The sequence below is a fragment of the Ranitomeya imitator genome, chromosome 3 (genome assembly GCF_032444005.1).
Source record: "Ranitomeya imitator isolate aRanImi1 chromosome 3, aRanImi1.pri, whole genome shotgun sequence".
NCBI lineage: Eukaryota > Metazoa > Chordata > Amphibia > Anura > Dendrobatidae > Ranitomeya > Ranitomeya imitator.
The window spans coordinates 490,509,824-490,774,580 of NC_091284.1; the positions used below are offsets into that span (position 1 = coordinate 490,509,824).

Sequence of the window (264,757 nt, forward strand, 5' to 3'; positions counted from 1 at the left end):
TGAACCCCACTAACACATTGGCTGGTGTTTTTCTCTGTGCAGCTAGCATTTCCGGGCAAAAACTAGCGGTGTTTGAGCCCAGGGTCAGCAGGAGGAGGAGAGGAGCAAAGTGTAGGCCAAAGCCTGCACTGGTGGCAGCTTTTGGTCGGTTGTGCCAGCGTGGCTTTTGCTGGACACGATGCCGGCTACACAGCGGGGGAACAGCTGGCGGTGCTGAACCCCACTAACACATTGGCTGGTGTTTTTCTCTGTGCAGCTAGCATTTCCGGGCAAAAACTAGCGGTGTTAGAGCCCAGGGTCAGCAGGAGGAGGAGAGGAGCAGAGTGTAGGCTGAAGCCTAGTTGAACCAATTTCAAAGGTTACCTTTAACCCCCCCCTCAGGTGTTACAAAGTTCAAGAGCCACTCCTTCTGCAGCATTAATGCTGCACAAGTAAAAGGTTGCTCTATTTAATTTGCTCCTTGCACACGATGAATAAAACACGTACACTATTTAGCCCATTAGACTGTCAAACAGTAGTGGAGGCGTGACTTTCCTTTTTACGGAGATGCAGCACAGGTGTCAAAATTAACACATAGCTGCTGTGCGCAGATTCCTGAGCGTTGTTATTTGCTGTACAGGAGTCTGCGCTATTGTGTGATCCCTTGGCCATGCGCTGTGAGCGCTTCCTGTCTTCTGACCTCATTTTATGTTGGCCGTTGCGGTTAGCGATGGACATGAATCCCAGACCCACAGTGTGTTTTCAAAAAATCACACTGCGTGGCTGGGATTCGTGGCCTTGTGCAGTAAATATGTTTGACGCTCACACATGTCCTTACACCTGCTTCAGACTGGGCGGCCTCATCTGATCCCTTATCGCCTGCCGCGGCCATGAGGACACCCAGTCTGAAGAAGGCGGAAGGAGATGAGTGAACACAGGCAAACATATGCACTGCACATGCCCATCAATCACACCCTCGCTGTCCAAAAAAATAAGACACCGAGGGGCGTTGTTTCGAGCAGGGGAGATGCACAGGCGCAGCCAGCTAACCAATGATGTCAAAAGACGGGCAGCGCTAACAAGGGTGGTGCTGCGTGTCATTACAAAGGAAAGTCACACCTCAGGGACATTGTAATGGTCTCTAATGAGACACATTTTGTACGTGTTGAGTTCCACGTGGGCAAGGAGAAAAAGTCAGCCACCTTGTACAAATGCAGCAGTACTGCTGTACAAGGTGGCTGTTATACATAGAAACACCTGGGGGTGGGGGGCAGGCTCCCTTCAATTTCAGTTCATGTGCCTGCGTGGCGTTTGCAGGTCACGTTGCAAGCTACACAGCAGGGGAACAGCTGGCGTTGCTGAACCCCACTGACACATTGACTGGTGTTTTACTCTGTGCAGATTGCATGTCCGGGCAAAAACTAGCGGTGTTAGAGCCCAGGGTCAGCAGGAGGAGGAGGAGAGGAGCAAAGTGTAGGCCGAAGCCTGCACTGGTGGCAGCTTTTGGTCGGTTGTGCCAGCGTGGCTTGTGCTGGACACGATGCAAGCTACACAGCAGGGAAACAGCTGGCGTTGCTGAACCCCACTAACACATTGGCTGGTGTTTTTCTCTGTGCAGCTAGCATTTCCGGGCAAAAACTAGCGGTGTTTGAGCCCAGGGTCAGCAGGAGGAGGAGAGGAGCAAAGTGTAGGCCGAAGCCTGCACTGGTGGCAGCTTTTGGTCGGTTGTGCCAGCGTGGCTTTTGCTGGACACGATGCCGGCTACACAGCGGGGGAACAGCGGGCGTTGCTGAACCCCACTAACACATTGGCTGGTGTTTTTCTCTGTGCAGCTAGCATTTCCGGGCAAAAACTAGCGTTGTTAGAGCCCAGGGTCAGCAGGAGGAGTAGAGGAGCAGAGTGTAGGCCGAAGCCTAGTTGAACCAATTTCAAAGGTTACCTTTAACCCCCCCCTCAGGTGTTGCAAGGTACAAGAGCCACACCTTGTGCAGCATTAATGCTGCACAAGTAAAAGGTTGCTCTATTTAATTTGCTCCTTGCACACGATGAATAAAACACGTACACTATTTAGCCCATTAGACTGTCAAACAGTAGTGGAGGCGTGACTTTCCTTTTTACGGAGATGCAGCACAGGTGTCAAAATTAACACATAGCTGCTGTGCGCAGATTCCTGAGAGTTGTTATTTGCTGTACAGGAGTCTGCGCTATTGTGTGATCCCTTGGCCATGCGCTGTGAGCGCTTCCTGTCTTATGACCTCATTTCATGTTGGCCGTTGCGGTTAGCGGTGGACATGAATCCCAGACCCACAGTGTGTTTTTAAAAAATCACACTGCGGTGCTGGGATTCGTGCCCTGGTGCACTAAATATGTTTGCCGCTCACACATGTCCTTACACCTGCTTCAGACTGGGCGGCCTCATCTGATCCCTTCTCGCATGCCGCGGCCATGAGGCTGCACAGTCTGAAGAAGGCGGAAGGAGATGAGTTAAGACAGGCGAAGATATGCACTGCTCGTGCCCATCAATCACACCCTCGCAGTCAAAATAATTAAGACAACGAGGAGCATTTTATTCAGGCAGGGCGGACGCACAGGCGCAACTAGCCAACCGATGATGTCAGAAGACGGGAAGCGCTACCAAGGGGGGTGCTGCGTATCATTAGAAAGGAAAGTCACACCTCAGGGACAGTGGAATGGTCTCAAAGAGACACATTTTGTACGTGTTGAGTTCCACGTGGGCAAGGATAAAAAGTCAGCCACCTTGTACAAATGCAGCAGTACTGCTGTACAAGGTGGCTGTTATACATAGAAACACCTGGGGGAGAGGGGGCCAGGCTCCCTTCAATTTCAGTTCATGTGCCTGCGTGGCGTTTGCAGGACACGTTGCCAGCTACACAGCAGGGGAACAGCTGGCGTTGCTGAACCCCACTAACACATTGGCTGGTGTTTTTCTCTGTGCAGCTAGCAGTTCCGGGCAAAAACTAGCGGTGTTAGAGCCCAGGGTCAGCAGGAGGAGGAGGAGAGGAGCAAAGTGTAGTTCGAAGCCTGCACTGGTGGAAGCTTTTGGTCGGTTGTGCCAGCGTGGCTTGTGCTGGACACGATGCCGACTACACAGCAGGGGAACAGCTGGCGGTGCTGAACCCCACTGACACATCACCTAGTGTTTTTTCTGTGTAGACAACACTTCCAGGTGTCAACTGACAGTGTTGAAACCCAGGGAATCAAAGAGGAGCAGAGTGTAGGCCGAAGCCTGCAGTGGATCAAGTGTAAAGGGAACCTTTAACCCCCCCCCCCCAGGCATTTGTTGCTGAAAGAGCCATCTTGTACAGCAGTAATACTGCACATGGAAAATGGTGGCTCCGAAAATAATGCTCCTTGCAAACGCTGAAGTACACACTCATATAATGTGTCCCCTCACACCGTCAAACCATCCCGGAAGTGGGACTTTCCTTTGTAATGTGACACAGCACGGCCGTCATTCCAACCCCCTTGGTGCCGTGCGCCACCTCCTCAACGTTGTTTGGTTCTGTCACGGAGCCCGCGCTGTAATGTTATCCCTTGGCCATGCACAGTTAGCGGTGCCCGTCTTCTGACATCATTTAGGTGTCAGGCTGGCAGTGCCTGTGCGTCAAAGCTGCCCGAGATCCAACCTTGCAGTGTCATCAAATGTAATCCCACTGCGGGCCAGGGATCCATGGGCATGCGCAGTGCATATCATCGCCTCTCACTCACCTCCTTCATGCTTCTTCAGACTGTGCGGCGTCACGGCCGTGGCATGCTATTAGGGATCAGCTGACGCCGCCTAGTCTGAAGAAGCATGAAGAAGGGGAATGAGAGGCTAGTATATGCACTGCGCATGGCCATGGATACCAGGCCCACTGTGGGATCACATTAGACGACACTGCGAGGTGGAATTTCGGGCAGCGTGGACGCACAGGCGCAGCCAGGACAACAACAAATGATGTCAGAGGACGGGCAGCGCAAACTGTGCATGGCCAAGGGATAACATAACAGTGCAGGGTCCATGACGGAATCAAACAACGCTAAGGAGGCAGCGCACGGTGCCAAGGGGGTAGCAATGACGGCTGTGCTGCGTCACATTACAAAGGAAAGTCCCACCTCTGGGACGGTTGGACGGTGTGAGGGGACACATTACATGAGTGTGTAGTTCAGCGTTTCCAAGGAGCCTAATTTCAAGAGCGACCTTTCCCTTGTGCAGTATTAGTGCTGCACATGGTGGCTCTTTCAGTAACAAACGCCTAGGGGGGGGGGACAGGTCCCCTTACATTTTAGTTGTGCCAGCGTGGCGGTCGCATGACACGTTGCCGGATACACAGCTGGGGATCAGCTGACGTTACTGAACCCCAATAACAGAGGAGCGACTGTTGACTGTGCACACAGCACTTCCAGGCACCAACTGGCGGTGTTAGAGCCCAGGGACAGCAGGAGGAGCAGATTGGAGGTATTACCGCACACACAGCTGGGGATCAGCTGACGTTACTGAACCCCAATAACAGAGGAGCGACTGTTGACTGTGCACACAGCACTTCCAGGCACCAACTGGCGGTGTTAGAGCCCAGGGACAGCAGGAGGAGCAGATTGGAGGTATTACCGCACACACAGCTGGGGATCAGCTGACGTTACTGAACCCCAATAACAGAGGAGCGACTGTTGACTGTGCACACAGCACTTCCAGGCACCAACTGGCGGTGTTAGAGCCCAGGGACAGCAGGAGGAGCAGAGGAACAGAGTGTAGGCCGAAGCCTGATTGGAGCAAGTTGAAAGGGAACCTTTAACCCCCCCCCAAGACGTTTGTAGCTGAAAGAGCCATCTTGTGCAGCGCTAAGGATGCAAAAGGAAAAGGTTGCTCTTTTAATTATGCTCCTTGCAAACACAGAAGTAAACACTAAAAATGTGTCCCCTTATACCGTTAAACCGTCACGGAGGTGCGAATTTCCTTCGTAATGGGACACAGCACAGCTGTCATTCCTATCCCCTTGGTGCCGTGTGCTGCCTCCTCAGCGTTGTTTTAAGCTGTCACGGAGCCTGCGCTGTTCTGTTAGCCCTTGGCCATGCCCAATTAGCGCTGCCTGTCTTCTGACATAATTTGGTGTCAGGCTGTCAGTGCCTGTGCGTCCACGCTGCTCCAGATCCCACCTCGCAGTCTCGTCTAACGTAATCCCACTGCGGGCCTTGGATCCATGGGCATGCACAGTGCATATCCTCGACTCTCACTCCCCTCCTTCCCTCTTCTTCAGACTGTGCGTTGTCACGGCCGTGGCATGCTATTAGGGATCAGCTGACGGCGCACAGTCTAAAGAAGGCGGAGGGAAATGAGCGAGAGCACGAGGGGAAGATATGCACTGCGCATGCCCATGGATCCCAGGCCCGCAGTGTGACTCAATCAGAAGACACTGCGAGGCGGGATCTATGGCAGCGCGGCCGCACAGGCGCAGCCAGCCTGACACCAAATTATGTCAGAAGACAGGCAGCGCAAATAGGGCATGGCCAAGGGATAACAGAACAGCGCAGGCTCCGTGACAGCTTAAAACAACGCTGAGGAGGCAGCGCATGGCACCAAGGGGGTAGGAATGACGGCTGTGCTGCGTCACATTACGAAGGAAAGTCCCAGCTCTGGGACGGTATAACGGTATCAGTGAACACATTTTATAAGTGTTAAGTTCTGCGTGTGCAAGGAGCCCAAAAAAATTAGCTACCTTTTCCTTGTGCAGCATTACTGCTGCACAAGATGGCTCTTTCAGTAACAAACGACGGGGGGGGGGGGAGGTTCCCTTACATTCAGGTTGTTGTGCCAGCGTAGCGGTCGCTGGACACATTGCCGGCTACACAGCTGGGGATCAGCTGACGTTACTGAAACCCAATAACACTGGGTCGTATGTTTTGACTGTGCAGCCTGCACTTCTGAGCCGCAACTGGCGGTGTTGGAGCCCAGGAATAGCATTTCAGGTGGTAGAAAGATGAACACAGCAGAAGACCTGGATGACACCCAATTAATTAATCAGGCAGAGGAGTGGCAAATTCCTGCGAGATCCAGGCCTGGTTCATTTTCAGGAAAGTAAGCCGGTCAACGTTATCGGAGGATAGTCGCATGCGACGGTCTGTTAGTACACCACCTGCGGCACTAAAGACACGTTCCGATAAGACACTAGCCGCAGGGCAAGCCAGCACCTCCAATGCATACTGACTTAGCTCTGGCCATGTATCCAGCTTAGAGACCCAAAACTTGAACGGGGAAGAGCCGTCGGGGAGTACAGTAAGAGGGCAAGCCATGTAGTCTGTCACCATCTGACGGAACCGTTGCCTCCTGCTGACTGGAGCCGCCGGTGATGGTGTAGACATTTGGGGCGGGCACACAAAAGTGTGCCAGAGTTGTGCCATACTCGGCTTGCCTTGGGCAGAGGCACTGCTTCTGCTCCCTTTTTGGGCAGAGCCTCCCCCACTGCCTCGACGCACTGAGCTGCTTTGTAAAGCACTAGCAGCACTCCTCTCAGTTGGACAGGAGAAGATGATGGAATTCACCAGTGTGTCGTGGTACTCCCGCAATTTACGTTCCCGGGTCAACGCAGGGATGAGGTTTTGGACGTTGTCCCGGTAGCGAGGATCGAGGAGGGTGAACACCCAATAATCAGGCATGTTGAGAATGTGGTCGATGCGGCGGTCATTTCTCAGGCACTGCAGCATAAAATCCACCATGTGCTGCAGAGTGCCAACCGGCCCAGAAACGCTGTCCCCTGCTTGAGACATGATCTCTGCCCGCTCGTCATCACCCCACCCTCGCTGTACACACTGACCACTGGACAATTGTGTCGCTCCCTCCTCTGGACGGAGCTCTTCCTCGTCCATTGACTCCTCCTCATCCTCCTCACAAATTGGCCCCTGCGTACCCCTTTGTGAGGAACCACGTGGCGCTGACTCTCCAGAAGCTGATGGAAAAGGTGACTCCTCATCCTCCACCTCTTCCACCACATCATCCCTTAACCCTTGCAAAGTTTGCTGAAGCAGGCAGATAAGGGGGACAGTCATGCTGACTAGTGCATCATCTGCACTTGCCATCCGCGTGGAATAATCAAAAGGACGCAAAACCTGGCAGACGTCCTTCAGAGTGGCCCACTCTGTGGTTGTGAAGTCTGATCGGCGCTGACTGCGACTTCTTTGCGCCTGATGCAGCTGGTACTCCATAACTGCTTGCTGCTGCTCACACAACCGCTCCAACATATGTAACGTGGAATTCCACCGGGTAGGTAAGTCACATATGATGCGGTGTTCCGGAAGGCGGAATCTGCGCTGCAGAGCAGCAATGCGGGATCTGGCCAAGCTGGAACGCCGCAAGTGAGCACACTCTAGTGCAGCAGGGCATCAAGATCCGGATAGTCCCTCAGAAAACTCTGCACAACCAAATTGAGCACATGTGCCAGACATGGGATGTGAGTGAGGTTGCCAAGGGCCAAAGCTGCCACCAGATTTCGGCCATTGTCACACACTACCATGCCTGGCTGGAGATTCGCTGGCAGTAACAACACATCGCTCTCCTGCTTGATGGCATTCCAGAGCTCCTGCGCTGTGTGGCTTCGATGCCCCAATGAAACTAGTTTCAAGACGGCCTGCTGACGTTTGGCCACGGCTGTGCTCATGTTGGTCATAGGTAAACGTTCACGGGTCCATGTGGGGGTGGACTGTGACGGATCCTGCAGAGAGGAATCAGAGGAACTGGTGTAAGAGGAGGAGTCGATGCGTACAGACTGGATTCCTGCAATCCTTGGAGTGGGCAGGACACGTCCTGCGCCACTCGCACGATCTGTACCTGGCTCAACAACATTAACCCAATGGGCAGTGAGGGAAACATATCGCCCCTGTCCATGCTGACTGGTCCACGCATCGGTGGTGAGGTGGACCTTGCTACTGACGGCGTTCAGTAGCGCATGTTTTATGTTTGCCTCAACATGCCTGTTCAGGGCAGGGACAGCCTGCCTGCTGAAGTAAAAGCGGCTGGGCACCTTGTACTGTGGGACTGCCAATGCCATCAAGTCACAGAAGCTGTCAGTCTCCACCAGCCTGAACGAGAGCATTTCCAGGGACAACAGTTTGGCAATGCCTGCATTCAGAGCCTGTGCTCGGGGGTGGTTGGCCGAGAATGCCCGCCTTTTCTCCCATGCCTGTACTACCGATGGCTGTAGAGTAGACTGGGAGTGTGAGGATGACTGGGAAGGTGGTGCTGTGGGTGGAATTACACAAGGTCTCTGGGAGGAAGCCAAACCAGCTGTGCGTGAGCTGGAGGAAGAGGCAACACGAGCTGAAGAGGTGGTAGCTGCCGCTGTTGGTTGGCCTACATCTTCAGTGTGTTTCTGTAACTCCACCGCGTGCCTGGTCCGCACATGTTTCCACATATTTGTGGTATTGAGGTTGCTGACATTTTTCCCTCTTTTTACTTTATGATGACACAGCTTGCATTTGACAAAACAAATGTCATCTGCAACTGTGTCAAAAAAGGACCAGGCACTGCAAGTCTTGGGAGTGCCCTTTTTGGCTTTGGAAAGAGACAGGCTCCTAACGGGTGCCAAAGTGGAGGCTACAGGCTCCGCAGTCTTCCCCCTCCCTCTCCCTCTTTGGCCCGTAAGAGGAAGCTCTTCCTCTGAGCTGCTCCCACCACCTTCCTGTTCCTCACGCCACGATGGGTCAAGGACCTCATCATCTCCACTACCCTCTGCCACCAACTGCTCCTCCTGGGTAGTCTCAGCAGCACAGTACGCACGACAAAGCGGCACCTGAGTTTCATCATCAGATGCGTACTGCGCTGTGGTCACCGGAGGCACTGGCCCACCTGCCTCTTCAGAGTCAGAGAGAAAAAGGTGTTGGGCATCACTGCACACTGCCTCTTCTTCCATTTCTCCAATGCTGCTTGGCTGGCCCCCTGTTTCCAAGCCAAGAGATTCAGAGAACAGAAGTAGAGACGGCTCCTGTCCTGGGCTCTCTGACTGCCTGGCCAATTTGGCAGGTGGTGAAGAGACAGATGGCTGCTCTCCAGTGCTCTGTGCCTGAGAGGATGTGGCACTAACTGAAGTCGATGCCGAGGCGTTAGCTGCCATCCACCCGACAACGGCTTCAATTTGGTCTTCACGCAGCAGCGGTGCACGGCGCTCTCCGACAAAGCTGCGCATGAAGGACTGTTCCCTGCTGAAACTGAGTGACGACGAGTCACCGGCGCCCGCAGCAGGCACAGAATCACCACGTCCTCTCCCTGCTCCTCTCCCTGCTCTGCGCCCACGCCCACGTGCCTTACTCCCTGCCCTCTTCATCTTGGTTGACAGATAAAGATAAGCAGAAAAGTACTAAGGCCTTAGTGTGCTTATTCCTGTAATGCTCCTCCTAACAGGTGTAAGAAACACTAATGTTGTAAATTGTGGACTAAACTTTATTATTTTTCAAATGTGGCCTACACAAGTGTTAAGTTGTGTTTGGTGAACTTAACTTTTTTTTTGGTGCAGATCGGGCTACAGAGCTAGTTTAAATCACACGGAGACCGTGCAGACAGCCGTAAACGGCGCTGCAAGGCCAAAAAACCCTCCTCTAGGTTATCCTATATAGTGTTTTTCCACTATTTAGCTGGATACAAGTGGAAAGACACTAATAGGAATTTTTTTTTTTAAATTTTAAACTGGCTGCACTATTTGAAAAAAAGGAAATTGTTTTTCAAGGTATGAGGCAGTAACGCACCCTGAGCTGAATCCAACCGGCTATGGCTGCACACAGACTACAGGGCGAGCTGCGCTCACACAGAGACCGTGCAGACAGCCGTAAACGGCGCTGCAAGGCCCAAAAAAAAACCTCTAGGTTATCCTATATAGTGTTTCTCCACTATTTAGCTGGATACGAGTGGAAAGACACTTATAGGATTTTTTTTTTTTCAAATTTTAAACAGGCTGCACTATTTGAAAAAAAAGGAAAATTTTTCTCAAGGTATGAGCCAGTAACGAACCCTGAGCTGAATCCAACCGGCTATGGCTGCACACAGACTACAGGGCGAGCTGGGTTCACACGGAGACCGTGCAGACAGCCGTAAACGGCGCTGCAAGGCCAAAAAACCCTCCTCTAGGTTATCCTATATAGTGTTTTTCCACTATTTAGCTGGATACGAGTGGAAAGACACTAATAGGAATTTTTTTTTTCAAATTTTAAACAGGCTGCACTATTTGAAAAAAAGGAAAAAATTTTCTCAAGGTATGAGCCAGTAACGAACCCTGAGCTGAATCCAACCGGCTATGGCTGCACACAGACTGCAGGGCGAGCTGGGCTCACACGGAGACCGTGCAGACAGCCGTAAACGGCGCTGCAAGGCCCTAAAACCCCCCTCTAGGTTATCCTATGTAGTGTTTTTCCACAATAGAGCTGGAGACTGGTGGAAAAACACTAATAGGAAATTTGAGAAAAAATGTGCAGCAGGCTGCACTAAGAGCAAAAAAGAACAACTGTGTGAGGCAGTGTGAACCCCCCCTGAGCTGAATACAACCGGGTATATGGCTGCACACAGACTACAGAGTGAGCTGCACACACACACACACACACAGACCTTGCAGAACGCTGTTAAAACAGCGCTGCAAGGCAAGAGCAAGGTGAACAGTGAAGAACACACAGCGTTTTGCTAAATTAGCCTTTGGAAAGGAAAATAAAGCAATTAGCAAGCTCAACTGGCCCTCAGTTAGAACACAGCGTCCTGTCCCTAACTGAAATCACAGCAGAGTGAGCGCAAAATGGCGGCAGCGCTTTTTTATAGTGCAGAGTGACATCATTTCAGCAGCCAATCCCAGCCTTGCCAGTACTTACATGCCCACCATGCTAAACAGGATGTGCCCACACTTTCATTCATTCCTCATTGGCTGCTGCGTTCAATTTGAATTCTGGGAACTTCCGATTCCGGTATCCGATACGCGGGAAGTATCGGAATTCGGTATCGGAATTCCGATACCGCAAATATCGGCCGATACCCGATACTTGCGGTATCGGAATGCTCAACACTAGTGGTAAAATATTTAATAACCTAAATAACATACTATTATATGTGGTGTTATTATATATCATAGTATGTTATTATGTTGGAAGCTGCGGGTAGAAGATGGTGGTGCGGGACCAGTATGGTGTCTGTAAAGTACTATATGAAGACCCTGGAGGGTGAGTATAAGAATGGGGGGCACAGGGCTTATATTTAAAGCACGACTCCAGCACTGAAAAATAACACTAGAGTGCTGCTTTAAGATACCATGGGATAACTATAACTCCCAGCATGACCTGCAGATCCTATGGCATGCTGGTAGTTATAGTTCACCACAAAAGTGGCAGAGTGCTTTGTTATGTGCTGTAAGTAATTACTAACCTTTTAATTAATTCTGTCTTGTACAGGCTGTGCTCAGTGCAGGTCCTGCAGCCAGCCATGACCGCACAGTGCGCTCCCTCTGACCTCACCACAGATCATGCAAGAGGAAGCTGCACTGTTTGTAGTGAGGTGCCTGCAGGACCTGTGATGACATCATGAAGAGGCAGGGCTTTGTGCAGTCATGTGATGCTCCAGCCTGCACTCTTCATGACCTCTGCACAGGTCCTCCACAGAGCATTCAGCAATGCATCAGCGCTGTCAGGTATGCTGTGATCCCTCCTGTGGCACCGCTCTCCTGCCCCCTCTTCCACCGGACCAGATCTCCCCAGCTGCTGCAGGAACCCGGCGCTGGGGAAACCATGTGGGTCCACTGTTTAAGTGAAGGAATATTCGTTTGCTGCTCACTACTCAGCGCTGACAGGTGGGCGGGGAAGCGACTAATGAATATTTCTTCACTTTAAAGGGACACTGTCACCTGAATTTGAAGGGAACAATCTTCAGCCATGGAGGCGGGGTTTTGGGGGTTTTTGATTCACCCTTTCCTTACCCGCTGGCTGCATGCTGGCTGCAATATTGGATTGAAGTTCATTTTCTGTCCTCCGTAGTACATGCCTGCACAAGGCAATCTTGCCTCACGCAGGCGTGTACTATGGAGGACAGAGAATTAACTTCAATCCAATATTGCAGCCAGCATGCAGTCAGCGGGTAAGGAAAGGGTGAATCAAACACCCAAAAACCCCGTCACCATGGCTGAAGATCGTTCCCTCCAAATTCAAGTGACAGTGTCCCTTTAAGTATCGGGACCACATGGTTTCCTGCAGTGGCACCATTTTCCTGCCTCCTGCGATCCCACTCCCCAATGCTACATTCTGATCATAAGACACACCCACACTTTCCTCCCAAATTTGGAGGAAAAAAAGTGCGTCTTATGGTCCAAAAAATACGGTAAATATCGCTGACTTTTGAACATGTCACTGTACCCAGGAGACTCTAGGGCTGCTATTTGGTCTTGAATTGCCATGGCAATCATCAGGACCACACAATCATGATCTCAGGGGGCTGATGGGGTTCAAGAGGGAGAAGCCCCTACACTCTTTTAAACATTTATATGATATAGTCTTTATTGACAGCAGCATCTAAGGGGTTAAACAGATATGGACTGTGACAACACAGCTCGTGGCTGATGCAGCAAGTTGTCAGCTATAGTGGACAGCCGACAGCTGCTGAATTGTTACCTGTATGAGAATGCTAGTCTCTTATATCTCAGGTCAGTAAAAAGACATATTGACGGTCATTAAGGGGTTAAGCATTTGTAATATGACAACTCTATAAGCTAGCAATGTGTTCTGTTTTGACCAAAGCAGATTTTAGTTAAAGAAAAAAAGATGGCACCAGAGAATGAATAAAGCAAAAAAATAGAAAAATATTTACTTGGGAAGCTGATTGCCAAACCAACAGTGTTGTAAAACAGGATGCTCAGTTGAGGAAATCCACTGAAGAGCGGTTTACAACCTGTATACAGAAACTAATGTTATATATGAAAAGTGTGAATACTAGGCTGCGTCAAGTAAAATTTAAAAATAGAAATAAATGGCTATAAGATTTAACCCCTTAACGACCACCGGTATGCCTTCTAACTGCGGCAGTTAAACGTACTTATTCCTCAGTGCCACTTTTTAATAGCGCTGCGAAATAAGGGAATAGAACCCCCAGCATCGGAAAATCTCCAGGGTATCGGCTACTGAGGGTAGCCGAGACCCTGGATAGCATGATGTTTTTATGGTCCCCTGTCACGTGATCATAGTTATTCACCAAATAACGGCAATCACAAAAAAAAGTCTGTTTTACAATTAATTTCTCTCTACTCTGATATGATCTAACATATCATAGAAGAGAGAAATGGGGTCCGCCGAGTCCCCCTGGTACCGCCGCCTTCCCCGGACCCTTCTGCTCTATCCCCTGGCCCTTTACATCATCTTCCTGGACGAAAATGGGGGGTGCATGCACAGTGCATCCACCAAAATCTGCCAGCCGGTACCCGGCAACAATAGGAAATTTTTCCTATTGGTTCTTTTGATCACTGTGATAGATCCTATCATAATGATCAAAATAAAAAAATAGTAAATCAAACCCCCTTTGTCACCATCTTAGGCTAGTTTCACATTTGCGTTAAAAAACGCAGCGCTAAAAACGCATCCGCAGGTGGTGAAAAAAACGCATCTAAACACATTCAAACGCTGCGTTTTTTAGACGCATGCGTTTTCGTATGCGGTAAAAAAAACTCCGCGTTTTTACGCATTTACATGCGTTTTTTACCACGTTTGCGTTTTTTAAAAGCATGATGAGAAATTTCCAAAGAGAAAAATCAAGATCCAGACACCGCCCGCAATGGGACTATAGAGGGCGTGTGACATGACTCTGTGGACCAAAATATGGAAACATTGTAGCTATCAAAATGTGGTAATGCAAAAAATATTTTTTGGAATAAAAAGCGTCTTTTGTGTGACAGCTGCCAATCATAAAAATCAACTAGAAAACCCACTATAAATAGATATGGCTAGGGTTAGGGTTAGGGTTTGGATCCCTAGGGTTAGGGTTAGGGTTAGGATCCCTTTATCACCTTGATGGATTAGGGTTAGGGTTAGGGCTAGGGTTTGGATCCCTTTATCACCTTGATGGGTTAGGGTTAGGGTTTGGATCCCTTTATCACCTTGATGGGTTATTGATAGGGTTTGGATCCCTTTATCACCTTGATGGGTTAGGGTTTGGATCCCTTTATCACCTTGATGGGTTAGGGTTAGGGCTAGGGTTAGGTTTAGGTTTAGGGTTTGGATCCCTTTATCACCTTGATGGTGGGGGTGGCTTATCAGTGTGTAGACTTGTTTTTCTCTATGGAAACGCATGTGTTAAAAAACGCATCAAAATGCATGTGCTAAAAAACGCATGCGCTTACATAGACAGCAATACGTTTTTTTGCGGCAAAAAACGCATGCTTTTTTTGTGGAAAAAAAGCCTCTAGAAATTACTACATGTTGCATTTCCGCAACAAAACGCAAGCATAGAAACGACGCATGCGTCGTCAAACGCAGCAAAACACATACACAAAAAAACCCATGCGTTTTTAATGTTAACCCGTTTACCCCATGGGTGGTTTGCACGTTAATGACCGGGCCAATTTTTACAATTCTGACCACTGTCCCTTTATGAGGTTATAACTCTGGAACGCTTCAACGGATCCCAGTGATTCTGACAAGGTTTTCTCGTGACATATGGTACTTCATGATAGTGGTAAAATTTCTTTGATATTACCTGCGTTTATTTGTGGAAAAAAATGGAAATTTGGCAAAATTTTTGAAAATTTTGCAATTTTCCAACTTTGAATTTTTATGCAATTAAATCACAGAGATATGTCACACAAAATACTTAATAAGTAACATTTCCCACATGTCTACTTTGCATCAGCACAATTTTGGGACCAAAATTTTTTTTTGTTAGGGAGTTATAAGGGTTAAAAGTTGACCAACAATTTCTCATTTTTACAACACCATTTTTTTTAAGGGACCACATCTCATTTGAAGTCATTTTGAGGGGTCTATATGATAGAAAATACCCAAGTGTGACACCATTCTAAAAACTGCACCCCTCAAGGTGCTCAAAACCACATTCTAGAAGTTTATTAACCCTTCAGGTGTTTCACAGGAATTTTTGGAATTTTTAAATAAAAATGAACATTTAACTTTTTTTCACAAAAAATTTATTCAGCTCCAATTTGTTTTATTTTACCAAGGGTAACAGGAGAAAATGGACCCCAAAAGTTGTTGTACAATTTGTCCTGAGTACACTGATACCCCATATGTGGGGGTAAACCACTGTTTGGGCGCATGACAGAGCTCGGAAGCGAAGGAGCGCCATTTGACTTTTCAATGCAAAATTGACTGGAATTGAGATGGGGACACCATGTTGCGTTTGGAGAGCCCCTGATGTGCCTAAACATTGAAACCCCCCACAAGTGACACCATTTCGGAAAGTAGAACCCCTAAGGAACTTATCTAGATGTGTGGTGAGCATTTTGACCCACCAAGTGCTTCACAGAAGTTTATAATGCAGAACCGTAAAAATAAAAAATCATATTTTTTCACAAAAATTAACTTTTCGCCCCCAATTTTTTATTTTCCCAAGAGTAAGAGAAGAAATTGGACCCCAAAAGTTGTTGTACAATTTGTCCTGAGTACGCTGATACCCCATATGTGGGGGTAAAGCACTGTTTGGGCGCATGGGAGAGCCCGGAAGGGATGGAGCGCCGTTTGACTTTTCAATGCAAAATTTACAGGAATTGAGATGGGACGCCATGTTGCGTTTGGAGAGCCACTGATGTGCCTAAACATTGAAACCCCCCACAAGTGACACCATTTTGGAAAGTAGACTCCCTAAGGAACTTATCTAGAGGTGTGGTGAGCACTTTGATCCACCAAGTGCTTCACAGAAATTTATAATGCAGAACCGTAAAAATAAAAAATCATATTTTTTCACAAATTATTTTTTCACCCCCAATTTTTTATTTTCCCAAGAGTAAGAGAAGAAATTGGACCCCAAAATTTGTTGTCCAATTTGTCCTGAGTGCGCTGATACCCCATATGTGGGGGGAACCACTGTTTGGGCGCATGGGAGGGCTCGGAAGGGAAGGAGCGCCATTTGGAATGCAGACTTAGATGGAATGGTCTGCAGGTGTCACATTGCGTTTGCAGAGCCCTTAATGTACCTAAACAGTAGAAACCCCCACAAGTGACACCATTTTGGAAAGTAGACCCCCTAAGGAACTTATCTAGATGTGTTGTGAGAACTTTGAGCACCCAAGTGTTTCACTACAGTTTATAACGCAGAGCCGTGAAAATAAAAAATCTTTTTTTTCCCACAAAAATTATTTTTTAGCCCCCAGTTTTGTATTTTCCCAAGGGTAACAGGAGAAAGTTGTTGTCCAATTTGTCCTGAGTACGCTGATACCCCATATGTTGGGGTATACCCCTGTTTGGGCACACGGGAGAGCTCAGAAGGGAAGGAGCACTGTTTTACTTTTTCAACGCAAAATTGGCTGGAATTGAGATCGGACGCCATGTCGCGTTTGCAGAGCCCCTGATGTGCCTAAACAGTGGAAACCCCTCAAATTATAACTGAAACCCTAATCCAAACACACCCCTAACCCTAATCCCAACAGTAATCCTAACCACACCTCTAACCCTGACACACCCCTAACCCTAATCCCAACCCTCTTCCCAACCGTAAATGTAATCTAAACCCTAACCGTAACTTTGGCCCCAACCCTAATTGTAGCCTTAACCCTAGCCCCAACCCTAACCCTAACCCTAGCCCTAACCCTAGCCCTAACCCTAACCCTAACCCTAGCCCTAACCCTAGCCCTAGCCCTAACCCTAGCCCTAACCCTAACCCTAACCCTAGCCCTAGCCCTAACCCGAAAATGGAAATAAATACATTTTTTATTTTTCCTTAACTAATGGGGTGATGAAGGGGGGTTTGATTTACTTTTATAGCGTTTTTTTTAGCGGATTTTTATGATTGGCAGCCGCCACACACTGAAAGAAGCTTTTTATTGCAAAAAATATTTTTTCGTTAAAACATTTTGAGAGTTCTAATTTTTCCATATTTTGGTTCACAGAGTCATGTTTTTATAGGCAGAATGACCAAAAACCAGCTATTCATGAATTTCTTTTGGGGAAGGAGTTTATACCGTTCCGCGTTTGGTAAAATGGATAAAGCAGTTTTATTCTTAGGGTCAGTACAATTACAGCGATACCTCATTTATATCATTTTTTTATGTTTTGGCGCTTTTATACGATAAAAATTATTTTATAGAAAAAATAATAATTTTTGCATCGCTTTATTCTCAGGACTATAACTTTTTTATTTTTTTGCTGATGATGCTGTATGGTGGCTCGTTTTTGGCGGGACAAGATGACGTTTTCAGCGGTACCATGGTTATTTATATCCGTCTTTTTGATCGTGTGTTATTCCACTTTTTGTTCGGCGGTATGATAATAAAGCTTTGTTTTTTGCCTCGCTTTTTTTTTTTCTTACGGTGTTTACTGAAGGGGTTAACTAGTGGGCCAGTTTTATAGGTCGGGTCGTTACGAACACGGCGATACTAAATATGTGTACTTTTATTGTTTTTTTAAATTTAGATAAAGAAATGTATTTATGGGAATAATATTTTTATTTTTTTTTTCATTATTTAGGTTTTTTTTTTTTGTTTTTTTTTTACACATTTGGAAATTTTTTTAAAAACTTTTTTACTTTGTCCCAGGGAGGGACATCACAGATCACTGATCTGACAGTTTGCATAGCACTCTGTCAGATCACCGATCTGACTTACAGCACTGCAGGCTTCACAGTTGCTGCGGGGGGCTCATGGAAGCCCGCAGGGAGCCCCCTCCCTGCGTGATGCTTCCCTGTACCGCCGGCACATTGCGATCATGTTTGTTCGCGGTGTGCCGGTGGTTAATGTGCCGGGAGCGGTCCGTGTCAGGCAGCTGACACCCGGCCACGATCGGCCGCGCTCCCCCCGTGAGTGCGGCTGATCGCATATGACGTACTATCCCGTCGGTGGTGATAGGGGCCCACCCCACCTCGACGGGATAGTACGTCTAATGTCGGAAAGGGGTTAAATATAGGGAAAAAAATGCATGCGGTTTTTTGCGTTAAAACGCAGCGGCAAAAAATGCAAATGTGAAACCAGCCTAAGTTAGATAAAAGTTATAAAATAATTTTTTTTTCCATTGCTTGCAGTTAGGGTTAGTGTTAGGATTGGAGTTAGGGCTGGGGTTAAGGTTGTGTTAGGGTTAGGGTTGTGTTAGGGTTAGGGTTTTATTATGGTTAGGGTTGTGTTAAGGTTAGGGTTGTGTTAGGTTTAGGGACGTGTTAGGGTTGTGCAAGGATTGGGGTTTTGTTAGGGTTAGGGTTGTGTTAGGGTTGGGGTTTTGTTAGGTTGGGATTAGGGTTGTGTTAGGGTTAGGGTTTGGGTTGCGTTAGGATTATGGTTAGGGTTAGGGTTGTGTTATGGTTAAGGTTGGGGTTGTGTTAGGGGATAGGGTTAGGGTTGTGTTGGGGTTAGGGTTGAGGTTAGGGTTGGGGCTGTGGTTGTGGTTAGGGGTGTGTTGGGTTTAGGGCTGTGTTAGGGTTGGAGTTAGAATTGGGGGGTTTTCAAAAGTAAAAAAAATTATGATGACATGATGGGTAGTATTGAGCGCAAGTGCTCGCTACTCTCGAGTTTGCATCGAATTCACAGATATGCACCGAATATGGCAGGTCCACGCATGTATTTTTGGGGGGTGTCTAACAGCCACAAAACATGCGGGGCAGGGACTCGAGCATGGCACTTGAGCACCCATGATATTCGATGCATACCATAACGCCTGATGCAAACTGGAGTAGTGAGCACTTGTGCTCAACACTAATAACGACATAATATGCTGACCAATTGTTATCAAATTCTGTGCTATACCCTTGGGTTCAAAATTCTCACTACACCTCTGGATAAAATCCATGAAGGGTATGGTTTCCAAAATGGAGTAAATTGTGGGGGGTTTCTATTGTTTAGGCCCATCAGAGGTCTCCAAATGTGACATGGTGTGAGCCATCGATTCCAGCCAATTTTGCGTTCAAAAAGTCAAACAGTGCTCCCACCTTTCTGATCCATGCCATGTGCCAAAATAGGGGATTTCCCTAATATATGGGGTATCGGTGGACTCAGGAGAAATTGCACAACAAATTTTGTGGTCCATTTTCTCTTGTTACCCTTGTGAAAATAAAAAAGTTTATCTTTAACCCCTTCAAGACCCAGCCTATTTTGACCTTAAAGACCTTGCCGTTTTTTGCAATTCTGACCAGTGTCCCTTTATGAGGTAATAACTCAGGAACGCTTCAACGGATCCTAGCGGTTCTGAGATTGTTTTTTCGTGACATATTGGGCTTCATGTTAGTGGTAAATTTAGGTCAATAAATTCTGCATTTATTTGTGATAAACACGGAAATTTGGCGAAAATTTTGAAAATTTCGCAATTTTCACATTTTGAATTTTTATTCTGTTAAACCAGAGAGATATGTGACACAAAATAGTTAATAAATAACATTTCCCACATGTTTACTTTACATCAGCACAATTTTGGAAACAAAATTTTTTTTTGTTAGGAAGTTATAAGGGTTAAAATTTGACCAGCGATTTGTCATTTTTACAACGAAATTTACAAAACCATTTTTTTTAGGGACCACCTCACATTTGAAGTCAGTTTGAGGGGTCTATATGGCTGAAAATACCCAAAAGTGACACCATTCTAAAAACTGCACCCCTCAAGGTACTCAAAACCACATTCAAGAAGTTTATTAACCCTTCAGGTGCTTCACAGCAGCAGAAGCAACATGGAAGGAAAAAATGAACATTTAACTTTTTAGTCACAAAAATTATCTTTTAGCAACAATTTTTTTATTTTCCCAATGGTAAAAGGAGAAACTGAACCACGAAAGTTGTTGTCCAATTTGTCCTGAGTACGCTGATACCTCATATGTGGGGGTAAACCACTGTTTGGGCGCACGGCAGGGCTTGGAAGGGAAGGAGCGCCATTTGACTTTTTGAATCAAAAATTGGCTCCACTCTTTAGCGGACACCATGTCACGTTTGGAGAGCCCCCGTGTGCCTAAAAATTGGAGCTCCCCCACAAATGACCCCATTTTGGAAACTAGACGCCCCAAGGAACTTATCTAGATGCATAGTGAGCACTTTGAACCCCCAGGTGCTTCACAAATTGATCCGTAAAAATGAAAAAGTACTTTTTTTTCACAAAAAAATTCTTTTAGCCTCAATTTTTTCATTTTCACATGGGCAACAGGATAAAATGGATCCTAAAATGTGTTGGGCAATTTCTCCTGAGTACACCAATACCTCACATGTGGGGGTAAACCACTGTTTGGGCACATGGTAAGGCTTGGAAGGGAAGGAGCGCCATTTGACTTTTTGAATGAAAAATTATTTCCATCGTTAGCGGACACCATGTCGCGTTTGGATAGCTCCTGTGTGCCTAAACATTGGCGCTCCCCCACAAGTGACCCCATTTTGGAAACTAGACCCCCCAAGGAACTTATTTAGATGCCTAGTGAGCACTTTAAACCCTCAGGTGCTTCACAAATTGATCTGTAAAAATGAAAAAGTACTTTTTTTTCACAAAAAAATTATTTTCGCCTCAATTTATTCATTTTCACATGGGCAGTAGGATAAAATGGATCATAAAATTTGTTGGGCAATTTCTCCCGAGTACGCCGATACCTCATATGTGGGGGTAAACCACTGTTTGGGCACACGGCAGGGCTCGGAAGGGAAGGCGCGCCATTTGACTTTTTGAATGGAAAATTAGCTCCAATTGTTAGCGGACACCATGTCGCGTTTGGAGAGCCCCCTGTGTGCCTAAACATTGGAGCTCCCCCACAAGTGACCCCATTTTGGAAACTAGACCCCCCAAGGAACTTATCTAGATGCATATTGAGCACTTTAAACCCCCAGGTGCTTCACAGAAGTTTATAACGCAGAGCCATGAAAATAAAAAATAATTTTTCTTTCCTCAAAAATGATTTTTTAGCCTGGAATTTCCTATTTTGCCAAGGATAATGGGAGAAATTGGACCCCAAATATTGTTGTCCAGTTTGTCCTGAGTACGCTGATACCCCATATGTGGGGGTAAACCACTGTTTGGGCGCACGGCAGGGCTCGGAAGGGATGGCACGCCATTTGGCTTTTTAAATGGAAAATTAGCTCCAATCATTAGCGGACACCATGTCACGTTTGGAGAGCCCCTGTGTGCTTAAACATTGGAGATCCCCCAGAAATGACACCATTTTGGAAACTAGACCCCCAAAGGAACTAATCTAGATGTGTGGTGAGGACTTTGAACCCCCAAGTGCTTCACAGAAGTTTATAACGCAGCGCCATGAAAATAAAAAAAAAAATTATTTTCTCAAAAATGATCTTTTAGCCTGCAATTTTTTATTTTCCCAAGGGTAACAGGAGAAATTTGACCCCAAAAGTTGTTGTCCAGTTTCTCCTGAGTACGCTGATACCCCATATGTGGGGGTAAATCACTGTTTGGGCACATGCCGGGGCTCGGAAGTGAAGTAGTGACGTTTTGAAATGCAGACTTTGATGGAATGCTCTGTGGGCGTCACGTTGCGTTTGCAGAGCCCCTGATGTGGCTTAACAGTAGAAACCCCCCACAAGTGACCCCATTTTGGAAACTAGACCCCCAAAGGAACTTATCTAGATGTGTGGTGAGCACTTTGAACCCCCAAGTGCTTCATAGAAGTTTATAATGCAGAGCCGTGAAAATAATAAATACGTTTTCTTTCCTCAAAAATAATTATTTAGCCCAGAATTTTTTAATTTTCCCAAGGGTAACAGGAGAAATTTGACCCCAAAAGTTGTTGTCCAGTTTCTCCTGAGTACGGTGATACCCCATATGTGGGGGTAAACTACTGTTTGGGCACATGCCGGGGCTTGGAATTGAAGTAGTGACGTTTTGAAATGCAGACTTTGATGGAATGCTCTGCGGGCGTCACGTTGCGTTTGCAGAGCCCCTGATGTGCCTAAACAGTAGAAACCCCCCACAAGTGACCCCATTTTGGAAACTAGACCCTGAAAGGAACTTATCTAGATGTGTGGTGAGCACTTTGAACCCCCAAGTGCTTCATAGAAGTTTATAATGCAGAGCCGTGAAAATAATAAATACGTTTTCTTTCCTCAAAAATAATTATTTAGCCCAGAATTTTTTATTTTCCCAAGGGTTACAGGAGAAATTGGACCCCAAAAGTTGTTGTCCAGTTTCTCCTGAGTACGCTGATACCCCATATGTGGGGGTAAACCACTGTTTGGGCACACGTCGGGGCTCAGAAGGGAAGTAGTGACTTTTGAAATGCAGACTTTGATGGAATGGTCTGCGGGTGTCACGTTGCGTTTGCAGAGCCCCTGGTGTGCCTAAACAGTAGAGACCCCCCACAAGTGACCCCATTTTAGAAACTAGACCCCCCAAGGAACTTATCTAGATATGTGGTGAGCACTTTGAACCCCCAAGTGCTTCACAGACGTTTACAACGCAGAGCCGTGAAAATAAAAAATCATTTTTCTTTCCTCAAAAATTATGTTTTAGCAAGCATTTTTTTAGATTCACAAGGGTAACAGGAGAAATTGGACCCCAGTAATTGTTGCGCAGTTTGTCCTGAGTATGCTGGTACCCCATATGTGGGGGTAAACCACTGTTTGGGCACACGTCAGGGCTCGGAAGTGAGGGAGCACCATTTGACTTTTTGAATACGAGATTGGCTGGAATCAATGGTGGCGCCATGTTGCGTTTGGAGACCCCTGATGTGCCTAAACAGTGGTAACCCCTCAATTCTAACTCCAACACTAACCCCAACACACCCCTAACTCTAATCCCAACTGTAGCCATAATCCTAATCACAACCCTAACCCCAACACACCCCTAACCACAACACTAACCCCAACACACCCCTAACCCTAACCACAACCCTAATTCCAACCCTAACCCTAAGGCCATGTGCCCACGTTGCGGATTCGTGTGAGATATTTCCGCACCATTTTTGAAAAATCTGCGGGTAAAAGGCACTGTGTTTTACCTGCGGATTTTCCGCGGATTTCCAGTGTTTTTTGTGCGGATTTCACCTGCGGATTCCTATTGAGGAACAGGTGTAAAACGCTGCGGAATCCGCACAAAGAATTGACATGCTACGGAAAATACAACGCAGCGTTCCCGCGCGGTATTTTCCGCACCATGGGCACAGCGGATTTGGTTTTTCATATGTTTACATGGTACTGTAAACCTGATTGAACACTGCTGCGGATCCGCAGCCAAATCCGCACCGTGTGCACATAGCCTAATTCTAAAGGTATGTGCACACGCTGCGGATCCGCAGCAGTTTCCCATGAGTGTACAGTTCAATGTAAACCTATGGGAAACAAAAATCGCTGTACACATGCTGCGGAAAAACTGCACGGAAACGCAGCGGTTTACATTCCGCAGCATGTCACTTCTTTGTGCGGATTCCGCAGCGGTTTTACAACTGCTCCAATAGAAAATCGCAATTGTAAAACCGCAGTGAAATGCACAGAAAAAAACGCGGTAAATCCGCCATAAATCCGCAGCGGTTTAGCACTGCGGATTTATCAAATCCGCAGCGGAAAAATCCGCAGAGGACCAGAATACGTGTGCACATTCCTAACCCTAACCCTAGCCCTAACCCTACCCCTAACCCTAACCCTACCCCTAACCCTACCCCTAACCCTAACCCTACCCCTAACCCTACCCCTAACCCTAACCCTAACCCTACCCCTAGCCCTAACCCTAACCCTACCCCTAACCCTAACCCTACCCCTAACCCTAACCCTATTCTAACATTAGTGGAAAAAAAAAAATTTCTTTATTTTTTTATTGTCCCTACCTATGGGGGTGACAAAGGGGGGGGGTCATTTATTATTTTTTTTATTTTGATCACTGAGATAGATTATATCTCAGTGATCAAAATGCACTTTGGAACGAATCTGCCGGCCGGCAGATTCGGCGGGCGCACTGCGCATGCGCCCGCCATTTTGGAAGATGGCGGCGCCCGGGAGAAGACGGACGGGACCACGGCTGGATCGGTAAGTATGATGGGGTGGGGGGGGACCACGGGGGGGGGGGATCGGAGCACGGGGGGGGGAATCGGAGCGCGGGAGGGGTGGAACGGAGCGCGGGGGGCGTGGAACGGAGCACGGGGGGGCTGGAATGGAGCACGGGGGGGTGGAACGGAGCACGGGGGGGGGTGGATCGGAGTGCAGGGGGGGTGATTGGAGCATGGGGGGGTGATTGGAGCACGGGGGGAGCGGGCACGAGCACGGGGGGGGAGCGGAGCACTGGACGGAGGGGAGCCAGAGCAGTGTACCGGCCAGATCGGGGGGGTGGGGGGGCGATCGGAGGGGTGGGGTGGGGGCACACTAGTATTTCCAGCCATGGCCGATGATATTTCAGCATCGGCCATGGCTGGATTGTAATATTTCACCCGTTATAATGGGTGAAATATTACAAATCGCTCTGATTGGCAGTTTCACTTTCAACAGCCAATCAGAGCGATCGTAGCCACGAGGGGGTGAAGCCACCCCCCCTGGGCTAAACTACCACTCCCCCTGTCCCTGCAGATCGGGTGAAATGGGAGTTAACCCTTTCACCCGATCTGCAGGGACGCGATCTTTCCATGACGCCGCATAGGCGTCATGGGTCGGAATGGCACCGACTTTCATGACGCCTACGTGGCGTCATGGGTCGGGAAGGGGTTAAAGTACATTTTTTGTGAAAAAAGTTAAATGTTAATTTTTTCCTTCTACATTGCTTTAGTTCTCGTGAAGCACCTAAAAGGTTAATAAACTTCTTGAATGTGGCTTTGAGCACCTTGAGGGGTGCAGTTTTTAGAATGGTGTCCCTTTTGGGTGCTTTCTGTCATATTGACCAATCAAAGCCAATTCAAATGCGATGTGGTCCCTAAAAAATGGTTGTGTACATTTTGTCAGAAAAATGAAAAATCGCTGGTCAACTTTTAACCCTTATAATGTCCTAACAAAATTTCTAAAATTGTGCTGATGTAAAATAGACATGAGAGAAATGTAATGTATTAACTATTTTGTATGACGAAACTTTCTGATATCAGGACAAAAAAATTAAAAGTTTGAAAACTGCAAACTTTTCACAATTTTTGCCAAATTTTCAGTTTCTTTCATAAATAAAAGTTATATCAAAGAAATATTACCACTAACAAGAAATACAATATGTCCCCCACAAAAAAATCTCAGAATCAGTGGGATCTGTTGAGGTATTCCAGAGTTATAACCTCATAAAGTGACAGTGGTCAGAATTGTAAAAATTGTCTTGGTCATTAAGGCCACTAAGGAGTGTAGCGTTTCCCTTACTTCGAGTCTTGGGGAACACTCGCTTTGCACGGGAATAACACATACAGGCACGATATCTCACACAAATCAATCCATACAGTTTATTAATTGTCATAAACCACACCGTAAGTCAGGTTGTACATCACCAGCTTACACATAGTCAGTTGCTTTAACACATGTGGTTTTACAAAGCACTCAGTAGACACGCCTGTAACTCTCCAGCCACCAGGTGACTGCACAGTTCCACTATTGTCGTATGTTTGCGCACAGTTCTTTTCCCCATACCAGGGGTTACCTCTCAGGAGCTCTTGCTCCACAGGTTGACTCCAAATCAGTCCCAAGTCCTCCACACTGACCGTCCAGGTCGACGGTCTCTCAGTGCTTCCAGGACATCTCCACTGCCAGGAGACTGCAACACTGACCATCCAGGTCGACGGTCTCTCAATGCTTCCAGGACATCTCCACTGCCAGGAGACTCCAAAACTGACCGTCCACTCAGTGCCAAAACCCAACCATGTGCTATTCAGGAATCCTATTCCCCAGTACTTCCAACACAGGCTTCCAGGGCCTTGCACTTGGATCATTCAGATTCACACACAGGAACCCACATGACCCACATGAACCACATTACATACCTGTAGCCACTCCCCTAGGTGGGAGTATGGGTGTGTGTGGCTAGTTTGACCCTCCCATCTCTCATAACTAGCCCTGCCAGTCTCCTATTAGAACTATACCATTACTTGTGGGACTACAGGTCCCAGAACATAACATAACTTTAGACTGACAACGCAGAGTGTCTTCCTCTGCGACACACATACTGGCCATTTATAATCCTGCCGGACTTTGTCTCATCGCCACAGTTATACAACCAAGCGCATCCTGCAGCGCAGACACAGCACACACAGCTGTCACATTGGTCACTGCACCACAGGAGTTAGAACAAACAAAAGAGAACATTGTATAACTTTTACAGACTTCCATCTAACGGATGAAAGTAAAATTAAACATGTGACATTCATTTTAATTGTAGCACACATCCCTGTGTAAAAGATCTTTTAAGCACCTGTTAGACAGCAACCAACATTACTGAATAAAATAATATGATTCATTTTAAACACATCAAAAATAAATCCATGCATGCATATTACATTTAGTACATGACTGGCACGGTGCTCCAGAGTTCCTTGCCACTTGTGTGCTATTATTGTCTCATTACTCATATTCTGATTTTATCATCTACTTGGCAAAGCTTTGTCTATCCGTGATCATATTTCAGGTGAAGGAAAAGACGTGCTGACCTTTTACCTTTCCAGAGGCAAAGAGGAAGTATTACTTTTACTTTCCAACTACAGAAGATTTTATGATGTTAGTCATGATTGACTATAGAAAAAAAACTGTTTAAAGAAGCTGTCTGAACACATGGTACTGATGACCTTTGAGTAGAATAGGTCATCTATGGCAGGTCAGTGGGGACTTACACCCCATCCATCAGAAGTTACTTCCTCCAGTGCCAGCTGGATGTAATCTCACAGAATGAAGCTGATGAACACATCTCCATTCATAGTGTATCGGTTGCTGCTGGCCATTGCCGGTTACTGCACTATGCAAAAGAACTGCTGTCCTGCAATGGCAAAGGATGGCAGCAGCCACTACAATGAATTGAGCTGTGTTCAGCAACTCCATTCAAAGTATAAATCCAGCTGGTGCAAAAAACAGCTGATTGGTGGGGATTAGGGTTGATCGAATAGCTTCGGATAAGTGCTTATCCGAATAGCTATACTACTTCCCGAATAGCTGCATCGGTTACCTGGAGCGTTCCCGATGCTGTTCGGAGCCGCAGCTACATGTGTCATGGCTGTGTGACAGTCACAACACATGCATGGAGAGCCCAAGCAAACAGGCTGTCCATACATGTGTTGTGACTGTCGCACAGCCGCGACACATGTAGCTGCGGCGCTGAACAGCTGATTATCAGGAGCGATCCAGGTAACCGGGTTCCCAATGCAGTTATTCGGCAAGCACTATAGCTATTCGGATAAGCATGTATCAGAAGCAATTCGATCAACCCTAGTTGGGACACCGGATATCGGACCCCCACAGATTAGCTGTAGATAGGTCATCGTATGCATGGACTACGCCTTTAAGACTTTGATCACATGGGTGTCATAGTATTAATTTATATCAGAATCCATAACATGCTATCAGTTCTGCTGTACAACTCATACCACGGCACCTGACAGACCTTATTGTCAGGTTTTGTTAAGGTTTCCGTCATTTTGAAGAGAATTGTGTTGCATGTTGAGCTTCTGACTTCTGTTTATGATGCTTCCAAGAGTGTGCCGACAGGTTGCTTTATGCTTCCCCTAATCCTTAGTACTACCTTCCAAGGAATACTAACATGCCGATAAACCTGCTCAATATGACACACAGGAATTGTACTGAACTTGCCATCCAGTAAAACCAGTTGCTCACATTGTTTTTGCAAGCTACAGTAATTTACTATTTATATAACTGCTGAGTTTTGTAATCCCACACAGGTGATAGATACTCTTACAGAGATATAGCTGTATTCACTAACTACTGTTTAAACCTGTTTGTTAGCAATTCCATTTCTCATTTCGATTTTTGGAAAAGAGAAATGGAATTCATATGGAGGGCAGACAGGGGCGTAACAATCGCGATCACAGAGGATGCAACCCTGACCGCCCGAGAGAGGGGCCGAGGACCCCAGCACCTATTTAAGCTAGATTTACATCCAAGAACACACATTCAGCTGAAATGTATTGCGGTGCAGAGACCCGCCAGCTCCCTGCACTGCAATATATACCGCCGACCAATCAGAAGTTGGCACCTTACATCTGCTGCCCATGGCTGGCATAGGTGGCTGACATAGTGAAGTCTGATGCATCAGATGTAAAGAGGACACCACACATTGTGGGAGTGGAGGATGATAAGATGAATTGTTTATTTATTTTAAATGTGCTGAAGAGCAGAGAATGGGGGATTTTACTACTGAAAGGGGCTCAAGATGGAGGACATTACATCAAAATGGGAAACATTATTACTGGAATGGGTTAAAGGGTGACATTTTTACTGTAAGGGGCCTAGAATAGGGGATACATTTACCATGTATATTTTTATACTGTAGGATTTAGAATGCCACAAGGACCCATACATCTGACGCACATGCAGGTGGGGAGGGCCTAAGGTCCAAATTTTGCACATAGGACTCTAGTTATTGAGGACGGATCTGGGACATGACAGACATAAATGGAACCAGTAGAACCCCTCCTAACAAATACCCTATTTCTCAGCTTTCAGAAATTGTGTGACCTTCAAAAATGTAATATATGCATTTGTTTCATGATAAACAGAAATACAAAGAAGTGCATGCTAAAGGTTAAGATGGGTGTACAGATAAAGTGGTTTATCAGTGATCGCATTCAAAGTGCTATTTCTAATACTCACTTTCACATCCCTAGCAGTAAAACCAAGGATTAGCATTAGTGATGAGTGAGTGTACTCGTTGCTCAGGTTTTCTCAAGCACGCTTGGGTGATCTCCGAGTATTTGTAACTGCTTGGAGATTTAGTTTTCGTTGCCTCAGCTGCATGATTTACAGCTGATAGACAGCTTGAATACAAGGGGGGATTCCCTAGCAACCAGGCAACCCTCACATGTACTCAGGCTGGCTAGCAGCTGTAAATCATGCAGCTGCGTCAACAAAAAGTAAATATCCGAGCAGTTACAAATACTCGGAGACCACCCAAGCCTGCTCAGGAAAACCCGAGTAACGAGTGCACTCACTCATCACTAATTAGAATCTAAATATTACTAGTGTCATGTGCACCGTTTGTATTCATTAAAAGAGGTAATTATTGGTGATGAAGCAATATCATTATAACAGTGGGTACAGAAAGTATTCAGACCTCTTTAAATTTTTCACTCTTTGTTTCATTTCAGCCATTTGGTAAATTCAAAAAAGTTCTTATTTTTCCTCATTAATGTTCTCTCTCCACCCCATCTTGACTGAAAAAAAACAGGAATGTAGAATTTTTTGCAAATTTATGAAAAAAGAAAAACTGAAATATCACACGGTCATACAGTACAGACCAAAAGTTTGGACACACCTTCTCATTTAAAGATTTTTCTGTATTTTCATGACTATAAAAATTGTACATTCACACTGAAGGCCTCAAAACTATGAATTAACCCATGTGGAATTATATACTTAACAAAAAAGTGTGAAACAACTGAAATTATGTCTTATATTCTAGGTTCTTCAAAGTAGCTACCTTTTGCTTTGATGACTGCTTTACACACTCTTGGCATTCTCTTGATGAGCTGTTATGACCTGGTGGTCAGGACAATAATGGACCTGGTGGTTAAGAGCACACGGAATGACCTGATAGTTACTGATAATAAAGGACGAGCTCTGGGACGTGGGAACTCTGCTGACCGCAATCCCTAATCCTATCAAACACACTAGAAATAGCCGTGGATTGCGCCTAACGCTCCCTATGCAACTCGGCACAGCCTAAGGAACTAGCTAGCCCTGAAGATAGAAAAATAAAGCCTACCTTGCCTCAGAGAAATTCCCCAAAGGAAAAGGCAGCCCCCCACATATAATGACTGTGAGTAAAGATGAAAATACAAACACAGAGATGAAATAGATTTAGCAAAGTGAGGCCCGACTTACTGAACAGACCGAGGATAGGAAAGGTTACTTTGCGGTCAGCACAAAAACCTACAAAAAGACCACGCAGAGGGCGCAAAAAGACCCTCCGCACCGACTCACGGTGCGGAGGCGCTCCCTCTGCGTCCCAGAGCTTCCAGCAAGCAAGACAACAATAAAAATAGCAAGCTGGACAGAAAAATAGCAAACCAAAGAAATACAAGCTGGAACTTAGCTTCTGCTGGGAAGACAGGTCACAAGAACGATCCAGGAGTGAACTAGACCAATACTGGAACATTGACAGGTGGCATGGAGCAAAGATCTAAGTGGAGTTAAATAGAGCAGCCAGCTAACGAATTAACCTCGTCACCTGTGGAAGGAAACTTAGAAACACCCACCAGAGGAAGTCCATGGACAGACCCAGCCGAAGTAACATTCATGACCACAGGAGGGAGCCTGACAACAGAATTCACAACACTACCCCCCTTGAGGAGGGGTCACCGAACCCTCACCAGAGCCCCCAGGCCGACCAGGATGAGCCAAATGAAAGGCACAAACCAGATCGGCAGCATGAACATCAGAGGCAAAAACCCAGGAATTATCTTCCTGACCATAACCCTTCCACTTGATCAGGTACTGGAGTTTTCGTCTCGAAACACGAGAATCCAAAATCTTCTCCACCACATACTCCAACACCCCCTCAACCAACACCGGGGCAGGAGGATCAACGGATGGAACCACAGGCGCCACGTATCTCCGCAATAACGACCTATGGAACACATTATGGATGGCAAAAGAAGCAGGAAGGGCCAAACGAAATGACACAGGATTGAGAACCTCAGAAATCTTATACGGACCAATGAAACGAGGCTTAAACTTAGGAGAGGAAACCTTCATAGGAACATAACGAGACGACAACCAAACCAAATCCCCAACACGAAGTCGGGGACCCACACAGCGCCGGCGGTTAGCGAAACGTTGAGCCTTCTCCTGGGACAATGTCAAATTGTCCACCACATGAGTCCAAATCTGCTGCAACCTATCCACCACAGTATCTACACCAGGACAGTCCGAAGACTCAACCTGCCCTGAAGAGAAACGAGGATGGAAACCAGAATTGCAGAAAAACGGCGAAACCAAAGTAGCCGAGCTGGCCCGATTATTAAGGGCGAACTCAGCCAATGGCAAAAAGGACACCCAATCATCCTGATCAGCAGAAACAAAGCATCTCAGATATGTTTACAAAGTTTGATTAGTTCGTTCGGTTTGGCCATTTGTCTGAGGATGGAAAGCCGAGGAAAAAGACAAATTAATGCCCATCCTAGCACAAAAGGATCACCAAAACCTCGAAACAAACTGGGAACCTCTGTCCGAAACGATGTTCTCCGGGATGCCATGTAAACGAACCACATGCTGGAAAAATAATGGCACCAAATCAGAGGAGGAAGGCAATTTAGACAAAGGTACCAAATGGACCATCTTAGAAAAGCGATCACAAACCACCCAAATGACCGACATCTTTTGAGAGACGGGGCGATCCGAAATAAAATCCATAGAAATATGCGTCCAGGGCCTCTTCGGGACCGGCAAGGGCAAAAGCAACCCACTGGCACGAGAACAGCAGGGCTTAGCCCGAGCACAAGTCCCACAGGACTGCACAAAAGAACGCACATCCCGTGACAAAGATGGCCACCTGTACTGTTATGACCTGGTGGTCAGGACAATAATGGACCTGGTGGTTAAGAGCACACGGAATGACCTGATAGTTACTGATAATAAAGGACGAGCTCTGGGACGTGGGAACTCTGCTGACCGCAATCCCTAATCCTATCAAACACACTAGAAATAGCCGTGGATTGCGCCTAACGCTCCCCATGCAACTCGGCACAGCCTAAGGAACTAGCTAACCCTGAAGATAGAAAAATAAAGCCTACCTTGCCTCAGAGAAATTCCCCAAAGGAAAAGGCAGCCCCCCACATATAATGACTGTGAGTAAAGATGAAAATACAAACACAGAGATGAAATAGATTTAGCAAAGTGAGGCCCGACTTACTGAACAGACCGAGGATAGGAAAGGTTACTTTGCGGTCAGCACAAAAACCTACAAAAAGACCACGCAGAGGGCGCAAAAAGACCCTCCGCACCGATTCACGGTGCGGAGGCGCTCCCTCTGCGTCCCAGAGCTTCCAGCAAGCAAGACAGCAATAAAAATAGCAAGCTGGACAGAAAAATAGCAAACCAAAGAAATACAAGCTGGAACTTAGCTTCTGCTGGGAAGACAGGTCACAAGAACGATCCAGGAGTGAACTAGACCAATACTGGAACATTGACAGGTGGCATGGAGCAAAGATCTAAGTGGAGTTAAATAGAGCAGCCAGCTAACGAATTAACCTCGTCACCTGTGGAAGGAAACTCAGAAGCACCCACCAGAGGAAGTCCATGGACAGACCCAGCCGAAGTACCATTCATGACCACAGGAGGGAGCCTGACAACAGAATTCACAACAATGAGCTTCAAGAGGTGGTAACCAGAAATGGTTTTCACTTCAAAGGTGTGCCCTGTCAGGTCTAATAAGTGGTATTTCTTGCTTTATAAATGGTGTGGGGACCAGGGGCGGATTATTAGAGGGTCAATATGGGCGGTAGCCCAGGGCCCAGTGGTGTGGGGGGGCCCTGGGCTACCGCACAGATTGACCCTCTGATAATCCGCCCCTGAGTGTGGTAGGGTGAATGCCCACTGCCCGCTGGCATTTATGTGTCCCCGGACCCGGTGGGCAGAGAGAGGGGGCCCGCATCGGGCCCCGTCTCGTCTGCTCACCGGGCCCCTTCTGGCGCTGCAGCAGTTTCCTATTGACATGTGGGTGCGCGCCCGCACATCAGTAGTTAGCAACAACAGCCGCCAGCCAATTGGAGGCTGGCAGCTGATGTCGGCCGCAGCACACACGTCGCCGGCATCTGACGTCATTGTCAGTCGCCGGCGAGTGTGCATTGCTGGAGGGAGCTCGCCGCTGGAGCGCCAGGTCAGGTGAGGAGACTCTTTTTTTTTTTTTTAGTAAGCTAACGGTGGACACACTGGGGGCAATGCTGGAGGACACACTGGGGGCAATGCTGGAGACACTGGGGCAGATTGCTGGACTCACTGGGGGCAATACTGGAGGACACACTAGGGCAGATTGCTGGACACACTGGGGCAGATGATTGCTGGAGACACTGGGGCAATGCTGGAGACACTGGGGCAATGCTGGAGACACTGGGGCAGATTGCTGGACACACTGACGGCAATGCTGGACATACTGGGGCAGATTGCTGGACACACTGGGGGCAGATGATTGCTTGAGACACTGGGGCAATGCTGGAGACACCGGGCAATGCTGGAGACACTGGGGCAATGCTGGAGACACTGGGGCAGATTGCTGGACACACTGACGGCAATGCTGGACATACTGGGGCAGATTGCTGGACACACTGGGGGCAGATGATTGCTTGAGATACTGGGGCAATGCTGGAGACACTGGGGCAATGCTGGAGACACTGGGGCAATGCTGGAGACACTGGGGCAGATTGCTGGACACACTGACGGCAATGCTGGACATACTGGGGCAGATTGCTGGACACACTGGGGGCAGATGATTGCTGGAGACACTGGGGCAATGCTGGAGACACGGGGCAATGCTGGAGACACTGGGGCAATGCTGGAGACACTGGGGAAATGTTGGAGACACTGGGGCAGATTGCTGGACACACTGGGGGCAATACTGGAGGACACACTGGGGCAAATTGCTGGACACACTGGGGCAGATGATTGCTGGACACACTGGGGCAATGCTGGAGACACTGGGGCAGATTGCTGGACACACTGGGGCAGATGATTGCTTGACCACTGGGGCAATGCTGGAGACACTGGGGCAATGCTGGAGACACTGGGGCAATGCTGGAGACACTGGGGCAGATTGCTGGACACACTGATGCAATGCTGGACATACTGGGGCAGATTGCTGGACACACTGGGGGCAGATCATTGCTTGAGACACTGGGGCAATGCTGGAGACACTGGGGCAATGCTGGAGACACTGGGGCAATGCTGGAGACACTGGGGCAGATTGCTGGACACACTGATGGCAATGCTGGACATACTGGGGCAGATTGCTGGAAATACTGGGGGCAGATAATTGCTTGAGACACTGGGGCAATGCTGGAGACACTAGGGCAATGCTGGAGACACTGGGGTAATGCTGGAGACACTGGGGCAGATTGCTGGACACACTGACGGCAATGTTGGACATACTGGGGCAGATTGCTGGACACACTGAGGTAGATTGCTGGACACACTGGGGGTAATATGCTGGACACACTGGGGCAGATTGCTGGACACACTGGGGGTAATATGCTGGACACACTGGGGCAGATTGCTGGACACACTGGGGGTTATATGCTGGACACACTGAGGTAGATTGCTGGACACACTGTCTGGGGTCAATGCTGGACACACTGGGGCAATGCTGGACACACTGGGGCAATGCTAGAGACACTGGGGCAATGCTGGACACACTGGGGCAGATTGCTGGACACACTGTGGGCAATGCTGGACAATTGGACATACTGGGGCAGATTGCTGGTCATACTGGGGCAGATTGCTGGACACACTGGTGGTAATATGCTGGACACACTGGGGCAGATTGCTGGACACACTGGTGGTAATATGCTGGACACACTGAGGCAGATTGCTGGACACACTGGGGCAATATGCTTGACATGCTGGGGAAGATTGCTGGACACACTGTCTGGGGGCAATGCTGGACACACTGGGGCAATATGCTGGAGTCGGACACACTGGGGCAATGCTGGACACACTGGGGCAGATTGCTGGACACACTGGGGCAGATTGCTGGACACACTAGGGCAATATGCTTGACATACTGGGGAAGATAGCTGGACACACTGTCTGGGGGCAATGCTGGACACACTGGGGCAATATGCTCGAGTCGGACACACTGGGGGCAATGCTGGACACACTGGGGCAGATTGCTGGACACACTGGGGCAGATTGCTGGACACACTGGGGGCAGGACTGGAGGCATGGGCAGAATGTAGATGTGGGGCATGATTGGAGACACGGGGCAAAATGAAAGACATGGGGCAGGATTGGATCATGGGGCAAGATGGATACGATGGAGACAGATGGGGCAGGATGGGGAGATCATATGGGGTAGAAATGTAGAATGGATACTCATGAGTGCAGGATGCGAGAACATATGGCTGGAGCCAGGAATGAGATCAACGGGGCCAGGATGGGAAATATTATTACCGTAGGGGCTAATTAAGGGATATTATTACTGCAGTGATGTATTTATTTTATTTTTTGAGGGCACTGTTTTAAATGGGAGGGCGGTCCTGTTACTGTGCAGAGTGACACTATATCGCCTTTTTTTCTTCATGTGGTGTAATGTAGAAGTTGTGAAAAAGTAAGTAATGTGTTCTGCAAGCGGAGCTCCAGATAACTGTGTTATTTCCTGCAGGAACGAGTCCTGGCTGGAAGAAAAGATGGCGGTCTGTGCTGGATGAAAGATGAAGGACTTCACCTAGAGATGTCACTGGTGAGTCAGTGTTACCTATACACTGACACTATACACTGTATACTATATACAGCAGTCCTGTGTACAATGTCACCAGTGATCACTGTATTACCTATACATTATATACAGAGCTCCTGTGTATAATACCACCAGTGATCTCTGTATTACCTCTACACAGACACTGCGTACTAAGTACAGATCTCCTGTGAATACTGGCACTTATGGTGATAGTATTTTTTTTTTATTTATTTTTTTTTATTACTGATCGGTATTGTAGTATTCAGTCACTATGTGGTGGTAATATGTGGTCTGGAAATGGTGTTGTGGTATTTGTCCCTTGTATGTGCTATTTGGTCACCAAGTGGTGGTGATATGTGGTCTTGACATGGTGCTGTGGTATTTGTTCCTTGTATGTGATATTATTCGATCACTGTGGTTGTAATTTGTGGTCTGGTCATGGTGCGGTGGTATTTGTTCCTTGTATGTTATATTATTGGTCAAAATATACCTAAATTGTATTGCTGATTTTAACAAATATTTAATAGGTTACAGTAGATTAGGGCCCGGCCATTTTTCTGGAATAATCTGGTTCGGGTATAACATGACCCCCGTCACATGACCCCGTCACATGAACCCCGTCACATGACCCTCGGGGGGCCCACAGTGTCTGAACAGCCCGGGGCACTGGCTCCCCTTAATCCACCCCTGGTTGGGACCATCAGTTGTGTTGTGCACAGGTGGATACACAGCTGATAGTCCTGCTGAATAGACTGTTAGAATTTGTATAATGGCAAGAAAAAAGCAGCTAACAGTCTATTCAGTAGGACTATCAGCTATGTATCCACCAGACTTCTGCACAACACAAATGATGGTCCCAACACCATTTATAAAGCAAGAAATCCCACTTATTAAACCTGACAGGGCACACCTGTGAAGTGAAAACCATTTCCGGTGACCACCTCTTGAAGCTCATCAAGAGAATGCCAAGAGTGTGCAAAGCAGTCATCAAAGCAAAAGGTGGCTACTTTGAAGAACCTAGAATATAAGACATTATTTCAGTTGTTTAGTGTGTTATGCATTATGCACACTGCGGGGCTGGGATTCACTAGCTGGGTGGCCGCACTGGCCGCACAGGCGCAGTCTGCAAGACTGCATGTGAGGTCAGACGGCCAGAGCTCACAGTGCCTGCCCCAGCCAGTACTAAACAGCGCAGGTGCCGGATTTCATTGGAAAACAGCGCGGAGGAGGCGGCGCCCGACGCAGAAGATTTGACTGACAGCAGTGTGGCGCTTGCAGCAGGGGGGTTAAGACCTGCCTCCCTGTCTAAAGAAAGGTATTTTGGCGAAATTATAAAACACTTTATTTTGGCAATAGCTGCACCAAAAACTAAAAGAGCCACCTTGTTAGAATGCAGCATTACTGCTGCACAAGGTGGCTCTTTTAGTTTATAACGGCTGGAAGGGGTGACAGAGTCCCTTTAAGTATATAATTCCACACGTGTTAATTCATAGTTTTGAGGCCTTCAGTGTGAATGTGAATTTATAATTTTCATAGTCATGAAAATACAGAAAAATCTTTAAATGAGAAGGTGTGTCCAAACTTTTGGTCTCTACTGTAAATATTCAGACCCTTTGTGCAGTATTAAGTAGAAGCACCCTTTTGGCTAGTACAGCCATGAGTCTTCTTGGGAATGATGCAACAAGTTTTTCACTGCAGATCGTCTCCAGTTCCGTCAGGTTGGATGGTGAACGTTGGTGGACCGCCATTTTCAGGTCTCTCCAGAGATGCTCAATTGAGTTTAGGTCAGGGTTCTTTCTGCGCCAGTCAATAATGGTCACAGATTTGCTCTGAAGCCACTCTTTTGAAATTTTAGCTTTGTGCTTAGGGTCATTGTCTTGTTGAAAGGTGAACCTTCGGCCAAGTCTGAGGTCCAGAGCACTCTAGAAGAGGTTTTCATCCAGCATATCTCTGTACTTGACCCGCATTCATGTTTCCTTCAATGACAACCAGTCATCCTGTCCCTGCAGCTGAAAAACAGTCCCATAGCATGATGCTGCCACCACGTTTCACTGTTGGGATTGTATTGGGCACGTGATGAGCAGTGCCTGGTCTTCACCACACATACCGCTTAGAATTATTACCAAAAAGGTCAATCTTCATCTCATCAGATCAGAGAATCTTATTTCTCATAGTCTGGGAGTCCTTCATGTGTTTTTTAGCAAACTGTATGCAGGCTTTCATATGTCTTGCACTGAGGAGAGGCTTCCGTCGGGCCACTCTGCCATAAAGGCCCAACTAGAGGAGGGCTGCAGTGATAATTGACTTTGTGGAACTTTCTCCCATTTCCTTACTGCATCTCTGGAGCTCAGCCACAGTGATCTTGGGGTTCTTCTTTACCTCTCTCACCAAGGCTCTTCTCCCACGATTGCTCAGGTTGGCTGTATGGCCAGGTCTAGCAAGACTTCTGGTGGTCTCAAACGTCTTCCATTTATAGGGACTCTGTCACCTGAATTTGGTGAGCTATCTAAATGCCCTGTGTCCGGTCCGATGGGTGGTGCTTCCTCTTCTTTCATTCACCCCTTCCTTTCCTGCTGGCCACAATATTTTCTTGAATTTCAGTAGGTTTCCGCCATAGTTCACGCGTGCGCAATGCAATCTTGCCTTGCGCACACGCAGTATGCTTTGCCCAACTGTGGGCAAAGCCGAAAAGCATTAGTGCGCATGCGCCGCCACACTATGTCCCGGAACACAGCGAAATACTTCTGGGACATAGTGTGCAGACGCATGGGCACTAATGCTTTTCTCCTTTGCCCGCAGTTGGGCAAAGCATACTGCGCGTGCACAAGGCAAGATTGCATTGCGCACACGTGAACTACGGAGGAAACCTACTCAAATTCAAGAAAATATTGTGGCCAGCGGGAAAGGAAGGGGTGAATGAAAGAAGAGGAAACACTGCCTATTGGACCGGACACAGGGCATTTACATAGCCCACCAAATTCAGGTGACAGAGTCCCTTTAATGATTATGGAGGCCACTGTGCTCTTAGGAACCTTGAGTACTGCAGAAACTCTGTTGTAACCTTGGCCAGATCTGTGCCTTGCCACAATTCTGTCTCTGAGCTCCTTGGTCAGTTTCATTGACCTCATGATTCTCATTTGGTCTGACATGCACTGTGAGCTGTGAGGTCATATATAGATAGGTGTGTGCCTTCCCAAATCAAGTCATATCAGTTTACTTAAACACAGCTGGACTCCAATGAAGGAGTAGAACCATCTCAAGGAGGATCACAAGGAAATGGACAGCATGTGACTTAAATATGAGTGCCTGAGCAAAGAGTCTGAATACTTATGACCATGTGATATCTCAGGTTTTTTTAATACATTTGCAAAAATTTCTACATTTCTGTTTTTCTTCAGTCAAGATGGGGTGCAGAGTGTACATTAATGAGAAAAAAAGAACGTTTTTGACTTTACCAAATGGCTATTGCTATTGCTCCAAGCCTTCTCAATGGAAAATGTGAATATCATCAGCGACTCCCTGAAGCAGTCTGAGAGACTATAAACACCCAGATCTAGGTGTGTCAATTAGAGCCGGAGGGAAGTTGCCACTGGGTTCAAAAGTCAGAAGGATTAAGAAGGCATCTGCATTGATAAATGCTGAGACCTTCTGCATCCAGAGGCAGAACGACTGTCTGTAGCATCTGACACCCATTACAGTACCCCATTCTACAAGTGGCCTCTGGATACTCAGGACCAGGTTTCTCATGATAAGAGATGTGGAAGGAATGAACCAGCCAGGGGCCATCACCTCTGATGCCAAAAATCCACATCCTTTCCTCTGGGCCATAACCCTTCCACTGCACCAAGTATTGTAGGGAACGACAGAGGCGATAATCTACAATCCTCGAAATCTGAAACTCTAGATTACCATCAACCATTATTGGAGGCAGCGGTAGGGGTCAGCACTCAAGAGGTTCCATGTATTTCTTGAGCATAGACCTTTAAAAGACATTGTGGATCTTAAGGGCCTTGGGTAGCTCAAGAGGAAACACTGCTGGGTTAATGATGGCGGTTATTTTATAGGGGCCATTAAATCTAGGACACAATTTCCAGAAAGAAACCCTCAACTTGATATTCCTGGTTGACAACCACACAAAGTCATTCACATTCATATCCGGACCTGGCAAGCGTTTTCTGTCAGTCATACGTTTCCACAAGTCTACCAAATTCTTCAAATTACTCAGAACCCCACGCCACACCAAAGAGAGCGACGAAGCAAAGCTTTCATCCTCCAGAACTCCTGAAGCCCTCCCCTGCTAAAAGTACCAAACTGTAGATGGAAACCATTCACACCAAAGAACCGTGACCTGCCGGTAGACTCTTAACGGTTATTATTAATAGCAAATTCTGCCAGCGGTAAGTAGGAAGCCCAATCCTCCTGATTCTCGAAGACAAAACTGCCGGAGGTAAGTCTCCAAATTCTAATTAATGTGCTCGGTCTGTCTATTAGACTGGGGACAGAAGGCAGAGGAAAAGGACAGCAGCATCCCCAGTTGAGAACAGAACACCTTCCAGAACTTAGAAACAAGTTGGGTTCCCCGATCTAACATCACATCGGAGGGAACCCTGTGAAGCTTCACAATCTCATTTATAAACACCTGAGCAAGAGTCTTGGCATTCAGAAGTGCCTGCTGATACCGGTAGGTCAGTAATAAAATCCATGGACAAGTGTGGCCATGGCTTGCTAGGAATAGGTAGCGGAAGAAGAGTACCAGACAGACGGGTATGCAATACCTTAGAAGGTGCGTAGATATTACAAGCAGATACGTGTTCAACCACATCCCGATGCAACTCCAGACACCAAAAACGACAAAGAATGAGGGCCGCAGTTGCCTTACCACGTGCATGGCCAGCAAGCACAGACTTGTGATGTTCCTTAATTACTTTGCATCACAGATAATATGATACAAATAACCTTCTTGAAGGGTAGGAGGCCGTGGATTCCCCATGGGCCTCCAACACCTCACCTGTTATGACCTGGTGGTTAAGAGCACACGGAATGACCTGATAGTTACTGATAATAAAGGATGAGCTCTGGGACGTGGGAACTCTGCTGACTGCAATCCCTAATCCTATCAAACACACTAAAAATAGTGGTGGATTGCGCCTAATGCTCCCTATGCAACTCGGCACAGCCTAAGGAAGTAGCTAGCCCTGAAGATAGAAAAATAAAGCCTACCTTGCCTCAGAGAAATTCCCCAAAGGAAAAGGCAGCCCCCCACATATAATGACTGTGAGTAAAGATGAAAATACAAACACAGAGATGAAATAGATTTAGCAAAGTGAGGCCCGACTTACTGAACAGACCGAGGATAGGAAAGGTTACTTTGCGGTCAGCACAAAAACCTACAAAAAGACCACGCAGAGGGCGCAAAAAAGACCCTCCGCACCGACTCACGGTGTGGAGGCGCTCCCTCTGCGTCCCAGAGCTTCCAGCAAGCAAGACAACAATAAAATAGCAAGCTGGACAGAAAAATAGCAAACCAAAGAAATACAAGCAGGAACTTAGCTTCTGCTGGGAAGACAGGTCACAAGAACGATCCAGGAGTGAACTAGACCAATACTGGAACATTGACAGGTGGCATGGAGCAAAGATCTAAGTGGAGTTAAATAGAGCAGCCAGCTAACGAATTAACCTCGTCACCTGTGGAAGGAAACTCAGAAACACCCACCAGAGGAAGTCCATGGACAGAACCAGCCGAAGTACCATTCATGACCACAGGAGGGAGCCTGACAACAGAATTCACAACAGTACCCCCCCCCTTGAGGAGGGGTCACCGAACCCTCACCAGAGCCCCCAGGCCGACCAGGATGAGCCAAATGAAAGGCACGAACCAGATCGGCAGCATGAACATCAGAGGCAAAAACCCAGGAATTATCTTCCTGACCATAACCCTTCCACTTGACCAGGTACTGGAGTTTCCGTCTCGAAACACGAGAATCCAAAGTCTTCTCCACCACATACTCCAACTCCCCCTCAACCAACACCGGGGCAGGAGGATCAACGGATGGAACCACATGCGCCACGTATCTCCGCAATAACGACCTATGAAACACATTATGGATGGCAAAAGAAGCAGGAAGGGCCAAACGAAATGACACAGGATTGAGAACCTCAGAAATCTTATACGGACCAATGAAACGAGGCTTAAACTTAGGAGAGGAAACCTTCATAGGAACATAACGAGACGACAACCAAACCAAATCCCCAACACGAAGCCGGCGGTTAGCGAAACGTTGAGCCTTCTCCTGGGACAATGTCAAATTGTCCACCACATGAGTCCAAATCTGCTGCAACCTATCCACCACAGTATCTACACCAGGACAGTCCAAAGACTCAACCTGCCCTGAAGAGAAACGAGGATGGAAACCAGAATTGCAGAAAAACGGCAAAACCAAAGTAGCCGAGCTGGCCCGATTATTAAGGGCGAACTCAGCCAACGGCAAAAAGGACACCCAATCATCCTGATCAGCAGAAATAAAGCATCTCAGATATGTTTCCAAAGTTTGATTAGTTCGTTCGGTTTGGCCATTTGTCTGAGGATGGAAAGCCGAGGAAAAAGACAAATCAATGCCCATCCTAGCACAAAAGGATCGCCAAAACCTCGAAACAAACTGGGAACCTCTGTCAGAAACGATGTTCTCCGGGATACCATGTAAACGAACCACATGCTGGAAAAATAATGGCACCAAATCAGAGGAGGAAGGCAATTTAGACAAAGGTACCAAATGGACCATCTTAGAAAAGCGATCACAAACCACCCAAATGACCGACATCTTTTGAGAGACGGGGAGATCCGAAATAAAATCCATAGAAATATGCGTCCAAGGCCTCTTCGGGACCGGCAAGGGAAAAGCAACCCACTGGCACGAGAACAGCAGGGCTTAGCCCGAGCACAAGTCCCACAGGACTGCACAAAAGAACGCACATCCCATGACAAAGACGGCCACCAGAAGGATCTAGCCACCAAATCTCTGGTACCAAAGATTCCAGGATGCCCAGCCAACACTGAACAATGAATCTCAGAGATAACTCTACTAGTCCATCTATCAGGGACAAACAGTTTCTCCGCTGGGCAACGGTCAGGTCTATCAGCCTGAAATTTTTGCAGCACCCGCCGCAAATCAGGGGAGATGGCAGACAAAATTACCCCCTCTTTTAGAATACCCGCCGGCTCAGGAACGCCCGGAGAGTCAGGCACAAAACTCCTTGACAGGGCATCAGCCTTCACATTCTTAGAGCCCGGAAGGTACGAAACCACAAAATCAAACGGGACAAAAATAACGACCATCGAGCCTGACTCGGATTCAACCGTTTGGCAGACTCAAGATAAGTCAAATTCTTGTGATCTGTCAAGACCACCACGCGATGCTTGGCTCCTTCCAGCCAATGACGCCACTCCTCGAATGCCCACTTCATGGCCAACAACTCACGATTACCAACATCATAGTTATGCTCTGCAGGCGAAAACTTTCTAGAAAAGAAAGCACATGGCTTCATCACCGAGCCATCAGAACTTCTTTGCGACAAAACAGCCCCTGCCCCAATCTCAGAAGCATCAACCTCAACCTGAAACGGGAGCGAAACATCTGGCTGGCGCAACACAGGGGCAGAAGAAAAACGATGCTTCAACTCCTGAAAAGCCTCTACAGCTGCAGAAGACCAATTGACCACATCAGCACCCTTCTTGGTCAAATCAGTCAACGGTTTAGCAACAGTAGAAAAATTAGCGATGAAGCGCCGATAAAAATTAGCAAAGCCCAGGAACTTTTGCAGGCTCTTCACAGATGTCGGCTGAGTCCAATCGTAAATGGCCTGGACTTTAACAGAGTCCATCTCAATAGTAGAAGGGGAAAAAATGAACCCCAAAAATGAAACATTCTGATCTCCAAAGAGACACTTTGACCCCTTCACAAACAAGGATTTCGCACGAAGGACCTGGAACACCATTCTGACCTGCTTCACATGAGACTCCCAATCATCCGAAAAGACCAAAATATCATCCAAATACGCAATCAGGAATTTATCCAGGTACTCTCGGAAGATGTCATGCATAAAGGACTGAAATACTGATGGAGCACTGGAAAGCCCGAATGGCATAACCAGGTACTCAAAATGGCCCTCGGGCGTATTAAATGCTGTTTTCCATTCATCGCCTTGTTTAATACGCACAAGATTATACGCCCCTCGAAGATCTATCTTGGTGAACCAACTAGCCCCTTTAATATGAGCAAACAAATCAGACAGCAACGGCAATGGATACTGAAATTTGACTGTAATTTTATTAAGAAGGCGGTAATCAATACAAGGTCTCAAAGAACCATCCTTCTTGGCCACAAAAAAGAACCCTGCTCCTAACGGTGATGACGACGGGCGAATATGGCCTTTCTCCAAGGACTCCTTTATATATCTCTGCATAGCGGCGTGCTCTGGCACAGATAAATTGAACAATCGGCCCTTAGGAAACTTACTACCAGGAATCAAATTAATTGCACAATCGCAATCCCTATGAGGAGGTAGGGCACTGGTTTTGGGCTCATCAAATACATCCCGATAATCTGACAAAAACTCTGGAACTTCAGAAGGAGTGGAAGACGAAATAGACAAAAATGGAACATCACCATGTACCCCCTGGCAACACCAGCTGGACACAGACATAGATTTCCAGTCCAATACTGGATTATGAACCTGTAGCCATGGCAACCCCAAAACGACCACATCATGCAGATTATGCAACACCAGAAAGCGGATATCCTCCTGATGTGCAGGAGCCATGCACATGGTCAATTGGGTCCAGTACTGAGGCTTATTCTTGGCCAAAGGCGTAGCATCAATTCCTCTCAATGGAATAGGATACTGCAAGGGCTCCAAGAAAAAACCACAGCGCCTAGCATACTCCAAGTCCATCAAATTCAGGGCAGCGCCTGAATCCACAAATGCTGTAACAGAATAGGATGACAAAGAGCAAATCAGAGTAACAGACAATAGAAATTTAGACTGTACCGTACCAATGGTGGCAGACCTAGCGAACTGCTTAGTGTGCTTAGGACAATTGGAGATAGCATGAGTGGAATCACCACAGTAAAAACATAGCCCTTTCCGACGTCTGTGTTCTTGCCGTTCAGCTCTGGTCAAACTCCTATCACATTGCATAGGCTCAGGCCCATGCTCAGATAGTACCGCCAAATGGTGCACAGCTTTACGCTCACGCAAGCGTCGATCGATCTGAATGGCCAAGGACATAGACTCATTCAGACCAGCAGGCATGGGAAACCCCACCATGACATCCTTAAGGGCTTCAGAGAGACCATTTCTGAAGATTGCTGCCAGGGCACATTCATTCCACTGAGTGAGCACAGACCACTTTCTAAACTTCTGACAATATATCTCCGCTTCATCCTGACCCTGACACAGAGCCAGCAAGATTTTCTCTGCCTGATCCACTGAATTAGGTTCGTCATAAAGCAATCCAAGCGCCAGGAAAAACGCATCAACATCACGCAATGCCGGATCTCCTGGCGCAAGGGAAAATGCCCAGTCTTGAGGGTCACCACGTAACAAAGAAATAGTGATCTTTACTTGTTGAACAGGGTCACCTGTGGAGCGAGGATTCAAGGCAAGAAACAATTTACAATTATTTTTGAAATTCAAGAACTTAGATCTATCACCAAAAAACAAATCAGGAATTGGAATCCTAGGCTCTGACATCGGAATCTGAACCACAAAATCTTGAATGTTTTGTACCCTTGTAGTGAGATTATCCATCCAAGAGGACAGACCTTGAATGTCCATGTTTACACCAGTGTCCTGAACCACCCAGAGGTAAAGGGGAAAAGAGAGACAAAACACACTGCAAAGAAAAAAAAATGGTCTCAGAACTTCTCTTATCCCTCTATTGAGATGCATTAGTACTTTGGGCCACCTGTACTGTTATGACCTGGTGGTCAGGACAATAATGGACCTGGTGGTTAAGAGCAAACAGAATGACCTGATAGTTACTGATAATAAAGGACGAGCTGTGGGACGTGGGAACTCTGCTGACCGCAATCCCTAATCCTATCAAACACACTAGAAATAGCCGTGGATTGCGCCTAACGCTCCCTATGCAACTCGGCACAGCCTAAGGAACTAGCCAGCCCTGAAGAGAGAAAAATAAAGCCTACCTTGTCTCAGAGAAATTCCCCAAAGGGAAAGGCAGCCCCCCACATATAATGACTCTGAGTAAAGATGAAAATACAAACACAGAGATGAAATAGATTTAGCAAAGTGAGGCCCGACTTACTGAACAGACCGAGGATAGGAAAGGTTACTTTGCGGTCAGCACAAAAACCTACAAAAAGACCACGCAGAGGGCGTAAAAAAGACCCTCCGCACCGACTCACGGTGCGGAGGCGCTCCCTCTGCGTCCCAGAGCTTCCAGCAAGCAAGACAACAATAAAATAGCAAGCTGGACAGAAAAATAGCAAACCAAAGAAATACAAGCAGGAACTTAGCTTCTGCTGGGAAGACAGGTCACAAGAACGATCCAGGAGTGAACTAGACCAATACTGGAACATTGAAAGGTGGCATGGAGCAAAGATCTAAGTGGAGTTAAATAGAGCAGCCAGCTAACGAATTAACCTCGTCACCTGTGGAAGGAAACTCAGAAACACCCACCAGAGGAAGTCCATGGACAGAACCAGCCGAAGTACCATTCATGACCACAGGAGGGAGCCCAACAACAGAATTCACAACACTCACCCTCCAGTTCAGGGTAAATTACCAAAATCACTACCCCTTCAGCAAAATTGGGGCAGGGTTCATATGGTCACCACCACCAGGAAAGCTCTGGGACAAAGAATCAGCCTTGACATTTTTGACCCTTGAACGAAAAGTGACAAAAAAATTTAACCTAGTAAAAAAACAGGGACCATCTGTTAGGTGTCGAGTTCCCGCCTCGGCACAGGGGGAATCTCGAACCATCTCTGCTGCGGTCTCCCATTCTTCTCCAGCCGCAGTGGAGTGGGCTCAGTGGAGACGTCAGTCCCAGCGTCTTGCTCAGTCTCACTCTGTGCATAGGGTTTTGCTGCTTTTCCTGCTTCTGCCATTGAAGCCAGTGCTGGGCAGCGGCGAGCAGATGCTTTTGGAACTAAGTCCTGCTTTTTCCCTTCTGAGCATGCCCGGGGTGAGATCTCCCATTGGAGATCGAGGGTCAAATGCTCAGATGCTGCAGCGGTTCCTATTGGTCCTCCAGGAAGGTCCTGAAGGTGCTAAACTTCTGTGGCAGCTTCCCATTGGTCCTTTATTGGAAGGTCCTATACATGCTGCAGCTATATAAGCTTCGCATGACCGCACGGCCATGCGCTATTGTACAACTGTAATCGTGTGTGTGTTGATGAGTGCAAGTCGTTCCTTAAAAAACCCATCCCTTGTGTATGACTGTTCGCGTAAGGTGTATGGTTGCAATCTAGCGCCCGGCTGAACTCACAGCGTTAACACACGAAACAGCGCCTACTGCTGTGACCGCCAGTACGGTGCCACGTGCCATTAGAGCGCTTCTTTAACCCAAGTCGGAGTGGTTAGTGGCGTCCACCAGTATGGCACAGTTCGCACTCTCGTGCTATTTAATTATTAGTTTTGTTACGTGCGGTACTGCGTCCCTGTGACGCAACAGGGTTCGCTTCCTTCACACAGGGTGAAGTTAACCCGTGTGTGTATTCACATTGTACCGCCATGTAGTCCGTCATTACTTGGCAGCAGGTTCCATCTCTGCACGGTGGACCCCGGGCTGCAAACGCACCTTATTCCATCTTATTATTTGGTGTGTTCCGCTAGCCCTAACATTACACTAGCGCCAGGGTCTCGCTAGTAATGACGGACAAACAGCAATCCTTGCGGTATATCCAGCAGCTGGAGGGTAGGTTGGCGGCTCTCGAGAGCTCAACCTCAGCTGTGGATGTTACCGCAGTTGCTGTACAGGCTGCTAGAGTGGCTGCAGCAACCTTGTCCACTGCCACCCCTGTTCCGAAATTATCTCGCCTCCCGCTGCCAGAAATAGCAAATCTTGTAGGGGATTCGTGAGTCAGTGCTCTATTCCCCTCGAGCTCCTGGCTGCATGTTTTCCCACAGAGCGGGCTAAGGTGGGATTTATTGTGTCTCTCTTGTCGGACAGGTTGTTGGAATGGGCTACGCCGCTGTGGGAGCGTGGAGATCATGTGGTGCAGAGTGCTCCGCTGTTCCTGAGCACTCTGAAACAGGTCTTTTTGGGACCACAAGTCACCCATGATACTGCGCTCCAACTGCTGGCATTAACTCAGGGTGAGTCCTTGGTCAGCCATTTTGCCATCCACTTCCGCACTTTAGCTTCTGAGCTGGAGTGGTCGGATAAAGCCCTTATCCCCATATTTTGGAGGGGGCTGGCTGATCACGTGAAGGACGCTCTGGCCACTAGAGAGATTCCTGCCACACTGGAGGAGTTAATAACTGTATCTACTTGAATTGACCTCTGTTTTAACGAGCGGAGGTTAGAGCAAGCCCAGTGTAGGCAGAGGTTTTGGCTGGCTCCTACCTTCGTCAAACCTCTGGAATCTCCGGTCTTGGTTCCTGAGTCACATGAGGCCATGGAAGTGTCACGAGAAGATCTAAGTCCCGGACCGCTTGTGCACTCAAGGTCTGTCATGTTTGCCAGCAGTCAGGACATCTTGCTACCAGATGTCCCCAGCGGTCAAGGAAACGTCAGCGTCTAGTGGTAGTAGGTGGAGGTACACTAGACACGGCGACGTTTGCCTCCAAATTGTCCTTTAAGGGGACAATTATTATAGGCTCATCCTCCCACTCAGTAGAGCTCTGCGTGGATTCTGGGGCGGAGGGCAATTTTATGTCTTCTGCCTTCGCCCAACGTCACGCAATACCAATGGTTATGCTAGCTCAACCAGTAACGGTACGAGTGGTGAATGGGTCGACACTGCCCTCACAGATAACACACCAGACCATCCCTTTTACTCTGTCCATGTCGCCATCCCATCAGGAGATTATATCTCTGCTCGTCATTCCTGAGGGAATTAATGAGGTCCTTTTACCTTGGCTACGGTAGCACTCTCCTCATATCGAGTGGTCCTCTGGCAAAATTCTGGGATGGGGTGAATCTTGTGGGGGTAGGTGTCAGAGGGAGTGCGTTCAGATTGCTACTACAGAGGTACCCATAGATCTATCCTCTCTCCCCAAGCAATATTGGTCTTATGCAGACGTGTTCTCCAAAAAGGCGGGGGAGACCATATGACTGTCCTATTGATCTCTTGCCTGGTGCTGAGCCTCCCCGGGGTCGAGTCTATCCATTATCTCTCCCGGAGGCGGAGGCAATGTCACAGTACATCCAGGAAAATCTGGCAAGAGGATTCATTAGGAAGTCAGTGTCACCTGCTGGGGCAGGGTTCTTCTTTGTGCAGAAGAAGAATGGGGAATTGCGTCCATGCATAGACTACAGGGGTCTTAATGCCATCACCGTTAAGAATAAATATCCTTTGCCCTTGATATCTGAGCTCTTCAATAGGCTTCAGGGAGCAAGGGTATTTACTAAATTAGATCTGCGGGGTGCTTACAACCTGATTCGCATCCGTGAGGGGGACGAATGGAAGTCGGCTTTTAACACCAGGGATGGGCACTATGAATATCTGGTGATGCCCTTCAGGCTCTGTAATGCCCCGTACTCTCCAGATATTGACTCCCACCAGAGAGATGTTTGCAAATTCTGCGACCTCCTACGGGCAAACTCCCTCTATGCCAAGTTGGAGAAGTGTATGTTCGAGTAGGAGTCCTTACCTTTCCTGGGCTATATAATCTCCGCCCAGGGATTGGCTATGGATCCTGCCAAACTACAGGTTGTGTTGGACTGGAAGGAACCCCATTCTCTTAAAGCGGTGTAGCGCTTTATGGGGTTCATTAATTATTATCGCCAGTTCATTCCGCACTTCTCAACTTTGGTAGCTCCCTTGGTTGCCCTCACCAAGAAGGGGCAAATCCCCAATTGTGGTCTGAGGAGGTCTCCAAGGCCTTTAACTCCATAAAGTCACACTTCGCTAGCGCTCCCATCCTACATCGCCCCGATGTAGATAAGCCATTTATCATTGAGGTGGATGCCTCATCCGTTGGTGCTGGAGCAGTCCTCTTCCAAAAGGATGCTCAAGGTCGGAAGCATCCTTGCTTCTTCTTTTCTAAGACCTTCTCACCAGCAGAGAGGAATTATTCCATCGGGGACAGGGAGTTGCTAGCCATGAAGTTGGTTTTCTCGGAGTGGAGACATTTCTTGGAGGAAGCTTGTTTTCCCTTCCAAGTCTTCACAGATCATAAAAATTTGGTGTACCTTCAGACAGCCCAGCGGTTGAATTCTCGCCAGGCCAGATGGTCCTTGTTCTTCTCCCGGTTTCTTTTCACCCTCCATTTTCTTTCTGGGGAGAAGAACATTCGGGCCGATGCTCTCTCTCGCTCCGTTGTGTCATCTGTGGAGCAGGAAGAGGAGCCTCGGCTTATTGTCCCCACCGAGAGCTTGAGAACTGTGGCCCTGGTTTCGCTAGAGTCTGTGCCTCCAGGCAAGACTTTTGTACCATCCAGTTTGCGACCGGAGGTTCTCTCTTGGGCACACTCGTCCGGGGTGGGCGGACATTTTGGTTCCAAAAGGACATCTGGGTTACTGGCGAGGACATACTATGGCTCGTGATGTCGCAGAATATGTTCGGGCGTGTGTCTCTTGCGCCAAGAACAAGTCCCCTCGGCAATGGCCAGCTAGTTTGCTTTACCCTCTGCCAGTGGCAGACAGGCCCTGGGAGATGGTCGGGATCGACTTTGTGGTGGGCTTACCCAAGTCTCGTAACTGCACCATTATCTGGATGATCACCGACCATTTTTCCAAAATGGTGCACTTGGTGCCTCTTCCATGGCTACCTTCTACACGGGCTCTGGCTGTGTTGTTCATCAAACATATCTTTCGCTTACACGGTATGTCAGACAAAATTGTTAGTGACCGGGGTCTCCAGTTTGTGTCTCGATTATGGAGAGAGATTTGTTGCCTACTAAGTATTGAGTTGAATCTCTCTTCGGCATATCATCCCGAGACGAATGGGTTGGTAGAGAGGGCCAACCAGACCTTGGTCACATATTTACGACATTTTATTTCTGCCAGGCAGGATGACTGGGCATCCCTGCTACCGTGGGCAGAGTTTGCGCTTAACAATGCCATAGCCGACTCCACCGGTCAGACTCCATTCCTCCTAAATTACAGCCAGCATCCGCGTGTTCCTGTTCCCATGCCTGTGTCTTCCGCCGACTCCAGGGTGGCAGACTGGGCTGTGGAGGCACGGGACATTTGGGACCGCACTCAGGATGCTATTCGGGTCCTCCAAGGAGAGAATGAGGTCCTCCGCCGATGCTCATCGGCGCCCCGCTCCGACCTTTGCTCCTGGCGACTTAGTGTGGCTCTCCGCCCGTAACATCAGGCTGCGTGTTGAGTCCACTAAGTTTGCACATCGCTACTTGGGTCCCTTCAAGGTCCTCGAACAGGCTAACCCTGTGGTCTACCGTCTGGCCCTTCCTCCACGCTTGGGTATCACCGACACCTTTCATGTGTCCCTCTTGAAACCCATATACATGTCCCGGTTTTCCGAGTCATCTGCCGGGACATCGGGTTTGTCTACGGACGATTACGAGGTGAAAGCTATTTTGGGGTGCAAGGTGGTACGTGGCAAAAAATTCTATTTGGTGGATTGGAAGGGTTATCGCCCAGAGGACAGTTCCTGGGAGCCTGCTGAACACATTCGAGCCTCCCATTCTTCTCCAGCCGCAGTGGAGTCTGCTCAGCGGAGACGTCGGTCCCAGCGTCTTGCTCAGTCTCACTCTGTGCATAGGGTTACTGCTGCTTTTCCTGCTTCTGCCATTGAAGCCAGTGCTGGGCAGTGGCGAGCAGACGCTTTTGGGACTAAGTCCTGCTTTTTCCCTTCTGAGCATGCCCAGGGTGAGATCTCCCGTTGGAGATCGAGGGTCACATGCTCAGATGCTGCAGTGGTTCCCATTGGTCCTCCAGGAAGGTCCTGAAGGTGCTAAACTTCTGTAGCAGCTTCCCATTGGTCCTTTATTGGAAGGTCCTATACATGCTGCAGCTATATAAGCTTCGCATGACCGCATGGCCATGCGCTAGTGTACAATTGTAATCGTGTGTGTGTTGATGAGTGCAAGTCGTTCCTTAAAAAACCCATCCCTTGTGTATGACTGTTCACGTAAGGTGTATGGCTGCAATCTAGCACCCGGCTGAACTCACCGCGTTAACACATGAAACAGCGCCTACTGCTGTTACCGCCGATACGGTGCCACGCGCCATTAGAGCGCTTCTTTAACCCAAGTCAGGGTGGTTAGTGGCGTCCGCCAGTACGGCACAGTTCGCACTCTCGTGCTATTTAATTATTAGTTTTGTTACGTGTGGTACTGCGGCCCTGTGATGCAACAGGGTTCGCTTTCCTCACACAGGGTGAAGTTAACCCGTGTGTGTATTCACATTGTACCGCCATATAGTCCGTCATTACTTGGCAGCAGGTTCCATCTCTGCGCGGTGGACCCCGGTCTGCGAACGCACCTTATTCCATCTTATTATTTGGTGCGTTCCGCTAGCCCTAACACCATATAGCTTGCCTAGGGTTGAGATGTTTAGCCGATTGAAGAAATGAGCGGTTCTTATGGTCAGTTATAACAGTAATGCGATGTACAGCCCCCTCCAACCAATGTCGCCATTCTTCAAATGACAATTTAATCGTCAAAAGTTCCCTATTGCCCTCATCATAATTTCTCTCAGCCGAAGACAAATTCTTAGAAAAGAAAGCGCATGGACGCCATTTACCCGGGTACGGACCCTGAGACAACATGACCCTAACTCCCCATCTCTGATGCATCAACCTCCACATCAGAGGGTTGGAAATATTGGGATGGCTGAGTATAGGGGAGTAAAAAGCCTGCAGGGTAGCATCCGATCATTTGGAAACATCAGACCCCTTCCTTGTCAAGTCAGTAAGGGGTTTCACAATTACAGAATCATTTTGGATGAATTTCCGGTAAAAATTAGTAAAGCCCTGAAAATGTTGTAGAGACTTCAGGTTGTCAGGATGGTCCCAATCAGGAACAGTACGAACCTTCTCCCGATCCATCCAAAACCCCTAAAATGACAATAGGTACTCCAAAAACTTTACCTCCTGTACGTCGAAAACACATTTTTCTAGTTTGGCATATAGATTGTTATCCCTTAATATTTGCAGCACCTGTTTAACGTGTCCCCAATGTGTCTCAAAATCTAGAGAGTAAACCAAAATATTGTCCAGATAGCCCACCACAAACCTGCCCTCCAAATGATGGAAAATATCATTAATGAAATGCTGGAAAACCGCAGGTGCATTGGTCAGACTGAAACGAATGACTAGACTCTCAAAATGACCCTCAGGGGTATTGAACGCTATTTTCCATTCATCCCCTTCTCTGATTCTAACCAGGTTGTAGGCCCCCCTTAAATCCAACTTGGGGAAAACCTTAAATACTTCTCATGGCAATAATCTCCCCACTCAACGATCTCCCTGGCTTGCCAATCCACCAATGCATTATGTTTCACCAACCAGGGAAGACCCAATACAATTTGGATGTGAAGACCATCCAGAATATAGCAAGCAATTATATTACAATGAATCGACCCCACCCTCAGTCTTACATGATGTACAATCTGAGTCAGAGCTTTCTGTGCAAGTGGCGCTGAGTTGATGGCGAATATGGGAATGGGCTTAACTAAAGGTACAGCAAGCCAGCTCATGAGTTCCAGCAAACTGCATCAATCATGCTCACTCCAGCTCCACTGTCATCAAACACAGAAATCTCCTCGTTTTTTTCTCTCCAGTACCACCTCTGCTGTCAGGACAAACCAGGAACTGCAGGTTGATGATAAATGCACCCCTTGCTTTTTCAACTACAGACTACCAAGGGTTAAACAAGTCTGCTTTTACTTTGCCGTCAAAAGGCAGGCCCCAATAAAATGTCCCCTTTTTTCCACAAAAAAACATTCCTTTCTTTTTATGAATCTTTGGGAAATGTTTGATGCAGAGGTACCCCCTAACTGCATAGGTTCCTCCTCCTTCCCCAGAACTGGTTCACCGCTAGACCGCTCCCCTGGCAAAGGGGCAATACCCCTAAAAAGTGGCTCTGGAGAAGGTGGTCTTACCCACCTATCTCAAAAGGCTTCTCTCAACACGTATAGCCAACGACACAGCAGCCTCCAAAGACTCAGGGGTTTCATACACTACCAAAGCATCTTTCAAACTTTCAGTAAGGCCCTGAAGAAATTGGCTTCTGAGAGCCGTGTCATTCCATTTTGTATCAGTTGCCCACCTGCCAAAATTCAGAGCTATACGTCTCTACTGACCGATTCCCTTGCTGAAGGCGATGGAACCTGGACTCAGCCAAGGAGACTCAGTCAGGGCCATCATAGATAAGGGCTAGAGCAGGGATGTTACTACCACGGTTGCAGCGACCGGGTCTGGCAGGTCAGGGGCCCAGCAGGTCAGAGGCACCCAACTCCCTGCCGCCGCAATAAACTATACTGGTGTCTATGACCTACATGCCATATACAGGCTTAGGAGGAACCATCCTACTGTCAGGTTCCTGTGACTGCTGTAAGGCACTGCTCCTGAAAGGGTTAACCTTCCTCACTGCCTATGTGTCCGCATTACAGGCAGCAGTCCTATATGGACTCCATGCGTAGTCCTCACCGCCGCTGTCACCACAGCCCTCACTGGTCTAAACCTCGCACAGAACGGAGACTGCGCCGACTGGTTTCCATAGTGATGAGCACAGCGCCGACTGGTGACAGGCATGTCAGGGAGCACAGGGCCGTGACATAGGCGGTGGGGATGCAGTCACCTGCAGCTCATTGAACGTGGAGGAATCCCAAGCAGAGGAGACCGGACAGGACAAGGCCGAGGGTCAGGATGGAGAGGAGGAGGAAGGAGGAGGCTGCGGGGAAGATGAAAGTCACAGGGAGGAGGCGGAGCAAGAGGCAGGGCCAGCACCTCTCACACCCTCGGTTCTGGACATTCAGGTGTGTGTGCTCCTGGTGGCATCCTCTCCTCCCCGGGGATGTTATTTTCTGTGCACGATGCATAAGGGGACATGTAACTACCGTGAACACATCCTGTAACTACCCTATACATGGCCAATAAATACCCTGTACCAACCCTATACACATCCTGTATCTACCCCATACACACCCTGTTCATGGTGAATAAATACCCTGTACCTACCCTATACACAGGGGCGTAGCTACCACGGTCACAGTGGTCACCACAGTGACCAGGCCTGTCTAGCACTGTGGGTGCGCAATGACGTCACTTTAACGCACACCTTCTGTGTGCGGGGCCCAGGCAGTGCAGCATCTGCACAGGTGATGGCGGTTGCCATATTGGCGGAGCCTGTGGTGACTTCTGGGACCAGGAACAGGCAGCTCCAGAGCTGGTGGGGGCGTGTGGACTAAGCCACCCAGGAGGGGGCACCAGCAGCTCAGCCATGTAGAGGTGTATGGGACCGGCGGCAGTGAGGTGTGTATGCTGCCCGTGTGTTGCCGTCCCCGGGCCCTTGTGATGCCAGCCCCTTTCCTCCCTGCTCTCTCATGCCCCATGTCCTCATAGGTCCCAAGGTTCAGGTCATTGTGCTCCTCAGGGCCCCGTATGCGCCTTGTCCCTCTTCTCCTGGTTCCCCAATGCTCCCCATGTCCCATGCCCTGAGTCCTCCTGCACCCCCCCAAGCATTCCCTGCCCCTTGTCCCCATGTGACCCATCTGCCCTGCTCTCAAGTCTCCCCTGTCCCCTTTCTCACCATGTGTTCCCCATCTACCCTGTCCTTGAAATCCCTGTGCCCCCTTCTTCCCTGCTCTCAAGTCTCCCGCTGTCTTCCCCTGCCCCCTTGCAGCCTCGTCTCCCCGTGCGTCTCTATCTACTATGCCCTCGGAGTCCCCTTGTGTCCTCTTGTGCCTGTCTCCCTTGCCCCCTTGTGCCCTTCTCCCCTTCCTCCTAGTCCCCATGAATCCCCTTGTGCCTGTAGCCCTTGTCCCCTTGTACTTGTGTCCCTTGTCCCCTTGTGTCACTTTCCCTTGCCCACTATTCCTCGTGTGTCCCCTTGTCAGTTTCCCTGGCCCACTAGTCCCCTTGTGTCAGTCTCCTTTGTTGCCTTGTCTGAGTCTCCCTTGCCCACTAGTCCCCTTTTGCCCTTCTCCCCTGCCTCCTAGCCCCCGTGTGTCCCCTTGTGCCTGTCTTCCTTGCTCCCTAGCCCCCCCCCCCCGTGTCACCCTTGTGCCTGTCTCCCCTAACCCCCTTGTGTCCTTCTCCACTGCCCCCTAGTCACCATTTGCCCATGTCTTTCTGTATGGAGGGGTTGAATTATACTATGAGGGGGGGCTGCATTATATTCTATGAGTGTTACATTATATTGTATGGTGGGGCTGCATTATTCTTTTGTGGGGTGGCTGCATTGCACTCTGTGGGGTGGCTGCATTATATTATATTACATTTCTAGTCGGCAGATAGCGGCTTCTGTTCCTCTCAGTAGGGAATCCCCCACTCTGCTTTGCTTCTTCAACACAGTGCTTATTTTTCTCCCTTCAAGATGCTTCTGATTTGTTACTGGAGTATTCTTTATGGACAAAGCACTTTTTTGATGTACATCTTCATACTTGTCCTGTGTGTGAGCCTGGTTGCGGATCTGCTTATCCTCCTTCTTCTTTGGGTCACATGCTCTCAATTTTCTTTACACATTAAAGGGTGCTTCACTTTGAACATTCTGAAAAACTAGATTGGGTTGTGCTAGTGAAAGGCAGAACACTGATGTAGGCATATAAGTAATGTTGTAGATCACTCTCTTCGCTGCTTCTCCACCTGCAATTCAAGACAATGCCAGCAGGATATACCACAAGTAAAGGCTGAAAATCAGAAAAAAGGCAGGGTATATCACGGGTGCTACTGATATAGCAGATGATGGGAAAAAGGTTGAATGTGTTTTAATCCTGGTTTTATTACTTTCTAAGACACATACTTTTAGATTTCTTTCCATAATACCACTTTGACTAAATGATTTTTTTAGGTCCGTCGCCTAGGGTGGCGGGTTGCAGGGGTGGCACCTAGATCAAGATAAAAAAATAATATCTATATTTTTACATTTCCTTTTCTCCTCCTGACTTTTTTTTAAAAAAAACTGGCGTCCTTCTGGAAGAAGGAGGGGGAGCTTCGCATTCATTTGTACTTGCATCTTTAGGACGTGGTTACAAATGAACCTCAGTGCGCACCATCCCTTCTGAGGTCTGTGCAGCTCCAATGAGCTTTCATCTGAAAACAACACCTTGGACCACTGAGCAAAAGTCCTGTTCTTTTTCTCCTTGGACCAGGTAAGACGCTTCTGGCATTGTCTATTGATCGTGAGTGGCTTAACACAAGTAATGCGACACTTATAGCCCATGTCCTGGATACCTTTTTCTACCACACTTTTCCCTTCCACTCAACTTTCCATTAATATGCTTGGATACAGCACTCTGTGAACAGCTAGCTTCTTTAGCACTGACCTAGTGTAGATTATCAATGGAGTGGAGTCAATGACTGCCTTCTGGACATCTGTCAAGTCACCAGTCTTCCCCATGATTGTGCTTTCTTGGTGTGGCCTATGCCTTGGTGCATCATTCCACCCTCGTATTTGCATTTAAAAAAACATTGCTTGTCTTAATTGTTAGAGGTGGTTTGGTAAGAGTTAGTGCTGTCTAAAATAACTTTACATTTCTAAACTTGTGCCCTAACACTAGCGGAGCAAAGTAGTTCTCTAAGTGTCAGTGTGGATGAGCTCACAATGTGACTGCAGGCCTGTTCTGACACCTGTTTGCTGCCTGTTTTTGGCTGTGGATTCGGTAAGGAGGAAGGGCTTTGAATTGAACAGACAGCACATCACAATGCCTTGTATCCTTCTTCACTGACGCCGCTCAATCACTACTTCCAGGTGTATCAAGTGGCAGCCACAGACAGACAATATCCAGGTGTCAGAATGCGCCCTGTGCTCTTCCAGTGTAGGTGCGTAAGTGCAGATAGGGAAGCTAATGATAGCTAGTGCTCGCTCTTAGCAACGGATCACTATCAATCAAGGCAAGGCATTGCGTTTAATTTTTAAATATTAGGTCATAATGGTGCACCAAGGCTTAGGCCACGCCAAGGGTGCACAAAAGTGTCCTCATTTGTATATTAAATAAATATACTGTAGTTTTTCAGCAAATATTACACTAAATTGTATATGCCTGATATTATTTTTGTAGGGACTATGTCCCTATGTAAATGTTTATATAGTCTAATAGTCATTTTGGTGTGACATATAAGATTAAAAATAATTTCTTCATCCTGATGATTAAACGTTTTGCTCGTGCACCAGGTGCTTGACAGTCCTGTTTAGATAGATTGATAATCAGTTTCCTATTATTGGATGCAGTGTTAATACTGTGGACATTGAATAACTTTCAAACTTGAGACATTCACCTTAAACAGTATCTAAACGTTTGGGATTATTTCAATGTTTCATGCCCATTCTGAGTAGATCGGTGGGTCACCTGGTTCTGAGCTCAGGAGACAGGAGAGCATGTATGCACACAGCACAGAGTCGATGCAGTGAGTAGAAAGTCATTGTCCTGTCTCCTGATCTATATACTTCTAAGAGGTCTTTTGAGCAATTGGTTGGGATCCCAGGTCCCGTCCCTTGATGCCTCATTGACATTGCTGAGCCAACCTCAGACTCAAACCAATCTGCTCAGAATGAATGGACCTAAAACATTTAAGACATCATCCAAAAGTTAAGTTACTCTTTAAATATTTAATAAAGCTACTGCCTAGGACCAAGCAGTACTGTGGTTTCTGTCTAGTCCACAGTTGGATGATAGCTGGTAACAAGAACTGCAACCATCTCCTTACCATTGTTATGACACTATCCGCAGTGACTTTGGCAAGAATCGCTGTTGTGAAAGTCGCCTTTTGCAGCAGATCCGGCAGTTTTTCTGCATCTGCCACGTAACGGATCACTTATGGTAACATTGCGTTTGGTTTCATTCATTCCCTATGGGATTTGCAGTACTTGCTGTGATCTGGCAAATGCGGTACCATACCTCCCAACCTTTGAAGAAGGGAAAAAGGTGCAAAGGTTGCGCTGCGGCAAATTTTAGGCCACACCTCTGACCACACCCATTTCACAACTAATCACACCCATATCCAAGTCCCAACCACACCCATTTAGCACTGCTGATCACACTGTTTCATATACAATAATTAAAACCGAAAAAATATGGCTACGCAGTGCTCCACATACTGTATAATGGCCCTACATGATGCTCCATACTGTATAACGGCCACACATGATGCTCCATATTGTATAACGGCCGCACATGATGCTCAATACTGTATAATGGCCACACATGATGCTCAATATTGTATAATGGCCATACATGATGCTCCATACTTTATAATGGCCCCACATGATGCTCAATACTGTATAATGACCGCACATGATGCTCCATACTGTATAATGACCTCACATGATGCTCCATACTGTATAATGACCTCACATGATGCTCCATACTGTATTATGACCTCACATGATGCTCCATACTGTATAATGACCTCACATGATGCTCCATACTGTATAATGACCTCACATGATGCTCCATACTGTATAACAACCTCACATGATGCTCCATACTGTATAACGGCCTCACATGATGCTCCATACTGTATAACGGCCACACATGATGCTCCATACTGTATAATGGCCGCACATGATGCTCCATACTGTATAATGGCCTCACATGATGCTCCATACTGTATAATGACCTCACATGATGCTCAATAGTGTATAATGACCGCACATGATGCTCCATACTGTATAAAGACCGCACATGATGCTCCATACTGTATAATGACCGCACATGATGCTCCATACTGTATAATGACCTCACATGATGCTCCATACAGTATAATGACCTCACATGATGCTCCATACAGTATAATGACCTCACATGATGCTCCATACTGTATAAAGACCGCACATGATGCTCCATACTGTATAATGACCGCACATGATGCTCCATACTGTATAATGACCTCACATGATGCTCCATACAGTATAGTGACCTCACATGATGCTCCATACTGTATAATGACCTCACATGATGCTCCATACTGTATAATGACCTCACATGATGCTCCATACTGTATAATGACCTCACATGATGCTCCGTACTGTATAATGACCTCACATGATGCTCCATACTGTATAATGACCTCACATGATGCTCCATACTGTATAATGACCGCACATGATGCTCCATACTGTATAATGACCTCACATGATGCTCAATACTGTATAATGACCACACATGATGCTCCATACTGAATAATGACCCCACATGATGCTCAATACTGTATAATGACCGCACATGATGCTCCATACTGTATAATGACTGCACATGATGCTCCATACTGTATAATGGCCGCACATGATGCTCCATACTGTATAATGACCACACATGATGCTCCATGCTGTATAATGACCTCACATGATGCTCAATACTGTATAATGACCGCACATGATGCTCCATACTGTATAATGACCGCACATGATGCTCCATACTGTATAATGACCCCACATGATGCTCAATACTGTATAATGACCTCACATGATGCTCCATACTGTATAATGACCCCACATGATGCTCAATACTGTATAATGACCGCACATGATGCTCCATACTGTATAATGACCGCACATGATGCCCCATACTGTATAATGGCTGCACATGATGCTCAATACTGTATAATGACCACACATGATGCTCCATACTGTATAATGACCTCACATGATGCTCAATACTGTATAATGACCGCACATGATGCTCCATACTGTATAATGACCGCACATGATGCTTCATACTGTATAATGACCCCACATGATGCTCAATACTGTATAATGACCTCACATGATGCTCCATACTTTATAATGGCCATGGCTCATATCCCCCCTCCTCCTGTATGCATGGCTGATGGCTCATAATTCTCCCCCTCCTGTATGCATGGCGGATGGCTCATAATTCCCCCCCTGTATGCATGGCTGATGGCTCATAATTCCCCCCCTGTATGCATGGCTGATGGCTCATAATTCCCCCCCCCCCTGTATGCATGGCTGATGGCTCATAATCCCCCCCCCTGTATGCATGGCTGATGGCTCATAATTCCCCCCCTGTATGCATGGCTGATGGCTCATAATCCCCCCCTGTATGCATGGCTGATGGCTCATAATCCCCCCCCTGTATGCATGGCTGATGGCTCATAATCCCCCCCCACCTGTATGCATGGCTGATGGCTCATAATCCCCCCTTCCCTCCCTATGCATGGCTGATGGCTTATAATTCCCCCCCCCTCCCTCCCTCCCTATGAATGGCTGATGGCTCATAATCCCCCCCCCCGTATGCATGGCTGATGGCTCATAATTCCCCTCCCTCCCTATGCATGGCTGATGGCTCATAATTCCCCCCTCCCTCCCTATGCATGGCTGATGGCTCATAATCCTACCCCCCTGTATGCATGGCTCATGGCTCATAATTCCCCCCCCCCTCCCTATCCCTCCCTCTGCATGGCTCATCTCTCCACCCCCTCCCCCGCTCCTTCTCCCGGGCCATCTTGCATGGCGTGGGTGGCTTACCATCCTCCCCCCGCCCCCCATCCCTCATACTCACCTGTCAGCTGCCTGTCCCACACGCCGCGCCGACATCCCTCCGGCTCCAGCTCTGTCCCGCCGCAGCGCCTTCTTCCTGAGTGAGCAGTCATGTGGTACCGCTAATTAAGGTCATGAATATGCACATATTCATGACCTTAATTAGCAGTACCACATGACCGCTCACTCAGGACGCGCTACAGACGCTGAGACCAGGCATCGCTGGAGCAGGTGAGTATCGTCTTCAAAGAGGGTGGGTGGGACTCAGAGGCGGGGGGACTCGGAGACTTGGAGGTGGGGGGACTCGGAGGTGGGGGGAGGCAGGGCCGTCGGTCGCGTTTTTGACCCGGGACTTAAAAAAAAAAAAAGAAAACACCTTGCTCAGGTGCCGCCCCCCGAAATGTCGCTGCCCTAGGCACGTGCCCTCGCGTGCCTAGTGGCAAATACGGCCCTGCGCCCGGGGGAGGGCGGCTCGCTCCAGCCTGTCTTGATATTGGTATTGTCGACTACCATGAATAAGTGCCTTCACAAGGGGTCACCGACCCCCTTTCCTTCCCAACCTCCAAATAACGACATGAGTCTCAAATTGGATATAATTGGCCACAGCGGCCTTTATTATAATCAAACAAAACATATAACCATAACATGAGCTGGGAAGGGGTCCTTGAAGCTAAAAGTCTGGTGTCAACCATAGTATAAACAAGTGGACAAAAGACCAACCGCAGATTACTCTCAGCCGTTACCCCACAGGCTCGAGAGCACCAAAATACCCCGAAGGGTTACCATTGTCCACTTCCAACTTTGGAATCTGGCCCACCGTTACCAAGATTCCCCCAAATCACCAGACCTGCAACCAAAACTTATACCAACTGGAGAATCCGTATCCCGACGGACCCCCCAGGCCAATTTAGCACCAACTCCAAGGACCCCTCCCCCCGCCACCACGAGGATACTTGACCCCCTCAAGTACCCGAGGCCCCACCAACCTTAACTGCTATGGCCCGCTCAATTCCAGACTGTAACCCCAGGGCCCACAAATCAATGCCCACCGCGTTCAGATGAACACCATTACCCAAAAGAAATTGGTCACCGCCACGCTCCAACTCAAAATGACGCACGGCCAAACCTCCATTCCGCACAACAAAACCTGACACGGCCCGATTCACCTTAATCCGGGCTTTATTTATCTTGTCCACCGACCTAGCGTGCCTCCAAGATGTCCGAGGAACAATCTCCAACCACACTATGGACATTTCCTGAAAAGAAACCCATAACCGCAGCATGTCATGTTTAATGTCCCGGATCAGCTCACGACAAGGACGAATTCCCAAGTCGTTTCCCCTGACGTGTAGAACCAAAATATCAGGAGGCCTGTCCAGTCGAACGCCATTGTGTACCTCCTCCTGGACTCTGTTCCAACCTAAGCCCCGAAACCCCAACCACCTGATGACGGCCACATCCCTGGAAAAGCCGAGCTGTCTTCCATCCTGTTGGACGTCTGCCCGCTTCGCGCCCCAGTACACATATGAGTGGCCGACAATCCACATCAACAGCGAGGATGAACCTGAAAAAACATGAACAACTTAGACAAGCGCCAAAACAAGTAAAAGATCGAACAGTCCCCAGCTGCTCAATGCCTCACATAACTCCGATAACGGCTGGACTCCCACCGCCCAATCCTCTGTACCACCTCAGGAGCCAATCCATTCCGCGCCGCCTTGGTAGCAGCCCCGATCCGAAAAGAATGGGAGGCGAACCTGGCAGAATCCACCCCAATGGCCTCTAAACACTGCCAAAAAACCGCTACAAACTGATATTTAGACAGGAAAGACCCGTCCTCGTGACGCAACAAAGGCCCATCGCCACGCGGGTGAAACCTATCAAAATCCTGCCAGCAATGGACAGGACACATAACAGAACCGGGAACAGCGCCCAAAACCACCTTTTTACCCCGCCCCATCTGATCTGTCTTAGATTTCCGAATCCAAAACTGCAGAGACCCCTCGGAAGCAAAAAAGTCCCCCGCCCACAGGCCCCCTTGACGAACCGTAATGGGAGACACTAACTCCCCAACCCTCAAAGCTCCATAAAAGGCCAATGAAAAGGCTAGGCGAATAAGCGCAATCTTGAAGCTGGAAACGCATACGTCACCCAAATGTACCCCCAACCGCTCCAACATCTCAAAGGACACCGGGCGCCTGCAATCACCTCGGCTGCATGATCTTCTCAGCCCCCTCGCAGCTTGCTTTACCAAAAAGGACTTTGTCACATCCTGAAGGCCCCATAGCCTGAAACCAAAGGCTAAAGCCGCTATTGTCCTACCAACCTTCGCTGCCGACCATCCCTGATCCGCCCCATGTCTCAACCACAACAACAATGCCCCCACCTGATCCGAACCCACACCCGCAACGCCGCAAGCCGCCAACCAACTCTCCCAAGTGCTCCATACCGCCTGATAAACCGACCACGTACTCAGCGCCAAGGACGCTTGGATTAAAGGCTCTGCAGCTTGAAAACCCCGCTCCAGAGTTCCGCCGGGCATTCCAGCCCCATCTCCTCGGCATCCGGCGTCAGCGACCGAAAACGCTCCCACTGGAAACGAGACAAAGAATCGGCAATGCAATTATTAACACCGGGCACATGTGATGCTGTGAAATAAGCATTCAAGGATAAGCAAGACAAAACCAACTGCCGAAGAACTCTGATCACCGGGGGCGACGCCATCGTCAAACTGTTAATGGCACACACAACCGCCATATTATCACAATTAAAACAAACCCTTTTATTCCGAAAATCGTCGCCCCAAAGCTGCACCACCACCAAAATCGGAAAAATCTCCAACAACGTGATGTTCCAACCCTGTTTCAAACCAGGCTTCCGGCCATCTAGCCGCACACCAACGGCCCCCGAAAAAGGCCCCAAAACCAATACCGCCTGAGGTGTCTGTAAACAAGTCCAAGTCAGCGTTACCCACTGCTTCCTCCATCAACAAGGAACGCCCGTTGTAACAGGACAAAAAACGGTCCCAAACCTCCAAGTCGGCCTTGTGCCTGGCCGACAAACGAACAAAATGATGAGGGGTGGTAATCCCGGCCATAGCGCTGGCCAGCCTAGGTGAAAAAATTCTCCCCATGGGAATAATTCGGCACACAAAGTTCAACTTCCCCAAGAGCGACTGCACTTCGCGCAGCGGCAATTTTTTCAAACGTCTAGCTCGGGCCACCTCGTCTCTCCGGCCCAACACCTTATCAACCAGCAACCTAAACTCCCACCTCACAGAATCGATGACAATACCCAAAAAGGACAAACTCGTGCACGGACCCTCCGTCTTGCCTGGTGCCAGCGGGACCCCAAAATGCTCAGCGACCCAAACAACCGTCCTTAACAGGACCTCACAACATTGAGACTGATCGGTGCCTATGCACAAGAAGTCATCCAGATAATGAATCACCGAGTCCAATCCGGACACATCCCACACCGCCCACTCCAAAAAAGAACTGAAAGCCTCAAAATAACGACAGTGAACAGCCCATCGGCAAACATCAGTCAGCATAAAACCTGCCGTCCCAATAACAGCCTAACAACCTCACGCTATCGGGGTGAACCGGCAGCAAACGAAAGACTGACTCAATATCGGTCTTGGCCAACAATGCCCCCCTACCGCAACTGCGCACCCACTTGGCTGCCTCATCAAACGACGTATAAACCACAGAACAGAGCTCCGGATCAATCCAGTCATTAACCGACCTCCCCTTCGCGTATGACAAATGCTGAATGAGCCGGGACTTATTGGGCTCCTTCTTGGGCACCACGCCCAAAGGCGACACCACCAAATCGTCCAAAGGAGGAGTGGGAAACGGACCCTACATCCTACCCAAAGCCACCTCTTTGCCTAACTTTTCAGACACGACTGATGCGTGCAACTCGGCCGATCTAAGATTCTTCAAAGTCGGTGGTACCACAAAACCCGGGGCCGGTATACAAAAGCCAATGTCAAACCCGGCCTGGAGCAACTCTGCCCTCTCCCTATCAGGGAACCTATCTAGATAAGGGGCCATCGCGTCCAACCTCACTGGAGTCACCCCCTTTGGAATTACCCTCTGGCTTCCCTTTCTTCTTAAAACACTTGGAGGCTCCGTGTGAAGCGCCGTTGCAGTGCGAGCACAAATGCTTGAACTTGCAAGTCGCTCCGAACTTACACTGGTCCTCGCTTCTGACTGCTGGATTGTCCTGACTGACCCCCGGCTCCTGAAGAGGAACCCTGCCCAGTGCCTTGGCCGGAAGTTCCGGCCCCACCTTGAAAGGAGTGACCAAACTTCGTTGGTGCCATTACGCACAACCACAAGCCGATGTCCTTCTGATCCCATCTGATCACTGGACGAACCGCCTTCCGCTGCCGAAACTGCTCATCGTATCGTAACCATGCTTGACCACTATAGGCCCTATGCACCTCCCCTATGGAATCCATATAACAAAACAAAGCTGAGCAATTCTCGGGAGCCTTCTCGCCAATAACACTTGCCAAAATCGCGAAAGCCTGAAGCCAGTTCACAAACGTCTGAGGAATAAGGCGCCATCGCCGCTTTTCCTCATCCTCCTTCTTACTCTTATCCAGGTTAAATTTCTCCAGCGGTAAATGTGAAAATATCTCCACATACTCGTCCTTCCAAATCTTTTCACACACCTCCTTCTTCAAGTGCGCCCCCAACGGCCCTTCAAAGCACACATACACCTCACCACGCGCCTTATCATCTAGCCGAATGCCCCCTTCCTTCTCTTTCTCAGTCTGCACAGATACCGAGACCGGCTCGGCCGACTTGCCCTGGTCAACCGAACCGCTGCCTAACAACGCTAATCCCGGATCAGACGATCTGACCCAAGCTGACAAAGGGGACGGCCTCGGCCTACCACTGCTCAACCGTGACAACAGCTCCCATACCCCGACAACAACTCGCCCACCCCTTCACGACTCGTATCCGCCCGCAAACCAACTCCCTCACCCCGCTCTACATACCCCACAACCCGATCTACCGTAGTCAAATTCGGCGTTGACAATGCCGGGGACAAACAAAACATAGAAGGGTTCTCACCAGGCTGCAAGGGAGCTGTGATCCCCCCAGCCACAGACACCATCACCGTCCAGCCATCTCTTGATCCCGAAGCCGTCCGTGTGTCCCCCCGGACATGAACTTCGCTCCTCACCACTCCAGCTGATCCGACCCCTGCAAAGGGGACCGCGTTGACCCTGTCACTCGAGGAGGCCGCCAGGTATCCCTCAGGCCCAGACCCAGACCCGCCATCCGAAATGCTGCCATCTGCCGCCATCTCAGGAAGAGGTGCGGGCCCAGTCGCAGATGCATGAGGGGAATGGCATACCCCAGCCGAGTCAAGCAGCCACGGGTCTGGGATGCCGCCCGCCGCTGCCACTGGGATGCTCCCCCGCCAGAGCCAGGCCGCCCGAGACGGGCATCACCGCCGCGGCCCACCGTGACATCACCGTGTCCTGCAGCCGCTCTGGCGCGCATGGGCCCAGGCCCCCGGAGTGATGGGGGAGAAGGCCCGACTGCCGCCGCAGGCCCCAGCGCGGCAGGTGGATTCCTCCCGGACCACGGCCTGCTGGGGCGCTTGTGCGCGGCCCGGAGGGTCCCATGAGGGGCTCCTGTGCCACCGCTGGGACGCCGGGGCAGTATCAGGGGATCGCCGCTCACCGGGCCCAGCCGCCGGGGGATGCGCACCGCTGCCGCCGCTGCTGGTACCGCCCAGGATGCCTGCTACTTGTACCTCTAACCAGCCGGGAGGCTGCGATGCCACCGTCGCCCGCAGCTGTGCCAGCACCTGCTCAATGGCCGCCATGTTCAGCGCTGGTGAGTGCTCCCTGCTCACGAGTCCACTGAGCAAGAAGTGAACAGCTCCTCCCACCCGCTCACACTATACCCCTCTCCAGAAAAGTTAACCCTCCCCTAGGAGCGAACCCCATGCCCCCTTCTTCATGCTCCAAACCCCCTGTCATGGCGGCTTCCACGTACGCCGCCCGGGGGAGGCGGTGGGCGGCTCACTCCAGCCTGTCTATAGGGTGAAATCTTGGAGTAGTGACTGACCAGTGATGCATGTGGCAAAAATGGACAGATTGCCTGGTCAGAACCAGGAGCGCATACAAGATATAGAGTTAAAACACATAAGAATGGTCATGAAATGGGCCAAGATCAGGACAGGAATAACACAGGTTGCACAAGACGTAAACAAACTTAACCAGTGGTAGTTGTACGAGGAGGTGACAATACTCCTGAAACACCATGTCACTGTGTGCGGTTGGTGCAAGTAGGCTGCCATCTACCATTCAGATTGGACCAACAGAGGAACTAACCAAAAGTGGAAGAGTTGTAGAGAGGACAAGTTTGAATGTAACACCTAGTCAGGTGCCATTGATGACAGCACAAAAGGTCTGCTCCCCAAACCAAAGGGGGCTTTGGCGCCAAAGAAGAGAGTGGTCAATACGTGAACAGGAGAAGATGCCACAGTCGGAGTGACAGGCCTCAGCAGGAAGCATGTGCCAGCAGCTTGCTGTCCACTTGCAATGAGGACCCAAGCGGTACTAGACTAAACCCAGAGACCAGACAACACTGGTCAAGGACTGAGGACCTGATCTGTGCTGGCCCAGACCCATTCTCCACACTTTGCCAGTTAAGACACAAATCCCAAACCTGCGTCGGCCAAGACCGAGAGCCTAGATGACATACGGTAGCACTGACATACAGTACAGGGGTTGGCCTGGGCCAGGACAACAGATAGGGTGAGGATCGATTGAAGTGAAAGAGGCCCAATGTGCCCTGGTAGACTTTGTCAGGAGGACTTGCGGTCTAGAGGGAAGAATCGGCGACCCCGCTAGTACCATGACCAGAAAAGAAGCCAGCATGTTAGCTCCCCTGTAAAGGGGGTGTACAACCCCTGTTAAAGGGTTAAGAGAATAACCAACAAGAGGCTTCCATAACATTTAAAAGTGAATTCTAGTACTTTTGATATATTCTATAGTGTATAATTACCTTTTGATTGTTTTGTTTCACATTATTTACCTAATGTATAACTACCGCAATTCCCCGCCATATCAAGGGAATATACATATTAAGCTGATTGGCTGTTTTTGCCTCATGATGCATCCGGTCACCTGCCTTACATAGGTAACCGGAAACTGACTCTCAAGAGTTTAAATATGGAGCAAACCATCCCAACCATAATATCAAGCCAGTAACCAACTTCCAAGCTTCCAGACTGCACAAACCCATAAGTCCAAAGACTAGAGTAAAACAGGGTCCTCAATTGCCAGTTAACTGAAGCAGACAATGGTACAGATATTGTAACAACCCTGCCGGCATCACTGTATGGCCTTCCATTCCCCACCTGCCTATTACATCTACTCACTCACCCTGTGCCATGCTGTGAGATCTGTCTGCCGCCGGCTCCATGCCATGTGCTCCATGGCCGCTTGCTCTGTGTACACTTCCTGGCTGTGTGCATAGGGGGGGCGGCGCCAGCAACTCCGGATTCTTATTGAGACTGTGTGCACCTCCCTAAGGTGCTCCTGGCCGATAGCCTTGAGGTCTCTGATACTTAAGGCATCCTCACCTATTGGAGGAGGCCTGAGCAAACTATTTCCCTCAGTTAGCACTTGCTACTGAGCTGCCAGGTCGTGTCTGTTTCCTGTCTCTGAGGGCTGCAATTGCAGGCCTTAATCTGTGTTCTGTTTCTATGTCCGTTCCTGTCTGAACTCTGGTCTATGTCCGTTCCTGCTCCTCCTTTGTCATTAGTAATTTCCCACTCTGCTGTGTGTACCTCCGCCTTATCTTTCTGCTCTGTTTGCCACTGTCTGTGGCTCGGCTTCTCTCTGCTCAGTTCTGCCACAACCTGTGGTTCTGTGTCTCTCGGCTTTTCTCTCTGTAACCTTGCTCTGCACTCTGTGGCTTTGCTCTACGATTCTGCTCAGCTCTCGCTCTGCGGCTCCGCTCCTTGCGGTTCTACGTCTCTCGCTCTTGGCTCCGCCTCCTGCGTTTCTGCACGTGGCTACGCCTCCAGCACTTAGCTCCGCCTTCTCCTTCTCTGCTCTTAGCTCTGCCTTCTCCTTCTCTGCTCTTAGCTCTGCCTTCTCCTTCTCTGCTCTTAGCTCTGTCTTCTCCTTCTCTGCTCTTAGCTCTGCCTTCTCCTTCTCTGCTCTTAGCTCTGCCTTCTCCTTCTCTGCTCTTACTCCGCCTCCTGTGGTTCTGCTTTGCATTCGCTCTTGCTCTACCTCTGTTCAGCAAGTTGCCGTGCAGGTTCCTACCTGTTTCCATATACTCTCCAGTCTGAACAGGTTCCTACCTGTTTCCATATACTCTCCAGTCTGAACAGGTTCTTACCTGTTTCCATACACCCGCCTGTATACCAGTTCCTACCAGAGTATCAACCCTGTCTGCCTGAGTGCCAGCCGTGCCCGCCTGTCTGCCTGAGTGCCAGCCGTGCCCGTCTGTCTGCCTGTATCTCCGTCAAGCCAGTCTGCCCATCAGGGACTCTGCTGTACCCATCCGTCAGCCAGTGTCACAGCTGTGCCTGCCTGCGTCTCGTCCCCAGTGGGATCAGCACCCACAGTCAGGCTCCACCCTGGAGTGGCACCTGGTAGCTTCCTATTGCACAAGTCTGACCTCACCATCAGAGGCTCCAGTGAACACCTAGGAAGCTACTTAGTTACGTCCCTTCCAGGGAAGTTTGTTCTGTGGTCCAGTGGGGCCACACCCCCAGATGCCCGCGCCAACCAGTCTTGGCGCGAGCGTTACAGATATCACCATTTGTTTAAAGGGAACCTGTCAGCAGGATTGTGCACAGTAACCTACATACAGTGTCAGGTTGGAACAGTTATACTGATTACAATGATACCATGGTTAATGAAATCCATCTTGTTGTTTAATCTTTATTTTCAGTTTTTATTTAATGATATGCTCATGCTTTGAGGTGGACCTGTGTGGGGGGCTTTCCTGTGGTCTGCTTAGGTATTCATAATGCAGCCTGCTGACAGGTCACTGATCCCTCAATGACCTGCCTCCTTGTTTACATAATGAATATTATATATACACTGTGTGCAGAATTATAAGGCAAGTTGTATTTTAGAGGATTATTTTTATTATTGATCAACAACTATGTTCTCAATCAACCCAAAAGACTCATAAATATCAAAGCTTAATATTTTTGGAAGTTGGAGTGTTTTTTTTTTTAGATTTGGCTATCTTATTAGGATATCTGTTTGTGCAGGTAACTATTACTGTGCAGAATTATTAGGCAACTTAATAAAAACCAAATATATTCCCATCTCACTTGTTTATTTTCATCAGGCAAACCAATATAACTGCACAAAATTTGGAAATAAACATTTCTGACATGCAAAAACAAAACCCCCCAAAATTAGTGACCAATATAGCCACCTTTCTTTATGATGACACTGAACAGCCTTCCATCCATAGATACTGTCAGTTGCTTGATCTGTTTACGATCAACATTGCGTGCAGCAGCCACCACAACCTCCCAGACACTGTTCTGAGATGTGTACTGTTTTCCCTCCCTGTAGGTCTCACATTTTATGAGGGACCACAGGTTCTCTATGGGGTTCAGATCAGGTGAACAAGGGGGCCATGTCATTATTTTTTCTTCTTTGAGACCTTTACTGGCCAGCCACGCTGTGGAGTAGTTGGAGGCATGTGATGGAGCATTATGGCTACGTTCAGACTAGCGTTGCGCGCCGCTGCGTCGGCGACGCAACGCACGACGCACACAAAAACGCGGCAAAACGCACGCAAAAACGCTGTGTTTTGCGACGCGTGCATCGTTTTTTGCCGAAAATCGGGCGCAAGAAAAATGCAACTTGTTGCGTTTTCTTGGTCCGACGCTAGCGGCAAAAAAGACGCAAGTGTTGCAAAACGCAACACACAAAAAAGCATGCGTCCCCCATGTTAAACATAGGGGCGCATGACGCGTGCGTCGCCCTTTGCGTCGCCCGACGCTAAGGCGACGCACACTAGCAGAACGCTAGTGTGAACGTAGCCTATCCTGCATGAAAATCATGTTTTTCTTGAACGATACCGACTTCTTCCTGTACCACTGCTTCAAGAAGTTGTCTTCCAGAAACTGGCAGTAGGTCTGGGAGTTGAGCTTCACTTCATCCTCAACCCGAACAGGTTCCACAAGTTCATCTTTGATGATACCAGCCCATACCAGTACCCCACCTCCACCTTGCTGGCGTCTGAGTTGGATGGAGCTCTCTGCCCTTTACTGATCCAGCCGCTGGCCCATCCATCTGGCCCATCAAGAATCACTGTCATTTCATCAATCCATAAAACCTTTGAAAAGTCAGTCTTAAGATATTTCTTGGCCCAGTCTTGATGTTTTATCTTATGTTTCTTGTTCAAAGGTGGTCGTTTTTCAGCCATCCTTACCTTGGCCATGTCCCTGAGTATCACACAACTTGTGCTTTTTTTTTAATCTAGTAATGTTGCAGCTCTGAAATATGGCAAAACTGGTGGCAAATGGCACCTTGGCAGCTTCACGCTTGATTTTCCTCAATTCATGGGCAGTTATTTTGCGTCTTTTTTGCCCAATATGCTTCTTGTGACCCTGTTGGCTATTTGCCATGAAACGCTTGATTGCTCGGTGATCACACTTCAAAAGTTTGGCAATTTCAAGACTGCTGCATCCCTCTGCAAGACATCTCACAATTTTGGACTTTTCAGAGCCCGTCAAATCTCTCTTCTGACCCATTTTGCCAAAGGAAAGGAAGTTGCCTAATAATAAAGCACACCTTATATAGGGTTTTGATGTCATAAGACAACACCCCTCCTCATTATAGAGATGCACATCACCTTATTTACTTAATTGGTAGTTGGCTCTCAAGTCTGAACAGCTTGGAGTAGGACAACATGTATAAAAAGTATCATGAGATCAAAATACATCTTACCTAATAATTCTGCACACAGTGTGTATATATATATATATATATATATATATATATATATATATATATTTTGGAAAAAACTCCCCATGCAAGCAGGCACCAGTGCTGCAGGCTGATCACGTGTATTATGTAAATAATTACTTTTTTTTGTGGTTATCCTGAAATTCATTAAAAGAAAAATCCATTTGAAAATGGCACAGGCTGCAACTGTGCAGTAGCAGCTCAGGGGGGATTTATAAACATCTGAGGCCTCAACATAACAAAACAATATTATAGCATGAGAATGACCCTTCGAGCCTATAAGATGCTTCTTGTGTTACCCAATAAAAGTAAAGCAGCCCTAAAAGCTTGGTCTTCTTAAAACTAAAGGATGAACACATTAAACAGTGAATAAATAAAGTCAAATGTAAAACTGGAAGAAGCCTGGCTTCAATCTAAAAAGATTGAGTAAATTATGCTCAGGCCAGCCTCCCTCCTTCAAGAAGGCGAGAAAGCGTAAAGTCACAAAGAACCAAACAGCACCACAGCCATGAGACCCAAAACAAGTCTTGCACTTCTGAAACTCTATCCGTAACATGCATGATTTTTCATTAAAGTATCATCAGTTCATTTAATTAAAATAATAATAATTAAACCCACTGAGGAATCTTTGCCATAACTATGGTCAATTAGGTAAGTTTGATAAAGTAATGCTGAGCTCCGAAAAGACTAATTTAAGACTCAACCCATTGGAAAAATTCACATGCAAAATTCAGCTGGTCCAACAAGAAGGAAAGCTGCTTTAAAGTGACTTTTCTGGCAGCCAAACAATATATCAATTATAGTCTGCAACTGTACAAGTTCAAGGAAGCCAGCAGAGCAGACCGTTTCAACTGTATCGATTTTTATTACTCAAAAAATAAAACTCTGTAGACGGTCATCGATCTTGTCCTCCTAATGAGATGCACCAAACAGGTTCCTAAAATAATAAGATGATTGTAAGAGAACTTGGCAGCTATCCTTATGTTTCTTGATGCAATCACTAGCCCATTCACCCAGAGGTTAAAGCAAATGGTGGATTTTTATTTTTTTTTTTTGGGGGGGGACAACCTAGACTATAGAAATGTGGACATTGTGAAGAACAGGCTCCTGAAAAGGGCTGGTGGTAGTCCTATATAGAGAGGTTTCCATTTTGGCCACTTTACCTGGATGACTGCAAATTCAGAGCAGAGTACTTGAAAATATCAAAAGGAGAGTTTGGCACATGTGGTACAGAAAGCCTTAGCCATTAGTGATAAACTCCCACCTCCTGGTAGACTAAGCTCACCAGAATTCATGCTTGGCACCAACAAGACCTTTTCCTGTTTCATAGTCTCTAATGACACACCAGTGCCATAACTATGGCAGCTACAATACTAGAAGAAAGGAGAATGATGGCCTCCTGAGGATCGGCGACCCTTTCTCTCTGTTTTCCATTGTCTTTTCTGATTCTTGTACTGTCTTCTTACTCAACTAGAGCCAATTTATGACCCAGTGGATAAAAAGTCCAAGGAGCCCAACTGGTCATGCCTAGATCTTTGGGAGTACCCTTTGTGACACATTTGACTGTGATTACGAGAACCGTGTCTGTCTGATTTGTGTGAGAAACGATGTCACGTCACGTCACCTTTCATGTCTTTCGCTAGCAGAATTCTTTCCAAAACCGAAATATAAAAGTATGAGATCTCCAGCAAATTTTGGCACAAGAGTAACTTGTGCAGTTGCAGGATTTGTAATAGGAAAACCTGCATCTGTTTAGGGGCAAAGGAATATACCAGTCTCCCCCAGTAGCAAAAACTGCTCTGCAGAAGAGAAATGTATATTTAGCTGGAGCTTTTTGATATGGATTTTGAAGTAGATCCACTTTAAAATCCACATCAAAAACTGCTTCAAACACTCTTTGAATACTGTTCGATGTAGATTTTGCAGCGAATCTGCTTCAAAATCCATGTCCCATAACCTTAATAATGTTCATTACATAGGTGCTGTGCTACCTGCTTCTTTAATGAGGCAAGGGCTGCAAAGGGTTACCAAGTTCAGGGGGCGGCGCAGGAGCTAGGGCTGGTTTAGACATAGAAGGAGCACATACAGGGAAGCTGTGAAGACTCTTCAGCTGCAGCCTGAAGCACAGGAAAGACTGATGGATCATGTAACCGGGAATTGTGGAGCGAAATGGAATCTGTGACAACTCCAAGCTGTGTTCTAGCTGAAATCATTTTAGGATGATTGTGCTGAGAAGCTCGGGCATGAGCCATGACTGAACCATTTAATGGGGGCTGAGCACTGGCAGAGACAGACAGAAGAGGGTCACTGTGAAAGAACAATATAAGGTTCTTTACAGTCCAATAGCTCATCATAATGCACAATTCCATTTGCTTTGGAGCTGGATGTGTGGCCCCTTACCTCCAGGGCCCTAGTGTGGCAGCATAGGTTGCACCAATGATATGTTTGTACCTGGTGGGGTGAGCACGATTCACATAGTCCTACTGGGGGTGGAGGGTGCCGGATGGGCCAAGAATGCAGAAGCAGTTGTCAAAATCAGGAAAAACTTTGTTGCCATTTTTTTTTTCATCACCAAAGCCAACAGGTTGAATGCAATAATGGTCACAATGCAGATCAGAGATCGCAAGAGACCCACTGATGTGTTACTTTACACCAGAATTGACCCTGGGGGACAAGAACTGCACTTTTATTACTTCACCTAGCACGTGGCTCCACGCCAATAGGAATAGGAAACCATTCTAAGCCCAGGAAACTGGCTTCTCTCCTCCCATGTGAACAGGAATTTACCCCTATAGTACACTCAGTCAAAAGACACCTGCACAAAATGTTCGGATGTCCCCATGAGGCAGGCAGGCTTAGGGCAGAGTTGCTGGGCTGTCCCAGTCTTGATGGGCGGGCAATGTAGTCAGCACCTGTTCCCACAATGAGACTCCTAGAGACAAGGCAGAAAGTCAGTACAAGGTCTCTGTGAATCAGTTCTTTACGTGAGAGGCTGCCACTAATTCAATGCCTGGGATGGTGCCAATGCCAACGTGACCCTTTCATATACATTGAGCTGGGCACATCTGTACGCTCATTATTACGGATTCAGTGATACAACATGAATCGATGCTTGCTGTACTCCTTGCCCATCTGCCTCATCACATTCGCCCGCTTAACTAGTTCATCTTCTGGTGTCAATCTAGAGACCAGCACCCAGCATGGGGTGACCCCAGCAGAGACTCGGCTGTCAGTCTTCACACTTGACTACCCACATGTACAGGTGCCATTTGAGATCACTCTATGGATTCTGCTGGCTTCCTTGGCTAAAATCGGTGAGTAGATCTGATGTCTTCCTATTACAGATCTGACAATGTGACTGTCATTTACAAAGCTAGTTTATAAAGAAATAGTCTCCTTATCGTGCAGCTGGTAGGCATGTATGCCAGGAGAGGACATGCACATATTATTGTCTGGTAGGCATGTATTATTATTTATTATTATAGCGCCATTTATTCCATAGCACTTTACATGTGAGGAGGGGTATACATAATAAAAAAACAAGTACAATAATCTTAATCAATACAAGTCATGACAGGTACAAGAGGAGAGAGGACCCTGCCCGCGAGGGCTCATAATCCTGTATGCCAGGAGAGGACATGCACATATTATTGTCTGGTAGGCATGAATGCTAGGAGAAGACATGCACATATTATTGTCTGGTATGCATGTATGCCAGGAGAGGACATGCACATATTATTGTCTGGAAGGCATGTATGCCAGGAGAGGACATGCACATATTATTGTCTGGTAGGCATGTATGCCAGGAGAGGACATGCACATATTATTGTCTGGTAGGCATGTATGCCAGGAGAGGACAGGCACATATTATTGTCTGGTAGGCATGTATGCCAGGAGAGGACATGCACATATTATTGTCTGGTAGGCATGTATGCCAGGAAAGGACATGCACATATTATTGTCGGGTAGGCATGCATGTTAGGCTATTGTATAATAATACCCTATGGCATGTTTAATTTTAGATTTGTCACAAGGTTAGCTGGTACCATTGTGTCATATGTTATCCACCATCCAGTGCTATTGACCATGTGCAACGTGTGTAAGAATCACAAGTAGTGCTGCCAATGCCAAGCCAAATATTCCATTCCAAAACATAAATGCCCCCTGAAGTCTAATCTAAAGAAATGACCAGCCCAGTGCAGAACTCAGTCTATGTCTATTCATAGTCTACAGGGCGGTTTAAAGTGTAGCTGTAGTTTGCTGACTTGCATGGAAACTGTGCTCGAGTTCCCTGTAGTCCTGAAAATTATCAGTATATTAAAAGCACTTTGAGGGGATTTAATCTAGTTGTAGGGTTAGATAAGGGAATGGCAAGGTGTGCTGTTCTCTAATAGAATCATAAAACTTGCAGTAATGTGCCGCTTCGCTTTAATTAGATGGTCTTATTACCTGGGACCTGCATCCCCCTTATTGCCAGGCCTATCAGGCTGCAATGACTGAGCCCAGTGTGTATCACATAATAGAGCTGATAATGACACCTATCATGGGATTAAGCCCACACAATTATTTAACTCACTACCCACCTTTAAAGGGTAGATAAAAAAAAATGTAGATGATACAGCAAAATATAAAAAGTCTTGCTCTGTGCAGGTCCAGAGATTTCTGAAATAAATGACAGAAGCTCTAACATGATCTTTCGAGAGTGAGCAGAGCAATATATGCCAGTTTTAATGAAGGGAGAGCTGTAGTAAGATGCGCTGAATTCATTAAGAAACGTACGTCTCTTTAAAGAATTAACGCATTTTTCACCATGCACGTACGCAAGAAACGTACTACAGTCAGGGGCAGGTGTACATTTGTGACTAAAGTTCCACTTACTTTTTGAAAGTTGGAGGAGCTTGCCGCAATTATGTAAAAATGACAAAAGTGGCAAACTTTTTGTGCAACTTCGATTTTTACGCCAGAATTCATTTGAAAACTTCTTGATGAATCGGTCATATAGACTTTCTTGGGACGCGGACCACCAATCAAAACTCCCAAAACACATGTTGCATCTCATTTAGAAGCTAAGCTTTCTGATTCACTATCTAAGCTTTTTGGCAGATGTGACAAACTCATTCACTTAATTATAAATCATTTTCTTAATTATATATCATTTTAGAAATTAATGCTGTAAAATCAGATAGACAATGATAAGAATATGAGAAAGATTTCTCCATTATTTCCATATATTTGTCTATATGAATATACAGTATGCATTTATAATATGATAATTAAGCAAACAGATAATACTTTGCCTTTTAGTGCTCAGCACATATTTGGAGCCAGATTATTAGAAATGAATAATTAATATGCAGCTCGTTTAGAAGCCAAGGTATAAAAGTATCCAGTCAAAAAAATGAATTCCTAATTGCATTTATTTGGCACTCACACAAAACACAATGAGACAGGAGTTCTCCAAACAAAGATTTTTTGGATTAGGACTAGTAGAGTTCTTGGGGCCTCATCAATCTATTTCTATGTGGTTAGCCACAAGTAATGGCGGTGCTTTCAGAGAACACATTTACAATGCAGGAGCACAGAGAGAACTTTATGGTAATGTGTAATCTTCTGTTCTATCTCCATGGTATATAAAGATGGCATTGTATATTATTGTGAATACCTTGATGTATTTCATGTATTGAACAAATATGCCAACAATACATCTAATAGGTCACAGTGTTGTTGTAACACAACCAGTCCTAGTAACTGGACTAATATGAAGCGGTCCTTTATACTGGGCCTCACAAGTGGCTTCTTTCATGTGTTGACATAAATTGTAGTAGCAATGAATATACATTGCCTTTAGTGAACTTTAACTTGTATATTAGGCCACGTGCACACGTTGAGCATTTGTTGAAGTTTTTACCTTGGTATTTGTAGGCCAAAACCAGGAGTGGGTGAAAAATACAGAAGTGGCGATGCGTTTCTATTAAGCCAGGTGCCCACGATCCGGAACTAGCCGCTGTTTGGATGTGGCATATGTTCACTGCGTCCAAAGCACTGCCTTCTATTGAATGCAGGTAAATTTGCATGTGTTCACTGAACCGTGCGGATTCACCGCATTCAATACATTTGTATTGATGTAAATTGATGTGCTGCGATCTTGATAGATGTGCCGCATGTCTGTGTTTGCAAGTGATCCACAGGCATCTGTGGACATGGGATTTCTAGAATTCCCATCCACTCTGCTGTCACAGCTAGCCGCTGCGAGTGTGACGCTGCATAAATACGCTGCGTTAAACTCGCAGAAGTTCCTGATCATGGTCACATTCCTTTATTCTTTTTCCTCTGATTGTTCCACTCCTCGACATCCACTTACCGACCTTGGACGTATGATAAGTCATATTTTTAATGCAGCACCGCGAACACAGTCACAGTGATTGCATTCAGGTCTCACACAGACTTGCAGTAGGGTACATGGATTCCCCCTTTCCCCGCAATTACGAGAAAGGAAAGTCGCAAAAGAGGTGCCAAGTGTTTTAAAGAAGGGGGAGGTACATAAGGACACCACTTAGCAATATGACACCTGTCCCAACAAACTTGGCCTGTGTATAAAAGAATACTTTAAATTGTACCACACATTTATGGATTTACTAAATTCCTTTCTGACCTACACAACTCAGTATGCCAACCTGACGTACACTACACAACTCACATATGCCAACCTGATACACTCTACATGGGCTTGCCAATACATTATAAAATGTACATGCCAGGAAATTCCAAAATGAGGTCACCTGGGGTGGGGTTTCCATTGTTTAGGCTCATCAGGTGCTGTCCAAATGCCACATGACGCCTACAGACCATTCTATTAAAATCAGCACGACACTGCTTCACTTCCGAGCCCTACTGTGCGCCAAACCAGAAGTTTTCCTCCACATTATTATTATTATTTATTTATATAGCACCATTAATTCCATGGTGCTGTACTTTAGCCACTGTGAGGTATCGGCGTAGTCAGGAGAAAATGCACCTAACCTTTCGGGGTCCTTTTTATCATGATATTCTTGTGAAAATATAAATAATTTGAGGCTAAAATAACATTTTTGTTGAAAAATTAGATTTTTTTCTTTTTTCGTGACTCAACATTAAAATATTCTGTGAAGCACCTAGATGCCCCCTGTCGATTCCAGCCAATTTTGCATTTGAAATGTCATACGATACTCCTTCCTTTCCAAGCCCTGCCGTGCGCCCAAATAATGGTTTTCCCCACATATGAAGTATCGACATACTCAGAAGAAATTGCCCACCACACACCTAGATAAATTCCCTGAGGGGTCTAGTTTCCAAAATGGGGTCACTTGTGGGGGGTTCCACTGTTTATGCAAATCAAGGATTCTCTAAATATGACATGGTGTCCGCTCTCGATTGCAGACAATTTTTGCATTCAGAAAGTGAAACGATGGTTCTTCCAATCTGACCCTTGTAGTTTTCCACCACATGTAGGGTACTTGCGTACTCAGGAGAAGTTGCACAACAAATGTTCTCATCTTATCCTTGTGAAAATGCTAAATTTGGGGCTAAAGCAACATTTTTCATTGAAAAAGTAAAATGTTCATTTTTCCCTTCCACATTGCTTTAATTCCTGTGAAGCACTTAAAGGCTTAATAAACTTATCGAATGCGGTTTTGAACACTTTGAGAGGTGCAGTTTTTAATATGGTGTTACGCTGGGTATTTTCTTTACTATAGTTGGAAAATTGAGAGATCGCTGGTCAACTTTTAACCCTTATAATGTCCTAACAAAAATGTTTTAAAAAAATGATGCTGATGTAGACATGAGGTAAATTTTGTTAACCATTTTGTGTGATAGAAAAAAATTTGGAAAATTTTCACCAAATTCAATATTTTCACTGATAAAACAATATCATCCTAAATTTATCACTCACATAAAATACAATATGTCACAAAAAAAATCTCAGCATCACTGGGGTCCATTGAAGTTTTCCAGAGTTATTAAAGTGACCCTGGTCAGAATTCTAAAATGTGGACTGGTCAGGGAGGTGAAAGCAGGCAAGGTGGTGAGGGGGTTAAAGCCTGGTGATTTTTTTTCTCTATGTTTTATTACCTACCTTTCTACCAAGAGCCATACATTTTTATTTTTCAGTCAACATAGCCGTGGGAAGTCTTAATTTTCACAACAATTACAGTGATAGCAAACTTGCAATTTTATTTTCAATGAATGAATGAAAAAAAAATGGTAATTTGTCATAAAAAATTGATTGTCACCTCTTTTTTCCAAGACCTGTAATGTTTATATTTTTTTGTTGATGGAGGTGCGTGAGAACTTGTTTTTTTGTGTGGCGAGCTGTTGTTTTCATTTATAACATTTTGGGGTAGATATGGCACTCTTATTACATGACATACAGTGGGTACAGGAAGTATTCAGACCCCGTTAAATTTTTCACTCTTTGTTTCATTGCAACCATTTGGTAAATTCAAAAAAGTTCATTTTTTTTCTCATTAATGTACATTCTGCACCCCATCTTGACTAAAATAAAAAAAACAGAAATGTAGAAATTTTTGCAAATTTATTAAAAAAGAAAAACTGATATATCACATGGTCATAAGTATTCAGACCCTTTGCTCAGACACTCATATTTAAGTCACATGCTGTCCATTTCCTTGTGATCCTCCTTGAGATGGTTATTCTCCTTCACTGGAGTCAGGCTGTGTTTAATTAAACTGATAGGACATGATTTGGAAAGGCACACACCTGTCTATATAAGACCTCACAGTGCATGTCAGACCAAATGAGAATCATGAGGTCAAAGGTACTGGCCAAGGAGCTCACAGACAGAATTGTGGCAAGGCACAGACCTGGCCAAGGTTACAACAGAGTTTCTGCAGTACTCAAGGTTCCTAATAGCACAGTTGCTTCCATAATCCTTATATGGAAGAAGTTTGGGACCACCAGAAGTCTTGCTAGACCTGGCCGTCCAGCCAAACTGAGCAATCGTGGGAGAAGAGCCTTGGTGAGAGATTTAAAGAAGAACCCCAAGATCACTGTGGCTAAGCTCCATAGATGCCATAGGGAGATGGGAGAAAGTACCACAAAGTCAACTATCACTGCAGTCTTCCACCAGTCTGGCCTTTATGGCAGAGTGGCCCGACGGAAGCCTCTCCTCAGTGCAAGACATATGAAAGCCTGCATAGGGTTTGCTATATAACACATGAAGGACTCCCAGACTATGAAAAATAAGATTCTCTGGTCTGATGAGACAAAGATAGAGATTTGGTGATAATTCTAAGCGGTACGTGTGGAGAAAACCAGGCACTCATCACCTGCCCAATACAATCCCAACAGTGAAACATGGTGGTGGCAACATCATGCTATGGGGGTTTTTAAGCTGTAGAAACAGGACGACTGGATGTCATTGAAGGAAACATGAATGCAGCCAAGTACAGAGATCCTGGATGAAAACCTGTTCCAGAGTTCTCTGGACCTCAGACTTGGCGGAAGGTTCCCCTCCCAACAAGACAATGACCCTAAGCATACAGCTAAAATAACAAAGGAGTGGCTTCAAAACAACTCTGTGACCGTTCTTGACTAGCCCAGCCAGAGCCCTGACCTAAACCCAATTGAGCATCTCTGGAGAGACCTGAAAATGGCTGTCCATCATCGTTTACCATCCGACCTGACGGAACTGGAGAGGATTTGTTACAGATCTGCAACACAGGACTAAAGTAGAAGGGAGAAAACTGACAATGCACTATGACTAGGCTGAAAACCTAATATGGAGTGGGCGACCCATTCCTTGCAAATAGACCCACCGACGATCCTAGGTTAATCTCAAGCGAAGACCTATAGATAAGAGGAAGGGGTTCCCTAAAAGAACTAAGGACTGGGTACAAAAATGGGTCACCTCCTAATAGAAAACAAAGAGAAGGCTGCAAAAACCATTAGAAAGCAGAAACTAAGGCTAGCAGAACCAGAGGTACCAGCACTGCACAAATAACACACACAGAAAGCAAAGCACCAAGCTAGAGCTCAAGCAGATAAACACTGTTGTCCAGCAAGGACTGGGAGGCAGGTGCTAGTTAATAAAGAGTGAAACAAACACCTGACCCAAGACAAACCCAGCACCAGAGGAAAAACACCAGCAGCCAGAACTCCACAAGAAAATGGCGGATAGTCACAAACTAAACAGATTCTAACAATCTGCAAGGAAGAATGGCAGAGGATCCCTAAATCCAGGTGTGAAAAACTTGTTACATCATTCCCAAGAAGACTTATGGCTGTACTAGCTCAAAAGGGTGCTTCTACTCAATACTGAGCAAAATGTCTGAATACTTATGACCATGTGATATTTCAGTTTTTCTTTTTTAATAAATTTGCAAAAATGTCCACATTTGGTTTTTTTTCAATCAACATGGGGTGGAGAGTGAACATTAATGAGAAAAAAATGAACTTTTTTGAATTTACCAAATGGCTCCAATGAAATAAAAAGTGAAAAATTTAAAGGGGTCTGAATACTTTCCGTACCCACTGTACCCTATACTAACTTTTGCTAAAATATTTGGCTTTTTGGGGGGGACATTATGCACCTTTCTAAACATTTTTTGCTAATTGGTGATGTTTCTAATATTTTTCTGGGGCTGCATTCTGTTTTATTAAATAAAAACAGCAGCCCCGACTGGGACAACAGGTGCTTTGTAGGCATAAGTGAACCTAAACAATGGAGATAACATGTTGCCTCAGAATGTAAGTGAAGAGCTTGTTACGTTTTCGGTAATTCCCAGGGTGTAGTTTACAGAATGCAGTGAATGGAGGAAATGTTATTAATCGTGCTCTACCAGTCCTGTTCCAGTCATGCGGTGATGAAGGAGTGCAGCACTGAGCAGATGCTGCTTTTCTTTCCATCAAGCCCATTATTCAAGTGATTAAGGTCTTGCTTACTGTATGATTGTGGTGAGTGGGATTTCAAAAAGTGAACAGTGAGCACAATTGGAAGAACAGCGATGGCTGCTCAGATGACTTTAATGGAAAAACTATGGTTTAAGTATAACATTATTTTCTCCTTCCAAACTACAACTGAGTGCAAACTACACCTTGCACATCATAGATAAGGTGATAGCAATCCATAGTCTGTTCTAACTGCACTTAGGCAATTCAGAGGTGACTGACTTCCTGAAATGTGACCCTCCACCCCTGGAACTAACTGTGAACATGCATTTCCCATGTATAGTCACCTGGTTCCCTCTATCCTACTGCCATCTGCTTTCTCTGTCAGATCAGCAGCCCATTTTCTTCTCAAAAATGGCTCCTCCAGAGACATGGGAAGCACTGTGGAAAAATTTGAACTTCTCATCCCATGTCTTCTCTGTGCAGCGATATGGATCACCATCATTATCACTATCAGTTCTGGTTCATTCCACACCAATGAAAAAGCAGAGGTGACGTAGTTTAGACTTTGCACAGTGCTCTCCATGCCCCTGTTGCAGCCATTTTGAAGAAGAGGAGAAGGGGCCGCTGAGTTGACAAAGGTTACAACATCAGAAGGGCACCAGGTACGCTGACTAAACATGGAAAATGTATAGTCACATTTAGGTTTTGGGTTGGAGTGTCACTTTAAGAATCGTGTACTTCCATTAAAGACATACTGCACTCACAAGAGTGTGGGGGACTCGTATTCCTCAGATGCATTAGTTACAGCATCTATGTTGTTAATGGACATTGGTAGGGTTAGATTTATATTAAACATGGTTGCCAAATGTGTTTGATTTTAGGAAAGGGATAAAGTAGCCCTGTTACTAAATGCTTATGGATTATCTAACCAAAGAAGTATTGGCCTTGTTGTAAAATATCATGGACTGGTTTTCAGACTACTCTGTTACTTTGCAATGTTACGTTACAGTAAAGAACGAACATTTCTTCCCGGTCATGCATTAGCACGCCTCCAATTTTCCATTGGGTGCAGTTAAGTGTGTCCTATGTATGGTGGACAAAGCTAAGTGGGGTTAAAGGTTAATATTCATTTCATATTCATTACTGTCTATTTAGTTTCCATATAAAGGTTGCACAAACTGTATTACATTTTAAAAATTGTACATAAAATGTGACTTAGTAGGCTCTTGTTTTTTCAACCAGATCTGCTTGGTTGGTGAAATTACGTTAGAAGAACCAGCTCATATCAAAAGAAAATTACCACTTTTTTTTTAAAAAAAAGGGGTGTTCCTTTAGAACTTTCCCATCTTGTTTAGCAGAACCAGGTGATCAGCAAGGCCTCACTCAGCTGTCATTACCAGGGAAATGTCAGCACTTATAGGTATCCAATGTCAGACTGGGGTGCCGAGAGCCCACCTGTATCCAACTCCAGGGCCCCACTTTTCAACTACATGTAAATGTGACATTATCCGCAATCACAATTTTTTATAACAATAAACTGTTAAATGAATGAGATGCTGCCTCTGACTGTACATAGTGATTCAAGTATATTGTGCCAAGTACGGCTTTTATAAGAGGGTGGTGGCTCAGTCTCGCACAGAGACCCACCGTGGACTAGTCCAAGCCTGCAGGTATTCCCTTTGGTATCAATGTATTACTTCATGGCATTTAGTAAATTCAGTGGCGACCATGTAATGCAATGCATCCAGGGTGAGAACTGCTGTTTTCAGATGCTCTCTGTTCTAGGTAATAGACGGGGTTTAAAAGTGAGCTACACTCCTCTACCAAATTCATATGCCCAAGAGGACATTAGATATAGGCTTTGTTGCAGGACAATCACCTAAAGAAACTATTAGGAAATGTCACTAGATATATTTTCATCTTAAACTTACAGTAGTTTAAGGCTGTGCTCACACGTTGCATAACCAAATCATGTTTTTTCTCACGATTTCTCAAAAATATGGCAAAAACTTGGTATTTTACTGTATTTAAGAAAAAAAATGCACTGGGAAAATATTGTTTGAAGGGGATCTAAAAGCTTTTCCGTTGTAAAGGTGAAACTTTACACCACATTTTTTAGCTAGGATCTGTCCCATCATCTATCATGTTTGGATATAGAAATCCATCTTGCTGCTCTGGCACATGTATTCTGCTGTAAAGATCGCTCCTATATAACCTAGCTATACCATTATGTGTATCCTCAAGGAGGTCATGGCCCATATTGTAACTTCCTGCCTTTAAGCATAATACACAGATTCCTATCCTCACAAATGAAAAGGCATTGTGAGTCGCACCTTTGGCATAAAATATATAAAAGATATCTCTATTAAAAGTTTAGTGACTGGAAATTTCTGCCATCATGTTGATGCCTAAGGTGTGTTTTATAAGGCCACGTGCACATGTTGACTATTTGATGAGTTTTTTACCTCAGTATTTGTAAGCCAAAACCAGGAGCGGATGATAAATACAGAAGTGGTGCATATGTTTCTATTATACTTTCCCTCTGTTTGTTCCAGTCCTGGTTTTGGCTTACAAATACTGAGGTAAAAAATAGCCAAATACTCAACATGAGAACATGGACATAGAGAGTTTCATCATATTCCCTTTACTGTAAGGGCGACGCCAGATACCTTATCCTACAAGGAGAAATTACAGTGATAGGATACAGTACTTTCCATGCAGTTATATTACCATATGGGGGAATAGTAGTGTGGTGTGAGACTACTTGGTGACATCAAAATTGCAGTTGATTACAATCTGGTTGCTTCTTTATGTGACACAATTCATTAATGTGCATCTGCCACCTTAAAATCATCTCATCTGAATTTCTGTAATAGGCTAGGGTCATACAAGCGTATTTTCTCTCATCCGAGAAAATCGGTCCGATTATACCAATCACACTCTGATCGGACTCTGATCATGGTATGCTCTGATTTTCTCGGATGAGGAGAGCATGAAAAAAAAATGTCTCCATCTTGTCCATTCTGTCAGTCCGGGAAAATCAGACTGCACTAGTATGTCATCGGAGTGCAGTCTGATTTTTTTTTCCACGGACTCATTGACTTGCATGGCTGAGTGCGATGTGATTTATGGATGAAAATTGTGCATGCTGCGATTTTTTTTTAATTTTTTTTTTTTTCAGACAGACTCGGTCTGAGGAAAAAAAAAATCAGACATTTGCACAGGCCCATAGAGTAACATTGGTCTGAGTGCGATCCAATGTGTTGTCGATCGCACTACAACCGAAAATATGCACAAGCCAATAGGGTTGTGAGTAGAACACATGGGCCATTTACGAAGGCTGCATTCCTTTAATGGAGACAGCACATTGTGACAACCTCTCTCCATTAGCAGGATACAAAGTAATCAAAGTTCATGGTGTTTGAGATTGCTTTTATTTTAACACCACTACATCTCATTACATCCTTTTATTCATCTTTTTACACAGGTTTCCATCTCTACCACCGGCTGCATACCATAGTTCCAGAGAGCTGCCTACTTATCTTGGTTGGACTTCTCCTTGGTGGGATTATATTTGCTGTCAATGAAAAGTCTCCTCCTGCCATGAAAACGGATGTCTTTTTCTTGTATCTTCTACCTCCAATTGTGCTAGACGCCGGCTATTTCCTCCCCACCCGCCCTTTCTTTGACAATGTGGGCACAATATTTTTGTATGCCGTGGTGGGTACTCTTTGGAATGCCTTTGGCATTGGTTTGTCCTTATTTGGGATTTGTCAGATTGAAGCTTTCGGACTATTAAACATTTCTTTGTTACAATGCCTATTGTTTGGCAGCCTAATTTCAGCTGTAGATCCAGTGGCCGTTCTAGCGGTGTTTGAAAATATCCATGTTAATGAACAATTATACATTTTAGTATTTGGGGAATCCTTGCTGAATGATGCTGTTACAGTGGTGAGTACCTGAGCTAAACATTTTACATATATATTTATGTATAGTATACATCGTGGCGTGTAAAATTTTGGGCACCACTAGTCAAAATTACTGTTTTTCTGAACAGCTAAGCACGTTGAAGATGAAATTATCTCTAAGAGGCCTAAAGTTAAAGATGACACATTTTCTTTGTATTTTAGGCAACATTATAAATATATACAGGTGCATCTCACAAAATTGGAATATCATCAAGAAGTTAATTTATTTCAGTGCTTCAATAAAAAAAGTGAAACTCCTATATTAGATAGTCATTACAAACAGAGCAATCTATTTCAAGTGTTTATTTCTGTTAATGTTGATGATTATGGCTTACAGCCAATGAAAACCCAAAAGTCATTATCTCAGTAAATAATTATCTCCCCTTGCATCACCCTGACTGCGCCACCTCTCCCTGTATCACCCTGATTGCACCACCTCCCCTGTATCACCCCTGACTGACTGTGTCCTCTCCCCCTGTATCACCCCTGACTGCACCACCTCCCCCTGTATCACCCCTGACTGCACCACCTCCCTCTGTATCACCCCTGACTGCGCCACCTCTCCCTGTATCACTGCTGACAGCACCACCTCCCTCTGTATCGCCCCTGACTAAGCCCCTCTCCCCTTTATCACCCCTGACTGACTGCATCACCTCACTCTGTATCACCATGACTGAGCCCCTCTCCCCCTGTATCACCCCTGAATGACTGAGCCCCCTTCCCCTGTATCACCCCTGGTAGTGCCACTTCCCCCTGTATCACCCCTGACTGACTGCATCACCTCCCTCTGTATCACCCTAACTGAGTCCCTCTCCCCCTGTATTTTCCCTGACTGACTGCGTCACCTCCCTCTGTATCCCCCTGACTGAGCCCCTCTCCCCCTGTATCACCCCTAACTGACTGCGTCACCTCCCTCTGCATCACCCTGACTGAGCCCACCAGATCTGGTGCCAGAAAATAAAGCAGAAAACAATGTGAATATTAGAATAAAAGGTATATGAGGTTCTTTATTGGCATTATCCTTAAACATTCTTGGCAAGAACAGTAACAGATCTAGGATACAGAACAGCCTTTTACGAATCATAAGCCAAAAGAAAAAATTTACAAACCAATCATTGAAAACATTGTGTGTAGTATTATTATTATTATTTATTCATATAGCACCATTAATTCCATGGTGCTGTACATGAGAAAGCGGTTACATACAGGGTTATAGATATCATTTACAGTAAACAGGTTTACAGTGATAGACTGATACAGAGGGGAGAGGACCCTGTCCTTGCGGACTTAAGGTACCGTCACACTAAGCGACGCTTCAGCGATACCGACAACGATGTCGATCGCTGCAGCGTCGCTGTTTGGTCGCTGGAGAGCTGTCACACAGACAGCTCTCCAGCGACCAACGATCCTGAAGTCCCTGGGTAACCAGGGTAAACATTGGGTTACTAAGCGCAGGGCCGCGCTTAGTAACCCGATGTTTACCCTGGTTACCGTTGTAAATGTAAAAAAACAAACACTACATACTTACATTCCCGGTGTCTGGTCAGGTCCCTCGCCTTCAGCTTCCAGCACTGACTGAGCGCCGGCCGTAAAGTACAGCGATGACGTCACCGCTGTGCTTTACGGCTGGCCGGCGCTCACCAGTCAGTGCGGGAAGCTGACGGCGAGGGACATGACCAGACACCGGGAATGTAAGTATGTAGTGTTTGTTTTTTACATTTACAACGGTAACCAGGGTAAACATCGGGTTACTAAGCGCGGCCCTGCGCTTAGTAACCCGATGTTTACCCTGGTTACCAGTGACGACATCGCTGAATCGGCGTCACACACGCCGATTCAGCGATGTCAGCGGGAGATCCAGCGACAAAATAAAGTGCTGGACTTTCCCCAGCAACTAACGATCTCCCAGCAGGGGCCTGATCGTTGGTCGCTGTCACACATAACGATTTAGTTAACGATATCTTTGCTACATCACAAAAAGCAACGATATCATTAACGATATCGTTATGTGTGACGGTACCCTTACATTCTATGGGATAGTGGGGAACAGACAGAAGGTAGAGGTGAGGCGGTGGCTCTGGTGATGGCAAGGCGGCGGCTCTGGCGATGGCGAGGCGGCAGAATGGTTATTGCAGGCTGTAGGCTTTCTTGAAGAGATGGGTTTTCAGGTTCCATCTGAAGGATCCGAGGGTGGTGGATAGTCGGACGTGTTGAGGCGTGGAATTCCAGAGGATGGGGGATATTCGGGAGAAATCTTTGAGGCGGTTGTGTGAGGAATGAATAAGTGTGGAGGAGAGTAGGCGGTCTTGGGAGGATCGAAGATTACGTGAGGGAAGATATTGGGAGATTAGTTCAGAGATATATGGAGGGGACAGGTTGTGAATGGCTTTGTAGATCAGTGTTAGTAGTTTGAACTGGATTCGTTGGGGAATTGGGAGCCAGTACACATTTCTTCTCCCATGTTTGACTAATATATTTAGTAATCACAACCTGTAAGTAATAGCATTACCTACTGTATGTCCCTTATGACCCTTACTTTATTTAAACCTACATGTTACACTCTCAGGGGTCCTTATAGTCAAAATACGGTAAGGAATTTTGGTTAACAGCATCCTCAGATTGCTAATTAGTGATGGGTGAGCACGAAAATGCTCAGATGCTCGTTGCTCAGGTCGAGCAAATTGGAATACTCTGGTACTCGACCCGAGAAACGAGCCCAATGTAAGTCTATGGGAGACCCGAGTATTTTTACTGCGATCCCCCCGGGGGTCCTTTTAAGGTCTAAAAACGTCTGAAAATGATGGAAACACTGCTCAAATGACACAGGGACATCAAGGGGATCGCCCTTGGAAGCATTCCTGACTGCTAGTTCACAGCTTTAATCATTTTTTTCCAAGATTCATGCCATTTTTCCCAGTGCCACAAAAGACACATTAAAACAAAACCAAAACAGGTTTTGCTGGGAAATATGTCAAGGTAAATCCTTTGCAGGTTAATTACTTGCCTGTAAGGCCAAATATTTAGCCCCAGACCGAAAATTTCCTCTCCCACTTAGGCTTAGTTCAGATGCAGCGTTTTTGAAGCGTTTTTCAACTTTAGCATTGCTTTCAACCACTACAAATGCATTCACTGGGAAATGTCATTGTAACATTTAACAGTCCTAACTGGCCATGTGGTGTGGGACACATAAGGAGGCCCATCTTTTTTCATTTACGAAGGAGGGACTCTTAAAGTCACAGAGCCTGTTTACTGGTGCATCAGGCGGCATTAATCTTCTTAAAGGGCCATAATTAAACAGTGGGTCTTCTAAGCTGTTGTAGCCTATGTTGTGAGTGAATGGGCTGCCAAGAATTACGACGCACCACAATACCCCTGTCATAAGTTGTCCCGGGATGACTCCTGAAAAAGTGTTGCATTGAATTCAAGGCCTGCCCTGCTACCAATTCATATTTATGGGCCCATAAAAATCCACTTCACAATATGCATTTTGTTCTCCGTACTCCTATGTTTTACACATTGGCAGGAAGGCGAGCCCTGCTGCATAGTCATATGCACCCCATTACGCCTTGGAACCCACATACTGGATGGGCCCATGAAAATCCACTTCCCAATATTCATTTTGTACTCCCGTAATCCTTGGTTTTACACATTGGCGGCAAGGCCAGCCCTGCTGCATAGTTATATGCACCCCATTAGGCCTTGGAATCCACATAGTGGATGTGCCCATGAAAATCGACTTCACAATATGCATTTTGTACCCCTGTACTCCTTTGTTTTACACATTGGCAGGAAGGCGAGCCCTGCTGCAAAGTCAGTCATATGCACCCCATTAGGCCTTGGAACACACATACTGGATGGGCCCATACAAATCCATTTCACAATATGCATTTTGTACTCCCGTACTCCTATGTTTTACACATTGGCAGCAAGGTGAGCCCTGCTGCATAGTCAGTCATATGCACCCCATTACGCCTTGGAACCCACATACTGGATGGGCCCATGAAAATCCACTTCACAATATGCATTTTGTACTCCCTTAATCCTTGGTTTTACACATTTGCAGGAAGGCGAGCCCTGCTGCATAGTCAGTCATATGCACCCCATTAGGCCTTGGAACCCACAAAGTGGATGGGCCCATGAAAATCCACTTCACAATATGCATTTTGTACTCCCGTAATCCTTGGTTTTACACATTGGCGGCAAGGCTAGCCCTGCTGCATAGTTATATGCACCCCATTAGGCCTTGGAACCCACATAGTGGATGTGCCCATGAAAATCGACTTCACAATATGCATTTTGTACCCCTGTACTCCTTTGTTTTACACATTGGCAGGAAGGCGAGCCCTGCTGCAAAGTCAGTCATATGCACCCCATTAGGCCTTGGAACACACTTACTGGATGGGCCCATAAAAATCCACTTCACAATATGCATTTTGTACTCCCGTACTCCTTTGTTTTACACATTTGCAGGAAGGCCAGCCCTGCTGCAAAGTCAGTCATATGCACCCCATTAGGCCTTGGAACCCACATACTGGATGGGCCCATGAAAATCCGCTTCACAATATGCATTTTGTACTCCCTTAATCCTTGGCTTTACACATTTGCAGGAAGGCGAGCCCTGCTGCATAGTCAGTCATATGCACCCCATTAGGTCTTGGAACCCACATAGTGGATGGGCCCATGAAAATCCACTTCACAATATGCATTTTTGTACTCCATACTCCTTTGTTTTACACATTGGCAGCAAGGCCAGCCTTGCTGCACAGTCATATGCACCCTATTACGCCTTGGAACCCACATGCTGGATGGGCCTATGAAAATCGACTTCACAATATGCATTTTGTACTCCATACTCCTTTGTTTTACACATTGGCAGCAAGGCCAGCCCTGCTGCATAGTCAGTCATATGTACCCCATTACACCTTGGAACCCACATACTGGATAGGCCCATGAAAATCCACTTCACAATATGCATTTTGTATTCCCATAATCCTTGGTTTTACACATTGGCGGCAAGGCCAGCCCTGCTGCATAGTCATATGCACCCACAGCATATCACAGCCCCCCTTGCCCAAACTTCACGGGCCTATAACAGTACAAAGCATGTTCACCCAGGTCATGTTGTCAGAGATAAGTAAAAGACATTGCAGAAGACAGAGTTAAGAATTAGGGCAAATGTAGTGGTGTGGGTCTCTGAGACTTGTAATGCAGTGCATGATCTGCCACACAATTCCCCAATGGGGGTACCTTTTTTAAAAATACACTAGTGCCTTCGCATGCCCCTAGCCCAAACTTCAACAGCTTATAACAGTACTGAGCACGTTCACCCTGGTGATCTAGTGGCAGGTACAGTTTAGAATGCAGGAGACCGAGTTAAGAAGTCGGCCCAATGAAATGTCATGCCCAAATCCCCAATGTGGGGTCCAATTTTTAAAAAATAAGAGTGCCATCACAGCCCCCTTAGCCAACATGCACCGTACGGAGCACGTTCACACTGGTGATCTACTGGCAGGTACAGGACAGATTGCAAGAGACCTAGTTAAGAAGTAGGCCCAATGTAATGTCATGCCCTATTCCCCAATGTGTTGTCTTCTTTGGACTTAAAAAAAAAATAGTGCCATCACAGCCCTCTTGCCCAAAATTCACTGGCCTATAACAGTACAGAGCATGTTCACCCTGGTGATCTACTGGCAGGTACAGGACAGATTGCAGGAGACCGAGTTAAGAAGTAGACCCAATGTAATGTCATGCCCAATTCCCCAATGTGTTGTCCTTTTTGTAAAAAATGAGTGCCATCACAGCACCCTTGGCCAACATGCACTGTACAGACCACATTCACCCTGGTGATATAGTGGTTCTGGATGAGGAGGATAAGGTGGAGGATAAGAACAAACAGACCAAATCTGGAAGCGTATGCCCATGTGTGGTTGTGAGCAGGTGAATTAGAATACACCTCAACAAAAGAGAGAATGTATTTGAGGTTATGTTTCGCTGTTTTAACTTGGAGGTGTACACAAATCTTTCCCAATCCAGGCCTTGTTCATGTTTATAAGAGTCAGCCTGTCAGCATTTTCAGTTGACAGGCGGATGCGCTTATCTGTTATAATTCCACCAGCGGCACTAAAAACCCTCTCTGATAGAACGCTAGCAGCAGGGCAGGCCAGGACCTCCAAGGTATAGAGAGCCAATTCATGCCACGCGTCCAGCTTGGATACCCAATAATTAAAAGGCACAGAGGACGTTTGTACGATCTGCAAGGTACTCCCTCACCATCTTCCCATTGCACTTCTTGTGACAGCACCCCTTGCCTTTGTGCCGCCACAATGGGAGGGTTTGAGAAAACCGTCCCAGAACTTGGCTATTGTTCCCCTGCCTGAGCTGGATTGTACTTCTGTCTCACTCGCTTGGAGTCCTTGGTTGTACAACAAACTCTGATGTCTGCTGCCAGCGTTCTCACATGGGAATTTACTAAGTAATTCCGCTACAAGGGCCCTTTTGCACTACAACATTTTAGTACACCTCTCTGCCTCAGGCAGAAGAGATTAAAAGTTCTCCTTGTAGCGTGGGTCTAGAAGTATCACCAACCAGTAATGAGTGTCATCCAAAATTTTGATAATCCGAGGGTCACGTGAAATGCAGCGCAACATAAAGTCAGCCATGCGTGCCAGACTGCTAACAGGCAAAACTTCTGTGTCCTCACCAACAGGACAACTGACCATGCTGTCCTCCTCATCCTCCTCCTCATCCCCCTCCTTGTCCTCAGGCCATCCCCGCTGAACAGAAGCTAATACAGATGTGTTTGTAGTACTATAGCGCATGAAAGTAGCTCCTGTTCTTCCTCCTCCTCCTCCTCATTGCCTACCAATCCACGTTGAGAAGACATGAGGCTGGGCTGATTGTAATCCCCCTGTATGTTTCCTTGCTCCATGTCCTCGTGCTCCGCCTGCAATGCATCCTCTTTGATTGTGAGCAGAGAGTTTTTCTGAATGCTGAGAAGCGGGATGGTGATGCTAATTATGGCATCATCGCCGCTCATCATCTTGATGCAGTCCTCAAAGTTTTTGGAGGATGTTACATATATCTGACATCCATGTCCACTCCTAAGGTCTTATGTGTAGAGCCTGACCTGAAATTCGACGGCCTTGTTGATGTTGGTAGTCAACAATGGCCCTCTTCTGCTCCCAAATCCTTTCCAACATATGCAGTGTAGAGTTCCAGCATGTGGGGACATCACACAACAGTCGGTGAGCTGGAAGCTGAAAACGCTGCTGAAGCACGGCAAGGGCGGCTGAAGCTGTAGATGACTTTCTTAAATGGGCAGACAGATGGCGTACTTTCACTAGCAGATCCGGCAGCTCCGGGGAGCTTTTCAGAAAATGTTGAACCATGAGGTTAAGCACATGGGCCAAGCAAGGTACGTGTGTGAGCTCACCTTGCCTCAGAACCGCCACCAGGTTATGGCCATTGTCACACACAACCATACCTCGCTGTAGGTTCAGCGGTGTCATCCAAACATCTGACTGCTCTTTCACCGCTGTCCACAACTCTTCTGCATTGTGTCACCTATGCAGATTAGCTTCAGCACAGCCTGTTGCCACTTGGCTGAGGCAGTGCTGCAGTGCTTCAAGCTTCTGACTGATGTGTTGATTTCAGAGATGGAGGATGAAGAGGAGGAGGTGCAGGAGCTGTAGACTGTGGGGGCAACCCTGATTGGGCCAGCAATCCTCGGAGTGGGGAGGATGTGTTCCATCCTAAGGTCTGACTAGGTCCTGGCTTCCACTATGTTAACCCAGTGTGCTGTCATTGAGATGTACCATCCCTGCCAACAAGCACTTGTCCACGTGTCTGTGGTTAGTTGGACTTTCCCAGTAACAGCATTGTTGAGGGCACGGGTAATGTTGTGGGACACATGCTGGTGTAATGCCAGTATGGCACACAGGGAGAAATAGTGGCAACTGGGGACCAAGTACCTTGGGACGGCCGCCGCCATCAGGTTGAGGAAAGCTTCTGTCTCAACAAGCCTAAAAGGCAGCATTTCTAGCACAAGCAGAGGAGAAATATTAGAATTGAGGACTGTGGCCTGTGGGGCATTGGCTGGGTATTTCCGCTTGCGTTCCAAAGACTGGGTTACAAACAACTGAACGCTGTGCTGGGACTAGGACATGTATGGGCTTGCTGATGGTGCTGCTTGACTGTGGGCCACAACAGGTGCAAGGCTAGAGGCATCTTCACATGCACCGTGTACTGGGATTGGCTTCTACACAAAACAGTGGAAGAAGCAGTGATGTGACCAGCAGGCAGTGGTCCTGGATCCTGGGGTTCGGCCCACAAAGTCGGGTGCTTTGCTTGCATGTGCCTGATCATGCTGGTTGTGGTCAGGCTGGTTGTTTTGCTACCCATGCTGATGTGGGCATGGCAGATGCTGCAAATTGCCTGTTTGAGGTTAGCGGCAGAGTCTTTAAAAAATAGCCAGACTCGGGAAGATCTCACAGGTGGAATGGCAACTTCACTCATGTTGGTGTTACGGGGAAGGATGCACGCCTTCTGTCTGTGGCCGCCACACTGCTTCTTCCTTCCTGTTGGGGGGATATGCCTCCTTCCCCATTTGTGCTGCTGTCCTCGCTATGCATGTCCTCCTGCCAGGTTGGGTCAGTCACTGTCATCCACCACTTCGTCTTCCACATCTGCACCCTGCTCCTCCTCCTCACTTTCTGGCAATTGTGTCTCATCATCGTCCACCTCTTGTGACACTTTCTCACCATCGCCTTCGTGTGACCCGGGCTGGTCAAAGCTTTGGGCAGCTCTGCATGTGATTTCATCTTTCCCCACTTCCTCTGCCAGTCAACTTGATTCTGAATCTTGAAATAAAAAACTGAACAGCTCTTCAGAGTGTCCAAGTCTGGGATCAATTTTCTCAGGGCACTCTGCATGGTGGGAGGAAGGAGGATCAGGGTGAGGAATATCCTGGCTACTCAGACTTGACCGTGTGGAAGACAAGGTGGTGGTGGTGGCTAAGTGACTAGAAGCTTATCCAACCAACAACCGTTTCACACTGCTCTGGCTTCAATAGTGGTGTGTTGCAGTCCCCTAGAAACTTGGACAGGAAGGTCGAGCGAGAAGATGTGGGTCTTTGTTGTTGCCCACTTTCAACTAGCCCATGGCCTCGTCCTCTGGATGCACCATCAGCATCACGTCCACTTCCCCATCCCTTGCCCCTTGCCTTAACCATTTTAAATGGACTACTGCACTAATTCAAATGCTCAAACACAAATGTCTTTATTACTAGCGAAATAATCTGTGATCAGTATGCCTGCAAATCTACGATTTTTCATACCCAAACACCAGGCAGGCCTCAGCCTGACCTAACAGACTGTATTCATTTTTTTTTCATTTTTTTTTTAAAGATAATGTATGTGAAATAGTGCTGTATAGAATTTGAGTATCACACAGCCAAAAAATAAGTACACCGGCCTCCAATGCCCAAACTTGGAGCACAGAGATATATGACGGCTGTAACGTAACTACCACACTGGCAAATCTGTGGCCTTTGAATTTTTCTTTATGTGAAATAGCGCTGTATAGAATTTTTGAGTATCACACAGCCAAAAAATAGGTACGCTGGCCTACAATTCCCAAACTTGGAGCAGAGATATACGAGAGCTCTCACAGAAATACCGCACTGGCAAATCTGTGGCCATTGAATTTTTTTCTATGCAAAATAGTGCTGTATAGAATTTGAGTATCACACAGCCAAAAAAATAAGTACACCGGCCTCCAATGCCCCAACTTGGAGCTCTGGGATATATGACGGCTGTAACGGAAATACCACACTAGCAAATCTGTGGCCTTTGAATTTTTTTTTTATGTGAAATAGTGCTGTATAGAATTTGAGTATCACACAGCCAAAAAATAAGTACACCGGCCTCCCATGACCAAACTTGTAGCACACAGATATATGAGGTCTTTTCGGTGAATTTAAAACACCAAAAAAAAAAAAAAAGAAAGAGGCACAAGGGTAGCACACACAACTATGGTACGTTTGCCTGACAAACTATAACTTTTCAACAGTCCTCAGTCTGACAGAACAGACAGTATTTTTTTTGTGGGGGGGAATTTTTTGAAAAAAAAATAGGTATATAGACAGTAAATAAGCTGCTGCAGCAGCAGCGGGCAGTTATTGAGCTTTGGGAAGGATGCAGTGGGACCAATGGACGCACATACAGTGCCTGCAGGTCTTGCACTGATGTGGATATGCTGTGCCCTGCCTACCTAGCGCTGTAATATCGGGACCCACGAATTAGCCCTAAAAAGTACTTTTGGTTTCTGAGGAGTTGTGGATGTAAGAGTTGCAGACCTACACTAACTTTAAGACCACGATACTGACCATATCTCGGCAGCAGCTCTCCTTACTCTCGCTGAAAAAGGAACAGAATGCGGCGAGCAGGGCAGCGCCAGGTCTTATATACTCGGGATGATGCTGTACGGCCTAGCCAATCACTGCACGACCACAACAAAGAAGGCGTTTCATGGCCTGGCAGACAATCCCTGTACCGTGATTGGGTCTCTACAGTCCACCAAAATTACTGGGTGGAGACTGCAGTTACCGCCGAATAATCCCGGAAATGCTCTGTGCTCGCAGAGTACGCCGAGCATAGCGATACTCGGGCAAGTAAAGAGTAGTGGCCAGCACGTTCGCTCATCACTATCGCTAATCTATCACTGTAATCTTAGAAAGAGAATGTCAATCAAAATAGCAGAATGAAATACTGCAAGAAAAGCCCTGTGGCCTAGAAACTGTCAACAGTCCACTCAGTTTGTGGATCTGGAAAAACCTCCCACTCAATATCTGCAGGACCTGTTGATCTTTCATTATGGTACTGGGCAGTAGCACTGTCCTCACTGTTTCTACCGCATGTTGTGAGGATTCTATGGTGTGAGCGCTGGGAACATCATTCATGTGACCTCAAACATATGAATGTAATGCAGGTGTATGGATGCAACACAGGCACAAGGTAGAAACACTCAGGGATGATTTATATTCAGTTCTATTTATATACAGTGACTTCAAGTGATTTTGAACAATTAGTGTCAGTAATTAGGCAGATTAACATTCAAAGAAAGATTAAAAATAAACACGGAAAAGCAAAGGAAGTCTCCATCTAATGTTAACGTTCTGTTCACAGCGGTGTTGGACGCAGTTGTGGGAGCCACCAAACAAGTTCTCGCTCTGCAAATCTGGTCCTAGCAGGGATCACCGGGTTTTCACGCTAGGCTGCAAGTCTCTCTCTGACATAGTCTATCAAAGCCCCATGCACTAACTGGCACTTTCCCAACCTGAGACCCTAAACCCAGCTGACCATGGTACCACAGAGGATAGCTGGAAGTGATGGGCCTGCTCACACGACCTGTCCTTCCACAGTAGCAGGTGTGTGTCCTGCATGTTGCATTCTCCTCACCGGTCTTCTCAGCTAGACCGTCGACGGAAGTCTCTTAGGAGTGAAATGGAGAGGACTAGGCCTCGGCTCTTGACCGGCGACATCTTATCTCTTGAGCTTTACTGATGTGGGGTATAAATCCTGGTCCCAACTAGCGCAAGTGTATTGAGCGAGGCTGGAAAAAGTCCAATTGAAATATGCCTAGGAGTATGCATATCACATACTGGCGGTCACATAACCACCATTCCCAACACTGACATCAGAGAATCCTCACAGTATGCAGTTCATACAATGTGAATATTATCAAAGTCTGCAGTCTCATAGAGTTTGAAACCGGACAACCCTTTTAACAAAGCCAGATTAGTTATCAGCTCAGCCTGCAAACCCACCATTGATTGATGCATGGTTCTATTGAAGCCCAAATTTACACATTAGACATAAGACACACACAAAAAGGCAGAAAAACATTATTATTATTTATATAGCACCATTGATTCCATGGTTCTGTATGTGAGAACATTGAGGGCATACTTCAAACAGCATGGGTGGGCTCCTTCTGCACAACTATGGATTCCACCCATGAAGCATGTGACACATATAAAACCATTTAAAAAGGTCATTCCACCCACTTAGGCCGGGGTCACACTAGGCGTATGAAAATGCGGTCCGTTTTTTACGGCCGTAACACGCAGAACTGTTCCCAAAATAGTGATCCGTATGTCACCAGTAGGCAGGGTGTATCAGCTTATTTTGCGCATATCATCCTCCGTATGTAATCCATATGGTATCCGTACAGCGAGATTTTCTCGCCGGCTTGCAAAACGGACATACAATGGATCCCCGGGCTCAAATATTCATTAAAACATATATACAGCATATATATATATATATATATATATATATATACACACACAGTATATATATATATATATATATATATACAGTGTGTGTATATATATATATATATATATATATATATACACACACTGTGTATATATATATATATATATATACACACACATATATATATATATACACACACACACATATATATATATATATATATATACACACATATATATACAGTATATATATATATACACACACATATATACATATATACACACATATATATATACATATTATGTATATTTCATACAGCGCTAGATAGCAGAAAAGGCGGTAATTCAATTGCCGGCTTTTGCCATCTCCTTCCCAAACCCGACAGGATATCAGACATGGTTTACATACAGTTAACCTTTTCATATCCCTTATTGTTTTACATATTCCTCACTACTAATGTTAGAAGTGTATGTGTGCAAAATTTGGGGACTCTAGCTGTTAAAATAAAGGGTTAAATAGTGGAAAAAACTGGCGTGGGCACCCGCACAATTTTCTCCGCCAGTGACTGAGGCCAGATATTAATAACCTAGAGAGGGACCATGGTTATTGGCCCCCCTCTGGTTAAATTTCAGAAAAATTCCCATGCTCGAGTTCATCTTAGGTTATGCCAGCAGGGGGCGCCGCACCACAAGTCTAGGTAGCTACATTCCCCTGTTTTCCATTCATTCCCCGGGTTTTTACAGGCAGGGGTTTTTACAGGCAGGGGCGGCTGCATTAGCAGGCTCCTGCTTGTAAAATTATTTAACCCCTTCAGATGGATTTACAGCATGGGACAAGACTGAACGACGGAAGGTATGGGATATTGTTGGTTTTTTTATTTTAACTTTGTTTCAGGTGACAAGGGTCTTCAATTGGATTGAGAGTATAATATACTATTAGAATACCCTGTGTCTTTATTTCATTAAAATACTTTTTCCATAATGTGTGTGTTTTATTAACCATTTACTACTATTGGATTAATAATGGATAGGTGTCTTATTGACGCATTTCCATTATTAACCTGGCTTAATGTCACCTTACAATAGCAAGATGACATTAACCCTTTATTACCCCATATTCCACCGCTACATGGGAGTGGGAAGAGAGTGGCCAAGTGTCAGAATAGGCGCATCTTCCAGATGTGCCTTTTCTGGGGTGGCTGGGGGCAGATGTTTTTAGCCAAGGGGGCCAATAACCCTGGTCCCTCTCTAGGCTATTAATATCTGCCCTCAGTCACTGGCTTTACCACTCTGGCGGAGAAAATTGCGTGGGAGCCAACGCCAATTTTTTCCGTGATTTAACCCTTTATTTTACCAGCTAGATCCCCAAAATGTAACACACACTTGTAACATTACTAATGAGGACTATGTAAAAAAAAAAGGGATATGAAATTGTTTACTGTATGTAAACCATGTCTCATATCCTGTCGAGTTTGAGAAGGAGATAGCAAAAGTCGGCAATTGAATTACCGGCTTTTAAGCTATCTAGCGCTGTATTAAATATAAATATATCTGTCAGTGTGATTTTACTGTACACCGCACTGAATTGCCGGCTTTTCAATAGAACACCGCTGCGTATTTCTCGCAAGTCACACTGTTGGTCCGTGTGTAATCCGTATTTTTGTCACCCTCATTGACTTTCATTGGCTTTTTTTTGCGCAATACGCTGACAAACGCAGCATGCTGCGATTTTCTACGGCCATACAAGACCGTATAATACGGATGCGTAAAACACGGCAGATAGGAGCTGGGCCATAGAAAATCATTGGTCCGTGTGCAATGCGTATTTTCTGCGCCTCTCATACGTCCGTAAAACTCACTAGTGTGGCCCCGGCCTTACAGGTTATTTTATAAATGTCTATATGACATTGTGAGCCTCTCTCTTCCAAAAATGAAGCTCTTTCTGACCTGGTCCTTATATGCATTATCCTATGTAAGCCACATATAGCATTTCACTGCAATTAGAGCCATGATTTAAAGGGAACCTATCAGATCAGATAACACTATTAACCTGCAAATATGAAGTTAATCTGTGGGTTAACAGTTTTTCCATTTTAAGAAATTTGCAAAAATTACTACATTTCTGTTTTTTTTTCATTCAAGATGGGGTGCAAAGTGTACAATAACCCCTTTACCCCCAAGGGTGGTTTGAACGTTAATGACCACGCCAATTTTTACAATTCTGACCACTGTCCCTTTATGAGATTATAACTCTGGAACGCTTCAAGGGATCCCGGTGATTCTGACAGTGTTTTCTCGTGACATATTGTACTTCATAATAGTGGTAAAATTTCTTTGATATTACCTGCGTTTATTTGTGAAAAAAAAATGGAAATTTGGCGAAAATTTTGCAATTTTGGAGCCAAAATTTTTTTTTTTTTTAATTGAGTTATAAGGGTTAAAAGTTGACCAGCAATTTCTCATTTTTACAACACCATTTTTTTTTAGGGACCACATCACATTTGAAGTCATTTTGAGGAGTCTATATGATAGAAAATAACCAAGTGTGACACCAATCTAAAAACTGCACCCCTCAAGGTGCTCAAAACCACATTCAAAAACTTTATTAACCCTTCAGGTGTTTCACAGAAATTTTTGGAATGTTTAAAAAAAATGAACATTTAACTTTTTTTCACAAAAAGTTTACTTCAGCTCCAATTTGTTTTATTTTACCAAGGGTAACAGGAGAAATTGGACCCAAAAAGTTGTTGTATAATTTGTCCTGAGTACGCCGATAGCCCATATGTGGGGATAAACCACTGGTTGGGCGCATGGCAGAGCTTGGAAGGGAAGGAGCGCCATTTGACTTTTTCAATGCAAATTTGACTGGAATTGAGATGGGTCACCATGTTGCGTTTGGAAAGCCCCTGATGTGCATAAATATTGAACCCCCCCACAAGTGACATCATTTTGGAAACTAGACTCCCTAAGGAACTTATCTAGATGTGTGGTGAGCACTTTGACCCACCAAGTGCTTCACAGAAGTTTATAATGCAGATCCGTAAAAATAAAAAATCATATTTTTTCACAAAAATGATATTTTGCCCCCAATTTTTTATTTTCCCAAGGGAAAGAGAAGAGAAGCTCGGAAGGGAAGGAGCGCTGTTTGACGTTTCAATGTAAAATTGACTGGAATTGAGATGGGACAGCATGTTGCATTTGGAGAGCCCCTGCCCTGATGTGCCTAAACAGTGGAAACCCCCAATTCTAACTGAAACCCTAACCCAAACACACCCCTAACACTAACCCCAACCACACCCCTAACCCCAACCACACACCTAACCCTAATCCCAACCATAACCCTAACCACACCCCTAACCCTGACACACCCCTAACCCTAATCCCAACCGTAAATGTAATCCAAACCCTAGTCCTAACCCTAGCCCTAACCCTAATGGGAAAATGGAAATAAATACATTTTTTTAATTTTTTAATCTTTCCCTAACTAAGGGGGTGATGAAGGGGGGTTTGATTTACTTTTATAGCGGGTTTTTTAGTGGATTGTTATGATTGGCAGCCATCACACACTAAAAGACGCTTGTTATTGCAAAAAATATTTTTTGCGTTACCAAATTTTGAGAGCTATAATTTTTCCGTATTTTGGTCCACATAGTCATGTGAGGTCTTGTTTTTTGCAGGATGAGTTGACGTTTTAATTGGTACCATTTTCGGGCATGTGACATTTTTTGATCGCTTTTTATTTCGATTTTTGGGAGGCAGAATGACCAAAAAACGGCTATTCATTAATTTCTTTGGGGCGGGGGGCTTGGACGTTTATACCGTTCTGCGTTTGGTAAAATGGATAAAGCAGTTTTATTCTTCGAGTCAATTCGATTACACCGATACCTCATTTATATCATTTTTTTATTGTTTGGCGCTTTTATACGATAAAAATATTTATTTTTGCATTGCTTTATTCTGAGGACTATAACTTTTATATTTTTTCGCTGATGATGCTATATGGCAGCTCATTTTTTGCGGGACAAGATGACGTTTTCAGTCGTACCATGGTTATTTATATACATCTTTTTGATTGCGTGTTATTCCACTTCTTGTTTGGCGGTATGATAAAGCGTTTTTTTACGGTGTTCACTTAAGGGGTTAACTAATGGGACAGTTTTATAGGTCAAGTCGTTACGGACGCGGCAATGCTAAATATGTGTACTTCTATGTTTTTTTTAAATGTATTTATGGGAACAATATTTATTTATATATATTTTTTTAGTTTTTTTTTTTTTTTTAACATCTGAATATTTTTTTTATACTATAACATTGCCTTGGGGGGGGGGGGAGGGCATCATGTTATAGTGTAAGATCGCTGATCTCTGTGTCAGATCAGCGATCTGACGTGCACTCCTGGAGGCTTCCCGCGGCTATTTTGGATCTGAGGCCTGCAGGGAGAAGAAAGTAGGAGACCCTCGGAGCAACGCGATCACATCGCGTTGCTCCGAGGGTCTCAGGGAAGCCCACAGGGAGCCCCCTCCCTGCGTGATGCTTCCCTATACCGCTGGAACACTGCGATCATTTTTTATCGCAGTGTGCCGGGGGTTAATGTGCCGGGCGGTGCTTGACCGCTCCTGGCACACAATGCCGGATGTCAGCTGCGATAGCTGACACCCGGCCGCGCTCCTCCCGTGAGCGCGACCTATCGCTATGACGTACTATCTCGTCGGTGGGTATACGGGCCCACACCACCTCAACGGGATAGTACGTCTAATGTCAGAAAGGGGTTTATGACAAAAAATAAACTCTTTAGAATTTATCAAATGGCTGCAATGAAACAAAGAGTGATAAATTTAAAGAGGTCTGAATACTTTCCGTACCTACTATATGTACAGTACAGACCAAAAGTTTGGACAACTTCTCATTTAAGATTTTTCTGTATTTTTATGACTATGAAAATTGTAAATTCACACTGAAGCCATCAAAACTATGAATTAACACACGTGGAATTATATACTTAACAAAAAAGTGTGAAACAACTGAAAATATGCTTATATTCTAGGTTCTTCAAAGTAGCCCACTTTTGCTTTGATGACTGCTTTGTACACTCTTGGCATTCTCTTGATGAGCTTCAAGAGGTAGTCACCGGAAAAGGTTTTCACTTCACAGGTGTGCCCTGTCAGGTTTAATAAGTGGGATTTCTTGCCTTATAAATGGGGTTGGGACCATCAGTTGTGCTGAGCTGAAGTCTGGTGGATACACAGCTGATAGTCCTACTGAATAGACTGTTAGAATTTGTATTATGGCAAGAAAAAAGAAGCTAAGTAAAGAAAAACGAGTGGCCATCATTACTTTAAGAAATGAAGGTCAGTCTGTCTGAAAAATTTGGGAAAACTTTGAAAGTGTCCCCAAGTGCAGTGGCAAAAACCATCAAGTGTTACAAAGAAACTGGCTCACATGAGGACCGCCCCAGGAAAGGAAGACCAAGAGTCACCTCTGCTTCTGAGGATAAGTTTATCTGAGTCACCAGCCTCAGAAATCGCAGGTTAACAGCAGCTCAGATTAGAGACCAGGTCAATGCCACACAGAGTTCTAGCAGCAGACACATTTCTACAACAACTGTTAAGAGGAGACTTTGTGCAGCAGGCCTTCATGGTAAAATAGCTGCTAGGAAACCACTGCTAAGGACAGGCAACAAGCAGAAGAGACTCGTTTGGGCTAAAAAACACAAGAAATGGACATTAGACCAGTGGAAATCTGTGCTTTGGTCTGATGAGTCCAAATTTGAGATCTTTGGTTCCAACCACCGTGTCTTTGTGCGACGCAGAAAAGGTGAACGGATGGACTTTACATGCTTGGTTCCCACCATGAAGCATGGAGGAAGAGGTGTAATAGTGTGGGGCCGCTATGCTGGTGACACTGTTGGGGATTTATTCAAAATTGAAGGCATACTGAACCAGCATGGCTACCACAGCGTCTTGCAGCGGCATGCTATTCCATCCGGTTTGCGTTTAGTTGGACCATCATTTAATTTTCAATAGGACAATGACCCCAAGCAAACCTCCAGGCTGTGTAAGGCCAGTTTCACACGTCCAGAAAATTCCGATACCGGAGAAATTGGTACCGGAGTTATCCGTGACAGTGTCCACTCTCCTCCGTGTGCACATACTGCCCGCAGGAGAGACAGCGCTACAGTAAGCGCTGTCCCCACTGCGTGTGGTGCTGAAGGCGGCATTCATCTCTTGTCCCCTGCAGGAGACAAAAGATGAAAAATCAAGTTTTTTTTGTTTGTGTTAAAAATAAAGTTTGGGGGTCACCTCCCGCCTCCCATCCCCTGTGCGCCCGCCCGCTTGCAGAGAAATACTCACCCAGCTCCCGTGATGTCTCCTCTCAGCGCTGGCAGCAGGTCCTGTGTGAGCGGTCACGTGGTACCGCTCATTACAGTATAGCACTCGGTGGGTATAGCATTACGGAATAGCACTAGATGGGTCAAAGTGCTCACCACACATCTAGTTAAGTTTCTTAGGGGGTCTACTTTCCAAAATGGGGTCACTTGTGGGGGGTTTCAATGTTTAGGCACATCAGGGGCTCTCCAAACGCGACATGGCGTCCTATCTCAATTCCAGTCAATTTTGCAGTGAAAAGTCAAATGGTGCTCCTTTTTGGGGTCCAATCTCTCCTGTTACTCTTGGTCAAATAAAACAAATTGGAGCTGAATAAATTTTGTGTGAAAAAAAGTTAAATGTTCATTTTTATTTAAACATTCCAAAAATTCCTGTGAAACACCTGAAGGGTTAATAAACTTCTTAAATGTGGTTTTGAGCACCTCGAGGGGTGCAGTTTTTAGAATGGTGTCACACTTGGGTATTTTCTTTAGTTTAGACCCCTCGAAGTGACTTCAAATGTGACGTCCCTAAAAAAATGGTTTTGTTAAAATGAGAAATTGCTGGTCAAATTTTAACCCTAATAACTCCCTAACAAAAAAAAGTTCGTTCCAAAATTGTGCTGATGTAAAGTAGACATGTGGGAAATGTTATGTAAGTATTTTGTGTGACATCGCTGTGATTTAATGGCCTAAAAATTAAAATTTGGAAAAATGGGAAATTTTCAAAATTTTCACCAAAATTCCATTTTTTTCAGAAATAAACGCAGGTAATGTCAAAGAAATTTTACCACTATCATGAAGTACAATATGTCACGAGAAAACTGTCAGAATCATCAGGATCCGTTGAAGCGTTCCAGAGTTATAACCTCAAAGGGACAGTGGTCAGAATTGTAAAAATTGGCCCGGTCAATAACGTGCAAATCACCCTTGGGGGTTAAGGGGTTAATGACCACCGGACCTGGCCTGAGTACCCCAAGGTCCAAGCGGGCACTCCATATCTATTCTATCTTTTGTGTTCTAACCTGTCAGTGTGATTTTACTGTATGCGGCACATGAATTGCCGGTTTTTCAAAGAATACCGGTGCATAAAGATCGGACAGCACTCGCATGGTCCGAGTGCTATGCAATTTTTTTTTTCTCGCACCTATAGGCTTGCATTGGCGAGTCTCGGTGACAAACACAGCATGCTGCGATTTTACACGCACTGAATACACCCGAGAAGATAAACGGTGATGGGAGCTGCCCCATAGATTAACACTGATCCGAGTGCTATGTGATGTTTTCTTGCATAGCACTCGTCCGTATTCTACGGTAGTGTTCCTCTGGCCTATGACTGAAAGCCGGCGGCTCCCTGGAGGAAGAAAGTTAATTTTCTCCTGGGTGCTGCACTTTTACTACAGTGTCCCGACACCTTCATAATGCTTTTATCCTGCAGATTAATCCCATATCTGCAGATTTAGAGCATTATCTGACCTAATATATTCACTTTAATGAAGAAGGCACTTTAGCAATCAAATATTCACATTGCTTGAATCTGGAGTTGAATATAAACTACAATACAACCAATTATACTGACAGAAAGCAGCAAGTTTTAGGAAACTGTAGGAAAGTATAGCAGTGCATAACTTTTTATTACTCCCGAACAATTTGTACAGATATATTTACAGCAAATAGAAGACTAAGCCTTGTGTGCCAACGTTCTAAAGCTGGTAGTTTCTATAAGCTGTAGGCAATCTTTGGTGCACTGTGTACATGCTCGGTATTCTCTCCCAGAATCAATAGTTCTTTGTCTGAGAGAGAGCATGGTCTACAGGTCCCACACTGTGCAATGTATTTGTGAGAAGGTTTCGCCACCTTTATGCACAAATATTCGATGGTGAGCCACAGCGGTTACACCCTGTTATATTTCAGAAGCTATGTTACATACCTCAATTGGCAATTAAAGGGCTGGGTCTTTTTTTGATCTGTTATCTAATGTATGACGTAGAGCAGCAAATTTCATTGTGTTTAATAAAATAGTCGATAAGGCACACGCAAGAAAAAAATTATTTGTACAATAAACATCCAAATAGAACAGAAGGTTCATCTTAGGAGACATGGCACCTGCTAGATCAGAGGCTGATAACCCCGATTTTCTTGTTTTATTCATCTCGCTTTACTAAGCCCTAGATGTAATGTAAATGTAAAGTTCTACAGCTCCCTTTAGCCTATAAGGGTATGTGCACACGTAGAATAGTCCTCTACGGATTTTTTCGCAGCGGATTTGATAAGTCCTCAGGGCAAAAACACCGCGTTTTTCCTGCGGATTTATAACGGATTTACCGTGGTTTTTGTGCGGATTCCACTACAGTTTGACACCTGCGGTTTTCTATTATGGAGCAGGTGTAAAACCGCTGCGGATTCCGCACAAAGAATTGACATGCTGCGGAATGTAAACCGCTGCGTTTCCGCGTGTTTTTTTCCGCAGCATGGGCACAGCGGTTTTCGGTTTCCCATAGGTTTACATTGTACTGTAAACTCATGGGAAACTGCTGCGGACCCACAGCAAAATCCGCAACGTGTGCACATAGCCTAACAAGCATATGAAGCCAAACACGTGGTGCAGTTTAACAGCAGAAAATTGAACAGTCAGTCTTTTCAATCCCTCTCAAACTATGAATACATAAATGAGACATTGGTTTTAATAATTATGAGCGTTCGCTGGATTGATTTTTGAACTCCTTCACGACCAGAGGTATTTTCGTTTTTGTGTTTTCGTTTTTTGCTCCCCCTCTTACCACAGCCATAATTTTTTTTATTTTTTTTATTTTTCTGTCAATATGGCCATGTGAAGGCTTGTTTTTTTGGGACAAGTTGTACTTTTTAACAACACCATTGGTTTTAACATATTGTGTATTAGAAAACGGGAAAAAAAATTCCAAGGTGAAATTGCAAAAAAAGTGCATTTCCACAGTTGTTTTTTGTTTTTTTCCATGTTTATTAAATGCTAAAACTGACCTACCATTGTGATTCTGCAGGTCATTATGAGTTCATAGACCTGAAACATGTCTAGGTTCTTTTTTATTTAAGTGGTGGAAAAAAAATCCAAAATTTGGTTAAAAACAAAAAAATAAACAAAAACAGAAAAAAAGGCATCGCTTTCCGAGACCTGTAGCATCTCCATTTTTCATGATCTGCAGCTGGGTGAGGGCTTATTTTTTGCACGCCGAGCTGACGTTTTTGATACCATTTTGGTGAAGATACAGTCTTGTCATCGCCCATTATTGCATTTTATTGCAATTTAGCGGTGTAATTTTTTTCTCGTTGCACTGTTTAGCGATCGGGTTAATACTTTTTTTAAATTGATAGATCAGGTGATTCTGAACGCGGTGATCCTAATATGCGTATATATATTTTTTTTTATTGTTTGTTGGGGTGAAGGGGGTGATTTGAAATATATATATATATATATATATATATATATATATATATATATATATATATACATCTAATATATAAAGCTGAATGTGTGTGTGTGTGTGTGTGTGTGTGTGTGTGTGTGTGTATGTGTGTATGTCCGGGATTGGCATCTGAACCATCGCATCTACAGCCACAAAATTTTGCACAGTCACACGTCTGGACCCCGAGAGCGTCATAGGCTATGTTGTGAGGTGAAATTTTAACCCCGCGCTTTCCAATTCACCAAACAATTTTGCCCCTATCTACATAATGGGGAAAAAGTGAAAAGAAAAGTATTGGAGGCATCGCAGCTACAGCCACAAAATTTTGCACAGTCACACGTCTGGACCCCGAGAGCGTCATAGGCTATGTGGTGAGGTGAAATTTTAACCCCGCGCTTTCCAATTCACCAAACAATTTTGCCCCTATCTACATAATGGGGAAAAAGTGAAAGGAAAAGTGTTGGAGGCAAATTGACAGCTGCCAGATGTGAACAAGGGGGACTTAAAGAATGAGAGCGATGGCGCCAAAGAGTATATACCGTACAGTTGCTATGGTGTGGCCCCGACATGGGATACTCACCACACACGGGGATATGAACATGCACACAAAATGCGCCACACACTACCACGTGCTTGAACACATATACCACCCTCAGCACACATTTCACCACACATACACCAACCTCGCCACATAAAAGTCGAAACACAAAAGTCGCCGCTCAAAACTCGCCACATGCAAAACTAGGCTCACGCAAAACTCGCCACACGTGCAAAACTCACCTCATGGGAAAACTCGCCACACGCAAAACTTGCACCCGTGGAAAAATTGCCACATGCACAAAAGTTGCAACACATGCAAAAGTTGCCTCACACAAAACTTGCACATACTCAAAAGGCACCACACATAAAACTCGCCATGCGCAAAACTTGCCATGCGCAAAACTTGCTGCACACAACTTACTACACTAACCTGTCACATGCAACTCGACACACAAAAAGTTGCTACACGCATGTCGCCACACAAAACTCATCTCACAAAAGTCGCTACATGCATGTCGCCACACGCAACTCAACACACACAACTTGACACACGAAACTCGCCCCAGAGCACACACAAGTCTGGTATTATCCTTCAAAAATAAAAATCTGATTAATAAGCAGACAAACTACAAGAGCAACAAATATACCATATAGGAAATACGCCAGCTGTCAGTCACATGACCTGTCTATTATGTGTATGTGTGAGCTAATATATACTGCCAAGGGGAGGGCTTCCTGTTGGCTGGGGATTTATCAGGCTGCCAATTTAGCTTACAAATACTGAGGTAAAAATACTGAACAAATAACGTGTGAACGAGGTCTAATACAGGAGGAGATGACATACAGATATATACTATGTACAGGGAAGATAACACACAGGTATATACTATATACAGGAGAGATGACACAGGTATATACTATATAGAGGAGGAGATGACATACAGGTACATACTATATACAGGAGGAGATGACATACAAGTATATACTATATACAGGAGGAGATGATACACAGGTATACACTATATACAGGAGCAGATGACCTACATGTATATACTATATACAGGAGGAGATGACTTACAGGTATATATTATATACAGGGGAGATGACACACAGGTATATACTATATACAGGAGGAGATGACATACAGGTATATACTATATATAGGAGGAGATGACATACAGGTATATACTATATACAGGGGAGATGACATACAGGTATATACTATATACAGGAGATGACATACAGGTGTATACTATATATAAGGGAGATGACAAACATGTATATACTGAAGTGAAAATGAGAGGTGTGAGGTGAAAATGAAAAGGTGTGAGTGCAAAATGAGAGGAGTGAGGGAAAATAGTGGAGTGATCGGAAAATGACAGATGTGAGGTCGAAATGACAAGTGTTAGGGGGGAATGAGAGGAGTGAGGGGGAAAATAAGAGGAGTGAGGGGAAAATGAGAGGTGTGAGGGAGAAAATGAGAGATGTGAGAGGGAAAATGAAAGATGTGATGGGGAAAATGAGAGGCGTGATGGGAAAATAAGAGAAGTGAGGTGCTATAACTAACCACAGATATTTACTTTGCCCAGGCAGCGCCGGGCTCTTCAGCTAGTATACATATATACATATATATATATAAAAAAATTTAAACTTTTTGTTTAACTTTTTGCATGCTTCAATAGAGGCTGCAGTATTCAATCGCCTCGCCTCTGGTACACAAAGGTGAAGATCAGATCGCTTGTGTGCAGCAGAAATGCTCAATTGCTGTTAGCGGCGACCACGGGGCAGCGCTCATAGCAATCTAGTAATGACAACCATAGAGGTCTGCTTAAACCTCTGGTTGTCATGCCGACACATCGGTGACCCGCAATCATGTGACGTGGTCACCGATGGGCAGGATTAGCATCTTAACCAGCAGAGGGAAAGCCGATGACTGGGGGTAGATGTTTCTATCCTGGGAAGTGGGTAATACCCATGGAGCTTCCCAGGCTATTAATATCAGCTCACAGCTGTATACGTAGCATTTACTGGCTATTAAAATTGGGCACCCATCCAAAAAATGATGTAGGTTCCCCCTATAATTAATAACCAGCAAAGCCTATGAAGACAGCTTTGGATGATATTAATAGCCTAGGAAGGGGCCATGGATACTGCCCACCCAGGCTACAAACATCAGCTCTCAGCCACCCGAGAAAAGGCGCAACTGTAAGATATATAAAATTTCCCACCCCGCTCGCACTGACGTCAGATAGGTGAAGTGAGTTTATTGGCTGTGAACTCCCAGGACCTTTCCAATGGCACTGCGAGGATGAGAACATTCTCACGCTCGTGGTACCGTCAGAAAGGTAATAGGAGTTTACAGGCAAACACTGAGCACACGCTGCTCAGTGTCTCTGCTGGATAACAGGCTGTATGGTCGCATCATGCAACAATGCAGCTTGCCATTTAGATGTAGCAGGGCTAGACCCATCTTGGGACAAATGGATTATCTTCTCTGTAGAAAGGTTAGGAATATTGTTTATTTTAACTGTTTTGCAGGAGACAATGGCGTCTGTTGAATGTGTGATTTCGTAAGTATGGTTTAATTAAGATAAGTATATAGCTGTGATCTGTTATTAATAGCCTGGGACGTTCCATGGGTATTGCCCCTTTCCCAGGCTATAAACATCTGCCCCAGCCATCAGCTTTCCTCTGCTGGTTAAGAAAGTTACGATCGAGCCCATGCCATTTTTTTTTTCAGAAAAATAATCTTTAAATAATTAAATACATATACAGTAAGCTGCACACGCACTGTGCTAATTGTGTATGCCACTGACATCTATATATCTATTGTATGTGTATAAATCTATTCTATCTATTCTATTTTAACTGATTGTGTGACCTGTGTGATTTTACTGTATGTGGCAGATGAATTGCCAACGTTTTATTTATCTATCTATGTGTACGTGTTCTGAAGAATATTTCCTTTGAATACAATGTGTAAATGACATAGAGAATTTCTCTACGTAAAAGCTCATGTTAAAATTGCACTGCATTGGGAAGTAAATCGAATGTGAGGTGCTAGATATCGTATTGTACTCACATGAAAAATGCATTAAACTCATCCGACTTTGCAGGAACAAAATCGGACTGATTTTAAAATCGATAGTGTGACTCCAGCCTAAGACAGAATATCTCCATACACACTGCATTCAGTATAGCTTGCATAGCAGCACATTACTTTAAATTGTACTAGGGAAGCTTTATAGTCTTCATGACAGGCAATGCAGTACAGGCTTCCTTCACAAGACTCTACTGTGTTCATGGTTTTTAGTGAAAGAAATGTGTAAATACATGTTTTGCAGACATAAAAGACATACTCTGTTGTGCTTTTAAGTGAATCTGTCATCAGGATCCATCCTCCTATGCTGGCTATATGGCTATGCAGGTCATAGAAAGATGAATAAAATGATACCGTAATATCTGCGGTCCGATGTCTTATTTCAGAGAAATACATATTTTTTTCCTAATGTGTAAATGAAATATTTAAATCTATGGGTTGGACATAAATCTGTATGATAATCTGCCTCCAGAGCTTATTTTATTTGAAAGGAGGCATTATCAGTGTGATACTTGTAGATCAGGAGAGAAGACTGTGAGTCATTACATGTCTCACACTGGTAATGTTCCATTTCATTTAAAAGAAGCTCTTGAGGCAGATTCTTAGGGAGATCGGGGTCCGGCCCATAGATCTTAACAGCTCATTTATATATTGTAGTGCAGTGGTGTCCACGCTGTGCAGTGATGAGGCAGTGACCCAGGCAGGTTCCAAAACAAAACGGGTTTAATGTCCAAAAAAGAAAACTCACACAGTGCACAGCACGCTGTATCCTCCGGATCACAGGCGGGAAAATCAAATACAGTCCAGGACCGGCTGACGTTAGCGATGGCGCAGCCGTGTATGCTGGGGGTGCCAGGCTTCCAGTATCCATTGATTCAGATTCTGCACATCTCATATCTTCTCTGCCCTGTTGTAAAGTACTGCAGTGTGCAAGAACTGGGCCTCTCTGACCTCAACAGGGCAGAGAAGTACGCCTGCGCAGGAGTGCCGAGGTCGGGGAGCGATGAAGAAGCAGGAGGGCAACATCGCAAGAAAATGGGAGGTGCCGGACTCGGACCAGCGACACCCATTGGACCGGACCGCCCCCCAGGGGAGTATAATAAAACTTATTTTTCTTCACTTGCAGGTCGGACTGGGGGCTTATTTACAGCATTACAGAATGCTGTAGATAAGCCCTAAAAGTCAGTGGCCGCATCTTATAGCGGCAAAATCTGTGCACAGGTTCCTTTTAATTTTAACATTAAGAGATAGAATATCAAAAATAAAATCCAGAAAATCACATTGTATACATTATATAAATGTATTTGCATTTTGCAGTGAGAAAAAAGTATTTGGTCCCATACAAACCATTAAGAGTACTGGCTCATACAGACCAGTTAGAGGTTCCTAATCAACTCATTACCTGCATTAAAGACAGCTGTCTTACATAGTCACCATTATAAAATACTCCTGTCCACAGACTTAATTAATCAGTCAGACTCTAACTTCTACAACATGGGCAAGACAAAAGAGCTTTATAAGGATGTCAGGGGCAGGATCATAGACCTGCACATAGCTGGATTGGGTTACAAAACCATACGTAAGATGCTGGGTGAGAAGGAGACAACAGTTGGTGCAATAGTAAGAAAATGGAAGAAATACAAAATGACAGTCACTCGAAATTGATCTGTGGCACCATGCAAAATCTCACCTCGTGGGGTATCCTTGATTATGAGGAAGGTGAGAGATCAGCCTAAAGCTACACGGGGGGAACTTATTAATGATCTCAAGGTAGCTGGGACCACAGTCACCAAGAACCATTGGTAACACATTGCGCCGTAAAAGTATAAAATCCTGCAGTGCACACAAGGTCCCCCTGCTCAAGAAGGCACATGTGCAGGCCTGTCTGAAGTTTGGCAAGGAACACCTGGATGATTCTGTGAGTGATTGGGAGAAGGTGCTGTGGTCAGATGAGACAAGACTTTAGGTCTTTGGCATTAACTGAACTCGCCATGTTTGGAGGAAGAGAAATGCTGCCTGTGACCCAAAGAACACTGTTCCCATTGTCAAGCTTGGAGGTGGAAATATTATGTTTTGGGGGTGTTTCTTTGCTAAGGGCACAGGACTACTTCACGGCATCAATGGGCAAATGGATGGAGCCATGTATCATAAATCCTGAGTGACAACCACCTTCCCTCTGCCAGGACATTAAAAATGGGTCTTCCAGCAAGACACTGACCCAGAACATACAGCCAAGGCAACAAAGGAGTGGCTCAAAAAGAAGCACATTAAGGTCATGGAGTGGCCTAGCCAGTCTCCAGACCTTATTCCCATAGAAAACTTATGGAGGGAGTTGAAGCTCCAAGTGGCCAAGCGACAGCCTCAAAATCTTAATGACTTAGAGAAGATCTGCAAAGAGGAGTGGGCCAAAATTCCTCCTGACATGTGCGCAAACCTCATCATCAGCTACAAAAAACGTCTGACTGCTGTGCTTGCCAACAAGGGTTTTTACCACCAAGTATTAAATCTTGTTTGCCAGAGGTAACAAATACTTATTTCTCACTGCAAAATGCAAATGAATTTATATAATTTATACAATGTGATTTTCTGGATTTTATTTTTGATTTTCTATCTCTCAATGTTAAAATTAACCTACCCTTAAAATTATAGACTGTTCATGTCTTTGTCAGTGGGCAAACTTACAAAATCAGGAAGGGATCAAATACATATTTGTGACACCGCAGGGTCCTGGTTGTCACAGTGGCATTGTTTTCCTCACAGGGAGAGTGATGTCATGCTTGGAAGCAATGAAGGATTCCTTTTGACAGGTAATCAGCACATACAACACCATTCTGACTCCAGGCCAGAAGGGGGAGGTCTACACCCAACTTCAGGGGGGAGCTGCTCTCTCTAGTCGAGAGGAGGAGTCAGTTGCTAGGGAGTTAGGAAGAGTTGACAGTTGGTGCCAGACAGCAGACGGGAGCAGTCTGAGGCAGAAGGACGAGTGAGGAGCCATGTCGCCTGAAATGCTGCCGCTCCTATATAGTGAGATACAGAAGGAAGAACAGCTTGTAGCGAACGTGCCAGAGAGCAAAGCATTGGAGAGTGACAACAAGGGAGAATAGCAGCGACTGGTCTACCTCTCCTGACAGAGCACAAATACCGGTAACCGGAAGACCGAGGTTGTGTCATACTCTAGGAGGCACAGCTGAAACCGGTAGGACAGCTAGACTACATGTAACTTGTCCGCCCTAACACCCAGGAGACACAGGGACATATAGAGCCCGGGTCGTGATAGAGACCCTGTAAAAAGGCTCGAGTCACCTGTCATACGGGTTTGAGTCCTACCTAAAGGGGGACAGAGAGAACTGAGAGGACCTTGCCAGAAGCCTTAGGCAGTAAGGGACTACAACATCATCGCGCTAAAAGGAAGGCTTTTAACTCCACCTAGTAAAAGGGGACCCTGAACTTGCTTCCAAGCTGGCCGGACCCTGCCTGCACCTGTGATCTGGTGCCCTGGACTGTGGCTGCCTGCTACCATCAGTAAACAAGGTAAATAGACTGCAAACCTGTGTCCTTCGTTCTTTATCGCACCACTCACCATCTTCATCTACTACATCGGGAGCCCTGGGGACCCAGCTTCACATGTGGGAAGCTACACCATCCCAGCTGCCATAACATTTCCACAGTGGACCCCTTAAAGCAGCGTCGGTCATCCCTGATAGAATACCACAGATGGCATCACGAACTCTTATTATCTCACAAATTTCTTTAACCCCTTAGTGACAGAGCCAATTTGGTACTTAATGACCGAGCCACTTTTTGCAATTCTGACCACTGTCACTTTATGAGGTTATAACTCTGGAATGCTTCAACGGATCCCGCTGATTCTGAGATTGTTTTTTCGTGACATATTGTACTTCATGTTAGTGGTAACATTTCTTCGATATTACTTGCGATTATTTATGAAAAAAACGGAAATATGGCAAAAAATTTTAAAATTTTGCAAATTTCAAACTTTGTATTTTTATGCCCTTAAATCAGAGACATATGTCACAAAAAATAGTTAATAAATAACATTTCCCACATGCCTACTTTACATCAGCACAATTTTGGAAACAAAATTTTTTTTTGCTAGGGAGTTATAAGGGTTTAAAGTTGACCAGCAATTTCTCATTTTTACAACACCATTTTTTTTTAGGGACCACATCACATTTGAAGTCATTTTGAGGGGTCTATATGATAGAAAATAATGAAGTGTGACACCATTCTAAAAACTACACCCCTCAAGGTTCTCAAAACCACATTCAAGAAGTTTATTAACCCTATACGTGCTTCACAGGAACTGAAACAATGTGGAAGGAAAAAATGAACATTTAACTTTTTTTGCAAACATCTTAATTCAGAACCATTTTTTTTTATTTTCACAAGTGTAAAAACAGAAATAGAACCATAAATTTTGTTATGCAATTTCTCCTGAATACGCCAATACCCCATATGTGGGGGTAAACCACTTTTTGGGCGCACCGCAGAACTTAGAAGTGAAGGAGCGCCGTTTGACTTTTTCAATGCAGAATCGGCTGGAATTGAGATCGGACGCCATGTCACGTTTAGAGAGCCCCTGATGTGCCTAAACAGTGGAAACTCCCCACATGTGACACCATTTTGAAAACTAGACCCCTTAAGGAACTTATCTAGATGTGTGGTGAGCACTTTGAACCCCCATGTGCTTCACAGAAGTTTATAACGTAGAGCCGTGAAAAAAAAAATCACATTTTTTCTACAAAATGATATTTTTGCCCACAAATTTTTATTTTCACAAGGGTAACAGGAGAAATTAGACCACTAAAGTTGTTGGGCAATTTCTCCTGAGTATGTCGATACCCAATATGCAGGGGTAAACCACTGTTTGGGCGCACCGCAGAGCTTGGAAGAGAAAGAGTGCCGTTTTACTTTTTCAATGTAGAATTGGCTGGAATTGAGATCGGACGCCATGTCGCGTTTGGAGAGGCCCTGATGTGCCTAAACAGTAGAAATCCCCCACAAGTGACCCCATCTTGGAAACTAGACCCCCCATGGAACTTATCTAGATGTGTGGTGAGAACTTTGAATGCCCAAGTGCTTCACAGAAGTTTATAATGCAGAGTCGTGAAAATAAAAAATATTTTTTTTTCACAAAAAAGATATTGTAGCCCCCAAGTTTTTATTTTCACAAGGGTAACAGGTGAAATTGGACCACTAAAATTGTTGTCCAATTTATCCTGAGTATGCTGATGCCCCATATGTGGGGGTAAACCACTGTTTGGGCGCACGGCAGAGCTCGGAAGGGAAGGAGCGCCGTTTTGGAATGCAGACTTAGATAGAATAGTCTGTGGGCGTTATGTTGCGTTTACAGAGCCCCTGATGTACCTAAACAGTAGTAACCCCCCACAAGTGACCCCATTTTGGAAACTAGACCCCCCAAGGAACTTATATAGATGTGTGGTGAGAACTTTGAATGCCCAAGTGCTTCACAGAAGTTTATAATGCAGAGTCATAAAAAAATATATATATATTTTTCCACAAAAAGGATTTTGTAGCCCCCAAGTTTTTATTTTCACAAGGGTAACAAGAGAAATTGGACCCCAGAAGTTGTTGTCCAATTTATCCCGAGTATGCTGATGCCCCATATGTGGGGGTAACCCACTGTTTGGGCGCACGGCAGAGCTCAGAAGGGAGGGAGCACCATTTGACTTTTTGAGCGCAAAATTGGCTGTCGTGTTTGGAGACCCCCTGATGTACCTAAACAGTGGAAACCCCACAATTCAAGCTCCAACCCTAACCCCAACACACCCCTAACCCTAATCCCAACCTGATCCATAATCCTAATCACTAACCCTAACCATAATCACAACCCTTACCCCAAAACAACCCTAATGCCAACCCTAACCATAACCCTAATCAAAACCCTAAATCCAACACACCCCTAATCCTAATCTCAACCCTAACCTCAAACCTAACCCTAATCCCAATACACCCCTAATCACAACCCTAACCTTAACCCTAATCCCAAACCTAACCCTAATCCCAAGCGTAACCCTAATGTCAACCCTAACCCTAATACCAACCCTAATCCAAACCCTAACCCTAATCCCAACTCTAACCCTAACTTTAGCCCCAACCCTAGCCCTAACTTTAGCCCCAACCCTAACCCTAGCCCTAAGGCTACTTTCACACTTGCGTCGTTTGGCATCCGTCGCAATCTTCCGTTTTGGACAAGAAACGGATCCTGCAAATGTGCCCGCAGGATGCGTTTTTTGCCCATAGACTTGTATTGCCGACGGATCGTGACGGATGGCCACACGTCGCGTCCGTCGTGCACTGGATCAGTGTTTTGGCGGACCGTCAGCACAAAAAAACGTTCAATGTAACGTTTTTTTGTACGTCGCATCCGCCATTTCTGACCGCGCATGCGTGGCCGTAGCTCCGCCCCCTCCTCCCCAGGACATAGATTGGGCAGCGGATGCGTTGAAAAACTACATCCGCTGCCCACGTTGTGCACAATTTTCACAACGTGCGTCGGTATGTCGGGCCGATGCATTGCGACGGCCCCGTACCGACGTAAGTGTGAAAGAAGCCTAACCCTAAATTTAGCGCTAACCCTAACGCTAAATTTAGCCCCAACCCTAACCCTAAATTTAGCCCCAACCCTAACCCTAAATTTAGCCCTAACCCTAATCCTAGCCCTAACCCTACCCCTAACCCTACCCCTAACCCTACCCCTAGCCCTAACCCTAACCCTAGCCCTAACCCTACCCCTACCCCTACCCCTAGCCCTAACCCTACACCTAACCCTACCCCTAACCCTACCCCTAACCCTACCCCTAACCCTAACCCTACCCCTAACCCTATCCCTAACCCTACCCCTAACCCTACCCCTAACCCTACCCCCTAACCCTACCCCTAACCCTACCCCTAACCCTATCCCTAACCCTAATTTTAGCCCCAACTGCTCTTCTCCTGCTGGCCGGCAGATGGAGACAGATGCGCCCGCCATTTTCTTTTCCCCAGAAGACGCCGGCAGCCAGGAGGAGCAGCAGGAGGATCCAGGGACACCGGTAAGTATGATAGGGTCCCCGAATCCCCCTATTTCTCTGTCCTCTGATGTGCGATCACATCAGAGGACAGAGAATTACACTTAGCTTTTTTTGTTTTTTTGCGGTCGCCGGTAAACAGTTAATTACCGGCGATCGCAAAACAGGGGTCGGTAAAACCGACCCCGATCATGCTCTTTGGGGTCTCGGCTACCCTCGGCAGCCGAGACCCCAAAGATTTTCGAGGGGCCGGCCGGCGGGCGCACTGCGCATGCGCCCGCCATTTTGAGGATGGCGGCGCCCACCGGGAGCCACGAGGAGCATCGGGGGAGACAGGTGAGTATTGGGGGGCTACCTGGGACCGCTTTTCTCCCCTTTTCTCTGTCCTCTGATGTGCGATCACATCGGAGGACAGAGAGATTAAAAAGAAATCGCGTTTTTTTTTTTTGCGATCGCCGGTAAACGGTTAATTACCGGCAAGTTTCCTCTCCTTCAGACCCAGGGAACCATCGAGTATACATTCCGATATTTGTGTCCCATTGACTTGTATTGGTATCGGAACTCGGTATCGGCTAGATCCGATATTTTGCCGGTATCGGCCGATACCATCCGATACCGATACTTTCAAATATCGGAAAGTATCGCTCAACACTAGTTATTCTCAATTTGTCTCTTGAGCAACACAGGGATTTCCAGTCTCTTTCACGTCCTGGTTTCTAGCAGTATAGGTTATCCTCCTTGCGTGACAGCTCTAGTGAATAGTAGAGCTAAAGTATTAGTAGAACTAAAAAGTTCTGCTGTAATACATTCATTCCATTGTTTATTCTGAAGTGTGCACTGTTATCACTGTTTTTACACATAAAGATAACAGGGCATTTGAACAAGCACACCGCGTCAGACAGCAAGTTCTGAGAGCCATGATTACCAGACTTGCTCTAAAAGCTGCTGACTAGTTATTTATAACTGCAGTGTTTCAGAAGCCAGGAAGAGTAGGGATGTGAGCAGCTAACTGTTGCAAAGAGATCAATGGGTTGTCAAGAGCTGACTAGAATGTTCAGAGTTAACCTCAGTCCATGAACACATCTACTGTGCATACTTCCCCACGGTCTGGGGACCAAGCTCCATGAAAATGAGCTGTACACTATGAAAGATAAAAGCTGTGATTGCAGGAGAATGACAGCAGATAAAAAAGCAAGTCATTTGACAGCTTGCTTATTTCCATGATGTCTAACTAATTCAAGCAATTTACGATCTTGAGAATATTACTTTAGCAGAATCCAATAGTCCTAGTCAAGAGAGTAGGTATGGCAAATTATTGTCCTACTGTACAAAGGACAAAACATGGGGGCGTTTCTGATGTAGAAAGTTGTCTTACGGCCACATACATAACAGTATGAAGGAGAAAGGGGGGCATGGATGATCTCATGAGAGATATTGAAAATTTTGGGAGTATTTTCAATATTTCTTGTTCCTTTAGGTGACACAAGTGTTTTTAGTAGTCTATCAAGTCCAATAAAATACTCAATAATCTGCTCTAGTACTCTTTAACTCTTTTCTCTTACTAATCCCGGAAATTTTAGTAATGCATTCACTAGAGAAATTTGTCACAATGTCGGTGTCCGCAGTACTAACACATTACACTATATTGCAGAGTATATTGGCAATACAAGCAAGACCTTTGATGGTTAATCATGTAGACTGGGACCAAGTCATGGTAACTGGGGAAACTGAACATAAGTGGGGCATGTTTAAGGAAATACTACTAGAATCCTGCAGAAAACTTATACCCTCTGGTAATAAAATGTCAAGGAAGAAAAAGAACCATTATGGATAAATAAGTCACTACGTTTAATAAGACAAAAACAAAGGACATTCAGGGTATGTGCGCACGTTCAGGTTTTTTCACGTTTTTTTCGTGTTTTTTCACGATAAAACTGCAATTTTTGTGCACATGATGCGTTTTTTTGAAGGAAAAAAACGCATCGCGGTAAAAAAAAGCAGCATGTTCATTAATTTTGCATTTTTTTTCACGTTTTTCCCGCTATTCTATGCATTTCGAAAAAACGCAAGAAAAAACGCATCAAAAACACGCAAAAAAACGCACAAAAAAACGCATGCGGATTTCTGGCAGAAATGTCAGGTTTTTGTCAGGAAAATTTCTGCCAGAAATCCTGACGTGTGCACATAGCCTAAAAATTTTGCAGGCTGAGAATACAGAAATAGCATTTCAGGAGTATAAAGATCTCATTTATAAATGTAAAATAAACTCAAGCTAGCAAAGTTATCTAGTGAAGCTCCAGAAGCAAGGACTTGGGGAAACTGCATGCAGATGGGTAAGGAATTGGCTTAATGACAGCAAAAAACAAAGAGTTGTCATAAATGGTACATTCTCTAAATGGGATATAGTCAGCAGTGGAGACTGCAGGGATGTGTGCTAGGACCGATTCTTTTTAATCTCTTTATTTGACCTTTTGGATGGGATTGCTGTAGGATATTAAAAACTGACCTTGACAGTACAATATTACGAAACGGTCTGAATAAGATAACTGAATGGACAAACACTTGGCAAATGAGATTTATTGTAGATACTGTAAATGTAAAGTAATGCACCTTGGACGGAGCAATCCTATTGCTGCATGCACATTAACCCCTCTGTGACCTTAGACGTACTATCCCGTCGAGGTGCCCTGGGCTTATCTGACCCTGGACGGGATAGTACGTCATAGCCGATCGGCCGCGCTCACGGGGGGAGCGCGGCCGATCGCGGCCGGGTGTCAGCTGCTTATCGCAGCTGACATCCGGCACTATGTGCCAGGAGCGGTCACGGACCGCCCCCGGCACATTATCCCCTGGCACACCGCGATCAAAGATGATCGCGATGTGCCGGCGGTGCAGGGAAGCACCGCGCAGGGAGGGGGCTCCCTGCGGGCTTCCCTGAGACCCCCGGAGCAACGCGATGTGATCGCGTTGCTGCGAGGGTCTCACCTCCCTCCCTGCTCCCTCCAGCCCCGGATCCAAGATGGCCGCGGATCCGGGTCCTGCAGGGAGGGAGGTGGCTTCACAGAGCCTGCTCAGAGCAGGCACTGTGAAGGCTGCAGCGCTGCATGTCAGATCGGTGATCTGACAGAGTGCTGTGCAAACTGTCAGATCACTGATCTGTGATGTCCCCCCCGGGACAAAGTAAAAAAGTAAAAAAAAAATTTTCCAAATGTGTAAAAAAAATTAAAAAAAATATTCCAAAATAATGAAAAAAAAAAAAATATTATTCCCATAAATACATTTCTTCATCTAAATAAAAAAAAAAAACAATAAAAGTACACATATTTAGTATCGCCGCGTCTGTAACGACCCGACCTATAAAACTGTCCCACTTGTTAACCCCTTCAGTAAACACCGTAAGAAAAAAAAAAAAAAACGAGGCAAAAAACAACGCTTTATTATCATACCGCCGAACAAAAAGTGGAATAACACGCGATCAAAAGGACAGATATAAATAACCATGGTACCGCTGAAAGCGTCATATTGTCCCGCAAAAAAAGAGCCACCATACAGCATCATCAGCAAAAAAATAAAAAAGTTATAGTCCTGAGAATAAAGCGATGCAAAAATAATTATTTTTTCTGTAAAATAGTTTTTATCGTATAAAAGCACCAAACCATAAAAAAATTATATAAATGAGGTATCGCTGTAATCGTACTGACCCGAAGAATAAAACTGATTTATCAATTTTACCAAACGCGGAACGGTATAAACGCCTCCCCCAATAGAAATTCATGAATAGCTGGCTTTTGGTCATTCTTCCTCACAAAAATCGGAATAAAAAGCGATAAAAAAATGTCTCGTGCCCAAAAATGTTTTCAATAAAAACGTCAACTCGTCCCGCAAAAAACAAGACCTCACATGACTCTGTGGACCAAAATATGGAAAAATTATAGCTCTCAAAATGTGGTATTGCAAAAAATATTTTTTGCAATAAAAAGGGTCTTTCAGTGTGTGACGGCTGCCAATCATAAAAATCCGCTAAAAAACTCGCTATAAAAGTAAATCAAACCCCCCTTCATCACCCCCTTAGTTAGGGAAAAATAAAAAAAAATGTATTTATTTCCATTTTCCCATTAGGGCTAGGGTTAGGGCTAGGGTTAGGGCTAGGGCTAGGGTTAGGGCTAGGGTTAGGGCTAGGGTTAGGGCTAGGGTTAGGGCTAGGGTTAGGGCTAGGGCTAGGGTTAGGGTTAGGGCTAGGGTTAGGGCTAGGGTTAGGGCTACGGTTAGGGCTAGGGTTAGGGCTAGGGTTAGGGCTAGGGTTAGGGTTAGGGTTGGGGCTACAGTTAGGGTTGGGGCTAAAGTTAGGGTTAGGGTTTAGATTACATTTACAGTTGGGAATAGGGTTGGGATTAGGGTTAGGGGTGTGTCAGGGTTAGAGGTGTGGTTAGGGTTACCGTTGGAATTAGGGTTAGGGGTGTGTTTAGATTAGGGTTTCAGTTATAATTGGGGGGTTTCCACTGTTTCGGCACATCAGGGGCTCTCCAAACACGACATGGCGTCCGATCTCAATTCCAGCCAATTCTGCATTGAAAAAGTAAAACAGTGCTCCTTCCCTTCCGAGCTCTCCTGTGTGCCCAAACAGGGGTTTACCCCAACATATGGGGTATCAGCGTACTCAGGACAAATTGGACAACAACTTTTGTGGACCAATTTCTCCTGTTACCCTTGGGAAAATACAAAACTGGGGGCTAAAAAATAATTTTTGTGGGAAAACAAAAAGATTTTTTATTTTCACGGCTCTGCGTTATAAACTGTAGTGAAACACTTGGGGGTTCAAAGTTCTCACAACACATCTAGATAAGTTCATTGAGGGGTCTAGTTTCCAATATGGGGTCACTTGTGGGGGGTTTCTACTGTTTAGGTACATTAGGGGCTCTGCAAACGCAATGTGACGCCTGCAGACCAATCCATCTAAGTCTGCATTCCAAATGATGCTCCTTCCCTTCCGAGCCCTCCCATGCGCCCAAACGGTGGTCCCCCCCCCACATATCGGGTATCAGCGTACTCAGGACAAATTGGACAACAACATTTAGGGTCCAATTTCTCCTGCTAACCTTGGAAAAATACAAAACTGGGGGCTAAAATATAATTTTTGTGGAAAAAAAAATATTTTTTATTTGCATGGCTCTGCGTTATAAACTGTAGTGAAATACTTGGGGGTTCAAAGCTCTCACAACACATCAAGATGAGTTCCTTAGGGGGTCTACTTTCCAAAATGGTGTCACTTGTGGGGGGTTTCTACTGTTTAGGTACATTAGGGGCTCTGCAAACGCAATGTGATGCCTGCAGACCATTCCATCTAAGTCTGCATTCCAAATGGCGCTCCTTCCCTTCCGAACCCTCCCATGCGCCCAAACGGTGGTTCCCCCCCACATATGGGGTATCAGCGTACTCAAGACAAATTGGACAACAACATTTAGGGTCCAATTTCTCCTGCTAACCTTGGAAAAATACAAAACTGGGGGCTAAAATATAATTTTTGTGGAAAAAAAAATATTTTTTATTTGCATGGCTCTGCGTTATAAACTGTAGTGAAATACTTGGGGGTTCAAAGCTCTCACAACACATCAAGATGAGTTCCTTAGGGGGTCTACTTTCCAAAATGGTGTCACTTGTGGGGGGTTTCTACTGTTTAGGTACATTAGGGGCTCTGCAAACGCAATGTGACGCCTGCAGACCATTCCATCTAAGTCTGCATTCCAAATGGCGCTCCTTCCCTTCCGAACCCTCCCATGCGCCCAAACGGTGGTTCCCCCCCACATATGGGGTATCAGCGTACTCAGGACAAATTGGACAACAACTTTTGGGGTCCAATTTCTCCTGTTACCCTAGGGAAAATACAAAACTGGGGGCTAAAAAATAATTTTTGTGGGAAAAAAATTTTGTTTTATTTTTATGGCTCTGCATTATAAACTTCTGTGAAGCCCTTGGTGGGTCAAAGTGCTCACCACACATCCAGATAAGTTCCTTAGGGGGTCTACTTTCCAAAATGGTGTCACTTGTGGGGGGTTTCAATGTTTAGGCACATCAGTGGCTCTCCAAACGCAACATGGCGTCCCATCTCAATTCCTGTCAATTTTGCATTGAAAAGTCAAACGGCGCTCCTTCCCTTCCGAGCTCTCCCATGCGCCCAAACAGTGGTTTACTGCCACATATGGGGTATCAGCGTACTCGGGACAAATTGGACAACAACTTTTGAGGTCCAATTTCTTCTCTTACCCTTGGAAAAATAAAAAATTGGGGGCAAAAATATAATTTTTGTGAAAAAATATGATTTTTTATTTTTACGGTTCTGCATTATAAACTTCTGTGAAGCACTTGGTGGGTCAAAGTGCTCACCACACCTCTAGATAAGTTCCTTAGGGGGTCTACTTTCCAAAATGGTGTCACTTGTGGGGGGTTTCAATGTTTAGGCACATCAGTGGCTCTCCAAACGCAACATGGCGTCCCATCTCAATTTCTGTCAATTTTGCATTGAAAAGTCAAACGGCGCTCCTTCCCTTCCGAGCTCTCCCATGCGCCCAAACAGTGGTTTACTGCCACATATGGGGTATCAGCGTACTCGGGACAAATTGGACAACAACTTTTGAGGTCCAATTTCTTCTCTTACCCTTGGAAAAATAAAAAATTGGGAGCAAAAATATAATTTTTGTGAAGAAATATGATTTTTTATTTTTACGGTTCTGCATTATAAACTTCTGTGAAGCACTTGGTGGGTCAAAGTGCTCACCACACCTCTAGATAAGTTCCTTAGGGGGTCTACTTTCCAAAATGGTGTCACTTGTGGGGGTTTCAATGTTTAGGCACATCAGTGGCTCTCCAAACGCAACATGGCGTCCCATCTCAATTTCTGTCAATTTTGCATTGAAAAGTCAAACGGCGCTCCTTCCCTTCCGAGCTCTCCCATGCGCCCAAACAGTGGTTTACTGCCACATATGGGGTATCAGCGTACTCAGGACAAATTGGACAACAACTTTTGAGGTCCAATTTGTTCTCTTACCCTTGGAAAAATAAAAAATTGGGGGCAAAAATATAATTTTTGTGAAAAAATATGATTTTTTATTTTTACGGTTCTGCATTATAAACTTCTGTGAAGCACTTGGTGGGTCAAAGTGCTCACCACACATCCAGATAAGTTCCTTAGGGGGTCTACTTTCCAAAATGGTGTCACTTGTGGGGGGTTTCAATGTTTAGGCACATCAGTGGCTCTCCAAACGCAACATGGCGTCCCATCTCAATTCCTGTCAATTTTGCATTGAAAAGTCAAATAGCGCTCCTTCCCTTCCGAGCTCTCCCATGCGCCCAAACAGTGGTTTACTGCCACATATGGGGTATCAGCGTACTCAGGACAAATTGGACAACAACTTTTTGGGTCCAATTTCTCCTGTTACCCTTGGTAAAATAAAACAAATTGGAGCTGAAGTAAATTTTTTGTGTAAAAAAGTTAAATGTTCATTTTTATTTAAACATTCCAAAAATTCCTATTAAACACCTGAAGGGTTAATAAACTTCTTGAATGTGGTTTTGAGCACCTTGAGGGGTGCAGTTTTTAGAATGGTGTCACACTTGGGCATTTTCTATCATATAGACCCCTCAAAATGACTTCAAATGAGACGTGGTCCCTAAAAAAAAATGGTGTTGTAAAAATGAGAAATTGCTGGTCAACTTTTAACCCTTGTAACTCCCTAACAAAAAAAAAAATTGGTTCCAAAATTATGCTGATGTAAAGGAGACATGTGGGAAATGTTACTTATTAAGTATTTTGTGTGACATATCTCTGTGATTTAATTGCATAAAAATTCAAAGTTTGAAAATTGCGAAATTTTCAAAATTGTCGCCAAATTTCCGTTTTTTTCACAAATAAACGCAGGTACTATCAAAGAAATTTTACCACTATCATGAAGTACAATATGTCACAAGAAAACAATGTCAGAATCACCAGGATCCGTTGAAGCGTTTCGGAGTTATAACCTCATAAAGGGACAGTGGTCAGAATTGTAAAAATTGGCCTGGTCATTAACGTGCAAACCACCCTTGGGGGTAAAGGGGTTAAGGCTATTGCAGATTATTTGCGTTTTTTAGCGTTTTTGCGCTATAAAAACGCTATAAAACCACAAATAATCTGCATACATTAAGCATCCCATCATTTATAATGGAATCCGCAATTTCTGTGCACATGATGTGCGTTTTTCCGCATGAAAAACGCATTGCGGAAAAATAATGAACCTGCTCATTAATTTTGCATTTTTTTCGCGGATTTCCCACTGTCTAATGCATTGGGAAATGTCCGGGAAAAACCGCGCAAAAACGCGAAAAAAATGCATCAAAACCGCGCAAAAAAACGCATGCGGATTTCATGCAGAAATCTGGCAGAAATGTCCGGATTTCCACAGGAATTTTCTGCATGAATTCCTGAACATGTGCACATAGCCTTAGTCTGAGTGTACTCGGGACTAAAGAACAGGAGAAGGACTTGGGTATTCTAGTTACAAGTAAGCTGAGCAGCAGTACTCAATGGCAAGCAGCAGCCGCAAAAGCAATCAGGTTATTGTTATTCTAGGTCTTTTTTCAACCTATGTAACTATGATGGGGACAAAACAAAGTGCCTTCTACGATAATTTCAAGCACATTTTCAAAAAAAGGTGTGCGGCCCTATGACAAATTAGGCTAATATTCAAATCTTGATATCTTGATCCAAGGATTTGATAAACTCCTTTTTCAGTCAAGTGTTTTTACTACTAGCACTAAGGCCAAGCTAGTAGTTGCAGGTGTCATGGCAGCAAACCTTCTTACCGACTGTAGACGTCTTGTAAGTTGATTTTGAGGTACAGATATAAAGTTGTCCACAGATATGAGGTTTGATGTTTGGAAAAAGCTAGAACATTGAGTTTGCCTGTCTGATTGGTTTCCCCTAAACAAGTGGTAGCAGCAAATATTTGTTATATATTTGTGGAGGGACATTTATGATTTTTGTAAACAGTAGAGCCAGGTCTACCCCCGGTTGTGTATGTACTGCAGCAGCACTGCTCCATTCTCTTCAGGGTAACAGAGTTGTGAAATCGGGCAAATGACGCATGTTCCTCTGCTTTTGGAAGAAAAAGGACATTTCAAATTCTGTGCAACACTCTTTGAGTTTTTCCTTTTTTTCTGTAATATTTAAATTTTTGTCCATCATAGTTTTGTAATAGTATACCACATATCAAGCAAAAAGGCCTACAACTATTTTTGTTTTAACATAGATGAAGGTCATGAGTAAAACTCTAAAAAATAAAAAAATAGTTTTAAGTTGTATAAATATTACCAAACCAAACTAATAACACAATGAGCTTTAGGCTTTTTCTAATACAGCACACACAAAATAATGTAAATAGGGAAATTTTTTTTTTTTTATTTTGCAATTGTTTTATAATCCTTCTGAAACAAACCAGAAGCAAAGTACAATTTAATCCTTTGTGGTTTCCCGCAGTGTACACTTCCTTGTTATGCTGTGATCCTAAGCCCATTTCCTTTACACTTTTATTGTTATCTCCTTGTTACTAATCCTGCAACCTTACATTTAGAGAATTAACCCATCAGGCACAGTTTTCTTAACAATAGGGTCTATATAAAAAAATGAAATGTCTGTAGTAGGGCATACTGAAGATAGTATGAGAGTGGAACACAATAATTTCAAGAGGCAAGCCACATATAGTGGGGTCATCAAATCTAGAGAACTATAAAATGCCAATTAAAACAAAGGTGATAAATACATGTCCACCTAATCTAAGCTTACATAAATATCCTAATAGGAAACCCTTGATATTCTTAAGGCTACGTTCACACTAGCGTTCGGCTAGTGTGCGTCGCGCTAGCGTCGGGCGACGCAGCGGCGACGCACGAGTCATGCGCCCCTATGTTTAACATGGGGGACGCATGCGTTTTTGCTTGTTGCGTTTTCCGACACGTGCGTCTTTTTTGACGCTAGCGTCGGACCAAGAAAACGCAACAAGTTGCATTTTTCTTGCGTCCGATTTTCGTCAAAAAACGACGCACACGTCGAAAAACGCAGCGTTTTTGCGTGCGTTTGCACGCGTTTTTCGGTGCGTTGTGCGTCACGTCGCCGACGCAGCGGCGCACAACGCTAGTGTGAACGTAGCCTTAGATAGCTGTTGGCTGACTGGTTCGGCTTATCGTTCAGCTGGCAACTATTTTGCCTGACTCTTCCAGAAAGGAGCCTTTGCTCTGCAAAGACATCTATGGCAGTGGCTTATGTTGCCAAGCACAAAAGGATTGGCAGTCTGAAATTGGACATGCTGGGTCCTTATCTCGACTGCCAACATCTGTAAGGGGAGATTCACAGACAGTTGACTGAACCTCTTTACAGGCAGGTTCAACTAATGTACAGTATCTCTACTGTGTATGGGAGCCTTAACACCCTCTGCATTGAGAAACTGAAGTGACATTGTTTGTGCATATATATGAATACTAGATGGAGGCCCGATGCTATCGCATTGGGAGTTCAGTAATGTCACGATGAGGGCAGGCTTTGCAGCATTAAGAATCTCGCCCCCATGTGCTCACCCACCTATCCATGCTCTCTTTCTCCATGTGCTGACTTCTCCCATCTGTGCTCTCTTCTTTGACCTGTCTACCCCATGTGCTATCCCCCTTGTCTGCTGTCTCCTTCCTGTTTTTAGGAGGAGCCATGTTGGCGTTGATATTTGTTTTTTAAAGGGGTTTGCCCAGGGATGTGGTATGCTCCATACACGGTCAGACACAGACAATTTTTAAAATGAACTTTCGTTCATAGGAAAGCCCCTTTAATGTGACTGGCTTCCTGTCGCACATCTGACGTCAGGATCAGCCGAATGATTCACTGTGCCTGCATAAAATTCATGCAGGCGCAGTAAAGCAGACTGCTGCATTCTTTGTGCAGACATATAGCGGCAGTCACATTAAAACTGTGCATGCGCTCCTCCTGTACAAAAGATGGCAGCGGTAGTGAATCATTTGGCTGATCCCGACGGCGGCGTGTTCACGATGGTGTTCCACTGCAAGAGGCTGCGTACGGCGTATAGTGTGTGTGTGTGGTGCATACGGTGTATACAGTGTGTGTGTGTGTGGTGCGTGCAGCATATACAGTGTGTGTGTGTGGTGTGACAGTGTTCCGCTGGTGGTACCGTGCAAGAGGCTGGTACCACCAGCAGTTTCCATATTAAGACATCCGTCACTTGAGACATCCATCAGTCTCCTGCTGACCTCTATGGTTGTCATTGCTGGACTGCTATGAGCGTAGTCCGGTGGTCGGCGCTTATAGCAAGTCAGCAATTCTGAGCAATCTGATCATCGCCTGTATGTAGCAGAGCTGATCTGATTATGGCAGCTTCTAGTCTCCCAATGAGACTATTGAAGCATGCCATAAGTAAAAAAAAGTTTTTAAAAATATAAAAAAATATATACAAAAGTTCAAATAACCCCCCTTTCGCCCCATTCAAAATAAAACAATACAAAAATCAAACATACACATATTTGGTATCGCCGCGTTCAGAATCCCCCGATTTATCAATATTAAGTAGAATTAACCTGATCACTACACGGCGTAATGAGAAAAAAAGTCAAAACGCCTGAATTATGTTTTTTTGGTCGCCGCAACATTGCATTAAAATGCAATAGAGGGCGATCATAGGATCGTATCTGCACCAAAATTGTATAATTAAAAACGTCAGCTCGGCGTGCAAAAAATAAGCCCACACCCAACCGGAGATCATGAAAAATTAAGACGCTACATGACATGGAAAATGACACAATATATATATATTTTTTTTTTTAACAAAAACATGTTTGGTGTCTATGAACTCGTAATGACCTGGAGAATCATAATGGCAGGTCAGTTTTATCATTTTGTGAACATGGTGAAAAGAAAATCCAAAAAAACAGTTGTGGAATTGCACTTTTTTTGCAATTTCACTGCACTTGGAATTTTTTTCACGTTTTTTTGAGTACACGATATGGTAAATCCAATGGTATCATTCAAAATTACAACTTGTCCCACAAAAAAACAAGCCTTCACATGGCCATATTGACGGAAAAATTAAAAAGTGATGGCTCTGGGAAGGAGGAGTGAAAAACAGAAACGCAAAAACAAAAAAGGGCTCTGTCATGAAGGGGTTAATCCAGATAGTCATATCACGCAGAAACATTAATACATATAATTTCTTTCATGCCTGCTTTAAAATGTTGTTTTATTTTATTGGCATTTTAGAAGGTTTAAAAATGTAGCATCAATTTTTGATTTTTTCAAGGAAATTTACAAAACTTATTTTTATAGGGACCTGATCAGTTTTGAAGTGACATTGAGGGTCCTACATATTGGAAACCCCCAAAAGTGATGCAATTCTGGGATGTATCAACAGAAGCATATAGTCTAGATCAGGGGTCCCCAACTCCAGTCCTCAAGGCCCACCAACATGTCATGTTTTCAGGATTTCCTTAGTCTTGCCCAGGTAATAATTGCATCACATGTGCAATGCAAAGGAAATCCTGAAAACATGACCTGTTGGTGGGCCTTGAGGACTGGAGTTGGGGACCCCTGGTCTAGATCACACAAAGTCATTATTGCCCTCTACTCCTCTTTGGTCAGATCTCATCTGGAGTACTGTGTCCAGTTTTGGGCACCACATTTTAAAAAATACATCAACAAACTGGAGCAAGTTCAGAGAAGAGCCACCAGAGTGGTGACCGGACTGCAAACCATGTCCTATGAGGAACGGTTAGAGGATTTGGGAATGCTTAGCTTGCAAAAAAGACTGAGAGGAGATGTAATAGCCGTCTACAAATATCTCAAGGGCTGTCACATTGTAGAAGGATCATCTTTATTCTCATTTGCACAAGGAAAGACTAGAAGCAATGGGATGAAACTGAATGGGATGAGACACAGATTACACTGTGTGCAGAATCATTATGCAAGTTGTATTTTGATCACATGATACTTTTTATACATGTTGTCCTACTCCAAGGCTTGAGAGCAAACTACCAATTAAGTAAGTCAGGTGATGTGCATCTCTGTAATGAGGAGGGGTGTTGCCTAATAATTAAGCACACCTTATATAGGGTTTTGATGTCATTAGACAACTTCTTTCCTTTGGCAAAATGGGTCAGAAGAGAGATTTTACTGGCTCTGAAAAGTCCAAAATGGTGAGATGTCTTGCAGAGGGATGCAGCAGTCTTGAAATTGCCAAAATTTTGAAGCGTGATCACCGAACAAATAAACGTTTCATGGCAAATAGCCAACAGGGTCGCAAGAAGCGTGTTGGGCAAAAAAGGCGCAAAATAACTGCCCATGAATTGAGGAAAATCATGCGTGAAGCTGCCAAGATGCCATTTGCCGCCAGTTTTGCCATATTTCAGAGCTGCAATGTTACTGGAGTAACAAAAAGCACAAGGTGTGCGATACTCAGGGACATGGTCAAGGTAAGGAAGGCTGAAAAACGACCACCTTTGAACAAGAAACATAAGATAAAACATCAAGACTGGGCCCAGAAATATCTTAAGACTGACTTTTCAAAGGTTTTATGGACTGATGAAATAAGAGTGACTCTTTATGGGCCAGAAGCTGGATCAGTAAGGGGCAGAGATCTCCACTCCAACTCAGACGCCAGCAAGGTGGAGGTGGGGTACTGGTATGGGCTGGAATCATCAAAGATGAACTTGTGGGACCTTTTCGGGTTGAGGATGGAGTGAAGCTCAACTCCCAGACCTACTGCAAGTTTCTGGAAGACAACTTCTTCAAGCAGTGGTACAGGAAGAAGTCGGTGTCATTCAAGAAAAACAAGATTTTCATGCAGGACAATTCTCCATCACATGCCTCCAACTACTCCATAGTGTGGCTGGCCAGTAAAGGTCTCAAAGAAGAAAAAATAATGGCATGGCCCCCTTGTTCACCTGATCTGAACCTCATAGAGAACATGTGGTCCCTCATAAAATATGATATCTACAGGGAGGGAAAACACTACACCTCTCAGAACAGTGTCTGGGAGGCTGTGGTGGCTGCTGCACGCAATGTTGATCGTAAACAGATCAAGCAACTGACAGAATCTATGGATGGAAGGCTGTTAAGTGTCATCATAAAGAAAGGTGACTATATTGTTCACTAATTTTTTGGGGTTCTGTTTTTGCATGTCAGAAATATTTATTTCTAAATTTTGTGCAGTTATATTGGTTTACCTGGTGAAAATAAACGAGTGAGATGGGAATATATTTGGTTTTTATTAAGTTGCCTAATAATTCTGCACAATAATAGTTATCTGCACAAACAAATATCCTCCTAAGATAGCCAAATCTAGAAAAAAACCACTCCAGCTTCCAAAAATATTAGGCTTTGATATTTATGAGTCTTTTGGGTTGATTGAGAACATACAGGTCCTTCTCAAAAAATTAGCATGTAGTGTTAAATTTCATTATTTACCATAATGTAATGATTATAATTAAACTTTCATATATTATAGATTCATTATCCACCAACTGAAATTTGTCAGGTCTTTTATTGTTTTAATACTGATGATTGTGGCATACAACTCCTGATAACCCAAAAAACCTGTCTCAATAAATTAGCATATTTCTCCCATCCAATCAAATAAAAGTGTTTTTTAATAACAAACAAAAAAAACATCAAATAATAATGTTCAGTTATGCACTCAATACTTGGTCGGGAATCCTTTGGCAGAAATGACTGCTTCAATGCGGCGTGGCATGGAGGCAATCAGCCTGTGACACTGCTGAGATGTTATGGAGGCCCAGGATGCTTCAATAGCGGCCTTAAGCTCATCCAGAGTGTTGGGTCTTGCGTCTCTCAACTTTCTCTTCACAATATCCCACAGATTCTCTATGGGGTTCAGGTCAGGAGAGTTGGCAGGCCAATTGAGCACAGTAATACCATGGTCAGTAAACCATTTACCAGTGGTTTTGGCACTGTGAGCAGGTGCCAGGTCGTGCTGAAAAATGAAATCTTCATCTCCATAAAGCATTTCAGCCGATGGAAGCATGAAGTGCTCCAAAATCTCCTGATAGCTAGCTGCATTGACCCTGCCCTTGATGAAACACAGTGGACCAACACCAGCAGCTGACATGGCACCCCACACCATCACTGACTGTGGGTACTTGACACTGGACTTCAGGCATTTTGGCATTTCCTTCTCCCCAGTCTTCCTCCAGACTCTGGCACCTTGATTTCCGAATGACATGCAAAATTTGCTTTCATCAGAAAAAAGTACTTGGGACCACTTAGCAACAATCCAGTGCTGCTTCTCTGTAGCCCAGGTCAGGCGCCTCTGCCGCTGTTTATGGTTCAAAAGTGGCTTTACCTGGGGAATGCGGCACCTGTAGCCCATTTCCTGCACACGCCTGTGCACGGTGGCTCTGGATGTTTCCACACCAGACTCAGTCCACTGCTTCCTCAGGTTCCCCAAGGTCTGGAATCGGTCCTTCTCCACAATCTTCCTCAGGGTCCGGTCTCCTCTTCTCGTTGTACAGCATTTTCTGCCACATTGTTTCCTTCCAACAGACTTACCATTGAGGTGCCTTGATACAGCACTCTGGGAACAGCCTATTTGTTGAGAAACTTCTTTCTGGGTCTTACCCTCTTGCTTGAGGGTGTCAATGATGGCCTTCTTGACATCTGTCAGGTCGCTAGTCTTACCCATGATGGGGGTTTTGAGTAATGAACCAGGCAGGGAGTTTATAAAAGCCTCAGGTATCTTTTGCATGTGTTTAGAGTTAATTAGTTGATTCAGAAGATAAGGGTAATAGGTCGTTTAGAGAACCTTTTCTTGATATGCTAATTTATTGAGACAGGTTTTTTGGGTTATCAGTAGTTGTATGCCAAAATCATCAGTATTAAAACAATAAAAGACCTGACAAATTTCAGTTGGTGGATAATGAATCTATAATATATGAAAGTTTAATTGTAATCATTACATTATGGTAAATAATGAAATTTAACACTATATGCTAATTTTTTGAGAAGGACCTGTAGTTGTTGATCAATAATAAAAATAATCCTTTAAAATACAACTTGCCTAATAATTCTACACACAGTGTAGATATTAGAAAAATCTTTTTGACAGTTAGGGTGATCAATGAGTGGAACAGGCTGCCACGAGAGGTGGTGAGTTCTCTTTCATTCAGAGGCTGGACAGATATCTGAGACGGTTTAGTGAATCCTGCTTTGAACAGGGGGTTGGACCAGATAAACCAGGAGGTCCCTTCCAACTCTACCATTTTATGATACTGTGATCATCCAGGGTCCATGTGCCCCCCAGAAGTTATGCTTCGAGGATCCTTGTGCATAACACAGAGTATTTGTCTCTACGTTATGCTGCCCTAAAGATTAGATGGCAAAATCTAGTGACCATTTCCCTTTAACTAATCACAATTGCCTTTCTTTTTTTTCAGCGCAGTCGATTTTTTAACTTAACCCCTTTCTGCCATTAGACGTACTATTGCGTCCATGTGGGGTGGGCTTTACTTCCCAAGGACGCAATAGTACGTCATGTGCGATCGGCAGCGCTCACGGGGGGAGCGCCGCCGATCGCGGCCGGGTGTCAGCTGTTTATCGCAGCTGACATCCGGCACTATGTGCCAGGAGCGGTCACGGACCGCCCCCGGCACATTAACCCCCGGCACACCGCGATCAAAGATGATCGCGATGTGCCGGCGGTACAGGGAAGCACCGCGCAGGGAGGGGGCTCCCTGCGGGCTTCCCTGAGCCCCCCGCAGCAACGCGATGTGATCGCGTTGCTGCGAGGGTCTCACCTCCCTCCCTGCTCCCTCCAGCCCCGGATCCAAGATGGCCGCGGATCCGGGTCCTGCAGGGAGGGAGGTGGCTTCACAGAGCCTGCTCAGAGCAGGCACTGTGAAGCAGCCTGCACTCCTATCAGATCAGTGATCTGACAGAGTGCTGTGCAAACTGTCAGATCACTGATCTGTGATGTCCCCCCCTGGGACAAAGTAAAAAAGTAAAAAAAAAAATTTCAAATGTGTAAAAAAAAATAAAAAAAAATATTCCAAAATAATGAAAAAAAAAAAAAAATATTATTCCCATAAATACATTTCTTTATCTAAATAAAAAAAACAAAACAATAAAAGTACACATATTTAGTATCGCCGCGTCCGTAACGGCCCGACCTATAAAACTGGCCCACTAGTTAACCCCTTCAGTAAACACCGTAAGAAAAAAAAAAAAAAAACGAGGCAAAAAACAACGCTTGATAATCATACCGCCGAACAAAAAGTGGAATAACACGCAATCAAAAAGACAGATATAACTAACCATGGTACCGCTGAAAACGTCATCTTGTCCCGCAAAAAACGAGCCGCCATACAGCATCATCAGCAAAAAAATAAAAAAGTTATAGTCCTGAGAATAAAGCGATGCAAAAATAATTATTTTTTCTATAAAATAGTTTTTATCGTATAAAAGCGCCAAAACATAAAAAAATGATATAAATGAGGTGTCGCTGTAATCGTACTGACCCGAAGAATAAAACTGCTTCATCAATTTTACCAAACGCGGAACGGTATAAACGCCTCCCCCAAAAGAAATTCATGAATAGCTGGTTTTTGGTCATTCTGCCTCACAAAAATCGGAATAAAAAGCGATCAAAAAATGTCACGTGCCCGAAAATGTTACCAATAAAAACATCAACTCGTCCCGCAAAAACCAAGACCTCACATGACTCTGTGGACCAGAATATAGAAAAATTATAGCTCTCAAAATGTGGTAACGCAAAAAATATTTTTTGCAATAAAAAGCGTCTTTCAGTGTGTGACGGCTGCCAATCATAAAAATCCGCTAAAAAACCCGCTATAAAAGTAAATCAAACCCCCCTTCATCACCCCCTTAGTTAGGGAAAAATTAAAAAAATGTATTTATTTCCATTTTCCCATTAGGGCTAGGGTTAGAGTTAGGGCTAGGGTTAGGGCTAGGGTTAGGGCTAGGGTTAGGGCTAGGGCTAGGGCTAGGGTTAGGGCTAGGGTTAGGGCTAGGGCTAGGGTTAGGGTTAGGGCTAGGGTTAGGGCTAGGGTTAGGGCTAAGGTTAGGGCTAGGGTTAGGGCTAGGGTTAGGGTTAGGGCTAGGGCTAGGGTTAGGGTTAGGGCTAGGGTTAGGGCTAGGGCTAGGGTTAGGGTTAGGGCTAGGGTTAGGGCTAGGGCTACAGTTTGGGTTGGGGCTAAAGTTACAGTTAGGGTTTAGATTACATTTACGGTTGGGAATAGGGTTGGGATTAGGGTTAGGGGTGTGTCAGGGTTAGAGGTGTGGTTAGGGTTACTGTTGGGATTAGGGTTAGGGATGTGTTTGGATTAGGGTTTCAGTTATAATTGGGGGGTTTCCACTGTTTAGGCACATCAGGGGCTCTCCAAACGCGACATGGCGTCTGATCTCAATTCCAGCCAATTCTGCGTTGAAAAAGTAAAACAGTGCTTCTTCCCTTCCGAGCTCTCCCGTGTGCCCAAGCAGGGGTTTACCCCAACATATGGGGTATCAGCGTACTCAGGACAAATAGGACAACAACTTTTGGGGTCCAATTTCTCCTGCTACCCTTGGGAAAATACAAAACTCGGGGCTAAAACATATTTTTTGTGGGAAAAAAAAGATTTTTTATTTTCACGGCTCTGCGTTATAAACTGTAGTGAAACACTTGGGGGTTCAAAGTTCTCACAACACATCTAGATTAGTTCCCTGGGGGGTATAGTTTCCAATATGGGGTCACTTGTGGGGGGTTTCTACTGTTTAGGTACATTAGGGGTTCTGCAAATGCAATGTGACGTCTGCAGACCATTCCATCTAAGTCTGCATTCCAAATGGCGCTCCTTCCCTTCCGAGCTCTGCCATGCGCTCAAACGTTGGTTTCCCCCAACATACGGGGTATCAGCGTACTCAGGACAAATTGGACAACAACTTTTGGGGTCGAATTTCTCCTCTTACCCTCGGGAAAATACAAAACTGGGGGCTAAAAAATAATTTTGGGGGGAAAGATTTTTTTTTTTAATTTTCACGGCTCTGCGTTACAAACTGTAGTGAAACACTTGGGGGTTCAAAGCTATCACAACACATCTAGATGAGTTCCTTAGGGGGTCTAGTTTCCAAAATGGTGTCACTTGTGGGAGGTTTCTACTGTTTAGGTACATTAGGGGCTCTGCAAATGCAATGTGACACCTGCAGACCATTCCATCTAAGTCCTCATTCCAAATGGAGCTCCTTCCCTTCCGAGCCCTCCCATGCGCCCAAACAGTGGTTCCCCCCCACATATGGGGTATCAGCGCACTCAGGACAAATTGGACAACAAATTGTGGGGTCGAATTTCTCCTTTTACCCTCGGAAAAATACAAAACTGGGGGCTAAAAAATAATTTTTGTGGGAAAAAATTTTTGTTTTATTTTTACGGCTCTCCATTATAAACTTCTGTGAAGCCCTTGGTGGGTCAAAGCGCTCAGCACACATCTAGATAAGTTCCTAAGGGGGTCTACTTTCCAAAATGGTGTCACTTGTGGGGGGTTTCTACTGTTTAGGTACATTAGGGGCTCTGCAAACGCAATGTGACACCTGCAGACCATTCCATCTAAGTCTGCATTCAAATGGCACTCCTTCCCTTCTGAGCCCTCCCATGTGCCCAAACAGTGGTTCCCCCCACATATGGTGTATCATCGCACTCAGGACAAATTGGGCAACAAATTTTGGGGTCCAATTTCTCCTGTTACCCTCAGGAAAATACAAAACTGGGGGCTAAAAAAATAATTTTTGTGGGAAAAAAATTTTGTTTTATTTTTACGGCTCTGCATTATAAACTTCTGTGAAGCACTTGGTGGGTCAAAGTGCTCACCACACCTCTAGATAAGTTCCTTAGGGGGTCTACTTTCCAAAATGGTGTCATTTGTGGGGGGTTTCAATGTTTAGGCACATCAGTGGCTCTTCAAACGCAACATGGCGTCCCATCTCAATTCCTGTCAATTTTGCTTTGAAAAGTCAAACGGCGCTCCTTCCCTTCCGAGCTCTCCCATCCACCCAAACAGTGGTTTACCCCCACATATGGGGTATCCGCGTACTCAGGACAAATTGTACAACAACTTTTGGGGTCCAATTTCTTCTCTTACCCTTGGGAAAATAAAAAATTGGGGGCAAAAAGATAATTTTTGTGAAAAAATATGATTTTTTATTTTTACGGTTCTACATTATAAACTTCTGTGAAGCACTTGGTGGGTCAAAGTGCTCACCACACCTCTAGATAAGTTCCTTAGGGGGTCTACTTTCCAAAATGGTGTCACTTGTGGGGGGTTTCAATGTTTAGGCACATCAGTGGCTCTTCAAACGCAACATGATGTCCCATCTCAATTGCTGTCAATTTTGCATTGAAAAGTCAAACGGCGCTCCTTCCCTTCCGAGCTCTCCCATCCGCCCAAACAGTGGTTTACCCCCACATATGGGCTATCAGCGTACTCAGGACAAATTGTACAACAACTTTTGGGGTCCAATTTCTTCTCTTACCCTTGGGAAAATAAAAAATTGGGGGCGAAAAGATAATTTTTGTGAAAAAATATGATTTTTTATTTTTACGGTTCTACATTATAAACTTCTGTGAAGCACTTGTTGGGTCAAAGTGCTCACCACACCTCTAGATAAGTTCCTTAGGGGGTCTACTTTCCAAAATGGTGTCACTTGTGGGGGGTTTCAATGTTTAGCCACATCAGGGGCTCTCCAAACGAAACATGGCGTCCCATCTCAATTCCAGTCAATTTTGCATTGAAAAGTCAAATGGCACTCCTTCGCTTCCGAGCTCTGCCATGCGCCCAAACAGTGGTTTACCCCCACATGTGGGGTATTGGCATACTCAGGACAAATTGTACAACAATGTTTGGGGTCCATTTTCTCCTGTTACCCTTGGTAAAATAAAACAAATTGGAGCTGAATTACATTTTTTGTGAAAAAAAGTTAAATGTTCATTTTTATTTAAACATTCAAAAAATTCCTGTGAAGCACCAGAAGGGTTAATAAACTTCTTGAATATGGTTTTGAGCACCTTGAGGGGTGTAGTTTTTAGAATGGTGTCACACTTGGGTATTTTCTATCATATAGACCCCTCAAAATGACTTCAAATGAGATGTGGTCCCTAAAATAAAATGGTGTTGTAGATATGAGAAATTGCTGGTCAACTTTTAACCCTTATAACTCCCTAACAAAAAAAAATTTTGGTTCCAAAATTGTGCTGATGTAAAGTAGACATGTGGGAAATGTTACTTATTAAGTATTTTGTGTGACATATCTCTGTGATTTAATTGCATAAAAATTCAAAGTTGGAAAATTGCGAAATTTTCATAATTTTCGCCAAATTTCCGTTTTTTTCACAAATAAACGCAGGTACTATCAAATAATTTTTACCATTGTCATGAAGTACAATATGTCACGAGAAAACAATGTCAGAATCACCAGGATCCATTGAAGCGTTCCAGAGTTATAACCTCATAAAGGGACAGTGGTCAGAATTGTAAAAATTGGCCCGGTCATTAACGTGCAAACCACCCTTGGGGGTAAAGGGGTTAAACATCTTTTTGAAGACAGTAATCTGAGCCATCTAAAACAGTCCACCTGGAAGATTGCACGCAAAAAGGCTTTATTCATTAGTTTCTATGAACAGTGTGCACAATACATTCATCCTGATTTCAGTATTATCTGACTATGACACTAAACTTACTATTTGCAGTAATGTAATAATCGAATGAATATTCTAAAATCCTAAACTGAATCCCTTGTTGGCATTTTTGCAATGTGGAAGAACCACTGCGAAGCTTCATTACTTCCTAGCTGTATTGATCAATATCTGGTACAACTATCCTCCTCCCATCAATAATAATAGCGCTTATTATTATTATTATTATTATTATTATTATTACAAAGACAATGATGCTTTCTTTCCTCATCTTATTAAGATATGGAACAGTTCAAACTTTTAACATGTTTACTTGCATTTTTTTTTTATGTCTGTTGCAACCATTCCCTGAAATGTCCTCTCCCAGATGAACATAAGATTTCCATTGTGTTTTTAAAGTTGGCTGAAACAATCTGTAATAATGTCCTTGCACTGTATATGCCCCCTGATAAAAGCTTTTTCACGCACAATTCTTTTAACACCAGTAAATGTGTCGTGGTAGAGAAGTAGTTCATACAAGCCAACACTGGGAATATCACTTTAAGAGGGTTATGGAAAAGTTGGTTATTGAATGAATGTTTTCCTAACATTTTATGAATTCGGCTCTATATAGACTCATAAAATTCTTATTTTAATACTCAATGGGAATCCTTTCAAAAAGGATTATACAGGTATTTTGATATGGATGTTTACAGTAAGTATGTTTTTATTTTTCGTTATGCGCCATCATATTCTGCAGCACTTTACAGACATCATCATCACTGTCCCCACTGGAGCTCAGAATCTAAATTCCCTATCAGCATGTCAGTAATGTGTGAGAAAAAATTGGTGAACAAGGAGGAAAAAAAAAGCAAACACGTGGAGAACACACAAACTCCTTGTTGTCTTTGGTTGGATATGAACCCAGGGCCCCAGCGCTGCGAGGCTGCAGTGCTACTTATTGTGCCACCATAATGCCTAAGTACACTAGCCTCACCTGGTCTGAGATCTATATAATAATGTATTCAGTTTGTATTTGTGAAATTGGACAGACTCCCTTTAATGAATTCCTGGCTTATATTACTGATCAGGGCCACCATAGGAAGTGGAATTTTACAGTAACCTAATAACGAACAGCTGACAATATTGACCGTCACCCATGCTTCTCTGTGCAAGCGTGCTGTTTTCTTGCTGCAAGCTTGCGCTCCCTGTAACCAGTCTTGCCTGCTCCTTCACTGAAACTTACAATGAATGAGCTGAAGTAGTTTCATTTGGCTTTCATCAGTATTTCCTCTTTGCTCGCCAGGTTTCTTCCACTATGTGACAGCAGAAACTATAGGAATCACATGTACATTTAATTAAAAGAATAATGTTTAATTAAATCCAACAAAAACATTTTATTTTGCAGATGCTTAGAGGGAATCTGTCACCAGGTTTTTGCCTCCTAATCAGAAAGCAACATAATGTAGAGACCAGAGGCATAGCTAGGGTTTTGGTCCAGGAAGGGGTGAAGCTTCTGAGTGGGCCCCTAACCAGGTAACCTTGATTATAACTGGGTGACGCAAACTTATAGTGGAGGAGAACCTCAGCAGATGACCGCACTGTTACTGAAGATAATCTCTATATAAAGACCAACATGGATATTACCGCCATATGGTCAGTAGTAGATACCAGCCCTGCAGAACATGTAAGAGATCACAGCACAGTTACAGATAATGTCTTATCGCTGACGTCCTTTATGATGGAATCGTTCACTTTTCCCGTCTTTTCTATCTGGCCCAGACCGACATGACAACTTCTTCCAGCCAGGACTAGTCTGCAGAGAATACAACAAAGACACGTTTCACTTCTCATATTCCAGCCCCATCACCATCTATTCCCAACCTGCACAAACTCCTTATCCTGCTGATACCCCAAATACTGAGCCGCTGTTGCCGTATGTGACCCTATTACTGCACCTGATACCCCAATACTGAGCCGCTGCTGCCGTATGTGTAAGTGTCTAAAGTAATGCCGGGTGCAAGTGCCCTAGAAAACAGTGCCCACATTTTGCCCCCTAGAAAGTAATATTGCCCTGTGTTCCCCTTTTATAGTCACAGCAACCTGAGTTCCCCTAAAAGGATAAGTGCCCACTTTACATTTAATAATGTCCTGAGTCTCCCCCTGTACAGCTCCCCTATACAGTTTAATGCCCCCTCACTGTATAGTACCATCCACACAGTATACTGACCCCTTATTAGCCTCCAAACTGTTTAATGGCTCCAACACTGTATGATGGCCCCTTCACTGTAATCCCAACACTGTATGATGCCCCTTCACTGTAATCCCCACACTGTATGATGGCCCCATATATAACCTCCATATAGTATAATGTGCCAGATAGTCCTCAATATAGTACAAGGCAGCACCCCCATAGGCAGACCCTGTAGTATAAGACAGTACCCCTATAGGCAGATCCTGTAGTATAAAGCAGCACCCCCATTAGAGACCCTGTAGTATAAGGCAGCACACCACAGGCAGACCCTGTAGTATAAGACAGCACCCCATAGGCAGATCCTGTAGTATAAGACAGCACCCCCCATAGGCAGATCCTGTAGCATAACACAGACCCCCCCATAGGCAGATCCTTTATATAAGGCAGCACCCACCCATTGGCAGATCCTATATATAAGGCAGCACCCCCAAATAGGCAGATCCTGCATATAAGGGAGCACCCCCCCAAAGGCAGATACTGTATATAAGGCAGCACCCCCCCATAGCCAGGTCCTGTATATAAGGCAGCACCCCCCATAGGCAGATCCTGTGTATAGGGCAGCACCCCCCCAATAGGCAGATCCTGTATATAAGGCAGCACCCCCCAAAAGGCAGATCCTGTATATAAGGCAGCACCCCCCATAGCCAGATCCTGGATATAAGGTAGCACCCTCCCCAATAGGCAGATCCTGTATATAAGGTAGCACCCTCCCCAATAGGCAGATCCTGTATAAAAGGCAGCACCCCCATAGCCAAATCCTGTATATAAAGCAGCAGCAGCACCCCCATAGCCAGATCCTGTATATAAGGCAGCACCCCCCAATAGGCAGATCCTGCATATAAGGCAGCACCCCCCAATAGGCAGATCCTGCATATAAGGCAGCAGCCCCCAATAGGCAGATCCTGCATATAAGGCAGCACCCCCCCAATAGGCAGATCCTGCATATAAGGCAGCACCCCCCACAATAGGCAGATCCTGCATATAAGGCAGCACCCCCCAATAGGCAGATCCTGCATATAAGGCAGCACCCCCCACAATAGGAAGATCCTGCATATAAGGCAGCACCCCCCACAATAGGCAGATCCTGCATATAAGGCAGCACCCCCCAATAGGCAGATCCTGCATATAAGGCAGCACCCCCCACAATAGGAAGATCCTGCATATAAGGCAGCACCCCCCCAATGGGCAGATCCTGCATATAAGGCAGCACCCCCTCCCATAGGCAGATCCTATAAATAAACAATAAATACTCACCTCATTGCCTCCTTGTTCCAGCGGCGCTCCCACTCATCTACTGACAGCGGGACCCGGGCGGTGACGTCATCGCGCCCATTGTCAGTGTGTGGGATGATGAGAGAAGGAGCACAGCGCTCCTTCCCTCATCAATGCGGTGAGCTGTATTGGCCAGTTGCCGATACAGCTCATCTTGCGATAACAGGCGGGCCCCCCCGCCTGCTCAGGGGCTCCATAGTGGCAGAGCAGGGAGATTGATTCTCTCTGCTGTGCTGCAGAATGTAACTGCATCGGCGCGCTGCGCGTGCCAATGCAGTTACAGTAGCGTAGCTCCGGGTGGGCCCCCTCAGAGCACGGGGCCCGGGGCAATGGCCCCCTCTGCCCCCCGGTAGCTACGCTACTGGTAAAGACTGATTCCAGTGAAGTGTCACTTACTGGGCTTTTCCTTGTGGTTTTGATAAAATCACTGTTTTATTACTATGAAATAAGCACTAGAGGACTCATAAGCCTGCTGTCATGTAGTCCTTCATATTCATGAACTCTGTATACCTCCCTCACAACTGATTGTGAGCTTTCTGTGTACACTATACATGGGAATAAAGCTGCCAATCAGTGGTGTGGGCAGGTGCTTCACAGAAGTTTATAACGTAGAGCTGTGAAAATAAAAATTCACATTTTTCCCACAAAAATTATATTTTAGCCCCGAATTTTGCAATTTTAGAAGAATAACAAGAGAAAGTGCACAATACAAGTTGTAGTGCAATTTCTCTTGAGTACGCCAATGCCCAATATGTGGAGAAAAACTACAGTTTGGGCGCACAGCAGGGCTTGGAATGAAAGAAGCGCCACTTGACTTTTTGATCACAAAATTTGCTGGAGTCATTAGTGGATGCAATGCTGCATTTGCAGAGCACCTGATGTGCCTAAACAGTGGAAACCTCCAAACGTGACCCCATTTTTTAAACTAGACCCCATAAAGAATGTCCTTACATGTTGTGGGGGAACGGGGGTTCGGTGGGTGCCCCAGTCCGATAGCTGGAACTGCATGGACCAGGGATCATCCCGCCTAACACCTGCTCTCCCGTTAGCGTGGGCTTAACGCTACTCAGACAACACAGGGTGAGGGTAAAAATGGTGCATATTAGAGTCTCACCCTTCCGCTGCCCCACAGGGATAATGGCAGATGTTACATCAGAGCTCCCAGGGTCGGCTACCCCACCTCTGGTACACACAAAGGAGGTAACGACAAACGTAGGAAGATGAGTCCATTGAGTCCATACGAGATACAAGGCCAGTTGACACGAGAGTCACAATCTGTCTTATCCGAACATCTCCATGGAGCCACTGTGTAAAGTCATATACAGCACTCTTAATTGGGAGTGAGGTGCCCAAGTAGGGTATCCAGCCCATGAATCACACTGTCAAAAAAAAATTAGCACTCAAGTAGTGTGAGGCAGAGGAGGAAACAGTTATATCAGCGCTTAGTGCTGTGATCTGCATCACTATGGGATGACATAACTGGTTCCTCCTCCCCCTCTACACCATTCAGTTCTGACAAAGGTTATGCTAAATTACCTAAATAAATAACCTAAGTAAATGCTAAATAAAAGAGGAACCTCATTTTCACGTATGAATCCGACTTGAGTGCCAAGTTTTTTCACAGTGATATCTCAATGGAGCCAGGCGACCAGTGGGTCCCTATCCTGGCTCTCTCCAAATGTATCCATGGCTCAGCAATGGTCAATGGAGCAGACCTGTATCCATCCAAGCAAAGCCGAAAACTCCTAGGTTGTTTCCTGTAGCATGATAGATCCGTGTCCCTCATGATGGAGCCATGATGTAAAATGGCTGCTGTCCTGTCTCTGGTCCTTTGAATGTTTGGCAGAATCTCCGGCTGTCTCTCTCTTAGTCTCTCTGTCTTGAAGTCTCTTTATACACAGGCATGTAGCCTATTTTTTTTATTTACCCAGTGTCCTTCAGTCCACCCTCACAGATAAGGGGAAGAATGGTGAAGGCCAAGTTGCGTTGTTTGATTATGTAATCTATTTGCATAGATTTTCCTCCACTGTTTTAAAAATGAACAAACTATCTGGGCTAGACAATGTATAATTAGCATATCAGTAGACCGCACTATTCATCAATGATAAGAGCAGCTACTGTGTGCGCAAAATTGCCAGGACATTCCCATATGTCCAACGTCGGGAAGTCCTTCCCAACCTGGATATACGGATACGTCTAAAGTCGTGAAGGGGTTAATGCTGTACAGCATTGCTCCTCACACTCACACCATTTACAATAAATATCAAGGATATGCTCACATGTTTCAGTTTTCCAGCAGACATTTTTGAGATCTAAAAATCCATTCCCCACAAATGAATGGGGTTGATTCCGCAGCATTTGCTTGGATTTCTGCTGGCCTCATTTAGAAAAATAGGACAGTCAATGTGATGAGGTAGGAACATCATATTTAGTTTCACGTTGGTGTCTATCTAATATATAAAGTTACATCTTTTTGTTTACTTGTCTAAGGATTTGTACCAGACGCTTTCTGCTAGAGGTCCAGGTACACTGAATATAGAAGAGTACATGCTGAGAAGTACACAATAGACTTCTTGTTCTCTATCTTGAAAGTGTTTCCCAGTATAATAAATTCTGGTTTCCCCACTGCTTGCATAAGTTTCTTTGTGCAATTACAGATTTTACTGAGGGAAAAAAATTAGAATGACTAAAATGTGTTTTAACCCTTCAGGACCACAACAGTCTTGACCTTCAGGATCCACATTTTTTAATTCATATTTTTTAATTGTTGCCTACAACATGACTATATGAAATATTATATGTATTTTTAGGGCATCATTTTGGCACAGCATTTCTTTTTACCTACTTTACATAATTGAAAAATGCAGGAAAATTACTATTTTAGTCAAGGTTTTTAGTGGAGGCAAGGAAGGCACTGCAGAGATCACTTCTATAAGAAGCATTACCTTCTAGTTAATACATCAATACCGCTGCCAAGGCACCATTCAGATATAGTATTTTTTTGCATTTCCAAGGAATATTATAAATAAATGAAAAAGAAAAGCTATTTTACCCTAGCTCTTAAGCGGAGGAGAGACATGGAAGGCGCTACTGTGATCGCTGCTGGAATAAGCATATCATTATTTTCTAGTTAGGGTTAATACAACACTTCTGTTGCCTACCTGCCATACCCCACACTGGCGATATTAAATGGGTGCTAAATCAATGATTATAGATCTCAGATATGATGAGCAAGATAACAAATAATACATATTAGAAATATTTTCCTTTGGCAAAATCTTTCAAAATAGGAGTAAAGAGGTTAGAGACTTTGTGACAGAACCAATAAATGTAATGGCTATGTTATAGAAAATGCTAGGCATAACCATTTTCTAACTGGCAATAAATCAATTTGCATCAGTAACTAAAACTAGGCCCTAGTAAAGCAGTTACTAAGAGCTAAGATGTGTCTTTCATCTGTTAAATTCACTTGGCCGACCATTGTCCTCGACTTTGCCCATTGCCTTTTGTCCACAATGCTGAGAAGTAGGGTTGAGCGAAACGGGTCGAACATTTTCAAAAGTCGCCGACTTTTGGCTAAGTCGGGGTTTCATGAAACCCGATCCGACCCCTGTGCGGGGTCGGCCATGCGGTACGCGACTTTCGCGCCAAAGTCGCGTTTCAATGACGCGAAAAGCGCCATTTCTCAGCCAATGAAGGTAAACGCAGAGTGTGGGCAGCGTGATGACATAGGTCCTGGTCCCCACCATCTTAGAGAAGGGCATTGCAGTGATTGGCTTGCTGTCTGCGACGTCACAGGGGCTATAAAGAGGCGTTCCCGCCGACCGCCATCTTACTGCTGCTGATCTGAGCTTAGGGAGAGGTTGCTGCCGCTTTGTCAGAAGCAGGGATAGCGTTAGGCAGGGTCCATTAACCACAAAACCGCTTGTGCTGCAGCGATTTGCACTGTCCAACACCACCCTCGGTGTGCAGGGACAGTGGAAGTTTTTTTTTTTTTTTTTTCCCCCTCAGCGCTGTAGCTCATTGGGCTGCCCTAGAAGGCTCCCTGATAGCTGCATTGCTGTGTGTACGCCGCTGTGCAAACCAACTGCTTTTTTCAAAGCACAAATCCTCTTGTTCCTTCCTTTCTGCACAGCTATCTTTTTTGTTTGTCCACACTTTTTATTTGATTTGTGCATCAGTCCACTCCTTATTGCTGCCTGCCATACCTGGCTGAGATTACTGCAGGCAGGGAGATAGTAATTGTAGGACATTCCCTGTTTTTTTTTTTTTTGGTGGGAGATTAAGATTGGCAATTTGGCATTTCTGCTAGAGTGCCATCCCTGTGTGTGCCATCTCTCTCACATAGTGGGCCATAGAAAGCCTTTTCATTTTTCTGTATTTTTTTTTGTGGGGTGTATAAATTCTCCCTGATAAAAATACAGTGGGAGATTAATATTGGCCTTTGGGCTTGTGTGCCAGTCCTGAGTGTGCCATCTCTCTCACAAATAGTGGGCCATAGAAAGCCTATTTAATTTTTTTTTGGGTTTTATAAATTCTCCCTGAAAAAAAGGGAGATTAATATTGGCCTCTGGGCTTGTGTGCCAGTCCTGAGCGTGCCATCTGTGCCAGTCCTGAGTCTGGCATCTCTCTCACAAATAGTGGGCCATAGAAAGCCTATTTAATTTTTTTTTGGATTTTATAAATTCTCCCTGAAAAAAAGGGAGATTAATATTGGCCTCTGGGCTTGTGTGCCAGTCCTGAGCGTGCCATCTGTGCCAGCCCTGAGTGTGCCATCTCTCTCACAAATAGTGGGCCATAGAAAGCCTATTTAATTTTTTTTTTGGTTTTATAAATTCTCCCTGAAAAAAAGGGAGATTAATATTGGCCTCTGGGCTTGTGTGCCAGTTGTGAGCGTGCCATCTGTGCCAGTCCTGAGCGTGCCATCTCTCTCACAAATAGTGGGCCATAGAAAGCCTATTTAATTTTTTTTTTGGTTTTATAAATTTTCCCTGAAAAAAGGGAGATTAATATTGGCCTCTGGGCTTGTGTGCCAGTTGTGAGCGTGCCATTTGTGCCAGTCCTGAGCGTGCCATCTCTCTCACAAATAGTGGGCCATAGAAAGCCTATTTAAATATTTTTTTGGTTTTATAAATTCTCCCAGAAAAAAAGGAGATTAATATTGGCCTCTGGGCTTCTGTGCCAGTCCTGAGCGTGCCATCTGTGCCAGTCCTGAGCGTCCCATCTCTCTCACAAATAGTGGGCCATAGAAAGCCTATTTTTTTTTTTTTTTTGGGTTTTAGAAATTCTCCCTGAAAAAAAAAGGGAGATTAATATTGCCCTTTGGGCTTGTGTGCCAGTACTAAGCGTGCCATCTCTCTCTCTCTCTCAGTCAGTGGGCCATAGAACGCCTATTTTTGGTTTTATTTGTTTTCTAAATTCTCCCTGAAAAAATCATTTTATTTTATTTGGTTTCTAAATTCTTCCTGATAAAATCATATTTTTTTTTTTTTTTTTTTTTCTAAAGTCTCCCTGAAAAAAACAAAACAAAAAAAAAAACAAACAAAAAAAACAGTGGGGGATTAATATTGGCCTTTCTGCTTGTGTGCCAGTCTTGACTCCTGTGTGCGTCATCTCTCACTTAGTGGGCCATAGAACGCCTATTTTTTGTTTTATTAGTTTTATAAATTCTCCCTGAAAAAATCATTTTATTTTATTTGGTTTCTAAATTCTTCCTGATAAAATCATATTTTTTTTATTATTTTTTTTTCTAAAGTCTCCCTGAAAAAAAAAAAAAAAAACAACCAAAAAAAACAGTGGGAGATTAATATTGGCCTTTCTGCTTGTGTGCCAGTCTTGACTCCTGGGTGTGCCATCTCTCTCTCTCTCTCTCTCTCTCTCTCTCTCCAATTGTGGTCCATAGAAAGCCTATATTTTTTTTCCTTGATTTGGGTTCCAAAATCTACCAGAGAAAATAACTACATCAATCATTGGTAGAAAAATATTGGCCTCTGGGCTTGTGTGCCACTCCTGACTCCTCTGTGCGTCATCTCTCAGTCAGTGGGCCATAGAACGCCTATTTTTGTTTTTATTTGTTTTATAAATTCTCCCTGAAAAAATCATTTTATTTTATTTGGTTTCTAAATTCTTCCTGATAAAATCATATTTTTTTTATTATTTTTTTTTTCTAAAGTCTCCCTGAAAAAAAAAAAAAAAAAACAACCAAAAAAAACAGTGGGAGATTAATATTGGCCTTTCTGCTTGTGTGCCAGTCTTGACTCCTGGGTGTGCCATCTCTCTCTCTCTCTCTCTCTCTCTCTCTCCAATTGTGGTCCATAGAAAGCCTATATTTTTTTTCCTTGATTTGGGTTCCAAAATCTACCAGAGAAAATAACTACATCAATCATTGGTAGAAAAATATTGGCCTCTGGGCTTGTGTGCCACTCCTGACTCCTCTGTGCGTCATCTCTCAGTCAGTGGGCCATAGAACGCCTATTTTTGTTTTTATTTGTTTTATAAATTCTCCCTGAAAAAATCATTTTATTTTATTTGGTTTCTAAATTCTTCCTGATAAAATCATATTTTTTTTATTATTTTTTTTTTCTAAAGTCTCCCTGAAAAAAAAAAAAAAAAAACAACCAAAAAAAACAGTGGGAGATTAATATTGGCCTTTCTGCTTGTGTGCCAGTCTTGACTCCTGGGTGTGCCATCTCTCTCTCTCTCTCTCTCTCTCCAATTGTGGTCCATAGAAAGCCTATATTTTTTTTCCTTGATTTGGGTTCCAAAATCTACCAGAGAAAATAACTACATCAATCATTGGTAGAAAAATATTGGCCTCTGGGCTTGTGTGCCACTCCTGACTCCTCTGTGCGTCATCTCTCAGTCAGTGGGCCATAGAACGCCTATTTTTGTTTTTATTTGTTTTATAAATTCTCCCTGAAAAAATCATTTTATTTTATTTGGTTTCTAAATTCTTCCTGATAAAATCATATTTTTTTTATTATTTTTTTTTTCTAAAGTCTCCCTGAAAAAAAAAAAAAAAAAACAACCAAAAAAACCAGTGGGAGATTAATATTGGCCTTTCTGCTTGTGTGCCAGTCTTGACTCCTGGGTGTGCCATCTCTCTCTCTCTCTCTCTCTCTCTCCAATTGTGGTCCATAGAAAGCCTATATTTTTTTTCCTTGATTTGGGTTCCAAAATCTACCAGAGAAAATAACTCCATCAATCATTGGTAGAAAAATATTGGCCTCTGGGCTTGTGTGCCACTCCTGATTCCTGTGTGCGTCATCTCTCACTCAGTGGCCCATAGAAAGCATATAGTTTGTTACATTTGTTTTCTAAATTCTCCCTGCAAAAATCTATTTTTTTTTTTTGGGGGGGTTTCTAAAGTGTTCCTGAAAAAATTAAAAATAAAAAAAAAATAATAGTGTGACATTAATATTAACATTTGTGCTTCAGTGACAGTCCTGCGTGTGGGGCATCTCTCTAATTTGCAGCCACCAAAAACAGAGTGTGTAACATTGGGCCTGATTTTCGCTGTGGTCTCACCAACCTGTAAAGGGGTAGCTAAATCATACTGAAGTTATAGCTCACCGTGTAAGTTGTGTGACTGCAACAAATAACGTTAGTTTGGTTACGTTTTTAAAACAATGAGGAAGTCTAGTGGAAGAGGTCGTGGCCGGGGGCGTTCATTGTCAGCTGGTAATGAGGGTAGTGGTAGTGGTGGAGCATCAGGTGGTCGTGGGGAAAAAAATATTGCACCTAAGTCTGGAGCTGTGGAGCCAGGTTCGTCGTCCGGCTACACAAGGCCTCGAACGCTCCCTTTTCTGGGATTAGGAAAACCGCTTTTAAAGCCGGAGCAGCAAGAGCAAGTTTTGGCTTATCTTGCTGACTCAGCCTCTAGCTCTTTTGCCTCCTCTCGTGAAACTGGTAAAAGTAAAAGCAGCGCGTCGTTAGTGGATGTTCACGGTCAGGGACAAGTCACTTCCTTGTCCTCTTCAGCAAAAACAACAACAGAGAAGAATGCAGCAGGCGACACAACGGGTTACTCCATGGAGCTCTTTACACATACCGTCCCTGGCTTAGAAAGTGAAGCAGTTAACAGTCCATGCCCATTACAAGTTGAATCTGACATGGAGTGCACTGATGCACAGCCACAGCCAGACTACTATGCTGGTCCTTTGACTCAGACCACAACATTGCCCTCGCAGGGTGCTGATCAAGAATCAGACCCTGATGAGACTATGTTGCCCCATCACGAACGCTATACCACCGAACGACACGGTGACACAGACGAAGTTGCGCAGGAGGTACAAGAAGAGTTATTAGATGACTCAGTTCTTGACCCCGATTGGCAGCCATTGGGGGAACAGGGTGCAGGCGGCAGCAGTTCTGAAGCAGAGGAGGAGGAGGGGCCGCAGCAGGCATCAACATCGCCACAGGTTCCATCTGCCGGGCCCGTATCTTGCCCAAAACGCGTGGCAAAGCCAAAACCTGGTGGAGGACAGCGTGCCCATCCGGTTAAAGCTCAGTCTGCAATGCCTGAAAAGGTATCCGATGCTAGAAAGAGTGCAGTCTGGCATTTTTTTAAACAACATCCAATTGATCAGCGCAAAGTCATCTGTCAAAAATGTTCTACTTCCTTAAGCAGAGGTCAGAATCTGAAAAGTCTCAATACTAGTTGCATGCATAGACATTTAACCACCATGCATTTGAAAGCTTGGACTAACTACCAAACGTCCCTTAAGGTTGTTGCACCCTCGGCCAATGAAGCTAGTCATCAACGCAACATCCCTTCCGGCAGTGTAGGACCACCATTTAGCGCACCACCTGCTGTATCTGTGCAGGTATCTTTGCCAGGCCAAAGCAGTCAGGGTCAGGGAATCACCAGTTTCGTAGTAGGAAACACTGCATCTAGGGCACCGGCGGCAACAATACCATCTCCCACCGTCTCTCAGTCTGCCATGTCCACCGGCACCCCCGTTAGTTCCACGATCTCCAGCTCTCCAGTCCAGCGCACCCTACATGAGACTATGGTTAGAAAAAGGAAATACTTAGCCTCGCATCCGCGTACACAGGGTTTGAACGCCCACATAGCTAGACTAATCTCGTTAGAGATGATGCCCTACCGGTTAGTTGAAAGCGAAGCTTTCAAAGACCTGTTGGACTACGCTGTACCACGCTACGAGCTACCCAGTCGACACTTTTTTTCCAGAAAAGCCATCCCAGCCCTCCACCAGCATGTTAAAGAGCGCATCGTCCATGCACTCAGGCAATCTGTGAGCACAAAGGTGCACCTGACAACCGATGCATGGACCAGTAGGCATGGCCAGGGACGTTACGTGTCCATCACGGCACACTGGGTAAATGTGGTGGATTCAGGGTCCACAGGGGACAGCAAGTTTGGGACAGTTCTGCCTAGGCCACGGTCTAGTAAACAGTTGTCTGTAGCCGTTCGCACCCCCTCCTCCTCCTCCTCGTCCTCCTGCAGAAGCAAGAGCTCGTCCACAGACCGCAGTCGCACAAACACTCCATCCGCACCTGCCACTGTTGCACACCAGGTCTCCCATTATGGGGCAGCTACTGGCAAACGTCAGCAGGCTGTATTGGCTATGAAGTGTTTGGGCGACAATAGACACACCGCGGAAGTTCTGTCCGAGTTCTTGCAGCAAGAAACGCAGTCGTGGCTGGGCACTGTAGATCTTGAGGCAGGCAAGGTAGTGAGTGATAACGGAAGGAATTTCATGGCTGCCATCTCCCTTTCCCAACTGAAACACATTCCTTGCCTGGCTCACACCTTAAACCTGGTGGTGCAGTGCTTCCTGAAAAGTTATTCGGGGTTATCCGACCTGCTCCTCAAAGTGCGTGGACTTTGCGCACATATCCGCCGTTCGCCTGTACACTCCAGCCGTATGCAGACCTATCAGCGTTCTTTGAACCTTCCCCAGCATCGCCTAATCATAGACGTTGCAACAAGGTGGAACTCAACACTGCACATGCTTCAGAGACTGTGCGAACAGAGGCGGGCTGTTATGTTTTTGTGGGAGGATACACATACACGGGCAGGCAGTAGGATGGCAGACATGGAGTTGTCAGGTGTGCAGTGGTCGAAGATTCAAGACATGTGTCAAGTCCTTCAGTGTTTTGAGGAATGCACACGGCTGGTTAGTGCAGACAACGCCATAATAAGCATGAGCATCCCCCTAATGCGTCTGCTGATGCAAAGTTTGACGCACATAAAGGATCAGGCGTCTGCACCAGAGGAAGAGGAAAGCCTTGATGACAGTCAGCGATTGTCTGATCAGGGCAGTGTACATGACGAGGTACCGGGCGAAGAGGAGGTGGAGGATGAGGAGGATGATGGGGATGAGTATATTTTTAATGAGGAAGCTTTCCCGGGGGCACGGGAAATTGGTGGCGTGGCAAGGCCGGGTTCTGGTTTTTTGAGGGACACAAGTGACGTAGATTTGCCTGCAACTGCCCCTCAACCAAGCACAACCGCAGATTTGACAACGGGAACTTTGGCCCACATGGCGGATTATGCCTTGCGTATCCTCAAAAGGGACACACGCATTACAAAAATGATGAACGATGACGATTACTGGTTGGCCTGCCTCCTTGATCCTCGCTATAAAGGCAAATTGCAAAATATTATGCCACATGAGAACTTGGAACTAATATTAGCAACAAAACAATCAACTCTTGTTGACCGTTTGCTTCTGGCATTCCCTGCACACAGCGCCCGTGATCATTCTCACACGAGCTCCAGGGGCCAGCAGACCAGAGGTGTTAGAGGGGCAGAAATCAGAAGTGGCGTTGGCCAGAGGGGTTTTCTGACCAGGTTGTGGAGTGATTTTTCTATGACCGCAGACAGGACAGGTACTGCAGCATCAATTCAAAGTGACAGGAGACAATATTTGTCCAGTATGGTTACAAACTATTTTTCATCCCTTATCGACGTTCTCCCTCAACCGTCATTCCCATTTGATTACTGGGCATCAAAATTAGACACCTGGCCAGAATTGGCAGAATATGCATTGCAGGAGCTTGCTTGCCCGGCAGCTAGTGTCCTATCAGAAAGAGTATTCAGTGCTGCAGGTTCAATACTAACAGAAAAAAGGACTCGTCTGGCTACCCAAAATGTAGATGATCTAACCTTCATTAAAATGAACCACAACTGGATTTCAAAATCTTTTGCCCCACCCTGCCCGGCTGACACCTAGCTTTCCTATGAAAAGGTCTTGCCTGTGGACTATTCTGAATGACTTTTCCAATCTCGTAATTTTCTTCACCTGATTGTCCAGCATACGACATGTTTCCACCTCACGAAATGGCCAAAGTCCCCACACGGGGCCGTGCTATCGCCACTTTGCGCTTGGACCCTTGAGAGTGCTGTTTGTCTGAAGAGGTGGGTGTGGCCGCTTTTGGTCGACGGCACTGCCACTGGGTCCCTCATAGTACAATAAAGTGTCTCTGGCGGTGGTGGTGCGCACCCAACGTCAGACACACCGTTGTAATATGAGGGGCCCTGTGCCTGTACCGCCGGCCACAAGACAGTTCCCCCCCCAGCTCAAACAGTGCTCTACCACTAGCAAAATTATCTCTCACAGCTTCACCAATGTGTAGTCTAGGCGCTGACATCCTTCAATGCCTGGCACTGACAATACCATTGTTTTGACATTTTTGTTATGTTAGGCCTTCGAAGCCTGTCTGCGGTCCCTTCTTTCTACAACTACTACACTGACCAGGCCACTGCTGGCCGTGTTACCCTGGAACCAATTTAAAAGTGCCTACAGTCAGCCCAATTTTGTTATGTTAGGCCTTCGAAGACTGTCTGCCGTCACTCCTTCCACTAGACTTCCACTGACCATACACTGCTGCCCATGTACCCCTGGAACCAATTTAAAAGTGCCTACAGCCAGCCCAATTTTGTTATGTTAGGCCTTGGAAGCCTGTCTGCGGTCACTCCTTCCACTAGACTTCCACTGACCAGACCACTGCTGCCCGTGTACCCCTGGAACCAATTTAAAAGTGCCTACAGCCAGCCCAAGTTTGTTATGTTAGGCCTTCGAAGCCTGTCTGCGGTCACTCCTTCCACTAGACTTCCACTGACCAGACCACTGCTGCCCGTGTACCCCTGGAACCAATTTAAAAGTGCCTACAGCCAGCCCAAGTTTGTTATGTTAGGCCTTCGAAGCCTGTCTGCGGTCACTCCTTCCACTAGACTTCCACTGACCAGACCACCGCTGCCCGTGTACCCCTGGAACCAATTTAAAAGTGCCTCCAGCCAGCCCAAGTTTGTTATGTTAGGCCTTGGAAGCCTGTCTGCGGTCACTCCTTCCACTAGACTTCCACTGACCAGACCACCGCTGCCCGTGTACCCCTGGAACCAATTTAAAAGTGCCTACAGCCAGCCCAAGTTTGTTATGTTAGGCCTTGGAAGCCTGTCTGCGGTCACTCCTTCCACTAGACTTCCACTGACCAGACCACTGCTGCCCGTGTACCCCTGGAACCAATTTAAAAGTGCCTACAGCCAGCCCAAGTTTGTTATGTTAGGCCTTCGAAGCCTGTCTGCGGTCACTCCTTCCACTAGACTTCCACTGACCAGACCACTGCTGCCCGTGTACCCCTGGAACCAATTTAAAAGTGCCTCCAGCCAGCCCAAGTTTGTTATGTTAGGCCTTGGAAGCCTGTCTGAGGTCACTCCTTCCACTAGACTTCCACTGACCAGACCACCGCTGCCCGTGTACCCCTGGAACCAATTTAAAAGTGCCTACAGCCAGCCCAAGTTTGTTATGTTAGGCCTTGGAAGCCTGTCTGCGGTCACTCCTTCCACTAGACTTCCACTGACCAGACCACTGCTGCCCGTGTACCCCTGGAACCAATTTAAAAGTGCCTACAGCCAGCCCAAGTTTGTTATGTTAGGCCTTGGAAGCCTGTCTGCGGTCACTCCTTCCACTAGACTTCCACTGACCAGACCACTGCTGCCCGTGTACCCCTGGAACCAATTTAAAAGTGCCTACAGCCAGCCCAAGTTTGTTATGTTAGGCCTTCGAAGCCTGTCTGCGGTCACTCCTTCCACTAGACTTCCACTGACCAGACCACTGCTGCCCGTGTACCCCTGGAACCAATTTAAAAGTGCCTCCAGCCAGCCCAAGTTTGTTATGTTAGGCCTTGGAAGCCTGTCTGCGGTCACTCCTTCCACTAGACTTCCACTGACCAGACCACCGCTGCCCGTGTACCCCTGGAACCAATTTAAAAGTGCCTACAGCCAGCCCAAGTTTGTTATGTTAGGCCTTCGAAGCCTGTCTGCGGTCACTCCTTCCACTAGACTTCCACTGACCAGACCACTGCTGCCCGTGTACCCCTGGAACCAATTTAAAAGTGCCTACAGCCAGCCCAAGTTTGTTATGTTAGGCCTTGGAAGCCTGTCTGCGGTCACTCCTTCCACTAGACTTCCACTGACCAGACCACTGCTGCCCGTGTACCCCTGGAACCAATTTAAAAGTGCCTCCAGCCAGCCCAAGTTTGTTATGTTAGGCCTTCGAAGCCTGTCTGCGGTCACTCTTTCCACTAGACTTCCACTGACCAGACCACCGCTGCCCGTGTACCCCTGGAACCAATTTAAAAGTGCCTCCAGCCAGCCCAAGTTTGTTATGTTAGGCCTTGGAAGCCTGTCTGCGGTCACTCCTTCCACTAGACTTCCACTGACCAGACCACCGCTGCCCGTGTACCCCTGGAACCAATTTAAAAGTGCCTACAGCCAGCCCAAGTTTGTTATGTTAGGCCTTGGAAGCCTGTCTGCGGTCACTCCTTCCACTAGACTTCCACTGACCAGACCACTGCTGCCCGTGTACCCCTGGAACCAATTTAAAAGTGCCTCCAGCCAGCCCAAGTTTGTTATGTTAGGCCTTCGAAGCCTGTCTGCGGTCACTCCTTCCACTAGACTTCCACTGACCAGACCACTGCTGCCCGTGTACCCCTGGAACCAATTTAAAAGTGCCTACAGCCAGCCCAAGTTTGTTATGTTAGGCCTTTGAAGCCTGTCTGCGGCCCGTTCTTTCAACTACAACTACACTGACCAGGCCACTGATGGCCGTGTTCCCCTGGAACCAATTTTAACTTGCCTACAGCCAGCCCTATGTTATTATGTTAGGCCTTCGAAGCCTGTCTGCGTCCCGTTCTTTCAACTACAACTACACTGACCAGGCCACTGATGGCCGTGTTCCCCTGGAACCAATTTTAACTTGCCTACAGCCAGCCCAATGTTAGGCCTTTGATGCCTGTCTGCCGTCACTCCTTCCACTAGGCCTCCACTGACCTGTCTATTGCTGCCCGTGTACCCCTTGAACCAACCTAATAAAATATTTAAAAAATTAATTTGATTATAAAAAATAAGATCGTGTTGAGATCTCAAATGCAGACATTTTAACAATCAAAACAAACACACAACAAATATCTGGAACTGTACTACAAAGGTCCAACAGCTACAATTTCTTTCTCCTGCAAGAAGTTAACTGAAAGTTTTTTGGAGTTGTTAACACAGATATGGCATCCACCGAGTGTTGTCCTGTCGCGTCTCCTTTAAATTATTTCCAATAAGATGTTAAACTATTAATTTAATAAAATCAATAATTAAAAAAATAATTGAGTAAGTCAAAAGCACATTGCAAATAAACATTAATTACAAATCAAGAAGCATGGCGCGTCCGAGGGTGAGTAGATACCGAATAAGAATATAATCACCCTCGGACGCGCAATGCTTATTTACAACAGCCTTCCTTCCTAAGAATCAGCCCTTCCGTGGTGTAGAGAGAGGTTGTGTTACACTCCAAGGTGTTCCCCGGGTTGCCTTTCCTGAGCTTCGATCTTCCGGCTCTCGTTTAGTAGCTGTTGGAAACTACGCTGCATTAGGCCTACTAATTGTGTATGGGTGAAACAGTGGCGCATCTGCGGTCCCTCCTTCCACTAGGCCTCCACTGACCTGTCTACTGCGGCCCGTGTACCCCTTGAACCAACCTAATAAAATATTTAAAAAATTAATTTGATTATAAAAAATAAGATCGTGTTGAGATCTCAAATGCAGACATTTTAACAATCAAAACAAACACACAACAAATATCTGGAACTGTACTACAAAGGTCCAACAGCTACAATTTCTTTCTCCTGCAAGAAGTTAACTGAAAGTTTTTTGGAGTTGTTAACACAGATATGGCATCCACCGAGTGTTGTCCTGTCGCGTCTCCTTTAAATTATTTCCAATAAGATGTTAAACTATTAATTTAATAAAATCAATAATTAAAAAAATAATTGAGTAAGTCAAAAGCACATTGCAAATAAACATTAATTACAAATCAAGAAGCATGGCGCGTCCGAGGGTGAGTAGATACCGAATAAGAATATAATCACCCTCGGACGCGCAATGCTTATTTACAACAGCCTTCCTTCCTAAGAATCAGCCCTTCCGTGGTGTAGAGAGAGGTTGTGTTACACTCCAAGGTGTTCCCCGGGTTGCCTTTCCTGAGCTTCGATCTTCCGGCTCTCGTTTAGTAGCTGTTGGAAACTACGCTGCATTAGGCCTACTAATTGTGTATGGGTGAAACAGTGGCGCATCTGCGGTCCCTCCTTCCACTAGGCCTCCACTGACCTGTCTACTGCGGCCCGTGTACCCCTTGAACCAACCTAATAAAATATTTAAAAAATTAATTTGATTATAAAAAATAAGATCGTGTTGAGATCTCAAATGCAGACATTTTAACAATCAAAACAAACACACAACAAATATCTGGAACTGTACTACAAAGGTCCAACAGCTACAATTTCTTTCTCCTGCAAGAAGTTAACTGAAAGTTTTTTGGAGTTGTTAACACAGATATGGCATCCACCGAGTGTTGTCCTGTCGCGTCTCCTTTAAATTATTTCCAATAAGATGTTAAACTATTAATTTAATAAAATCAATAATTAAAAAAATAATTGAGTAAGTCAAAAGCACATTGCAAATAAACATTAATTACAAATCAAGAAGCATGGCGCGTCCGAGGGTGAGTAGATACCGAATAAGAATATAATCACCCTCGGACGCGCAATGCTTATTTACAACAGCCTTCCTTCCTAAGAATCAGCCCTTCCGTGGTGTAGAGAGAGGTTGTGTTACACTCCAAGGTGTTCCCCGGGTTGCCTTTCATGAGCTTCGATCTTCCGGCTCTCGTTTAGTAGTTGGTGGAAACTACGCTGCATTAGGCCTACAAATTTGGTATGGGGTGTAGAGACAGGTTGTGTTACACTCCAAGGTTTTCACCAGGTTGCCTTTCCTGAGCTTCTATCTTCAGGCTCTCATTAAATTGTGGTTAAATGGAACAACTGCATTTGGCGTACTAGTTGGTTTGGGGCCTACTATCGGTGTCTGCCACTCCTTGCTGTTCTCCTGGTTTCCTGTCCTGAAATTCCATTTTCAGCCTCTCGTTAAGTAGTTGTTAATGTTAGACTGCATTTGGCCTACTAGTTGGGTTGGGGCCTACTATCGGTGTCTGCCACTCCTTGCTGTTCTCCTCCACTGAACAAAGCTGTGCCGCCTGTTTACTACGGTTGTCAATTTTGAACTGCATTTCGACTACTTACTGATTTGGCCCTACTCTCTGTGTCAGCCTCTCATTCCAGTTGTCCTCCACTGCAATGCCCCCTGGTTATTCCTGTGTTACCAATTTTGAACTGCATTTAGCCCACTTTCTTCTTTGGGCCTATATCTGTGTTTCCACTTCATCGTGCCCATTGCCCAGCCAGTGATAGATGAGTCTGCTGGTACATTGACCCATAACGCAACATTCCCCGTGCACGCTACACAACAACATTGTGACCCTGCTGAAAGTCAGGTTGCTCTTCCCGCATACCATACCACCTTACACGGGGACAAAGAGGAAGGTGCAGATGAAAGTGCAGGTTCCTTCATCAGGTGGGGGGAGGAATACTAGTTGGCGACGTCACTGGCACAGGGCCTCTCATAGTACGCAAAAGTGTTGCTGCCGGTGGGAGGCGCCCCCGCCGTGCAAACACACCGCTGTACTTTGAGGGGCCCTGTGCCAGTGCCAATGCCAACGAGTGGGCCCCCCCTGCTTGCTCAGGTTCACAGCACTTGCAAAGTTGAAATACTTACCTCTCCCTGCTCCACTGCCGTGACGTGGTCCAGATTTCCTGGGCCCACTAATTACTTGAACCAGCCCTACCCCACACAACTTTAGCCAAATGACCCCCAATTTCAAATGCCTTCCAATTATTATAAGGTAAATTACGCTTGACAAGCTTCATTAAGAAGAATGGATGGTTTTGACATTAAAATGGGCACTCTAGGTGTTTTCCTGGCCCCCACTCACTGCCGACTATGCTGCCCCATTGACTTGCATTGGGTTTCGTGTTTCGGTCGATCCCGACTTTACGTCATAATCGGCCGATTTCACTCGACCCGACTTTGGACATAGTCGGGTTTCGCAAAACCCGGCTCGACTCTAAAAAGGTCAAGGTCGCTCAACTCTACTGAGAAGTACAGGCAGATACTTATCCATCATGCAATACCATCAGAGAGGCATCTGATTGTGGTCAGTGTCCTGCTGCAGAACAAATTTGCATTCAACCATACAATCAATATCATGAAGAACTATCTTTAGAGTAAAAAAAAATGAATCCCAGAAGTGACGATATGGCCACCAAAGAGTCCCAATCTCAACTTTATCATCATGGGATTTCCTGAAGAGACATAAACCTAAATACATCTGTGGTTATTTCTCTAAGATATTTGGAACAACCTCCCTTCTGAGTTCCTTCAAAAACTGTGTTTCAGTGTACCTAGGAGAATTAATGCTGTTTTGAAGGCAAAAAGTGGTGGTAACACCAAATGTGATTTGATTTAGATTTGATTTAGATTTCTCTTTTGATCATTCACTTTGCATTTTGTTAAGTGATAAAAAATAAACTATAAACACTTCTATTTTTCAAATATTATTACTTTGCAGCTTTTTTCACACCTGCCTAAACGTTTTGCACAGTACTGTATAAATGTTTAGTCACCTCTGGTCAAAATTACTGTTATTGTGAACAGTCGAGCAAGTTTAAGATGAAATTAATCTCAAAAAGGCCCAAAGTTAAAGACGACACATTTCCTTTATATTTTAGGCAAAAAAAACATATTTTCATCTTTTTCATTTTAAAAATTACAAAAAGGAAATTAGGCCAATGCAAAACTTTGGGCACACTTCATGGTTAGCACCTAGTAGCACCCCCTTTTCACAGTATCACAGCTTCTAAACGCTTGTTGTAGCCAAACACGAGTCTTTCAGTTCTTGTTTGTGGAATTTTCATCTATTCCTCCTTGGAAAATTCTTCCAGTTCTGTGAGATTCCTGGGTCGTCTTTCATGCACTGCTATTTTGAGGTCTAGCCACAGATTTTAATGATGGTCAGATCAGGGGACTGTGACGGACACTGTAAAACCTTCAGCTTGTGCCTTTTGAGGTAGTCTATTGTGGATTTTGACATATGTTTAGGATCATTATCCATTTGTAGAAGTCATGCTCTTTTCAAGGTTGGAGACTGGGTTTTTATAAAGCTGGGAAATTTTCATCACGTGGCTTTTCCTATTAATGACAGTGAACAAGCCATAACCCAACAGGCTAATTAAGGTCTGCAACTTTGGTCAAAGTTATCTGAGCACACAAATTTTCAAGGGTGCCCAAACTTTTGCATTGGCCCAGTTTACATTTTGTAATTTTTCAAATGTCACTCAGCAACTGCAGGATGACATCAAGTGACCTACAAAAGGAATGGCAAATGGCAGCTGGGGTGAAGTGCACGGCAAAAACAGTTCGGAACAGGCTCCTAGAGGCAGGACTCCAGTCATGTAAGCTAGAAAAAGCCTTTTATCAATGAGAAGCAAAGGAGAGCCACGCTGCGCGTGCCAATGCAGTTACAGTAGCGTAGCTCCGGGTGGGCCCCCTCAGAGCACGGGGCCCGGGGCAATGGCCCCCTCTGCCCCCCGGTAGCTACGCTACTGGTAAAGACTGATTCCAGTGAAGTGTCACTTACTGGGCTTTTCCTTGTGGTTTTGATAAAATCACTGTTTTATTACTATGAAATAAGCACTAGAGGACTCATAAGCCTGCTGTCATGTAGTCCTTCATATTCATGAACTCTGTATACCTCCCTCACAACTGATTGTGAGCTTTCTGTGTACACTACACATGGGAATAAAGCTGCCAATCAGTGGTGTGGGCAGGTGCTTCACAGAAGTTTATAACGTAGAGCTGTGAAAATAAAAATTCACATTTTTCCCACAAAAATTATATTTTAGCCCCGAATTTTGCAATTTTAGAAGAATAACAAGAGAAAGTGCACAATACAAGTTGTAGTGCAATTTCTCTTGAGTACGCCAATGCCCAATATGTGGAGAAAAACTACAGTTTGGGCGCACAGCAGGGCTTGGAATGAAAGAAGCGCCATTTGACTTTTTGATCACAAAATTTGCTGGAGTCATTAGTGGATGCAATGCTGCATTTGCAGAGCACCTGATGTGCCTAAACAGTGGAAACCTCCAAACGTGACCCCATTTTTTAAACTAGACCCCATAAAGAATGTCCTTACATGTTGTGGGGGAACGGGGGTTCGGTGGGTGCCCCAGTCCGATAGCTGGAACTGCATGGACCAGGGATCATCCCGCCTAACACCTGCTCTCCCGTTAGCGTGGGCTTAACGCTACTCAGACAACACAGGGTGAGGGTAAAAATGGTGCATATTAGAGTCTCACCCTTCCGCTGACCCACAGGGATAATGGCAGATGTTACATCAGAGCTCCCAGGGTCGGCTACCCCACCTCTGGTACACACAAAGGAGGTAACGACAAACGTAGGAAGATGAGTCCATTGAGTCCATACGAGATACAAGGCCAGTTGACACGAGAGTCACAATCTGTCTTATCCGAACATCTCCATGGAGCCACTGTGTAAAGTCATATACAGCACTCTTAATTGGGAGTGAGGTGCCCAAGTAGGGTATCCAGCCCATGAATCACACTGTCAAAAAAAAATTAGCACTCAAGTAGTGTGAGGCGGAGGAGGAAACAGTTATATCAGCGCTTAGTGCTGTGATCTGCATCACTATGGGATGACATAACTGGTTCCTCCTCCCCCTCTACACCATTCAGTTCTGACAAAGGTTATGCTAAATTACCTAAATAAATAACCTAAGTAAATGCTAAATAAAAGAGGAACCTCATTTTCACGTATGAATCCGACTTGAGTGCCAAGTTTTTTCACAGTGATATCTCAATGGAGCCAGGCGACCAGCGGGTCCCTATCCTGGCTCTCTCCAAATGTATCCATGGCTCAGCAATGGTCAATGGAGCAGACCTGTATCCATCCAAGCAAAGCCGAAAACTCCTAGGTTGTTTCCTGTAGCATGATAGATCCGTGTCCCTCATGATGGAGCCATGATGTAAAATGGCTGCTGTCCTGTCTCTGGTCCTTTGAATGTTTGGCAGAATCTCCGGCTGTCTCTCTCTTAGTCTCTCTGTCTTGAAGTCTCTTTATACACAGGCATGTAGCCTATTTTTTTTATTTACCCAGTGTCCTTCAGTCCACCCTCACAGATAAGGGGAAGAATGGTGAAGGCCAAGTTGCGTTGTTTGATTATGTAATCTATTTGCATAGATTTTCCTCCACTGTTTTAAAAATGAACAAACTATCTGGGCTAGACAATGTATAATTAGCATATCAGTAGACCGCACTATTCATCAATGATAAGAGCAGCTACTGTGTGCGCAAAATTGCCAGGACATTCCCATATGTCCAACGTCGGGAAGTCCTTCCCAACCTGGATATACGGATACGTCTAAAGTCGTGAAGGGGTTAATGCTGTACAGCATTGCTCCTCACACTCACACCATTTACAATAAATATCAAGGATATACTCACATGTTTCAGTTTTACAGTAGACATTTTTGAGATCTAAAAATCCATTCCCCACAAATGAATGGGGTTGATTCCGCAGCATTTGCTTGGATTTCTGCTGGCCTCATTTAGAAAAATAGGACAGTCAATGTGATGAGGTAGGAACATCATATTTAGTTTCACGTTGGTGTCTATCTAATATATAAAGTTACATCTTTTTGTTTACTTGTCTAAGGATTTGTACCAGACGCTTTCTGCTAGAGGTCCAGGTACACTGAATATAGAAGAGTACATGCTGAGAAGTACACAATAGACTTCTTGTTCTCTATCTTGAAAGTGTTTTCCAGTATAATAAATTCTGGTTTCCCCACTGCTTACATAAGTTTCTTTGTGCAATTACAGATTTTACTGAGGGAAAAAAATTAGAATGACTAAAATGTGTTTTAACCCTTCAGGACCACAACAGTCTTGACCTTCAGGATCCACATTTTTTAATTCATATTTTTTAATTGTTGCCTACAACATGACTATATGAAATATTATATGTATTTTTAGGGCATCATTTTGGCACAGCATTTCTTTTTACCTACTTTACATAATTGAAAAATGCAGGAAAATTACTATTTTAGTCAAGGTTTTTAGTGGAGGCAAGGAAGGCACTGCAGAGATCACTTCTATAAGAAGCATTACCTTCTAGTTAATACATCAATACCGCTGCCAAGGCACCATTCAGATATAGTATTTTTTTGCATTTCCAAGGAATATTATAAATAAATGAAAAAGAAAAGCTATTTTACCCTAGCTCTTAAGCGGAGGAGAGACATGGAAGGCGCTACTGTGATCGCTGCTGGAATAAGCATATCATTATTTTCTAGTTAGGGTTAATACAACACTTCTGTTGCCTACCTGCCATACCCCACACTGGCGATATTAAATGGGTGCTAAATCAATGATTATAGATCTCAGATATGATGAGCAAGATAACAAATAATACATATTAGAAATATTTTCCTTTGGCAAAATCTTTCAAAATAGGAGTAAAGAGGTTAGAGACTTTGTGACAGAACCAATAAATGTAATGGCTATGTTATAGAAAATGCTAGGCATAACCATTTTCTAACTGGCAATAAATCAATTTGCATCAGTAACTAAAACTAGGCCCTAGTAAAGCAGTTACTAAGAGCTAAGATGTGTCTTTCATCTGTTAAATTCACTTGGCCGACCATTGTCCTCGACTTTGCCCATTGCCTTTTGTCCACAATGCTGAGAAGTACAGGCAGATACTTATCCATCATGCAATACCATCAGAGAGGCATCTGATTGTGGTCAGTGTCCTGCTGCAGAACAAATTTGCATTCAACCATACAATCAATATCATGAAGAACTATCTTTAGAGTAAAAAAAAATGAATCCCAGAAGTGACGATATGGCCACCAAAGAGCCCCAATCTCAACTTTATCATCATGGGATTTCCTGAAGAGACATAAACCTAAATACATCTGTGGTTATTTCTCTAAGATATTTGGAACAACCTCCCTTCTGAGTTCCTTCAAAAACTGTGTTTCAGTGTACCTAGGAGAATTAATGCTGTTTTGAAGGCAAAAAGTGGTGGTAACACCAAATGTGATTTGATTTAGATTTGATTTAGATTTCTCTTTTGATCATTCACTTTGCATTTTGTTAAGTGATAAAAAATAAACTATAAACACTTCTATTTTTCAAATATTATTACTTTGCAGCTTTTTTCACACCTGCCTAAACGTTTTGCACAGTACTGTATAAATGTTTAGTCACCTCTGGTCAAAATTACTGTTATTGTGAACAGTCGAGCAAGTTTAAGATGAAATTATCTCAAAAAGGCCCAAAGTTAAAGACGACACATTTCCTTTATATTTTAGGCAAAAAAAACATATTTTCATCTTTTTCATTTTAAAAATTACAAAAAGGAAATTAGGCCAATGCAAAACTTTGGGCACACTTCATGGTTAGCACCTAGTAGCACCCCCTTTTCACAGTATCACAGCTTTTAAACGCTTGTTGTAGCCAAACACGAGTCTTTCAGTTCTTGTTTGTGGAATTTTCATCTATTCCTCCTTGGAAAATTCTTCCAGTTCTGTGAGATTCCTGGGTCGTCTTTCATGCACTGCTATTTTGAGGTCTAGCCACAGATTTTAATGATGGTCAGATCAGGGGACTGTGAGGGACACTGTAAAACCTTCAGCTTGTGCCTTTTGAGGTAGTCTATTGTGGATTTTGACATATGTTTAGGATCATTATCCATTTGTAGAAGTCATGCTCTTTTCAAGGTTGGAGACTGGGTTTTTATAAAGCTGGGAAATTTTCATCACGTGGCTTTTCCTATTAATGACAGTGAACAAGCCATAACCCAACAGGCTAATTAAGGTCTGAAACTTTGGTCAAAGTTATCTGAGCACACAAATTTTCAAGGGTGCCCAAACTTTTGCATTGGCCCAGTTTACATTTTGTAATTTTTCAAATGTCACTCAGCAACTGCAGGATGACATCAAGTGACCTACAAAAGGAATGGCAAATGGCAGCTGGGGTGAAGTGCACGGCAAAAACAGTTCGGAACAGGCTCCTAGAGGCAGGACTCCAGTCATGTAAGTGTGGCACCCCTAGGGGTATTTGCCACAAAAATAGTTACTGACAGTAAGTACAAATACTAAAATAGCAAGACTGCACTACCACCTCCGGCCAGAAGGGGGAGCTCCAGAGACTCCCCTTGATCCATTCTGGTCTGAGAGAAGAACTGGCAGTTGGGCTAAGGAGCTGATAGTGAGAGGTCATACAGTTGAATCTCTAACAGCCCTGTGACTGTTACCAGGCCTAAATCACCGGCCTGAGGAGAAGAGGGATAGAGAAAAAGGACATTGTGAGAACCGGGTAGCATTAATCACTACCCAGAACAGGCGCAAAGACGGATACCGGATCCGTGGCTGTATTCATTATATATAATACAGCAACCGGAAAAACGTGAGGTGATATCAGCTTCACTAGGGTCGGATGCAGCAACAGACACAGAGTTCAGCGGTACTCCCAGATGGGGTAAACCGATAAAAGGACTCGGGTTGCCCGTCGAACCAGGACCCGGAGGGGACAGATTGGGCCGGCAGCCAGTTCACATACAGCAGCAGGGCCACACAGAAATTGCGCACAATAAGAGGCGAAGACCCCGGCAGGGTCAAAGTAACTCAGAGTTCCCATACAGACTCCGGTGACAGGACTGGTTGTAAATCCTTTTATGTTAAAGTAAACTGGTTAAACGTTTCAGTGCCTCAGTCTTTCATTTGGACAATAGCCATCTATCCAGGATCAGGATCGTCACCGCTGGGAGAACCTGCTGCTGATCAAGTAAGTGCCTGTCCCCTCATGATACCCCTTACACTGTGCATTGCCTGAGGCCACAGCACCGGGTCAAGCCACCCGTGACATCCCCCTCAAGAGACAGACTCCATTGGTCCGGTGCTGGGTATCCCGGTCTCCTGGGCGTCACAATTGGCGTCACGAACAGGATCTAGCCAGCCCGTATACCGGGTATTGTGTGCCGTGATTGGAGCCCAAAACTGTGGAAACTGGGATGAAAAATCTTGAAAATTGACTTTATTAAAGAAAAATCCATTCCCCATTGAAAACTATTGAAAGTGACTTTTCCCCATTGGTTATAATGGAGTAAAGATGGCCGCCATCCCCTGAGGTAATCACTTCATAACCGTTAGGCACGAGACTGTTAATTGAGCTACGCCATCACCTGAGCCCCAGTCTAACTGAAAAACTTCACAATCCGCCATTACAGAGCGCGGTGGGTGGGAGCAGCAGGGGGCGTGTCATTGTGGGCGGCACCAAGCTGAGCGCTCTGACATCAGAGCAAGGGGAAAATCGATCCTGCTGCACAGCGGAACGAATCTACACTATCCCGACGGAAGCGGAGGACCGGAAGGGTCCGGATTAACTAAGGGGGCACAGTATGTCGCAGCACGGAGACGCCGCAGCACTCGGCAACGCTAATGCAGCTGAAAGACAGAGTGTCAATAGAGAGTCCGGCAGCGCAGCGGTGCAAGGAGTGGCGCCCATCATGCCGGTGCTGATGCCATATACCCCGGGTGGCCCATGGCTTCCAATGTATGAAGGTGAGCCTAATACCCTTGACGATTTCAGAGAAAAGATGCTGGCCCATTTTGACATGTTCCCTGTGGGTGAAGTTCAGCGTGTTAGTCTCCTGATGATGCAGTTAAGTGGCCATGCTAAGCGAGAAGTCACAGCATGGGCAGCTGATCTAAAAGGCACTGTTGAACGCATATTTGCTGGATTAAAAGCTACATTTGAAACCACGGCCAGCAGCAAAGCTAAAATACGATTCTTTAGTTGCAAACAAAAAGCTAATGAGGGCGTGAGAGACTTTGCCTTAAACCTGCAGGAAGCCCTTAAATCACTTACACTGGCTGAACCCATTTTTAACATCGGAGCGGATAAACTGCTAAGAGATCAATTTATTGAGGGACTCTACACCCCTTCTCACCGGGGGCATGTGAGCATGCTTGTTTTTAAGAACCCTGAATTGACATTTGCCCAATTAAAGGAGAGCGCTATACGTCTCCAGCTGGCAGAGGCACCTCGGGATCAGGATCCTGCGCAACCCATGGCAGAGGCACCTCAACAACAGGGAGTACCAGTGACATCAGCTATGTCTGGGGCCATTGCTAAGCCCCTGGGGCCCAGTACTAATGAGGCTCTTCAACAAAAGCTTGACTCTTTAGCTGATGTTGTTGCTTCAATGGCTAAAACCATGCAGGAGATGAGAGGACACAAGATGGAGTTGGCAAACTGTAGAGAGGATGTTCCATGGATGAGACCCCGGAGATACCCGACATGGAGAGGACGACCCCGCGACCGCTACCAACCGGATGGACAGCCCATTTGCCGCCGTTGCCAGCAGCCGGGCCACTTTGCACGAGATTGTGATTTAAACGGGAATCCCCTGGGAATGCGGGCCGCTTCACAGGAATGAACTTTCAAGGCCCAACACCCTGGCACGACAGGTACATCGGAGGACGACCCATTATCCCTATCGTGCTGGACGGAATTCCCCTCAACGCTTTGCTGGACACAGGTTCCCAGATTTCATCTATACCGTATATCCTTTATAAGAGGTACTGGGCTGATGCAGATATTGATAAAGGGCCCTCTGATTTTGAACTAGATATATGGGCCAGTAATGGTAAGTTGGTACCGAAACTAGGATTCAGGGAGATTACCATAAAGATTGGTAAAGTAGAACTGAAGAAACAGGGTATAATTGTTGTTGATGTTGACCGGCGGAACTGTGAACCAACTGTATTGATAGGAATGAATGTGTTAGAGAACTGCTTTTCCGAAGTCATTTCTGTCTTACAGCAAATTGCTGAAACTGCCCAATCCTGCCAGCAGAGAGTTCTCCGGAGGGAAATAAAAGTATTGATGTTAAGGCAACAGGTAGAAGTTGCAGGTGGAGAAATCGGCAGTGTGAGGGTAAGTGATCCAACGTCTATTGTAATCCCACCAAAAACAGAAATGCTGGTATGGTGTAGAGCAGCCATTGGTACTAAGGGACGAGATTATCAAGCCTTAATAGAACCAGTGTACACTGACAGCAGGCCCACTATACTCACAGCACGAGGGATAGTCGAGGTACACCGGGGACGAGTGCCGGTACGACTTTTGAACTGTGGAGAGGAAGAGGTCACTTTGCCAAGGTATGCTACAATGGCAAAGCTATATACTGTTGACAACAATGCCATCACAACCATTGAGCCCTTAGAACCAACCTGTCAGGTGGAAGGCAATGGCTCAGATGGAGAAATGGAGGATTGGTGCCAACAGCTACACGTGGGCATAAATTCAACACCTACCCATCAAAAACAAGGGGTGTATAGGCTAGTGACGGAATATGAACAAGTCTTCAGTAAACACCCATTGGACTTTGGACGGATAGAAGGGGTAGAACACACAATCCCCACAGGTGACCATCCCCCAATAAAAGAAAGATATAGACCCATACCGCCCGCTCACTATCAATGTGCAAAAGATATGCTGAGGGAAATGAAACAGGCCGGGGTAATAAGAGACAGCTGTAGCCCCTGGACAGCCCCTCTAGTGATTGTCAAAAAAAAGGACGGAACCATGAGAATGTGCGTAGACTACCGGAAGATTAATAACATCACCCATAAAGACGCCTACCCCTTGCCTAGGATAGAAGAGTCCTTAACTGCTTTGAAATCTGCTAATTATTATTTTTCCACCTTAGACTTAACAAGCGGGTATTGGCAAGTCCCTGTGGCTGAGAGAGATAAGGAAAAGACGGCATTCACCACACCAATGGGTCTATGTGAATTTAATCGCATGCCGTTCGGACTCTGCAACGCATCCGGTACCTTCCAGCGGCTGATGGAATGCTGCCTCGGACACAAGAACTTCGAGACCGTCCTCCTGTACCTAGATGATGTGATCGTCTACTCAAAGACTTACGAACAACACTTAATAGACCTGGCAGAAGTGTTCGAAGCCTTATCCAGGTATGGCATGAAAGTCAAGCCATCCAAATGTCACCTTCTCAAGCCAAAGGTACAGTACCTGGGACACATCGTGAGTTCGGAGGGAGTAGCACCAGATCCCGAGAAAATAAGCGCCATAAGGGATTGGCCAAGACCTACCAGCGCAAAAGAAGTTAGACAATTCCTGGGATTGGTGGGTTACTATCGCAGATTTATAAAAGGATTTACCAAGTTGGCAGCACCCTTGCAAGACACCTTGGTAGGGCAGACGAAGAAACCTTCAAACCGAAACCCTCCTTTTCAGTGGAACGACGAAAGGGAAGACTCCTTTGAACAACTAAAGAAGGCACTAACCGGAGAAGAGGTTCTGGCATACCCAGATTACCATAAACCTTTCATCCTCTACACCGATGCCAGTAATGTGGGACTAGGAGCGGTGCTGTCACAAAAGCAAGAAGGTCGGGAGAAAGTCATCGCCTTTGCAAGTAGAAAGCTCCGGCCTACTGAAAGAAATTCAGAAAATTACAGCTCCTTCAAATTGGAACTACTGGCAGTAGTTTGGGCTGTGACAGAGCGTTTCAAACACTATCTGGCCGCTGCAGAATTTATTGTCTATACTGACAACAATCCGTTGACCCACCTGGACACAGCCAAATTAGGTGCGTTAGAACAGCGATGGATAGCCCGGTTATCTAATTACAACTTCATAATCAAGTATCGAGCAGGTCGCAAGAATGGAAATGCCGATGCCCTATCCCGGATGCCACACTTGAGAGATGTAGAAGAGGAAACGGGGGAGCTTGAAGAAATTGAACTACCAGCCTTCCATCGTCCCAAGGCAAAACATCATCAGTCAAGTACCTATCAGAAACAACAAGAGGTGAATTTTAATCCGTTAGCACACCATAGATGGGCTGACACCCAAGACAGCAATCCGGCTGTGAAGTTGGTGAAGGAACTGTTGACTGAGCAAAGTGCATATCCCTATGAGGATGCCCCAGAAGAGACGCATCAACTCTGGAAAGAGAGAGGCAAAATGTTCCTGTATCAAGGGAAGCTCTGTAGAAGATACACCAATCCGAAAACACATGAATTGGTTTGGCAGATTATTGTGCCTAAACAAGATGTGAAGATGGTCCTCGGAGCTTACCATAATGGTGCTGGTCACTTCGGTTGGAAAAAGTTAGAAGTACTTCTAAGAGAAAGATTTTATTGGGTCGGGATGAGAAAATCAATCGAACAGTGGTGCAGAAATTGTGGCCCGTGCAACCTCAGAAGAAACGATCAAAAGAACCAAAGAGCACCACTGCAGCCCATAATCACCAAACAACCACTTGAACTTGTAGCCATGGACCACGTGAAGTTGACACCAAGCCGGTCCGGCTATGTCTATGCCTTGACCATCGTGGACCATTATTCACGTTTCTTGGTAGTAGTACCCGTAAAAGATCTGACAGCAAAAACAGCAGCCAAAGCGTTCCAAACGTACTTTTGTAGACCCCATGGATATCCGGAACAGGTTCTCACCGACCAAGGTACAGCCTTTGAATCAGAGATCTTCAGAGAATTCTGAAATATGTATGGTTGCAAAAAGATCCGGACGACGGCCTATCATCCACAAACGGCTTATGCGAGAAGATGAACCATATTGTAATAGACCTACTAAAGACTTTACCTGAGACAGAAAGGAATCAATGGCCAGAGAAATTGCCTGACTTGGTGGATCTGTATAATCATGTCCCGGTGAGCTCCACCAACTGCACCCCAGCTTACCTTATGCGTGCAAGACCCGGCCAATTACCAATCGATCTAGAAATGGGAATTCTGAAACCAGACGCAGAAGTTCAAGACTCCAATTGGGATATCATACGGCAAAAGCAGTATCGCCAAGTGCAAGAGAGTGTGGAAAGAAGCCTTCAGCAAACTAGAGAAAGACAAGAGCGAACTTTCAACCAGAATGCTCTAGCGACCCCATTAAGACCGGGTGACCAAGTGCTCAAGAGAAATCGTCGAACCAATAAACTGGACAATCAGTGGGAAGCCGTACCCTACACAGTTTTACCAACAAGAGTGGATAATCCTAAAATGTGTCTCATTAGCAAAAACGGAGGCTTAACATCTGTACTAGTGTCAAGAGACAATCTTAAATTATGTCCGGAAGCATTGAAAGAGCCAGACGTTGTCCAGCCAGAACCAGAAGTTATTCAACCCATACAGGTTCAACCAGTAAAGGAAAAAGAAGAGGAAGTGTATCACACCTGTATAGGAGACTTTCCCAAAACCCTACTAACATACCATGGTGCAGTAGTGGTTCCCATGGTGGCCTTTTACCCAACACCGAACCCAATACCAGAAGTCCCAAGACAGGAAGAGGCTGACCCCGTACTACAGGAGGTTCCAGGCCAGGAAGAACAGATTCCTGGTCAGAGTAATCCCATTCACGGTGGACTTGCCAACTCCATAGTCGTGGAATTATCTTTAGCAGAGCGGGCAGATACTACATCCGCAGTAGACAGTAGTACACCACATGAAGAGACACCGCTATTACGTAGATCACAGCGTAGTACCCAGGGTCAATTACCGGCCAGGTATGCAGATTACCAACTATAAAGCTCATAATGTGAATTGTATATATGTTATGCCGTATATAGTTAAACAGAAAATGTAGTATAGTCATTGCTATCAGTCTGCAACGTTTAAGCCCAGTGCCTACAGAGACTTGTCTGTATGAACTTATTGCATATTCTTGAACTTTTTATCAGCCCGGAGGCACTAAATCAAAGCTCCGGAAAGACTGCTTTTTGAACTTTGCTTTTTGCTCTTTTTGAACTTTCTTTAGACTTTATATTGATAACTTCGTTGGAAAAATGGAACTAAATTCCTGGACACTAAGTACAGTGCCGTTCCTAATACCTTCAAGGATAGAACTGTATTAATGGACGCTATTTGAAGTGACTTTTTACAGAACTCTATTTTTGTTTCCTTGAGTGGTTTTTGTAACTTTTCATTTTTAAGACTCTGTACATATTAATTGTTATTTCAAAATGTTATTGTCCCACAGTCCCGGAGTACTGTTCTTAACTAAGGGGGAATGTGGCACCCCTAGGGGTATTTGCCACAAAAATAGTTACTGACAGTAAGTACAAATACTAAAATAGCAAGACTGCACTACCACCTCCGGCCAGAAGGGGGAGCTCCAGAGACTCCCCTTGATCCATTCTGGTCTGAGAGAAGAAATGGCAGTTGGGCCAAGGAGCTGATAGTGAGAGGTCATACAGTTGAATCTCTAACAGCCCTGTGACTGTTGCCAGGCCTAAATCACCGGCCTGAGGAGAAGAGGGATAGAGAAAAAGGACATTGTGAGAACCGGGTAGCATTAATCACTACCCAGAACAGGCGCAAAGACGGATACCGGATCCGTGGCTGTATTCATTATATATAATACAGCAACCGGAAAAACGTGAGGTGATATCAGCTTCACTAGGGTCGGATGCAGCAACAGACACAGAGTTCAGCGGTACTCCCAGAGGGGGTAAACCGATAAAAGGACTCGGGTTGCCCGTCGAACCAGGACCCGGAGGGGACAGATTGGGCCGGCAGCCAGTTCACATACAGCAGCAGGGCCACACAGAAATTGCGCACAATAAGAGGCGAAGACCCCGGCAGGGTCAAAGTAACTCAGAGTTCCCATACAGACTCCGGTGACAGGACTGGTTGTAAATCCTTTTATGTTAAAGTAAACTGGTTAAACGTTTCAGTGCCTCAGTCTTTCATTTGGACAATAGCCATCTATCCAGGATCAGGATCGTCACCGCTGGGAGAACCTGCTGCTGATCAAGTAAGTGCCTGTCCCCTCATGATACCCCTTACACTGTGCATTGCCTGAGGCCACAGCACCGGGTCAAGCCACCCGTGACATCCCCCTCAAGAGACAGACTCCATTGGTCCGGTGCTGGGTATCCCGGTCTCCTGGGCGTCACAATAGCTAGAAAAAGCCTTTTATCAATGAGAAGCAAAGGAGAGCCAGGCTGAAGTTTGCCAAAGACCATAAGGATTGGACCATAGAGGACTGGAGTAAGGTAATCTTCTCTGATGAGTTTCAGCTTTGCTGAACACCTGGTCGTCTAATGGTTAGACGGAGACCTGGAGAGGCGAACAAGCCACAGTGTCTTGCACCCAATGTGAAATTTGGTGGAGGATTAGTGATGATCTGGTGATACTTAAGCAAGGCTAGAATTGGGCAGGTTAATCTTTGCGAAGGACGTATGACTCAAGCCACATACAAGGTTATCCTAGAAAAACATTTGATTCCTTCTACTCAGGCAATGTTCCCCAACTATGATGACTGGTTTTTCCAGCAGGACAATGTGCCATGTTACACAGCTAGGTCAATCAAGGTGTGGATGAAGGACCACCATATCAAATCTCTGTCATGTCCAGCCCAATCTCCAGACCTGAACCCCATTGAAAACCTCTGGAATGTAATCAAGAGGAAGATGGATAGTCACAAGCCATCAAACAAAGAAGAACTGCTTACATTTTGTGCGCCAGAAGCAGTGTGAAAGACTGGTGGAAAGCATGCCAAGACGCATGAAAGCTGTGATTAAAAAACATGGTCATTCCACAGAATATTGATTTCTGAACTCTTCCTGAGTTAAAACATTAGTATTGTTGTTTCTAAATGATTATGAACTTTTTTTTGCATTATTTGAGGTCTGCAAGCAATGCATTTTTTTGTTATTTTGACTCTTTCTCAATTTAAGAAAATAAACGCAAAATTTATTGCTTGGAACTTTGGAGACATGTTTTCAGTAGTTCATAAAATAAAATAACAATTTACATTTTACTCAAAAATACACCTATAAAGAGAAAAATCAGACAAACTGAAAATTTTGCAGTGGTCTCTTAATTTTTGTCAAAGCTGTATATTTGTTGCATCCAATGTTATATTTATTCCCTCTTCTGTCACCGGGCCATGCAGCTCCTTTATTGCGCACTTAGCATGGTGAGGATACAGTAGTAAGTAGGTTTCTGATACTGGGTGATAGTGGTCTGGGGACAATTTTATGTTCTGCCCTTCTTATAATCCTGCCTTATGTCCAACATGATGTAGTATAGATTGCCATGTATATATAATAAGCACAGTGGTTACTATAGAAAAAGCTGCAGGTGCCAGTTTTAACACACTGAACGCCTTACTAGTAGCATTCTAAAAACCATAATTAAAGTTGGCATCAATTAACCAAACTGGTAAAATAATCTTCTATGAGTAACTTCACAACAAGGGATTGCATTAAGTAGTACAGATAAATAATAAATGTATGTGAATAAGTTATTCATTACTGTATAGCACACACAAGACACAGCTGACATTCCTTTGTTTGTGAAGTATTCTAAGTACATAAAAAGCAGAAAGTTTCTGGTTTCGGGGTAAAATTAGTGTTATCTATTACTTTATAGCAATATTTTTTTTATTTGTTTGCTTATAACAAGTTTGTGTAAGTCTCCTTTAATAATAAGAATCATATGTGCATATTTGTGTGAGTCATATCAGTTTTTTATTTTAATTTCAGGATTATAATCTAAATATGGCATAGATAATTCAATATAATTTTGTATGCATTTTTTAAACCTCCCATCCCTTGCCCATCCTTCCCAATTATGAAGAAAAAATAAAGAGAGAAAAAAGAAAAATTATGTTGGCTATAAACTAGGGTAGATTTTTCCAATAGTCTCAAACATATTTGTATTTTGGCTTTTTTCAAATATACAGATAATTCCAATAATATGTGCCATAAATAACCTTTTTGTGCCATAACCTTTTTTTCCCACAAATACAGTGTTGGGGTTCTTTTAGACATATAATAACCCAAAACAATAGTATTTGCATATACTAATATCCATGAAATTGCTAATATGGTATATTCTCCTGTTACGTACCTGCACGCAACGTCTGATCTTCACAAGATTTCCTTCTCTATTCTCCTCTTATCTTCTCTTTCTACAATGGCATTCAAGATTTCTCCTATGCATCCCCATATCATCTTTGCTTGGCAAAATTGACTACTAAATGAGATAAAATATTTCTAATCAGAGGTCAAAAAACTTTTCATTATTTTAAGAACATCTTCCATGAGGAGGAAATGGCATACAAAAACAAACAAAACAAAAGTAACCCACAGTATACTCTCCTTATTATTCCCTTTGGTGCTCCCTACTAGTATTTAGTATTGATACAGGCATGTATGGCATTTAACAATGAGGCACTAATCAACCAATAGAAAACAGTATGGTAATATCATTAGGGATGAGCGAGCACTAAAATGCTCGGGTGCTCGTTACTCGAACAGAACAATTCCTAATGCCCGGATGCTCTTTTTGAATAACAAGCATAATGGGAGTCAATGGGAAATCCGAATATTTTTCTGGAAGACCTATAATGAGATCTGGGGGCAGTGAAAATATTAAAAAAAAGATGGAAAAGTTCTGAATGGAAGGAGAACTGCATGGGGCAGACCCCTGGAAGCATCTCTGACTCCCAGATAGCTGCTGAGAACAATGGTGTTTTTCTTTTACTGACAATAAAACATTCAAAATCAATGAGAAATTGGAGTTTATAGGAAAAAAATGTTTTGAAACATTCTTTCCTGTATATAAAGCAACATTTAAAAAGTATTAAACAAATATATATTTAAGTAATTTAAGTAAAACAAAATTGAAATTTTTATTAAAACAATAGAAATTTCAGTGTAGTTTATGATGGAAGGGCCAGCAATCCTTGGTGTTGGGAGCACGTGCGTGCCAGGGTGGGACTCGGCCCTTGCCTCCACAATGTTCACCCAGTGTGCCTTCAGGCAAATACGAGGGGTGATCCAAAAGTAATGATAATCGGTTATTTCTATTGCACACAGAAATTAAAATAAAATGTTTTCTTCTATCTTAGGTACCCACTAGTCCAGGAAAAAAAAATCACTTAAATAGACCACGATTCCCGGGAGCTACATTCATTTGAATATGAACTGCTGAGGAGTGAACATCAAAATGGAAAAAACTAGCTCAGAGCTGTCATCAAATGCCTCTGCTTGAAAAAAATGACTACCAAAGACATAAACAGCGACTTGGTGGAAACATTGGGGGACTCTTCTCCTCCATATTCCACAGTTGCATGCTGGGCCAAGGAATTTAAGCTGGGAAGAACATTGACGGAAGATGAACATCGTGAAGGACGCCCATCCACGTCCCTCAATGAAGAAAACGTGAAAAAAGTTGAAGAAGTTGTATTGGCAGATCGAAGAGTGACTACCAGACATGTAGCTGAGGTCACAGGGATCTCATATGGCACTATTCAAAGAATCCTTGCAAAAGAATTGCATATGAGAAAGGTCTCCACACGTTGGGTGCCAAAAATGTTAACCGACGAGCAAAAGAACAAACGAGCTGACATTTCAATAGCAAATCTCGAAAAGTTCCAAGCAGACAAGGAAAATTTTTTGTCACGTTTTTTGACCATGGACGAGACCTGGATCTACCACTTTGATCCCGAAACTAAACAGCAATCGATGACATGGAAACGAGCCGACGAACTGATGCCGAAGAAATTCAAAGTGTCAAGCTCAGCAGGGAAGGTTATGGCGTCCGTTTTTTGGGACGCTAAAGGAATTATTATGGTGGACTATTTGGAGAAGGGAACCACTATTATGGGCTCCTACTACGCAGAACAAATAAGATTGCGGGAGGCTATCAAGGAGAAAAGGCGTGGCAAACTGCAGGCTGGAGTGCTGTTTCACGAAGATAATGCGCCAGCTCACAAAGCTGCAGTTGCCATGGCTACCATTCAAGAAGCGGGCTTTGAATTGGTGAAACACCCCCCATTCACCAGATCTAGCCCCCAGTGACTTCTTTCTCTTTCCTCGGCTCAAGGAACACCTCCGGGGCAAGAAATTTGACTACAATAGGGACGTGATAACCACTGTTGGGGATTTTTTTGAGGGTCAAGATCAATAATTTTTTTCGAAGGGAATTCTAAGTTTAGAAAAGAGATGGACTAAATGTATAGACTTGTTAGGAGACTATGTAGAAAAATATATTTTTTTTTACTATATTAATTGTGTTTAGTATTGATTATCATTACTTTTGGATCGCCCCTCGTATAGTGTCCTTGGCCACAAACACTTGTCCACATGTCGGTTGTTAAGTGGACAATCCCAGTACATGCATTGGTAAGGGCCCCGAGCTGGTAAAAGGTGGGGACACCATAAAGGGAGAAAAAGTGGGGCTGGGGACAGAGTACCAAGGGACTGCTGCCATCATGAGTCAGCGGAAATCCTTGGTGTCCACAAGTCTAAGTGACATTTCCATGGCAAGCAGTCTGAAAATGTGCACCTTTATATGTACTATATTGGGAATGCATTATACTCTATCAAGGACCTTATGCTATGCATTATACTATATGTACTATGTGGGGCTGCATTATACTCTATCTAGGACTATGGGGAGTACATTATACTATGAGGACTATGGGGTGCATTATACTATATGAAGTAACTTTGCTTCTCAGCTGCTCTCAGCTGTGTAAACTATTGTGCACATCTGGCACCAGGGAGGTCAAAGTAATTCATGACCTTAGTGCCGAGGTCAAAAGCAATTTCACAGGCAGTTAGCATTAAAAAAACTACTTTACCTGTTTGTAATATTAATAGTGTTTTTCCCATTTAATATTCTGTTATTTAAGTGATTTGTGACCTGCAAAAGTTTGTGGACCCCTACCGTAAATGATTCACTGTTTATTGAACTGCATTATAGAATTTTGTGTAGTTTAATTGATTTTCATGATTGTTAGAGTATATGTAATATAAGAATTTCGCTTTACAAGTATGAACAATAATAGTTTATTAGATTTTTAAAGGTAAGATGTCACATCATTCGTCGATACTAAACTATCTCCAATGTGTTATTAGTGATGTGCATTTACTAACATGTTGTTCTCAAGCCAAATGTCCCCAGTATTCCTGTCGATAAAACACTTTTTATCCTTAGGCAATTGCTTCACGGACGTTGTCTTTCAGTCATATGTGCGGCGCTTCCGATTGTTTAAGTTACGGTCCTCTTTATAATATTCACAAACATAGTGATTGATGTCCTGGATTGCCCCGACGTCACCGCAATCCCCCGCTGGCACACTGCATTACATCACTATTATAAGACATTGCAGACAGTTTAGTATTAGCAAATGATGTGCCAGGTTCCCCAATACTGACGGTAGGGCTCATTTTGCTGGCTCACGTGCCAACCTTTTGATCCACTCATAGCAGTCAATACATTATTGTTAGACATGGTACAAAATATATAATATGTTTCCACATTTGTTTCTAGGTGCTGTATAATTTATTCAAGTCATTCTGTGAGATGAAAACAATTGTGACGACTGATATCGTGTCTGGAGTGGCTAATTTCGTGGTGGTCGGAGTAGGGGGTGTTTTAATTGGTATCGTATTTGGATTAGTAGCTGCATTCACCACCAGATTCACCCGCAACATCCGTGTGATTGAGCCGCTGTTTGTCTTCCTGTATAGCTACTTGTCATACTTAACTGCAGAAATGTTCCACCTTTCAGGCATTGTGGCGTAAGTATTTACACATCAATTTGCTGTACTGGTCTATTTCAAAAATGTTTAAGTAGCTCAGACACCAATGTTGTTACATCTTACTTATTTCTATTTGAATTTATCCACAAAATTGTGATGGTTCTTAAAAGGGTTGTCTGGTCCAAATCAATAAGTCTGCAGTCACTCTGCATTCACATAAGAATCCCCCCAGCGTACATAGTGTGCACTGCGGGGATTCGCCGATTTCAGACCGGAGGGTATGCATGAATTTTGCATGCTCCCGGCTGGTGGGCGCGTCCTCACACCCATACACTTGTATGAAGTGAGACCGTGACCTGTAGTTGACCACGCACATTGGCGTGGCATGGCACTAGATGGGGCATGGCCTCGTTCCATACAATTGCATTGAAAGAGGCCACACCCACCAGCTGGGAACATGTATAACTCATGCAAATCCTCCGTTCCCGGGTCAAAAAACAGCAAATCTCCACAGCGCACAGTGTATGCACTGGGGGGATTCATAAGTTTGCAGTCACACAGAGTGACTGCAGACTTATTGATTGAGACTGAACAACCCCTTTAAAGGGTTTGGGGAAAATCCTTGTCCCCTGGCTGAAATTTGTTTTAAAAAAAACTGGGTTCAGCACTAACTCTCTGCCACTGCCAGTCAGTGAGCTTCGCAGCTCTTAGTCGTTCGTGCCATCAACTCAGGCAGAGCTGCTGAGTTCAGTTATTGTCTACAGTGCTGTCGATGTGACGTCAGCACTGCGGACAATAACAGACATTTGGAGAAGTGGTGGAAACTCATCACTGGACCTGAGGAGTGTGATCAAAGTGTAGTTTCTCTTATCAAAGTAAATTGCATCCGAGAGACAGAGGTTTTCCAAATGAGTTTTGTCTGTCAAGAAGTACTTGGTTGCCTTATTGATCTAATAATTGAGATGTTGTGGACAGGGACCAACGTGTACATTTATGTATCTCAATAAAGGGTGCATAATCTGCAGCCCGAAGCTACATGTGGCCCACCATGCCATTCTATTCGGCCCCCAACCTTCTGTATAATGTAATTCTATATCAGAGGTAAGAAGAGTAACACGCTCATCAGGAGCAGGAATGGGCTAGCATGAATACAGCGCAGTGTAATGTCATCTGGGTCCCCCATGAATCAGGAGGGTCTCTTCTCTAGTCGTCCAAAGAAGCATACTGTACGGCAGTGGTCCCCAACCTTTCTGACCTTGAGAGCCACATTCAGCTCTGAGAGAGGGTCGCGAGCTACATCCAGCTCCCACTGACCTCACAGTAATGGCAACCAAAGACCCCATTACTGGTATAATGAACATAAAAGTTTTTCTACAGAAATCACCAGGAAGCAGCATACCAAGATCCAAGGGTTTCCTCGATACCCCCATTCAATATTCTCCCAACAAATTGTCGCAGCCAGTTTCAAGTGTCTCTTCTGATAGGTAGTATCATCCTGTCTCCAGCTTACTATAGTTAAATTATCTCTAAACATGTGCACCTCCAAATCTGCTCTTCTGTGCAGAGCTGCTCAAAATATTCACCATTTTGAGATGTGCTCTTCATACCTGTTTGCTAGACCTGGAGCTGATGGACTAAGCTGAAAAACAGCCGCGAGCCACAATTCATGGGACCGTGAGCCACATGTGACTCCCGAGCTACAGGTTGAGGACCCCTGCTGTACGGGAATCAGAGCCTTGTTCCCTCTGACGCTCACACCATTCTTAAATAGTCAAATTAAAAAAATGCACCCAGCTACTATAAGACCCATAATCTTGAATGGAGAGAGTTACAGGCGTTAAGGGTCTCCTCTCTAGTGTACTGAATAGGATATAAGAGGAACCCAATTTCTCTTAAGGTGTGCACATGATCCGGAAGTGACAGCGCTTTGGATGCAGGGCATGTTCATCGCGTCCAAAGCGCTGCCATCTATTCAACGCAGGTGAATCCACATGTGTTCAATGATCCGTATGGATTTACCAATACCATTGGTAAAAATGACATGCTGCAATCTGGAGAGACACGCCTCATGTTCGTCTCCACGGGTGATCCGCGGGCACCTGTGGAAGCATAGTGGGCATGGGATGCTGTAACATCTGGATGCTGTGAGTTGGACGTTGTGCAAGTATGCAGCGTTCTACCCTCAGCATTTACTGATCGTGTGTACATACCCTTAGACATTTATGCCATTTACTTTTGATATGTCATGTCATGAACCTCTCAAAAGGAAATATGCCATTCACTTTCCTGCTGCTCATGGAAGTAGTTAACTGCGACAATGTGAACCTCAGACCAGAAAACGTTGTGCACCTTTGATCTAGATGAAGAGTCTATGATGGAACTTGTCATGACTTGCACAACAATTTTTTGTAACTATATCGTGATAACAATTGAAAATGTAATTGGTGTAATTGTCTATTATATATGTACTTTATTTGACAAGTGGCTGAGTTGTTGGTCTTTTTGCTCATACCCCGAGGATGTAATATTGAAGAAGAATTCAGATTTGATCCAGAATTTTAGAGATTGTAGACACATAGGTCCCGATTAATCATTACCTTTGCACCTCTTTTTGTCTGGTTTTGTGCGTTTTGTGACTTTTTTATGTGGTGTTACCTGTTTTGTTTCTTTTTTCTGCTTTGCTGGCAGAGTTTAGTGATTTCAGATGTTTTCACCTGATTCATCAATTATCACTTATCACCCCACGGTGTATTTTTGAGTACTTTAGTATTTTGGTGCAAATTTTGCTATTCAAAATATGTGACTTTTACCTCTAAAAAGTCTCAAAAACAATTCAAGACAGAGTAAAAGACCATATTTGATTTTGCGCCAAATTCATGCAATGTGTGCGCCATTTTGAATAATTTGGCGCCAAAAACAGCAACTAAAACCATAAGACAAAACAGGGAAATTACTTAAAAAAAGCAAAAAATTATGAATTGTGAACTATGTATCTGTGTTATGGAGACTTTTCTGCTTCCTTAGCCTTATTTAATCACAGTTTGACTCTACACATTGTGACTAAAAAGGTTTTCAATGAGGAAGGAGGAGTGATGTGTTTACATTGCACAGAATGTGTATTTTAAACTATGATTTGCCGTGCTTTGCTTTTCACATTAAAATCCTAAATGTGCTTACTGCAACTGTTTTGTAACCTTTTTGCAAATACCACACCTTCAAGCCTGCTGAACATTTTCTACATATAAATGAGTCTAAAAATGATCGTTCTGCTTATCTCTGGCACAAATATGTGTGATCTTTTCTGCTTCCCGTTGAGATTCTCACATCTATTCAGATAAAAAAAAATTGTATATACAAGAACATGTTTAAGTTTAGAAATTTGCTGAGATAGAACATTTAAAGGGGTTGTCTGAGGCATCAACATTTTAATGACCTATCCTGGAGATAGGTCATCAATATCTTTAGATATTTAAATCTCTTTTTGTGTAAAGGAAATCACACCCTTATTATAATCATACCCCTTTCTTCAGACCACACACAGTTACACCCTGCTCTCTATGACCCATAAGCTGAAAGAAATCGTAACCAAAATTAAAGGAACATTTTCTTGCAGGTAATGTAGGAGATGTTTCGTGCAGTCCCAGGTAACATCACAAATAGCATACAGTGATGTCTCATGAAGTACTGATAATTTAGCAAATTTTATACACGGATTTTACAGGATTTCACAAGCATTACAGATTACATTGCACACCAACATCAGATTTCCATTTTTTCGAGTTATTTGCTCTTAACATAATTACATTTGTCGTAATCCTTAACTTGTCAGATGGCATACTACTCACTACTTTATTAAAATAGTCATGCAGCAAATCATCTGAAAGTTATGGTTGAATACATGTGCACAGGATCAGGACCATTAACAGAACATGTATACAGCACCAGTATCATCAACAGTACATGAAGACAGCATCAAGCTTACAACAGCAATCAACTGCAATGTCAGGTCACTCCACATTCTATATACTTCTTTTACACTAACTTACAACTCCGAGTATAACCATATAACCATAACAGAAATGCTAGGAATTGTTGTCACCAACCATCATCAGACTTTGGACCATAATCGGAAACACAGCACTGATTAGATTTAGTTAGTACCATATATCAACCTTTATACAATGGCACCTTAGAGGTGACATCTTTTTTAATTAAGTCTTTATCATCCATTTTGTCTCCCTGTGGTCCAGATGCCATAATGAGGTTTTCACATGCTAAGTTTGTCTCTGCAGATTTCCACCTTTTCTGGCATTTTGTATTACATCCCAACACTGTGCTCTAAAAAATACAGTGTCAATATAAAGTCCTCTGTATAATATTATCTGACAATGCTGTGCCTCTGACACATAATTGTCCCTCACTGTGATTCCTGCAAAAAATATGTCTCCCATAGAGATGGACAATCCCGAACAGTAAACAGTAACCGTCGCAGTAAAGTTTGGTATCCATACCGAACACGTACTGTTCGAGCACGGACACCGAACACGGACTTCATCACTGATTTTTTTTTTAAATAAATAATTTTAAAAAACAGCATGGGGTCCCTCCCATTTTTTGACAAAAAGCTTTGCTAAGCAGAGAGCTGGGGGCTAGTATTCTCAGGCTGGTAAGGGGCCATGGATATTGCCCCCCTCCAGCCTAAAAATAGCAGCCCGCAGCTGCCAAGAAAAGGCACATCTATTAGATTCTCCAATTGTGGTGCTTTACCTGGCTCCTCCCACTTGCCTTGTAGGTTGATGACACCTTTGTATTGTTAGGTGACATCAAGACCATTGCTAATCCCACAGTTATATGGTAAATAAACACACTGCCAGAATAAAGTCCTTTATTAGAAATAAAACAAAACACACTTTTATTTTTTTATTTAAAAATAACAAACACAGTTATACTTATCAGAATCAGTGTTAGCCGTGCTGTCATGCACATGACAGCAAGGCAAACACTGGATGTTCGGTCCCTCATTCAAGTGAATGGGGTCCGGGTTTGGGTCTGGGTACTGTACCTGAACCCGAACTTTTTGTAACTGTTCAGCCAAATCCAAACATCCAGGTGTCCGCCCATCTCTAGTCCACCACACTGTCTCTCTAGTGATACATGCCATCCACTCTGTCCTTCCTAAAGCACTATGGCCACTACGCTGCCGTTATTATGAATATGTTGCTGCCCTTATTATGAATATGTTATTCAAAGTGTCTCCACTCCTCATTGAACCCTTGTGATTTGCCCCTCACCAATCTAACTCCTCTCCACACAGAAAACTAAATAGCAATAAAAATTGAATTATCTTCTGCTCCAATGAGAAGTGCTCACCCTCCCGACAGTCCTCACTGTCTCTGCACTCAAGGCCAGTGTAGCAGGACTCCAGTGACATGATAGAATGACTTCATTGTGTTGCAGCATCACTTGAGAAGATGCACTGCATCAGGGCAAGGAGTAGTGTCGGCCTGCACATATCTTAACAATTCAGTCCTGTTGTCATGATCTGTTCCAGAGTTTAGTCCTGTCTGCTCTTTTTCCGGGGGGATCATGTTAAGGGTTAACTTTGCTTTGCCTCATTCTGGGCTCAGGTTTGCTATTTAACTCCCAAATATCCGCTGGTATCCTGCAGCTGTGTCTTCGGCATGTGAACCTGACTCGTAACTCTTGATTTGTCCTGCTGTGATCCCTGACTTTTCCCGTGTCTGTTTTCTCCCTCTGTCTGCCCTTTTCTCATCATTTCTCTGTTTATCTGCTTAATTTTCTGGTTCTGACCTCCTGGCTTCGCTATTGACTCTGTTACTGTTTGTCCCTATTGTACCCGTTCTGGTTTACTGAACTTTTGCTACGTCCTGACTATCCGTTCTGTCTAATCAATTTTGTACTGTCATGCTATCTTGTGCTTTGACTCGGTTTGACTGACCACTCTCTCGCCACTTGGTGGCGTCTGTTCTGCTGCTCTGTGTGTGCAGTCTCATTTCCACCTCACGCTCCCCCTGGTGGAGGTTGTGCTGTACTGCACTGCAGCAGCTTGACACCTGTAAAGGGGAACTAGAACAGATCCTAAAGATCCTCAGTGGTGAATAGACTGAATCCTACCTCTGCATCACTACATTCATGTCCCTGGTCAAAAAACTTTTATTGAGAACAGTTAAGCAAGTTGTAGATAAAATGATCTCTGAAAGAGCTAAAGTTAAAGATTACACATTTACTTTGCATTTTAGGTTAAAAAAATATATTGTCATTTTTTACATTTTAAAAATTACAAAAAGGAAAATAGGCCAATTCAAAAGTTTGGGCACCCTTGGAAATTTGTGTGCTCAGATAACCTTGACCAAGGTTTCAGACATTAATTAGCCTGACACGGTTTTGGCTTGTTGACTGTCATTTTTAGGTAAGGCCAGGTGATGAAAATTTCCCAGCTTAATAAAAGCCCAGCCTCCTCTAACCTTGTGCCAAAAAACTGCAGCCATAGGTTTGTCAAAACAGCTGCCTATCATTCTGGGGAAGGCTACATGAGGATAGCAAAGTGTTTTCAAGTTGCCCTTCCCTTGGTTCGAAATCTAATTAAGAAATTAAAAAAATCGCAGTTAACAGGAACAGTTGAGATCGAGATAATGTCTTAAAGACCAAGCAAAATTTCAGTGAAAGCTGCTCGTAGTATTGCTAGAAAAGCAAATCAGAACCCTTGTTTGACTGCAAAAGACTTTCAGAAAGATTTAGCAGACTCTGGAGTTGTGGTAAATTGTTATACTGTTCAGAGACACCTGGTCAAATTTGGCCTTTAGGGAAGAATCATCAGAAGAAAACCTCTCCTGCATCCTCACCATAAAATTCAGCATCAGAAGTATGCAAAAGAACATCTAAACAAGCTGTGAAGAAACCAGATTGTATCTTAATTTCCCAGACAACCATGGTTTTGCAAACCAAAAAGAACTGACTTTTTATCTGTATATTGGCTTGTGGATTTAAGTGTTTATGTTTGGTGGGTCAAGAAGACAAACTTGCAAATTGATATACTATTTAACATACAAGTCTGTAATAGTGACTTGTACATAGTGTGTGTTTATCTTTGTTTATTGATGTTTGCTGATATGCTAAAAGTGCATTATAGCATTATATTCTGGAACTAGCTTGTTGACTTCAAAAGCAGAGAGGGAAAGACTGTACAAATAGATTGAATGGTCAAGTAGTGCTACTTGAGCTCATCACCATTGTTTACCTTATCTTTATGTTGGACTGAAGGACAATCTATGCATGTTTGCACACTCCTGCAATGAGGGATAGCCTCCTTCCTCCTTCTCCCAAGCCTGTGGTGGAATGACTGAATTAGAAGTTGTGACCTATAAAAAGGAAGAGCTGTTGGTGTTCAGGGAGCCTACATTACAGAAGTCATGGCATTGTCACTCTTCAGGATCTCAGCTGATGGTACATCAGACCCGGCTGAAAGAACACAGGACTGCTCTCAGATTTCTCCTTACACTTGTCATTACCTCCCCTCTGCGTGCATACCACAGGTGGAATAGCGACCCTGGGAACTCGGACATATCATCTACCATTATCCTGGCGAGACAGTGGAAGAGTGAGGCCCTGTAATGTGCACTATCTTGGGGTGAATTTTTTGCTATTGGGTATTGTGGTTCAATAAAGTATTGCCACGCTGTTGTACACTAACCCTGTGTTGTCTGTTTTGTGTATTGCCCACTGGAAAATAGAGCGGGCGTTCAGTGGTTTGAGCCCTGGTCCATGCAGTCTTGTGAAAGGCAGCCAGGCCAGGGGACAAGATTACCCACAGAACCTGTTTCTCCACACAAGCATGATGCATTTTAAAAACAAGACTGATGAAGTTAAACTAGAACTCTTTTGCCACAATGATTAAAAGTATCTGTGGAGAAAAAAGCACAGAATTTCAGGAAAAGAACATCTCGCCAACCTTTAAGCAAAGGTGTGCATCAATCATGCTTTCCCCCGTACCGGAAGTCCGCTGCCTTGGAATAACTCTTGACTCTGCCCTGTCCTTCAAACCGCACATCCAAGCTCTTTCCACCTCCTGTCGCCTCCAGCTCAAAAATATCTCCAGAATCCATCCTTTCCTCAACCATCAATCTACTAAAATGCTTGTACATCCGCTCATCATCTCCCGCTTTGACTACTGCAACATCCTTTTCTGTGGCCTCCCTGCTAACACCCTTGCACCTCTCCAGTCCATCCTTAACTCTGCTGCCCGACTAATTCATCTCTCTCCTCGCTACTCCTCCGCTTCCCCCTCTGCAAATCTCTTCACTGGCTCCCATTCCTTCAGCGTATCCAGTTCAAATTACTAATACTGACCTACAAAGCCATCCATGGCCTGTCTCCTCCTTATATCTCTGAACTAATCTCCCGATATCTTCCCTCATGTAATCTCCGGTCCTCCCAAGACCTTCTTCTATCCTCCAATCTTATCCGCTCCTCACCCAACCGCCTCCAAGATTTCTCCAGAATATCCCCCATCCTCTGGAATTCTTTGCCCCAACATATCCGACTATCATATCAACCACATTCGGATCCTTCAGACAGAACCTGAAAACCCACCTCTTCAGGAAAGCCTACAGCCTGCCCTTACCCTGCTGCCTCCTCACCAACTACCACCACTACCACCTCACCAACACCGGAGCTCCTGCAACCCTCGACCTACTGTCTCCAACCCCACCATCCTGTAGAATGTAAGCCTGCAAGTGCAGAGTCCTCTTCCCTCTGTATCAGTCTGTAATTGTTAGTTTGCTTACTGTAAGTGATATCTGTAATTTGTATGTAACCCCTTCTCATGTACAGCACATGGAATCAATGGTGCTAAATAAATAATAATAATAATTCAGTCAACAATATTCTGTTGTGATGGCAGCTGAATGTAAACTATGTCTGGAGCAGAAACAAATGGCGCTGCACATTTTTTATTAGCTTTTTCATATGGCTCTACTTTATCTTCAATTCAAAGGAATGAGAGATAAAGTGCAGTACCAAAAAGGAACCACTAAAAAAATGTATAGGGCAAGGATGTTGACAGCTTCTGCTACCTATCTGATATTATCTATCCTATGGATAGGTCCTCAATGTTAGCCCTTTAACACATATATTCATGAATAAGAGATACCCAGTGCACTTCTATTCTTTTTAGAACACTTGTAATTCAGTGTGACAGCAGCTGCTCTTCACTGCTCCCCCTTCCTCGAACAATATATCACACAGCAGTGTGAAGCTCCCCAATGTGTGTAACAAGCAGTCCAAGAACAGGGGGCATGGCAGGAGTGTGGCCTGCTCCCTGCTAGTAGTCCTGCAGTGATGGAAACACTATCAGTAGGGTGTCTGCTACTAGAAGCATGCCATTTACCCACCTCACCCCTTCATCTCATGCTGCAGTGAAGGAGACTGTAAGGATTCCGGACTTTCCTTGTGCCTTTTCGCCCTGATTTAAAATGGAGTCTTGGATCTCACCCTGTCATGGAACTTCCTGTCTGTCCTGATTATTTAAGTCCGGGTCATGTGTTCTCCTGTGCCTGAGTATTTTGTTGCTGTCTTGCTCCTGCCCATCTGCTAGTGGACTCCCTGCTGCTGCTCCTTACTCGGTATTCTTCCTCTCTACATTCTACTGCCCAGCTGTGCTCTACTACTGTCTGGACTTCTGGTGTGGGGCTGATCACCCCTGGAACTGCTGTGGCCAGTAAGGAATCCTGACTTCTGCCATCTCCTTTGGGTCTGTGTCTGTTGGGGCTACGTTGCTGGACTTGTGCAGGACTTTCAGCCCTATATGTACCTATAGTGACCCTCTCCTGTGTCACGCTGGACTTCTACGTTTGAGTACCGTGTGTATTTCACCCTTATGTTTGCTGGACTTACCTAGTGCTGTGTGCATGCTGATTTACTACATCGTGGGACTGCCTCATGAATATGGTGTACTTGCTTGCATATCTGCTGCTGGACTCCTACGTTCTGTGCCCTGTGCGCACTTGCGTATTAGTACTGTTGGACTGGTTATTATTAGCTGTCTTACCCTGCTCTTCAGTCACTTAGGACATTTCCATATTGTGCTGAGTTTTCATTACAATTGCAGAAAGTGTACTGCCAGTTCTGCTTTACCTGCATTATTCCATATTGTGCTGTGTTTCTGTTACTGTTGCAGGAAGTACTCTGTTTAGTTTTGTCACTCTTGTGAAATATACTTGTGACGCCCAGGAGACCGGGATACCCAGCACCGGACCAATGGAGTCTGTCTCTTGAGGGGGATGTCACGGGTGGCTTGACCCGGTGCTGTGGCCTCAGGCAATGCACAGTGTAAGGGGTATCGTGAGGGGACAGGCACTTACTTGATCAGCAGCAGGTTCTCCCAGCGGTGACGATCCCGATCCTGGATAGATGGCTATTGTCCAAATGAAAGACTGAGGCACTGAAACGTTTAACCAGTTTACGTTAACATAAAAGGATTTACAACCAGTCCTGTCACCGGAGTCTGTATGGGAACTCTGAGTTACTTTGACCCTGCCGGGGTCTTCGCCTCTTATTGTGCGCAATTTCTGTGTGGCCCTGCTGCTGTATGTGAACTGGCTGCCGGCCCAATCTGTCCCCTCCGGGTCCTGGTTCGACGGGCAACCCGAGTCCTTTTATCGGTTTACCCCCTCTGGGAGTACCGCTGAACTCTGTGTCTGTTGCTGCGTCCGGCCCTAGTGAAGCTGATATCACCTCACGTTTTTCCGGTTGCTGTATTATATATAATGAATACAGCCACGGATCCGGTATCCGTCTTTGCGCCTGTTCTGGGTAGTGATTAATGCTACCCGGTTCTCACAATGTCCTTTTTCTCTATCCCTCTTCTCCTCAGGCCGGTGATTTAGGCCTGGTAACAGTCACAGGGCTGTTAGAGATTCAACTGTATGACCTCTCACTATCAGCTCCTTGGCCCAACTGCCATTTCTTCTCTCAGACCAGAATGGATCAAGGGGAGTCTCTGGAGCTCCCCCTTCTGGCCGGAGGTGGTAGTGCAGTCTTGCTATTTTAGTATTTGTACTTACTGTCAGTAACTATTTTTGTGGCAAATACCCCTAGGGGTGCCACATTCCCCCTTAGTTAAGAACAGTACTCCGGGACTGTGGGACAATAACATTTTGAAATAACAATTAATATGTACAGAGTCTTAAAAATGAAAAGTTACAAAAACCACTCAAGGAAACAAAAATAGAGTTCTGTAAAAAGTCACTTCAAATAGCGTCCATTAATACAGTTCTATCCTTAAAGGTATTAGGAACGGCACTGTACTTAGTGTCCAGGAATTTAGTTCCATTTTTCCAACGGAGTTATCAATATAAAGTCTAAAGAAAGTTCAAAAAGAGCAAAAAGCAAAGTTCAAAAAGCAGTCTTTCCGGAGCTTTGATTTAGTGCCTCCGGGCTGATAAAAAGTTCAAGAATATGCAATAAGTTCATACAGACAAGTCTCTGTAGGCACTGGGCTTAAACGTTGCAGACTGATAGCAATGACTATACTACATTTTCTGTTTAACTATATACGGCATAACATATATACAATTCACATTATGAGCTTTATAGTTGGTAATCTGCATACCTGGCCGGTAATTGACCCTGGGTACTACGCTGTGATCTACGTAATAGTGGTGTCTCTTCATGTGGTGTACTACTGTCTACTGCGGATGTAGTATCTGCCCGCTCTGCTAAAGATAATTCCACGACTATGGAGTTGGCAAGTCCACCGTGAATGGGATTACTCTGACCAGGAATCTGTTCTTCCTGGCCTGGAACCTCCTGTAGTACGGGGTCAGCCTCTTCCTGTCTTGGGACTTCTGGTATTGGGTTCGGTGTTGGGTAAAAGGCCACCATGGGAACCACTACTGCACCATGGTATGTTAGTAGGGTTTTGGGAAAGTCTCCTATACAGGTGTGATACACTTCCTCTTCTTTTTCCTTTACTGGTTGAACCTGTATGGGTTGAATAACTTCTGGTTCTAGCTGGACAACGTCTGGCTCTTTCAACGCTTCCGGACATAATTTAAGATTGTCTCTTGACACTAGTACAGATGTTAAGCCTCCGTTTTTGCTAATGAGACACATTTTAGGATTATCCACTCTTGTTGGTAAAACTGTGTAGGGTACGGCTTCCCACTGATTGTCCAGTTTATTGGTTCGACGATTTCTCTTGAGCACTTGGTCACCCGGTCTTAATGGGGTCGCTAGAGCATTCTGGTTGAAAGTTCGCTCTTGTCTTTCTCTAGTTTGCTGAAGGCTTCTTTCCACACTCTCTTGCACTTGGCGATACTGCTTTTGCCGTATGATATCCCAATTGGAGTCTTGAACTTCTGCGTCTGGTTTCAGAATTCCCATTTCTAGATCGATTGGTAATTGGCCGGGTCTTGCACGCATAAGGTAAGCTGGGGTGCAGTTGGTGGAGCTCACCGGGACATGATTATACAGATCCACCAAGTCAGGCAATTTCTCTGGCCATTGATTCCTTTCTGTCTCAGGTAAAGTCTTTAGTAGGTCTATTACAATATGGTTCATCTTCTCGCATAAGCCGTTTGTTTGTGGATGATAGGCCGTCGTCCGGATCTTTTTGCAACCATACATATTACAGAATTCTCTGAAGATCTCTGATTCAAAGGCTGTACCTTGGTCGGTGAGAACCTGTTCCGGATATCCATGGGGTCTACAAAAGTACGTTTGGAACGCTTTGGCTGCTGTTTTTGCTGTCAGATCTTTTACGGGTACTACTACCAAGAAACGTGAATAATGGTCCACGATGGTCAAGGCATAGACATAGCCGGACCGGCTTGGTGTCAACTTCACGTGGTCCATGGCTACAAGTTCAAGTGGTTGTTTGGTGATTATGGGCTGCAGTGGTGCTCTTTGGTTCTTTTGATCGTTTCTTCTGAGGTTGCACGGGCCACAATTTCTGCACCACTGTTCGATTGATTTTCTCATCCCGACCCAATAAAATCTTTCTCTTAGAAGTACTTCTAACGTTTTCCAACCGAAGTGACCAGCACCATTATGGTAAGCTTCGAGGACCATCTTCACATCTTGTTTAGGCACAATAATCTGCCAAACCAATTCATGTGTTTTCGGATTGGTGTATCTTCTACAGAGCTTCCCTTGATACAGGAACATTTTGCCTCTCTCTTTCCAGAGTTGATGCGTGTCTTCTGGGGCATCCTCATAGGGATATGCACTTTGCTCAGTCAACAGTTCCTTCACCAACTTCACAGCCGGATTGCTGTCTTGGGTGTCAGCCCATCTATGGTGTGCTAACGGATTAAAATTCACCTCTTGTTGTTTCTGATAGGTACTTGACTGATGATGTTTTGCCTTGGGATGATGGAAGGCTGGTAGTTCAATTTCTTCAAGCTCCCCCGTTTCCTCTTCTACATCTCTCAAGTGTGGCATCCGGGATAGGGCATCGGCATTTCCATTCTTGCGACCTGCTCGATACTTGATTATGAAGTTGTAATTAGATAACCGGGCTATCCATCGCTGTTCTAACGCACCTAATTTGGCTGTGTCCAGGTGGGTCAACGGATTGTTGTCAGTATAGACAATAAATTCTGCAGCGGCCAGATAGTGTTTGAAACGCTCCGTCACAGCCCAAACTACTGCCAGTAGTTCCAATTTGAAGGAGCTGTAATTTTCTGAATTTCTTTCAGTAGGCCGGAGCTTTCTACTTGCAAAGGCGATGACTTTCTCCCGACCTTCTTGCTTTTGTGACAGCACCGCTCCTAGTCCCACATTACTGGCATCGGTGTAGAGGATGAAAGGTTTATGGTAATCTGGGTATGCCAGAACCTCTTCTCCGGTTAGTGCCTTCTTTAGTTGTTCAAAGGAGTCTTCCCTTTCGTCGTTCCACTGAAAAGGAGGGTTTCGGTTTGAAGGTTTCTTCGTCTGCCCTACCAAGGTGTCTTGCAAGGGTGCTGCCAACTTGGTAAATCCTTTTATAAATCTGCGATAGTAACCCACCAATCCCAGGAATTGTCTCACTTCTTTTGCGCTGGTAGGTCTTGGCCAATCCCTTATGGCGCTTATTTTCTCGGGATCTGGTGCTACTCCCTCCGAACTCACGATGTGTCCCAGGTACTGTACCTTTGGCTTGAGAAGGTGACATTTGGATGGCTTGACTTTCATGCCATACCTGGATAAGGCTTCGAACACTTCTGCCAGGTCTATTAAGTGTTGTTCGTAAGTCTTTGAGTAGACGATCACATCATCTAGGTACAGGAGGACGGTCTCGAAGTTCTTGTGTCCGAGGCAGCATTCCATCAGCCGCTGGAAGGTACCGGATGCGTTGCAGAGTCCGAACGGCATGCGATTAAATTCACATAGACCCATTGGTGTGGTGAATGCCGTCTTTTCCTTATCTCTCTCAGCCACAGGGACTTGCCAATACCCGCTTGTTAAGTCTAAGGTGGAAAAATAATTAGCAGATTTCAAAGCAGTTAAGGACTCTTCTATCCTAGGCAAGGGGTAGGCGTCTTTATGGGTGATGTTATTAATCTTCCGGTAGTCTACGCACATTCTCATGGTTCCGTCCTTTTTTTTGACAATCACTAGAGGGGCCGCCCAGGGGCTACAGCTGTCTCTTATTACCCCGGCCTGTTTCATTTCCCTCAGCATATCTTTTGCACATTGATAGTGAGCGGGCGGTATGGGTCTATATCTTTCTTTTATTGGGGGATGGTCACCTGTGGGGATTGTGTGTTCTACCCCTTCTATCCGTCCGAAGTCCAATGGGTGTTTACTGAAGACTTGTTCATATTCCGTCACTAGCCTATACACCCCTTGTTTTTGATGGGTAGGTGTTGAATTTATGCCCACGTGTAGCTGTTGGCACCAATCCTCCATTTCTCCATCTGAGCCATTGCCTTCCACCTGACAGGTTGGTTCTAAGGGCTCAATGGTTGTGATGGCATTGTTGTCAACATTATATAGCTTTGCCATTGTAGCATACCTTGGCAAAGTACCTCTTCCTCTCCACAGTTCAAAAGTCGTACCGGCACTCGTCCCCGGTGTACCTCGACTATCCCTCGTGCTGTGAGTATAGTGGGCCTGCTGTCGGTGTACACTGGTTCTATTAAGGCTTGATAATCTCGTCCCTTAGTACCAATGGCTGCTCTACACCATACCAGCATTTCTGTTTTTGGTGGGATTACAATAGACGTTGGATCACTTACCCTCACACTGCCGATTTTTCCACCTGCAACTTCTACCTGTTGCCTTAACATCAATACTTTTATTTCCCTCCGGAGAACTCTCTGCTGGCAGGATTGGGCAGTTTCAGCAATTTGCTGTAAGACAGAAATGACTTCGGAAAAGCAGTTCTCTAACACATTCATTCCTATCAATACAGTTGGTTCACAGTTCCGCCGGTCAACATCAACAACAATTATACCCTGTTTCTTCAGTTCTACTTTACCAATCTTTATGGTCATCTCCCTGAATCCTCGTTTCGGTACCAACTTACCATTACTGGCCCATATATCTAGTTCAACATCAGAGGGCCCTTTATCAATATCTGCATCAGCCCAGTACCTCTTATAAAGGATATACGGTATAGATGAAATCTGGGAACCTGTGTCCAGCAAAGCGTTGAGGGGAATTCCGTCCAGCACGATAGGGATAATGGGTCGTCCTCCGATGTACCTGTCGTGCCAGGGTGTTGGGCCTTGAAAGTTCATTCCTGCGAAGCGGCCCGCATTCCCAGGGGATTCCCGTTTAAATCACAATCTCGTGCAAAGTGGCCCGGCTGCTGGCAACGGCGGCAAATGGGCTGTCCATCCGGTTGGTAGCGGTCGCGGGGTCGTCCTCTCCATGTCGGGTATCTCCGGGGTCTCATCCATGGAACATCCTCTCTACAGTTTGCCAACTCCATCTTGGGTCCTCTCATCTCCTGCATGGTTTTAGCCATTGAAGCAACAACATCAGCTAAAGAGTCAAGCTTTTGTTGAAGAGCCTCATTAGTACTGGGCCCCAGGGGCTTAGCAATGGCCCCGGACATAGCTGATGTCACTGGTACTCCATGTTGTTGAGGAGCCTCTGCCAGGCTCCTGATCCCGAGGTGCTTCTGCCAGCTGGAGACGTATAGCGCTCTCCTTTAATTGGGCAAATGTCAATTCAGGGTTCTTAAAAACAAGCATGCTCACATGCCCCCGGTGAGAAGGGGTGTAGAGTCCCTCAATAAATTGATCTCTTAGCAGTTTATCCGCTCCGGTGTTAAAAATGGGTTCAGCCAGTGTAAGTGATTTAAGGGCTTCCTGCAGGTTTAAGGCAAAGTCTCTCACGCCCTCATTAGCTTTTTGTTTGCAACTAAAGAATCGTATTTTAGCTTTGCTGCTGGCCGTGGTTTCAAATGTAGCTTTTAATCCAGCAAATATGCGTTCAACAGTGCCTTTTAGATCAGCTGCCCATGCTGTGACTTCTCGCTTAGCATGGCCACTTAACTGCATCATCAGGAGACTAACACGCTGAACTTCACCCAGAGGGAACATGTCAAAATGGGCCAGCATCTTTTCTCTGAAATCGTCAAGGGTATTAGGCTCACCTTCATACATTGGAAGCCATGGGCCACCCGGGGTATATGGCATCAGCACCGGCATGAGGGGCGCCACTCCTTGCACCGCTGCGCTGCCGGACTCTCTATTGACACTCTGTCTTTCAGCTGCATTAGCGTTGCCGAGTGCTGCGGCGTCTCCGTGCTGCGACATACTGTGCCCCCTTAGTTAATCCGGACCCTTCCGGTCCTCCGCCTCCGTCGGGATAGTGTAGATTCGTTCCGCTGTGCAGCAGGATCGATTTTCCCCTTGCTCTGATGTCAGAGCGCTGAGCTTGGTGCCGCCCACAATGACACGCCCCCTGCTGCTCCCACCCACCGCGCTCTGTAATGGCGGATTCTGAAGTTTTTCAGTTAGACTGGGGATCAGGTGATGGCGTAGCTCAATTAACAGTCTCGTGCCTAACGGTTATGAAGTGATTACCTCAGGGGATGGCGGCCATCTTTACTCCATTATAACCAATGGGGAAAAGTCACTTTCAATAGTTTTCAATGGGGAATGGATTTTTCTTTAATAAAGTCAATTTTCAAGATTTTTCATCCCAGTTTTCACAGTTTTGGGCTCCAATCACGGCACACAATACCCGGTATACGGGCTGGCTAGATCCTGTTCGTGACGCCAATTGTGACGCCCAGGAGACCGGGATACCCAGCACCGGACCAATGGAGTTTGTCTCTTGAGGGGGATGTCACGGGTGGCTTGACCCGGTGCTGTGGCCTCAGGCAATGCACAGTGTAAGGGGTATCGTGAGGGGACAGGCACTTACTTGATCAGCAGCAGGTTCTCCCAGCGGTGACGATCCCGATCCTGGATAGATGGCTATTGTCCAAATGAAAGACTGAGGCACTGAAACGTTTAACCAGTTTACTTTAACATAAAAGGATTTACAACCAGTCCTGTCACCGGAGTCTGTATGGGAACTCTGAGTTACTTTGACCCTGCCGGGGTCTTCGCCTCTTATTGTGCGCAATTTCTGTGTGGCCCTGCTGCTGTATGTGAACTGGCTGCCGGCCCAATCTGTCCCCTCCGGGTCCTGGTTCGACGGGCAACCCGAGTCCTTTTATCGGTTTACCCCCTCTGGGAGTACCGCTGAACTCTGTGTCTGTTGCTGCGTCCGGCCCTAGTGAAGCTGATATCACCTCACGTTTTTCCGGTTGCTGTATTATATATAATGAATACAGCCACGGATCCGGTATCTGTCTTTGCGCCTGTTCTGGGTAGTGATTAATGCTACCCGGTTCTCACAATGTCCTTTTTCTCTATCCCTCTTCTCCTCAGGCCGGTGATTTAGGCCTGGTAACAGTCACAGGGCTGTTAGAGATTCAACTGTATGACCTCTCACTATCAGCTCCTTGGCCCAACTGCCATTTCTTCTCTCAGACCAGAATGGATCAAGGGGAGTCTCTGGAGCTCCCCCTTCTGGCCGGAGGTGGTGGTGCAGTCTTGCTATTTTAGTATTTGTACTTACTGTCAGTAACTATTTTTGTGGCAAATACCCCTAGGGGTGCCACATACTTATTTACATCCAGTTTGGTCTCAGTCTCATATTGTCCCTTGCAATCAGATTCCGTAGTACCCATATAATTATTACAGAGGCATAATGAGGGGTCTGGATGCTGCTACTAAGAGCAAGCCACACCCTCCGGCGCTCCCTGTCTTCTCGGGACTGGCTATTTCTCACAGCTGGGAGCTTGTGATGCTGTGTGTGAGGTATTGTCCCAGCTGCCAGGGGTGAGGAGCAGCTGCTGTCACACTGAATTACAAGAGCACTAAAGATAATAGATGTGCACTGGGCACCTCATGTTTATTTTTTTATGAGGGCAGTGACAGTAAAACATTTTTATTTTTTATCTCCCCATAGTACCCCTTTAACACCATTTAAGGCATTTTCTGAAGTTGTGTCTTTAGCAGTTAAGATCAATTCAGTTTTCTTACAGTTTCATTACTTCCTAGTTTCTAGCAGGGCAGGGTTTTTCTCCTTGACTGACAGCACTGGTGATAGAACTGTAGTATTAAAACCCAGCACAAGTACTGTTGTAATCCATTTAAGGTACCGTCACACTCAGCAACTTTGCAACAAGAACGACCACAATCCGTGACGTTGCAGCGTCCTGGATAGCGATCTCGTTGTGTTTGACACGCAGCAGTGATCTGGATCCCGCTGTGCCATCGCTGGTCAGAGCTAGAAGTCCAGAACTTTATTTCGTCGTCAGGTCGGTGTGTATCATCATGTTTGACAGCAAAAGCAACGATGCCAGCAATGTTTTACATGGAGCTAACAACCAGCGAGAACGATAAGTGAGTCGCCGTTACGTCGCTGGATCACTCCAGCATCATTCTGGAGTTGCTGTGTTTGACGTCTCTACAGCGACCTAAACAGCGACGCTCCAGCGATCTAGTTTAGGTCGGCTCTTTGTCTATATCGCTGCAGCGTCACTGAGTGTGACGGTACCTTTAGCTATCAGTGGGAATTTGAACAAGCACACAGCTCAGGACAAAGTAAAGACCTGTGATTAGGAGACAAGCTGTGAATGCTGCCGGGCTGGTGATTTATAAATGCATCTTCCTTCACAAGATGATATAGAGAGTAGGGGAGGGGAGAGAGATAGCAGGCTTGCACAGTAAGAGTTAGTCCTTCTCCTGGATGTACAGTGGGTACGGAAAATATTCATACCCCTTTAAATTTTTCACTCTTTGTTTAATTGCAGCCATTTAGTAAATTCAAAAAATTAATTTTTTTTTTATCATTAATGTACCTCATCTTGACTGAAAAAAACAAATAGATATATTTTTGGAAATTTATTAAAAAAGAAACTGAAATATCAAATGGTTATAATAAGCATTCAGACCCTTTGCCCATTATTAAGTAGATGCACCCTTTTGAGCTAGTACAGCCATGAGTCTTCTTGGGAATGATGTAACAAGATTTTCACACCTGGATTTGGGGATCCTCTGCCATTCTTCCTTGCAGATCCTCTCCAGTTCCATCAGGTTGGATGGTGAATGTTGGTGGACAGCCATTTTCAGGTCTCTCCAGGGATGCTCAATTGAGTTTAGGTCAGGTCTCTGGCTGGGACAGTCAAGAATGGTCACAGAGTTGTTCTAAAGCCACTCCTTTGTTATTGTAGCGGTGTGCTTAGGGTCATTGTCTTGTTGGAAGGTGAACCTTCAGCCAAGTCTGAGGTCTAGAGCACTCTGAAAGAGGTTTTCATCCAGGATATCTCTGTACTTGGCCGCGTTCATGTTTCCTTCAATGACAAACAGTCATCTTGTCCCTGCAGATGAAAAACACCCCCATAGCATGATGCTGCCACCACGTTTCACTGTTGGGATTCTATTGGGCAGGAGATGAGCAGTCCCTGGTTTTCTCCACACATACCGCTTAGGCTGGGTTCACACTGCGTCTGTGGCATCCGCATAACGCGGTGTAACGCAGTCCGTTAACACCACCATTATGTCCTATGTCAGATGCATCGCTAGCGCACGCCCACAATGGGCATGCGCTAGCGATGTGCCGTCATTGAGTGACAGACCCTGGGACGCGGGCTGCAGCGTTTCCTGGTCAGTCACCGCTAGCGCAGATTAGAGCATCTGCTAGCTCTATCTGCGCTAGCGTGATTACACATCGGCACTTGCGTTAACAGCAGCCTGTTAACGTATGTATTGAACGGGCTGCTGTTAACGCAATGTGAACCCGGCCTTGGAATTATCACCAAAAAGGTCTATCTTCCCATCAGACTAGAGAATCTTATTTCTCGGAATCCTTTATGTTTTTTAGCAAACGCTACGCAGGCTTTCATATGTCTTCCACTGAGGAGAGGCTTCAGTTGGGCCACTCTGCCATAAAGGCTTGACTGGTAGAGGGCTGCAGCGATAGTTGATTTTGTGGAACTTTCTCCCATCTCCCTACTGCATCTCTGGAGCTCAGCCACAGTGATCTTGGGGTTCTTCTTTACCTCTCTCACCAAGGCTCTTCTCCCATAATTGCTCAGTTTGGCTGGATGGCCAGGTCTAGGAAGACTGTGACACAGCGTATGTGTAATGAAAGTCTGTGCCAATCCGACCTGTGACGCATATGCTGTGTCACAGAATGATCGCGCTCCTGCAGGTCGGGTGAAAGGGTTAACTGTAATTTCACCCGACCTGCAGGGATGGGGGAGTGGGGAGTGGTACCTAAACCCAGAGGGGGTGGCTTCGCTCGCTCTGATTGCTGTTGAAAGTGACTGTTTCACTTTCAATCAGAGTAATCGTAATATTTCACCAATGAAAATTGGTGAAATATTACAATCCAATCCAATCCAGCCATGGCCGATGCTGCAATATCATCGGCCATGGCTGGAGACCACGATCTGCCACCGCCACCGAACTCCTCCCCTCCGTCTTGTCTTCTACTGTCCTCTGCTCTCCTCCGTCCCCCTGTCTGCTCCCCCCGTGCTCCAGTGTCCCTCCCGCTGTCCGTCCGTCATCTCTATGGGTGCCACCATCTTCCAAAATGGCAGGCGCATGCGCAGTGCGCCCGCTGAATCGGCCGGCAGATTTATTCCAGGTACATTTTGATCACTGTGATAGGTTCTATCACAGTGATCAAAATAAAAAAAATAGTAAATAAACCCCACCCCTTTATCACCTCCATAGGTAGAGACAATAATAAAATAAAAAATATATATTTACTTTTATTTTTCCACTAGGGTTAGGGTTGCAATTAGGGTTAGAATGAGGCTATGTGCACACGGTGCGGATTTGGCTGCGGATCCGCCGCGGATTCGCTGCTGCGGATTCGTAGCAGTTTTCCAACACGTTTACAGTGCCATGTAAACCTATGGAAAACCAAATCCGCTGTGCCTATGGTGCGGAAAATACCACACGGAAACGCTGCGTTGTATTTTCTGCAGCATGTCAATTCTTTGTGCGGATTCTGCAGCGTTTTACACCTGTTCCTCAATAGGAATCCACAGCTGAAATCCGCACAAAAAACACTGGAAATCTGCGGTAAATCCGCAGGTAAAAGGCAGTGCCTTTTACCTGCGGATTTTTCAAAAACGGTGCGGAAAAATCTTCAAACGAATCCGCAATGCGCACACATAGTCTTAGAGATAGGGTTGGAAATAGGGTTAAGATTATGGTTAGGGGTGTGTTGGGGTTAGGGTTAGGGTTATGGATAGGGTTGGGATTAGGGTTAGGGATGTGTTGTGGTTTCGGTTAGGCATGTGTTGGGGTTAGGGTTGTGGTTAGAGTTGTAATTAGGGTTATGGCTAGAGTTGGGATTAGGGTTAGTGTTGGGGTTAGTGTTGGCGTTAGAATTGAGGGGTTTCCACTGTTTAGGCACATCTGGGGTCTCTAAACGCAACATGGCGCCACCATTGATTCCAGCCAATCTTGCGTTCAAAAAGTCAAATGGTGCTCCCTCCCTTCCGAGCCCCGACGTGCACCCAAACAGTGGTTTACCCAAACATATGGGGCATAAGCGTACTCGGGAAAAATTGCACAACAACTTTTGGGGTCTAATTTCTCCTGTTACCCTTGAGAAAATAAAAAAATGAGGGCTAAAAAATATTTTTGTGGGAAAAAAATGATTTTTTATTTTCACGGCTCTGCGTTATAAACTTTTGTGAAGCACTTGGGGATCAAAGTGCTCACCACACATCTAGATAAGTTCCTTGGGGGTCTAGTTTCCAAAATGGGGTCACTTGTGGGAGGTTTCTACTGTTTAGGCACACCAGGGGCTCTGCATACGTAACATGATGCCCGCAGACCATTCCATCAAAGTCTGCATTCCAAAACGTCACTACTTCCCTTCCGAGCCCCAACATGTGCCCAAACAGTGGTTCCCCCAACATATGGGGTATCAGCGTACTCAGGACAAACTGGACAATAACTTTAGGGGTCCAATTTCTCCTGTTACCCTTGTGAAAATAAAAAATTGCTTGCTAAAATATAATTTTTGAGGAAAGAAAAATGATTTTTTATTTTCACTGCTCTGTGTCACAAACTTCTGTGAAGCACTTGGGGGTTTAAAGTGGTCACCGCACATCTAGATTAGTTCCTTGGGAGGTCTAGTTTCCAAAATGGGGTCACATGTGGGGGAGCTCCAATGTTTAGGCATACAGGGGCTCTCCAAACGCGACATGGTGTCCGGTAACGATTGGAGCTAATTTTTAATTCAAAGAGTCAAAGGGTGCTCCTTCCCTTCCGAGCTTTGCCGTGTCCCCAAACAGTGGTTTACCCCCACATATGAGGTATCGGTGTACTTAGGAGAAATTGCCCAACAAATTTTATTATCAATTTTATCCTGTTGCCCATGAGAAAATGAAAAAGCTGAGGCTAAAAGAGATTTTTTGTGAAAAAAAAGTACTTTTTCATCTTTACAGATCAATTTTTGAAGTATCCGAGGGTTCAAAGTGCTCACTATGCATCTAGATAAGTCCCTTGGGGGTCTAGTTTCTAAAATGGGGACACTTGTGGGGGAGCTCTAATCTTAAGGCACACAGGGGCTCTCCAAATGCAACATGGTGTCCGTTAAAGATTGGAGCCAATTTTTCATTTAAAAAGTTAAATGGCGCTCCTTCCATTCCGAGCCCTGTCATGAGCCCAAACAGTGCCCCCCCCCACATATGGGGTATCGGCATACTCGGGAAAATTTGTATAATAACTTTTGGGGTCCAGTTTCTCCTTTTACTTTTGGGAAAATAAAAAAATTGTTGCTGAAAGATCATTTTTGTGACTAAAAAGTTAAATGTTCATTTTTTCCTTCCATGTTGCTTCTGCTGCCGTGAAGCACCTGAAGGGTTAATAAATTTTTTGAATGTGGTTTTGAACACCTTAAGGGTGCTGTTTTTAGAATGGTGTCACTTTTGGGTATCTTCAGCCATATAGACCCCTCAAACTGACTTCAAATGTGAGGTGGTCCCTTAAAAAAATGGTTTTGTAAATTTTGTTGTAAAATGAGAAATCGCTGGTCAAATTTTAGCCCTTATAACTTTCTAGAAAAAAAAATTTTGTTTCCAAAATTGTGCTGATGTAAAGTAGACATGTGGGTAATGTTATTTATTAACTATTTTGTATCACATAACTCTCTGGTTTAAAAGAATAAAAATTAAAAATTTGAAAATTGCAAAATTTTCGGCAAATTTCCATTCTTTTCACAAATAAATGCAAAATTTATCGACCTAAATTTACCATTAACATGAAGCCCAATATGTCACAAAAAAGATTCTCAGAACCGCTAGGATCCGATGAAGCATTCCTGAGTTATTACCTCATAAATGGACACTGGTCAGAATTGCAAAAAATGGCCAGGTCATTAAGGTCAAAATAGGCTGGGTCATGAAGGGGTTAAAGAATATGGAAGCTACTGTGTTCTTAGGAACCTTGAGTACTGCAGAAATTCTGTTTTAACCTTGGCCAGATCTGTGCCTTGCCACAATTCTGTCTCTGAGCTCTTGGCCAGTTCCTTTGACCTCATGATTCTCATTTGGTCTGACATGCACTGTGAGATGTGAGGTCTTATATAGACAGATGTGTGCCTTTACAAATCATGTCCTATCAGTTTAATTAAACACAGCTGGCCTCCAATGAAGGAGTAGAACCATCTCAAGTAGGATCACGAGGAAATGGACAGCATGTGACTTAAATACGAGTGTCTGAGCAAAGGGTCTGAATACTTATGACCATGTGATAGTTCAGTTTTTCTTTATTAAATTTGCAAAAATTTCTATCTTTCTTGTTTTTTTTCAGTCAAGATGGGGTGCAGAGTGTACATAAATGTGAAAAAAATGAACTTTTTTGAATTTAACAAATGGCTGCAATGAAACAAAGAGTGAAAAATTTAAAGGGGTCTGAATACTTTCCGTACCCACTCTATCTACTGCGCACTCAATGAGGCACTAGAGAACAGGCTGTACGGAAACCAGCTATACACTACAAATTATAAAATCTCTCATAGTAGGAGAATGACAGAACTTTTAAAAAGCAAGTTAATTGCAAACTTACCTATTTTCATGTTCTCTAACTAATTAAAGCAATTTAGCAACTTGAGAACACCCTTTATTAATAATGACTAAAAATGTCCTTTTGACCTGCGGTGGACTGCTATATGTTGGTAAGCCACAAAAAAAGTATTGAATATCTGAAAAAGGGGAATTAAAAACAAAAATAGCAGTAATGTACCACAAACATAATTTGTACCTACTGTAGTTTTTCAAATTATGACTCTACTGAAAACTCTATAGAACCCAGAATGAATATTATGTTTACTCCTGTCATAGTCTTTCTCTTGTTAGCTTGTTTGGACATCTTGTGTCTTCAGTATCTGGTTCAGAAAGAATCTACCTAAAGCTTTTATTGACAGCCATATTAACTGTTATAGCCAGGGGTGTCAAACTGCATTCCTCAAGGGCCGCAAACCATGCGTGTTTTCAAGATTTCCTTAGCTTTGCACAAGGTGCTGTAATCATGATGTGTGTAGGTGATTAAATTATCACCTGTGCAGTAAAAGGAAATCCTGAAAACATGACCTGTTTTCAGCCTTTGAGGATTGCAGTTTGACACCCCTGGTTATAGGGGTCTATGTTCTTAGACATCCAAAGGCTGCTTTTCTGCCTTCTTGTTGCATGCCTGTTGTAACCTGTCATGGACTGCTATGGATGTCAATAGAAAAAAACATCCACAGAAATACTGCTTTATTTTTTACTACATTATTTTTGTCCTCAGGGGTAAAGTTTGCTATGTTACGAAAAAACAGGATCATGATTAAGAGCTTTTATAATATATGTGTGGTAGCATAAAGTTGTCTCTTATGCTTTATCCTCTACTGAGAAAAGCACTGGTCTAACAGTGCATTATGGTAGCATATTAAGAATTGGGAAGCAATTCATTCACAGACTAACCTCAAGTAGCAAGTAACAAAGTGACACATATATCAATCATTCTCATAATCTTATATCTCCAAAGCATATAAACTTTTACTACTTTTTCCAAATTGCCCTAATTAGTTTTTATTACCTGAAACTAACTGAGCTCAGAAAAAGTGTCATTGCGGAGTGCGTAAAAGGATTAGACAAGCAACCCACAAGCCACTCCCCCTCCCCTGACTTTTTAGATTTAGGAAGCGAAGTACCATAAATGCTCAGTTCATGCCCCATTTTTTATAAACCATACAAAATGAGCCAACAGCAAAAAAGTGTTTGGCACCACTGTGTCGCCTTTACCTCAAAGTGATGAAATGGGGTTAACAACACTAAATCATGAACGCCATATAGCCTCCAAAACACCGCTGAAGGTGCTCAATCCATATGAAAAAAAGAATAAAACATGCAGGAAATCCACAATAATCAAAGAAAATAATGGATGGCACTCACCAATGCCGTTTTCACTTGCTTTATTAGACGCTGTGTGGCTCAGGCATGGGAGACATGTGCAAGCTACGGACTACAGTGCAAAACAGCTGTAGTCCGTACCTTGCACATGTCTCCCATGACTGAGCCACACAGCGTCTAATAAAGCAAGTGAAAACAGCATTGGTGAGTGCCATCCATTATTGTCTTTGGTTATTTTATAAATCATAGTTATATTTAATGCAGCAGCCAGGGTCGTCCATCTGGCTAATCGTTACTCGGACGCGTCTGCTCTTCGCCAGTCGTTACACTGGCTACCCATTCATTACAGGATACAATTCAAAGTACTTTTTCTCACCCACAAAGCTCTCCACAGTGCGGCACCCCCTTACATCTCCTCCCTCATTTCTGTCTATCAGCCTAACAGACCACTGTGCTCTGCAAATGACTTTCGATTAACCTCTGCACTAATCCGTACCTCCCACTCCCGACTCCAAGACTTCTCCCGTGCTGCGCCAATCCTCTGGAATGCTCTACCCCAAGATATTAGGACCATCCATAATTTGCACAGTTTTAGGCGCTCGCTCAAAACACATTTGTTCAGAGCGGCCTATCACGTTCACTAATCAAAGTTATGTTATGTTTGTGTGTGTGTAGCCCATTCACTATCCCCATCTATTCCCCAACCCCTGAAGATGGCTGGACCATGATTGTAAATACATCATTGAAAATACACACCTGTACTTTATATCTCCCCCACCTCATTGTAGATTGTAAGCTCTCACGAGCAGGGTCGTCTTATTTTGCTTTAATTATTGTATTGTTAACGTTGTTACTTATGACTTTTGTGTTTGAAACTGTTAAACTGTAAAGCGCTGCGGAATATGTTGGCGCTATATAAAGATTATTATTATTATATTCATACTAGATGGTGGCCCGATTCTAACGCATCAGGTATTCTAGAATATGTATGTATATAGCAGCCATATAGTACATAGCACAGGCCATGACATATTCTTGAATACCCGATGCGTTAATACAGGCCACGCAGTATATAACAGTGGCCACGCAGTATATTACAGTGGTCACGCAGTATATAACACAGCCCAAACAGTACATAACACAGCCCACATAGTATATAATATTGCCCACATAGTATATAACACTGGCCACGTAGCATATAGCAGCCATGCAGTATATAACGCAGCCCACACAGTATATAACACTGCCCACGTAGTATATAGCAGCCATGTAGTATATAACGCAGCCCACGCAGTATATAACATTGCTCACATAGTATATAACACTGGCCACATAGTACAGGTCCTTCTCAAAAAATTAGCATATAGTGTTAAATTTCATGATTTACCATAATGTAATGATTACAATTAAACTTTCATATATTATAGATTCATTATCCACCAACTGAAATTTGTCAGGTCTTTTATTGTTTTAATACTGATGATTTTGGCATACAACTCCTGATAACCTGTTGTGAATTCTGTGGCTGAGTTCACTTCTGTGGTCACAAGTGGTATTGCAGTCTCTGGGCTTCCTCCCTCAGGTGTTTTGGTGAGCTCGTTGGCTGCCTTGCTATTTAGCTCCACCTGAGTCTGTCTTCCTTGCTCCTTGTCAATGTTCCAGTGTTGGATCTGAGCTACTGCATCTTTCCTTGGGCCTGCTGCTCTGCTAGATAAGTGCTTCTAGTTTGTTTTCTGTTTTTTTCTGTCCAGCTTGCTATTGTCTTTTGCTGGAAGCTCTGAGAAGCAGAGGGGTGCACCGCCGTGCTGTTAGTTCGGCACGGTGGGTCTTTTTGCCCCTTTGCGTGGTTTTCGTTTTAGGGTTTTTTGTAGACTGCATAGTTCTCTTTGCTATCCTCGCTCTGTCTAGAATATCGGGCCTCACTTTGCTGAATCTATTTCATTCCTACGTTTGTCTTTTCATCTTGCTAACAGTCATTATGTGTGGGGGGCTGCCTATTCCTTTGGGGTATTTCTCTGAGGTAAGTCAGGCTTGTATCTCTATCTTCAGGCTAGTCAGCTCCTCAGGCAGTGCCGAGTTGCATAGGTAGTTGTTAGGCGCAATCCACTGCTGCTTATAGTTGTGTGAGGATAGATCAGGTACTGCAGTCTACAGAGATTCCACGTCTCAGAGCTCGTCCTATTGTTTTTGGTTATTGCCAGATCTCTGTATGTGCGCTGATTACTGCACGCTGTGTTGCCTGATTGCCAGCCATAACAGTACAAGGAGCCACACCAATGATTCCCAATAGAGGGAAAAAAGAAATCCTGACATCATTTTTTTTTCTTAGCTCTGTCTTCAGTCTTTTTTTTCCCCTAGACATTAGAGTGCTTCAGGACACAGCTGTGGACATGGATATTCAGGCTCTGTGCTCCTCAATGGATAATCTCGTTGTAAATGTACAAAAGATTCAAGATACTATTGATCAGAAATCGATGCTAGAACCAAGAATTCCGATTCCTGATTTGTTTTTTGGTGACAGAACTAAGTTCCTGAGCTTCAGAAATAATTGTAAGCTATTTTTGGCCTTGAAACCTCATTCTTCTGGTAATCCTATTCAACAGGATTTGGATTATGCTAAACGTTGTGGATTTTTCTTGGAGCCTTTGCGGTGTCCTATTCCGTTGAGAGGAATTGATGCTACACCTTTGGCCAAGAATAAGCCTCAGTACTGGGCCCAGCTGACCATGTGCATGGCTCCTGCACATCAGGAAGTTATTCGCTTTCTGGTACTGCATAATTTGCATGATGTGGTCGTGTTGGGGTTGCCATGGCTACAAACCCATAATCCAGTATTGGATTGGAACTCTATGTCGGTAACCAGCTGGGGTTGTCAGGGAGTACATGGTGATGTTCCATTTTTGTCTATTTCGTCATCCATTCCTTCTGACATCCCAGAGTTCTTGTCGGACTTTCAGGATGTATTTGAAGAGTCCAAGTCTGATGCCCTACCTCCGCATAGGAATTGTGATTGTGCTATCGATTTGATTCCTGGTAGTAAATTCCCTAAGGGTCGTTTATTTAATTTGTCCGTACCTGAACACACCGCTATGCGCAGTTATGTGAAGGAGTCCCTGGAGAAGGGACATATTCGCCCATCGTCGTCACCATTGGGAGCAGGGTTCTTTTTTGTAGCCAAGAAGGATGGTTCGCTAAGATCGTGTATTGATTACCGCCTTCTTAATAAGATCACTGTTAAGTTTCAGTATCCCTTGCCATTGATTTCTGACTTGTTTGCTCGGATTAAGGGGGCTAGTTGGTTTACTAAGATTGATCTTAGTGGTGCGTATAATCTGGTGAGAATCAGGCAGGGAGATGAATGGAAAACGGCATTTAATACGCCCGAGGGTCATTTTGAGTATCTGGTGATGCCGTTCGGACTTGCCAATGCTCCATCTGTTTTTCAGTCTTTTATGCATGACATTTTCCGTGAGTATCTGGATAAATTCTTGATTGTTTACTTGGATGACATTTTGATCTTCTCAGATGATTGGGAGTCTCATGTGAAGCAAGTCAGAATGGTTTTCCAGGTACTGCGTGCTAATTCCTTGTTCGTGAAGGGATCAAAGTGTCTCTTCGGTGTGCAGAAAGTTTCATTTTTGGGGTTCATCTTTTCCCCTTCTACTATCGAGATGGATCCGGTTAAGGTTCAGGCCATCCAGGATTGGACTCAGCCGACATCTCTAAAAAGTCTGCAGAAATTCCTGGGCTTTGCTAATTTTTATCGTCGCTTCATCTGTAATTTTTCTAGCATTGCCAGACCATTGACCGATTTGACCAAGAAGGGTGCTGATTTGGTTAATTGGTCTTCTGCTGCCGTGGAAGCTTTTCAGGAGTTGAAGCGTCGTTTTTGCTGTGCCCCTGTGTTGTGTCAACCTGATGTTTCTCTTCCGTTCCAGGTCGAGGTTGATGCTTCTGAGATTGGTGCAGGGGCGGTTTTGTCACAGAGAGGTTCTGGTTGCTCAGTGTTCAAACCATGTGCTTTCTTTTCCAGGAAATTTTCTGCTGCTGAGCGTAATTATGATGTGGGCAACCGAGAGTTGCTGGCCATGAAGTGGGCATTCGAGGAGTGGCGTCATTGGCTTGAGGGTGCTAAGCATCGCGTGGTGGTATTGACTGATCATAAGAACTTGACTTATCTCGAGTCTGCCAAGCGCTTGAATCCTAGACAGGCCCGTTGGTCGTTATTTTTTGCTCGTTTTGATTTTGTGATTTCATACCTTCCGGGCTCTAAAAATGTGAAGGCGGATGCTCTGTCTAGGAGTTTTGTGCCCGACTCTCCGGGGTTATCTGAGCCGGCGAGTATCCTCAAGGAAGGAGTCATTGTGTCTGCCATCTCCCCTGATTTGCGGAGAGTGTTGCAGAAATTTCAGGCTAATAAACCTGATCGTTGTCCGGCCGAGAAACTGTTCGTCCCTGATAGGTGGACTAGTAAAGTTATCTCTGAACTTCATTGTTCGGTGCTGGCCGGTCATCCAGGAATCTTTGGTACCAGGGAGTTGGTTGCTAGATCCTTCTGGTGGCCATCTCTGTCACGGGATGTGCGTGCTTTTGTGCAGTCCTGTGGAATTTGTGCTAGGGCTAAGCCCTGCTGTTCACGTGCCAGTGGGTTGCTTTTGCCCTTGCCGGTCCCGAAGAGGCCTTGGACACATATTTCGATGGATTTCATTTCTGACCTTCCCGTTTCTCAAAAAATGTCGGTCATTTGGGTGGTCTGTGATCGCTTTTCTAAAATGGTCCATCTGGTGCCCTTGGTTAAATTGCCTTCCTCCTCTGATTTGGTGCCTTTGTTCTTCCAGCATGTGGTTCGTTTACATGGCATTCCTGAGAATATTGTTTCTGACAGAGGTTCCCAGTTTGTCTCGAGGTTCTGGCGAGCCTTTTGTGGTAGGATGGGCATTGACCTATCTTTCTCCTCGGCCTTCCATCCTCAGACTAATGGCCAGACCGAACGAACCAATCAGACCTTGGAAACATATCTGAGATGTTTTGTTTCCGCTGACCAGGATGATTGGGTGTCATTTTTGCCGTTGGCTGAGTTCGCCCTTAATAATCGGGCCAGCTCGGCTACCTTGGTCTCTCCATTTTTCTGCAATTCTGGGTTCCATCCTCGTTTCTCTTCAGGACAGGTTGAGTCTTCGGACTGTCCTGGTGTGGATTCTGTGGTGGACAGGTTGCAGCAGATCTGGACTCAGGTAGTGGACAATTTGACCTTGTCCCAGGAGAAGGCTCAGCTTTTCGCTAATCGCAGACGCCGTGTGGGACCCCGACTTCGTGTTGGGGATTTGGTTTGGTTATCTTCTCGTCATATTCCTATGAAGGTTTCCTCTCCTAAATTTAAACCTCGTTTTATTGGTCCGTATAGGATTTCTGAGATTCTCAATCCGGTGTCTTTTCGTCTGACCCTCCCAGACTCCTTTTCCACACATAATGTATTCCATAGGTCGTTGTTGAGGAGATACGTGGCACCTATGGTTCCATCTGTGGAGCCTCCTGCCCCTGTTTTGGTGGAGGGGGAATTGGAGTATATTGTGGAGAAGATTTTGGATTCTCGTGTCTCTAGACGGAAACTCCAGTATCTGGTCAAATGGAAGGGTTATGCTCAGGAAGATAATTCCTGGGTTTTTGCCTCTGATGTCCATGCCCCAGATCTTGTTCGTGCCTTTCATGTGGCTCATCCTGGTCGGCCTGGGGGTTCTGGTGAGGGTTCGGTGACCCCTCCTCAAGGGGGGGGTACTGTTGTGAATTCTGTGGCTGAGTTCACTTCTGTGGTCACAAGTGGTATTGCAGTCTCTGGGCTTCCTCCCTCAGGTGTTTTGGTGAGCTCGTTGGCTGCCTTGCTATTTAGCTCCACCTGAGTCTGTCTTCCTTGCTCCTTGTCAATGTTCCAGTGTTGGATCTGAGCTACTGCATCTTTCCTTGGGCCTGCTGCTCTGCTAGATAAGTGCTTCTAGTTTGTTTTCTGTTTTTTTCTGTCCAGCTTGCTATTGTCTTTTGCTGGAAGCTCTGAGAAGCAGAGGGGTGCACCGCCGTGCTGTTAGTTCGGCACGGTGGGTCTTTTTGCCCCTTTGCGTGGTTTTCGTTTTAGGGTTTTTTGTAGACTGCATAGTTCTCTTTGCTATCCTCGCTCTGTCTAGAATATCGGGCCTCACTTTGCTGAATCTATTTCATTCCTACGTTTGTCTTTTCATCTTGCTAACAGTCATTATGTGTGGGGGGCTGCCTATTCCTTTGGGGTATTTCTCTGAGGTAAGTCAGGCTTGTATTTCTATCTTCAGGCTAGTCAGCTCCTCAGGCAGTGCCGAGTTGCATAGGTAGTTGTTAGGCGCAATCCACTGCTGCTTATAGTTGTGTGAGGATAGATCAGGTACTGCAGTCTACAGAGATTCCACGTCTCAGAGCTCGTCCTATTGTTTTTGGTTATTGCCAGATCTCTGTATGTGCGCTGATTACTGCACGCTGTGTTGCCTGATTGCCAGCCATAACAATAACCCAAAAAACCTGTATAGCAGAAATGTAGTATATAACGCAGCCCACAAAGTATATAACATTGCCCACATAGTATATAACACTGCCCACGTAGTACATATCAGCTATGTAGTATATAACGCAGCCCACGCAGTATGTAACACAGCCCACGTAGTATACAGCAATGTGAGCACTATATGCGTGGTTAAAAAAGACTTAAAATAAAAAATAAACATATACTCACCTTCCGAAGGCCAATTGAAGTTCTGGCACGTGTGCGGTGCACACGGCAGCTTCTGGTCCCAGGGTTGGTATGAGCGTAGGACCTGTGATGACGTCTCATTCACATGACCATGGCGTCATGGATGGTCCTTCTCGCATAGAATCCTTAGCAACGGAACCTGCCGCTTGCACTGCCGAGGACAGCACCACGTTGGAGGGTGAGAATAACCTTTTTTATTATTATTATTATTATTTTTAACATTAGATCGCTTTACTATTGATGCTGCATACGCAGCATCCATAGTAAAAAGTTGGTCACACAGGGTTAATAGCTGCGTTAATGGAGTGCGTTACACCGCGGCATCACGCGGTCCATTAACGCTGCCATTAACCCTGTGTGAGGGCTAACTGGAGGGGGCTATGGAGCGGGCACTGACTGCGGGGAGGATGGAGCGGCCATTTTGCCACCGGACTGTGCCCGTCGCTGATTGGTCGTGGCAATAGTCATGGGCGTTTTGCCACGACCAATCAGCGACTTTGATTTCCATGACAGAGAGAGGCCGCGACCAATGAATATCCGTGACAGACGGAAGTGACCCTTAGACAATTATATAGTAGATATTGTAATTTTGACTGTTCATGTCCCACTTTTAAAAGTTACTTTTTAAGAGAAATTCTATACAAATTAATAATGAAGAAGGCAGACACCGAAACGTGCATCAGGGTGGACGCATCCACTGGACAGCTGATGACACTTCTTTCCACTCTATAGCAGGTACTATTCAGTTTGGTATATATATGGCAGCATGTTATTTCTTTACACTACTATAGTGATTACTTTGATATACACCAGGCTTCACCATTGCCTTAATATGGTATTATATGCACATGAACTTTATAAATCTTACTTGAATTATACCTTCTGACACACTTTAACTTTGCCTGCTGCATCTTGGTTTTCTATTAACTTGCAGCAATTCATTACTATGCTATACAATGCATGCATATTTGCACTTTTTATATTCTACCATTTATGATATTGTAATTTACTCTGCTGCTATTAACCCCAGTGTGTGATCTCAGCTTGTCCCTTGTGTATAGCGTCCGTTTCCTCCCTGGTTATTAGTTCCCACTTGCACCTCATTTTTATATATTTCATGCAATTAATAAAGTTATATATATTTTTTTCACTCGCTCTGGGATTCAATAAATTTAGTATTTTTCTTCATTCGTATATTAATAATTAGCTTTTTGCATTATTATAAGGCCGGTAAAATAATTTGCTTTTCATCCAGAAAAACACAATTTTTTATCCACATGGTGATCCAGCAATAGAATAAATGCATTATTATTATTATTGTTTATTATTATAGTGCCATTTATTCCATGGCGCTTTACATGTGAGGAGGGGTATACATAATAAAAACAGGTACAATAATCTTGAACAATACAAGTCACAACTGGTACAGGAGAAGAGAGCACCCTGCCCGCAAGGGATGGGTGAGGATACAATAGGTAAGGATAGAGCTGGTCGTGCAGTGGTTTGGTTGATCGGTGGTTACAGCATTATTGGAAATCCATCATGTCCCCCTGTATCTGTCACGCTGCTGCAATGCAGGTAGGTGCAGGCTCTACTAGATGGCAGTAGAGTGGAAGCAGAACTGCACCTGAACAGAGCTGGCCTACAGTGCAGCAGTGAGGATACCACAGGTGGCAGTAGAATAGTCAAACATGCCGGGCCAAATCCTAGACCGTAGCATAGTACCAAAGGAATAAGCAAACTCATGGTCAGAGACAAGCCAGGGAGTCAGTCACTGTCAGGAGCCGATAAGCCAAAAGACAGAAACAGGTCAGGATACAAGTCAAGTCAAAACCAGGGAGTCAGCACACTTGAGGGAAACATGGAGTCAAAACAGGAAAACAGAAACATGGGTTCAGACAGCAAATACAGCAGGACAAATCAGAGCAATCAGAAACAGCTACAGCATCACTAGGAAAAAAATTATAACTAACAACAACTGCAGGGAGCAGCATGGATAAATGGCCAACCTGACTCCAGACAGAGGCTAAGAAAGGTTAATCTTGACTTGACCAAACCCAGAGAAAGGGAAAACAGGACTCAAAACCCGGTCTGGATCATGACAGTATCAACCTGCACATATTTGCTTCCTTAGGATGTTTTTTATAACTTGAGGTCACTAATTCTTTTCTACTTGGGCAATTCTGCATTCTATGGTTTGGTCCAGATAATCTGATAATAATAGTAGTTTCTTATTAGTTTAAGAATATCCATTAAAGTTGGTTTTATAAATGACTGTATTATTCACTATATATTAGCATCTGTCATCTCATGATCAACATAAACTTCTTGAGCTGTTGTGGGGGCCTCTATCTCGATATGCTCGATGTTGTGGTCTCACACTATATAGCCGTCGGATGGTGGCAGAGTTTTACCAAGCAAAATTATCTAAAATTCTGTCTGAACACTGTCTGTGCCAAACACTAGAGTACAGTATATAGGGAAATATAGTTGTGTAATTTTGCTGTCCAAAATATTGGTATGCTACTGTATGTACACCCTCCAAAAGTGGCAACAGGATCAAGTAATATTTTAACAACTTAAATGAACATTTTTCCTGTTTTTTTTCTTCTCTTTTCTATAAGTAAAACTTAACATGGAGAGACCGACGTTAGTGTGAACAGAACAGAGACTACACAAATACAGTTTAGTCCTGTACTTGTCATTCCCAAGGTCTCAGTTTATGGGCTGAATTATGAAAGGCATGAAATCTCATTTTTTGACAAACGAAACTGATTAAATTGATGTGGTTAAAGCAAGAGGGAATTGTCAGGGCTCCACATTTAACTTGGTAGATAGTATTGCAAAGGTTTCATAAAGCAAACTGATTGTATTTCCAATTAGAGATGTCTCTCTTAACTTCTTTAGACTTTACCTTAGTTTGTTCATCATAATTTTTAGGTATATTAATGCTACCTTTATTACCTATTGACGTGATAAATAAGCTCATATAATGTTGCTGTATTGATGCATTATTGAAATGTATAGTATAATAAATATGATAAACAATGGAACATTTAAAACTCACAAAAATAGTAAAAGTCTTATAGACATGGAAATGGATGTACCTTGAGACATTACTCTAAAAATGATGAAACAATACAATGTATAGACCAACGTTGGGGTGAACAAAGTCTAAAAAAACACAGTATAGTCCTGTATTGGTACTTCCCAAAGTCTCAGTTTATAGGTTGTGTTCACTTCACGCATATCAAAAAGTTTCAGCAACTTCAGTATTTAGTTAATGGAACTCTATTTGCTAAAAACAATAGGACTCGTAAATTGTGAATGAGCGTTGTTAAAAATGCTTTTTTCACAGTTATCTTGCAGAGTAAACAAGCTGCTGATCACCCGATGAACAAGCTTGTTCAGTGGGTGAAATGTTCTTTTGTGCTGCGCAAAAAATCATTCTAGGCTGTACATCGTCCAGTGTAAACAGGACCCGCACTGTCGAACTATGGAAGCGTATGTGCATTGAGCGATCTAATATAGATCACTTAGTGCGCATCGATTACTTTCGTATGACTTGGTAATAAGGCATTAAATGACTGCCGATCAGTTGTGTCACCGGTCAGTCCATGTAAATAGGCCATTTGAGAGTTATAGAATGTAGGCAAGGTGACTCTTCCATAGTGTTCAGGTTGCAATTACTTTCAGTAGAGATCTAAAGTTTGGACACACCTTCTCATTTAAAGATTTTTCTGTATTTTCATGACTATGAAAATTGTGCATTCACACTGAAGGCATCAAAACTATGAGTTAACACGTGGAATTATATACTTAACAAAAAAGTGTGAAACAACTGAAAAGATGTCTTATATTCTAGGTTCTTCAAAGTAGCCACCTTTTGTTTTGATCACTGCTTTGCACACTCTTGGCATTCTCTTGATGAGCTTCAAGAGGTAGTCACCGGAAATGGTTTTCACTTCACAGGTGTGCCCTGTCAGGTTTAATAAGTGGGATTTCTTGCCTTATAAATGGGGTTGGGACCATCAATTGTGTTGTGCTTAAGTCTGGTGGATACACAGCTGATAGTCCTACTGAATAGACTGTTAGCTGCTTTTTTTCTTGCCATAATAGAAATTCTAAGTAAAGAAAAACGAGTGGCCGTCATTACTTTAAGAAATGAAGGTCAGTCAGTCCGAAAAATTGGGAAAACTTTGAAATTGACCCCAAGTGCAGTTTCAAAAACCATCAAGCGCTACAAAGAAACTGGCTCACATGAGGACCGCCCCAGGAAAGGAAGACCAAGAGTCACCTCTGCTTCTGAGGATAAGTTTATCCGAGTCACCAGCCTAAGAAATCGTAGGTTAACAGCAGCTCGGATTAGAGACCAGGTCAATGCCACACAAAGTTCTAGCAGCAGACACAGCTCTATAACAACTGTTAAGAGGAGACGTTGTGCAGCAGGCCTTCGTGGTAAAATAGCTGCTAGGAAACCACTGCTAAGGACAGGCAACAAGCAGAAGAGACTTGTTTGGGCTAAAGAACACAAGGAATGGATATTAGACCAGTGGAAATCTGTGCTTTGGTCTGATGAGTCCAAATTTGTGATCTTTGGTTCCAACCACCGTGTATTTGTGCGACGCAGAAAAGGTGAACGGATGGACTCTATATGCCTGGTTCCCATCGTGAAGCATGGAGGAGGAGGTGTGATGGTGTGGGGCTGCTTTGCTGGTGACACTGTTGGGGATTTTTTCAAAATTGAAAGCATACTGAACCAGTATGGCTACCACAGCATCTTGCAGCGGCATGCTATTCCATCCGGTTTGCGTTTAGTTGGACCATCATTTATTTTTCAACAGGACAATGACCTCAAACACACCTCCAGGCTGTATAAGGGCTATTTGACCAAGAAGGAGAGTGATGGGGTGCTACGCCAGATGACCTGGCCTCCACAGTCACCAGAGCTGAACCCAATCGAGATGGTTTGGGGTGAGCTGAACCGCAGAGTGAAGGCAAAAGGGCCAACATGTGCTAAGCATCTCTGGGAACTCCTTCAAGATTGTTGGAAGACCATTTCCGGTGACTACCTCTTGAAGCTCATCAAGAGAATGCCAAGAGTGTGCAAAGCAGTCATCAAAGCAAAAGGTGGCTACTTTGAAGAACCTAGAATATAAGACATAATTTCAGTTGTTTCATACTTTTTTGTTTAGTATATAATTCCACATGTGTTAATTCATAGTTTTGATTCCTTCAGTGTGAATGTACAATTTTTATAGTCATGAAAATACAGAAAAATCTTTAAATTAGAAGGTGCGTCCAAACTTTTGGTCTGTATTGTAAATCTGTCATATTTACATAAAATTCACTATTGCTAAATTCCTATGCAAGGCTCATGCTGTGAAGCCACCTGCTCTGTATACTTAGCAGTGTAGAGTTAAACCTGCTGCAAGAATGAAGGCAAAGCAGCTACTGCAAAACGACTGCCAGCATTTTGTGGAAGTGGCTTTGCCTGAAAAACTCATCGGCTCCACGGGAATCCCAATTGTCATGTATACAACTCTAAGTATATGTATACTGAGTTTTTAAACAGTTTTTGGAACAGAAATTGAGCAGAAGCTCTGTAAATCCTTCAAAAAAACAAACTCATCAAAAACTTGGGAGATTCCTTTCCAAAAATTCAGCACAAAAAAATCATACCCTTATGCATTCTGATGATATCCACTAATGGGGCATATTCTTTGCACTGTGCTCCATTGCTCACTTATGATTTACAATACACAGTAGTGAAAATGACATTTTCAAGCAGTTGCATATCTGTACGTATCTGGAAAAATATGCAAAATCTGAGATTAATTGTCCTTAGAGTGAGATCACCTTTATCAATTACATGTGTAGATATGATTTAGAACATTAAAAGTGACTGTATAATATATGCATGTATAATGGCATACACCCTGTGGAAAGTACAGCATTGTAAGATGTAATGACCATAGATTATCACACAGAGATCTTATTACATGTCTCACACAGGAAGTTTCTGTTTCAGGATCACAACTTGTGCTATGTCCATGAATAAATATGTTGAGGAGAATGTGTCTCAGAAATCGTATACAACCATTAAATATTTCATGAAAATGTTGAGCAGCGTCAGCGAAACCTTGATTTTTATCTTCATGGGCGTTTCTACAGTTGGAAGAAATCACGAATGGAACTGGGCCTTTGTTTGCTTTACTTTATTATTCTGCTTGATTTGGCGTGCAATGGGTACGTATGACACAGAATGAGCTTCACAAAATAACATGATACATATTCTACAGTCCAGCTATTTATACTTTACAAGGCGAACACATGTGTGTGTATATATATATAAATATATATATATATATATATATATATATGCACCTGTTCATGTAATGGTTTTCTTTGTTTCTAGTATTAGGCAATTTGTTTTGTGATTACTTTTATTATTGAACAACTACAGTGCTGTTGGCTAATCAAAGAGGTTAATAAGCCTGAAACGTTAATATTTAAGAATGTAAAAGTGAGGTTTTGTCTTCCTCAGGAAAATATCTGCATGCATAATAATTGGGCAACTATTATTAGAGTGCAGAATTATTATGCAACTAAATGAAAAGTGTACATTTTCCCATCTTCAATTGATTATTTTCATCTGTTAAAGTGAGAATAATAAGGAAACAAGATTGATTGTTCTCAGTGGGACAAACAAAATAATATTTTTGGAGTTATTATTAGTTACTGCTCATTACTCGAGTTGGCCTAGCGTTCTGGGGTATGCACGGAGTAGCGCGAGTGCTCGAGTGAGATGTTAGACTCCCAGCGACAACATGTATTGCAGCTATTAGACAGCCACAAAACATGCGGGGATTGCTTTTGTTTGTCAGGAAATATCTGCATCTTTTGTGGCTATCTAATAGCTGCGGAACATGCAGCCGCGGCTACTCTAACATGCCACTCGACCATCCGCGATACTCGGTGCATACCCGAGCACCCTAGGAAACTCGAGTAATGAGCACTTGTGCTCATCACTACTTATGGTACCTTTTAATGGCTAACAAAAAAAAAAAAATGTTAGAAAGCAAGTTTTTAAGACAATTTAGGTCAAGCACGTGTAGAGGTTTGTACTCACTCGGCTGCGGTTGAGGTAGGCATAGGAAGCGGTATTACTGCAATCTCCAGGCAAGTTTATTCAAAGTTCATAAACCGCTCAGGATAGCAAAACAAAAGCACAAAGTGAAAACATAAAGTAAAACGTTCATACAACATATAGCAGGTCTGCCCACTCAGGATAGTGTCCAGTTCTTTAGGCCTTAGCACAGACCAACACACAGGAGATTCACACACCTCCAGCAACAGACTCTGAATGAGACACTCTGCCTCCATTTTATCTGCCAAACCATACCCTTGGGGTTGGGATATGTGAGCAGTCATTCCCACCCATCTCTTATGACTGCTCATAAAACTCAGCCCTGGATTGGCCTGATAACTCTCTCAGCACTTTATGTGCTGGAGCATGCTTCTGAGTTCACATCACTGCAGCTAATAGCCGCGATGACACATATCTCCCCTCAAGGACTCGTCCGGCGGCCATCTTACACATGGTATAACAAAGCATCAGAAGAGGTGTTGCAATTTAAATTTTGGGGTGTGTGTAAATAAATATATATATATGAAGTGGTCAAAAATGATGTTGAGAGGGCCGATGAAATTCCTATTTTGCATCTGTGTTCTTTAAGCAAGCAAATGTAACATCAACTGATCCTCACGGTGCCATCAAAGGAATTAAATGATCCACTCTATTTATAAACAGAGAGATGGTGAGGGAACACTTAGCTAATTTAAATTAATTTAAATCTCCTGGTCCAGATGAATTACATCCTAGGGTACTGAAAGAGTTAGCAGAGGAAATTTCAGAACCACTATCCAGAATCTTTGAAAAATCCTGTAAAATAGAAGTCCCAGAAGATTGGAGAAAGGTAAATGTTGTCCCTATCTTCAAAAAATGAATGAAAATGGAGCCAGGAAATTACAGGCCAGTGAACCTTACTTCTATGCCAGGAAATATCTTTGAACAAATTATTATACAGTATGTATGTAAGTACTTGGATAAGAATACAGTAATTAACCAGAGCCAACATGGGTTTGTAGCAAACAAGTCATGCCAGACTAATTTAATTTCCTTCTATTATGGAATCACTGACTGGGTGGATCAGGGACATGCGGTAGATATAGTATATCTCGACTTCAGCAAATCATTTGATAAAGTATTTCATACTATCCTTATTAAAATGACCAAGTATGGGATTGACAAGGCTTAGTTAGGTGGATTCATAAATAGCTCAATGATCGCACAAATGGTTGCACGTCCAATTGGAAAGTGAAGGCAAACTAATCAAATTAGCAGATGATGCAAAGCTAGGAGGCATAGCTAAAGGCCCCGTCACACATAGCGACGCTTGAGCGATTCCGACAACGATACGACCTGTCAGGGATCGCTCAAGCGTCGCTATGTGGTCGCTGGTGAGATGTCAAACAGTGAGATCTCATTAACGACGCAGCAGCGATGCGGCGACCTGTAGCGACCTGTAGCGACCTGTACAACGATCCTATTTCATGACGATTCAATGGGACATCCTGTCAGCGAGGTCGTTGGTAAGGTGTCAAACACAGCAATGTGTGCTACCCAGCGGGACCTCAACGATCAAAAAATGGCCCAGGCCATTCCGACACGACCAGCGATCTCACAGTAGGGGCCTGATCGCTGCTACGTGTCACACATAGCGAGATCGCTACTGAGATCGCTGTTGCGTCACAAAACTTGTGACTCAGCAGCGATCTCGCTAGCGATCTCGCTGTGTGTGACGGGGGCTTTACACTAGAGAAGACAAAGAAAGGATTCAGAAGGATCTAGATAAGCTTGAACAATGGGCAACGACTAATACAATGATATTTAACAGGGAGAAATGCAAGATTCTACATCTGGGCAAGAAAATAAAAAATTACATTTAAACAATGGGAGGAATAGAACTAAGCAACAGCACTTGTGAAAAAGACTTGGGCATACTAATAAATCACAGACTGCACATAAGTCAACAGAGTGATTGAGCAGCAAAAAAGGCAAACACAGTTCTAAGATGTGTTAAGAGAAGTACAGAGTCTAGATCATGTGCCGCGGCTGCATGTGTTGCGGCTGTGTCACTGTCACAGCACATGCATGGAGAGCCCAACACACAGACTCTCCAAGAATGTACTGTGGCAGTGACACAGCCGCGACACATGCAGCTGTGGAGCCAGACAGCTTATCAGCCAGCGGGCTCCATGTATCCGGGTTCCATCTGCAGCTTATTCGGTAAGTGCTATAGCTTGCCGGATAAAGAGGGAGCCGATCAAATTCACTCAACTGTACTTAAAATAACTCAAATGTCTCACTTAATATATAATATATATAGCTTCCAAATCTAGATGTATTTACTGTACAACATTATGGCCAGCCTCCTGGCAAAAAGATTTATGTTTCATAAAACCTTTCTTGTCTTATTCATAGACATGGATGGATTTCAAACCAGTCCTTCCCCAGGTTTATCTCTGTGTCAGACATAGGAAAACAAATGCAATTTCCGCTCATCCTTCTGTCAAGCAAAATCCATGGTCTAATAAGTCAGGTGGTGCACAGAATGAAGCAGGCAGCCGGTCCTTAAGAATGTAGAGAAGATGTATCCAGCATGCATCAATAATAAAAATAAAAAAAATACTGGATAGATCTTTTCTATGTCAGACCATTTCCAATGCTCTATACCAGGGGTCCCCAACTCCAGTCCTCAAGGCCCACCAACATGTCATGTTTTAAGGATTTCCTTAGTCTTGCCCAGGTAATAATTGCATCACCTGTGCAATGCAAAGGAAATCCTGAAAACATGACCTGTTGGTGGGCCTTGAGGACTGGAGTTGGGGACCCCTGCTCTAAACCATTGTTTCACAATTCCACTATAATTTAGATGACTTCTTTGATGCGATACCACACCTATCAAACCTTGCTATGCGACAGGCAATTACTTCTCTATTTGACCACTTCAAATTCAATTATCCTATAGAGCAAACTATAATCATTTACAGCTCTTTCTGTGTGCCGGTCTCTCCACTCTTCATATGTACTTCCCAATGTGCTTGATAACTTTGCTATGTTGTGCAATACTAACAAACTGGTCTATCATAAACTCACCTTAGTCAAATTTTAGCTCTAGAGGTGAATTTTTCTAAGACTTAGGATGGGGTCACACTAACGTAAAACAAAGCAAAGTGTTGTTCGATGTTTTATCAGATAGCACTCAGCCCAATGTTATACTATGGGGCAGTGCAGATCAGGGAATATCTGAATATTTTCTCGTGCTGATTCAGCATTAGAAAACAATCGCAGCGAGACCCGGCTCAATCGCACCCATACAAGTTTATGGGTACATGTGAAACATCGGACTGCAGTCGATTCTCATCCCAATGCAGTCCGATATACTGTATGCTGAGAAAGGCCATGGAGGAGATGGAGAAATTACTTTCTCCGTATTCTCTGCCCCTTTGCTGCAATTCTCTCAGGTGAGAAGGTCGAAGCACAGAGTACTGACACTCGGGTCACTCTCACAGCAGGAGCCGAGGGTTATTAGCATATCACATCTGATACTCTCACATTAGATGATATATGCTCATGTGATTCCAGCCTTAGCGTTATTTCACTGATGATTAAATCCTACTAAAAAATATTGTATAACTGGTTCTTGGCACTACGGCCACCACTTACAAAATTAATATGTCAAACAAGGGTAAATGCACCACTTACAAAAGAAAAAACCCTGTTAAAATATAACCTTTATCATGTATCCACTTAGAAAAATCCAATCTAGATACCCCTTAAATAGAAATGCCTAATAAATCTGGGCAAAAAAACAGAAGGAGACAGTCAATAGCCTTCTAAATCCTCCTAGAATCGCTAATGTATCGTCTTCTTAGCTTATAACCACCTCTGTTTAGAACAGTACATGCAGAGGTAAGCCCATCCTATAACCTCATATTGAACATATGATACCCAAAATACGTGACATAGATGTGCTCGCACACTCTCATACAGTAGATGTGCAGATATAAGTGATCTTACCCTATATACCAATCTGCCTGGATGCGGAGGTTGGCACCCTGAGAAAAATGAGAATGGCGCCCCTGCTCGTACAATGGCTGTCCCTTCCAATTTATACATTGCATTACTGAGACATTGATGTTCTCTTTATTACCTATCAATTTGAGAACCATTTTTTTTATTTCTTCCTTAGGTGTTTTTCTTTTGACGCTGATAAGCAACCAGTTCCGTACAATACAGCTAACACCAAAAGACCAGTTCATCATTGCATATGGTGGACTACGAGGGGCCATCTGCTTTTCCCTGGTTTTTCTACTTCCTGATAGTTCTGTATTCCCAAGGAAGAAACTGTTCATTACATCAGTTATAGTGGTGATCTTTTTTACTGTGTTTATTCAGGTAAGAATCATTTTACAAAATACTATTTTAGTTTTTTTTCAATATGACATGAACAAACCTCTGTCAGGGCTTTTTATGAAATGTTGGCAAAGGTACGAGTGACATAATGTATCTTTGGCTATGTTCTCATTTGCGTCATGGCTTCTGTTCGTAATCTGTTTTACAAAGGGTAGAGCTGATAGACCCCATGTACTAGTAAAGTAATGGGTTCTTGTATGACTTTTTTGTCCAACACAAAGTAATCTGCATTAGAGGCTCAGAATGCAGCCTTAAATGCAGATGTAAGAAGATACTTTAATAGGAAAACAATGTTGAACAGGATTTTTTCTCTTTTAGGGGATTACAATTTGTCCTCTGGTGGAATTTTTAAATGTTAAACGTGCAAATAAAAAGCAGCAAATTATCAGTGAGGAAATCCATAACCGGGTAAGGCAAGATGATGTATGCTATAAACTATACCTGTGTAATTGTTATGGGCACTGAATACAAGAGGGTTCACCAATTGGTCTGACACAATAATAAGTCTTCAATAACACAGGCCCTAAATCTGGAGTAGAAGACAAGCTCCACTTTGAAGTTATTTAACTCCACTAGGATTCATTTCTTCTGGGTTGATTCAAAGATGAATCATTGGTTATATGACCTGTTTGTACTATAACAGCAACAAAGCTAAAGTTTTATTACCCAAATTCATGCCAAAATTCAGCCGAAATATACAGAGGGGCATCATTTAGTCTTGTAAAATGTGAATCGGGGTAACTGCTGTATACAACATCTTTGACTTAATCTATATTTCCATTTATTTTTTTCCTAGTTCTTGGATCACGTGAAAGCAGGTATTGAAGACGTATGTGGACACTGGGGACACAACTACTGCAAAGACAAGTAGGCTTACTACTGATTGAATGTTATTAGTATTCAAAAATGGTCACATGGAAATTGTCGAAATATGAATAACTATTGATCTTTAAGTCTACTCATCTGTCACAGCATTTTTAGGATGCCCACCCATATTCCTAATTGAGTGGGAGACACCATAACTATAAATTCCATAATCCACAACACAGGGACTATGGATATAATTTATTGAAAAACACCAACACTGCTTTCTTGTTAAACTAAGTCCTGTCGTATGGTGCTTCATGGCGAGGCCAATCATTTATATACACTTTCCCACCCGCTTGGTTTCCTTCAATCTCCAACCCTCTCTTCTTTGATTGACAGCTCTGGTTTCATAAGGCAAGAGAAGGGAGGAGATGGAAATGAAGCATGTGGGAAGGTGTAGATAAATTATTGGCCGCCATAATGCCCTGAGCACCTGTACTGGGTTTGAACAGTCATTCTAGGCTAATAGAGTCCCTTTAAAGGGAAAAGTTATCCACCAGTCATATCGCTCATGTGAAAAGTAACTCTGCCATATAACCCCTTGCCCCAATATTACCAAATTACAATATGGCCCAAAAATACTTAATATTGTTTTTTTATTATTATTCTACACAAAAGGAATGAGGCATTGCATTTTATGCTAAGCGTAGGTATAAATATCACTATGGTGACATTGTAACTGATTTACTAAGATTTCAGAGCTGAACATAAGAATGACTTCTAGTTTCTATTGCATGTCAATAATTGACTGATGGCGTTGGTTGAATGTGCACTTGCTGCTTGTTAACCTTCCAAGGTTTCTGTCACATCTTTAATCTTGAAAGTTCACTTTTTTTATTTTTTTACATATCTATAGTTTGATTAAATATTTGTATTTTCCCAATAGATTTAAATATATTGATCAACATTTTTTACGAAAGCTGTTGGTTAGAGAACATGAGCCCAAATCGAGTATAGTTTCTCTATACAAAAAGCTGGAAATAAAGCAAGCTATTGAGATGGCAGAGACTGGCCTAAGCAGAGATCCGTCTATATCCTCTTTGGGGTAAGTGCCACCTAAATATTATGTGCAGGGTGTCAAATACTGTGTACTACACTAAGCTGAAAAAAAAACTGTATTGCTAATTCCACAGGTATGCATAGTAGGTGAGTGACTCTGCGGAGGGAGCCAGGTAGAAACCCTCTCAGCTCTGCATCTGATTTAGTATCTGCCACACAGAGTGTGTGTGTGACTTGATTGGATTAGGAGGCAAATGTGCACTACCCAGCCGCAGTCACTATCAGAAGACGAAGCGGCCCTGTAATTAAGTATTTCCGGATGGCAGACGTTGACACTGAGAGCATCTGATAGGCAGTGGTGCAGGGTCCTGATTGATTGGACCTTGATGAAAACCTAGAACCAAACATTTATAAATGGAGAACAGAATAATGAGATTTAGGGTTCGCTCACACTGCCGTATATTCTCTCATGTGAGAGAATCGGGCCGATTATGCCAATGACACTCAGCTCAAACTGATCAGAGTTTGATCCGAGTGTCCATCTGAGTGTGATCTCATTTTGTCACATAATAGGTGCGGATAAGACCAAGAATTTACATACTCTATCTTCTCCATTGTCTCTGTGAGCATAACATCCGAGTGCAGTATGATGCTTCACACGCACCCATAGACTTGTATAGGTGCATGTGATCTGAATGTCGGAGCCACTCACCGCATGCTGCAATTGTTTTCTCATGCTGAATCAGAATGAGAAAAATAATCGCAGATCTGCACTGCTCCACAGAATAACATTGAGCCAAGATCTATCTATCTAAAACATCAAGTACAAAGAACACCAACGATTGAAAAAGTAAAACAATCATTTTATTGATGCACTTAAAATGTACAAAAACAGCCCGATCAAAGGGCAAAATACAAAGAAGAGGAAGTATAAGGGAACCTACTAGCACAGCAGGCTATCTGGACCAATAGTGCAATATATGTAAGGGCACGTACAGCAAAACCTGAGCCAGGTGAGGGGGGAGAAAAAGTATAATCCCTTAAGGGGTCACAGCAGGAGGACCTAGGACACTTTTGACTATGGGTAAGTGACCGCATCCTATTGGTACGTGTAGGGAGTTTGGGGATCCCATATTGATGGTAGCATCTATAGGTGTTCATGCGCAGAACCTGGATGTTAGACCCATTTAGATTATACTTTTCCTCCCCCCTCACCTGGCTCAGGTTTTGCTGTACGTGCCCTTACATATATTGCACTATTGGTCCAGATAGCCTGCTGTGCTAGTAGGTTCCCTTATCCTTCCTCTTCTTTGTATTTTGCCCTTTGATCGGGCTGTTTTTGTACATTTTAAGTGCATCAATAAAATGATTGTTTTACTTTTTCAATCTGTTGGTGTTCTTTGTACTCCATGTTCTCTAGTTTTCTATATGTTTTGGGAGTAGTACACCCACTATCATATTTGGTTACACTTATGTATTTACGGAGGGAGCAGGGCTTTAGCCCTTCTCAGCCTGGATAGCCATCGGATAGCATTTGGCTGAGTTATACACTAGTATGAGCAAACCTTTAATTGCAGTAGTACAGACCTCAAACAAAACATTGGTAATTGGGTCTTGCAGCCAAGTGTTACCCTTCTCCATCAGTCTCCTCTTCTAAACCTGCTTAGTAAGGAGCAGATTGAACATAGTGACAAAATACTATTTGCAAAATTTGTAAAGAGAAAAACACCAGCGCTCCCTTGTGTGAATACTGTCCTTAGCAGATGGAATCACACAGCCAGGTGCCAAGGCTAACAAAAAAATAAGCAAAAATACTTAAAAGGAATTGATAACGCACTTCAGGATGGGCTTCCAATCAACAAATGTGGTGGCATAATGCAAAGAAACTATCTGCTAATAGAAATGCTAGGAGAATAAATACGTGCATCAGGGTGGACTACCAATAGACAAATATGATGGCAAAATACAAAGAAACAACCTGCTGCCACTCATAGATATGCAAATCGAAATACATCCTTATAAATGCAGGATAGTTGATTGGAAGTCTATCCTGAAGCGCGGTATTAATTCTTTTTCACTATTAGCAAAATTGTTTTATTTTTCAAAATGCTTAAGTTTTTTTTTTACTATTTAGAGTGAAGAGAATATTTTTAGAATTGTTTGCTTTATGTTATCATCTTCTGTCTTATTGTTTCTCATAAACCAGAACATATGAGAGAAATAAAGTGAAACCTCTTTCCTCAACTGAAGTCAATGAGATGCGAGATGTCTTATCAAGGAACCTCTACCAAATTCGTCAACGTGTAAGATAATGTACTTTGTTATGTTTAGTTTTGACTTGTTCAAATGGCTTTTTCTCAGATTTTTCAAAAGTGGGCAAAGAGAAAGGAATGTTATAAAATAAATATACATTAATTACCTGTTGAACCCTTCACCACAATTGCAACTTCTACCTATTGCTCCTGTGGTATCAAAAGTGTTGAAATCCAGTCTTCGCAGAGGTTTTCAAAGCCAAGGCAAATTTTCGTACAGCACTTCAACATGCTGAATCATAAAAGATGTACTATACATACTGTTAGGTTTCGATTCTAATTTCCAGTTCAAACGATCGTCACCTGACGTGACATTTAGAAAGGCGTGTTGGCAAGTAAATTGTTTATTGACTGGAACCAACAAGTAAAGCTGAATCCTAAAAGTGTGTATGTTCCACTTTGTTAGATTTCGGCATGGTACAATGCTAAATATTTGCCTTGGCTTTGAAAACCTATTAATAATAATAAATAATAATTGCTATTTCTATAGCACCAACATATTCCACAGCACTTTACAATTAAGCGGGGACATGTACAGACAATAAAAACATTACAATGTAACACATTTGAACAGTAAGGCCATGTTCACACGATCCTTTTTTTCATGCGGAATTGCCGCGATTTTCCCGCTGCGGGTCCGCAGCTGTTTTCCATGCAGGGTACATTACATTGTACCCTATGGAAAACAGGAACTGCTGTGCCCACAATGCGGAAAATAAAAAAAAAAGCCGCGCTGAATAGCTGCGGGAAAAAAGAAGTACCATGTCACTTCTTTTTTCGGAGCCGCAGCGGTTCTGCACCCATTGACCTCCATTGTGAGGTCAAACCCGCAGATGAAAAAAATATCTGCGGGTTTTACTGCGGTTTGTGGTGCAGAACCGCTGCAGCAGGAAGTGCGGGGAAGCGGGCGGAAGTGCGTGGGCGGAGTGTGGCTGCCCCCCCGTGCTCCGATCCCGCCCCCCGTGCTCCAATCCTACCGCCCCGTGCTCCGATGCCCCCCCCAGTGCTCCGATGCCCCCCCGTGCCCTAATCTCCCCCCCTTATACTTACCCGGCGTCCCGGTGTCCGTCCGGCCGTCTTCTCCCTGGGCGCCGCCATCTTGCAAAATGGCGGGCGCATGCGCAGTGCGCCCGCCGAATCTGCCGGCCGGCAGATTCGTTCCAAAGTGCATTTTGATCACTGAGATATAACCTATCTCAGTGATCAAAATAAAAAAAAATAGTAAATGACACCCCCCCCTTTGTCACCCCCATAGGTAGGGACAATAAAAAAAAATTAAGAATTTTTTTTTCCCACTAAGGTTAGAATAGGGTTAGGGGTAGGGTTAGGGGTAGGGTTAGGGTTAGGGGTAGGGTTAGGGTTAGGGGTAGGGTGAGGGGTAGGGTTAGGGGTAGGGTTAGGGTTAGGGGTAGGGTTAGGGTATTTTCAGCCATTTTAACCCTAAAAAACGTCCTAGAAAACACACAGACTCTGCATAGAAAACTGCATAAAAAAAGGATCAAAAAAAGGATCAAAAAACGCATCAAAAAACGCATCAAAAAAGGACAAAAAAAGGACCAAAAAAAGGACCTGCGTTTTCTGCCAAGAGCTGCAGTTTTTTAAAAAACAGTCCTGAAAAAAAAAGGATGGAAATCAGGAACGTGTGAACATACCCTTAGAGGAGGAGTGAGGGTCCTGCTCGCATGCTTACACTCTGTAAGGAAATAGGGAGACACAATAGGTAGAACGTAATGTTATGTGAGGAACAGCCATCATTATTATGGATATGGTTTCCATATTAAGTTGCATGATCTGGACATCAACCAGGATCCTTCTGAGTGCAGTAACCATGTGCTATTGGGTGCATGGAGGGTGTGGAAACAGATGATTAGGAGGGAGCAGATTATGATTAACATTTAGGAGGGGACAGGAGAGTTAGGTTAGTAAGTTGAGGTGATAGCCTTGTCTAAACAGATGAGTTTTTAAAGCACGCTTAAAAACATGGGGGCTAGATATCAGTCGGATCGTTTGGGATACTGCATTCCAGTAGATTTGAACAGCATGAGAGAAGTTTTGGAGACGGAGGTGCAAGGTTTGGATTATGGCTTAAGTCGGGTATAGGTAGGTTAGTAGAGGGAGGAAACACAATGAGTTCAGTTTTGGAGAAATTCAGTTTCAGATAGAGGGAGGAAATGATGTTAGAGTTTGCAGACAGACAATCTCTGGTATTTTGTATTAAAGTAGGGGTGATGTTAGGTGAAGAGGTGTATAAATGGGTGTCATTAACATAGAGATGATACTGGAAACCTAATCTACTGATGGTTTTACTAATATGGGCAGTATATAATGAGAAGAGAAGAGGGCCTAGGACTCACCATTGAGGAACCTCAGTAGTAAGGGGAAGACTAGAGGAATAAGAGCCAGCAACAGATACTGTGAAGCAGTGGTTAGATAGGAGGGGAACCATGAGAGGACAATATCCTTGAGGCCAATAGAGTGGAGCAAGGTGAGGAGGATCTGGTGATCCACACAGTGTCAAATGCTGTAGAGAAATCCAGGAGAAACAGCAGTGAATAGTGACCATTACATTTTGCTGCTAATATGTCATTAGAGACTTTAGTAAGGGCAGTTTCAGTAGTGTGAAGAGCGGAAACCAGTTTGTAAAGGGTTGAGAAGAGAGATATCTAAGAGGTAGCGGATGAGACGGGAGTGGACCAAGCATTAGAGGAGTTTGGAGATAAAGGGAAGATTAATGACCAGTCTGTGGTTAGCACCACTGTTCTGGCCCAGGGATGGCTTTTTAAGTAAAGGGGTAATGATGGCATGGTTGAATGAAGAGGAAAAGATGCCAAAAGAAATAGAGAAGTTAAATATTTTTCTTAGGTGGGTAGTGGGAATCTGGGGAGAGGGACTGAAGGAGATGTGAGGGAATATGGTCACTGGAGCAGGTTGTAGGGCGAAAGAAGCAAAGAGCCTAGTCACTTCTTCTGTGACAGGCTCAAAGATGGAAAGTGAACTTGTGGTGTGGGCGCGAAGGGGATCCAAGCTCTGATAGGATTGTGCAAAATTGTCTTGACGGATATGATTGATTTTTTTGTAGGAAATAAGTGGCCAGATCATCAGTGCTGAGGTTGGTGATGGGGACCTATACTTTTGGGCTTAGGAGTGAGTGAAAGGTTTCAAAAAGTCATTTTGGATAGTTGGCTAGTGATGTGATGAGGATGGTGAAGTAGACTTGTTTAGCCAGATGGAGCGCTGAGTTATATGTTTTGATCATGAACGTATAGTGGATGAAGTCTTCTGCTAAAAGTGATTTCCTCCACAGATGCTCTGCACATCTTTGGCAGCACTGGAGAAAACGTGTTTGCAGTGTGTGCCAGGGCTGCTGTCGTCCGTGCTGGGTTGTTCTGCGTTTAGCAGGTGCTGCTTCATCCAGGGCACTCTGCAATATATTGTTATAATGTGACAATGCCGAGTCTGAACAGGAGAGAGAGGAGATGGGAGCTAAAGATGATTGTATATTGTTCATAAGTTACTGGCTATTGATGGGCCTCTACATTTCTGTATGTCCGTTAAGTGAGAGTATCCTATGTGTGGAGACAGCTCTTGACAGCTAAGGAAAGACTGTTGTGGCCAGAGAGTGGGAGAGGAAAGTTAGTAAAGTCCTGCAGTGAGCAGAGCTGGGAGAAGACTAGGTGTAGAGTATTCCCATCTTCATGTGTAGAAAAGTTAGAAAGCTGTGAAAGGCTAAAGGAGGAGGTTAGAGACAGAAGATGAGAGGCAGACAGGGAGAGCAGCTCATCAATGAGGATGTTAAAATCCCCCATGAAGATAGTGGGAATATCACAGGATTGGAAATGTGATCGAGAAACTGACAAGAGGAGCCTGAAGGGTAATACACAACCACCAGTCGCACGGAGAGGGGTTTGAAGAGTCTGACGGTGTGGACTTCAAAGGAAGGAAACATAAGTGAGAGAACCAGGGGGATAACCTGGAAAACACATTGTTATCAAAGGAGCAGACTAACATCTCTTCCTTGTCTATTCTCAGGTCTGTGGGTATGTTAGAATTGTAGCCCACCTTACGACAGAGCAGCAGCAGTCTTGGTATCAGAATGCTGGATACTGGTTTCAGTAAAAGACAGAAAGTTAAGGGAGTTAGAAAAGAAGAAATCTTGGCTGTAGCTGAGTTTGTTGCATGCTGACCATGAGTTACAAAGGGCTCAATTAAAAGAGACAGCAGAAGGTGAGCAACGAATGTTGATCAGATTAGCAGGGTTTCTATATGCAAAAGGACGAGAGTTATGTATAATAATGGAAGGAGGTCCAGGCTTGGGAGAGATGTCGGCAGCGACTAGATGGAGAAAAATGAGAAAGAGCAATTAGTTCAATGAATTGTGTGAGCGTTTAGTGTGCTTTATGGTGGTAATGGATGGTTTGGAGTGATTGTGAAAAGTCAGTAAGGGATTATTGTAGATAGACTATGTAGAATATGTAAAAGGGCAATAGAGGTGAAGGGAAGCAGCAGCTAAAACATACGTATGATGTAGAGAGGTATGAAAATTAGATGGTGTAGTACAACTGAATGAGGAGCATGTTTGTTTGAATATCTGGCATAGCTTATCTGTCTCCTGCTCTGTCCACTTACCATGCTTAACTGGCTAGATACGTTGAAAATATTACACTTAGAAATATGTTTCACATGTGTCCCAGCACATCTGGATATATTGGAAGTGTATGCTGTGATATAGGACCAGGTTGCCTTGTTGAATATGTAAGCAATTAGAAAGCGACCACAGTAGGTGTTACTATGCAAGATTCAGAAACATTCACACTGGACAGAAAAAGAGCGTAAAACATATGAACAATTTGTAAAAAGCCACATTCAAATGTTGTGAAATCAAGGGCGATATTCACACTTGAACCTCTTTAATTCCTGTGAACGCTGCAGCCAATTATTGGTCTTAATGGTCACATCCTTTACATGGAAATATCACATTTGAGGTGATTGGCTGCAGCAGTCACATGAATTCTAGATAGAGTATCATTACTCCCAGTATTGCTGGGGACCATCTGAGTCACTAAGCTGAGGGTTGAGTGGGACTTAAGAGATAACTATTTTTTTTGTTTTATAACATTTACCACTCTTCTTCCACCTCTGAAACACTTTTATTATTCATCAAGAAATACAAGAACATCCAGAATCTAATAAGATTCTGTTGACACTGGTGTTTTTAGTTATCTTTCATGGCAGCATTAGCACAATCTGAAGCACTTATCGAGCTTTAAAAATCCCAGAACCTTGGCAGGAGCCTGAAAAAGTCCATTATATGCCAATAGAGTCATCAAATCGGGATTCATTAGGTAACTTTATAAAATCTGACATATCTATTATGGCTCCCTTATGAAAGGAGGCCATATCACTAATTTAAGCAGGGCTTTAGAAGAAAATTGTGTACAGTCTTTGGATCTAAGACTGACTAATTCAATAGTAGAAACTGTAAAGCAAATGTATATGATGTAGATAAAGCATTGATTTAGTTTTGCCATAGGCACACAATGTAATAGTGACTAATGCGTGTAGTCTTATTATATTTGTATTGTTGCAGACACTTTCCTATAACAGACACAATCTTGCAAGTGGGACCAATGAAAAACAAGCCAAAGAAATACTGATTCGCCGGAGGCACAGCATGAGAGAGAGCATAAAGAAGCAAAACAGCCTTATCACAAGGAACAGACCGGTACGACTACTTTGGTTTTTGTATTATGTAGAGCTTAATAATAATAATAATAATAATAATAATCTTTATATATAAATATAGCGCCAACATATTCCACAGTGCTTTACAGTTTAACAGTTTCAAACACAATAGTCATAAGTAACAACGTTAACAATACAATAATTAAAGCGAAATAAGAGACCCTGCTCGTGAGAGCTTACAATCTACAATGAGGTGGGGAGATACAAAGTACATCATTTACAATGATGTACTTACAATGATGGTCCAGCCATCTTCAGGGGGTGGGGGATAGATGGAGACAGTGAATGGGCTACACACACACAAATATACAATGATTTTGATTAGTGAACGTGATAGGCCGCTCTGAACAAATGTGTTTTGTGCGAGCGCCTAAAACTATGCAAATTGTGGATGGTCCTAATATCTTGGGGTAGAGCATTCCAGAGGAATGGTGCAGCACGGGAGAAGTCTTGGAGTCGGGAGTGGGAGGTACGGATTAGTGCAGAGGTCAGTCGAAAGTCATTTGCAGAGCGCAGCAGTCGGTTAGGCAGATAGACAGAAATAACGGAGGAGATGTATGGGGGTGCTGCACTGTGGAGAGCTTTGTCGGTGAGAACAAGTACTTTGAATTGTATCCTGTAATGAATGGGCAGCCAGTGTAATGACTGACGAAGAGTGGACGCGTCCAAGTAATAATTAGCCAGATGGACGACCCTGGCTGCTGCATTAAGGATGGACTGGAGAGGGGAAAGTCGAGTGAGGGGGAGGCCAATTAATAGAGCGTTACAGTAGTCAAGGCGGGAGTGGATCAGGGTGACAGTGAGGGTTTTTGTTGTTTCCATGTTGAGAAAAGGTGTAAGCGGCACGAGCGGGCAATAGATTGTATATGGGAGGTGAAGGAGAGATCGGAGTCAAACATAACACCCAGACAGCGCGTGTCATCAGCATAAAGATAGTACTGAAAGCCAAATCTGCTGATGGTCTGTCTAATTGGGGCTGTGTAGAGGGAGAAGAGAAGGGGGCCAAGGACTGAGCCCTGAGGTACTCCGACAGTGAGAGGAAGAGGAGATGAAGTGGAGCCAGAGAACAGAACACTGAGGGAGCGGTCAGAAAGATAGGAGAACCAGGAGAGAGCAGTGTCCTTAATGCCTAGTGACTGGAGCCTAGAGAGTAGGAGAGGGTGGTCAACAGTGTCGAAAGCTGCAGAAAGGTCGAGAAGAATGAGCAGAGAGTGGTCACTGTTACGTTTTGCTGTCAGAAGGTCATTGGTCACTTTGATGAGTGCAGTTTCTGTTGAATGTAGGGGCGGAAACCGGACTGTGATGGGTCTAGGAGGGAATGAGTGGAGAGGTAACGGGTAAGGCGGGAGTATATCAGGTGCTCCAAGAGTTTAGAGATGAAGGGGAGATTGGAGACTGGTCTGTAGTTGTTTGTGCAGGATGGGTCGAGAGTGGGTTTCTTTAGTAATGGAGTAATGATAGAGTGTTTGAAGCAGGAGGGGAAAATGCCAGAGGAGAGGGAGAGATTAAAGATTGTAGTTAGGTGAGTTGTGACGACTGGAGAGAGAGACTGGAGGAGGTGTGAAGGAAGGGGGGTCGGTGGTGCATGTAGTCGGACGAGAAGAGGAGAGGAGCCTGGAGACTTCTTCTTCTTTAATGGGATTGAATGTGGAGAGTGAGCCAGGGGAAATGCAGGGGGGATGGGAGTCACTGAACTTGGTGATTGGGAGTGGATTTCCGGATGGATATTGTCTATTTTCTGTATGAAGTGGGAGGCAAGGTCATCAGCACAAATGTCTGTGATAGGGGCTCGTGCTTTTGGCCTGAGGAGGGAGTGAGAAGTGTCAAAAAGTTTCTTGGGGTTGTTGGATAGTGAGGAGATCAGGGTGGTAAAGTAGGTCTCTTTAGCGAGGTGAAGGGCAGAGTTATAGGTCCTTAACATAAATTTGAAGTGTGCGTGTTTTCCTCTATGAGTGTTCAGCACACCTAGAGCATCGCTGGAGAAACCGGGTTTGCGATGTGAGCCAGGGTTGTTTCACTGAGGGTGAGGGGAGCTACTTGGTCAAGGGTGCTTCTAAGAGTGTCATTGAAGTGATGTACAGCCAGATCAGGACAGGAAAAAGAAGAGATTGCGGACAATGATGAGTGTAGGGAGTCTGAGTGTATGAGGATTAATAGCATGTAGATTTCTGAATGTTTGGTAGGTAGGAGGGTGCTGGGGTGAGCGAGGATTTGTGAGGGTGAAGGAGAGAATGTTGTGGTCAGAGAGGGGAAGCAGCGAGCTATGTAGGAAGGAGATTGAGCAGAGCCGGACGAAGACCAGGCCCAGGGTGTTACCGTCTTTGTGTGTTTCAGAGGTTGAGAGCTGTGAGAGGCCTAGAGAAGTGGTTAGTGATAGAAGCTGGGATGCAGATGTGGAAGTGGGGCTGTTAATGGGGATGTTGAAGTCTCCCAGGATAAGGGTTGGTAGTTCTGAGGACATGAAGTGCGGCAGCCAGGCAGAGAAATGGTCCAGGAAGTGGGTGGGCCTGGGGGCCGGTATGACCACTACTCTGAGGGAGAGGGGATGAAAGAGCCTGACGGTGTGGACCTCAAAAGAAGGGAATAAGAGTGATGGAACTGGGGGGATGACCTGGAAGGAGCATTGTGGGGAGAGAAGTATGCTGACTCCACCACCATGTCTTTTTGTGGGTCTCGGGGAATGAGAGAATTGTAAGCCACCATGGGAAATGGCAGCAGGAGAGACAGTGTCAGAATCCTGAATCCAGGTTTCCGTGAGGGCCAACAGATTCAGAGAGTTTACAGTAGGTCAGATATTCCTCGGATGTACGAGAATTTCAGTGATGCCTGACATATGCTACAGGATACAAGGAGACTCTGAAATTATGATTAGCAAGAGGAATTAGGAAATTGTTAGCTTCGTAAAGACTTCCTTTGTCAAAAGGCACATTAGAATGGAGTTACCTCTTGGGGCTGGGTAATTATAAAGACTACTTCTGATGGAGAATCAGGATGGACCGCTACCTCTATTATTAACTGTGGGTTGGGCACACTGTAGATTATCATTAATTTCCCTGCTACAGGAAAATTAATCTTAAAATAGTTGCAATTATATTTTAGAGTTCTCAAGGATGAGTCTCCAGATTCTCCTACATCCTCCAGTACAGGATTATAAGGGTGTGCTGGTAGCACTGATCCTTTCATTTCTGTGGGATAGAATTTCAATATATAGGTATATTTGATGGAAGAAAGGAAATATTGCATTCAAATAGGTTATGCTTGAACATTATCCATACATATAAAACCTCTTAAACTACCACCTAAAATCATATTAAAAAGTGGTCTTCTAAAAGAGTGTACTTCTCAAAGAATATGTCCGGTATGCATAATACATGATGGAACTTCTCAAATGGGTGGTGTTTTGGGAAGGGTTCAATGTATTTCGGATAGAAATGGCATGTGAGAAGTGAATAATATTTGTAAAGAAGGACATTTCTGGCAACTGCACGACTTGGTGAGTTATATTGTACATTTCTTTTACACAGGCCACTACACATCACGCTCGTTATTTGTCTCTTCCTGGGCACACAAAGCTGTCTGAAGGACCACCAAAAAAGAATACAGCTACCTTTAGAGGTAAGAACCAAAGCATGTAGATTTCCCTTATCCAAAGTCAAACATTTGTAGGTGCTTCTGTACCGAAAACTCAAAGGGTTTAGACAGTACTAGACATACGTAGCTGATTTCTGCAAGAGACAGAGCCACACTGTCTATAGCTTGTGTCTGGTATTGCAACTAATAGTATTGATGGACCAATTGTAATGCAAGACTATGGCCTGCCTTTACCCAAACAAGCTACCGACAGCTGAAGGGGCATAAACCCCATCAATAAAATCCCCTGTTGTCTCTGTGAATGGTGTACAATGTAAGAATAAGACTAAATATTTTTTATCTATGTTAAAACATATAGCACAGCAACATTACACAGTATGTTATGGAAAATTTGTAATCTGTAAATCTGGTATTTTTGGCACCTGCACAGTGGGCGATGGAGACTCAGATGGTGGTAACTCCAGCCAAGAGTTAAATTTCTACCCCAGAGCGGCTGAGATTTTGCGGAAAGAGAGACGACAACGCGCTCCATACAACATCAAGTTTGAATGGAGAGATGAAAAGCAAAATAGTAAAGCCGAGAACTCAGGCAGCGACTCTCCAGCACAAGGAGGAGTTCAGGAACCACTCCTACCTAGACCAAGATTTGGCACTTTAAGAGAAGACAAAGGGCCAAATGAAGAAAACGTGGCACCAATTGCTCCACCAAGAGTTAGAAGAACATCAGAACATGACAGTCGAAATCAGAGATCTAGAGAGAATAGACCTCACCCTCGAGCACCAAAATAGTGATGCCAGCCTTAGATTTTAATTGCTAAAAATGAAGTTTAACCCTTTGTTTTAGATGGTCTAATTAATTTACTTGAGATGCATGATGATATTTAAATTACAACTCTTTTCGTTCTATTTACTGTGGATGTCTCATCTACAGGCTGTTAACTTATTGTTCTACTCAGAAATGTGTGATAATGTGTTTACACACGATTGTACAATCCTATTTGTAAATGTAAGAGAAAAGGATCAAAATACCAGGAGGTCTGCTGAAAAGTATATGTCCATGATGAAAAGGCACATTGCACTGTTTGTCTGGTATTCCTGCCTTGAATCTGCCGGTAGAAAGGTGGGAATTGTATCACAGTCTGTTGTAAAGACCATAGATGCACACAGGATTTCTACTCTTACGTGTTCAAAAACAACACATGGCTTAAGCACAACTCCATTAAACATGTAATTGATACTTTATATAATTTTAATCTACATAAAAAGTTGAGCAAATTTGAAGACATATTGAATTACCGTACTTATCTTTTGCTGAATCTGACCTCAAGATTTTGCTTGCATTTTGGAGAGTGTCCATTTTGCACTACGCGCTGTACTTAAAGGGAAACCTACTGTAACTCTCCCAGAATGCAGTGAATCAGAGATCATTTAATTAAAAGAGTCTTCTATGTTAATGGACAGTGGGGAAAATAAGTATTTGATACACTGCCGATTTTGAAAGTTTCCCCCCTACATAGAATGGAGAGGTCTGCAATTTTTTATCGTCAGTACACTTCAACTATGAGAGACAGAATCTTAAAAATAAATCCATAAAGTCACATTGTATGATTTTTACATAATTGATTTGTATTTTATTGCATGAAATAAGTATTTGATACAATAGAAAAACAGAACTTAATATTTGGTACAGAACCTTTGTTTGCAATTACAGAGGTCAGACATTTCCTGTAGTTCTTGACCAAGTTTGCACACACTGCAGCAGTGGCCCACTTTTCTTCTCTAGATCTTTCAGATTTTGGGGCTATTGCTGGGCAACATTGAGTTTCAGCTCCCGTCAAAGATTTTCTATTGGGTTCAGGTCTGGAGACAGGGCAGGCCACTCCAGGATTTTGAAATGCTTCTTACAGAGGGAAGGACGTCGTTGGCCAAAATCTCGTGATACATGACCACATAAATTCTCCTTTAATACAGTGCAGTCTTCCTGTACCCTTTACAGAAAAGCTTCCCCAAAGTACAGTATGATTTTCCCCCACCATGCTTCACAGTTAGGACAATGTTCTTGGGGTTGTACTCATCCTTCTTCTTCTTCCTGCAAACACCACAAGTGGAGATGATACCAAAAGGTTCTATTTTAGTATCATTTGACGGTGTCGTGTGTTGCTAACAGTAATGTTTGAGACTGTGGTCTCAGCTCTTCCAGTCATTGACCAGGTCCTCCCATGTAGTTTTGGGCTGATTCTTGACCTTTCTCAGAATCATCCTTACCCCATGAGGCGAGATCTTGCATGGAGCCCCAGACCGAAGAAGATTGAAAGTCATCTTGTGTTTCTTCAATTTTCTAATAATTGTGCCAACAGTTATTGCATTTTCACCAAGCTGCTTGTTTATTATCCTGTAGCCCATTCCAGCCTTGTGCAGGTCTACAATTTTGTCCCTGGTGTTCTTAGACAGCACTTTGGTCTTGGCCATAGTGGAGTGGTTGGAGTGTGATTGAGTGTGTAGACAGATGTCTTTTATACAGGTAACGAGTTCAGACAAGCACAATTAATACAGGTAATGATTGCAGAGTAGGAGAGCTTCTTAAAGGTAAACTAACAGGTTTGTGAGAGCCAGAATTCTTGCTGGTTGGTAGGTGATCAAATACTTATTTCATGCAATAAAATGAAATTAATTTATTTAAAAATCATACAATGTGATTATCTATTTTTTTTATTTTTAGATTTTGTCTCTTGAAGTGTACTTAAGATAAAAATGACAGACCACTCCATTCTTTGTAGGTGGGAAAACTTGCAATATCAGCAGTGTATCAAAAACTTATTTTCCCCACTGTGTCTGACCTATGTACCTGGCGCCTATCCTGTTGCCTCTATGTCCCTTGGTTTTTTAAATTAGTTTTTAACCATGGGCAGAGAGGTGCAGGTTTGCCATAAAGGAGCCATTTACTGCTTACTGATTAGGAAATGATGGTATATCCCACCAATAGGTCATCATCTTTAATCATGGGAAAAAATCTTTAAAGGGCATTATCCGGGCAGTCAGGTTTATGTTTTTCAATAAGCTGATGATGACTGGTCCTGATAACTATCAGTAAGCAGCTCTGGGCTATAATAAAGGGTGTAGTTTCCATTACAGAAGTACTCAATATACATTATATGCAATGCAATCTTTCTCCTCAATTAAAAAAGTATCATGTCTTAGACAGGTCAGTAATTGCTGGAGAGGGAATCCTCAAATCTTGCTCCATCGAGATTTTATATCCACTGTTGGATTGAGCTACCTACAATGAAGGGTTTCTGAGAAAACTGCTTGATAACCTCTGTATCCTTCACTTATACCAAAAGGACCATATACACTGCGCATGCATAGTGTTAAATGACTACCGACTGGCAACTAGCCACCAATTTTTTGCCAATCTAAGAGCATCATAATACAGAGACACCTTGATTCCAGCGATATGTTACTTACTGGGCTGCGTGCTGCAGTTTTGATAAAATCGCTCTTTAATCAGACAGCAGCAGATTATCACCACAGTACTAGCAAATCTGCTGCCATGTACAGTCATGGCCAAAAGTATTGACACCCCTGCAATTCTGTCAGATAATACTCAGTTTCTTCCTGAAAATGATTGCAAACACAAATTATTTGGTATTATTATCTTCATTTAATTTGTCTTAAATGAAAAAACACAGAAGAGAATGAAGCAAAAAGCAAAACATTGATCATTTCGCACAAAACTCCAAAAATGGGCCAGACAAATGTATTGGCACCCTCAGCCTAATACTTGGTTGCACAATCTTTAGCCAAAATAACTGCGACCAACCGCTTCCGGTAACCATCAATGAGTTTCTTACAATGCTCTGCTGGAATTTTAGACCATTCTTCTTTGGCAAACTGCTCCAGGTCCCTGATATTTGAAGGGTGCCTTCTCCAAACTGCCATTTTTAGATCTCTCCACATGTGTTCTACGGGATTCAGGTCTGGACTCATTGCTGGCCACCTTAGAAGTCTCCAGTGCTTTCTCTCAAACCATTTTCTAGTGCTTTTTGAAGTGTGTTTTGGGTCATTGTCCTGCTGGAAGACCCATGACCTCTGAGGGAGACCCAGCTTTCTCACACTGGGCCCTACATTATGCTGCAAAATTTGTTGGTAGTCTTCAGACTTCATAATACCATGTACACGGTCAAGCAGTCCAGTGCCAGAGGCAGCAAAGCAACCCCAAAATATCAGGGAACCTCCGCCATGTTTGACTGTAGGGACCGTGTCCTTTTCTTTGAATGCCTCTTTTTTTCTCCTGTAAACTCTATGTTGATGCCTTTGCCCAAAAAGCTCTACTTTTGTCTCATCTGACCAGAGAACATTCTTCCAAAATGTTTCAGGCTTTTTCCGGTAAGTTTTGGCAAAATCCAGCCTGGCTTTTTTATGTCTCGGGGTCTTCCTGGGGTCTTCCTGGGTCTCCTACCATACAGTCCCTTTTCATTCAGACGCCGACGGATAGTACAGGTTGACACTGTTGTACCCTCGGACTGCAGGGCAGCTTGAACTTGTTTGGATGTTAGTTGAGGTTCTTTATCCAACATCCGCACAATCTTGCGTTGAAATCTCTTGTCAATTTTTATTTTCCGTCTACATCTAGGGAGGTTAGCCACAGTGCCATGGGCTTTAACCCTGCTGTTCTGTTGGTCAAAAATGACCGACTTTGAACTTCAATATTCTTTAAAATATTCAAGATGCGGCTCTGAAACCCGTGGCCGACCGACCCATCCTCATTTAAGTCAATCAACCACAAGTTTCAGAACCGCATCTTGAACACCCCAAAAAATACCAAAGTTCAAAATAGGTCTCCCCAGACCGAACAGAACAGCAGGGTTAAACTTCTTGATGACTCTGCGCACAGTAGACACAGGAACATTCAGGTCTTTGCAGATGGACTTGTAGCCTTGAGATTGCTCATGCTTCCTCACAATTTGGTTTCTCAAGTCCTCAGACAGTTCTTTAGTCTTCTTTCCTTTCTCCATGCTCAATGTGGTACACACAAGGACACAGGACAGAGGTTGAGTCAACGTTAATCCATGTCAACTGGCTGCAAGTGTGATTTAGTTATTACCAACACCTGTTAGGTGCCACAGGTAAGTTACAGGTGCTGTTAATTACACAAATTAAAGAAGCATCACATGATTTTTTGAACAATGCCAATACTTTTGTCCACCCCCTTTTTATGTTTGGTGTGGAATTATATCCAATTTGGCTTTAGGACAATTCTTTTTGTGTTTTTTCATTTAAGACAAATTAAATGAAGATAATAAAACCAAATATTTTGCGTTTGCAATCATTTTCAGGAAGAAAATGAGTATTATCTGACAGAATTGCAGGGGTGTTAATACTTTTGGCCATGACTGTAGTACTTCACATTCATGAGCTCAGTAATCGTGTAATCGTGCGGGGTAAATGCACCTTTACACTTCAGAGGCAGTTTCTTGTGGACTAGCGCACATATTGCCTGCAGTGTAACCCCATTAATATGCACTGTTTTTATGTTATAACCGATTTTAAGATGATTCAAGAATGTTTTAATATATATCTTGATTGTGGAATGATATTTATTACAGTACCTGCGGAAACCTTTTCCAATTTAGTCAACCATTGCTGAAACGCAGTGCATATTTTCTATAATAAACAAGATAAAAAACTTATGGCTTATGTCTATAATTCTAGGGTTGGGCCCATGTAGTAGAACACTTTGGGACTATAATAAACCGCGTGCAAGTAAAACATTTTGAGACTATAGATCATAGATCAGCTCTATACATGCATTTTGATTTACATCCAAGATGACGGTCATCAGTTAAGCAACCTTATTCTTGATCGTCTTTTATTAGTAGAATTGGCACAATATTTTCCTACAAGTTCCAAATACACAAGACAGATAGAAGAATACATGAGACAGTTCTATATGTGGTATCACACTTACTAAGAATGTCACAAATAGAATGTATAACTTGTGATAATTTGCTCATAATAAAAAACAAGTTCCGATAAAGGACTGCCGCAAGCTGAAAACCATACGGCACAGATGTAGAAGGTATAACTTTTCATTATACAATGGAAGTACAATGTTTTATAAAGATTCCTGACATTGTTTGAATTTTGGCCTCATTCAGAATCTATTTCGGCTTTTCACATACATGTTCTTTGTTTTTCAAGGATAAAACTTGCACCCCTGTGAGTCTATAGGGCATGTTTACTTGTTTAACGAGTGTTAGCAAAAAAAAAAAATCTAAAGCATGTCGGTTTGTGTTCGGAGTCATGGATTAAACTTGTCCATTTAAATCAGGGGTGGGGAATCATTTTTCTGCCAAGGGCCATTTGGATATTTATACCATCCTTCAGGTGCCGTACAAACTCCACCCACAAAGTGCATCCTGACTCTGGCACTGGTTTCAGGACGTAATCTTTCATTGCATGCCCTTCAGTGTTCAGTAGTGAACATTGCATGTGTGTGCTAACAGAGCAAGAAGAAATTAATGAACTGGTTGTAATCAAAATACATCTCCCTGCCCAACAATGCGGTCCCTGAGAATCTGCTCGGGGGCCTGATAAAAGGTCATCGATGGCCGTAAATGGCCCTGGGGCCTGAGGTTCCCCACCCCTGATTTAAATCAACAGGTCAGTAAAAAAAAACTGGAAAGTGCACAATTGACTTCAGAGGGCTCATTTTTCATTGCTTAATGAGTAGAATCTTGAAAAAGATGTTTGTTTTTTGCATATGAGAAAAAAGCATGTCATATTGGTGAAAAAAAAAATCACAAACCAGAAATGGAAGAACATTGGACTCCATACTTTTGAAAATTGGTCTGGTTTGTTTTATATCTCAAATGCCCCAAAAATAAAATAAATAAAATAATAAAATTACGAATGAGGCATTATTTTTATTTATTTTTTTAAAAACTAGGGTCTCTCTTGAACATCATATTGGTAAATACCATGTGAGTCAATGTATTTTTTTGCATAATGTGTGCCATTTGTTACAAGGAGTATATCTTGTAAGACACCCTACACTTGCTGGAACTCTGCAAGGAGAACCAATATATTCCAATTATTGGCTGGTGTCAAGCTATCAATATAAGGCCACATTCACACACGATCAGTATTTGGGGAGTTTTTTTTACCTCAGTATGAGTAAGCCAAAACCAGGAGCGGGTGATAAATACGGAAGTGATGCATATGTTTCTATTATACTTTTCCTATGACTGTTCCACTTCTGGTTTTTCCTTAAAAACACTGACCAAATACTGCTAGTGTGAATATGGCCTAAACAATATAAAAGTCGTTACCTAGTAGATTTTAAATATGTACAATGCTTTAAAAAGGGAAATGAAAAAGGATGTAATCCAGGTTCTGAAAGATAATAATTAAAAAAATCATCTGAAAGTATGCTTAATGCTTCTGAATCAAGTTCTGGTACAGTGGTCCAGACTAGGAGAAATGAGGAAAAAGAGGTGTCATTAGCATCCAGAATTGTTCTGCTGTTTGGAAACTTCTATGTGGCCTTATTGGATATATTGTGGAACTGAGGGACAGGGGTTATTTCAGGAGAGACCAATTTGGCTGGTGGTCAACAGTGTCGAAAGAGAAATTTTGCTAAGATGTTATAGCACTATCTAGTGGAAAATCTAGAAAATACATGGCACTTGACATTCCAGACCAACCATCTGCTATTTTGTTTTTACATAAATGTTTAACTATAATGTCTTATTAATTCTATAAGGTTTTTTCTTTAAGCAGTAAAACTTGTACGCAAATTGTTGTGACCCAATTTTAATTTAAAATGCAAACGTAATTCTATGTATTTTTTTCCATACAACAGTACAAATGAAGATAAGAAACTTTGTTGAAAATCCTATTAGAAAATTCTACTTCTTTCTCTTCCTGGTTTGATTTTTCTCTCTGAATTCATGGGTAAAATCTGTCTTCAATGAAGACAGACTTTCCCATTGTGGTGACCGGAGATGGCAGCTGGTGCTCATAAACTTCTATAGAGAGGGAGAAGATGGAGGCAGATAAAGACAATCTGTTGCAATTTCACTATAATGGGGTTATAGTAGAAAGGTCACACACTATGGCCTCTGGTGCTTAGAACATTTCCTATCATGTTTATAAATTCCTACCTATTTAGAAATGAACACTTAAGAACAATGCATGCATAATTTCACAGTGTCTACATATTATACAAACTATTGTGCATTTCCTAATTATCACTACCTTAGATAATATTACGTTTAATACTTTATTAATAGCAGAAATGTGTAAATATGGTGATGAAACTCCACTGTAATCACATTACTAAGTTTTCTCTTGCTCATATTAGGTCACACAGTTTACTTTTGAAACTTACCATTGCCTTATGTAACTTAACCCCTTTCTAACATATGACGTACTATCCCATCGAGGTGGTATGGGCCCGTATGACCACCGACGGGATAGTACGTCATCAGCGATCAGCCGCGCTCACTGGGGGAGCGTGGTAGATCGGGGCTGGGTGTCAGCTGACTATTGCAGCTGACATCTGGCTCTCTGTGCCAGAGTGTCACGGACCGCTCCTGACACGTTAACCCCGGAACACTGCGATCAAACATGATCGCAGCGTTCCGGTGGCATAGGGAAGCATCGAGCAGGGAGGGGGCTCCCTGCGTGCTTCCCTGAGACCCTCGGAGCAACACGATCGCGTTGCTCCAAGGGTCTCCTACCTACTCCTCCCTGCAGGCCCCGGATCCAAAATGGCCATGGGGCTCCTTCTGGGTCCTGCAGGGAGGTGGCTTTCAAGCGCCTGCTCAGAGCAGGCGCCAGCAAGCCTCCCTGCAGTGCCTGTCAGATCGCTGATCTGACACGGTGCACTTCAAAGTGTCAGATCAGCGATCTGACACTTTGTGTCGCCACGTCCGTAACGACCCGACCTATAAAGCTGTCCCACTAGTTAACCCCTTCAGTGAACACCGTAAAAAAAAAAGGCAAAAAACAACACTTTATTATCACACCACCAAACAAAATGTGGAATGACACGCGATCAAAAAGAGGGATATAAAAAAATATGGTACCGCTGAAAACGTCATCTTGTCCCGCAAAAAATGAGCCACCATACAGCATCATCAGTGAAAACAATAAAAAAGTTACAGTCCTCAGAATAAAGCGATGCAAAAATGCAAAAATAAGTTTTTATATAAAATAGTTTTCATCGTATAAAAGTGCCAAAACATAAAAAAATGATATAAATGAGGTATCGCTGTAATCGTACTGACCCGATAAATAAAACTGCTTTATCAATTTTACCATTCGTGGAATGGTATAAACGCTCCTCCCAAGAGAAATTCATGAATTGCTGGTTTTTGGTCATTCTGCCTCACAAAAATCGGAATAAAAAGTGATAAAAAAATTTCACGTGCCCGAAAATGGTACCAATAAAAACGTCAACTCGTCCCGCAAAAAAACAAGACCTCACATGACTCTGTGGACCAAAATATGGAAATATTATAGCTTTCAAAATGTGGACACGCAAAAACAATTTTTTGCAATAAAAAGCGTCTTTTAGTGTGACAGCTGCCAATCATAAAAATCCGCTAAAAAACCTGCTATAAATAGTAAATCAAACCCCCCTTCATTACCTCCTTAGTTAGGAAAAAATAATAAAATAAAAAAATGTATTTATTTCCATTTTCCCATTAGGGTTAGGGATGGGGCTAAAGTTAGGGTTAGGGTTGGGGCTAAATTTAGGGTTTGGGTTAGGGTTGGGGCTAAAGTTAGGGTTAGGGCTAAAGTTAGGGTTGGGGCTAAAGTTAGGGATGGGGCTAAAGTTAGGGATAAAGTTTGGATTACATTTACGGTTGGGATTAGGGTTGGGGTATGTCAGGGTTAGGGGTGTGGTTAGGGTTATGGTTGGTATTAGGGGTGTGTTGGAGTTAGGGGTGTGGTTAGGGTTGGTATGAGGGTTAGGGGTGTGGTTAGGGTCATGGTTGGGATTAGGGGTGTGTTTGGGTTAGGGTTTCAGTTAGAATTGGGGGTTTCCACTGTTTAGGCACATCAGGGAGTCTTCAAACGCGACATGGCATCCGATCTCAATTTCAGCCAAATCTGCGCTGATAAAGTAAAACAGTGCTGTTTTACTCAGTGTTTGGAGGTTCTGAAGGTGAGGGGCGCTACTTAGTCAAGGGTGCTTCTTAGAGTGTCGTTGTAGTGGTGTACAGCCAGATCAGGACAGGAAAAAGAGGAGATCGGGGACAATGAGTGTAGGGAGTCTGTAAGTGAATGAGTGTTAATGGCTTGTATATTTCTGCAAGTGTGTTAGGTAGGAGTGTGCTGGGGTGGGTGAGGATTTGTGAGGGTGAAGGAGAGAATGTTGTGATCAGAGAGGGGAAGAGGTGGGTTATCTTGGGTGGAGATGGAACAGAGTCAAAGACCAGATCAAGGGTGTTACTGTTTTTGTGTGTTTCTGAGGTTGAGAGATGTGAAAGGCCAAGAGAAGTGGTTGGAGTTAGGATGCAGATAGGGAAGTGGGAATGTTAATGGGGATGTTGAAGTCTCTGGTAATTCTGAGGACATGAAGTATGGCAGCCAGGCAGAGAAATGGTCAAGGAAGTGGGTGCGTGAGCCTGGGGGACGGTATATGAACGCTACTCTGAAGGAGAGGGGATGGAAGAGCCTCATGGTGTGGGCGTTGAAAGAAGGGAATGAGAGTGTTGGAACTGGGGGGATGACCTGGAAAGTGCATTGTGGGGACAGGAGAATGCCGACTCCGCCACCAAGTTTGTTTGCTGGTCTCGAGGAATGGGAGAAATGCAAGCCGCCATAAGAAATAGCAGCAGGGGGGACGGTGTCATAATCCTGAATCCAGGTTTCAGTGAGGGCCAACAGATTGAGAGTTGTTTATAAAGTAGTTGTGGAGGAAAGGAAACTTACTGCATATAGACCATGGATTCCAGAGTGCACAATTAAGAGGGAGATGAAGGAGTACACCTGATAATGATCCATTGAACTTGTAAATTATATTCAAAACTTTACAAGCTAATATCTCTGCAATGGAGATGAGAAATGAAAAAATAAAAATGTTTCATTCAGTTCTGTAGCCACTATTCTATAATGTGACCAGTTTAACATGCTCAATCTGGTAAAAGGTCAGTTTTAAGGTTTCAGGCCTAAAAAAAAAATCCTAAATAGAACATGTCAGCAGGATTGAGCCCTATAAACTAGAGGCATGACCATAACGGCACTGTGGTGCTGATTAATTAGATACCTGATGTGAAGGGATACCCTCAGTAGTTACTAACCTTATGAAGTTTTCATAAAATGACGTCTTAAATGATTCTGCGTATTTTAGGGCAGGATGTGGTAACATAGCCATCTTGTTCTCCGCCTCTCCATCAGCCTCCTCTGTTTCTTGTGACCTGCCTCCTTTTTAAAATGTTGTGCCGCCACCATCATTACGTGAGTAGCGTGCGCGCAGTGGGAACCAAAGTCGGTGTGCAGGACTTAAATAAAACGGTGCCAGGGGCGGCACATGCGCAGATTGAGATTTCTGCTTTGCGATTCCACCCGGATCGGATCAGCTGTCATGTGCTGGAAAAGGGACGGGCTCAAGAAGAGGAGTCGACCTATGACGGACATAGCCTTTAATTTATATGGCTCAATCCTGCTAACAGGTTTTGTTTAAAATCTGCTTGAGGAGATAATGTGAATAAGGGCTTGTTTCCATTTGCGAGAAACACGTCCGTGTCTCACATGTGAAAACCAACCTCTGGTGCCGGCACTCAAGAGCGGAGTGTGCGGACGCATAGCAACACATGGAGCTGCATGCTCCACTCCCAAGTGCCGGCGCCAGAGGAGGGTTTTCACATGCGAGATACGGACATTTTTCTCGCAAATGGAAACAAGCCCTAAGAGAGAGATTACACAAACTTGTATTATTAGTATTTTATTCTGAAGACATTGACATCATTTAGAGACCACTTAAGCCTTGGAATATTTTTTAGAATTTACTATTAGGTGAGAGGTCTTAATGTTGGATAATACTCTATAAATAAATAAATTAATAGATTTCATATAATATCTCTTCAAAAGTTTTAAATTTAGTCTGATGATAAAACCACAATTAGGAAGTGTTAAAGCACCATCTGCTAGATAATTTAACCACGTCCCTACCAAGCTTGTATTTTGTGGACAAGTTGTAATTTTGAATGACACATTCATTTTTACATGCAATACACAGGAAAAATGGAAAAAAATCCAAATGTGGTGAAATTGTTTTTGGGGTTTTGTTTTTACAGTATTCATTGCATGGTAAAAATGAAATTACCATGATTTTACATGTCAATACAATTACAGTGATAGTGATAATTTAGGTTATAAATAAAGTTTGTTAAAAAAAAGCTGACATTTTCTTGAACCCTGTATTGTTTTAATTTTTACATAAATTGAGTGGCACTACAGTTTGCATTTTATTGCATGAAATAAGTATTTGATGCAATAGAAAAACAGAACTTTATATTTGGTAAAGAAACCTAAATGTTGTTAAAAAGCAAGATTTCAAGTCTTCTTAGGTCTCTTCATCAGACATGATGAAGAACTAAATATTTGGTACAGAAACCTTTGTTTGCAATTACAGAGCTCAGATGTTTCCTGTAGTTCTTGACCAAGTTTGCACACGCTGCAGCAGGGATTTTGCCCCTCTTCATACATACAGTGGGGAAAATAAGTACGGTATTTGATCCCTTGCTGATTTTGTAAGTTTGACCACTGACCAAGACAAGAAAAGTCTATAATTTTAAGCGTAGGTTAATTTTAACATTAAGAGATAGAATATCAAAAATAAAATCCAGAAAATCACATTGTATAAATTATATAAATTTATTTGCATTTTGCCGTGAGAAATAAGTATTTGATTCCTCAGGCAAACAAGGCTTAATACTTGGAGGCAAAACTATTGTTGGCAAGCACAGCAGTCAGACATTTTTTGTAGTTAATGATGATGTTTGCACAGAAGTAATTTTGGTCCACTCCTCTTTGCAGATCATCTCTAAATCATTAAGATTTTGAGGCTGTCACTTGGCAACTCGGAGTTTCAACTCCCTCCATAAGTTTTATATGAGATTAAGGCCTGGAGACTGGCTAGGCCACTCCATGACCTTAATGTGCTTCTTTTTGAGTCACTCCTTTGTTGCCTTGGCTGTATGTTTCTGGTCATTGTCTTGCTGGAAGACCCAGCCACGACCCATTTTTAATATCCTGGTGGAGGGAAGGAGGTTGTCACTCTGGATTTTACGGTACATGGCTCTATCCATTCTCCCATTGATGCTGTGAAGTAGTCCTGTGCCTTAAGCAGAGAAACACTCCCAAAACATGTTTGCACCTCCATGCTTGACAGTAGGGATGGTGTTCATGGGTCATAGGCAGCATTTCTCTTCCTCCAAACACGGCGAGTTGAGTTAATGCCAAAGAGCAGAATTTTTGTCTCATCTGACCACAGCACCTTCTCCCAATCACTCACAGAATCATCTATGTGTTCATTGGCATACTTCAGACGGGCCTGCACATGTGCCTTCTGAAGCAGGGGGCCCTTGCGGGCACTGCAGGATTTTAAACCTTTATGGTGTAATGTGTTACCAATCATTTTCTTGGTGACTGTGGTCGCAGATACCTTGAGACCATTAACAAGTTCCCCCTTGTAGTTTTTGGCTGATCTCTCACCTTCCTCATGATCAAGGATACCCCATGAGGTGAGATTTTGCATGGTGCCCCAGATCGACGTCAATTGACAATCATTTTGTATTTCTCCCATTTTTTTTTTACTAATGCACCACCAGTTGTCTCTTTCTCACGCAGCGTCTTACTTATGGTTTTGTAGTCCATTCAAGCTTTGTGCAGGTCTATGATCTTTTCCCTGACATCCATATAATGCTCTTTGGTTTTGCCCATGTTGTAGAGGTTAGAGTCTCATTGATTAATTGAGTCTGTGGACAGGAGTCCTTTATAAAGGTGACTATGTAAGACAGCTGTCTTTAATGCAGGTAACGAGTTGATTAGGAACGTCTAACTGGTCTGAAGGAGCCAGAACGCTTAAAGGCTGGTAGAGAATCAAATACTTATTTCTCACTGCAAAATGAAAATAATTTTATATAATTTATACAATGTGATTTTCTGGATTTTATTTTTGATATTCTATCTCTCAATGTTAAAATTAACCTACCCTTAAAATTATAGACTGTTCATGTCTTTGTCAGTGGGCAAACTTACAAAATCAGCCAGGGATCAAATACTTATTTCCCCCACTGTATCTTTTTCAGATCTTTCAGGTCTTGGGGCTGTTGCTGGGCAACATTGAGTTTCGGCTCCCTCCAACGATTTTCTATTGGGTTCAGGTCTGGAGACTGGCTAGGCAGAATCTAAAACCAGAAAATCACATTTTAAAAATCATACAATTATTAAATTGCATAAAATAAGTACACCTCAGTCAGTCTGCAGCATGCATCACATAAGCGCATCATACGAATGCAAGATATGAATTAAGCCGCATCACTCCACTGAAACTGCCCTAACTACAGTCACCAATGACCTACTAACCGCCAAAGCCAAGCGACACTACTCTTTCATCTTCCTCCTGGACCTGTCCGCTGCCTTTGACACAGTGGACCACTCCCTATACCTACAGCCCCTCTCATCTCTTAGCATCACAGACTTGGCCCTATCCTGGATCTCATCATATCTAACAGACCGGACATTCAGCGTCTCCCACTCACACACCACCTCCTCACCTTGCCCCCTATCTGTCGGAGTCCCACAAGGTTCAGTTCTAGGGCCCCTACTCTTCTCCATTTACACCTTTGGCTTGGGACAGCTCATAGAATCTCACGGCTTTCAGTATCACCTTTATACTGACAACACACTGATCTACATCTCTGGACCAAACATCACTTCCCTACTAACCAGAATCCCACAATGTCTGTCCATTATTTCATCCTTCTTCTCTGCTAGATTTTTAAAACTTCATATGGACAAAATAGAATTTATCATCTTTACCCCATCTCACTCAACTTCCCCAATGGACCTATCCATTAACCCCTTCACCCCCGCAGCTTTTTTCGTTTTCTGCTCCCCTTCTTTTCAGAGCCATAACTTTTTTATTTTTCCGTCAATATGGCCATGTGTGTGCTTATTATTTGCGGGACAAGTTGTACTTTTGAAAGATACCATTTGTTTTACCATGTCTTGTAACAGAAAACGGGAAAAAAAATGTGCAATGAAATTTCAAAAAAAGTGCAATCCCACACTTGTCTTTTGTATGGCTTTTTTGCTAGGTTCACTAAATGCTAAAACTGACCTGCCATTATGATTCCCCGGGTCATTATGAGTTCATAGACACCAAACATGTCTAGGTTCTCTTTTATTTAAGTGGTAAAAAAAAATCCTAAATTTGTTAAAAAAAAATAAAAATTGCACACTATTTCATTACCTGTACCGTCTCCATTTTTCGTGATCTGGGGTTGGGTGAGGGCTTATTTTTTGTGTGCTGAGTTGACGTTTTTAATTATACCACTTTTGTGCAGATGTTCTTTTGATCGCTTGTTATTGCATTCTAATGCAATGTCGTGGCGACCAAAAAAACTTAATTCTGGCGTTTGAAATTTTTTTCTCACTATGCCGTTTAGCGATCAGGTTAATCCTTTTTTTTATTGATAGATCGGGCGATTCTGAACTCGGCGATACCAAATATGTGCAGGTTTGATTTTTTTTATTGTTTTATTTTGATTGAGGCGAAAGAGGGGTGATTTGAACTTTTATTTTTTTATATATTTTTTAAACACTTTTTTTTTTAATTTTGGCATGCTTCAATAGCCTCCATGAGAGGCTAGAAGCATCCACTACTAGATCGCCTCTGCTACATAGAGGTGATGCACAGATCACCTCTATGCAGCAGAATTACAGGCTTGCTATGAGCGCCGACCACAGGGTGGTGCTCACAGCCATCTGCCATCAACAACCATAGATGTCTCGAGGAGACCTCTGGTTGTGATGGCAATGCACCGATGACGCCCGATCATGTGACGGGGGTCAGCGGTGCACATACTTCCGGCTGTGCGGCCGGCAGTGGCATTTAACTAGATAATGGGCATGGGCGGATCGTGATTCCGCTCGCGCCCCTTGCGAGCACATGTCAGCTGTTGAAAACAGCTGACATGTTGCGACTTTGACCGCCGGAGCCCACCTGAAAGCCGGGGATACTGCCAGCTGATGTACTATTCCGTCAGCTGGCATAAAGGGGTTAAAGTAAATGGCTGCTCACTCTCCCCAGTCCAACAAGCTCGCTGTCTCGGGGTAATCCTAGACTCTGGTCTTTCCTTCAAACCACATATCCAAGCCCTTTCCACTTCCTGCCAACTTCAACTCAAAAATATTTCCCGAATCCGTACATCCCTCAACCAAGTATCTGCAAAACCCCTAATCCATGTCCTTCTCATCTCCTGCCTTGACTACTGCAGCCTCCTGCTCTGTGGCCTCCCATCTAACACTCTCATACCCCTCCAATCTATTCTCAACTCCGGTGCCCGACTAATCCACCTATCCCCCCGCTATTCCCCGGCCTCTCCCCTCTGTCAATCCCTGCACAGGCTCCCCTTTGCCCAAAGACTCCAGTTCAAAACCCTAACCATGACATACAAAGCCATCCACAACCTGTGCCCTCCTTACATCTGTGACCTCGTCTCCTCGTTACCTGCATGCAACCTCCGATCCTCACAAGACCTCCTTCTCGACTCCTCTCATCTCCTCTTCCCACAATCGCATACAAGATTTCTCCCCCGTACTCTGGAACTCTCTACCACAACATATCAGACTCTCACCTATCGTGGAAACCTTCAAAAGAAACCTGAAGACCTACCTATTCAGACAAGCCTACAACCTGCAGTAACCACCGATCCGCTGCACAACCAGCTCTGCCCTCACCTACTGTATCCTCAATCATCCCTTGTAGATTGTGAGCCCTTGTGGGCAGGGTCCTCTCTACTCCTGTACCAATCGTGACGTGTATTGATTAAGATTATTGTACTTGTTTTTTACTAAGTACACCCCTCCTCACATGTAAAGCGCTATGGAATAAATGGCGCTATAATAATAAATAATATTTGATTACCTACCACCTAGCAAGAATTCTGGCTCTCACAGACCTGTTAGTTTTTCTTTAAGGAGCACTCCTACTCTGCACTCATTACCTGCATTAATTGCACTTTTTTGAATGTGTTACCTGTATAAAAGACACCTGTCCACAAACTCAGTTAATCACATTCCAACCTCTTCACCATGGCCAAGACCAAAGAGCTGCCTAAGGACACCAAGGACAAAATTGTAGACTTGCAAGAGGCTGGGAAAGGCTACAGGACAATAGGCAAGCAGCTTGGTGGGAAGGCAACAACTGTTGGCACAATTATTAGAAAATAGAAGAAAAACAAGATGACTGTTGATTTTCCTTGGTCTGGGGCTCCATGCAAGATCTCACCTTGTGGGGTAAGAGTGATTCTGAGAAAAGTCAGGAATCAGCCCAGAACTACATGGGAGGACCTGGTCAATAACCTAAAGAGAGCTGGGACCACAGTCTCAAACATTACCGTTAGTAACACACTAATGGATTAAAATCCTGCAGGGTCTGCCAGGTCCCTGTGTTCAGGCGCGGGCTGGGCCGGGTGGAAAAGGGGCATGTGCCCCCTGGGCCGGTCACCAAGCAGCTGATTCGGGCTGCGGGTGGCCAGTGCTGTGTTGTATATGTCCTGGCAGCTGCCTCACGGTGGAGCTGCAGACACGCCCCTTGCCCCCTGTGTGTGCGGCCGGCTGCTGAGGTAGAGAGGGGACACTGCTGCATGTAACTGCTGGAGATCTGCATGTGGATGGCTCAGATATCAGTGAGCACAGTAGTACCTTCAGCTCTCTGTGTGGTGAGGAGGTGAACGCTGCTGCTCACCTCCCGATAAGTCCAGCCTGGGCCGGTCTCTATAGCATCAGTGGCCGCTCTGCTGATGCTCAAAGATTTATTGCAGGAGTCTGAACTGTCACCCTGTCAGTGCCAGGTCATCGGCCCCAGGGTCACCAGACTGCAGGAAAGTTCAGCCTCCTGCAATAAATCTCCCTATACCGAGTGTGAGCAGAGACTGTCTACAGAATCCAGCACTGGAGTGATCAAGCCTGAACCTGGTGACCAGACATCACATGCTATATACATGGCCCTGTATATATACAGTGCATGTATGTCCAGGGCCAGGTGCAGGATTGATCCATCCAGTGTATATAACATTGTATATCTGTGCCTATGGTATACCACTATCAGGGACGTAACTACAGAGGTTGCAGCAGGGCCCGGAGTGTTAAGGGGCCCCTAAGCACGCGGAGCTACAAAATGGGCCACCAGCCCTCTAAATCCTCTGCACAGGCCCTGGTGCGTGCTCTTTTGGTGAACGCGCTGACCAAGGCCGTGGCGGCCCACATGAGCACAGCCCTCATTCGTGCTTGCGTACACGGCTGCAGCTTTTGTCAGTGAAGGCAAAACAGGAGAGCGCACGCACCAGGGCCTGTGCAAAGGTTTGAAAAGGCCACCACCGCACGCAGAGACACCTGAGCCTCACCGTGTCTGACCCTGGCCAGAACCAGCATCAGAGAATAGCGCTCTCCTCACCAATCCCCGTCCGGCATCCGCCCCACATCCTCAGCACCTCCGATGCTGGCTGGACAGTGGACCCTCCTCATCCTCCACTATCTCAGGTGAGAACCAAGATGAAAACTTTTGTAAGTAATTCAATTCAAATTCAAATGAGCTTTATTGGCAGGACTAAGTACATGTTAGCATTGCCAAAGCATATGGTAGAAGTAAGTATATGCAGCATTTGCAGTTTGACATTATATAGGTGAAACTGCGGTACGTACATTATATAGGTGATACCACTGTGTGTAATATACTGAGACCGCTGTGTATAGGCCATATAGGTCAGCCGCAGTGTTTATGTGCGTGTGTGTGTGTGTGTGTGTGTGTATATATATATATATATACATATATATATATATGTATATATATATATATATATATACATACACAGACACACACACACACATTTGTACACACACAGCGTCTGGACTTTATGGGTTATAAATAGCGGTCGCAGTATATTACACACAGTGGTATCACCTATACAGTGGGGCAAAAAAGTATTTAGTCAGTCAGCAATAGTGCAAGTTCCACCACTTAAAAAGATGAGAGGCGTCTGTAATTTACATCATAGGTAGACCTCAACTATGGGAGACAAACTGAGAAAAAAAAATCCAGAAAATCACATTGTCTGTTTTTTTATCATTTTTTTTGCATATTGTGGTGGAAAATAAGTATTTGGTCAGAAACAAACAATCAAGATTTCTGGCTCTCACAGACCTGTAACTTCTTCTTTAAGAGTCTTCTCTTTCCTCCACTCATTACCTGTAGTAATGGCACCTGTTTAAACTTGTTATCAGTATAAAAAGACACTTGTGCACACCCTCAAACAGTCTGACTCCAAACTCCACTATGGTGAAGACCAAAGAGCTGTCAAAGGACACCAGAAACAAAATTGTAGCCCTGCACCAGGCTGGGAAGACTTAATCTGCAATAGCCAACCAGCTTGGAGTGAAGAAATCAACAGTGGGAGCAATAATTAGAAAATGGAAGACATACAAGACCACTGATAATCTCCCTCGATCTGGGGCTCCACGCAAAATCCCACCCCGTGGGGTCAGAATGATCACAAGAACGGTGAGCAAAAATCCCAGAACCACGCGGGGGGACCTAGTGAATGAACTGCAGAGAGCTGGGACCAATGTAACAAGGCCTACCATAAGTAACACACTACGCCACCATGGACTCAGATCCTGCAGTGCCAGACGTGTCCCACTGCTTAAGCCAGTACATGTCCGGGCCCGTCTGAAGTTTGCTAGAGAGCATTTGGATGATCCAGAGGAGTTTTGGGAGAATGTCCTATGGTCTGATGAAACCAAACTGGAACTGTTTGGTAGAAACACAACTTGTCGTGTTTGGAGGAAAAAGAATACTGAGTTGCATCCATCAAACACCATACCTACTGTAAAGCATGGTGGTGGAAACATCATGCTTTGGGGCTGTTTCTCTGCAAAGGGGCCAGGACGACTGATCCGGGTACATGAAAGAATGAATGGGGCCATGTATCGTGAGATTTTGAGTGCAAACCTCCTTCCATCAGCAAGATGAAACGTGGCTGGGTCTTTCAACATGACAATGATCCAAAGCACACCGCCAGGGCAACAAAGGAGTGACTTCGTAAGAAGCATTTCAAGGTCCTGGAGTGGCCTAGCCAGTCTCCAGATCTCAACCCTATAGAAAACCTTTGGAGGGAGTTCAAAGTCCGTGTTGCCAAGCGAAAAGCAAAAAACATCACTGCTCTAGAGGAGATCTGCATGGAGGAATGGGCCAACATACCAACAACAGTGTGTGGCAACCTTGTGAAGACTTACAGAAAACGTTTGACCTCTGTCATTGCCAACAAAGGATATATTACAAAGTATTGAGATGAAATTTTGTTTCTGACCAAATACTTATTTTCCACCATAATATGCAAATAAATTGTTAAAAAAACAGACAATGTGATTTTCTGGATTTTTTTTTCTCAGTTTGTCTCCCATAGTTGAGGTCTACCTATGATGTAAATTACAGACGCCTCTCATCTTTTTAAGTGGTGGAACTTGCACTATTGCTGACTGACTAAATACTTTTTTGCCCCACTGTATAATGTACATACCGCAGTCGCGGCTTCACCTATATAATGTATGTGTGAGTGTGTGTGTCTATGTATGTGTGTGTGTGTGCGCGTGCATGTATGTATATGTATGTATATATATATATATATGTGTGTGTCTATGTATGTGTGTGTGTGTGTGTCTATGTGTGTGCGTGCATGTATGTATGTGTGTCTATGTATGTGTATATATATATGTGTGTGAGTGTCTGTATGTGTGTGTGTATGTATGTGTGTGTGTCTATGTGTGTGCGTGCATGTATGTATGTATGTATGTGTGTGTGTGTGTGTATATGTGTATATATATATATATATATATATATATATATATATATATACACATACACGTAATTGTTGGATTATAAGATGCTCCGGATTATAAGGCGCACCCCAAATTTTGAGGAGAAAAATAAGAAAAAAATATTTTTTAATAAAATGGTGGTGCTTCTTAGGCCATGTTCACACCATCCTTTTTTTAATGCGGAATCGCCGCGATTTTCCCGCTGCGGGTCCGCAGCTGTTTTCCATGCAGGGTACATTACAATGTACCCTATGGAAAACAGGAACTGCTGTGCCCACATTGCGGAAAATCGCGAAAAAAGCCGCGCTGAATAGCCGCGGTAAAAAAGAAGTACGATGTCACTTCTTTTTGCGGAACTGCAGCGGTTCTGCACCCATAGACCTCCATTGTGAGGTCAAACCCGCAGTAAAACCCACAGATGAAAAAAATATCTGCGGGTTTTCTGCGGTTTGTAGTGCAGAACCGCTGCAGTGTGGCTGCCCCCCCGTGCCCCAATCCCACCCCCTCATGCTCCGATGCCACCCCCCCGTGCTCCGACGCCCCCCCGTGCCCTCATCTCCCCCCCTTATACTTACCCGGCCTTCACGGTGTCCGTCCGGCCGTCTTCTCCCTGGGCGCCGCCATCTTGCAAAATGGCGGGCGCATGCGCAGTGCGCCCGCCGAATCTGCCGGCCGGCAGATTCGTTCCAAAGTGCATTTTGATCACTGAGATATAACCTATCTCAGTGATCAAAATAAAAAAAATAGTAAATGACCCCCCCCCCCCTTTGTCACCCCCATAGGTAGGGACAATAAAAAAATTAAGAATTTTTTTTTCCCACTAAGGTTAGGATAGGGTTAGGGTTAGGGGTAGGGTTAGGGGTAGGGTTAGGGGTAGGGTTAGGGTTAGGGGTAGGGGTAGGTTTAGGGTTAGGGGTAGGGTTAGGGTATTTTCAGCCATTTTAACCCTAAAAAACTTCCTAGAAAACACACAGACTCTGCATAGAAAACTGCATAAAAAAAGCATAAAAAAACGCATAAAAAAACGCACCAAAAAAGCACCAAAAAAAGGACCTGCGTTTTCTGCCAAGAGCTGCGGTTTTTAGTCCTGAAAAAAAAGGAGAGAAATCAGGAACGTGTAAACATAGCCTTATAATCCATGCGTCTTATTGCTTACCGGGGGTGGTGGGGGCAGTGAAGGGGGGTCTCAGGGTCGTTGCTGGAGGAGGCAGGAGTGGGGTGATGCTGCAGGCCAGGATGAGGGGGGCACTGATGTGCGGCGTGATGGTGTGGGGGGTCTTGTGCTGGTGCATGTCTGGTGCTGCTGCTGGGTGCCTGGCGGTTGCTGGCTGGTGCTGCGGGTGTCTCCGGTGCCCAGCAGTGCTGCGTTGGTGTCCGGCGCTGCCATTTTGCGACAGGCCAGAGCCTCGGTAATTCCACGGTTCCCTGTGTGTGTGCGGTGGACTCCGAGAATATGGCCGAGAATATGGGCTAATAAAGAGTCCACTGCTTAAAGGGATTGTCTCCCACTAGGACAACCTTGTCTTAAACTAAATGTTCGGCCCCGATAAATTAATAAAACCTATACTCACCTGCCGTGCCAGTGCCGTTCCCACAGAGGCTGTTATGTGGTGTTATGACACATGATGCCCGGAACCAATCAGTGCTGGTGTCACTGTCTTCGCCTTCAGACAAACGGAACATGAAGAGGACGTGCAGGATGAGCTGCTTGATCCTGGCCGTCCTCTTCATGTTCAGATTGTGCGAAGATTGAGACAGTGACACCAGCACTGATTGGTTCCGGGCATCATGTGTCATAACACCACATAACAGTCTCTGTGGGAATGGCGCTCGCACAGGAGGTGAGTATAGGCTTTATTAGTTTATTGGGGCCGAACATTTAGGGGTTGTCCTAGTAGTGGACAAGCCCTTAAATATTTGGTGCTGCTCAGTTATGATATATATTGCCTGCATGGTGTAAATCTAAGTCTGTATATATACACTGCGCAGTACCGCTCCTCCTGTCCTGTATATGTGCACTGCACAGTACCACTCCTCCTGTCCTGTATATATACACTGCACAGTACCGCTCCTCCTGTCCTGTATATATACACTGCGCAGTACCGCTCCTCCTGTCCTGTATATGTACACTGCACAGTACCACTCCTCCTGTCCTGTATATATACACTGCACAGTACCGCTCCTCCTGTCCTGTATATATACACTGCACAGTACCACTCCTTCTGTCCTGTATATATACACTGCACAGTACCGCTCCTCCTGTCCTGTATATATACACTGCACAGTACCGCTCCTCCTGTCCTGTATATATACACTGCACAGTACCACTCCTCCTGTATATATACACTGCGCAGTACCGCTCCTCCTGTCCTGTATATATACACTGCACAGTACCGCTCCTCCTGTCCTGTATATATACACTGCACAGTACCGCTCCTCCAGTCCTGTATATATACACTGCACAGTACCACTCCTCCTGTCCTGTATATATACACTGCACAGTACCGCTTCTCCTGTCCTGTATATATCCACTGCACAGTACCGCTCCTCCTGTCCTGTATATATCCACTGCACAGTACCGCTCCTCCTGTCCTGTATATATACACTGCACAGTACCGCTCATCCTGTCCTGTATATATACACTGCACAGTACCGCTCCTCCTGTCCTGTATATATACACTGCACAGTACCGCTCCTCCTGTCCTGTATATATACACTGCACAGTACCGCTCCTCCTGTCCTGTATATATACACTGCGCAGTACCGCTCCTCCTGTCCTGAATATGTACACTGCACAGTACCGCTCCTCCTGTCCTGTATATATACACTGCACAGTACCACTCCTCCTGTATATATACACTGCGCAGTACCGCTCCTCCTGTCCTGTATATATACACTGCACAGTACCGCTCCTCCTGTCCTGTATATATACACTGCACAGTACCGCTCCTCCTGTCCTGTATATATACACTGCACAGTACCACTCCTCCTGTCCTGTATATATACACTGCACAGTACCGCTCCTCCTGTCCTGTATATGTGCACTGCACAGTACCACTCCTCCTGTCCTGTATATATACACTGCACAGTACCGCTCCTCCTGTCCTGTATATATACACTGCGCAGTACCGCTCCTCCTGTCCTGTATATGTACACTGCACAGTACCACTCCTCCTGTCCTGTATATATACACTGCACAGTACCGCTCCTCCTGTCCTGTATATATACACTGCACAGTACCACTCCTTCTGTCCTGTATATATACACTGCACAGTACCGCTCCTCCTGTCCTGTATATATACACTGCACAGTACCGCTCCTCCTGTCCTGTATATATACACTGCACAGTACCACTCCTCCTGTATATATACACTGCGCAGTACCGCTCCTCCTGTCCTGTATATATACACTGCACAGTACCGCTCCTCCTGTCCTGTATATATACACTGCACAGTACCGCTCCTCCTGTCCTGTATATATACACTGCACAGTACCACTCCTCCTGTCCTGTATATATACACTGCACAGTACCGCTTCTCCTGTCCTGTATATATCCACTGCACAGTACCGCTCCTCCT

The 264,757-nt window shown here is 44.3% G+C and overlaps 1 protein-coding gene across 1 annotated transcript; it reads left to right on the forward strand.

Moving 5' to 3' along the window:
* Positions 1-74,489: 74,489 nt before the first annotated feature.
* On the forward strand, positions 74,490-243,503 carry LOC138670362 (sodium/hydrogen exchanger 2-like). The gene is made up of 12 exons (XM_069757627.1): positions 74,490-75,726; positions 86,790-87,253; positions 182,096-182,346; positions 221,038-221,255; positions 226,325-226,530; positions 226,867-226,956; positions 227,345-227,415; positions 228,302-228,460; positions 230,621-230,717; positions 236,314-236,448; positions 239,993-240,083; positions 240,490-243,503. Exons 1-12 carry the CDS (start codon positions 75,513-75,515, stop codon positions 240,846-240,848), a joined length of 2,355 nt encoding a protein of 784 aa, XP_069613728.1. The 5' UTR covers positions 74,490-75,512; the 3' UTR covers positions 240,849-243,503.
* Positions 243,504-264,757: the final 21,254 nt, after the last annotated feature.

What these genes read in the sequence shown, in the direction of transcription:
- LOC138670362 (XM_069757627.1), top strand. Translation starts at nt 75,513, where the DNA reads ATGAATCGATGCTTGCTGTACTCCTTGCCCATCTGCCTCATCACATTC. An exon ending in TGAATGATGCTGTTACAGTG is followed by an intron (nt 87,254 to 182,095) that starts GTGAGTACCTGA and finishes ATTTGTTTCTAG; the next exon opens with GTGCTGTATAATTTATTCAA. An exon ending in GAATACAGCTACCTTTAGAG is followed by an intron (nt 240,084 to 240,489) that starts GTAAGAACCAAA and finishes GCACCTGCACAG; the next exon opens with TGGGCGATGGAGACTCAGAT.